The 246,902-nt window shown below is 41.5% G+C and overlaps 2 protein-coding genes, 1 non-coding gene and 1 pseudogene across 10 annotated transcripts; 2 read left to right on the plus strand and 2 right to left on the minus strand.

The window, feature by feature from the left end:
* Positions 1-15,797: 15,797 nt before the first annotated feature.
* On the plus strand, positions 15,798-202,363 carry NUMB (NUMB endocytic adaptor protein). 8 transcript variants are annotated; one of them, XM_012741306.3, is made up of 15 exons: positions 15,798-15,891; positions 58,979-59,105; positions 111,672-111,756; positions 133,193-133,333; positions 154,102-154,176; positions 160,680-160,712; positions 177,241-177,315; positions 180,473-180,613; positions 184,406-184,610; positions 187,102-187,395; positions 188,998-189,147; positions 191,595-191,741; positions 192,996-193,580; positions 196,196-196,242; positions 202,275-202,363. In XM_012741306.3, the coding sequence occupies exons 4-15, from the start codon at positions 133,208-133,210 to the stop codon at positions 202,287-202,289; spliced, it is 1,893 nt and encodes a 630-aa protein (XP_012596760.1). In that variant the 5' UTR covers positions 15,798-15,891; positions 58,979-59,105; positions 111,672-111,756; positions 133,193-133,207; the 3' UTR covers positions 202,290-202,363. The 8 variants fall into 8 exon arrangements, with proteins under 8 accessions (XP_012596760.1, XP_012596736.1, XP_012596739.1 ...); XM_012741282.3 differs by lacking the exon at positions 202,275-202,363 and having other exon boundaries at positions 196,196-196,930; XM_012741285.2 differs by lacking the exons at positions 196,196-196,242; positions 202,275-202,363 and having other exon boundaries at positions 192,996-195,068.
* On the minus strand, positions 32,064-32,165 carry LOC142871671 (U6 spliceosomal RNA). Its single transcript, XR_012919898.1, has one exon. It is a non-coding gene; the product is annotated as a U6 spliceosomal RNA (small nuclear RNA).
* Positions 197,018-231,309, minus strand: PAPLN (papilin, proteoglycan like sulfated glycoprotein). The gene is made up of 27 exons (XM_020285672.2): positions 231,233-231,309; positions 228,776-228,835; positions 224,484-224,599; positions 223,139-223,199; positions 222,864-222,966; positions 220,844-220,974; positions 219,944-220,067; positions 219,433-219,513; positions 219,164-219,336; positions 218,903-219,026; positions 218,309-218,435; positions 217,206-217,413; positions 216,566-216,748; positions 216,236-216,377; positions 211,769-211,849; positions 211,330-211,582; positions 210,100-210,226; positions 209,616-209,769; positions 208,474-208,927; positions 207,503-207,640; positions 206,923-207,047; positions 206,511-206,664; positions 205,803-205,940; positions 205,003-205,130; positions 204,800-204,908; positions 202,219-202,385; positions 197,018-197,473 (listed from the first exon to the last, which is right to left on the minus strand). The coding sequence occupies exons 2-27, from the start codon at positions 228,827-228,829 to the stop codon at positions 197,298-197,300; spliced, it is 3,831 nt and encodes a 1,276-aa protein (XP_020141261.2). The 5' UTR covers positions 228,830-228,835; positions 231,233-231,309; the 3' UTR covers positions 197,018-197,297.
* A 1,126-nt stretch (positions 231,310-232,435) lies between these two features.
* On the plus strand, positions 232,436-236,727 carry LOC105859494 (protein FAM133B-like; annotated as a pseudogene).
* Positions 236,728-246,902: the final 10,175 nt, after the last annotated feature.

The following is a 246,902-nucleotide window of genomic DNA, read 5'->3' on the forward strand; positions in this document are numbered from 1 at the left end:
TATGAAAGGCCCACCAAAGCTGGATGCTGGCAGTGGCTGAACGTTGATTTGGACACACCAGAGTTAAAATATTCTGCCACTTATCAGCTACAGGACCTTAGTTGAATTGCTTTTCTGAGATTTTTTTTCTTCATTGTAAAATGAAGATAAGAATTCCTACTTCATGGGATGATTTTTGAAAAATACTAATTCAAAAACTATTTACTAAACAGGTATTATGTTCCAGGTACTAGTCTAGGCCCTGGGGATACAGCAGTGGCCAGGACAGTTAAGGTTCTCTGCATCATATCACATCCCCAAACTAGGGATTTTTACATGAGATCTCCCCAATTTTAAATGTTGACTATTAATTGAAAAATATTAAAAACACTGTTGGCCAACACAGTGCCAAAAACATCCTCAACCTGCTCCCATATGCTGCCTAGCATCCAACCAAAGAAACATTCCCCATGAATTCAGAGAAATCATCTGAGCAAGTAATTGAGCCAGGCATTGGCCTGAATCTCATTCATCTCTCCAAGATGCTGCAGCCTTCCTCACTGTCATTTTCCATTCCTCCTGCTCATTTTCCATTCCTGGACTAAGACAGCAGTTTCTACACAATGGGTTTGGAAGATATTTGTGCTTCCCACACCTTTCAAGATCATCATCTGGATCTGTGTGGGAAGCCAACTTAGAAAATAGTCTTCAGATATTAGAAATTGGACCCTTTCATTTTCCTTAATCTGCCAATATCTATTATTTCGTTTCTTTTTGGCCAAACATGTAAGTGTGTAGTAGCAGTATGGTCAGTCTTTCCTGGAACACATTAATGGATGATTAATCTGTTTTAATTCTCTAATATATCTATGATGACACAAAAGCAAACAAAGTTTTCAATTTATTGTGTAGCAATTCAGTTCAGTCAAACACCCTCATACTGCTATTATTTTCCATCAACAGAAGTAGAATTTAAAGTTCTGGAAAGAGCCTAGGCTAAAGACAAGATTAGGCAGTCAGTGTCTTCATTGGACCACACTACCCCATTGACACCAAACTTTTGTTTGGAGTACTTCAGCTCACAGGGTCATGCAACTCTCCAATGCCTCTGAGTTTGAGACTTTCACAGGCAGAAGCTAAGTGGAGCACATCAGACCGCCAAAACCCTCTGCAAAGACAATGTGATGTAGTGGGAAAATAGTAGACTCAAGTTGAAATTCCCTTCTGCTAATAATAACTACATGAGTTTGTGCAAATTACTTTATCCTTCTGAGTTTTACTTTCATCATCTGTAACATGAGAAGAAGAATTATCTCATGGGTCTGTTGCAGTGGCTCTGAACCCGGTTGCAGGTGAAAATTGCTTTTTAGGCCAGGCGTGGTGGCTCATGCCTGTAATCCTAGCTCTCTGGGAGGCCGAGGCGGGCAGATCCTTTGAGCTCAAGAGTTCGAAACCAACCTGAGCAAGAGCGAGACCCCATCTCTACTATAAATAGAAAGAAATTAATTGGCCAACTAACAATATATAGAGAAAAAATTAGCCGGGCATGGTGGCACATGCCTGTAGTCCCAGCTACTCGGGAGGCTGAGGCAGAAGGATTGCTTGAGCCCAGGAGTTTGAGGTTGCTGTGAGCCAGGCTGATACCACGGCACTTACTCTAGCCTGGGCAACAAAGTGAGACTCTGTCTCAAAAAAAAAAAAATTTGCTTTTTAAAAATGTCACCACCTGAGCCACACTTCCAGCAACTTAAATCAGAATCTTTAAGGGTAAGATGCAGACATCAGGAGATTTTTTAAAGCCGCATAGGTCATTCTAATATGCCTCTAGGGTTGGAAGTCACTTGTGGGGATTAAATAATGTTACTGTACTTACGTAAAGCAGGTGCTCTGTTCCTAGTCCTCAATTTAGGTTTCAGACCAGCAATTGACTAGAGTTTGGGCATGTATTCTAAAATTGCACCACTAGGTGTCACTTTGATCATACAAGTAGGTTCCTGCAAGCTCCTGGTTATGGACGTACTATCACCAAAACCATTTGAGTACTAGCTGTATGCCAGGCACAGTGCTATTGACTCTGAGAACACATTATTTTTAGTCATATAACAAGTAGGCAAGGTAGTTATTGTCCCAATCATGAGGAAAGTAAGGGTCAGAAAGATTCTGTGACTTGTGCAAAGATACACAGTAAGTGGCAGAACTGGTATTCAAGTTTCATTCATTCATTAACTCATTCAAAAACACTGAACACTGGCCAGGCGCGGTGGCTCACGCCTGTAATCTTAGCACTCTGGGAGGCCGAGGCAGGAGGATCACTTAATGTCAGGAGTTTGAAACCAGCCTGAGCAAGAGCGAGACCCTGTCTCTACTAAAAATAGAAAGAAATTAATTGGCCAACTAAAAAAAAAAAAAGCACTAAACACTTATTATGTACAACACAAGGTGACAAGGTACTGGATAGAGAGAATCCAGAGATGAATGATGAATAAGGTATAGTTCTTATCTTCTAGAAATTCTTTCTTTCTTTTTCTTTTGTTGTTGTTGTTGTTATTGTTTAGACAGGGTCTCAGTCTGTTGCCCAGGCTGGAGTACAGTGGCATAGTCATAGTTCACTGCAGCCTTGAACTCCTGGGCTCAAGCGATCCTCCTGTCTTAGCCTCCCAAAGTGCTGGGATTACAGATGTGAGCCACTGCATCCTGCCAAAAGTTCATTTATAGGCCAGGCTCGGTGGCTCACACTTGTAATCCTAGCACTCTGGGAGGCCGAGGCAGGTGGATTGCTCGAGGTCAGGAGTTCGAAACCAGCCTAAGCAAAAGTGAGACCCTGTCTCTACTATAAATAGAAAGAAATTAATTGACCAACTAATATATATAGAAAAAATTAGCCGGACATGGTGGTGCATGCCTGTAGTCCCAGCTATTCGGGAGGCTGAGGCAGTAGGATTGCTTGAGCCCAGGATTTTGAGGTTGCTGTGAGCTAGGCTGACGCCACAGCACTCACTCTAGCCAGGGCAACAAAGTGAGACTCTGTCTCAAAAAAAAAAAAAAAGAAAAAAGTATAAAAAAAAAAAGTTCATTTATATCCTTCATTTCTAGGTACATTTAAGAAGAAAAGGTGGACACCCCTTTTACAGTTGTTTTTGGCCTTAGGTTAGGTATATCATCTGAAGAACTTAAATTCTGTGTTCCTAAGAAGGTAGAATGACCCTTAGGTACAATTTCCCAGAATGGCTGTTCCACTGTCTCCAGCCACTATGATAAACTGGTAAATATTTTTTAAGAGCCTATTAGGTAACTAAGAGGCTAAGGCCCACGTCTCTGTTTTACCACTGTCTTATTATTTATATCCTCTGTAACAAACTATTGGCATTGAATATGTACCTAATTTTTAATCAATAAATATTTACTGAATAAATGAATACCTAGTACTATGTCAAATACTGTGCAAAGGCCGGCCGTGGTGGCTCACACCTGTAATCCTAGCACTCTGGGAGGCCAAGGCGGGGGATTGCTTGAGGTCAGGAGTTTGAAACCAACCTGAGCAAGAGTGAGACCCCGTCTCTACTATAAATAGAAATAAATTAATTGGCCAACTAATATATATAGAAAAAATTAGCTGGGCATGGTGGCGCATGCCTGTAGTTCCAGCTACTCGGGAGGCTGAGGCAGGAGGATTGCTTGAGCCCAGGATTTTGAGGTTGCTGTGAGCTAGGCTGACGCCACGGCACTAACTCTAGCCTGGGCAACAAAGCGAGACTCTGTCTCAAAAACAAACAAACAAACAAACAAAAAAACCCACTGTGCAAAAGGAGCCATGAGAGAAATGAATAAAGAAGTCTACATCTTATCCCGATAAATTAAAATAAATATTTCCTTCCCAAAGTAGTACCTTGTTTTAAAAGCCCCAGCTGATTCATCCCTGAGGTGGGAAAGACTTACAGATCTTGGAGAAGGCAGCCTGGGACCAGAGGATTATTATAATACTTGATTTGATCTGTGGATTCAGAGGCTAATGGCCGCTCTGGAGTTTGTTCCCATGTTGCAAACATCTGTATCTGTCCCTGAGTTGTCATTTGCCAACCAAGCAGTTTGATCATTAGGACTACAGTCTGAGTCAGACCTATGGTCCACCCAACCATCTCTTACCTTGGAGGAAATGTTATCCAGCAGTGGACAACATTGGTTATCAAACCTGGTTATAAATCAGTATCACTCAGGTGAGCATTGCAAAATATAATACAGATCCCTGGAACCTAATCCAACCTACTGAATTGGAATCCTAGAACTAGGAGAGAGACCTTGGATTCTCCCAGAGGACCAGGATTGAAAAATGGCTAGTTCAAGATCCACGCAGCTTCACTCTGCAATTCATAAATTTGCTCTGATCTTTTCTGTATTCTGATTATATTCTTTCTCTCTCTGGATAATGCATTCCATGCATTTATTACCCACGGTTTGAAGTAGTATTCCTTTTGATCATTCCTAAGCTTAACTCTACTGGAAATTTGTAAGTGACATTGAAACCCTAGGATTTTAGGGATTTGAGAGATGAATCCGTGTTTATCTTACCCATGCCATTTGTGATACTATAGACTTGGCTTTTCCCCCAGAGCTTGCCTGGCAGTCACATGCCCATTCTTGAGATTTTTCTAGGTTTACAGGCTTTATCAAGTGATCCATTCTGCATCAGCTAGACAACCTTTGTCCACTGTGTACAATAGCAGAAAAATCATATCTGTTCCTATGATGATCGTGACCCAGGATGACTGCTGCTTAGGTCATTCTGGACAGGCAAGCACTTGTTGCAAGCTTAAAGTCCTGTTCTGAATCTAGCCAGCTGTTAGCTTTGAAGCAACCAGGAAGGAGAATATATTTTTACTTAAGAGCTCAATGACAAACATGTTCCTTTGGAATGACAATTTGGAAGGTTCATAGAACAGAGACCAGAGGAGAAAGTTGCGTGGGAGTTTTTATGGTAAAGTATACAAGGGGGTGAGAGGAGGAGAATACCAGGGTCATGTACCTACTGCATAGAAAGAAAAAGAATCTGGATGGGCTTGGTGGCTCATGCCTGTAATCCTAGCACTTTGGCAGGCTGAGTGGGAGGATCACTTGAGGCCAGGAGTTCAAGACCAGTGAGACTCTGTCTCTACAAAATATAAAAATTAGTCAGGGTTTGGAGGGGGGTTGTAGTTCCAGCTACTTGGGAGGCTGAGGCAGGAGGATCACTCGAGCCTAGGAGTTTGAGGTTGCATTGAGCTATCCTGATGCCAGATGCCACTGCACTCTAGCCTGGGCAACAGGGTGAGACCCTGCCTGTTTCCAAACATACACACACACACACACACACACACACACACACACACACACACACACAAAGAAACAAAAGGACAAAAGGGCCAGTCATGGTGGCTCACACCTATAATCCTAGCACTTTGGGAGGCTGAGAGTTCAAAACCAGCCTGAGCAACATAGTGAGAATTTGTCTCTACAGAAAAAAAAAAAAAAAAAAAAAAAAATCTGGCTTAAGTACATCATGGTCCTTTTTTAATATAAAGGCTAAATGGTTAGAGATGGAGAGCCATAATTGTGGTGATCATTTTGGAATGTCCAAGTGTTCTTTGATGAGTCAGAGTTTCTAAGTAGTCTTATGCACATGTAAAAGAGAGGAGAGAGGAGAGGAAAAGTGTTATCAGGTCACAGCCTGTACATCATCCCCTAGGCAAGTTAGGCCTGGTCAGAATCGGTCTGCACAGAAAACTTGTTGAAGCTTTGTTGAACATTTCTACATTCCAGTGATGAGATTTTTGCTTGTATTCCTTAGGGACCTTACCATTGATGCTGTTCTGAATTGGTGTTATCAGAAAACAGGTCTCTAGGAACTGGTCCACCTAAGATGAAAATACTGCAGCCTCTGATTCCAATACAAGAGCTCAAAGATGCTCTATGATCAGCACTCAAAGTAATGATAGCTTTTTCTGGCATTTCCTTTCATCCAGAGATTTCAAAGCATTTCACAAACATTTGCCCACCCCATAGGCAGCTGATTAAGCCACATCTCTGACATTCATCTTGTACTTGGGTCCTCCCCATAAATTGGCGACTGAGCTAGAAATAGAATGTGGGCCTCCTCAATCAAGGGCTCACAGTGAACTCCCACTCTCCCTCTCTGCTACCCATTCTTAATCAGTTTGTGGTGTTCCTACAGGGAGCTCTTTGCAGGGGCCTGTGTATCAGATCTGCCTGCTTCTTTATCGTCACCACCTCCCACCAATTACATTTCTAGGTCCCCTGGTGTCCTGGCAACTGGGCTGTGCCTTAGCTGTCCTGGCTGTGAGAATCATTGAAGAATCTCCAGGGATTCTTCGTGTCTTGTCATCCTTCATCCCAATTCATGCCCCCGTACCTGTGTGACTCACCTTCCCCAAGCCAACAATGTATTAAGATACTACTGTGCCCTCTGGTTTATTCTTCCTGCTCTGTCTTCATCTTCTTCTTCCCTTGGCAGAAGAAAGAGGAAACCACAGACCCTGAGCCTGTGAGGGAGGGAGAAATGGGAAGGAAGTGTCTTTTCTTTTTTCAAAGCTGGGCCCAGGGAGGGGGCCAAGGCCTTGAACTTTGGCCTCAGTGGGAGGAGGAGGAGATTAGCAGGATGAGTCTTTACTTCCAACACCCACCCTGAGGGAGGTGACTCGGTTTGCTAGGAGAGGGGTGACTCAACACAGACCCTTGATGGGCATATCTGTCTCAGAGCCTGAAGGAAAAGCAATAGACGGCCACCTTGCCTTGTTATTTAATGTAATTTTCAGATCAGAAAGATTGTACTGAGTCAGAGGAAACTAAGCTTCACTCTCCCTGGTCCCAATGTTGGCAACTCTGAACAGAATTTCCCAAGGAATGACCCTGTCCACAGGAGTCCAAGAGCCAGGCACCGGGATTCCAAATTCACTGTGCAGGGATGGCCCTGCACACACTGGTGGAGAACTTTATTTAGTCATACTCCACCACTGTGCTTTTACCTACTAATTACTATAACCACTAGTGATCATTATATGATAATTAGCACCTGCCTTTTTTATATCTCCCAGAGCACCACCCCAAAATAAATGATTGTGTTGAGTGGCCAGAGACAATTCCTGACTCATTCATTTAGTGAACCACAGTGGGCCAGTCCCTATGCTAGGCAGCTATGAGCAGGAAGGATATTGTCCCTGGTATGGCAGTGCTGACATGTTGCAGGATAGATAAGCAATAAGCAAAATACCCATAGGATGTGTGTATCCAAAGTGGAAGCACAGTGTGTATAAAAGGGGCACCCAACCCAATGGAGAGGGGGGAGGGGATATCAGGAAACACCTTCCCTCAACATAATAGTAACTTTGAAGATGAACTCTATACTCTGAGTAGGAGCTAGCAAATGGAATCCAACTTAGGGTAAACCTATATTGTTTGTATGATTTTCCCCAAAACATAAAGTTAAACCCAAAGTTGCCTCTTCATATTAACCCTCCAAAGTGACCACCACCAGGCTATGCTAACTATAGTGACTCCAGCTCTGCGTCTGTACAACGTGATGCTATTTTGAAAACGTGTGACATTCTACTCAAGTGGAAGGTGTAATTATTTTATCCCACTACAGAGAGTATTTCAGGGAGGAAGATGGCACCAGGGAAATAGGCGTGAAAATCAGGTTCTTCTGCTATTTCCACAACCAGGTCTAATTCTCCATGCCCTTGGGATGGTCTGGGGCTGTGATGGGAAATGTTTGTCTGTCTCCACTTGAGCAGCAACATCCTTCTTATCAGCTGCTGCACTGAGGGAGACATTGATGTCCTTTTGCAGGAAACTAACAGGAAAAGAAAGAAAGCCTACCACTAACTACACTTCCTGAGGGCAAAATAAAATGACCACTGCTCTGACTGCAGTATAGGAAAGGGCTGAATAAATAAATACATCATTCCTATTGTGCAGTCAAACTTCCTGGGGGCAAGTCCGCATCTCCTAACCCCGTTTTCTCTTCTAAAATCGGCTAACCTGCCAAGGGACAGACCAAGATCTTCTCTGGCTATTAACAGATTTTGAAATATACAAGTCTCCTCTGTCTCAAACACAGAGGAAATACAAAATTGGAAGGAGAGAAAACAAGAGTCACAGGAAGAGGAACTTGATATTGGTACACACCTCCCTTTAAACCGACAGAACTTTGAGCTTTTCTGTGCACAGATCTGATAATGTCTGGAAACATGCAGGAGGAGAAGGGGCCAAGGGTAGTACAGCTCAGAAAATCAGTGGGCCTCTTGAAATCACAGCTACACAGGTACATTGATTTGGAGGCAGAGGTGTAAATTGTTATTATCTTTGACTATTCACTGACTGGAATTGTTATTATCTTTGACTATTCACTGACATGTTTCCAATTCTATAGCACTGCAGTAGAGATTGCAAGAGAAAATAACTGGATCCATAAACAGTTCCAGCCTAAAGGATCCTAAGGCATTTCCTTGTGAGGATAGTTTTCTTCTGTGTGCAATATAGAAGGAAAGAACTTGTACAAGTATGAGTGGGAGAGAGACAGAGGATGAATTTAAATGGATATCCTTTGCCTGAAAAGATGAGATAAGTTGAAAAGACTTGGATCTTTGTCTTTCTACAGTGTTTTTGGTATAAGGATCATTTACACTTTAGTTTTCCCCCATCTTTCTTATGTAATAATCATGGGTGAGCCCTGAGAAATGACTCAAAGCCAAAATAATGGGGTTTCCTTGCTTATAGTTCCTCATTTTCCCTGGCCACAGGCCAACTGTCAACACACTCCTCCCTTATAAGGAAGTCAGTATTGACCCAGCCCTGCTGGGTCACTCCAACTTCTTAGCAATCTTACTTTTATGTTGCAAACTGGACTCTCTTCTTCCAACTTTTTAATTGCAAAATTGCTCCTTTATTCAGTCTCTTGGTTCTTTTTTTTTTTTTTTTTTTTTAAAAGAGGAGCCAGAGCAATGCCAAGCACCCCCTCAGCTCTAGTCAGTCTCTTGGTTCTTACTGCTTCCAACCCAGGTGTGAAAACCTCTCTAGGGTGTCCTAATCCAGTCTGTAGAGCATGGGTAGGATCTCTTTCTCTCATTCTCAGTTGAGGACTGACTCAGCAGACTACACGGTGACCAACTTATTTTGAAAGGGACAAAGGTCACATAGCCAAGTCCCTGCTTATTCTTCCAGGCAAACTCTTCTCTCTCTGGAACCTGGATGGAGCCAGGCTCAGACTTTTCTGCATATAGGAGGTGCTGCCATAATTAGCCCGTATTACTGGTTTTGAGCATACCCTTCTTGGTATAGGGCAGGCAGGAAATTCAACTGGGGCATGGCTTTGTTGGTCATATTTTATGAACCCCAAATCTGGAATTGTGCTTGGGCAAGTATAGGGTGCTCATGGAAAACTGGAATAAAATATATGGAAATAAGACCATCCTGGAAAAGTTATGAGAGTTCATAGCATTTTCTCTTGGCAGCTTGGAGAGAAAGTCAGGTATCCCACATTCATTAAAAATGTTAATAATAGGCCGGGCGCTGTGGCTCACGCCTGTAATCCTAGCTCTTGGGAGGCCGAGGCGGGCGGATTGCTCAAGGTCAGGAGTTCAAAACCAGCCTGAGCAAGAGCGAGACCCCGTCTCTACTATAAATAGAAAGAAATTAATTGGCCAACTGATATATATATAAAAAAAAATTAGCCGGGCATGGTGGCGCATGCCTGTAGTCCCAGCTACCCGGGAGGCTGAGGCAGAAGGATCACTTGAGCCCAGGAGTTTGAGGTTGCTGTGAGCTAGGCTGACGCCACGGCACTCACTCTAGCCTGGGCAACAAAGTGAGACTCTGTCTCAAAAAAAAAAAAAAAAAAAAAAAAAAAAATGTTAATAATAAGGAATGGTTATTGAGCGTTTACTATGTGTCAGGTCCTGACTTATGTATATTATCTCATTAGCTCTCATAAAAGGTTTCTTTCTAGAAGCTAGGAGGGAAAACCAGCCATTTATATACTCAATAACATTAATTATAATCATAGTTATCATATATATCATTAATATATATTATATGCTGGCCCTGCATTGGACATATTCTCTCATTTATTTTATTTTATTTTTTAGAGATGAGGTCTTGCTATGTTGCCCAGGCTGGACTGGAGCTCCTGGGCTCAAGCTTCCCAAGTAGCTGGGACATGTGCCCAGCTTCATTTAATTTTTAAAGGAATTCTACAAGTAGGTATTATTATTACTCTTAATTTAAAGTAGGTTGCTTCTAAAATGGCTCCAGTGATCCTCCTGCTGGTATTTAGATTCTTGCGTAATCCTATGGAATGTGGGCTGGACCTAATGACTTACTTCTGACAGAATGTGACAACAGTGATGAGATATCACCTTTGTGACTGGGTTACAAAAGACTGTGCCTTCTGTCTTGCTAGCACTCTCTCTTTCTCTCTTGCTTGCTCACTCTGATGAAGTAAGCTGCCATGTAGTGATATGCCACGTTGTGAGATGAAAAGACCCACAAAACAATGCACTGAGGGAGGTCCCTGGCCAACAGCTCCTAAAGAACTAAGGCCGGCTGGGCACAGTGGCTCACACCTGTAATCCTACCACTCTGGGAGGCTGAGGCGGGAGGATCGCTCAAAGTCAGGAGTTTGAGACCAGCCTGAGCAAGAGTGAGACCCTATCTCTACTAAAAATAGAAAGAAATTAATTGGCCAACTAAAAATATATAGAAAAAATTAGCCAGGCATGGTGGCGCATGCCTGTAGTCCCAGCTATTTGGGAGGCTGAGGCAGAAGGATTACTTGAGCCCAGGAGTTTGAGGTTGCTGTGAGCTAGGCTGACTCCATGGCCCTCTAGCCCAGGCAACAGAGTGAGACTCTGCCTCAAAAAAAAAAAAAGAACTAAGGCCTTAGCCTAAAGTCTGTGTGGAAGTAAATCCTGCCGTCAACCATGTGAATGAGTTAGGAAGCAAAACTTTCCCAAGCTTTCCTGAGCTTGAGATGACTGTGTGGTCTTGTGAGAATCTCAGAGCTGAAAGACCCAGCTGAGATGCACCAGGATTTCTGATCCACAGAAACTATGAGATGATAAATGTTTTAAGCTAATAAGTTGTGGGGCAATTTGTTATGCAGCACACGATAGCTAATATTTACTCCATTTTGCAGATGAAGAAACTGAAGCTTAGGGAGATGAATCAACTTTCCCAAAGGTCACAGAATTAGTAAATGGCAGAACTAGGATTTTGGGAACACATTAGGTTTAAGCATCTGAGTTCAAGTCTACTTCCTTATAAGGTTCCAAGTGATCGAGACACTGGAGTTTATAGAAGGCATTCTACTCTCTGAAATCTTTGGAGTATAGCCATGTTTCCAGGAAACTCTTTGTGTGCACATAAAACAGGGATGGACAAAAGTTTACATGGCTAAGTGCTTTGGGCAGGCCCACTCCCTGCTGTAGAAGAATGGCTGGTCCACCCATAGATCTGGTGATAGTAACCAGGGGCTCCATTAATAGCACAATGGCAGAGCTGAGAGCTACAACCCATCCCTTTTACAAATACCCAAGGCATCTTACCACCTATAATATGTAAGGTGGGTAGAGGGAGGCATACACGTTTCTTGAGGATGAAAATGAATGCATTTAATAATGGGAAGCCATAGTGTGGTATTTAAAAATTCCATGAGCCCTGAAATTAGAAAGCAAATGGTTCTGCCTCAGAGAGCACCCCCTTCCATTGATTTTTGTTTCTTCCTCCTATCCATAAAACAGAGCCTTGAACTTTGAACCACAGGGCCTTGTTCCAGCATGGAAAGCAGCTTAACACTTTCCTATAAAGAAAACCCCCAGATTGGGATTGGAAAAACATCTTCTTCCAGCTAGTCTCCTTTTGTTCAGCCAGAGCTTTTTGCCAGTGGTCACCTTTATGAAATCCAGTGAGGATATTCTCCTTGGCTGGGTGCATGAAATCTGTTCTTCCTTGTCAGCTCTGCCCCTCTGCCAGAGCAGCAGGCTATGAGCTCAGGGAGGACTTCCAGGTGGCAGGAGAACAACAGTCCCATAGGCTGGAGCCCTGGTAAGCTTTCCCTTTTAACCAGTGGCAGAGGCTACACTTTATTGGTGCAATTGTGCAACCTGGTGTAAAGTCCACATAGGATGGGGAGTGGGGGTTGAGGCATAGCTCTTAACTGGCACTCTGATTGGGCTTCTTGACTCCAGGTTTCCTTACTTTTTCTCTCTGTCCCTTCCCTTCTCTCCTGTCCCCCACCCCTTCTCTCCTGATTCTCCTCTTCCCTCTCCCCCTCCCTAATCTCTTCATCCCTGCCAACCTCCACCCTCAGGGATCCTTAGCTCAGGAAACCACCTCTTATCAAGGATTTTGGCTTGCTTCCAACTGCTAGTGGCAGGCAGCTCTGGCCCTTGTCTGCTATTTGAGCAATTTTCTTCTCCACCAGTTGTTTGTTTCTCTAATCCTGTTGGAATTGGAATTGTGTGAAGAATTCAAGGGGGAAAGAAATCCAAAAACAAAAAATGGAGCCTTTCCCTCGTGTGATCGCCCCTCTGGACTAAAAGGGAAATGAAAAGAGCCTTGGATTCGGCTCCCTTGAAAAGTGGCATTATGAAAAGAAAGCAGGAGAAACAGTAGCAGTAGTATATATAGAGGAAAACCCAAGGCACACCATATCACTCCTCAGACACTGGGACATCACTCTGTGTCCTCCATTTTCCACTTAATTGGGTTTTATAAATGCTATTTTTGCCCTTAATATACCTGCCATCCTGGTCTTGCTCAAGTGGCTCTGCACAGATATCATCTACACCACTTCCACAGCCAGCCACACAACACAAAGCTGCAGACTTCCCGACTCCAGCATTCTTGCTTTCTAAGAGGGAGCCCTGAGAATGGTGGAAAGGCACAAAACGTAAGAAAGAAAAGAGAAGCCTGATGGAGTCATTACATTATAGGGTTACCTTGTGCACATAAAAGCAAAATGTAGGGGTACAAGCAATAACCCCCCCAGTACTGCACAATCTTTGATAACACAATAGCCTTCTGTTAGTTCAAAGTATGTTCCTTAAAACCTTCCTTCTTTAAGGTTCTCCCTCTTCTTACTGGGTTGTACATATTTATTTTACATTTCCTTTCTTAACTGATTTTCACAAAGAATAGGAGTGATAGAAGTGTGTATGCATGTATGATCTAAAGAATTTATGAATGCATTTCTTTTTAGTGTATGAAATAAAATGAATAGCTGACCTTTGTGACAATTTTCTACCTAGTTTTGTGGTAGTAATTCCATTGCATTCCTAAACTTAGGTAGCAAGTCCTCTTAGTGAGGCTGGCCTAATTCTATGTTCTCTATGGCACCTAGTCACTATGGCTGTGCAAGAGCCATTATTACCCAAAGTACCATAATAATGGTCATGCCCTCCTATGACGTTATTGTTTCCTATCTGCCAGGACATTAATTGTCTTCTAACTTGCTCTAAAATTGGTAGTACGGCACACTGCCAAGGCTAGAGAGAAGAAAGCTGCTGGTGGTATATTAAAAGACTGTGTAATAGGGCATATTGATGTTTCCTTCTCATTGGGGCACCTTCACATTTGCATGTTACTTCATTTGTTATGGGATATTAACTTGGGGTTGCCTTATGTCTTGGCTTCCATCTTATCATGGTCAATGTCTGATCTTTCCATCAACTGAATGATTCAGACATCTCTGAAGTTATTTTGGTTTTTCCAGTTTCCTTTTACAGGCTTTTTGTGAGTCATTGAATTGAATGGGAGGTTATTTCTAAATTGGAAGGTGAGGATGAGAAGAGGGGGAGGAAAGTTCCGGAAAATAACTAGGAAAAGACACTTTATTGTTATGTATAATTACTGAAGGAATAATTTCTGCTTAGTTTGGTGATAGAAGTATGTAGTTCGTTTAAATTTGACTAAAAATATGGGCTAGAGGCTGGGCGTGGTGGCTCACGTATGTAATCCTAGCATTCTGGGAGGCCGAGGCAGGTGGATTGCTTGAGGTCAGGAGTTCAAAACCAGCCTGAGCAAGAGCGAGATCCCGTCTCTACTATAAATAGAAAGAAATTAATTGACCAACTAAAAATATATAGAAAAAATTAGCCGGGCATGGTGGTGCATGCCTGTAGTCCCAGCTACTAGTGAGGCTGAGGCAGGAGGATCGCTTGAGCCCAGGAGTTTGAGGTTGCTGTGAGCTAGGCTGACACCACGGCACTCACTCTAGCCTGGGCAACTATGAGACTCTGTCTCAAAAAAAAAAAAAATATGGGCTAGAAAATAGACAATATTTTTCTGGACAATAAACCATATAATTTTAAACTCCTTGTAGCTTGCTCTGCAAAGAACAGGAGGTTTATTAAGTAGAAGAGATATGAGACAAAGAGTAGAAAGAGGTAACAGGCAAACAAAATTTCCAAAGCCTAGGTTCTTGGTCCCATAGGAAGTTCCCAACTACAATGTAGTGCTTATAAAGGGAAATGCCTCCTGGACCTTGTCTTAACCAATGCCTAGATGTTCTATTTCATAGCCCATGGGTTTGTATATTACAGGTGGAATTGTGAGGAAGGTACATTTAAATTGGATTTAGAAATTGAAGGAATAATCAGGCTAACATTCTGTTATTTAGGATTAGGAAAAGTGGGTAGAAAGAAAAAAGAAAAGCTAATGACGAATATATTTCTAGGAGCACAAGAGTTTTTATAGCAACACCAGATTTCTCAAAAATGCCTACTGTGATTTGTACCCAAATGAATAAAAAATGCAATCATTTATTCTTGTGCATTGTGCCAAGTGAGAAAAAAACCGGCAATTCATCCAATGGCCCTAATTTAGACTGCTAGGAAGAGGAGAGGTTGGGGGTGTGTGTGCGGAGAGAAGCTTTTAAAGCATCTGACACACAGCTAGTAGGGCTATTTAAGAACTGCTGAACATAAAAACTAAGTGAGGGTGGGTGGGGCGGGGGGGTGGGTGGGTATAATTCTCATTTCCAGAGCATCACAGGGTAAAATGTGGCCTGCTTCTTCCAAACTTGCTAATGGCTGCCTGGTCACTTCGCAGGAGCCAGCCAGGAGTGGGTCTGCAAGCTGGAAAACTCTCATGCCACTTCAGTTTTTTGACAATGTTTATAATCGCAACTGATGTTGACTGATTTTTGCTAAATCAACGGTTGCGTTGCGCTTTGCTCTTTAGTACAGTGACTTCCTGGAAAGAACTTCAAGGAAATGGGGTGCATTGGGACCTCAAGAAGGGGAAATTTTAATCTATATGATACTTTTCTCCCCAGGGGTTAGAAACACTTCTTAAACACAACCTCTGATGTTGGTGTTTTGCAACTACTACCTCTATGAGTAAGCTAGCAGTTATAAGTTTCTCCTTGTAGGGAGCTGCAGAAGTGGAAGAGTTTACAGGTTGAACTCTGCAACAAAGATTTAACCCTTCTCCAGTAAACTCGGATGTGAGAGTCTCTCAGCTCCTCCTTTGCTTTCTACTGCGCAACCAAACTGTGCACAAGCTTGAACCAACCTTGGCCATCATATCCCTTGTCAGTAAATTTAACAGACACTTTTAGCAGCCTATCGTAACTTCGAACTGCTCATCCACCAACCAATTACAACTAAAGCTTCGTCTAGGACGCTCCAGGTCCGGGCGGGGGCGCGCAGTGGGTCCAAGAAAAGGGGCGGTAAAGACGCGATGACGGGCGGGTAGACTAAGCCAATCAGAGCAGAGAGATGCCGCCCCACTATCCAATGGATAGGTTATAAGTATGAAACGGGGTGGGCCTGTTGTCATGGGGGAGGTGGTGGCGCCTGGTGGCCACTGGCGGCCGAAGGTAGAGACAGTGGCGCTGGAGTTGGTCGGGGGCAGCGGCAGGTGAGTGCCGGTAACACTAGCCTGAGATCTGAGGGCCGTCGCAGGGCGGAAACTCCAGCTCAGCACTCAGGAGGCAGAGGCCGGAGGAAGGGGGCCTGGACTGCGGGCCGGGGCCAGGGCGGAGGCGGGGGCGGCGGCGGTGGCGGCGAGTTCGCTCTGACTGGGCTGGTGGGAGAATGGCCCCGCTTGTAGTGGCGGAGTTCGCGCGGGGAAGGTAAGCTGGGGCCGGACCCACGCGGGACAGGCCGGGAGGTCCCTTGGGACGTCCAGCTGCTCAGGTCTGGGGCACTGACTGGGGGCCGGGTGTGAGGGGGTAGGTCCCTGAGGAGACGGAAGCGGCCGGGGTCCCAGAGAGGGGGTGACCTGTAGCGACCTGGTCGGAGGGCAGGGTGACTCGGGAATACCCAGGACAGCTTGGGTGCCAGGGAGAAGTGGAACCCGGGAAGCTCGGAAGCGGCCGGTGTCGAGAGAGCGGGCTGGTGGGGGAAACTGGGAGTGGCCCGGGTCGGAGAGAGGAGGGAGGTGGGAAGACTGAGGGCGGCCAGGGTCCAGGGTGACAGGGAGCAGCCTTGGCTCGAGTAGGGGCGTCTCAGGAAAGGCTTGGAAGGGGGTGGGGACACTCTTCAGAAGGGCGGCTGTCCAAGGGAGGAGGGCTCCGAGGGAGAAGAGGAGCGGCGGGTCTTTGGAGGGTCGGACCCGGTGGAGACCTTGATCAGCTTGGGGGAGGAACCTGAGCGCCCTGCCCCCCTTAGCTCGTCTGGTCTGAGGATCCCCGGGGGACCAGGAAAGAAGTCCTCGAGGAGTAGCTCGGGTTTGAGATGGGGTGAGGGTCTAGGAGGCAGTGGAAGTTCACTTATTTGGAGAGGCTTGTCAAGCAAATTGGGACGGCGGTGGGCAGGGATGAGAGGGGGGAAATAACCCTTTTAGGAAGGGAATGGTAGATAGGGTGAGGGAATGAGAAAGTTTCTGGGAAAAGAGGATTGTTCTTGTGGAAACTGGCAAGGACAGTAGTTATGAGAAATTAACAACGGAGCCACTAATTGCTTCAGAGGTCTTCAGAAATAGAAGAAACTTCAGCTTTGTAATTAATACTAAGACGCCATCTAGGACCAGAGATAAGGTCCTAAAAGCAAGGTAAAGTGACTTGTATTCCAGTGTTTTAGAAAAGAAATTTGTTTGAAGTTGATGGCAATAATATTAGAAAATAAGTTCATTGACAGGGTGGGGAATTTGAGAGGGAAAAGGGGAGGAGTAGCTGAACTAAACGAGTAGAACTGGGGACTTAATCAGAAAAAATAGTCATGAAGAAGATAGGCTTTCCCTGCTAAATTGAAAATAAGTTTGAATTCTCTTATACTTTAAGCTAGGTTTACGATTCTAAAAAAAGAAGAGGAAAAAAATGAAAAAGAATAGAAGCTTGAATTCTAGTTTCACTACTTAGCTTGGACCTCATCTGTATAATAGGGATACTAATAGTTCCTACTTTTATAGGGTTTTTTTCCTAATGAGTTAATATTTGTAGAGCTTTTAGAATAGTGACTGTCACATAGTAAGCACTGTGTACTGGATTGTTAAATAGAGGATAAAGACCTGAGTTCTTTAATGTGGTGGTTCTCAAACATTATCTTGCATCAGAATCACCTGGAGGGCTTGGTAAAGTATAGATTGTTTGGCCCCACCTGGGGGTTTCTGAATCAGTAGGGCTGAGGTGGGGCCCTAGAATTTGTATTTGTCTCAAGTGATGGTTGTGTTGGTCAGGGACCATACTTTAAGAACCACTTGCTTTAATGAAAACAGTAATAATGTAACAACTTTAAAATACCTGCCCATCCTGCTAAAGAGACAGGTAGAGGCAAATTGCAAACCCTTTTTTACACTTGATCTTAGCCAAAAGGCCAAGAAGGGATGGAAGACCCTTCTTAAAGGGTGATTTATTACTGATTTATTAATTTAATGTTATGGGTTACCACCAGCATTGAAAATAAAATGTAGAACAGAATTGACTATCTTTGCACTTGGTAAAGAAAAGTATTCGTTTGGGAAATTTTTCTCATACATGTATATAGTAGGTCACAATGTAAAATGGATTTCTTACAGTCAAAAAAGTTTGAAAAACTGTTTTCAGCCATTCAGTGCAACAGAAGCAACCCCTCCAGTATCTAGGGATTGAGCTTATTATTTATTTATTTTTCTTCTTTTTATGGTGATATATATTCCAGTAAATTAATTCAGGTGGTGATACATTCCATTAAATTTATTTAGTTTCTTATTTGTGTTCCCATGTTTGTCTTGTCAAGTATTGTGTTATGCATCTGACACTGTGGAACTTTTTGGATATTGAGAATCTTTGGCATGGGGACTTATGGGAATTTGAGACAGAAATTGAGTGGTGTTTTTCAGATGTGGTCCACTTTTGTTTCACTTGCGTCCTCTTGTTCACTTTTCTTTCTTTTTTTCTTAACCACTGTAAAAAAAAACTTAAGTATATGAAGATATACACAGTAAACAACTAACACTGAAACAGACTGGCTTGAGAACATTTGAGGTATAGAAAATGAGCAAAAACAAAATAAGAAACCTTTTGAAAAAGAAAAATGAAAATATATTTCCTTTTTAGACAATAAAAATATTTCTTGGTCTTATATTAATACAAAACACATAAATACATTTTTTTTTATTTCGGCATATTATGGGGGTACAGATTTTAAGGTTTCAATAAATGCTCATTTCCCCCCTCCCAATAAATACATTTTTAAGGGAACTGGATCTACAATTTCTAGGTAGAGAAAAGAAATAGTGATAATACTTGACAACAAAATCCACCTGGGATAAGGCTTAACTACGAACTAAATCATTTATTAAGCAGGAGCTTTTGTTTTGATGATTTTCTCCCTTGAGAATGAACTGGATGTAGTATATGTTGTAAATTGTTGTTTGAAGAACCTAAATGTAATTACAACACTTATTTAAAGCTACATTGAGAGAGAGAGAGAGAGTGAGAGAGTGTGTATGTGTGTGTGTGTGTGTGTGTATGTGTATGTTTTGTGCCCTCTTTGTTTGATTTTTCTTCTATTGAAAGCTAGATGGTTTGGGAGGAATTGATTTAGATCTGTTTATGGATATAAGAGCAGAGAAGGCAGTATTGAAAACTGAGAGATCCTTGCTCTCTTTAAAATCTTTAATCCAGGGGATTATGTAACCCTTTCATTAATGTTTTATGAGATTGTGAAGAAACTGTTGGTGTAGCTTTGCACCAGGATTTTTGGATTATTTTTTCTCTCAAAAATAATTTTTAGATTTATTTGAGATTTTTATATTTCTTTTAAATATTTGTATGGAAGACTGTAAAACATAATCATTGTATATTTGGGTTCAAAAGCAGAAGCAGCCTTTTCACAAAGCAAATTTACTAATTTTTTCTGATATAAAAAAATTTCAAAGACGAAAGCTTTTTGATTCTTTGTTTTTTCTTTTTTTGTTTTTAATTTTATTTAATTTTATTTTTTTGAGACAGAGTCTCACTCTGTTGCCCGGGCTAGAGTGCCATGGTGTTATCCTAGCTCACAGCAACCTCAAACTCTTGGGCTCAAGCAATCCTTCTGCCTCAGTCTCCAGAGTAGCTGGGACTACAGGCATGTACGACCATGCACGGCTAATTTTTTCTATATATTTTTAGTTGGCCAATTAATTTCTTTCTATTTTTAGTAGAGACAGGTCTAGCTGTTGTTCAAGCTGGTTTCGAACTCCTGACCTTGAGCTATCCTCCTGCCTTTGCCTCCCAGAGTGCTAGGATTACAGGCATGAGCCACCACACCTGGCCTATTTTATTTTTTTTTTTTAAGAGACAGGGTCTCTGTTGCCCAGGCTGCAGTGCAGTGGCAGGATGATAGCTTACTACCTTCCCACCTCAGCCTCCCTAGTAGCTAGGACTACTGGCACAGACTACCACAACCAGCTAATTTTTAATTTTTTTTGTAGAGATGGGGTCTCACTATATTGTTCAAGCTGGTCTCCAATTTCTGGTTTCAAGTGATCTTCCCACCTTGGCCTCCCAGAGTGCTGGGACAATGGTGGTTCTTTAAGTCATTATGCATTCATGAAGATCATTCAATTCTATACAAAATGAAGGAAGAATATAAAATCTTAATTGAGTGTGGGAAAAATATAAAAGTCCATTCTTCATAATTGTGAACATTGAGCAGTTTGATTATTTACGTTTAATAAATGGACTTTATTTAGTTGATTTATTAATCATACTTACTATGAATAGCTTTGATTGCCCAGCTTATTTTACAGTAGGATTTGTTAATCTGTAGTTGAATAAATGGTGGTTTTTAAATACCAAAGAAACTGAGTGCTGCGCTAGTGAGACTCAATTTTACATATCAAAGTTTATTCAGGTAAGTGATTTTAAAAAGTGGAAGTTCAATTAACAGTAGTTAATTAAGTTTATTTTCTATTTCAGGGAAGTCGTCTTTTATAATAGCTTCTGATCTGCTTTTTCTGCTTCCTGCCCTCCAGCTACCCATACAATAAATCCTAATGGAAATGTTAGGTAAAAGTACAACATTTCTGTATCTGGTTTTTAGTTTTCTTTAAGAATTCCTTTATCAGAAAAGGTCCCTTGGTAAACTTATCACCTTTAAGAAAAGTATTTTTAAATATAATAGAGTACTTGAAAAGCTACATTTTATTTTGAACTTGCCAAAACACATTTACTATGTTTAATAGGTTTTGATTTCTGCAGAATAGATCTTGAATTCTGCCAATTTCTTTCTTTTTTTCCTTCTCTCTCTTCCTTCCTTCCTTCCTCCCTCCATTCCTCCCTCTCTCTCTCTCTCCTTTTCTCCCCCTCCCTCCTCTCCTATTCCTTCCCCCCCCCACCTTCCCCTGCCCTTCGATTGCAGTGGTGCCATCATAGCTCACTGTAGCCTTGAACTTCTAGGCTCAAGCAATCCTTCCTCCTTAGCCTCTCAAAGCACTGGTATTATAGGCATGAGCCACTGAGCCCAGCCCAGAATTCTGCCAGTTTATGAATTCTGACTTATGTTTCCTTGATAGGGCTGGGGAGAAATGAAACAAGGTACTTCTTAAATTAAAAAAATGTTTCTTCCTATCTTATTTTTTAATCGTTTTTTTTCTTTTTGGTGCAGTATTATTTTTTAATCTTGACATTATGATAAATCCTCTAGTTGCAAAGAAAATTTGTTTTAGTAATATAACAGGTGGAAATATTATATAAGACTTTAGAATGACTGTTCAGATATGAGACACAGGTAGTGATGAATAGGATGTCATTAACTACTAGGTACAATATTGCCATTTTTTTGAAGAATATAAAATATGCACTTGGAAATCTTGAGGCAAAAGGATAACAACTAAGGGAGAATGAGGAGATTACTGACATGTGCTTAAGGAGGAGTCTGGAGGATCTGTAGGGAGTATGTCTAGTGGAGTGAGTGGTTCTTGGCAGTTTTCCTGGAGTGACATATGTAAAGGAGGATGATTCTATTTGCAACATTCTCTCATGGAGGAAGACTTCTTTTTCTGCAATTCCTGCTGCTTGTTTTAACTCTTCCTTTGTTTTCTTCCACTGAAGAAAGCATGTCAGAATGCAAGTAAATAGACTGAGCGTTGCTAGTCCTAGAGGATGAGAGGCTGGGAAAGACCATGTGGATTTAGAAGAAGGCTTGCTACTTACTTCTTGGGAATAGGTCCCCAGCAACCTTAACTAGGCCAACCCTTCCCACTTGTCCTCTCCAGTAGAGTATGGGATTAGGAGGAGACCCTCTAGTCATCTTAACCAAGGGGCTTCTGTATTAGTAATTATTGTTCAGTGACTTCCCCTTCTACCCATCAAAACCCTTATTTCTCCATACTTGTTTGCTGATGCCTTACATTCTTTTAACCAGGATCAAAGTCTTTAATTCTGATTAGATAGCAAAATATTAATTATGGTAACTTGGTTATATTAAGTTATATATAATTAATTTTGAAAATGATTATTATCAGATTTTTCCAGTTTAGTTAGGAAAGAAAAGGGAAAGCTATAGAACACTGCTTGTCTCTGAATAAAGGTAAAGTTGGGGAAGCCAGGAACACAGAAATCGGCTAAATTCATAACTTTTTTTTTTTTTTTTGTATTTTTGAGATGGGATCTCTCTATGTTGTCTAGGCTAGCCTCATAGTCTTGGACTCAAGAGATCCTCCTGCCTCAGCCTCCTGAGTAGCTGGGACTATAGTTACTTGCTACAGGGCCTGGCTTAAATTTATAACTTTAAGATTGATTTACCTTTGGCCTTAAAAAAGTAAAAGTTGGTTATTTTCATCCTGGTCAGCTGTACATATGTACATCTCAGGTACATTTCAGTTGTATCATATGGATAATTTATGAAGGTTTATATATTATACTTAATTTCTTCCTCTTTTTGTTTTTAGAGAAAGAGATGCTCTGTTGCCCATGCTAGAGTGCAGTGGCATCATGATAGCTCACTCTTGGGCTCAAGTAATCCTCCTGCCTCAGCCTCCTGAGTAGCTGCAACTACAGGCATAGGCCACCATGTCTGCCTAATTTTTCTAATATTTGTAGACATACGATCTTACAGTATTATCCAGGCTGGTCTAGAACTCCTGGCCTCAAGTGATCTTCTGGTTTCAGCCTCCCAAAGTGCTGAGATTGCAGGTGTGAGCCACTACACCAGCTTAATTTCTTTTAATATAACCAACTTGTTATAAGGAATTTTAGCTCCCAGTATTCTTTAATCAAAATAAACCTTTTTGCCAGGCACAGTGGTACATGCCTGTTATCCCAGCTACTTGAGAGGCTGGAGCTGGGGGATCATTTGAGCCCAGGAGGTCGACACCAGCCTGGACAACATAGTGAGATACTATCTCATTTTAAAATTAAAAAAGAAAAAAAGAGGCCAGGCGCAGTGGCTCACGCCTGTAATCCTAGCTCTCTGGGAGGCCAAGGCGGGCGGATTGCTCGAGGTCAGGAGTTCGAAACCAGCCTGAGCAAGAGGAGACCCTGTCTCTACTATAAATAGAAAGAAATTAATTGGCCAACTAATATATATAGAAAAAATTAGCCAGGCATGGTGGCGCATGCCTGTAGTCCCAGCTACTCGGGAGGCTGAGGCAGAAGGATTGCTTGAGCCCAGGAGTTTGAGGTTGCTGTGAGCGAGGCTGACGCCACGGCACTCACTCTAGCCTAGGCAACAAAGTGAGACTCTGTCTCAAAAAAAAAAAAAAAAAAGAAAAAAAGATAAAATATTTTTTAACCTAAGATCACAGAACCATAGAGTAACCTGCTTATGACAGAGTATATTTATAACTGCTATATTATGAAATTGGAAAAGGCATCATTTGTGTCCAGAGAGGAAGCATGATAAAATGGATAAAATCCTGTTTATTTATTTATTTGGCTTCTCATCAGTCAACTTGATATTTGTTTTTTTTTTTTTTTTGAGACAGAGTCTCACTTTGTTGCCCAGGCTAGAGTGAGTGCCGTGGTGTCACCCTAGCTCACAGCAACCTCAAAATCCTGGGCTCAAGCAATCCTGCTGCTTCAGCCTCCTGAGTATCTGAGACTACAGGCATGCACCACCATACCCGGCTAATTTTTTCTCTATATATTAGTTGGCCAATTAATTTCTTTCTATTATATAGTAGAGACAGGGTCTTGCTCTTGCTCAGGCTGGTTTTGAACTCCTGACCTCGAGCAATCTGCCCGCCTCAGCCTCCCAGAGTGTGCTAGGATGTTTATTTTTTTGAGACACAGTCTTGCTCTGTTGGCCAGACTGGGGTGCAGTGGCTGGATCATAGCTCATTGCAACCTCAAACTCTTTTCACTCAAGCTATCATTCTGCCTCAGCCTCCCAAGTATCTAGGACTATAGGTGTGGGCCACTACAGCTGGCTAATTTTTAAATTATTTTGTGGAAACAAAGTCTCACTTGTTGGGAAAACGGCTAAGAGACGTGAGAAATTTCAGGGGTTTTGCAGGTTTTTGCCTTGAAGGAATCTGTGGACATGTTAGCTCACAGAATAGAAGCTGCTTCCAAAAAGGACCCAAACGGAGCTTCTCCTTTGTGAAAAAAGCTCAAGGTGATAGCAGGCAGCAAAGCAGAAATGTTGCTTTGCAAACGTCCTCTGACAATGCCCCCCTTTTTGGAAGCAGCTTCTATTATGTGAACTAACATGTCCACGGATTCCTTCAAGGCATAGACCTGCAAAACCCCTGAAACTTCTCACGTCTCTTAGCCTGTTTCCCAACACTCACTATGTTGCTCAGGTTGGCCTCGAACTCCTGGCCTCAAACAGTGGTCCCGCCTCGGCCTCCCAAAGTTCTAGGATTACAGGCATGAGCCACCATGCTCAGTGCCAAGTTATACAGTTATATGACCATGTATTTGAATCCTAACTCTATCATTAATTTACTAATTGGGTAGTTTATTAAATGTCTCTTCTGTTCAGTTTTGTCATCCATAACATGGAGCTTATGCTATCCTCCTCATCAGGCTGATGGTGAGAATTATATGAAAAGCATTTTGTATAGTGTCTTGCCCATAGGAGGCACTCAACACATAGTAATTGTTAATTATTGATAATTATAACAACGTTAGATCTATTATAGACTTCTCTTTATAGGATGGGCTGATATTTCAGATATATGAGTATAAACAATGCAGCAGTTAGGAAAACTAGAGTTGACTTTAAAACTTTACATGTATTTTAAACATTTACTACTTTAGTTTGTTTTTGTGGTTGGTTTAGTGTAGTAAATAGTTGTTGTACTGTTTAGGGAATAATGACAAGGAATAAAAAGTCTTTATATGTTCAATAAAACCATCCATTTTTTCTGAGTATGTGGCTTCTAGGAAGGAAAAAAAAAAACATCCATTTTTTTTTCCCCAAATATTTTTGATACAAGATTGGTTGAATCCATGGATGCAGAATCAATGGATACAGAAGGCCGACTCTACTACATGATTTTATGTAAGGAACTGGGGTATCCGAGGATTTTTCTATTCAAGGACTCCTGGAACAAATCCCACAGATACTGAGGGAAGACTATACTTGGTCATCTAGCAAATATGCATGAGCTTTTGTCAGCAGTAGAAATAATTAACCCTACTACTAGAAAAAACAGTTTAACAATATATTATTTACTGATTTTATTAGTAAAATCATTGCTCTTATTGAATGTTTTTTATTTAGTGATATTATTAATGATTTTAAATTAATTCTGAATGCCAGATAGGATCAGTTTATTTTTCCCTGGAGGTAATTATGTTTCTTTTCACAATTCAAGTAGAAGTAGATTTATTTCAGAAGTTAAGCCCTATACCTTCTTCCTTCCTTAGTTAAGGATTTGGTCAAAGGGGAAAGAAAAATCTTTTTGTATTTGTAGAAAGATGTTAACAGCTATATTATCTCTTAAATTGTCCGTGACAAAAGCAGGTGTATAATTTCCATCACATTTATGATGTAATGCACTTTAAATCTCATCAGTGATACAGTGTTTTGTTTTTTGTTTTTTTCTTTTTAGAGACAGGGTGTTGCTGTATTGCCCAGGCTGGTCATGAGCTCTTTTGCTCGAGCAATCCTCCCACCTCAGTTTCCTGAGTAGTTGAGATTACAGGCACAATAATTTTTGAATGATTATTTTAAAGAGTTGATTCATTCTTATTGTTGAAAATTATTTTTTGTAGTGTGAAGGAATACTTCTATAATAGCCAAGTCTTCCTTAATCTTGCAAGGACAACAATCCCAAATGCTATACTGAAAATATAGCAAGAAAATGCAAGGCAAGAAAATGAATTATAAATGTTCATTTACATGACTGGTCATTTCCCAAAAATGTTAGTTAACATTAACATGTTACATCAAATGCTTATTATCTTTCTTATTATCTTTTGGTAATTTCTTATTATCTTTCTTATTTCTTATTATCTTTCAGTAATATTCTAGACTAATTTTAGAAACCATACAGTTTAGTATTGTCATATTAAGGATCTTTTAAAAAGTTATTTTGTTATATTAGATTTCATTTCTTCATAAAGTTGTAAATTTTTTGTGGTCATAACTTTTTTTTTGCTATTCTCTGATGTACATAAATGTACTGATGAATGATTGGAGGGTAGCAGTTTGTGACATCATCAACTAAAGGAGATGGTGTGGTAAAATAAACAACTATTGCCTGAGTTCAAATTCAGCTGTACTTCCTTAGCCAAGTTAACTCTCTTAGCTTCAGTTTCGTCATCTGCAAAATAAATCATTTTGAGGAGTATATGAGATAATCTATGTAAAGTTAATTTAACGTAGTGCTTAGCTCATGTAAATGCTCAGTAAATGTTAGCTGTTCTTGTAAGCATCCAGCATTTTTAATGAAGCAGATAGGAGGTAAAATCATTTTTATATGGATCATAAAAGAGTCTTTTATATTAAATTGTACTGTGAAACTTAAACTTCATTTAGACCTGAAAAGGAATCTTGAATTTTTCTTGGCTTTGTCATATTTTCAGTCTAGTTCATCTGTGGAAAAAACTTGATCTTTATTTTAATTCTGCTGTATTTTTGCCTCTAAGTCATAGTAAATTCTTAATTATCTACACCCAGGTTAGCAGTGTTACAGCTAATCTCTAAATTATTTTGGATTATGAAGTATAGCTATACAAATGAGGAAGCCAGAAAAAAAAAGAAGTATAGTTATGGAACCTATTAGATAACATTTTCATTAGGTTTGACCTCTGTTTTACTCAAGCCACTATTTAAGTTCTGTATTGAATTTCCCTGGCACTGAATATCTTTATCAGTAGTTCTCAATTTATTACCTGCAAATCTTTGGGTTTGGGCAGATGTTTTCTGCAGTTAGTCTAAGAGTTCTCAAATCTATTATGTTCATCAAATATGTGTAGACTAAAGTATTATGTTCTAAGCATATATGTATATATACTTTAAAAAGATCTTTATTTTTGAAGGCTATTCTGAATTTAGAGTAGCTTTTTGACTATTTGCACCATCAATGGATGCTGAAAATTCAACTATTACCAGGAGGGTCAATTAAATATTTTGACTTCTGTCATACTTTAAAGCTCTCAGCTTGCTTTTTTCACTTGTTTTTGAAATGGCATGTTTGGATAAGAAAAACTAGTATACTTTTCTTTACCTATCATAGCATATGCATATTTTTGATAGCTTTATTCCAGTATAATTGACATATAGTGCAACTGCACATACTTAAAGTACACACTATGATGAGTTTTTTTTTTGAGACAGAGTCTCACTTTGTTGCTCAGGCTATAGTGAGTGCCGTGGCGTCAGCCTAGCTCACAGCAACCTCAAATTCCTGGGCTCCAGGAATCCTGCTGTCTCAGCCTCCTGAGTGGCTGGGACTACAGGCATGCGCCACCATGCCCTGCTAATTTTTTCTATATATATATTAGTTGGCCAATTAATTTCTTTCTATTATATAGTAGAGACCGGGTCTCGCTCTTGCTCAGGCTGGTTTTGAACTCCTGACCTCGAGCAATCCGCCTGCCTCGGCCTCCCAGAGTGCTAGGATTACAGGCATGAGCCACCTCGCCTGGCCTCTCTATGATGAGTTTTTACATATGTATGCACTACAACTAAGGTAAGGAATGTAATCATCACTCCAAAAGTTTCCTTAGTAATCCATCTCTCCCGTTTCACTTCCGGAGGCAACCCCTGATCTGCTGTCTGTCATTATAGGTTAGTTTGCATTTTGTAGAATTTTATATAAATAGAATCATGTAGTGTATATTCATTTTTGAGAAAGAGTGTCTGGCTTCTTTCACTCTAATTTGAGGTTTATCCATGTTGTTTTGTGTATCAATAATTCTTGTTCTTGCTGAGTAGTATTCTATTATATGGATATATTATAATTTTTAAAATCTCCTGCTGATAGATATGGGATTATTTCCAGTTTTTGGCTATTCAAATAAAGCTGATATGAACATTCATGTACAAGTTTTTATGTGGACAAATGTTTACATTTATTTTGGGTATATATCTAGTAGTGGAATTTCCTGGTCATATAGTAACTCTTTTGAGGTTGTGTTTTTTTTTTTTTTTTTTTTTTTGAGACAGAGTCTCGCTTTGTTGCCTAGGCTAGAGTGAGTGCCATGGTGTCAGCCTAGCTCACAGCAACCTCAATCTTCTGGCTCAAGCAATCCTTCTGCCTCAGCCTCCCGAGTAGCTGGGACTACAGGCATGCGCCACCATGCCCGGCTAATTTTTTATATATATATATTAGTTGGCCAATTAATTTCTTTCTATTTTTATAGTAGAGACGGGGTCTCGCTCTTGTTCAGGCTGGTTTCGAACTCCTGACCTCGAGCAATCCGCCCGCCTCGGCCTCCCAGAGAGCTAGGATTACAGGCGTGAGCCACCACCCCGGCCTCTTTTGAGGTTTTATAAAGCAGCTATACCGTTTTACATTCCCACCAGCATGAGGGTTCTTTCTCTGCATCCTTAGCAACGTTTGTTAATATCTCTGTTTTGTTTTGTTTTGTTTTTATTGTATTTTTTTTTAGAGATAGGGTCTTGCTCTGTTGCCTAGGAAGACTGGAATGCAGTGGTGCAATCATAGCTCACTGCAGCCTGGAACTCCTGGGCTCAAGTGATCCTCCCACCTCAGCCTCCTGAGTAGCTGGGACACTACAGGCCCCGCATCTCTGTGTTTTTTATTTGAGCTATTCTAGTGGGTGTGAAGTAGAAATTCATTGTGGTTTTGATTCTCATTTCCCTGATGGCTAATGATGTTGAGAATCTTTTCATATGCTTATGGTCATTTTTATATCTTCTTTGAAGAAATGTTTATTAGATCCTTTGCCCATTTAAAAAATTGGGTTGTTTTTATTATTGAGTTATAAGATATAAAATTTCTTTATATATTCTGGATAAAAGTCCCCATCAGACATAATTTGTAAATATTTTCTCCCATGTTGTGGGCTTTCACTTTCTTTTGTCCTTTGACACATAAGAATTTTCATTTTCATAAAGTTTTTTGTTTGTTTGTACTTTTGGTATAATATCTGAGAAATCATTGCCTTATCCAAGGTCATGAGCTGTTTTAGCTCTTATATTTAAGTCAGTGATCCATTTTGAGGCAATTTTTGTGTGTGGTTGGGAAAGGGGCCCAACTTAATTCTTCTGCATGTGGACATCCAGTTGTCCAGCACCATTTTTTGAGACCTTTACTTTTTGTTTATTGGTTTATTACAAAGTTTAAAAAAATTTTTCTGCTTTGTTTTTTTAAAAATTAATTAATTTTTTTGAGACAGAGTCTCACTATGTTGCCCACGCTAGAGTGGTGTGGCGTCAGCCTAGCTCACAGCAACCTTCAAGTCCTGGGCTCAAGCAATCCTCCTGCCTCAGCCTCCCAAGTAGCTGGGACTACAGCCATATGCCACCATGCCTGGCTAATTTTTTCTATATATTTTTAGTTGGCCAATTAATTTCTTTCTATTTTTAGTAGAGACAGGGTCTGGCTCTTGCTCAGGCTGGTTTCCAACTCTTGACCTTGAGCAGTCCTCCCGCCTCGGCCTCCCGGAGTGCTAAGATTACAGGCGTGAGCCACTGCTCCCGGTCTGTTTTGTTTTGTTTTTGAGACAGTCTCACTCTGTTGCCCAGGCTAGAGTGCTGTGGCGTCAGCCTAGCTAGAGATAACCTCAAACTCCTCTGCTCAAGCCATCCTCCTGTCTCAGCCTTCTGAGTAGCTGAAACTATGGATGTGTACCACCACACTTGGCTAATTTTTCTATTTTTAGTAGAGGCGGGGTCTTGCTCTTGCTCAGGCTGGTCTTGAACTCCTGAGCTCAACCAATCTTCTTGCCTTGGCCTCCCAGAGTGCTAGGATTATAGGCGTGAGCCACCGTGCTCGGCTTCTGCTTGCTATTTATTTATTTGAGACAGAGTCTTGCTTAATTGCCCAGGCTAGAGTGAGTGCTGTGGCGTCAGCCTCGCTCACAGCAACCTCAAACTCCTGGGCTCAAGCAATCCTTCTGCCTCAGCCTCCCCAGTAGCTGGGACTACCGGCATGTGCTACCATGCCCGGCTAATTTTTTCTATATATATCAGATGGCCAATTAATTTCTTTCTATTTATAGTAGAGACGGGGTCTCACTCTTGCTCAGGGTGGTTTTGAACTCCTGACCTTGAGCGATCCACCTCGGCCTCTCAGAGTGCTAGGATTATAGGCTGTGAGCCACCACCGTCTGGCCTGCTTTGTTATTATTATAATTTTTTCAAGTAGCAGTTTGTTGATCTTTTGGTCTAGTGTGGCAGGTGGAGTAATATTAATGAGGGAAGCAGTTTAGAATTTTAAGAATAGGTTATAAATGATCCCACTGATTTAAGTTTACAGGTTGTATAATTTCATCCTTGCATTACCTTATACTTGACTGCCATTTCTCTGCCTCCTGGGCAACCTTGTATCATTAGTTCTACAGAACCTTCAGTGCTGGATCATTTAATGGAAATCAGGGTCAGGTCTTTGATTTAAACACATGAATTAATGGAATAAAAGCTTCTATTATAACCTGTTCCTTTCTCTCCCTCCCTCTTCCTCTTTAATTCATCTATCCTATCATCCTTTTTATTGGAAGAAGACTCTTTTAGATTATTACACATAGCCTTTTTCTGAAGGAAGATCAAATACTAAAGCTTAATTTTTTTTTTTTTTGAGACAGAGTCTCACTTTGTTGCCCAGGCGAGCTCACAGCAACCTCAAAATCCTGGGCTCAAGCAATCCTCCTGACTCAGCCTCCCGAGTAGCTGGGACTACAGGCATGCGCCACCATGCCCCGCTAATTTTTTCTATATATATTAGTTGGCCAATTAATTTCTCTCTATTTATAGTAGAGACAAGGTCTCACTCTTGCTCTGGCTGGTTTCGAACTCCTGAGCTAGAGCAGTCTGCCCGCCTTGGCCTCCCAGAGTGCTAGGATTACAGGCGTGAGCCACCGTGACCTGCCTAAAACTTAATTTTTTAATTTGGAAAATCAAGGAAATGTTCTCTAGTGATAACTAAAAACATTATGGAAAAGTTATAAGTATGTTTTTTAACCTTAATGCATTTAATAAATGTCTATAATTATTATAATTAATATTAAAGTTTACTTTTCCATATAATCCTATTAATGATTGAAAGTTAGAAATGGCATGATATTATTCTTTTAATTTTAAGAATAATAGAAATATAATCTTACAACTTGTAAGATTTAGCGTTTTGAAAGAAAGAAACTTATTCTTTGTTTATAGAAAACTTAATTCTAAATTGGGCTTTTAATTTTTTCCTTATGTTTTTATTAGGTATTAATTATTCTCTTTTGGAGATCTTAAGAGCAAAGGGAAAAGCATACATTTTTTACAGAGTATTTGGGATTTATGTGTCTCATCTTTCTTTGCAGAATTTTGCTTCTTTACAGGCCAGTACTTTGCCAAGTAAGAACTAATTTCCTGGGAAATCAGGTTGCTGGCTTGACTTCTGGCGGTGCCTTTCCTCTCTTCTTTTGTTGCTTTGTAAAAGAGCTGAGCTCAGTCTTGTGGAAAATCACTAAATCATCTAATAATTTTCTCTAGTTTAAATTAAGTATGGCTGGTATATATTTGCATTGAACTGAACTCTGTAACTTTTTCTTTCTGTTTTTGTTTTTGAGACAGAGTCTCGCTCTGTTGCCCTGGCTAGAATGCTGTGGCATCAGCCTAGCTCACAGCAACCTCAAACTCCTGGGCTCAAGCAATCCTTCTGCCTCAGCCTCCCGATGTAGCTGGGACTACAGGCATGTGCCACCATGCCTGGCTAATTTTTTCTATATATTTTTAGTTGTCCAGATAATTTCTTTTTTTAGTAGAGACAGGGTCTCGCTCTTGCTCAGGCTGGTCTCGAACTCCTGCCCTTGAGCGATCCACCTGCCTTGGCCTCCCAGAGTGCTAGGATTATAGGCGTGAGCCACTGAGCCTGGCGTGTAACTTTTTCTTTATTATAGATTTGTTAGGATATTCTGAAGGACTTTGACTTCATTTGATAAGTTGAATATTCATATCTGAAATAATACTAGTGGTTTGTTATTTTGATGAATATTCTTATTCTTTTGGTCCTTCGCCCCCATGTAGACCTAGTGAGGTATATCACTTGTGTTCTTTTTTTGAAATTTTTAATGTTTTAATTATTAATAGTGTCATTCTTGAGCAGGGGTCATGCTCTGTGTATCATTTCAATTTTAGTATAGGTGCTACCAAAGCAAGTACACATTTGTGTTCTTATAATGAAGGCCAGACACTTGTGAAATATAGTTTCTATTATGATATCCCTTAATTCATTTTTTAAACCTATCAACATTTATTATCTCTTTTTATTTTTTCCTCATGTATATTTTTACTATATATATAATTTTGGAAGCTGCTTTTTAAAAATATATCATATGTATTTTATTTTATTTATTTTTATTTATTTATTTATTTTTGAGACAGAGTCTCGCTTTGTTGCCCAGGCTAGAGTGAGTGCCATGGCGTCAGCCTAGCTCACAGCAACCTCAAACTCCTGGGCTCGAGTGATCCTTCTGCCTCAGCCTCCCGGGTAGCTGGGACTACAGGCATGCGCCACCATGCCCGGCTAATTTTTTATATATATATCAGTTGGCCAATTAATTTCTTTCTATTTATAGTAGAGACGGGGGTCTCGCTCTTGCTCAGGCTGGTTTTGAACTCCTGACCTTGAGCAATCCGCCCGCCTCGGCCTCCCAAGAGCTAGGATTACAGGCGTGAGCCACAGCGCCTGGCCTATTTTTATTTATTTATTTTTTTTTTCTTTCTTTTTTTTTTTTTTGGTCAGATAAAAGTAGTAATATTTTTATTTATTTTTGAAACAGGGTCTTACTCTGTTGCCCAGGCTAGAGTGAGTGCCATGGCATCAGCCTAGCTCACAGCAACCTCAAATTCCTGAGCTCAAGCGATCCTCCTGCCTCAACTTCCCAAGTAGCTGGGTCTACAGGCATACGGCACCATGCCCAGCTAATTTTTTTTAATATATATTGTTAGTTGTCCAGCTAATTTCTTTCTATTTTTTAGTGTAGACGGTGTCTCGCTCTTGCTCAGGCTGGTCTCGAACTCCTGAGCTCCAACAATCCACCTGCCTTAGCTTTCCAGAGTGCTAGGATTACAGGTGTGAGCCACTGCTCCCGGCCTATCATATATATTTTAATACCATTATTATTTGAAAACATTTTAAAACAACTGAAGGATGTTCCATTAGTGGATATAATCCTCATTTGTGGAACCAATTTTCATAGTGTTCACATTTAGATTATTCTATTTTGTTCTTTGAAACAGGGTCTCTGTTGCCTGGGCTACAGTGCAGTGATGTCACCACAGCTCACTGCAACCTCGTGCCAGCCTCCCAAGTAGCTAGGACTACAGGCATACACCCCAGCCCTACATGGTTTATTAATTTCCAATTATTATAAAATAAAACTTCCGTGAATATTGCTATATATAGATCTTTGTCTATATTTCTATATTTTCAGAATAGATTCCTGTAAGTGGAAGTATTGAGTCCAAGTGTATTAACATTTCTAGGGCTCTCAAGAGAGCAGAACATGGCGCAATTGCTATCTAGAAAGGTTGTACCAGTTTATATTCATTCCCATTAGTAACATATGAAATTGATACACAGCTTTATCAGCAGTGTTATTATTTTAAAATGTTTGCTAATTTGGCTGGGTGCGGTGGCTCATGCCCATAGTCCCAGCACTTTGGAAGGCCCAGGTGGGAAGATTGCTTGAGGCCAGGAGTTCTAGACCAACCTAGGCCCATCTCTATTAAGGAAAAAGCAATCTAATTTTATAGGGAGAAAATATTAATAGTAACTGGTTTCTTTTCTTTTTTTCTTTCTTTCTTTTTTTCCCTTTATTTCTTTTCTTCCTTTCCTTTCCTTTCTCCTTTCCTTGTCTTTCTCTGTTGCCTAGACTAGAGTGCAGTGGCATCATCAGAGCTCACTGCAACCTCAAACTCCTGGGCTCAAGAGATCTGCCTGCCTTAGACTCTCAGGTAGCTAGGACTATCAGCGTATACCACCATGCCCAACTAAGTAACTGGTTTCTGAAATTTGTATCTATTTGATCACTAGTGAAAGATTTAAAATACGATCTTTAACCTTTAAATATTTCTTTTCAGTGAAGTTACTTGTTTCCATTCTTTATCCATTTTTTGGGGGGTGACTCCTGATTTTTATGTGGAATCTAGGATGGATAATATTCAGAACTGTGACTTAATCTATACAAATGATCAGCAGAAAGTTGTTTCATGTCTGTTTCAAGTTAGTTTTGCTCCCCCAACCTACTTTCTGATTTTGTCTATTCTTGGAGTTCATATAAATGGAATCATACCATATGTACTCTTTTTATCTGGCTTCTTTTGCTTAACATGTTTTTGAGATTTATCCATGTTATTATATACATCAGTAATTCTTTTTATTGCTGAGTAGTATTCCTTTTTGTTTGTTTGTTTTATACATGTTTTCTTAATTGAGGAAACCATAATCAATAGAAAATTGCAAGTTCTAAACCATGGTTTGTTAAGTACAGTATTCAATTTACCCCAAGTCTATGCTATATCTCCTTAAGACACTGTTTCTATCCCAGTAGTCATTTTAAGCCTGCCTTCTTTTTATACATGAGTAATTTCTGGAGAGAGCGCTTTAGTTAGGATGAATATGGACCCATCATGCTTAAAAAAAAATACATGTGGAAATACAGTTGAGAGTTTCCATAGGAGTATCACTTAATAAAACCTTGTGATTGGCCGGTTGCTGTGGCCTGTAATCCTGGCCCTCTGGGAGGCCGAGGTGGGAGGATTGCTTGAGGCCAGGAGTTTGAGACCAGCCTGAGCAAGAGCACCACTCTGTGTCTACAAAAAATAGAAAAATTAGCTGGGCATAGTGGCACATGCCTGTAGTCCAGCTACTTGGAAGGCTGAGGCAGGAGGATCACTTGAGCTTACGAGTTTGAGGTTGCAGTGAGCTATGATGACACCATTGCAGTCCAGCCTGGGAGGCAGATCCAGATTCTGTCAAAACAAAACAAAACAAAAAACATCTTGTGATTTATTTGCTTCTTAAAAGCACCAATTTAAAAATCCCTCAGGGCCAGGCTCTGTGGTTCATGCCTGTAATCCCAGCACTTTGGGAAGCTGAGGTGGGAGTATCAGTTGAACACAGGAGTTCAAGACTAGCCTGAGCAACATAGTGAGGCCCTTGTCTCTACAAAAAAATAGAAAAATTAACTGAGGTGTTGTGGTATACTCTTGTAGTCTTAGCTACTTGGAAGGCGGAGGCAAGAGTATTGCTTGAACGCAGGAGTTTGAAGTTGCTGTGAGCTATGATTATGCCACTGCACTGTAGCCCAGGCAACAGTGAGACCGTCTCTCTAAATAAATAAATAAAATAAATAAGTAAGTAAATTCATAAATGAATGAATGAATGGCAGGATCTGCTTAGGAAACTATTGTGTATTTGAGCTGCACATTTGAACTGATAGTCTAGTAGGGCATGAGATAATAGCAATACTACTACTACTAGCAGCGGCTAATGCTATATTTCAGGAATTGTTCCAAGTGCTTTATGTAAAATACACTACCTAATGCAATCCTCATGGTAATTCTTATGTGGGTAGATACTGTTATAATCCTTATCTTCCAGGTAAGGAATCTGAGGCACAGAACGGTAAACAGTTTGCCCAATATGATAGAGTAAGTAAGTGGTGGAACTGGGATTTAAACCTACATAGTTTGGCTCTGGAGCTCATACTCTTAATTTTCATTGCAAATGTGATTAAATTAAATGTAGTCAGTTTTACTTTCTTTATAGAGCATGTAATTATGTGGTACTGGTGGCCCAAGTTTAAATTGGCCTCTATTTGCAAAGAGGCTCTTTCTCAGTCTCTTTCTCTTTACTACCCAATACTGGTGTTATGTAGCCCAAAGGTAATTTATGGAAGTAAAGTATTATCTCACTTAACAGATGATGGACAACCTTAGTAACCTGAGATTGCTTTCCTAGAGAAGATAGGTTATTTCTCTCTATACCTTCATTGAGTCTTAGAATTGCAACAACTACTTTCAGACAGCTTTCAACAGTGTTTATTTAATTGGTCTTTGTGAGAATCTCCAAATGAAAATGTCTAAAGTTAATATCTTCTGGAAACCCAGTGAGATACAAAGTTGATGAAATTGATGAAAATATGTTGGACCGAATAATTGGGTTTATTTTATTTTTTTAATTTTTTTCTTTTTTCTCTTTTTTTTTCTTTTCTGCTTCTGTTCTTGGAACCAATAATTGGGGTTAATATTAATAATCTAGCACTACCAGATGCCAGATCTGTGTGTCTGTCTATGTGTCCATCTTGCCCTCTCCCCCAGACTGACCTTCAGGCATGGACTAAATCTGGCTCTCCTCTTGTGTATCCCTTGGCCCCACCCAGCCCAGAGTGGGCATCAATAAAATGAATTATTGACTGAACAACAACAACAAAATAATAATCTAGCACTACCTAAGTACTTGATATTCAAAGGTATTTATGATGTTGACATGAGAATGATTGTTCTTTCTTTCTGAATTCTCTGCATACTGAAACCATGGAACTATTCTTTATCATTAATTTGGACTTAGATAAAATTAATCTTCTAGGAGAGACCTAGAGTTTTAGGCCAATTTCCTTGAAAAAGGGCCTGGGCACCTCAGAAAATAAAAATATTTATTGGCTATTTTCTTCACCATATATTTTGTGGCTTCCCCAACTTCTGATTTGGTATAATTTTTTTTTTTTTTTTTTTTTTAAAGACAGAGTCTTGCTCTGTAGCCCAGGATAGAGTGCTGTGGCATCAGCCTACTCCCAGCAACCTCAAACTCTTGGGCTCAAGTGATCCTCCTGCCTCAGCCTCCTGAGTAGCTGGGATTGCAGATATGCATCACCACGCCCAGCTAATTTTTTCTATTTTTAGTAGAGACGGGGTCTCGCTCTTGCTCAGGCTGGTCTCGAACTCCTGAGCTTAAACAATCTGCCCGCCTCAGCCTCCCAGAGTGCTAGGATTATAGGCATGAGTCACCACTCCCGACCTCCACAGTTTATCTCTTTCTCTCTTGATTCCATCCATAGTACTTTTTTTTTTCTTTTTTTTATTTCAGCATATTATGGGGGTACAGATTTTAAGGTTTCAATAAATGCCCATTTCCCCCCCCTCCTTCCACAAGTCTGAGTCTCCATCATGACCATCCCCCAGATGGTGCACATCTCACTCATTATGTATGTATATACCCGCCCCCCTATCCATAGTACTTTGTACAAATATTATATGGTATATTGTGTACTTTGCGTTATAGTTAAGTATACAGTTATCTCTGTAAGTAGATTATGTATACAGTGGGAACAGGAGCCTCATTACTTTGACTTCTCTTTGCTACTCCCACAGTTGCCTATCACAATTTGTTATGTTTAGTGAGTCCTCAGTGGTATTTTAATTGAATCCATTTAACAATCTCTGCCCTCATGGAGTTTATAGTGTAATGGAAGGAGACACACAATAAGAAGATAAACAAGTGAATATAGAAGAAAATTATCATTGAAGAATATACAATAGGCCAGGCGTGGTGGCTCACGGCTGTAATCCTAGCCCTCTGGGAGGCTGAGGTGGACAGATCGTTTGAGCTGAAGAGTTCGAGACCAGCCTGAGCAAGAACGAGACCCTGTCTCTATTAAAAATAGAAAGAAATTAGCTGAACAACTAAGAATATATAGAAAAATTAGCCGAGCATAGTAGCACATGCCTGTAGTCCCAGCTACTCAGGAGGCTGAGGCAGAAGGATTGCTTGAGCCCAGGAGTTTGAGGTTGCCGTGAGCTAGGCTGACACCATGGCACTCTAGCTGGGGCAACAGAGTGAGACTCTGTCTCAAAAAAAAAAGAATATACAATACATATGATGAATAATGTGCTATGATGAGAGAATAAGATGGGAACCAGTTGCGTGTGTGTGTGTATGTGTATGTGTTTTAAACATCTTCACTGGTAAACAAAAAGGGAACCAGTTTTGATCTTGTTTGTTGGTGAAGGCCACACTTAGGGTTGACATTTAAATAGATATGAAGGATTAATAGGAGCTGCTGCACAGAAAACTAGAGGTAGTGCATTTCCTGCTTGTGGGAAAACTCTAAAGTGGGAAAGAGCCTGAATTTTTGAGAAAGCTAGATCTTAGTGTAGGTGAGGAAGAGTACCTTTTAATGAGGTTAGATAGGTATAAAGAGGCAGTGTCTTTTAGGTTGTTCTAAAGGATTTGGATGTTATTCTAAATGTAATGGGATGCTATTGAAGAATTTTTAGTAGGGAATAACATAAATATTTACATTTTTAAAGATAATTTTAGCTGCTATCTGATTATTAGATTTTAGGGGAGCAAGAAGGAAAATGGAGAACAATTTAGAAGGGTTATGGAAGTAGAGATAGAATTGATGGATTTAAGATAAATCTTAGTGGTAGAATTTTCAAGATTTACTAATGGATTAGATGTGAAGGATAAAAAAGATTCAAAGGAGTCAAAGGTTATTCCTACATTTCTGGCTTGGTATTTATTGAGATGAAGCAGGTGTGGGAAAAGAGCGTTATTTTAAGGAATGGGAACCATTGTTTTGGATCTGTGTATTTCTAAGAGACATCCAAATGATAATGTTGGGAAGGTGACAGCTTCATGATTTCTAATCCCCACCTGCTATTCCATCTCTTGTTGGTTCCCTTAATGCTGCTCACACCTTTGTAAATAGTCTCTCCATTAAACTTTGTTCATTTATCCCTTTAAGTATGTTATCTATTTAAAATCTGTGTAAGGGGCAGTTTCAGTGAACTTGTAAAGTTGGACTAATTTGGAGCAGGTTGAATGGAAGGGTAGGAATTAGAGACTATGAAAGCTGATACATTTTTGAGGAATGTGGCTGTACAGGGGAATTGAGAAATGATGAATAGGTGGAGCATAGATGAGTGTGGAGATTGATGGGTTATTTTGAAAAAATACAAACATGGTAAATACTGGAAAGATCACTGGTATGAGACAGTGGATTATGGAAGGAAGGAAATCTTTTTTTTCTTTCTCTTGAGACAGGTTCTTACTCTGTTGCCTGGGCTGGAGTGCAGTGGCATCATCATAGCTCACTGCCACCTCAAACTCCTGGGCTCAAGCAATCCTCCTGCCTCAGCCTCCTGAGTAGCAGGGACGATAGGCTCTTGTCACCATGCCTGGCTAATTTTTCTATTTTTTGTAGAGATGGAGTCTTGCTCAGGGCGAGGAAGGAAATCTTTAAGTGATAGACTACAAAGAGCAAACTTTGGAGGCACCTTTAATAGTAATCAGAGATGTTTACTCTATTTTAAAGGAGGGGAGAAGGAGATGATTGGTTCAGTTGGGGGAGTGACTTAAAGATTTGGTTAAAGAAAAAATGGGGAGCTACTATTTTCTGGGGTTTTTTACAATATATTTTGGGAGTACAAGTGCAGTTTTGTTACATGGGTATGTTGTATATTGATCAGGTCTGGGTTTTCAGTGTACCCATCACCCAAATAATGTACATTATACCTACTCCTATTTTCTTAATGAAAGTGTCTTAATAGGGATAGGAGGAATGAAGCGGAGGGCTGAGATGTTTAAGGACTGAAGAAAAGGTATCACTACAGGGAGCTTGTATAGTAGTATTGCTGTGGTTGAGAGATTTTGATTGTGAATTTATGACAATAACCAGTTTGTCTGGATTTTCAATTTTTTTTCTTTTAGCGTATTATGGAGGTACAAGTGTTAACGTTATATATATTGCCCATGTCCCCCTCCCCCCTAGAGTAAGAGCTTCAAGCGTGTCCATCCCCCAAACGTTGCACATCTTACTCGTTTGGTTGGATTTTCAATTTTCTACAATATTCTACTCCATTACATTAGTGGAGAAGGTTGGCTGCAATTTTTCCAGGAAAAGGTGAAGGGGAGAGACATGGAAGGCATTGATTTGAGTGAGAGGAGTGATTATATTGATGAACTGTGAAATCTGTTAGGTAAACAAGAAAATGAAATCAGGAGAGGGATAGGGAGAAAGTAGAGGTTTTTCATAATCATGGTCTCTTTAAGAACCAAGAATTATTTCTGAGGGCCCAGTTGAACAAGCAAGTTGGAAGGATCAAAGCTTTTGCTACATCTGTCTTCTCTCTGCTTCCTTCTCATTTACATCAAAAATGAGGAGAATACCTATTTTGTACAGACTTAAATACTTGGAATCTCCTATTTGCTTTTTTTTTGAGACAGTCTCACTTTGTTGCCCAGGCTAGAGCGAGTGCCGTGGCGTCAGCCTAGCTCACAGCAACCTCAAATTCCTGGGCTCAAGCAATCTTACTGCCTCAGCCTCCCAAGTAGCTGGGACTACAGGCATGTGCCACCATGCCTGGCTAATTTTTTCTATATATATTAGTTGGCCAATTAATTTCTTTCTATTTATAGTAGAGACGAGGTCTTGCTCTTGCTCAGGCTGGTTTCCAACTCCTGACCTTGAGCAATCCGCCTGCCTTGGCCTCCCAGAGTGCTAGATTACAGGTGTGAGCCACCGTGCCTGGCCTGGAATCTCCTATTTGAATAGACAGTTTAATCCTACTTTCTAGCCAAATGGATTGAAACACACATGCTTGTACATAGTGTAGGCTTATGAGTGTGATTTCAAATATGAAATATTTTAAAGTCTATTAAAACTCTTTGTATATTTGATAAATGCAAGTATTTATCAAATCAACTTCCTTTGTTAACTTCTACTTTCTATAAATAGGACACAGGAAAATAATTTCCTCTGATAAATATCTGGATCTACTTAGGATCTTTCTATGAAATTTGTGACGTAAGATCTAAACTTGTTTTTACTTAAAAACATTGAAGTGTTTTTTTTTTTTCAGACAGAGTCTCACTCTGGCACCTGGGCTAGAGTGCAGTGGCATCAACATAGCTCCCTGCAACCTCAAACTCCTGGGCTCAAGCCATCCTCGTGCCTCAACCTCCTGAGTAGCTGGGCCTACAGGCATGCGCCACTGCACCCAGCTAATTTTTTCTATTTTTAGTAGAGATGGGGTCTCCCTCTTGCTTGGGCTGGTCTCAAACTCCTGAACTCAAGTGATCCTCCTGCCTCAGCCTCCCAGAGGGCTAGGATTACAGGCATGAGGCACCTGGCCCCAAAAATTCTTATTAGTTGTTGGTATGTCCTCTTTGGAAAACAATTAAACATACGCTTACCATAATAACCCAACAGTTTCACTCCTAGGTATTTACTCAAGTGAAATGAAAACTTATAGTCACATGAAAACCTATATGCTAATGTCATAATTGCCAAAAGCTGGAAATAATGCAAATGCACTTCAACTGGTGAATTGATACACTTTGATATAGCTACATAATGGAATACTATTTGGCAGTGCATGCACCAACACTGATGGATATCAAATGCATTATGGTAAGTCAAAGAAGCCAGACTCAAAAGGCTACATCCTGTGTAATTCTGTTTTTATGATATTTTGGACCAGGCAAAACTATAGGGATAGAAAACTGACTAGTGGTTGCCAGGGGTTGACTACAAAGGGCATGAAGGAATTTTTTTGGGTGTTCTGCGTCTTCTGTATCTTTTCTTTATCTTGATTATGGTGGTGCTTACGTGACTATGTATTTTTGAAACTCAGAAGTATACACTAAAAAGGATGAATTTTAGTATATATAAATCATACCTAACTTAAAATTCTTGCATATATTACCATATTAAAATTGTTTTGGAAATATCTCAGAAAATGTTTTAAGATTCTATTTATGTGAGTTTTTTTGGGAAGAGAGAGTGGTAGACAGGCATTAGCACTGGTAAAGTTTAAAAACACTATATAAATGTTGAATATGTTTACACTTAGCAAACATTCCTATCATACATTTGATAGAATGTTACAATGTTATAAGAGCCCAAGAGACCTCAGAGAATTTTTTTTTTTATAGATAAAGAACCTGAAGCCTAGGTAGATTAGCTAATGTTGAATAGCTAGTTAGTGGCAGAGGTGGGTCTAGAATTAAGTGATTGATTACTAATTTGATCCTTATTTTACTAAAACATACTTTTTATTTCAAGTTATTCTCTGGAAACTATTTTTAATTCCTTTTTAGAACTTTTCAATTATGCCACCCTAAAACTGGAAACCACTCCCTTCCTAGTAGGAGGAAGGTCCTGTGTCTAGTTGATAATAGGAAGGCTAAATTTGAGAGATTCCATATCACTTAAAATTTGTTTAGGCCTAATCAACTAATTTAGTTATGAAGTCATTTTTCTTTAACTGTGGGAAATCTGGATGCTTTTTTGTTTTGTTTTTTGTTTTTTGGTTTTTTTTTTGAGAAGGGGTCTCATTCCTTCACTTAGGCTACAGTACAGTGGCCTGATCATAGCTCACTGCAGTCTTAAAGCCCTGGACTCAAGCTATTGAGAGTAGCTAGGACTGCAGGTGTGTGCTACTATACCCAGCTAATTTTTAAATTTTTTGTAGAGACAGAGTCTTGCTGTGTTGCCCAGGCTGATGGATGTTTATTTTTGTAGTTTTCAAAAGCTACCAGTTACAAATAGGTTTTTGTAACTTTATTGCATTTTAAAAAATAATCTTTTCAGATTATCATGATTGTTAGTTTGTTGGCAAGGTAGAAAAAGGTTTAAGCATGTTAGATTCTTTCTGGTTTCCTTAAGCGATGAGGGTTTATTTTATAAATACTGAAAGATGTGAGGAAGCACTGGAAGCAGTCTTTTTTTTTTTTATTTCAGCATATTATGGGGGTACAAATTTTAAGGTTTCAAATAATGCCCTTGCCCCTCCTCCCCCAACAAGTCTGAGCTTCCAGCGTGACCATCCCCCAGATGGTGCACATCTCACTCATTATGTATGTATATACCCACCCCTTTCCCCCCTCCCACCTGCCCAATACCCAATTACTGTAGTTTCTATGTGTCTACTTAGATGCTGCTCAGTTAATACCAGTTTGCTGGTGAGTATATGTGGTGCTTGTTTTTCCATTCTTGGGATACTTCACTTAGTAGTATGGGTTCCAGCTCTAACCAGGAAAATACAAGATGTGCTGTATCACTGTTGTTTCTTAGAGCTGAATAGTACTCCATGGTATACATATACTACATTTTATTAATCCACTCATGAGTTGATGGGCACTTGGGTTGTTTCCACAGCTTTGCAATTAGGAATTGTGCTGCTATAAACATTCAAGTGCAGGTGTCTTTTTTGTAGAATGTCATTGGATCTTTTGGGTAGATGCCCAGTAATGGATCAAATGGTAGATCCACTTGTATCTCTCTAAGGTATCTCCATATTGCTTTCCAAAGAGGTTGAATTAGTTTGCAGTCCCACCAGCAGTGTAGGAGTGTTCCTATCTCTCTGCATCCATGCCAGCATTTATTGTTTGGGGACTTTCTGATAAAGGCCATTCTCACTGGAGTTAAGTGATATCTCATTGTGGTTTTGATTTGTATTTCCCTGATGATTAGAGATATTGAGCATTTTTTCATATGTTTGTTGGCCATTCTTCTGTCTTCTTTAGAAAAGTTTCTGTTAATGTCCTTTGCCCACTTCTTGATAGGATTATTTGATTTTTTTCTTGCTGATTTTCATGAATTCTAAGTAGATTCTAGTTATCAGCCCTGTATCAGATGTGTAGAATGCGAAAATTTTCTCCCATTGTGTAGGTTGTCTGTTTATTTTCATGACTATTTCTTTGGCTGTGAAGAAGCTTTTTAGTTTGATCATGTCCCATTTATTTATTTTTGTTGCTGCTGTGATTGCCTTTGGGGTCTTCTTCATAAATTCTTTGCCTAGGCTGATGTCTAGGAGAGTGTTTCCAACATTATCCTCCAGAATTCTAATAGTTTCATACCTTAGGTTTAAGTCTGTTATCCAGCGTGAGTTGATTTTTGTGAGAGGTGAAAGGTGTGTATGCTGCGTTAGCCTTCTACAAGTGGCTATCCAGTTTTCCCAGCACCATTTATTGAAAAGGAATTCTTTTCCCAAGTGTATTTTTTTTTTTTTTGAGACAGAGTCTCGCTTTGTTGCCCAGGCTAGAGTGAGTGCCGTGGTGTCAGCCTAGCTCACAGCAACCTCAAACTCCTGGGCTCAAGCAATCCTACTTCCTCATCCTCCCAAGTAGCTGGGACTACAGACATGCGCCACCATGCCTGTCTAATTTTTTCTATATATATTAGTTGGCCAATTTCTTTCTATTTATAGTAGAGACGGAGTCTCGCTCTTGCTCAGCCTGGTTTCGAACTCCTGACCTCGAGCAATCCGCCTGCCTTGGCCTCCCAGAGTGCCAGGATTACTGGTGTGAGCCACTGCACCCGGCCCCCAGTGTATGTTTTTGTCTGCTTTGTCAAAGATTAGATGGCTATATGAGGATGGTTTTATATCAGGGTTCTCAGATCTGTTCTACTGGTCAATATTCCTATTTTTGTGCCAATACCAGATTGATTTAATTACTACAAAGGCTCAATTCCCTTCACAATAGCAACAAAGAAAATAAAGTACCTAGGAATATACTTAACCAAAGAGGTAAAAGACCTCTACAGGGAGAACTATGAAACACTGAGGAAGGAAATAGTAGAGGATGTAAACAGATGGAAATCCATACCATGCTTATGGGTTGGCAGACTCAACATCATTAAAATGTCTATACTACCCAAACTGATCTACGGATTCAATGCAATACCTATTAAAATCCATCATCATTCTTCACAAATATGGAAAAAATAATTTTATGCTTCGTTTGGAACCAGAGAAGACCCCGCATATCAAAAGCAATTCTAGGCAATAAAAACAAAACAAAATGGAACCAGAGAAGACCCCGCATATCAAAATCAATTCTAGGCAATAAAAAACAAAATCTGGTATTAATATGCCAGATATCAAACTATACTACAAAGCTGTAGTCATTAAATCAATCTAGAAGCAGTCTTAACAGTCATATATTCAGGAAATGAAGAATGGAATGTTATTCAGGATATAACAGCAGTTTTACTTGTCTTTTGTCCTTGAGCCTCAACTAACTTTCATTGTCCCTCTGTGTTCAGTCTTCCTTGTATAGTGTTTTGCATTTGTCTCTATACCCAAGTTTTAGAACCAGGCTTGGAGTTCCTGCTGCTCAGAGACAGTATGAATATTGCAGATCTAGTCATAGAGTTAGCAGGTAGCTTGGTTTCTTTCTTGGTTTTGAAGTTGTGCTGTATCCTGCAGAGCCCTCCTAGAGTAATTTCCTATAAGCCATAGGCCCAGGTAAAGTTGGCAAATTGTTTTCAGCCTTCTTCATAAGTAAGGCAATCCTACCCCTGCCCTAGCTCTGGTAGGTTCTCTGTCTTATGTGGAGCATTGTTAGTCCCTGTTCCCCAAAGAAGCCAATTCCCAGCTGCCACTGCCTGCTTCTAGATCAGGAGCCCAGTAGGCCTGTAGTTTCAACCCTGCCTACTACTTTGCATTTGTATTCCTTATCACTGCCTAAGAAATATTTACATTACTTTTTTGAGCCAGCTATGCATTATTTATATTTGATGCATTTATATTATATTAAATATAAATAATATATATATAGTTGTTATTTAGGTGAATTTACTGTACCGTTTTGACATTTAATCTTTCAAAACCAGTTTTTTACCTTAGAATTATAGCCCCTGTTAGTGTTTCTTTGTACCGATGACATGAGATTATATGCACACATATATATGTAAATTCTTAGAACAGTGCTATCTAACATATAGCAGGTGCTATATATATTATAGCTATTACATTTTCAGGTGAGTCCTGTAATTCTTGGTGTTTAGATAGTTAGTTATACAGGGATCTCAAAACATTTGTCAATCAGTATTCAAAATTTCTGCAAATGTGTCTGGGAATTGTGGCATCTTTTGAGGCATTTGAATGAGACATTTATGTTTCCTTTTTTTTTTTTTAATCTATTTTTTTTTTTTTTTTTTTTTGAGACAGAGTCTCACTCTGTTGCCCAGGCTAGAGTGAGTGCCATGACGTTGCCTAGCTCACAGCAACCTCAAACTGCTGGGCTCAAGCAATCCTTCTGCCTCAGCTTCCTGAGTAGCTGGGACTACAGGCATGTGCCACCATGTCTGGCTAATTTTTTCTTTTCTTTTCTTTTCTTTTTTTTTGAGATAGAGTCTCGCTTTGTTGCCCAGGCTAGAGTGAGTACCGTGGCATCAGCCTAGCTCACAGCAACCTCAATCTCCTGGGCTCAAGCAATCCTCCTGCCTCAGCCTCCTGAATAGCTGGGACTACAGGCATGCACCACCATGCCCGGCTAATTTTTTTTTTTTTTTGTATATATATTTTTTAGTTGGTCAATTAGTTTCTTTCTATTTTTAGTAGAGACAGGGTCTCTATCAGGCTGGTTTCGAACTCCTGACCTTGAGCAATCCACTCACCCCGGCTTCCCAGAGTACTAGGATTATAGGCGTGAGCCACCGCGCCCGGCCTTGGCTAATTTTTTCTATATTTATTAGTTAGCCAATTAATTTCTTTCTATTTATAGTAGAGATGGGGTCTTGCTCTTGCTCAGGCTGGTTTCGAACTCCTGACCTCGAGCAATCTGCCTGCCTCAGCCTCCCAGAGTGCTAGGATTACAGGTGTGAGCGAGACATTTAAATTCATTTTTAATCTATACCCTAGCAACCTTGAATTGGAAATTGGAGAGTTTTTAAAATTTGTTTGTAGAGAGATAGGGTCTTGTTGTGTCACCTAGGCTGGAGTGCAGTCAATCATAATTGACTGTAGCCTCTAACTGTTAGGCTCAAGTGATCCTCCTACCTCAGCCTTCCAAATAGCTAGGACTACAGGCACATGCCACCACATCCAGCTAATGTTTCTTATTTTTTGTGCAGACAGGGTCTCATTATGTTGCCCAGAGTGGTCTCGAACTCCTAGCCTCAGGTGATCCTTCTGCCTCAGCCTCCGAAAGTGCTAGAATTATGGGCGAGAGCTGGCAATTGAATGATTGAATTAGAGTTTTTAATAATGAATTGCAAATTTGTTTCAATATAACAAAGTGTTAGAGTGCTTTTATTCTTATATAAGCTCTTTAGAAATACTCAGGTGATTGATATTCCTTTAAGCTCTATTGTATACTTTCCATTAGCTACTAATCAAAGAAGTCAGTTTAATATAGGTAGATGTCACAGGAACATCATTATGGAAGTTGTAGCATAATAAATTTTACCTCGGGAGAAAAAGGAGCATAACAGTGTGCACGAGGGAGGAAATAAAGTGGTGCTTGAGGTAGGGGTGTTGGCTTAGACAACCGTAGTTTTGACAGAGGTACAGATCCTCTGGGGGAAAGAGGAACAGAAAGGAGTGATAAAATATTATGGGCCAAACTTCCAGCTTCTGTGTGTGGATTATGACTAATATGTTTTCATATCATAACTTCTAAAGCCCTCATTCTAGTTAAATTTTACTCATGAACTCAGAAGCATAGTTTTTTTTAAAGATCAGAAATGTCAAATTATTCTTTCTTCCTGGATTTTTGGGTTTGAATTAGTGGAGAAATGAGTCTTGTAGACCATTGTCGTCTACTATTTTTTTTTAAGAAAGCCTGAGTATATTATTCTGCCCTTTAGAGATGTGTCCATGAAGATTGTGCTTGCTGATAAATAATCCTACTTCCTTATTTTCTTCAGCTGAAATAATAAGACATACTGCTTCCTTTTTCCTCTTACATCAAGCCCCGAGTATGCCTTTGTTTTTATTTTTGTCTTATATTGTAGACTGCTGTGTGCATATAGGCATTTGAAACCGTGATAATAATGTTTTATCAAAAAAGAAGCATGGCACGATACTATTTATTTTTTTATTTTTATTTTTTTGAGACAAAGTCTTGCTCTGTTGCCTGGGCTAGAGTGCCGTGGCATCAGGCTAGCTCACAGCAACCTCAAACTCCTAGGATTAAGCAATCCTTCCACCTCAGCCTTCGGAGTAGCTGGGACTACAAGCATGCACCACCATACCTGGCTAATATTTTCTATATATTTTTAGTTGTCCAGCTAATTTCTTTCTGTTTTTAGTAGAGATGGGGTCTCTTGCTCAGGCTGGTCTTGAACTCCTGACCTTGAGTGATCCTCCCACCTTAGCCTCCCAGAGTGCTAGAATTATAGGTATAAGCCACTGCATCTGGCCAAACCAAGATTTTATAAAGTGTTTTTTTTGAGACAAGGGTCTGGTTCTGTCACCCAGTCTAGAGTGGAGTGGTGATCATAACTCACTGTAACCTCAAACTCTTAGGCTCAAGTCATCCTCCTGCCTTAGCCTCCTGAGTAATTGGGACTACAGATGTGCCCTGTTGATTTTGAAATTTTTTTTATAGAGGTGAGTCTCATTGTGTTTGAGACCAGGCTGGTCTTGAACTTGTGGCCTCAGCCTCCCAAAGTGGGATTATAGGTGTGAGCCACCACACCTGCCCTAAAATTCTTAATTATACATTTCTCCCTAAACTGAAAGGTTTTTAAAATGACTGTTAACTCTTTGTCAGATTCTGTGGTAGGATTCGGAAATGTTTAATTAAGTAGAATGTTCATTAGGATTCTTATCCAGAATCTTTCAGGTATTAGGAAGTAAACACTATGTCATGATTACTCCTAAAATTTTTTTTTTCTTTTTCAGTGTTTTTTTTTTTCTCTTTTTCAACATGGGACAAGACAGTGTTAATATTTAAAAATTTCTCATTAAGAACTGATATATGTAGTACAAGTATAACCATCTGTCATATATCACAATAGATCAAGATGCTTTATATTGATCTTTTGTCATTAACACCTCCTTTTATCTGTTTTGCCATACTAGATATTTGTAAAGCAGTATAGTCTGATGGTAGAAACACAGGATTTGAAGTCTTGACTGTTGTTTACTAGCTCTGTGACTGATTTTGAGATTGTTTTCTTTATAAGTAATATGAAAATAATATTGTCTCAAAGGATTGTTACAAGGATTAAAATAAAAATGCTTTGTGTGAACTATAACATACTCTTTGAGTGTTATAATGTTTTTCAATTTGGGCGTTTGTTATATTTTAGCAAAATACAACACTATCTTCAAAGATTGCCATCAAATAGGTGAAAAGACAGCTAACTTTTGATTTGATCTATCATTTTCATTTACAGTGAATATCCTTAGGTTTTAATCTGCCTTTATATTTCCCCTAATAATAAATTTCTTCACTGTATAAAGATTCCTCCTTTGCCAAAGTTAGGAATTAGGCTTTTTATAGTCACATTCAGCTTCATGGTGTCATGAAAACAAAGGCTGTCTGGAGGCCACATTGGGACCTAGCCTTTCTTGAAGGATCTCGTTCTTAATGGGGACAGTACTGCTGCTATGACGTGTTTGGACCTTTGAGAGTACACTTGTGGTTGCCACGATGATTAGAGTGGAGTAGGTGCAGCTTTGTGGCATTCAGTGAGCAGGAGCCAAGAATGCCACATATCCCACAAGGTATGAGACAGTTCTGTATGATTTTTTAACATTTCTCCAAGCCTTGTAGGTGAAAAACCTGTTTATACTTATCCTAATTCTGTTTTACATTTGAACACAAATTGGTGTTTTTAGTTTTTTGGCTTTTTTTTTGAGACAGAATCTCCCTCTGTTGCCTAGGCTAGAGCGCCATGGCATCAGCCTAGCTCACAGCAACCTTAAACTCTGGGGCTCAAGTAGTCCTTCTTCCTCAGCCTCCCGAATAGCTGGGACTACAGGCATGTGCCACTATGCTTGGCTAATTTTTTCTATATATTTTTAGTTGTCCAGATAATTTCTTTCTGTCTTTAGTAGAGATGGTGGGCTCGCTCTTGTTCAGGTTGGCCTTGAACTCCTAATCTCGAGCAGTCCTCCTACCTCGGCTTCCCAGAGTGCTAGGATTACAGGCGTGAGCTACCGTGCCCGGCCTGCAAAGTGTTTTTTTTTCCCCTCATGGTTGTAATAGACCCTGGATTTCCCAGGAATACAACTACTGAGTAAACCTAAAGCAAGTTGTATTTTGTTTTGTTCAGAACTTTACTGAGAGTTGTTCACTGTTTTGGAACATCCTATTATAATGGCGTTGCCCCCTGTGGTATCTGATTTTTCCATTCAACTTAATTTATCTCAGTCTACATTTTTAGCTGTCACATTCATGGTGATTTGGTATATAGGTGCAAGTGTCTATTTCCTTAATATGAATTCCAGGATAGTTATACCTGAGCATTTGCATATTAAAATATTTTATTAAAAGTTAACCTTCTCTTACAATACACTAGACATTATTAATTTTTAAAAACTGAAGATAGGTGGGTTTTCTACTTGCAATTTATTTCAGGTTTATGCCCTTGAAAAAAATTAAACCTGTTTTAATAAGTAATATAGTTTGGATGTTTGTCCCCCCACAAACCTCATTTTGAAATTTGAACCCCCCAGTGTTGGAGGTGGGGTCTAAGGGGAGGAGGTGTTTGGGTCATGGAGGCAGATCCCTATGAATGGTTTGGTGCCATCCTTGAAGTAGTGAGTGAATTCTCCTTCTATTAGTTCCTTTGAGAGCTGGCATGTTAAAAAGAGCCTGGCATGTCCCTCCCCTCTCTCTTGCCTCCCCTCTCACCATGTGGTCTCTGTACACACTGGCTCACCTTTGCCTTCTGTCGTGAATGGAAGCAGCCTGAAGCCTTCATTAGAAGCAGATGCTGGTGCCACACTTGTATAGCCTGCACAACCATGAGCCAAATAAACCTCCTTTCTTTATAAATAACTCAGCATTAGATATTCCTTTATAGCAACACAAATGGACTAAAACAGTGGAGTTTCAAGAAGGAACCTTTATTTATTTTTTATTTTTTTTGAGACAGAGTCTCACTTTGTTGTCCTGGCTAGAGTGAGTGCCGTGGCGTCAGCCTAGCTCACAGCAACCTCAAACTCCTGGGCTCAAGTGATCCTCCTGCCTCAGCCTCCTGAGTAGCTGGGACTACAGGCATGCGCCACCATGCCTGGCTAATTTTTTCTATGTATATATATATTAGTTGGCCAATTAATTTCTTTCTATTTATAGTAGAGACGGGGTCTTGCTCTTGCTCAGGCTGGTTTCGAATTCCTGACCTTGAGCTATCCTCCTGCCTCGGCCTCCCAGAGTGCTAGGATTACAGGCATGAGCCACTGCGCCCAGCCAACATTATATTTTGAAGATTTGTCCATATTGATATGTATAACTGTGCTTCATTTTCCTGGATATTTGTATTAATTTTATGACTATACTTTATCCTTTCTCCTAAAGATGGATGTTTATTTTTTTCCCATTTTGTTGCAATAACACACATACTCTTGCTTATGTGTTCAGGTGCACATGTACCAGAGTTTCTCTATAACAGTGAATTTTAAACATTTTTGGTGGTGATTTCCTCATCTACACACAGATAGCTGAAAGAAAAATGTGAATCAGTATTCACCCATGTACATGTGATGCACTCATCTTTTCAATTCTGGTTCTCTCTAAATGCTGATTATGACCTTCTAAATTATTTCAAAGTTCATTTTCACAGTTGAAGATAACTGTCTTGGTTTCCTTTGGAGAGTGAGTATATTAACCTGGCTTTCCCCTGGTTATAGATTGTGTCAGAGGACAGTATCTCTTGGGGTGAGTACCTGGCTAAGCAGGAGCAATGATCCCACACCTGGAAACATCTGGTTCTTGAGCTCAATAAAGTTTTAACTAGGACTAAATTTGGATTCAGCTTGAGTACCTCCTATTCCTTCATGGAGTGAATTCCTAGGAGTGTCCTAACTATATACTTTGAGTTATATGAGAGTCACACAATTCTCTGAGGATGTTTAGGAGCAGGATGAGATTGATTAGGGCTTTCAATTCTTATGTTTACTTTGATCTCAGACTTAACTCCCCTTTTGGCCATAAACTGTATTCTCTAAGGCTCAAATCTCAATAGTTTATTCAGTTTTCTCTTGACTTTCTAATGTGAGTATTCAGATATATCCTCTAACTTCAGTTTTTCATTCCTCTTCCTCCTACTAGATAGCTTGAAATTTTTGATGAAGAGAAGAGAATTTATATAGGAATTTGACTTTAATCTTAAGTCATTGTAAATTTAGACATAGAAGCTACAGGTTTTAACTCTCATGTAGGGTTTAATTATTAGAATATAAACAACTTACATAGCTGTTATTTGAACTTCAAGGGAGAATATGTACACTTGGTACTATTCTTGATGACTTGTGTAGGGGTACTGAATAATGGGAACTAGGAACAGGAATAACCAAGGTATTCTTTTATTTTTAAAAACGCTCATTTTTTATGAATATAAGGACTCAAAAATAAACAAAATGTTCATTCCAGTCTAGAAGTTGTGATATGATTTCCCCTGTTATTTTATTTTTTATTGTAAAATAGATATAAAAGTTACCATTTTAACTATTTTTAAGTGCATAGTTCAGTATTCAGTACATTCACATTATTTTGCAGCCATCACTACCCGTACATCTCTAGAACTTTATCTTATTTTTTTATTTTTGAGCCAGAGTCTCGCTTTGTTGCCCAGGCTAGAGTGAGTGCCGTGGTGTCAGCCTAGCTCACAGCAACCTCAAACTCCTGGGCTCAAGCAATCCTGCTGCCTCAGACTCCCGAGTAGCTGGGACTACAGGCACGCGCCACCATGCCCGGCTAATTTTTTCTATGTGTATTAGTTGGCCAATTAATTTCTTTCTAGTAGAGACGGGGTCTCGCTCTTGCTCAGGCTGGTTTTGAACTCCTGACCTCGAGCAATTTGCCCACCTTGGCCTCCCAGAGTGCTAGGATTACAGGCGTGAGCCACCGTGCCCAGCCTTATTATTATTTTTTTGAGACCAGTCTCACTCTGTTGCCTGGGCTAGAGAGCCATGGCGTCAGCCTAGCTCACAGCAACCTCAAACTTCTGGGCTCAAACAATCCTCCTGCCTCAGCCTCTCGAGTAGCTGGGACTACAAGGCATGCGCACCAATGCCCGGCTAATTTTTGTTTATATATATATTTTAGTTGGCCAATTAATTTCTTTCTATTTTTATCTGTGATTTTGACTACTTTGGATATTTCATATGCATAGAATTATACAATGTTCCTTTGTGTCTGGCTTATTTCATTTAGCATAATGCCTTCAAGGTTCATGCATGTTGTAGCCAGTTTCAGAATTTCATTCTTTTTAAAGGCTAATATTTCATTGTATGTGTATATACTACATTTTGTTTAGCCATTCATCTTTCAATGAAACACTTGGGTAGTTTCCATATTTTGGTTATTATGAATAATGCTGCCTTAAACATTGGTGTACTTTTTTTTTTTTTACTTTTTTATGTTATAAATGTATTTTTAGTCAATAATTATTGATCTACATTCATCATTTTTAGTGGCTGTATAGGATTTCAATGAATGGATATGCCATGGTTTGTTTGTGGACATTTTTCTTGCTAACAGTTTTTGCTATTATAAATAATACTGTGATTCACTTATCCATCATGTATTTATTGAAGACCTACTATGTGCCAGCCATATTTAGTGGCTCCTCTATACATACATATTTGTAGTCTTATTTAGGATAAATTTTCTAGAAGTGGAACTGTTGGATCAAAGGTGGGCATATTTTGAAGTGTGATTTTTTTTCTTAAAAGCTTTTATATTGATAAACCATTATTGAATATAGACTCAATAATAACAAGTAGGAGTGCTAGGTTCCCCACACCTTATACATCACTAGACATTACTGATCTTTTTAGTATTTGTCAATTTGATATATTTGTTTGCATCTCTTTGGTTACTAGTGAAGTTGAACATCTTGTGTTTTTTATTTTATTTCTTCTTTTGTCAGTGGTGTGTTCATGTATTTCTGCCCATTCCTTTTTCTTAATGCTTAGTAAGAGCTTTTTATACATTAAGAATATTAAATCTTTGCTTTATGTTGTAAATATTCTTCCAATTGTCATTTGTCTCTTTTGTTTTTTCATAATGGCTTTTGCAGTGGAGATATTTTACATTCTTTTTTTTTTTTTTTTTTTTTTTTTTTTTAGGAACAGAGCCACCAGCAGTAAATTTTACATTCTTATAGTCAAATTTATTAGTAGTCTTTTTTTTTTTTTTTTCTTGAGACAGAGTCTCACTTTTGTTGTCCAGGCTAGAGTGAGTGCTGTGGCGTCAGCCTAGCTCACAGCAACCTCAAACTCCTGGGCTCAAGCGATTCTCCTGCCTCAGCCTCCCAAGTAGCTGGGACTACAGGCATGCACCACCATGCCCGGCTAATTTTTTGTATATGTATTTTTAGTTGGTCAATTAATTTCTTTCTATTTTTAGTAGAGACGGGGTCTTGCTCAGGATGGTTTCGAACTCCCAACCTCGAGCAATCCACCCGCCTCGGCCTCCCAGAGTGCTAGGATTACAGGCGTGAGCCACCGCGCCCGGCCTAGTAGTCTTTTTCATTAGGAAAAACAAAGTGTAGAAGGTAGATAAGGAATCAAAACTCTTTTTTTTTTTGTTTGTTTTATTTGGAGACAAAATCTTTTTATTTTTTATTTTTTGCTCTGTTGCCCAGGTGTGAGTACAGTGGTGTCGTCATAGTTCACTGCAATCTCAAATTCCTGGGCTCAAGCAGGAATCTTCCTGCCTCAGCCTCCCAAGTACCGTGTTTCCCTGAAAATAAGACCTACCCATAAAATAAGCCCTAGCAGGATTTCTAAGTATTTGTGTAATATAAGCCATACCCCGAAAATAAGACCTAGTGATGGGCATGGCTACACAGCATATCAGCATAACCCTTGCATTTCATCGCAGAGCGGTAAAGAAGAGCAGCCCTTCTAATCTGCTCCATGAGAGCTCTATTGCTCAACATGAGAGACTGGGGCCAGTGGTTCTAAAGAAAATAGAGTCACAAGAAATTCAGGATGGAATTTGGGGTTTGGAAAGTAGTTATGATATTCCAGAAGAAGATGACTTAACTATATTTGAATAAATGTAGATTGTTGTACCGTACTTAAAAAAAATAACACATCCCCTGAAAGTAAGCCCTAGGGTGTCTTCTTGAGGAAAAATAAATATAAGACCCTGTCTTATTTTCGGGGAAACACCATAGCTGGGACTACAAGCAAGAGCCACCACACCCAGCTAAGTTCTATGCTGCTTACGATGGTCTGGAACTCCTGACTTTAAACAATTTTCCTCAGCCTTCCTTAGTGCTGAGATTACAGACATAAACCCCCATGCCTGGCCTTAACCAATTTTTTAAGTGAAAATCTTCATAGAGATTGATGAAAACTCGTTTAAACCAATATTTACTGTAGAAAACAAAGTACATATATTCAAAGTAATTTGTTTTTTATTGATCTCGAAGGGTTAGGGATGTTATTTCCTTGTTCCTTGTTAATTTATGTAGAATATCGTAGATGGGAGAACTGATACACTGACAGCATAAGATAGTCTAGAATATGTCTTTCTGGAAATTTCTTGTATTATATGTCTTAATTAGAGGTTATTGAGAATAGTTGCTGCTTCAATTGGTATTTCTGTGGTATTAGCTGCCTTTGCCTTTTTTAGTCCCTAAATCACATTCCTGGGATCCTTGTTACTTGTAATCTGTTCTCTCCTTTTCTCTGTCTTGTTGCTGTATATGGCTAGTAGTGGTTTTTTTTCTTCCTTTCTTTGCTTTTCTTGTTTTGTTTTCCTTTTGTTTCTTTCACCTACTTTGACTTGAGCCAGGTAAGGACTGAAAACAGTTATTCTGATTTTGAAGAAATTAATCATACCATATAATCTTTAATGTTTATCTACATGTTCTTTTCAGCAGAGTACACAGTTTAGGCTTCCTTAAGCTGAGTGCACAATTCTTTTGAACAGTTGAGTTTGCTAGCTGGATGATAGTGTATATGTGGAAGAAGTATTGTCATTTGGTCTGTGATAATGAAATAATGATATGATAAAAATGTAGTTAGCTTTATGAACTTAATAGTGATCCTGCCTTGTGACTTTGATCAACTTATTTAAAGTGGCATATTTTTCATTTTGTAAATTTAAGTGATCTCATATTTTAGCTTCTCTTTCCCTAGAAAGAGTTTTACCTACATAGCAAATGGAAAAGCCAAAGATTTAATAGTTGGAGGACTTTCAGAGATCATCTGCTATCTGTTTTGTTCCCTCTACAAATATTTGCCTGGAACTGTTTTAGTCTTGAGGATACAATGAAGTTCTTGGCTTCATGGAGTTTATGATCTTTTATGAAAAGAAAGTTGTGAAGACACTGTGTAATCTTATTTTAAATTTCCCTGGGTTGGGTGTGGTGGTTCACGCCTATAATCCTAGCACTTTAGGAGGCCAAGGTGGGAACATTGCTTGAGGCCAGGAGTTCAAGACCAGTCTGGGCAACACAGGGAGACTTTACAAAAAATAAGAAAATTAGCTGGACATGGTAGCCTGTAGTCCCAGCTACCAGGGAGGTAGGTGGAGGAGGATTTCTTGAGCCCAGGAATTTGAGGTTGCAGTGAGCTTTGATGACACCATTGCACTCTAACCCAGGCAGTAGAGACCATTTCTCAAAAACAGTAAAATAAAATAAAGATTCCTGCTTCATTTTGGTGGGTCTTAATATACTCTAAAGAAAAAGGATCTGATTCCTTATATGCCATTGGAAATCAAATTCTTCATTGGAAATGAAAAACTATAATGAATGAGGAAGGGACACTGAATGAGTAAACTAGCACAGTGCCTCTCAAAATTTTCTATGTGTATGAATCATCTGAGGATTTTGTTAAAATTCTGATTCTGATTCAGCAGGTCTAGGGTAGCTATAGTCCCTAACCCTTTACCTGTCTGTGGCTTGTTAGGGACTGGGCCACAGAGCTCTGCCATACCTCCCTACTGCCCCCCCATGGAAAAATTGTCTTCCATGAAACTTGGGAAGTGGGGTACACAGCAGGAGGTGAGTGGCAGGGGAAGCTTCATCTGTGTTTACAGCTGCTCCCCTCCCCTTCTCATAGCTGGCATCACTACCTGAGCTCTGCCTCCCCCCCCCCCCCAGCCGTGGACAGATTGTCTTCCATGAAACCAGTCCCTGGTACCAAAAAGGTTGGGGACTGCTGTAAGGAAAGGACCAAGATTCTGCATTTCTAACAAGCTTACAGGTGGTACAATGCTAGTGGTCTGTGAACCACACTTTGAGTAGCAAGGAATTAGTATATAATTAAGAGAAAAGAAGCATATCCTGCTCCTATTTTGAAAAGAGTTGTCAGGAGCCATGAAGCACTGGCTTGGCCTTGGTGAAGTGGAATTATTGTATACGAAGGGTTATTAAAGAGGTGATCAACACCTTTTTCCTTTTTCTTTGAGACAGAGTCTTGCTCTGTTGCCTGAGCTAGAGTGCTGTGGTGTCAGCTTAGCTCATAGCAATCTCAAACTCCTGGGCTCAAGCGATCCTCCTACCTCAGCCTCCTGAGTAACTGGGACTACAGGCATGTGCCACTATGCCCAGCTAATTTTTTATGTTTTTAATTGCCCAGCTAATTTCTTTCTATTTTTAGTAGAGTTGGGGGTGGGGGTCTCACTCTTGCTCAGGCTGGTCTCAAACTCCTGACCTCAAGCAATCGCCCAGCCTCAGCCTCCTCCTTCCACAGTGCTAGGATTACAGGCATGGGCTACTATGCCTGGCTAACACCTATTTTTTTTTTTTTTACTAGCACCCAGAATTGAGGTTGGCTAGTGGATGGGTCTAAAATCTTTGAAAAGGTACTGGGGCTGGCAAGCTAGATCTTGGAGGTGAAAGAGATGAAGATCTTCAGGTATGAGAAAAATAAATATCTAGTCCGATAAACAGAATTTATAAGAATTAAGTGTTGACCAGTACGACTTAATTTATAATTGGGAAGGTTACCGCCACCCTCCCCTTTATGCTTAGTCTAACTGGTACAGTGATTCTAGTGAAAAGAAAGAATATGTGCTGTGGTCCTCCCCGCCCCAATTAGATAATGTAATTTTTTCTATAGGCACATTCTGTGTGGAGAGTATGTCACTTTTCCTTGTTTTCCAGGTCAGAGTAAAGCTTTTTTTTTTTTTTTTTTTGAGGCAGAGTCTTGCTTTGTTGCCCAGGCTAGAGTGAATGCCGTGGCGTCAGCCTAGCTCACAGCAACCTCAAACTCCTGGGCTCAAGCAATCCTGCTGCCTCAGCCTTCCGAGTAGCTGGGACAACAAGCATGCGCCACCATGCCCGGATAATTTATTAGTTGGCCAATTAATTTCTTTCTATTTATAGTAGAGATGGGGTCTCGCTCTTGCTCAGGCTGGTTTTGAACTCCTGACCTTGAGCAATCCGCCCGCCTTGGCCTCCCAGAGTGCTAGGATTACAGGCTTGAGCCACCGCACCTGGTCTAAATGTTGTGCTTAAATTGCTTTTCTCTGATCTGTTCCCCAAGTGACAGTTACTTAGAGTGTAAGCAATCTGGGTATCATTTATCTTCATAGAATTAGCAAAAGACTCTTAATCCTGGAGGTGGTATAAAATGTCACAGTGGATATTGAACATTTATCCATAGGGGAAAATTTGGCAAACAAAATCTTTGAACCTGTAGTCTTTTATTTAGTTGGTTTCTGTGAATTCACAATGCCAGTGTTGGCAAATATTATTATTTTTTGAGACAGAGTCTCACTCTGTTGCCCAGTTAGAGTGCTGTGGTGTTAGCCTAGCTCACAGCAACCTCAAACTCCTGGTACCTTCACTCTGTTGCCCATGCTAGAGTGCCATGGCATCAGCTTAGCTCACAGCAATCTCAAACTCCTGAGCTCAAGCAATCCTCCTACCTCATTCTCCTGAGTAGCTGGCACTAGGGGCATGAGCCACCATGCCCTGCCACTTCCATGTATCTTAATCAACTTTAGTCCTCACTCAACTACAGAGATGGAATTAATAAGTGATTGAAAGGAGTTGTCTGTATTTAGGATTTTCTTTTCTTGAAAATTTCAGATTTGGAGCTTAAACAGCTTCTTCCAGGGAAGAGTGCCTGCTGCAGTTGCAACCCAAGATCTTGATTCATATCCATAGATTGGAATATTGGTGGGCCAGCAGGCCTCAGACACCTCACTTAGGACAGGTAAGTGCAAGAAATACTTGAGGCTAAGAAAAGTGTATTGAAAAAGTGGATTGAATGCTAACTGCTAACAGTCTTTCTTCCTGTTTCTAGTTAGATGCAAACAGTTGATTGCCTTTAAAAATATAACCCTTGGCTAGGTGCAGTGGCTCATGCCTGTAATCCTAGCACTGTGGGAGGCCGAGGCAGGCCGATTGCTCGAGGTCAGGAGTTTGAAACCAGCCTGAGCAAGAGCAAGACCCCATCTCTACTATAAATAGAAAGAAATTAATTGGCCAACTAATATATATAGAAAAAATTAGCTAGGCATGGTGGTGCTGGAACTACATGCCTGTAGTTCCAGCTATTCGAGAGGCTGAGGCAGGAGGATCGCTTGAGCCCAGGAGTTTGAGGTTGTTGTGAGCTACGCTGACGCCACTACATTCACTCTAGCCTGAGCAACAAAGCGAGACTTTGTCTCAAAAAAAAAAAAAAAAAAAAAACAAAACAAAACCCTTTATCCTGGTAAAAAAAAACATGTAGAATCTTAGGTGGGTGGGGCAAAACATTTTCTTCATTGTAAAATATGTGTCAATATGTTAACAGTGGTCAAACTTAGAGTAATTAATTTTTTTTTCTTTCTCTTGTCCAAACTGTGTTCATGAGCTTGTGTTACAGTTATCTGTTGTTGTGTAACAAACTACCTCAAACTTAGAGGCTTAAAACATAATAGTCATTTATTTTGCTCATGTATCTACAATTTGCGCAAGGCTTACTTGGGGGGTATGCTTGTCTGTTAACATGTGGCATGAGGTGGGATGGCTAGAAGGGTCGGGGTGACTCAGTGGCTCACGTGTTTGGTGGTTAATGTTGGCTGGAACCTCAGCCTGGGCTGTTGGCCAGAACACCTTCACGTGACTTCTCCTGGTGGCTGCTTGGCTTCCTCCAAGCATGGTGGCTGTGTTCCAAAAGAGAGCATCCCAGGAGAGGAAGGTGAAGGTGCATGGCATATTTGACTTAGCTTTGGAAGTCACAGAGTATTATTGTGGCTCTGTTCTATTGTTTGAGGTATTAATAGTTAATCAGGATCCACCCTGTTTCCAAAGAAGGGATGAACATAGACCCCACTACTTGAAGGGAGTAGTATCAACATCACATTGTAAGAAGAGCATGTGGCATGGAATCTACTGTTCTGCTACAGTTTGTATTACATTTAAGATAATATAAATAACATGTGTAATATATGGAAAAGAAGAAGATTTTCAGGAAATTGTGGTGTACAAGTCTAATAAGAATTTGATATGCTTTTCTTTTCTTTCTTTCTTTTTTCTTTTGAGACAGAGTCTCACTCTGTTGCCCCAGTTAGAGTGCACTGGTGTCATCATAGCTCACTGCAACCTAAAGCTCCTGGGCTCAAATGATCTTCCTGCCACAGCCTCCTGGGTACCTGGGACTACAGGCCTGCGGCACCACGCCACCCAGCTAATTTTTCTATTTTTTATAGAGATGGGGTCTCTCTGAGACTGATCTTGAACTCCTGAACTCAAGAGATCCTCCTGTCTCGGCCTTCTAGAATGGTGGGATACCAGGCATGAGCCACCAAGGCCCAGCCTGGTGTGCTTTTCTTTTCTAGGATAGTAGAATATTGAAAATAAGGTACCTAAAAGGACAGAGGTGAAATAGATTTTGTCTTTTGTGTCAACAAAGTAAGATACTGCTGTAATCAAAAGTAAAGATAAAAGTTTATAAACAAGATTCAAAAAAGATTTTACTTTGGGGTTTTTTGTGTGTATTTTTTTGAGACTGTACTGGTTATTTTAGTTAAAAGTGTACTTGGATTCTTTTTTTCCTTGTTTTAATTCTTTCAGAATTATTTGGAAAATTGGTTTCCAATATAAATTTGAGAAACTAGTGCCAACATAGTCATTATATGCATCAAGTTTTCTCTGTTTCTGCTTCTTTAAGGATAACTATGTTATCTTTTCCAGAATTCTATAATCTTGCCTGCTGAATTTCTTTTTTTTTTTTTTTTTTTTTTTGAGACAGAGTCTCGCTTTGTTGTCCAGGCTAGAGTGAGTGCCGTGGTGTCAGCCTAGCTCACAGCAACCTCAAACTCCTGGGCTCGAGAGATCCTTCTGCCTCAGCGTCCCGAGTAGCTGGGACTACAGGCATGCGCCACCATGCCCAGCTAATTTTTTTTATATACATATCAGTTGGCCAATTAATTTCTTTCTATTTATAGTAGAGACGGGGTCTCGCTCTTGCTCAGGCTGGTTTTGAACTCCTGACCTTGAGCAATCCGCCCGCCTCGGCCTCCCAGAGAGCTAAGATTACAGGCGTGAGCCACCGCGCCCGGCTTGCCTGCTGAATTTCTGAAAAATATCTTAAAATTTTCAGTAGGACGAGAAAACATGAAAAGTTATAGAATATTGGTTTGTCTTATTGATCACACTTATCAATTATATAAATTGCCTGTGGCAGGTTTAAATATAGCCAATGATCAATTTCTTGATGTGCTGGTATAATATTTTTAAATAATCCTCTAAACATTACATGGGACTATAGGTCCATTCACTATGGGAATGGGAAATAGGCTCTAGGAAGCATCTTACTTCTTAAACCTATAAAATTTTCTTGCTGTCTAGATCCTTTCTTATTCCAAAGTAATTTATATAATGAGTCGATTTCAACTGTGTTGGTTCAGTACTATTTCCTCGCTCACAGGTAAACAGATACTCTGCAATGGAAAATAACTGAGCCAGCTATTGTGGTGACAGAGGTAATCTCAGAAATTTGCTGACTTTCAGCTGAGAATGATCAGAATTAACTGATTTTGTAAAACAATATATTTTAGTTCAAAAGGTACAGTAATTGGAAAAGTTGGGGTTTTTTTTGTTTTTGTATTTAAAAACAAGATGAGATATTTTACAGTAGACAGATTAGGAATAATGATTATGGGCAGTGTAAAATATAGTATCTTAAATAATAATAACAAATATATGCATATTTATGCAAAGATAGGTTTTAGATAAAAGCTTTAAGCACTTGACTTGCTTATTTTTAGCTCACTTTTGCTTTTAAGAAGTGAAAGTAGGGCTGGGCGCTGTGGCTCATGCCTATAATCCTAGCACTCTGGGAGGCCGAGGCGGGTGGATTGCTCGAGGTCAGGAGTTCGAAACCAGCCTGAGCAAGAGCGAGACCCCGTCTCTACTATAAATAGAAAGAAAATAATTGGCCAACTAATATATATAGAAAATATTAGCTGAGCATGGTGTGCATGCCTGTAGTTCCAGCTATTCGGGAAGCTGAGGCAGTAGGATTGTTTGAGCCCAGGAGTTTGAGGGTTGCTGTGAGCTAGGCTGATGCCACGGCACTCACTCTAGCCTGGGCAACAAAGTGAGAACTGAGAACCCTGTCTCAAAAAAAAAAAAAAGAAAAAAAGAAGTGTGAGTAGGTTAATTGCTGATAATATCTATTCCAGATCCGTTGAATGCTTTGTCTTTTTTTTTTAAGGCAGAGTCTCATTTTGCCCAGGCTAGAGTGCTGTGGTATCAGCCTAGCACACAGCAACCTCAAACTCCTGGGCTCAAGCAGTCCTTCTGCCTTAGCCTCCCAAGTAGCTAGGACTACAGGTATGTGCCACCATGGCCGGTTAATTTTTTTCTATATATATTTTGTTGGCCAATTAATTTCTTTCTATTTTTAGTAGAGATGGGGGGGTGTGGTTTTGCTCTTGCTCAGGCCGGTCTCAAACTCCTGAACTCAAACGATCCTCTAGCCTCAGCCTCCAGAGTACTAGGATTACAGGAGTTAGCCACTGTGCCCAGCCCTGAATGCTTTGTCTTGACCTTATTCTATAGGCCTGTGCCTGAGGCGATAAAAATCTTTCAAATAGTGAGATACTGTTCTCTGAAACAAAGAAGAAAAACTCCCAAAATTCTCTATAGAAATTGTAAATATGGTGGCATTTAGATTGACACTTTATGCAATCCACGGAAGAAGGTAAATTATAAAGTTCCTGTCTAAAGATGCATGACTATGTAAAGACTATTTTATTTATTTAATATTTCTTTTTAGAGATAGGGTCTTGCTCTGTAGCCCAGGCTGGAGTGCAGTGGCCCAGTCATAGCTCACTGTAACCTCGAATTCTTAGGCTCAAGCCATCCTCCTGCCTGAACCTCCTAAGTAGCTGGAACTATGGGACTATATATTCCAGGCTTTGATTTGTTCCCCCCCAACTCTGTTCTCTAGCCCCCTATAAAGAATTTAAATACATTAGGATGTTTTGTGTTTGTTTCTGGGTATTGACTACTTAAGGAATAAGACTTTTTTTTTTAAAGGTACTCAAATGTCAATTTTATTGCTTATGCACACATTTATTTGCTACTATGAAATAAAAATACAGCACATCAAAATTTCCTTTCATTGCAATTTTTTTTTTGAGACATAGTCTTGCTTTGTTGCCCAGGCTAGAGTGAGTGCTGTGGCATCAGCCTAGCTCACAGCAAGCTCAAACTCCTGGGCTCAAACAATCCTACTGCCTCAGCCTCTCGAGTAGCTGGGACTACAGGCATGTGCCACCATGCCTGTAGTCCCATTTTTTCTATATATGTATTAGTTGGCCAATTAATTTCTTTCTATTTATAGTGTTGGGAGTCGACTACCTCTCACCACCCTACCCAACAGAGAGACAGAGACACCGAGGATGCAAACACACAAGAGGAGTTTATTTTCTGGCTAGCCAGGGTCCAAGCCTTGAGCACCAACGCAGTGGCCACTCTGGTAGGCAAGGACCCCGACCAGGGTTGCAGTGTGCCTTTTATCCCTATGGTGCATACGCTATGCATTGGCTGATTACGCGTGGATCATGCATTGACCTTTAACATGATTGGTTGGCTGGTAGCCCCACCATACAGGGGTTCAAACAATGCAAAGTTGGCACAAGCAAGCAAGCAAGCAACAGTTTCCATGGCACAGGCAAGCAAGCAACAGTTTCCAGAAGCCGGATGTTGCTTCCGGCTTCACTGGGGATGCGGGGCCTTGCAGGTGTGCAATGACTCGACCCCTCACAATAGTAGAGACAGGGTCTCGCTCTTTCTCAGGCTGGTTTCAAACTCCTGACCTCGAGCAATCTGCCTGCCTCGGCCGCCCAGAGTGCTAGGATTACAGGCATGAGCCACTGTGCCCGGCCTCTTTCATTGCAATTTTTGAAAACCAGAAAATCTAATCAATTAAGCTCTAGCCCAAACTACCCAATGTTTCCTTCAGATTCTTCTCCCACAAGTCATGGCTCCAAATTCTCGATGTTGAGTTTCATCACACTGACTTTAGATTACCAAAACACATGGGAATACTTCAGACCTATTGGGAATCCTTTGGTGAGATAAAAAAGTAGAGCTAAAGTATACTGAAGTTATTCAAATACATTCAAACTACATAGATCCCTTATAAATTACTAGTATCAAGGTAATAGGGAAAAGATATAAGAAAAAGATATCAGAACTCATCATAGATTATTATCGATTAATTAGATTATTATTATAGATTATATAATTCTCAAAATTATTGCTACAGTCTATCCTAACAAAGTAGCTTTCTCAACTTGCTTCATAAAATTACCAGCAAAAAAAGAAAAGAATAAGGTTCATGGCAAAATGGGCAGGATGTCATAATTCCCTATTCTAGCATTTTCCGAAGGATCCCATTTGTGATGCATGCAGAAATCACACCTACATTTGAATGGTTCACCCTGAGTTTCTTTAAGTCCAGTGTCTGCTGTCTTTCAGGTGGAGCAAATCTGTTGATTAAGACATATCGCAGTCTTGCCAGCCTGTCTCTCTGCTCAGATAACAGTGTCCTCACTCCTCTTCTCCTGTAAGGCATAATAACGCCACCTCTCATAAACTGGGAGATTCTTTGTCTTCTAGTCAGTCGTTGGGGTTGGGGTTGGGGTTGGGGTAAATCCTCTGGTGGAGGGGAATGGATATTGGTGCCAGCACTGATAGTCAGTTGACAAGGTTCCTTATTAAAGTCTCAGAGAAGTTATGAGGAGACTCTGAATTGTCTTGAGAATTTTCTCCAGTGAGCATGTAAGATTCTGGGGTCAAGGTTGAGTCAGGCATTTCTGAGATGTCCATTGCAGTCTAGTCACAGCTGTAAGCTCCTCCTGGATCTTTGGGTCCCAGCAGAATGACGGGGAAACCTGTAAGGAACCCTGTAGCTCAGAAAGAGCCTGAAAACCTGAACTCCAACAGTGCTGGAAGAACTCAAGGAATAAGACTTATTCAACTTTTTATCTCAGTGTTTGGCACAAAGTTACCTCTCAATAAGTGTATGATGAGTGAATAAATTGAAGTCAGCATGGTAACCCAAGCCCTCCTATCCTGGTTTCCATGCTTCTCTCTGATTTGAACACTATTTCCTCCCCAGATGTTTTTCTCCCTGCTAGAAGTTTGTCCTAGTAATTCCTGTAGGATGTTTTATTTGTAGTGATTTATTCCTTCTAGTATATATCCTACTTTTTGTATTTTGTTTATGCTGCAAGCTTGTTGAGAGTATGTTCCTGCTATTTTCCACATTTTGTTTGTATTGTGTCTTACACAGAAAAAGTATTGAGCAAATATTTCTTGGATGAATAAAAATGATTATAGATAAGAAAAGACTTAAGAAGTAGGAGTTTTTCAGTAGCTGTTGCTATGTTTTAGTTCATGTTGAGCATAGGTTCTCAAAACAGTTATCTGCCTGAAATTTGGCATCTGTGTTTAGAAATACTGTATAAAATTTTGTGGAAGTATAACAACCTTGTATATTATTAAAACAATTATTTGCATGGTTCTGAAGATTACATGAAAATGTATCTAAAAGCTGTAACAGTGCTTGGGACATATAAATATTACTTTTTGTTGTTAACAGTAATATTGATAACCAGCAGTGAGGTTTGATTTATTAACCAGTTTTCCTATTGACTGTAGTTAAATGAAATTTAGAAATGTATACATGTTCCATTTGTGAAAAGTCAGTATTTGAAAATCTGCATTTACTAAGAAATTAAAATAGGGAATGGCCTTTCACTTTATAAAATATTTTTAAAATGTTTAACATTTTTCCTCAATTATAAAAATATAATTACTTCTATGAGAGTAGGGATTTTTGTTTGTCCCCTTGTCAGAACTATATCCCCTTTACCTAGAACAGTGTTTAAATGCCAACTCTGTTGCTTACTGAGCTTTGAGACCTTGGAAAGTATACTTAAAATTCTAAGTCTCTGTTTCCTCATTTGTAAAATGGGGAGAACATAGAGTATATGGAACATAATCGTTTATAATCGTTAAGATTCAGTGGGATAATATGTGAAATCTGGTACACTGTATGCTTAATTAAAATCTATTTGAAAGATGATATAGGGTAGGTTAAATTTTTTTAATATGTACTTTGTTACTCTTTTAAACCTTGATATAATTTTCCTGCATCCAGAGATGACTGAGATTTGTGTAATTCCTTGTTAGATTCAGAATTGTTAACTTTTTTTGAAGCATTTAGAAACAGCTCCCCCAAGCCATTGTTCTAAGAAAAGTCTTGCCTCATTATTTTTTTATTTTTATTTTTTTTGAGACAGAGTCTCACTCTGTTACCCTGGCTAGAGTGAGTGCCGTGGCGACAGCATAGCTCACCGCAACCTCAAACTCCTGGGCTCAAGCGATCCTACTGCCTCAGCCTCCCAAGTAGCTGGGACTACAGGCATGCACCATCATGCCCGGCTAATTTTTTCTATATATTTTCAGTTGTCCAACTAATTTCTTTCTATTTTTATTTGAGACGGGGGTCTTGCTCTTGCTTGGGCTGGTCTCAAATTTCTGAGCTCAATCTACCTGCCCCGGCCTCCCAGAGTGCTAGGGATTACAGGCATAATCTCTGCGCCTGGCCCCCATTATTTTATTTATTTATTTTTTTTGAGACAGAGTCTCGCTTTGTTGCCCAGGCTAGAGTGAGTGCCGTGGCGTCAGCCTCACTCACAGCAACCTCAAACTCCTGGGCTCAAGGGATCCTCCTGCCTCAGCCTCCCAAGTAGCTGGGACTACAGGCATGCGCCGCCATGCCCGGCTAGTTTTTTCTATATATATTAGTTGGCCAATTAATTTCTTTCTACTTATAGTAGAGACAGGGGTCTCGCTCTTGCTCAGGCTGGTCTCGAACTCCTGACCTCGAGCAATCCGCCCGCCTCGGCCTCCCAGAGTGCTAGGATTACAGGTTTGAGCCACCGCGCCCGGCCCAATTATTTTTTTTTTTTATGTGATGCCACAATACCTAGTATGAGATTGAGTCATTTTATTTTGTTTTGTTTTTTAAAAAGGCATTAATTTGTTTTGAAAGGGTAGTAACAAGGAAAGGCTTAAGGGCAGTCTTGTGATATGCTAAGACTTCTATGCTGTTAGAAATACTCTTGGAGTTGTTTCTTTATAAGGTTCTTCTAAATCCTGCTGATAGTTTGACCCCAGGCATGGAGAAAGAAGGTTTTTGGAATTGAGCCATTTTGGGGGTTTAAGATTTTCATTAGTAAACAGAATAAATGATGCAGAAATCCTGTGTAGAGCAAGCAGACAACTAGGGTTGAAGAAGCTGAAAAAGAACTTTCTCTAGGCTGGGTGCGGTGGCTCACGCCTATAATCCTAGCACTCTGGGAGGCCAAGGTGGGGGAGGCGGGTGGATCGCTCAAGGTCAGAGTTTGAGACCAGCCTGAGCAAGAGCCAGACCCCGTCTCTACTAAAAATAGAAATTAATTAATTGGCCAACTAAAAATATATAGAAAAAATTAGCCGGGCATGGTGGTGCATGCCTGTAGTCCCAGCCACTTGGGAGGCTGAGGCAGCAGGATTGCTTGAGCCCAGGAGTTTGAGGTTGCTGTGAGCTAGGCTGATGCCACGGAACTCTAGCCCAGGCAACAGAGTGAGACTCTGTCTAAAAAAAAAGAACTTTCTTTAAATGGTCCTGCCAGTGATAACACTGGGTTCTCTTAATGATAATAATACCAACTGCTCTTTACTGTGCATTTATTTTGTACTAGATGCTATGTTAAGCCATGTATATATTTTCTTATTTATTCTTTATATTTTCTTATTTAATCCTTATGAGGTAGGTGGTTTTACAATGAAGAAACTGAAGTCTAGATTGGTTAAATGACTTTGAAGGCAAGAATGAGAATTGAAATCTAAATTTGTTTTATTCCAAAGGTTGAGTGTGTTCTTACTACTGCCCATAGTACTGATTTGAGTATCTTTTACTTGTAGGAACTGTCTGTATTTTTTAGCCTAAGGGATAGATATTAAATTGGACTTTTTAGAGAGCAGAAAGGAAGATGGATTTTCATAGTAATCTTACATGCTTGGCTTTTTTTAAAATTTGAGACAGTCTCACTCTGTTGCCCTGGGTAGAGTGTAGTGGCATCATCATAGTTCACTACAAACTCCAAATCCTAGCTTCAAGCAATTCTCCTGCCTCAGCATCCCGAGTAGCTGACACTATATGGGTGTGCCATCACACCCGGCTAATGTTTTATTTTTAGTAGCGATGAGGGTCTCGCTCTTGTTCAGGCTGGTCTTGCATTCCTGAGCTCAAGTGATCCTCCTACCTCAGCCTCCCAGAGTGCTAGGATTACAGGTGTGAGCCACTGTGCCTGGCCTATATGCTTATTTTATAGTATGCCATTGTTGTATATACATGAGAAAGTTTTAGGTAGACAATAATTGATAGCATCACAGCTATGTGTTTAAAGTTGAAGGCAATGATTTCAACTTCAAGTTAATCCCAGTATAAAGGATCAATTTTAATTGTTTTATCCTAACAAATTATATCTAAGTTCCCTTGTGTTATATTTGCCTGTAAAACACCATGAGGAACTAAATTTTGACATTATTCCTTTTCCTTTTTAAAGGAAACCTTGTATGTGAAAAAAGGGACTAAGATTATCCTCTTTATGTTACTTTGTTTTTTGGGAAAATGATTCATTTATATAGATTTTGACTCACAATAAGCATAGAAAATGACTGGAAATTTTGATGTAGCTCTAAGTTCTTTTTTTTTTTTTTTTTTTTTTTTTTTGAGACAGAGTCTCACTCTGTTGCCTGGGCTAGAGTGCCATGGTATCAGTTCTTTTTTTTTCCTTATAGAGATGGGATCTCACTCTGTTGCTCAGGCTGGAGTGCAGTGGTGAAATCTTAGCTCACTATATCATTGTAACCTTGACCTCCTGGGCTCAAGTGATCCTCCTGTCTCAGCCTCACAGAGTAGCTGGACTACAGGTGTGTGCTACTATACTTGGCTTTTTTTTTTGGTGTTACTAGAAGCAGAATATTGCATAGGATGGTCTTGAGCTACTGACCTCAAGTGGTCCTCTCTCCTTCCAAAGCACTGGGATTACAGATCTGAGCCAGTGTGCCCAGCCCTCTAAGTTAGTTTTTTTGTTGTTGTTGTTGTTGTTGTTTTTTTTTTTTTTTTTGAGACAGAGTCTCGCTTTGTTGCCCAGGCTAGAGTGAGTGCCGTGGCGTCAGCCTAGCTCACAGCAACCTCAAACTCCTGGGCTCCAGTGATCCTTCTGCCTCAGCCTCCCGGGTAGCTGGGACTACAGGCATGCGCCACCATGCCCGGCTAATTTTTTTATATATATATCAGTTGGCCAATTAATTTCTTTCTATTTATAGTAGAGACGGGGTCTCGCTCTTGCTCAGGCTGGTTTTGAACTCCTGACCTTGAGCAATCCGCCCGCCTCGGCCTCCCAAGAGCTAGGATTACAGGCGTGAGCCACAGCGCCCGGCCTCTAAGTTAGTTTTTTAATGCACTTTGTTTTAAAGATCTTTTAATAGTTAAAAGTTCAATTCAACATATTTGTATTAATCAACTTAGTGTAAGATATTGAGGTAGATAAGAGATGGGAGCCAAATGTCACACTCTTAAAGAATTTTAAATTTTTAGGAGAAATTGAATTTGTAAATAACTAATTATAGAAAAAAGGCAGTATATTAATCATGGTAGTTGTTGAATTCATAGATGAGAAATATTCTTTCTGACTTGTTTCATAGAATAGGGTATGGCATTTGAGCTGTGTCCTAAAGATTAGGTAGTAGTCTAAAAAGAGGTCATTCTACATAGAGTGGTTGGTTAAAGATGAGGAAGAAGGGTAGGTGCCTCCTTGTTCATTAGGGATATGAATGGTTTCTAAATTCTTTTCAGTCTTTCTTTTCATTTTTTAAGAGTGAACATATTTAATTTTTTTTAAAAAACATTAAAATGGGAAGAAAGATGGGAGAGGGAGGGAATTATTTTAATTTGAAGGGCATTGAAAAATATTCCACAATTTTTATTTTGGTTATTGTATTTTTCAGTTCTAAAACTTATTTGGCTTTTCTTTATGTCTTATATTTCTTTGCTGATAATTTTTATTTTAATATTTATTTTAAGGCTGGCATGGTGGCTCACGCCTATAATCCTAGCACTCTGGGAGGCCAAGGCAGGAGGATCGCTTGAGCTCAGGAGTTCAAGACCAGCCTGAGCAAGAGTGAGACCCCCATCTCTACTAAAAAAAAAAAAGAAAAAAATTATTTTAAGAGTGTTTGTTGTTCATTTGAGCATTTTTACAGTAGCTGCTTTAAAGTACTTGTCAGAGAATTCCAATATTATGTCCATTTTTTCATTGGTGTAATCTTTTCCCACAAATTAAGATTTTTGTGGTTCTTCTTGTACCAGGTAATTTTGGTTTGTATCCTAGACATTTTGAGTATTATGCAATGAGATTCTGTGTTTTCTCTATATTCTATGAAGAATGTTGATATTTTTATTTTAACCTTCTGTAGGTTGTGGTTCCATGTAAATTCGGTTTTCAGAGCTTTGGCAGTGCTGTTCAGATCTGTTCCACAAGTGTTCCACCCAGTGGTCAATCTTGAATCTGGGTGGAGGACTACTTATCTCAGTTTTCAAAGTTTATATTATGCTAATTACTGTCAGATCCATACCTATACAGATTGAGGGTGAGTCTAGGAGTTCATAAACAACTTTATGGGGTCACTTTCTGAGAGAGACAGAGAGAAAGAGAAGAGGAGAGTGAAGAAAGAAAAGAAGAGAAAGATTGATTCCCTTCCCTTCCCTCAGAATTTTTGCTCCTGGAGGCTTTTTATCCCCAAATTCTCTTGCTGCTACTATTGTCCCCATCATGGATGAACTGGGCTGGGATTTGAGAGTATGGAGAGAAAGTAAAGTAAAAAAATATCCAAGGACTTCCCCTGCTTTCTCTGAGCTTTAGGAGTTCCCTTTCTGGCCTTGAGCCAGAGCTAGAAGGTTCTGTTTCTCTCTCTGCCTACATGATAGTGCTCACTTCTGGGCTTTGGGTTGTGTTGAGTTTTGGTTAGGGGATGCTAGAGGGGGAAAAAATGGGAGGAGAAATAAACTCAGAGCTGGTTTTGGGATACTTGGAATTCTTGTGTTCTTCCTGGATCCATTTGTGATATTTACATTTCAAAGCTTCCAATAACTGTTCATGCATTCTTTTTTTTGTTTTGTTTTGTTTTGTTTTGAGACAGAGTCTCACTGTGTTGCCCAGACTAGAGTGCCATGATGTCAGCATAGATCACGGCAACTTCAAACTGCTGGGCTCAAGCAGTCCTTCTGCCTCAGCCTCCCAAGTAGCTAGAACTACAGGCATGTGCCACCATGCCTGGCTAATTTTTTTCTATATGTTTTTAGTTGTCGGACCAATTTCTATTTTTAGTAGAGTTGAGGTCTTGCTCTTGCTTAGGCTGGTCTTGAACTCCTGACCTTCAGCGATCCTCTTGCCTCGGCCTCCCAGAGTGCTAGGATTATAGGCATGAGCCACCATGCCCAGCCTGTTCAAGCATTCTGTCCCAGTGTTACAGTTTAGTTCAGTGGAAGATAAAGGGAGATGTATTTATTGCATCTTATCAACTGGAAATCTTCCCAACATTTTTGTTTTAACTTTTTATTTTGAAATAATTTTAGATTCGCAAGAAATTATAAAAAGAAGACAAAGAAGTCCTGTGTGCCCTTTACCCAGTTACCAATACCAGGAAATTAACATTAATGCCAACTTTTTATTATGGAATATTTCAAATGTATAAGAATATCGAAAGACATATGTTGAACATCTGTATATCCCCTACTGATAATTCAATACTTTTTCATGTTTTCCCCCCACTTGCTTTATATATATATATATTCTAATATGCGTGTATTGTTTCCTGTATCAACCACTTGAAAGTAAGTTGCACACATCATGGTAAGCATGCATCTTTTAAGAAAAAGGACATTATATTTTAATAAACATTTAATAAATGCAAACTATTTTTCTCTATAATCCCAATACCATTATCATACCTAAGAACATTTTTTGGAGAGGAGTCTTAATGTTCCAGGGCTTTTGTTTTGAAGTACATTATCTCTTCAAAGCTTATATTATTGTTCAAGGAGGTGGCCCTCCTGATGATATATACTCTTGATTACTTTGAGAGTCTGGACTCTTACCATGTTTGCAATTTAAAGCCCAGGGAGCTCCCTGATTCTATATTCTTGCCTCTTATTCTTCCCTCAGCTCAGTCTTTTTTTTTTTTTTCTTTTTTTGAGACAGAGTTTCACTCTGTTGCCAGGGCTAGAGTGCTGTGGCGTCAGCCTAGCTCACAGCAACCTCAAACTCCTGGGCTCAAGCAGTCTTTCTGCCCCAGCCTCCCGATTAGGTGGGACTACAGGCATGCACCACCATGCCCAGCTAATTTTTTCTATATGTTTTTAGTTATCCAGCTAATTTCTTTCTATTTTTAATAGAGACGGGGTCTCACTCTTGCTTAAGCTGTTCTTGAACCTCTGACCTTGAGCAATCCTCCTGCCTTGGCCTCTCAGAGTGCTAGGATTACAGGCATGAGCCACCACGGCCGTCCTGGCCTCAGCTCAGTCTTATCACAGCTCTCTGAGCAGATACTCATTAGAATAGTCCTTATCCAGAGATTGTAAACTTGTCAGACTAATTTAGGACTAGTATGTGACTTTGTTTTTAATTATAAGTCAAGGCATTACTTACAGTTAAAATTGTGGCAGAGTTTCTGATATGGTGATATATAATGGTTGTATCAAACTGTAAGCAATTGAAAACCTGACTATAAGGCTTAGACAAAGAGAGATTTGTTTTTCTTTCTTAACCTAAGTCTGGAAATAGGAAGTTGCTCATTTTGCTTCAGTGATGCAACATTGTTGGGGCCCATATCTTTGTGATGTACATGGCCTTTATGGTCCTAAGGTAGCTGCTAGAAGAAATCAAAAGGACCATGCCAAGCAAAAATTTTCTTTCTTTCTTTTTTTTTTTTTATTACAGTATATTATGGGGGTGCAAATATTTTTTTTTTTTTTTTTTTTGAGACAGAGTCTCGATTTGTTGCCCAGGCTAGAGTGAGTGCCGTGGCGTCAGCCTAGCTCACAGCAACCTCAAACTCCTGGGCTCCAGCGATCCTTCTGTCTCAGCCTCCCGAGTAGCTGGGACTACAGGCATGTGCCACCATGCCCGGCTAATTTTTTATATATATATCAGTTGGCCAATTAGTTTCTTTCTGTTTATAGTAGAGACGGGGTCTCGCTCTTGCTCAGGCTGGTTTTGAACTCCTGACCTTGAGCAATCCGCCCGCCTCGGCCTCCCAGAGAGCTAGGATTACAGGCGTGAGCCACTGCGCCCGGCCGGGGTGCAAATATTAAGGTTATGTATATTGCCATGTCCCCCTCCCCCCTCAAGTCAGAGCTTCCAGCGTGACCATCCCCCAAACGTTACACATCTCACTCATTCTAGCGAGTCATATGGTCACTGCTAGGTGTTTTAACATTTTTGGCCTCTGTAGCAAGAGTCAAGGAAGAAAGAAGGATTTGGGAATGGCTTTTCAAGTAGCCAGTTAATAGTATCTGTCACAATATCTGATTGCATTCATTTAACTTCAAAATTGTGTTCATTTTACTTCAGTGTGATATTTAGCACATAAATGCCTTATAATTACATAATAACATTTTACTGGGTCCTGTGAAGAACAAAAGGATGAAGAATAGTAAAAATAATTTTAAATTTAGTTGTAAGTAGTTGTTTAGTTGCTTTCGATAATGCAAAGTGAAACTTAGCTTGAATTTTGGGTTCTTGGGCAAGTTATTGAACTTATAAGCCTCCATTTCCTCATCTGTGAAATGGGGTGAATAATGTATGACTTTTAGGGTGTGAAGGAGATACATTATATAAAGTACCTAATACAGTTTTTGCTGCATTCGAGGTGCTACTGTGGAAGATATTGTCATTATAACTGGTAGGTGAACATCGTGGTAGAGTGGAAGAGTATATAGACTTTATAGTGAACAGTTTTGATTTGAATCCTGTTTCTACTACACACCTGTGTGGTCTTAGGCAAATCAGTTTCTCTCTGAAATAATTTATTAATGTAGTATTTATCTCTCAGGGTTGTTAGAAGGATTAGAGATTGTATATGTATAGAGTAGCATTTAATGGACTCTCAGTTAAAGGCATCTGCTCCTGCTCTTCTAAGTTCTGTTTTTTTTTTTTTTTTTTGAGACAGAGTCTTGCTTTCTTGCCCAGGCTAGAGTGAGTGGCACGGCATCAGCCTAGCTCATAGCAACCTCAGACTCCTGGGCTCAAGCAATCCTTCTGCTTCAGCCTCCCAAGTAGCTGGGACTATAGGCATGTGCCACCATGCCTGGCCAATTTTTTCTATATATATTAGTTGGCCAATTAATTTCTTTCTATTTATAGTAGAGACGGGGTCTCGCTCTTGCTGAGTCTGGTTTTGAACTCCTGACCTCAAGCAATCGCCTGCCTCGGCTTCCCAGAGTGCTAGGATTACAGGCGTGAGCCACCGCGCCCGGGCTAAGTTCTTATTTCTGTATTTTGGAATCAATATAATAGAGAATCAATCATTGAATTTACTCTAGAAGTTTATTTGTGATGAGAAGGATATTGTTGATTAGTAGTGAAATTTTTCATCTGTTCAAGAAAAATAGCTGCAGAAACTAGACACTAGATATGAATTATGAAGTCTCTTTCCACCATGATTTTTAAATTTTAAATTTTAGATATTTTGTTAGTGGTTTCCATTGTACATAATGGATGTCCTCTAGTGCTTTTACCACTAACCTTCCAGATCTATACTTCTTCTTTTCTGTTTATAGCCCTTTAATCATAATTGATACACGTGTACCAATCTTCCTGGTGTCTTTGTTGTTGTTGTTTGTAAGACTTACTTTTTTAAGAGCAGTTTTAGGTTCACAGCAAAATTGAGCAGAAAGTACAGAGAATTTCCTTATACTCAATGTTCCCATAAACCCACAGCTTTTACCACTATCAACAATACCTACCAGAATGGTACTGCAAGAGATACGGGGAAAATCAAACCAATGCAAACTCAGTACAATATAGTACCTCTGGTTGCCAACATGTGTGGAGATTTTTCTGCATCAGCAACCAGGTAATTCAGCAGATACCAACTGGGTGTCTTATAATTTAACTCAATTCTGACACTATTTACCTGGAGATAGCATCAGATTCCATAAGTTGAGGGCTGTCCCCCACTTTAGATGCCAATTTGTCCCAGGTTGTAGCCTGTGTTCTGATCTCCCAGCTATAAACCAGGGTTCCTACAACCCCCTCTTTGGGTTCAATTAATTTGCTACAATAGCTCACAGAATTTAGAGAAACACTTCACTTATATTTACTGGTGTATTATAAAGGATATTGCAAAGGATATAGATGGACAGCCAGATGGAAGAGATGCATAGGGCATGGCGTATGGGAAGGGGCACGGAGCTTCCGTGTCTTCTCCAGGTGCACTACCCTCTAGGAACCTCCGTGTGTTCATCTGTCTGAAAGCTCGCTCTTCAAATGCTGTTCTTTTTTGAGACAGTCTCACTCTGTTGCCTGGGCTAGAGTACCATGGTGTCAGCCTAGTTCACAGCAACCTCAGACTCCTGGGCTCAAGCAATCCTCCTGCCTCAGCCTCCTGAGTAGCTGGGACTACAGGAGTGCACCAGGATGCCCGGCTAATTTTTTCTTTCTTTCTTTTTTTTTTTTTTTTGAGACAGAGTCCCTGCTTTGTTGCCCAGGCTAGAGTGAGTGCCGTGACATCAGCCTAGCTCACAGCAACCTCAAACTCCTGGGCTCAAACAATCCTACTGCCTCAGCCTCCCGAATAGCTGGGACTACAGGCATGCACCACCATGCCCAGCTAATATTTTCTATATATATTAGTTGGCCAATTAATTTCTTTCTATTATAATAGAGAGGGGGTCTCGCTTTTGCTCAGGCTGGTTTCAAACTCCTGACCTCGAGCAATCTGCCTGCTCCGGCCTCCCAGAATGCTATGATTACAGGCGTGAGCCACCGAGTAGAGGCAGGGTCTTACTCTTGCTCAGGCTGGTCTTGACCTCCTGAGCTCAAGCAGTCCTCCCGCCTCAGCCTTCCAGAGTGCCAGGATTACAGGCGTGAGCCACTGCACCGGGCCCCAAATCCTGTTCTTTGGGATTTTTTTATGGAGGCCACATAACAAGCACATGATTGATTAAATCTTTGGCCATTGGTAGTCAACTTATCCCTTAGCCATCTCTCTCCTCTCCCTGGAGGTTGGGGGCTAGGGCTGAAAGTCCCAATCCTTTAATCATGCTTTGGTCTTGACCAAACCCCTATTCTGAAACTATCTAGGTACCTCTAGCCACCAGTCATCTCATTAGCATATAAAAGGCATACTTATGACTCCAGTGATTCCAAGGGTTTTAGAAGGTGTGTGTCAGGAAAGGAGAAGAAGACCAAATATATATGTTGCATAATATCACAGGTACATTTGTTATAAATCAATGAACCTACATTGACACATCATTATCACCCAAAGTTCATAGTTTACATTATGGTTCACTCTTTTTTTTTAGAGTTCACTCTTGGTGTTGCACATTTGGTTGATTTTGACAAATGTATAATGACATACATGCACCATTGTATCTTGCAGAGTAGTTTTACTACCCTAAAAATCCTGTGCTCTGCTTATTCTTCTCTCCTAACCCTAGCAACCACTGATCCCTTGACAGTTTCCATAGTTTTGCTTTTTCCAGAATGTCATATAGTTGGAATCATACAATATGTAGCCTTTTCAGAATTAGCTTCTTTCACTTAGTAACATGCATTTAAAGTTCCTTCATGTCTTTTCATAGCTTGATAGTTCATTTCTTTTAAACTCTGAATAATCCATTGTCTGGATGTAGCACAGTTTATCCATTCAACCACTGAAGGACATCTTGGTAGCTTTCAAGTTTTGGCAATTCTGAATAAAGCTGCTATAAATATCCATGCTTTGGTTTTTGTGACATCCTCCTATTTTTTTTTATTTTATCTTCTCTCTCATATATCCCCAATCTAGTGCATTTTAATGTATAAGTCATCAGGGCTGGGCACGGTGGCTCATACCTGTAATCCTAGCACTCTGGGAGTCTGAGGCAGGAATATCCCTTGAGGTTAGGAGTTCGAGACCAGCCTGAGCAAGAGCGAGACCCCATCTCTACTAAAAATAGAAAAAATTAACTAGGCATGGTGGGGCACATCTGTAGTCCCAGCTACTGGGATGGCTGAGGCAGGATGATTGCTTGAGCCCAGGAGTTTGAGGTTGCTATGAGGTAGGCTGACGCCACAACACTCTAGCCCAGGTGATAGAGTGAGATTCTATCTAAAATAGTAATAATAATAATCATAATATACAGTAGTCTGTTGGTATCTGGAGGGACTAGTTCCAGGAACTATTGCAGATATCAACATTCTTAGATGTTCAGGCCCTGATATAAAATGGTGTAGTATTTGCATATAACGTATGCACATCCTCCTGTATTCTTTAAATCATCTCTAGAATACAATGTAAATGCTATGTAAATAGTTGTTATCCTTTATTGTTTAGGGAATAATTACAAGAAAAAAAGGTCTGTATATGTTCAGTACAGATGCAGGTTTTTATTTTTTCCCCTGGAATATTTTCAAAATGAGGTTGGTTGAATTCATGGATGCAGAGATACAGAGGGCCGACTATATTTAATAAGTTTAATATAAATATGTGTTTATTTTTGAAATATATTCATATTGTTTTGTGTATATATGTTTTTAACCTGTGTAATGGTATTGTGCTCTGAATATCGGTTATTCTTTTTTGATCCACACTGTCCAAGATTTAAAAATATTGTATTTGTCCTGAATCATGTCGTGGTGAGAAAAAAAAAAAATATATTATATTTGTATATCTAGTTTACAACTGACTCTTGTATAATGATCCATTGTATATACATTTCCACATTTTACTTATGCATTTCTCTAATAATAGATACTTGAGTGTGTCTTGAAAACTGCTAACATAAATAGTACTGCTATGAACATTCTTATATATCCCCTGTTGACTTGTACAAAGGGGATCTCTGTGGTGTCTGTTGAGGAAAGGAATTGCTAACTTGTGGTACATACATGTACTTAATTTCATTAAATATTACCAGATTGTTTTCCAGAATGACTAACCAGTTCATGCTCGTACTAGCAGTGTTTTAGGGTTCCAGTTTCCTTAAATACTCACCAATATTTGGTCTTATCCATTGGATTAGCCTTGCTAATCTAATGGGTGTAAAGTAGTATTTTGTTTTAATTTATATTTCAGTGATTGAGAGTGAGGTTGGGCATCTTTTATTTTTTACCATTTGGGTTTCCCCTGCTTATTAACTGAAAAAGTACTCAAATAATACATATTTATTATAGATATTTTTGAAATAAAAATAGACAAATATAAAAATATCATCTGTAATACCTCAATCCAGAGATAATTGCTGTTAACATTGGCTGTATTCTTCCGGTTTTTAAATATATATACATATAACACACATTCATATACACATACACAGATATGTATTTGTTAATTCATGGGATCATATACATAATTTTATAACTTACATTTTTCCTTTCACAATAATTCATGACCACTTCCCCATGTTGTTAGAATTTTTTTATATCACCATGTAATAGGTACATATTCCATTTTGTGGCTTTAAATTATTTAATCTTCTATTGTGGGACATTTATATTATTTTTGGTTTTTCTTTCATTAACAATAGTTTAGTGAACTCTTAATCAAACCTACAGTTTGATGTGGCAAAGCTAGAGGGATTACACTCCTGCTCCCTTTGTGAAACTGGATTTTATAGCAAGTTGCAGGCTATCTTAGGCTATTTTCCGCTTGGATTCTAGGGCAGTTGTTAACGCTTCATTTTATAAAAAGACATCCAGCCTTTGATGTTCCAGGGTAGTGTTCAAAGATTTCCCAGTTGGGCTTAATATCCTCTTTTCTTTTTTTCACTTTGGCAAGGCCAGGTTAGGATAGAAGGATAGCACAAGAGTAGACTTAGTCTTTTTTTTTTTTTTTTTTTTTGAGACAGAGTCTCGCTTGTTGCCCAGGCTATAGTGAGTGCTGTGGCGTCAGCTTAGCTCACAGCAACCTCAAACTCCTGGGCTCAAGTAATCCTTCTGCCTCAGCCTCCCCAGTAGCTGGGACTACAGGTATGTGCCACCATGCCCGGCTAATTTTTATATATATATATTAGTTGGCCAATTAATTTCTTTCTATTTTATAGTAGAGACGGGGTCTCGCTCGTGCTCAGGCTGGTTTCGAACTCCTGACCTCGAGCAATCCGCCCGCCTCGGCCTCCCAGAGTGCTAGGATTACAGGCGTGAGCCACCGCCTGGCCATAGACTTAGTCTTATATTTAAATATAAGTGTCCTCTCTAGAAGGGCTGCTAAACTTCAACTATAAAGAACTCTAATGTAAATTGATAACTTTATTTTACTTTTCAAAATTTTAATAGCTTTCTATTATAAATGTAAGACTGCTCATAAAACAAGAAAATATAGAAAACCATAAAGAAAATAAAATTCCAATAATCCTTTTAGCAAAAGATAACTGCTTAATTACAATTTTGCCTTATATCTTTTTAGATGTTTTTCTAGGTGGTGTGCTTGAGCCAGCTAGCGCTGGCCCACTCGAGCCAATAATTTAGGAATTATGCAAGCCCAAATCAGTGGTAGCTTGATATTTACCATGGTAGGAGTAGTTATATCACTGAAATCCTACCATGGTAGGAGTAGTTATATCACTGAAATCCTACCATGGTAGGAGTAGTTATATCACTGAAATCCTACCATGGTAGGAGTAGTTATATCACTGAAATCCTACCATGGTAGGAGTAGTTATATCGCTGCTACAAGTCCTAACTTGTAGCAAATGCTACAAGTTAGGACTTCCTCCTCCCTGATGAAGTCTGCCCCAAGCCAGTTTATAAGTACTCCACTGTCTTCCTAGTAGTCCATTGTATAGATCAGTCATTCTCAGTGTGGGTCCTTAGGCCAGTAATGTCAGTGTTACCTGTGAATTTGTCAGAAATGCAGATTCTTAGCCTCCATCGAGACCTACTGAATCAAAATCTGGCATTGGGGCATTGGTCTTAATAAACCCTTTAGGTGGTTTTGATGCATGCTAAAGTTTGAGAACTTCAGCTGGTATAGATGTACCATAAATAGCTGATTGGTTTTATGATTTCTTTTTTTTTTTTTTTGAGACAGAATCTTATTCTGTTGCCCAGGCTAGAGTGAGTACCGTGGCGTCAGTCTAGCTCACAGCAACCTCAAACTCCTGGGATCAGGCAATCCTCCTGCCTTAGCCTCCTGAGTAGCTGAGACTACAGGCATGCGCCACCATGCCCGGCTAATTTTTTCTATATATATTAGTTGGCCAATTAATTTCTTTCTATTTGTAGTAGAGACAAATAGAGACAAATTTCTTTCTATTTGTAGTAGAGCTTTTGCTCAGGCTGGTTTCGAACTCCTACCCTCGAGCAATCCACCCGCCTCGGCCTCCCAGAGTGCTAGGATTACAGCTGTGAGCTGCCGTGCCCGGCTTGGTTTTATGATTTCTGTATGATACATTTCTAGATACATGTTCATTTAAAAGTCTTTAGATGCATATTGCAAAATCATATTCTAAAATGGCTGTTCTAGTTTCCATTCCCACTTGAAGTCTACATCAACTCCATTTTAGGTTTTTTTCCCAAATATGGAGGAAAATAGCTATGTTAAGGATTTTACTTCTCTTTTAACTGTATCTGTATCCATCTAGCCCAATCTAGAACTCAATTCACCTGTATTGCCTTCAATAATAAAGTATTTTAATATTATTTACATTTTGAGAAAGAGGACAATTGAGACACAGGAAAAACTGTGCTTTGCCTGCAGAATACTTACCATATGTAGCAATACCTTAGTACCTACTTTAAATTCCTGTGTGAATTAGACTATGCTTCATTCCTTATCTCTGACATGTTAACATCATTCTGAAACATCACTTTAAGATATATTGAAATTCATTGCAGCATCTATTCGCAATAGCCAAGATTCATTGACAGATGAATGGATAAAGAAAATGTAGTGTATGTATGTATACATACAAATACACACACATATGTAGTGGAATTCTATTTAACCTTTAAAAACAAGGAGATCCTGCCATTTGCAAAATCATGGGTTAACCTGGAGGACATTATGTTAAGTGAAATAAGCCAGGCACAGAAAGACAAACTGTAAGATATGTGGAATCTTAAAAAGTTAAAATCACAGAAGTAGAAAATGGAATGATGGTTGCCAGGAGTTGGGGAGGAAGGGAAGAAAATAAGGAGCTGTTGCTCAAATAGTGCAAAGTTACAGTTAGGATGGGTAAGTTCTGGAGATCTATTGTACTATGTGGTGACTATAGTTAATAATAAGGTATACTTGAAAATTGCTAAGACAGTAGATCTTAAATGTTCTTATAACAAAAAATAAGTATGTGAGGTAATGGATATATTAATTACCTGGATTTAACCATTTCACAATATATACATATATCAAAATATCACATTATATACCATAAATATATATAATTTTTGTTGACTATACCTTAATAAAAAATTAATTTAGAAAGATCAGATTAGGCTGGGCGAGGTGGCTCACGCCTGTAATCCTAGCACTCTGGGAGGCCGAGGCGGGTGGATTGTTCGAAGGCAGGAGTTTGAAACCAGCCTGAGCAAGAGTGAGACCCCGTCTCTACTATAAATAGAAAGAAATTAATTGGCCGACTAATATATATAGAAAAAATTAGCCGGTCATGGTGGCACATGCCTGTAGTCCCAGCTACTCGGGAGGCTGAGGCAGTAGAATTGCTTGAGCCCAGGAGTTTGAGGTTGCTGTGAGCTAGGCTGACGGCACGGCATGCACTCTAGCCTGGGCAACAAAGTGAGCCTCTGTCTCAAAAAAAAAGAAAGATCAGATTAAATCTAAAGTATTAAGACCTGCTGCTATGAAAGTTGCTACTAATGGTGCTAAGCTATTAGAAGTAAGGAAAAAGATCCAAAGACTTGTAACTCTCCTTGGTTTATCTACACAGTAAGCTGAAAGTACTTTACTTTAAAGACTTTCATTAGATTAGGAGCCAGAATTTGCTACTTGTGAAAAGGATAATTTAGGCAGGTTTGCCATATTTCATTGTTACTGATTATTGACACCTCATGTTTTTTTTATTTTATACTTTTTTAAATTAAAGACCAATTATGAACACTAAAACTGGCCTTTATTTCAACCATTATCAACTTTTTTGCTAAATGGGTACTTTGGACTCAAACTGTTAATTTTATGATGGCATTAGTAGAGTCTGCTGAATTGCCAAGCTTCCAGATTTATACAGCCTCAAAAATCATTTTATTTAGTTAAGTATTCCATAGCTTTGTTCTTACTGCTATTTCCAAAGTTTATGTTCTTGACTTGAATAATTAATTTTCAGAGTTACTGCTCTGAAAGAAATAGTGAACATTACAGTTGAGATAATAATCCCCTTATTTTTATTTTTATTTTTTTGAGATAGGGTATCGCTCTATTGCCCAGGCTGGAGTGCAGTAGCATGATTGTAGCTCACTGTAGTCTTGAACCCCCCAGTTCAAGTGATCCTCTTGCCTCAGCCTCCTGAGTAGCTGGGACTGCAGGTGCTTGCCACTACACCCAACAATTTATCTTATTTTTCTAGTAGAGATGGGGTCTTGCTATGTTGCCTAAGCTGATTTCAAACTCCTGAGCTCAAGCAATCCTCCTGCCTTGGCCTCCTACACTGCTGAGATTATAGACATGAGCCACCATGCTCAGCCTCCCCTTACTTTTTTATGACTCATCTTTATGACTCTTCCACTACAGTGTGGTAGCTTTAATAGCTGCTTAACCTTAGTCAAGTCACCCAATTTGTCTGTGCCTTAGTTCAGCGGTTCCCAACCTTTTTGGCACCAGGGACCAGTTTCAAGGAAGACAATTTTTCCATGGAGGTGGAGGTGGCATGGAGCTCAGGCAGTGATACAAGTGATGTGGAGCAGCTATAAATACAAATGAAGCTTCACACACTGGCCAGCCACTCACCTTCTGCTATATAGCTCCCTGGGTTCCTGAGTTTCAAGGAAGACAGTTTTTCCACAGATGGGGGTGGGAGGGTCACAGAGCTCTGCAGCCTGGTCCCTAATAGCTGTGGTACCAATCCACAGCTTAGGGGTTGAGGACTGCAGCCGTAGTTCTCTCATTGGCAAAATTGAGCTGCTAATAACCATCTCACAAGATTATTATCAGGATTAAATGCAATATGATATGTAATATACACGGTACAGTTCACATTGGCACTTAGTAATTGATACATTCCTTTCAACTTCTTAATGTTAAATGTTCTTCACAGGTCTCTCCTTATGCCTTTTTTGGGTCTATCCTCCTTTCAGAATTGGACATAAGCAATGATCCCTCTTCCTAGAGAGAAATGCACATGTCTATTAAACTTTACCTATAGTTTTGGAACTTTATAAACACCTTCCCACTTATATAATAGAGATTTAATCAGTGAATGGAGGAGTCAATTGCAAATTATTGGTATTATAGTCCAAATAATTATGTAACACTATGTGGCTAGACTTAGAGATCTGTGTTCATTGTGAGCTACAGCTAATAGTGTTCAATCAGGTTAGATATTGACTAAGGCTACTGCCCTCAACCCCTGGCTATGGACCAGTATTGATCAGTGGCCTGTTAGGAACTGGGGCTCACAGCATCAGGTGAGCAGAGGGCAAGTGAGCGAAGCTTCATCTGTATTTATAGCTGCTCCCCATTGCTGCCATTACTGCATAAGCTCTGCCTCCCAACAGATCATCAGCAACATTAGATTCTCATAGGAGCTTGAACCTTACCAGCTCATGCAAGGGATCTAGGTCGTGTGCTCCTTATGAGAATCTAATGCCTGATGATCTGAGGGGGAGCTGAGGCGGTGATGCTAGTGCTGGGGAGCAGCTGCAAATGCAGATTGTCATTAGCAGAGAGGTTTGACTACACGATAAATGTAATGTGCTTGAATCATCTCAAAACCATACCCCCTGCCCACAGGCATGGAAAAATTGTCTTCTGTGAAACTGCTCCCCCGTGCCAAAAAGGTTGGGGACTGCTGGACTAAGGCACAACTATCTAATTTCCTGAGGTATCCATTGAAACTTATTTGTAAGCTTGTGAAAAGGACTTTGGTCACAATTCTAGCCATAAAATCAGTTTCCAAGAAACTCTCAAATATGGTAGCTTGTTTCAGATTGCAGGCCACAGCCAAAATGTCATCTCATCTGAAGATTTGCCATTTCTCTTTCAAGTATTATCATAGACAAAGGGCTGTTATTAGAGTCTTTTCATCGTTTCCACCCATTGTACTCTCCACAATTTTAGTTAGGACGCTTAGAGTTGCAGGGGACAGAAATCCAGTTTAAGGGGGAAAATGAGTTATCAGCTCACATAATCGAACAATCCAGTCATATCTGACAGCACAGATTTAGGGGCTCAAATGACTTTGATCTCTTATTTCTCAGCTGTTTTTCTTTGCCTTTTGGCCTTCTCCTAAGCCAAGTGGCTTTCTTCATGAAGTCAGGGAAGATGGCTTCAAGCAGTTCTAGTTCACATTGGTTTTATAGTTGCAATCCCACAGGAAACAAATTAATATTTCTCCATAGCATCAGAAAAAAATTCCTGAGTAAGACTTTGGACTTGCTTGGATCAGTTAATCCTCTATACCCACTGCTCCATATATACACAAAATGGGGTAGGAGTAGTTCCTCAATAGAATTGCTAGGCAGATCTACGACAGTCTTCTAGTATTATTTGTAATAAAGTACTTGGGTAGAACCCAACTCTCCTCTTGAAAACAGTAGCCCTTTCATCTCTTAGGACATTGAATGTGATTATAAAACTACACCAACCCCCCCTGCCCATTTTGGTACCACTTGATTGCTGAATAACTATTTTACATGGTTTTCAATACATGGTTTTCAAAGTGTGCACATCCAAGAACTTGTTAATAATACAAATGCTGGGACCTCACCCCAGACCTACAATATTAGAAACCTTGAGGGTGAGGCCAAGGAATCTGTGCATTAACAAACCCTCCAGGTGGTTTTTATGTATGCTAAAGCATGAGAACCACTGACCTACATGATAGATGTTCACAGCTGTCTGAAATAGGAGAGGGAAGGAGTCTTCATTATTTAGTCATTCATGGTTTTATTATCTTCCTTGACAAGCACAACTGGAAATGATTTTTTAAAAATTTAAGCCAGGCACCATAGTGCATGCTTGTAATCCCAGCTATTCAGTAGGCTGAGATGGGAGGACTACTTGAGCCTAGGAATTTGAGACCAGCCTGGGCAACACAGTGAGACCCCCTTCTCAAAAAAAAAAAAAATTAAATTTCTGCAAGAGTATTATCTTAAACAGTTCATTTCAAGCATTTTATTTTATTTATTTTATGACAGAGTCTCACTCTGTTGCCTGGGCTAGAGTGCTGTGGTGTCAGCCTAGCTCACAGCAACCTTAAACTTCTAGGCTCAAGCAATCCTCCTGCCTCAGCCTCCCAAATAGCTGGGACTACAGGCATGTGCCACTATGCCCGGCTAATTTTTTGTATATTTTTAGTTGGCCAATTAATTTCTTTCTTTCTATTTTTAGTAGAGACAGGGGTCTCATTCTTGCTCAGGCTGGTTTCGAACTCCTGATCTTGAGCGATCCCGCCCGCCTTGGCCTCTCAGAGTGCTAGGATTACAGGCATGAGCCACCTCGCCTGGCCATTTCAAACATTTTAATTCTTTTTAGGGAGAGATGTTTCTCTAATTAAAAAAAAATTAAAAATAGTTTTCTTTCTTCAATTTTTTATCATGTACTGTTCTCAGGAAAAAATTAAAGCAAAATAGCATTTTTTGAATGCCATTTATATACCAGTCAGACTAAATATGTTTTTACATGGTGGTTTAATTCCTCACACAATCCTAGGAAATAGGGCATGGTTTTGTATCCCTGTTGTTGCTTAGAAGAAAACCAAGGCTGAGAGAGGTTTAAAAAGTTGCCCCTGGTAGGTGTATCTAATAAGCAGAAAAGTAGAGTCTGAATGTATGTATTCAACGGACATTATATTGAAGGCCTACTGTGTGCGGGAACATGTTCTAAGTATCAAGAGTACAAAAACTTAAGACCTAGTTTTTGTTCTCTAGGAACTCAGTCGTATAAAGAAGACAGACAGTAGGATAATGACTTCTATAACAAAAATATCTAAAAAGTGATTTGGGGAACAGTGGTGGGAACATCTGACTTCACTTTAGATGATTGTGGCAGGCTTCAAAGAAGGATTAGATCTTTGATGTTTGATTAGATAACATTAAAAATTCCTTTGATAAACACAAAAATCTCATTTTACTTTCATGCTTAATAAAATTTTAAAATAAATTAATTACTGTTAAAGCAAATCAAAGCAACGATAACTTTGGAATGTTTTCCAAACTACATTTGCCCTCTATTCTAATATTCTAATGTGCTCTTGAAGGAAGGGCTTGTCTTAACACTTCATAATTTTATGAAGTGTGTTTTTTGTGTGTGTGTGTTTTTTTTTGTTTTGTTTTGTTTTTGAGACAGAGTCTCGCTTTGTTGCCCAGGCTAGAGTGAGTGCCATGGCATCAGCCTAGCTCACAGCAACCTCAAACTCCTAGGCTCAAGCAATCCTGCCTCAGCCTCCCGAGAAGCTGGGACTACAGGCATGCACCACCATGCCCGGCTAATTTTTTTTTCCTATATATATTAGTTGGCCAATTAATTTATTTATAGTAGAGACAGGGTCTCACTCTTGCTCAGTCTGGTTTGGAACTCCTGACCTCGAGCAATCCGCCCGCCTTGGCCTCCCAGAGTGCTAGGATTACAGACGTGAGCCACTGCGCCTGGCCCAGCACTTCATAATTTTAAAAGCTACATTGTATGCCATGGTTTAGATGTATTATAATCTATCCAACTAGTCCCATGTTTTTGATATTTAAGCTTACAATCTTTATTGTAAATGATACTATAATGCACATTTTTTTACATTCACCATTGTGTTTTTGTGTTATATTAGTATATCTCCTAGAGATAGAATGGTTAGAACAGATATTTCTATTATGGATTTATATTTCTTCTGTCTTCGTCCTTCCTTACCCCCCTCACCTTTTTTATTTTAAAGCTCTTTATGTGTTGTGTTTTCATAACATGTATTATGTTATAGGGATTTTTTTTTTTTTGAGACAGGGTCTCACTGTCACTCTGGGTAGAGTGCAATGGCATCATCGTAGCTCACTGCAGCCTCAAACTACTATGCTCAAGCAATCCTCCTTCCTACGCCTCCCAAGTAGCTAAGACTACAGTTGTGGGCCATGATGATGCCCAGTTAATTTTTTGGTAGAGTCAGGGTCTCACTCTTACTCAGTCTGGTCTCGAACTCCTGAGCTCAAGCAATCCTCCCACCTTGGCCTCCCAGAGTGCTAGGATTACAGGTGTGAGCCACCGTACCTGGCCAATGGACTATTTATTATTAACTTACTGGCTCCATAATTCCAGAGTTCACCAAGGTGTCCTAGTCATACTGGGACTTTTTAGACTAAAACTATAGGCTATGTAGCAAATTAGCTATTGTGTTCAAGTGCTTTATGCATTAATGAAAAAAAAATCTCTCAGATCTCTTAGTGGTTTTGTTGGTCTTGAAAGTGATCTGTTTCTATTTCAGTTCCTTACTATATTCAGCTAGCTTTATGACATTTTGTCAAGGAGTACATACATTCAAAAACAGAATATAATAAGATTGGAAACTTGTTAATTGGTCAAGATGATGGGAAATTTTTTTCTATATCGCAGTTGTATATTTTGACATTCAGATGTAAGATTTTTTACTCATTTAAATTAGTTTTTTTCTACTTTTAGCATCTGGCAGTGAAGAAGAGAGTGGCTAGCTTCTTGGCTGAGAGAAACTCCTTTAAGAAAATAAGAAGTCTAGCAATGCATTTATTTTAGTTCTTAAGTAAAGATGAACATGAGTGAATAATCTTGCTTTTCTTCTGGAATTTATAGTATATCTGGAATTTTCTGTATTTCTATAAATTTGTTTCTAACAGTGAGTACAATGTGGTAAAGTGAATGTTGACATACTTTATGGCAATGTGAGTATTGGTCACAATGCATTATTTTTTCATGAAATTTATTCCTAGTGAGATTAGGTGTGTGTAGCATATCGGTTAATGATCTTGCTTGCAAGACTTACATAAATCCAGTAAATATAGTTGTTTCAACCTTTTTTTTCATTTGAACCACAGTTCTTTTTTCTTTCTTTTTTTTTTTTTTTTTTTTTTTGAGACAGCGTCTCACTCTGTTGCCCAGGCTAGAGTGCCATGGCATTAGCCTCGCTCACAGAAACCTCAGACTCCCGGGCTCAAGCAATCCTATTGCCTCAGCCTCCCAAGTAGCTGGGACTACAGGCATGCGCCACTATGCCCGGCTAATTTTTTCTATATATATTTTCAGTTGTCCAGCTAATTTCTTTCTATTTATTTAGTAGAGACAGGGTCTCGCTCTTGCTCAGAATGGGCTCAAACTCCTGAGCTCAAACGATATCTGACTGTCTTGGCCTCCCATAGTGGTAGGATTACAGGCGTGATCCACCGTGCCTGGACTGAACCACAGTTCTTAATAGGGGGTGTTAATCTTACCCCCACAGATACTTATATGAAATAAATTAGCTGCTTGAATTGTACCTGTCAAGTTCCTTCTTTTTATTTTTTATTTTTTTGAGACAGAGTCTCACTTTGCCCAGGCTACAGTGAGTGCCATGGCGTCAGCATAGCTCACAGCAACCTCACACTCCTGGGCTCAAGCAGTCCTCTGCCTTAGCCTCCCTAGTAGCTAGGACTACAGCCATGCGCCACCATGCCCGGCTAATTTTTTATTTATTTATTATTATTATTATTTTATTTTAGCGTATTATGGGGATATAAGTGTTAAGGTTACATATATTGCCCATGTCCCCCTCCTCCCTAATTTTTTCTATATATATTAGTGGGTCAATTAAATTCTTTCTATTTATAGTAGAGACCGGTCTCGCTCTTGCTCAGGCTGGTTTCAAACTCCTGACCTCAAGCAATCCTCCCACCTCGGCCTCCCAGAGTGCTAGGATTACAGGCGTAAGCCACCGTGCCCGGCCAAGTTTCTTCTTTAAAAATGTGGTATATAAGGCCGGGCGCGGTGGCTCACGCCTGTAATCCTAGCACTTTGGGAGGCCGAGGCGGGCGGATCGCTCAAGGTCAGGAGTTCGAAACCAGCCTGAGCGAGACCCCATCTCTACCAAAAATAGAAAGAAATTAATTGACCAACTAAAAATATATATACAAAAAATTAGCCGGGCATGGTGGCGCATGCCTGTAGTCCCAGCTACTCGGGAGGCTGAGGCAGTAGGATCGCTGAGCCCAGGAGATTGAGGTTGCTGTGAGCCAGGCTGATGCCACGGCACTCACTCTAGCCTGGGCAACAAAGTGAGACTCTGTCTCAAAAAAAAAAAAAAAAAAAAAAAAAATGTGGTATATATACACAGTGAAATACTATTCAGCTATTAAAAAAAAAAAAAAGAATGAAATCATGTCTTTTGCAGCAACATGGATGGAACTGGAGGCCATTATCTTAAGTGAAACAACTCAGACACTGAAAGACAAATACCACATGTTCATACTTGTAAGTGAGAGCTAAATAATGTGGACACATGGAAGCAGAGTATAGAATGATGGACAATCGAAACTTGGAGGGGTGGAGATGTGTGAGAGGTAGGTGGATGATGGGAGATTGGTTGGTAGGTACAATGTGCTTTGCTTCAGTGATGTACGTACTGAAGGCCCTGACTTCACCACAGTATGTTATATCAGTGTAGCAAAATTGTGCCTGTACCCCATGAATAGATGAAAGGAAAAAGGAAACATTTTTGAAAATTTCTTTAAGTTTTAGGCGGGGGTGGGGGGGTGGGGGGGGTGGCTCACGCCTGTAATCCTAGCTCTCTGGGAGGCCAAGTCGGGCGGATTGCTCAAGGTCAGGAGTTCGAAACCAGCCTGAACAAGAGCGAGACCCTGTCTCTACTATAAATAGAAAGAAATTAATTGGCCAACTAATATATATATAGAAAAAAATTAGCCGGGCATGGTGGCGCATGCCTGTAGTCCCAGCTACTCGGGAAGCTGAGGCAGAAGGATCGCCTGAGCCCAGGAGTTTGAGGTTGCTGTGAGCTAGGCTGATGCCACGGCACTCACTCTAGCCTGGGCAACAAAGTGAGACTCTGTCTCAAAAAAAAAAAAAAAAAAAAAAAAATTAAGTTTTAATTTACAAATGATGAAAAATGTAAAACTGAGTTCTAAGACCCACAATAGAGAGATAATACTGATATTTAAAAGAAATTAGAGGCCCAACATCGTGGCTCATGCCTATAATCTTGACACTTTGGGAGGCCAAGGCAGGCAGATCACTTGAGGCTAGAAGTTTGAGACCAGCCTGAGCAAGAGTGAGAGCCTGCCTTTACAAAAAATAGAAAAATTAGCTGGATGCAGCGGTGTGTGCCTTATAATCCCAGCTAGTCAGGAGGCTGAGGCAGGAAGATTGCTTGAACTCAGGAGTTTGAGATTGCAGTGAGCTATGATGATTACAGTGCACTCTAGCCTAGGTGACAGAGCGAGACTGTGTCTCAAAAAAAAGGGAAAAAGAACAGTAACTTTTTTCTGTATAGATACTTTATTCTAAACTTCCACCAAATTTGCTTTCTGCTATAATACAGTTATTAAAAGTTTTAATTGATTTTTAACCTTTTTTTAAATTTAAAAAGTATTTCTTTATAAGGAAGTTATATCTTACAAAAAAGAGGTTTTATTTATTTATTTTTTTAGTGACAGAGTTTCACTGTCTTGCCTAGGCTGGAGTGCAGTTGCATGATCATAGCTCACTGCAGCCTCCAGCTCCTAGGATCAAGTGATCCTTCTGCCTCAACTTCTCAAGTAACTGGGACTATAGGTGTTAGCCACCACGCTTGGCTCATTTTTAAATTTTTTGAAGAGACAGTGTCTGGCTATGTTGCTGAAGATGGTCTTGAACTCCTGGGATACAGATGTGATCTGCCATGCCTGGCCTTGGAATTTTAGTTTTAGTGATAAGGTTTCTTCTGTTAGAATTCTTAACAAAACACCTGATACATTGTCTTTTATTATCTTTCCTTTGCTTTTTTCCAGTCTCTCTTATTACAATTCAGCTGAACACATATCACATTCTTAGCAAAAATTTTGTGGGTTGCTAAATATTGAGGGCCTTTAAAATCTTTAGACTTCACTATATAGAGCAGATTTTGAATTGGAATTTTCTTTATTTCTGTTGCTTTTGTTTTTCTGTTAGAACTTCCTGGGAATATTCAGTTAAGACTAAGGGATTTTCTTCTAGAGATCAGACAGCCTAAGGGAGAAGTTATTCAGTCTTTTTTCTTTGTGGTATGTGCTTACCAGGCAGAGTAGCCACTGTATTTCGGTAAGAGAAAGCATTGCCAAAACACCCACTAGAGCAGAAAACTGACCTAGTTAATGCTGACAGTTTAAAAATAATCTGTGGTATTATAGCAGCATTGGATCAACTTTTTCCTTGTCTGGTGGTGGCTGGATAGGGAGAGAGAAAATAGTGAGAAGGAATATTTAACTGCTGCAAGGGAGTAAATAAAGCAGCAAATGAATATTTAATTGCAGTCTGTTTGATTAAAAGCTGTATATTTGGTGCAATTCAAAGGCCTCTAAAATACAGCAGTTGTTCTTCTTCTTCTTTTTTTAAAGAGCCCAAGCTCTGGAGTGCAGTGGTTTTTCATAGCTGCAATCATAGCATACAATAGTCCCAAACTCCTGGGCTCAAGTGATCCTCCTGCCTCAGCTTCCCAATTAGCTGGGACTACAGGTATGTGCCACTGTGCCCAGCTTACAGCAGTTCTTCTTAAATCACTTTAAACTTAAAAAAAGAAAGCATAGGAGATTTCTAGAATATTCATGGTAATAATCTAGAAAAGCCCACTAGTCAAGGATGTTAGCCAGGATTTTAGCAGTGTATATTTTAGAATTTATAGATATTGAAACAAGCTAATTGGGATACTTATTTGTAGCAAGTGACTATGGGCCTTAACTTTCTCAAACTCATCTTTCCATGTTATCCCACTTATTTTTCACTTACTCTCAATGTCAATAGCATCTAAATTTTTTAGAGCTTTGCCATTCAATATAGAAGCTACTAGCCACATGTGGCTATTCAGATTTAAATTAATTGAAATTGAATAAAATTAAAACTCTAGTTCCTTAGTCAAACTAGCCACATTTCAGGTGCTCACTAGCTAGTGGCTACCATATTAGATAGCAGAAATATAGAATATTTTCACTATTGCAGAAAGTTCTGTTTAGTGGGACTGTTCTGAAGGCTGCCATTTCTGTCATGCTTTACTTTTTACTTCAGGCTTTCTCAACATTGGTAGTGTTGCCATATTGGGTCAGATAATTCCTTGTTGTGGAGGGCTGTCCTTGTAGAATGTTTAGCACCATCCCTGACCTGTAAACCACTAGATGCTGGTAAAATCCATCGAATCTTGACAACCAAAAATGTCTCCAGACAGTGCCATTTATCCTTTGGGGACCAAAATAGACCCTGCTTGAGAACCACTGATCTACTTACATATATTAGTTCTGTTACCAGTTAGCTTTTGTTTCATAAAAATCTTAGTGGCTTAAAATACAGTAGAACCCCCTTATCCTTGATTTTGCTTTCCATGTTTTCAGTTACCCTAGGTCAACTGCAGTCTGAAATTATTAAATGGAAATTTTATTTTTATTTTTTTTGAGACAGAGTCTCACTTTGTTGCCCAGGCTAGAGTGAGTGCCGTGGCATCAGACTAGCTCACAGCAACCTTAATCTCCTGGGCTCAGGCGATCCTACAGCCTCAGCCTCCAGAGTAGCTGGGACTACAGGCATGCGCCACCATGCCCGGCTAATTATTTGTATATATATTTTTAGTTGGTCAATTAATTTCTTTCTATTTTTAGTAGAGACGGGGTCTTGCTCAGGCTGGTTTTGAACTGCTGACCTCAAGCAATCTGCCCACCTTGGCCTCCCAGAGTGCTAGGATTACAGGCATGAGCCACCATGCCCGGCCTTAAATGGAAATTTTTAAATAAAATTTAAAATTTATAGGTTTTAAATTGTGTGCCTTTCTGAGTAGTGTGATGAAATCTTGTGCCATCTAGGTCTGTCCCACCTGGGACATGAATCATCCGTTTGTCCAGCATGTCTGTGCTATATACACTACTTACCTGTTAGTCACATAGTAGCCATCTTAGTTATCAGATTGACTGTGGAGGTATCAAAGTGCTTGTATCCAAGGTCACTAGTCATCTAAGAGTATGTCACAATGCCTACCTATGTCATTTACCTCACTTTATCTCATCACTTTATCATCTAGGCCCCTTTAACATCTCATATCATCACAAGAAGGGTGAGTACAGTACAATGAGATATTTTGAGAGAGAGAGACCACATATACATTTTATTATAGTATATTGCTGTAATTCTATTTTATTATTAGTTATTGTTAATCTCTTACTCTGCTTCATTCATAAATTAGATTTATCATAGATGTGTATGTATAGTAAAAAATAGTGTATATAGGGTTTGGTACTGTCCTTGGTTTCAGGCATGCACTGGGTATCTTAGAATGTATCTCCCATGAATAAAGGAATACTACTATAAATCATTTAATAGCTCATGAGTCCATGTATTGGCAGTTTGTCTTCTATAGTCTTCTGGAGGTTTGGGTAGGGCCAAATGAGGTAGAATAGCCCCACTCATGTTTGTTGGTTGGTAGGCTTTTGCCCAGGGTAGTAGTGAGAGAATTTGTTCTCCATGTGGCCTCTCTAGCAGGCAATTTCATTTACCTGATAGTTTCAGGATTCTAAAAGTAGCAAGAGAGGACAAACCTCAATGTGCAAATGCTTTTCCAGTCTCTGCTATATCACATTTTCTAATATTACATTGGTCAAAGCAAGTCATATGACCAAACCCAAATTTGAGGGATTGAGAAATAGATTCCATCTCTTATAGGAAGAGTAGCAGTGCCACAATGTAAAGGGGTGTGCATAAGGAATGGGAGGAATTATCATGGCTGGTTTGCACACAATCTACTATTATTGTTTTCTGGACAATACAAAGATGTTTGTATTATCTAGCCTTTCATTCCATTTATCATTCCCCTCTTGTCATTTTTGCATTATGTTCATTATTATCATTATTTTTTTTTGAGACAGAGTCTTGCTTTGTTGCCCGGGCTAGAGTGTTGTGGCATCAGTCTAGTTCACAGCAACCTCTAACTCCTGGGGTCAGGCTATCATCTTGTCTCAGCCTCCTGAGTAGCTGGGACTACATGCATGTGCCACCACACCCGGCTAATTTTTCTATTTGTAGTAGAGACAGGGGTCTCACTCTTGGCTTAGGCTGGTCTCAAACTTCTGAGTTCAAGCATTCCTCCCGCCTTGGCCTCCCAAAGTGCTAGGATTACAGGTGTGAGCCACCACACCTAGCCCATTGTTATTATTTTAAATAATTCACAGTTATTTAATTTTACCCACATATTTCCTCTTTCTGGTGTTCTTGTTTCTTTAATGTGCTACTGTACTTCCATCTGGGGTTATTTTCTTCATAGATGATGCCATTCTTTTAGTGTGAGTCTATTGGTAGTGAATACTTTGTTTATGTCTGAAAGCATTTTTTTTATTTTGCCTTAATTTTTGAAGGATATTTTCATTGAGCATAGAATTCTTTCCAGCTTGTCAGTTATTATTTTTTTAGCATTTTAAAGATATCATTCTATCGTTTCCTGACTCCATTGTTTTTGTTAGGGAAGCAATGTTTTTGGTTTTCAGCAGTTTTCAATAATGTGCCTATGTGGTTTTCTTTGTATTTAAGATGGTTGAACTCCATAGATCCTCTTGAATCTTTAGCTTGATGTCTTTTGTCAGGTTTGGAATATCTCTTCTGATACTGCGTCTGTCTCATTCTTTCCCTTATTTCCTTCTGGGATAATAGATACCTGTATGTTAGCTCTTTCTCTGCATCCCATATGTCTCTCATGTTCATTTCTGTATTTTCCATCTTTTTTTTCGTTTGTGCTTCATCTGTATATTTTCTGCTGACCTATTTTCTAGTTCAGTTAATGCCCAAAATGCTGTTAAAAGCGTCTATTTATTTTGTTAATTTTATATATATTTTTAGTCCTAGAATTTCAATTTAAAGTGTGTGTCTGGCCGGGCGCTGTGGCTCACGCCTGTAATCCTAGCTCTTGGGAGGCCAAGGCGGGCGGATTGCTCAAGGTCAGGAGTTCAAAACCAGCCTGAGCAAGAGCGAGACCCCGTCTCTACTATAAATAGAAAGAAATTAATTGGCCAACTGATATATATATAAAAAATTAGCCGGGCATGGTGGCACATGCCTGTAGTCCCAGCTACTCGGGAGGCTGAGGCAGAAGGATCACTCAAGCCCAGGAGTTTGAGGTTGCTGTGAGCTAGGCTGACGCCACGGCACTCACTCTAGCCTGGACAACAAAGTGAGACTCTGTCTCAAAAAAAAAAAAAAATAAAATAAAGTGTGTGTCTGATAGTTACAATGTCTGGATCCCCATTTGATCTTTTTCTGTTGTCTTTTTCTCTTGACTTTTAGTCATTTGGTCCTGCCTTCTAGCATTCCTGGTAATTTAAAAAAATGTATATGGGAGATGATAGAGGCTCTTCATGATGATATTGTTCTCTAAAGAGGATTTAATTCTCTTCTGATGGCAGTTAAAAGTTGGAGCAGCCAGGTGTGGTGGCTCACGCCTATAATCCCAACAACTCAGAAGGCAGAGGTGGGAAGATCTCTGGTGGCCAGGAGTTCGAGACCAGCCTGGGCAACCCTATCTCTACAAAAAAATAAAAAAATTAGCCAGGCATGCTGGCACACACTTGTAGTCCCAGTTACTCAGGAGGCTGAGGCAGGAGGATTGCTTGAGCCCAGGAGTGAGCAATGATTGTGCCACTGCGCTCTAGCTTGGGTGACAGAGTGAAACCTCATCTCTTAAAAAAAACAAACAAAAAAAAAATTAAATGCCTTTGATCTAATATGGGCTTGAGATGACTTGAGGCTTTGTTTTAGGATTCTCAAGGGCTGCTTTAAATCTAGTTTTCACTTTGAGAGTGTTGTCTTTCACAGGTATCAAATGGAATCCTAGGGTGTTTGCCAGGACCCTTGGCAGGACCTGAACTCTTAATTTTTCTTTTTCTAGTCCTGTGAGACTACCAATAGTTCTGTTTACCTTTTTTTTGCTTTAAAATAGGCACTTCGCTTGGTTGTGGCTTTTTGCCTCCACAAAAATTCGGACTCAGTAAATAACCTGAGGGCAAAAGCAATATAGGCTGTTCAGACCCACTTTTGTATGATTTCCTTTTTTCTGGAATTTTAGCCCCTCAAATTCTGCCTGTCTTATTAGCCCTGAACTCTAATTTCTGTCTCTCCGAGAGTTCCAAATTCTCTAGTCTGAAGCTAGTTGCCTAGAAGGAAAAAGTAGTGGAGAATGTTAGGCTTAACTCTACATTTTCTTTTTCTCTGCTATTTTGGCCTTTCAAATCCTGGTTGCTTTGTTTTTTATATCCAGTTTTTACAGTTTTTCTTGTCAGGAGAATTGGTCTGAGAAAAGCTATGCTATAATAACTGATAATGGATGTCTCTACTTATTAGTAATTTATTAAATAGTATTATTAATAATTTATAATAAAATAATATAAACAATTTTAAGCATTTATTAATCATTGCAGTGGACATGATATGAGGATCCTACCCTCATACAGCTTATATTCTTGTAGGGAAGAGGTCCACCTTTATTTTAAATGGTGATAAACAGTAAAGAAGTACAGGGTGTTATGAGTTTATTATAGAGGTAGCTGTCTTAGTTGGGCTGGGGGTCAAGGATAGCTGCTGCTGCTTTTTTTTTAGACAGAGTCTCACTTTGTTGCCCAGGCTAGAGTGAGTACCGTGGCGTCAGCCTAGCTCACAACAACTTCAAACTCCTGGGCTCAAGCGATCCTGCTGCCTCAGCCTCCCGAGTAGCTGGGACTACAGGCATGTGCCACCATGCCCGGCTAATTTTTTCTATATCAGTTGGCCAATTAATTTCTTTCTAGTTATAGTAGAGACGGGGTCTCGCTCTTGCTTAGGCACTGGTTTCGAACTCCTTACCTAGAGCAATCCACCCGTCTTGGCCTCCCAGAGTGCTAGGATTACAGGCGTGAGCCACCGCGGCGCCCAGCCAAGGGTAGCTTCTTTGAGGAAGTGATATTTGAGCAGAGCTCTGAAGGAGGAATATGAATTAATTTAGGGAAGAGTAAAGTTGTTAGAACTATGGATTAGAGACCTTGAGGCGAAAAGAATCATGGCAGGTTTAAAGCATCAAAAAAGAGCTTGTGTGGTTGGTCTGATAGGCAAAGGCTAAACCATGCCAAGCTTTGTAAACAGTATGAAGGATTTTCTTATGCTTTTTTTCCTGTTTCTCCCAGTTTTGATCTAATCATTAGTCTGACTCTAGTATGCCTTCTCCTACTCTCTTCTGTTCCAAAATATTTATCTAGTTATTATTCTGTAAAAACATATTAGTTGCCTTTTGTAGACAAGGTTCTAAATTAGGTTCTGAAGTTGATTAGAGACACATGGAACATTAGCTTTAGATTCAGACAAACCTGAGTTTAAATGTTAGCCTACTCATTAACTGTGTAACTTTGGATCAGTTATTTAATAGCTCTGAACCTGAATTTTCTCATCTGTTAAATACTAACAATAGAAGTGGTAGTAGAAGGATTAAATGAGCTAATTGACAAATGTACTTAATCAATGGGGGCCCTTATTATTATCGTACATCTATAAATCATAAACTCTACTCTCAAGGTCCCTAAGGTCTATGGGATCGTGGCATACACCAATAGTTATAGTACATGGGAAAAGGTAATAAATGATATAAGAAGTGAAAAAAGTAGTGATTCAGAGTGAGGAGATGTTACATTCAGACTTGGGGATTAGGATTGTTTAATGATGAAGGTAACATGTGTCTTAGATAGGAGCTAATCATTTAAAAATTAGGTTGACATATAACTATCTCATTCATAAATCATTTATCAAGCTTTACAACCAAACTTTAGATTTGTCCCCTTCAACCTGCTCCTCCTTCCGTCTTCTGCATCTCAATGAATGGCAACTCCATCCTTCTGATTGCTCCAACCAGCAATCTTAGTCTCTTTCACTCTTCACTTTCTCTTATCAGTACATCCAATTCATTAACAAAATCGTTTCAGCTCCACCCTTAAGATATATCCAGAATTCTACCATTTGCAATGGTCTTGGAAAATGACTATGGATTATTGTAAACTTGTTCATTTGGCGATTTCTGTTGCAGCTGTGCTTCAGATGTGGTCTCTACTGGAGTTGGGGGCATAAACAGAAAGTGGAGCATCTCTCATAGATATCTCCACTGTTGTCACTCTGATCCAAGCCACTAACACCTCTCCTGTGGATTAATTTAATACCTTCCTAACTGGTTCCCTGCTTTATGATCTGTTTACCATACAATAGCCAAAATAATCCTTTAAAAATATAAATCTTGGCTGGGCACAGTGGCTCGCACCTATAATCCTAGTGCTTTAGGAGGCTGAGATGGGAGGATCACATGAGGTCGAGTTCAAGACCAGCCTGAGCAAGAGCGAGACCCCATCTCTACAAGAAACAGAAAAATTAGCCGAGCGTGGTGTTGTATGCCTGTAGTCTCAGTTACTGAGGCAGTAGGATTGCTTGAGTCCAGGAGTTTGAGATTGGAGTGAGGTATGACGATGCCACCATACTCTAGCTTGGGTGCTGGGTGACAGAGAGTGAAACTCTTGTCTCAAAAAAAAAAAAAATTGTGTGTGTGTATGTGTGTGTATATATATATATAAATAAATCTCATTATTCCTCTGTTCAGAACCCTCCAGCAGCTTTTATCTTACTAAGAATAGAAGCCCAAGTACTTCCAATGACATCTGAAACATTAGGCTTTCTTTCTGACATCCTTTCCTACCCTCACCTCATTTAGTAAGTTGTACCCACGTCTCCTTGCTATTTTTCTAAAACACTGAACATATTTCTGTAATGCCTCAGGACCTGTGCACTTGCTATTCCATCCATCTGGAATGCTCTCTCCCTCCTATCTACTTGGGCTTGTCCTCTTACAATTCACTACCTTCAGATCTCTCTGCTCCAGTGTAACCTAATGAGTAAAGTGTTCCCATAACACTTTATTTAAAAGAGCCCCCTCCTATCCACTCTGTTCCCTTTATAGTTGTTTCTTTCTTATTTTGACTATCTCCCCAAATAGAATGCCCACCCTTAAGATATGTCCAGAATCCTATCATTTGTGAGCGTAGAGGCTTTGTTTCATTCTCTGCAATATCTCTATAGTCTAGAAAAGTACCTGTGCTATAATTGGTTCTCAATACATAATTTGTTGAATGTATGAAAATATGTTTTCTGGTTCAAATCACAATTTTTTTTTACAAAGTCCATTTAAAAAGATCATTCTAAAACTAAATTAAAAGGCAACACTTAGGCTGGGTGCAGTGGTTCATGCCTGTAATCCTAACATTCTGGGAGGCCGAGGTGGGTAGATCGTTTGAGCTCAGGAGTTCAAGACCAGCCTGAGCAAGAGCGAGACCCCGTTTCTACTAAAAATAGAAAGAAATTAGCTGGACAACTAAAAATATATATACAAAAAATTAGCTGGGCATGGTGGCACATGCCTGTAGTCCCAGATACTTGGGAGGCTGAGGCAGGATTGCTTGAGCCCAGGAATTTGAGGTTGCTGTGAGCTAGGCTGATGCCAAGGCACTCTATCCTGGGCAACAGAGTGAGACTCTGTCTCAAAAAAAAAAAAAAAAAAAAAAAAGGCAACACTTAGATGCTTTTGTCTGATAAAGGAAGAGGAAATAGTAGGTTTTTGAGACATGTTTTTGGATAAGATTTAGAAATGTGAGTTGCTTGATATTTCAGGAAGATGAGTTAATAACCGGGTAAAATGCCATACATAAAGGGCAAACATATATGGGGTTCCATTGCCCCTTGATCCTAGAGAGAAGTCGTTCTAACCTCTTCATTGGATCTGGTCACAATTTTAAAAAAATAGACTTTATTTTTCAGAACAGTTTTAGGTTCACAACAAAATTGAACAGAAAGAGTTTCCATATTCCTTTTGCTCCCATATATACAGAGCCTCCCCACTGTCAACTTCCAGTACACATCATTATTATCCAAAGTCCATAGTCTAAATTAGGGTTAACTCTTGGTGTTGTACATTTTATAAGTTTGAACAAATATGTAATAATGTGATCTATCATTATAATATCATACAGAGTAATTTCACTGCCCCAAAAATGCTCTGTGCGCTGCCTTTTTATCCTTCCGTTTTACCCTTGACCACTACTGATCCTTTTACAGTCTCCATAATTTGCCTTTTGCAGAATGTCATATAGTTGGAATCATACAGTATGCAGCCTTTTTGGATTGGCTTTTTTCACTTAGTAACATGCATTTAAGGTTTGTCCATGTCTTTTCATGACTTGAAGCCTCATTCCTTTTTAAGACTGAGTAATACTGCATTTTCTGAATGTACCACAGTTTATTGATTCACCTACTGAAGGACATCTTTGTTACTTCCAAATTTTGAAAACTATAAATAAAGCTGCTATAAACAACTCTGTGGCCAGGCATGGTAGCTCACTTCTGTAATCCCAGCACTTTGGGAGGCCAAGACCAGGAGTTCAAGACTACATCTCCACAAAAACTTAAAAAAATTAGCCAGAGGTGGTGATGTGTATCTGTAGTCCCAGCTGCTTGGGAGGTTGAGGCAGGAGGATTGCTTGAGCCCAGGGGTTCGAGGCTATAGTGAGCTATGCACTGTAGCCCTGACTAGTGAGACCCTTTCTCAAAAAACAAATAAACAAAATCCTCAAATGTTTGCAAGTTTTTGTGTGGGCATAATAACTTTTCAACTCATTAGGATAAATACCAACAAGCTTAATTGTGGGATTATATGGGGAGAATATGTTTAGTTTTGTAAGAAACTACCAAACTGTTTTTTAAAATGGCTGTACCAGATAACAGACTTAAATCTCAGGTATGAAACCATTAGAATTCTAGAGGAAAATGTTGGAAACACTCTCCTAGACATTGGCCTAGGCAGAGTTTATGAAGAAATCCCCAAAGGCAATCAAAGCAGCAACAAAAATAAATAAATGGGACATGATGAAACTACACAGCTTCTGCACAGCCAAAGAAACAGTCATGAAAGTAAACAGACAACCTACAGAATGGGAGAAAATTTTTGCATCCTACGTATCCGATAAAGGGCTGATAACTAGAATATACTTAGAACTCACGAAAATCAGCAAGAAAAATCAAATAACCCTATTAAAAAGTGGACAAAGGACTTGAACAGAAACTTTTCTAAAGAAGACAGAAGAATGGCCAACAAACATATGAAAAAATGCTCATCATCTCTAATCATCAGGGAAATGCAAATCAAAACTACAATGAGATATCACTTAACTCCAGTGAGAATGGCCTTTATCAAAAAGTCTACAAATAGCAAATGCTGGCGTGGATATGGAGAGAGAGGAACACTCCTACACTGCTGGTGGGACTGCAAACTAGTTCAACCTCTGTGGAAAGCAATATGGAGATACCTTAAAGCGATACAAGTGGATCTACCATTTGATCCAGCAATCGGATTGCTGGGCATCTACCCAAATGATCCAATGACACTCTACAAAAAAGACACCTGCACTCGAATGTTTATAGCAGCACAATTCATAATCGCAAGGCTGTGGAAATAGCCCAGGTGCCCATCAATCCAAGAATGGATTAATAAAATGTGGTATATGTATACCATGGAGTACTATTCAGCTCTAAGAAACAATGGTGATATAGCACATCTTATATTTTCCTGGTTAGAGCTGGAACCCATATTACTAAGTGAAGTATCCCAAGAATGGAAAAACAAGCACCAGATATATTCTCCAGCACACTGGTATTAACTGAGTAGCACCTAAGTGGACACATAGGTACTACAGTAATAGGGTATTGGGGAGGGGGGGAGGGGAGGGCGGGTATATACATACATAACGAGTGATATACGCACCATCTGAGGGATGGTCATGCTGGAGACTCAGACTTGTGGGGGGAGGGGGGGAAGGGCATTTATTGAAACCTTAAAATTTGTACCCCCATAATATGCCGAAATAAAAAAATAATAATAATAAAATAAAATAAAATGGCTGTACCATCTTGCATTCCCACCAGCAATGAATAAGAATTTCTGTTGCTGGAACTCCTTGCTAGCATTTGGTGGTGTCAGTGTTTTGGATTTTGATCATTCTAATGGGTTGATTTAGTTGTTCCAGCACCAATTGTTAAAAACAACAATCATTTCTCCATTATATTGGCTTTGCTCCTTTGCCTAAGATCAGGTCAGTTGACTATGTGTGTGTGTGTGTGTGTGTGTGTGTGTGTGTATGTGTATGTTGTTTTTTTATTTTTTTTTTTAATAGGGGCAGGGTCTTGCTATATTGCCCTGGCTAGACTACAGTGGCTAGTCACAGAAGTGATCATAGTGCACTGTAGCCTTAAATAGCTGGACTCAAGCAATACTCCCACCTCAGCCTCCTCAGTAGCTGGGATTATAGGCTTGTACCACTGCACCTGTCTCCAATTGACTACATTTATGTGGGTCTTTTTCTGGACTCTCTATTCTGTTCCATTGACCTATTTGTCTATTCTTTTGCCAATACCCTACTGTCTTGATTACTGTAGCTTTGTAGTAAGTCTTGAAGTTGGGTAGTATCAGTCCTCTAATTTTGTTTTTCTCCTTCAATATTGAGTTGGCTATTTTGGGTCTTTTGCCTCTCCATATAAACTTTAGAATGAGTTTGCCAATACCCACAGAATAACTTGGTGGGATTCTTTTTTTTGAGACAGAGTCTCACTCTGTTGCCCAGGCTAGAGTGCTGTGGTGCCAGCCTAGCTCACAGCAACCTCAATATTCTGGGCTCAGGAGATCCTTCTGCCTCAGCCTCCCAAGTAGCTGGGACTACAGGCATGCACCACCATGCCCGGCTAATTTTTTATATATATTTTTAGTTGGCCAATTAATTTCTTTCTATTTTTAGTAGAGATGGGTCTCACTCTTGCTCAGGCTCGCTCGTTTTGAACTCCTGACCTTGAGTGATCCGCCTGCCTCAGCCTCCCAAAGTGCTGGGATTACAGGCATGAGCCACTGCGCCCGGCCCTTGGTGGGATTTTGATCTGTAGATCAAGTTGGAAAGAAATGACCTCTTGACAATGCTCAGTCTTCCCATCCATGACCATGAAATAACTATTTATTTAGTTCTTCTTAGATTTCTTTCATCAGAGGTTTTTCATTTTCCTTATGTAGATTTTGAATATATTTTATTAGATAATCCTGATGTCGCCTATACCAATTTTCCACTATAATATTTTGAAGGAAAATAAAAATTTAAATTTTTGAAGTTGAAATTGATGGACAACCCTTCCATGGAATCTATGAGAAATATTCAATTACTTATAAAGTAGAAGGATCTGGACTGAAGAAAACCAACCAAACTATCAGATTTTGGCATGAGATTCTCTGAAAGGAAGAAAGAAAATTCTTTGTTTTTTTTCTGATGGCCTGTGCCTGCACCTGTAGACACAGAGTTAGCACCAACTAGAAAATTGGGCAGCTATTCTTTTATCCCAGTGAACCTAAATAAGTATTTATAAAAGGAAGTTTTCCTTTCTCATTGAGTCCTAGCCTGAACACCCTAATACTGCAAACTATGTTCTTCTCCCTGATCCTGATGCTTCTAAACCACTTTATCTTGCTCAGTTTTTCCCCATAGCTTTAATCTTTTAACTAACTATTTAATTTACTTATGTTTATGGCTTGTTTCCTGTGCAAGTAGAATGTAAGTCCCAGGAAGGCTTTGTTCACTAAGGTATTCCAAGCACCTACAATAGTGCCTGGCACCACATTAGACATTCAATAAATATTTGTTGACTGAGATGAGTGAACAAAATCTTAGGCTGAAGTTCCATATATTATACCAGTAAAAGCATAGCAGCTTTAATTGAAGACAGGGCAGGAACCTACTGTTCTACCCCCTGGGTCCTGCCTTTGCACCTTGTGATGTCCTGTCTGAGGAGCACAGTTTGAAGCTACCTTACAAGTAATGATCTATGAGACTGGAGGAACAGGGTTTATCCATTTCATTTTATCCTTCTTTCTATATCATCCAAAGACAATAATTCCCAGAAAACAGCTGGGCCTGGGTAGGGGAATGGTAGATATATGCAGTGGCTACAGAAAGGCTCATTTCTAATGAGAAATGTACTTCCTAAACTATAAAGCTCTATTGCAACATCTGGGAGAGAGAGAATTCTGGCAGCAATGCTGTGACATCAATTTAGAATATCAGAGAACATTGCCATTTAATGTTTTAGATACTTATAAAAAACAAAATAAGAAAATAAAATCAATGAAGATATGGATGAAATCCTAAAGTAAAATATAAATAGAAAAAAATGAACCTACCTGTATTTCAAATGACTAACATAACTACACTGGGCGAGGAAAGATAAATAAATTTTGGGCATAATATACTCTCAAACTCAAGATAAACAGAACTATAAACAATAGTAAAGCCTAGTTTGTAGGCTGATTTTTTTGGTAGTGAATGAATTAGCAATTTTCTGTCAGTTCTAAAACTGAACAAATGAGTAAGTGTATTGAGGATAATGGGAGCCAGGTTTTTCCATTGTTGGTGAAAGGAGTTGTATATATGGAGAAGAGAAGGCTAGAATGATGAACTGTGTGATGTTAGATTTGAATTTGAGTTCATAAACTCACAGTTTTTAATATCTATTTATATAAAGATAGAGAAATACACATATATACATGTATACATTTATGTATTTTTTTATATAGACATACATGTATATCTGTGTATTCTAGCTTTGTTTGCTAAGAGGGCCTAGAAGCAATTAGTTCTCCTGTATCTGAGTTCATTTGTGCTGCTATAACAGAATACCTGAAACTGGGTAATTTATATATAATAAAAATTTATTTTCACACAGTTCTGGTGGCTAGGGAGTCCAAGATAAGGTGCTGGCAGGTTTGGCTGTGTGTTCTAGAGAGGATGAACAGTGTGTCCTCACATGGCAGAAGAACAAGCTAGCTAAAAGAATCCATGGGTCTATACAAATATAACTAAATGAATGAATAAGTGAGGTTGAAGGAAAAGTTCTTCCTTAAAGTGACAAATAAATGTAGAACTCTTGGAATTAGAGAAAGACCACTTGGGAACAATTGAGTACTTGATCCACAAAGAATTATTTGTGGGTACCAAAACTGTTAGGTGAAAGTTTGCTGAGGAACATGATGTTCACATAATCTCAAGATAATTCCTTATTTACTTATTACAAAGAAAAAAAACAGTAACTTTATAGTGGAGAAACCTGGCAGATGTCACCTTAATTGAGTGATCACAGTTAGCATTACTGATAATAGAACCAACTAGCATCTTGTGGTTTCTAATATGATATAGTGAGAAGGAAGAAACATGACATTGTGACTACCAAAAATGCATAGCCTGAGTTTAAACATGAGAGACCATCAGGCAAACCTGAACTGAGAGATATTCTACAAAATAACTGGTCTGTATTCTTTAAAAATATCAGTCATAAAAGACATAGAAAGACTGAGAAACTGTTCCAGATGATGAGATTCTTGTTCCCCACCTCACCCTGAGACTCTGTTGCCCAGATAGGAGTGCAGTGGCATGACTGAGGCAATATTATAGGATTTTTAAAAGAGGCCTGTCAATTAAATGCAACACATGATCCTGAGTTAGATTCTAGATAGGGGACATAATAGCTTTAAAGGACTTTTTAAGGCAATTAATGACACTGGAATATGGACTATAATTATATGGTAATAAGTCTAACATTAATACAATATTGATTTGCTTAGCTATAGTGTGGTTATCTAAGTAAATGTTCTTGTTCCTAGAAGAATATATGAAAATATTTAGCGCTAAAATGATACATTGTCTGCCACTTACTCTCACATAGTTCAGAAAAGAATGTGTGAGAAAGAGAGACTGATAAAACAAATTGGACAAAATGTAAATAATTGATAGTACTTGTAAATTTTTAAAAAATTCAGCATTGTTAAAATTTATTCAAATCTTCCGATTATTGCTTCTCAATTGGGGAATGTAGTTTCTTAGAAAGAGTACCAAGTGACAAGGTAGTAATCAGTTGAAGAGAAAGGTCCAGTGATTATGATGAATGTGGCAAAATTTCTTAGCCCAATTCGGTTGACTTGGCTATGGTGGTTTGTGATGCCTGTGGCATGGAAAAGTATAGGTCCCTGTCTGCTAACCAATGAAGAGATGTTTTTAGATTTTTTTTTTTTTTTTTTTTTTTTGAGACAGAGTTTTGCTCTGCCACCTGGGCTAGAATGCAGTGGCATCAGCCTAGCTCACAGCAACCTCAAGCACCTGGGCTCAAGCAATCCTCCTGCCTCAGCCTCCCAAGTAGCTGGGACTATAGGCACATGCCACCACGCCCAGCTAATTTTTTGTATTTTTAGTAGAGACAAGGGTCTTACTGTTGTTCAGGCTGGTCTCCTGACCTCAAGCAATACTCCCACCTTGGCCTCCCAGAGTGCTAGGTTTACAGGTGTGAGCCACTACACCTGGCCTAGATTAATTTTTAATGGCATAATTTCAACTTCTTGACAATAAGATGCTACTGGTAGTTTTACCTGGGTTAAAAAGCAGTAATGAAATACCCATTTTGCAGAATACCTACAGTTACCAGAACCATTTTTGTTTGCAATAATGGTTTTAACAAATAATTGGAACTTCACCAATATCTAACCATTAATCAGGTAGCTTTCAATTGCCATATAGTATCCATTTTTTTTGTCAAAGATTATGATCCTCTCCAAAATAGGTTTCTCCTCTTTCAAATTTTAACAATTTCAGGTTATGATCTTCCATGAACTGGTGTGGTACCTATTCACTTGTCCCAATTTTTTATCTTCCCTATTGCAGAAACTGTCATATTGGAAACTCCTAAGATAGTGGTATCTTTGGTTAGAGAGAAAGAGGTTGCAACTAGAAGAGGGAGAATAGAGAGGGCTTCTGGGGTGCTACTATTGCTCTATTTTTGCTCTGGACGCTAGTTATGTAAGTGTGTTTCTTTGTGAAAAGTAATTGAGCTATACAGTTTGCTTCTTACTACGTGTCTTATACTTTAATAAAATGTTTTTAAAGAAATGTTTGTATTTTATATAAATCTGTTACTAAAGACACATTTCTTAGTGTCTTTTTCATAAAGATCCATGAGATAAAGTCCTCTTTTGGAGGTGAGAACAGATGTGGGTAAACAATTAGGCTTCTTTTTATTAGCCAGCTCTGTGTAACTCATTTCACATCCCTTTGTGACTTGCTGCCTTTATTCTTCTTTTTTTTTTTTAATTTTTTAATTTTAAAATTTTTTTCTTTTTTGTTTAACTTTTTTCTTTCTATTTTTCACAAGATTTTTGTGGTGCTCAAGTTGCCTTTATTCTTGGAGCTAAATTTTGCATCCAATTGTACTTTTTTAGTTCTCTTTTAAAATTTTGTAAAGTATTAAGTGAATGAGTGAATAACCTCAGTTATTTCAAATCTTTGTTTTTTCAAGTTTCTTAGTGTAGAATTCTAAACTAGTACAATATTTGAGGGAAAAGGCAACTGAAGATATGGCTATTATTTGTCAAATTCCATTTGAAAATGTTGTTTTAGATTTAGTACATTTTTATTATCCACCTTCTATTTTATTTTATTTATTTATTTATTTTTGAGACAGACTCTTGCTTTGTTACACAGGCTAGAGTGAGTGCCGTGGTGTCAGCATAGCTCACAGCAACCTCAAACTCCTGGACTCAAGCAATCCTACTGCCTCAGCCTCCCGAGTAGCTGGGACTACAGGCATGCACCACCATGCACGGCTAATTTTTTTTTGTATATATTAGTTGGCCAATTAATTTCTTTCTATTTATAGTAGAGACAGGGTCTCGCTCTTGCTCAGGCTGGTTTTGAACTCCTGACCTCGAGCAGTCCACCCACCTTGGCCTCCCAGAGTGCTAGGATTACATGCATGAGCCACCGTGCCCAGCCCACCTTCTATTTTAATAGTAACTGAGAGGCAATGTTCACTCTATAATAGCCAAAGGAAAGCTTTTTAGTTTAAATTATTTTTATATTCAGAAGTTAGGGTTCTTAGAATTCAACTTTTCAAATGCTACATCTTCCACGAAGTCTTTTCTCACTCTTACTCAGTGATCTCATCTCCCTCTTAAGACACAGCAACTTGTGCCTCTCTTAAAGCATTTGCAATGTTCCATCACATAGTCTTTTTATATTCCTTTTCTTGATTATGAGAATGTAGAGTTTAGAGATTATATACCCTTCCTGATACTGAGTATTGTGGTTTTATTGTACAAAGTAGGTGCTCTATAAATATTTTATCTGAATTGCCTTGTTTCTTTTTCTTGTTTTTTTTTTACTGTCAGTCTCACTTGTGTATGAAGAATGTTTTTGTTCCTAACCTTGAATACCTCTTCATAGCTTAATTTTCCTTGTGTAATTTTCTCCATAAATTAGAAATCTTTAATATATAGCTGAATAGATACTCTACGACACTTTTCATTTTTGAAAACTAAATACCAGTTCTATAAATGTAATTCTATAATATTTACCCTTTTATTAGCCACATTTTTGAGGGGGGGACAGGTAGAAATATAAAAAACAATTCTAGGCCAAATGATTTTTTTTTTTTTTTTTTTTTTTTTTTTTTTTTTGAGACAGAGTCTCGCTTTGTTGTCCAGGCTAGAGTGAGTGCTGATGCATCAGCCTAGCTCACAGCAACCTCAAACTCCTGGGCTCGAGCAATCTTTCTGCCTCAGCCTCCCGAGTAGCTGGGACTACAGGCATGCGCCACCATGCCCGGCTAATTTTTTATATATATATCAGTTGGCCAATTAATTTCTTTCTATTTATAGTAGAGACAGGGTCTCGCTCTTGCTCAGGCTGGTTTTGAACTCCTGACCTTGAGCAATCCGCCTGCCTCGGCCTTCCAGAGAGCTAGGATTACAGGCGTGAGCCACCGCGCCCGGCCTAGGCCAAATGATTTTTTAATACTTTGCAGAAACTACTATTTGCTATAAGAAAATGAATAGAATATTTTTTTAGTTTATGTGACAATGGAGATATAGATATGATTGTGGAATTAAATATGGAGATACTAGGCTGGGCGCCTGGCTCATGCCTGTAATCCCAGCACTTTGGGAGACCAAGGTAGGAGGATTGCTTGAGGCCAGGAGATGGAGATCAGCCTGGGCAACATAGCGAGACTGTGTCTCTATAAAGAATAAAAATAAATGAAGTTAGCTGGGTATGGTGACACACAACCTATAGTCCTAGCTACTTGAGAGACTGACTCAAGAGGATTGCTTGAGCCCAGGAGTTGGAGGCTATAGTGAGCTATGATCATGTTACTGCGCTCGATCGAGTGTGGTAACAGAGTCTTAAAAAAAAAAAAAAATGGAGATATTCGAGATTGTTTCAAATAAGTTTCCCTTGTATTCCAGTGATCTCTGGGCCCATTTTCTACCCTACTTTGACAATATCTATTTCTCTTTTTTCTTTTCTTTCCTTTCCCTTTCCCTTTTCCTTTCCCTTTCTCTTTTCTCCTTTCCCTTTCCCTTTCTCCTTTCCTTCCCTTTTCTCTCTTTTCTCCTCTTTCCTCTCCTTTCCCCTCTTTCCTTTCCTTTCTGAGATAAGGTCTCTTCTCCAGGTGTCATCATTGCACCCTCAAACTCCTGGGCTCAAATGATCCTCCTGCTTCAGCCTCCCAAGTAGCTACAGGTGTGTTACCACGACACCCCACTAATTTTTTTTTTTTTTTGAGACAGAGTCTCACTTTGTTGTCCAGGCTAGAGTGAGTGCCATGGCGTCAGCCTAGCTCACAGCAACCTTACACTCCTGGGCTCAAGCAATCCTGCTGCCTCAGCCTCCCAAGTAGCTGGGACAACAGGCATGCGCCACCATGCCCGGCTAATTTTTTCTATATATATTAGTTGGCCAATTAATTTCTTTCTATTTATAGTAGAGACCGGGTCTCGTTCTTGCTCAGGCTGGTTTTAAACTCCTGACCTCAAGCAATCCGCCCGCCTCGGCCTCCCAGAGAGCTAGGATTACAGGCGTGAGCCACCGTGCCCAGCCAATTTTTTAATTTTTTGTAGAGATGGGGTCGCTATGTTGCTCAGGCTGGTCTAAAAACTCATGGTCTCAATAAATGCACCTCCGAAAGTGGTAGGATTAGAGGCATAAGCCACTGCACCCCGCTTTTTCTTTCCATTTTTCTCTTATAAAAATTCCTTCCTATCAGTGCCATGAATCAATTCTTGGCACAGGTCTTCCTGTTTTGGGCCTCTTGAATATTACTTGCTAGTCTTAGAAGGGATATGCATGGAATAGGATTTGTGGGAATTGTTCTCAGTAAATAACAATGTCTTATTATCTATTTGTGTCTTTCTTTATGTATATACAATATTTTATTTCAGAGATCCCACAATTTACCTTTAGTTATTTGTCTTTTATATAGGAGAATTATTTGTTACGTATTAGAGGAGATTATGGTTCTACATTAGTGTGTAGATCTAGCAGTGGCTGCAGTAACTTGGAGTGATCATCTTGGTTATATCATTATAATAAAGTAATGTTTTATAGGAAAAAAATTGAGAGCCTCTTTCTCCTTTTATTTTGTGTAACTGTGTTTTGTTTGGCATTGCCATATCAGTGTACTGCAACAATAATTATGTTACTAACAACAGCTTTGTGAGATGTTTATTATTCTCATTTTACAGATGAGGAAACTGAGGCTTGCTGAAGTTACGAAACTTGTCCAAAATCACACAGCTTGTAAGGGGCACAGCCAAGATTCAGAGCCAGGTCTGTCCAACTTCAAAACTCTTAATCATAACTATGAAACTGAAATTGCTATGAAGTATCAACTTATCATAACTTATATTGGTATTGATATTGCTTAACTGTTATTTAACTCTTATTGATAGTTTTTTTACTGCTAAGTTTTTTGTCCTTCTTAATAATTTCATGTATCTTTTAAATATTGTGAAAGGCAGTATACCATGGTAATTAAGGGTCTGGGCTCTGGAGACAGACTACCTGGGTATGAATCCCTAAGCTTCTTCACTTACTTGTTGTGTGACATTGGGGAAGTTACTTAACTTTTCTGTACCTCAGTTTTCTTATCTGCAAAATGGTGATAGTAATAGTATAGGATTTTTGTGAAGATTACATGATTTAATATGTACAAAGCTTATTAAATGCACTTAATACAGTGCCTGGCATATGGTAAGCATTCAGTAAATGTTAACTATTAGTATTATCATCTCCTAGCAACCAATAAAGCAAATGATCATAATTTCTAATTCTCTCTTAGGAAATTTGAATAAAGCAAAGTTTAGGCAGCAATGTAGAGTACCACAAAACTTACATAAACCAAAGTTAAACTCGAGTAAGTTAGACCTAAAGAAAATCTTATTTGATCAAATTCAGATGTATGGTAAAGCAAATTGGGCAACTGCTAATACAGCTCACATGTACAAGGGTCATATATATGTAAGGACTATACATAGATCCACTAGAAATATGCTTTGACCATATTAAGATCATTGTATTATGAATGTGGTTTGTCTTCCCCTTGAGAGTGCAATTTGTATTCAGAATAAATGTCTACATTTTCAGGTGGCTTTTAAGGAGATGGTATTTTGGCTATGTTGACAGGTAATTACCAAGGACCAAAACCTTATGTATTATGTAAAATATTGGCAACATTTCAATTTTTGCAGGAGTGTTTATCAGAATTACACTACGGTGAATGTGCACACTGACCATTTTTTTTTTTTTTTTTTTTGAGACACTTTGTTGCCCAGCCTAGAGTGAGTGCCATGCCGTCAGCCTAGCTCACAACAACCTCAAACTCCTGGGCTCAAGCAATCCTCCTGCCTCCTTAGCTACCAGAGTAGCTGGGACTACAGGCATGCGCCACCATGCCCAGCTAATTTTTTCTATATATATATATTAGTTGGCCAATTAATTTCTTTCTATTTATGGTAGAGACGGGGTCTCGCTCTTGCTCAGGTTGGTTTTGAACTCCTGAGCTCAAATGATCCGCCCGCGTCGGCCTCCCAGAGAGCTAGGATTACAGGCGTGAGTCACTGCGCCCGGCCTGCACACTGACCTTTAAAACAATGGGACCACAGCACATTCAACTAGAACTCAACCATGTACTGATCATGTGCTCTTTTCTCATACTTGTTTATTGCAGCTGTCAGAATCCTAAAGTGCTATATCAACTATTACTACAATTTAATTAAAGTAAAATACCTGTGATTAATTTTTAATAATAAGTTTATATCAATTGTAGAAATATCCATGAATGAAAAACAATTTGAGTCAAGTTATACAAAAATTCAAAAGCTATTATTTAAAGAATGGGACCTGCCTTGTATATGAGCCCCAGATCTCTGTGGCTTTTAATCTATATAGGCATTTGATTTATTTATGTGTGTGTGTGTGTGTGTGTGTGTTTTAGTTGAGACAGTTACCCTGGGACAGAGTGCAGTGGTATCATCATAGCTCACTTCAACCTCAAACTCCTGGGCTTAAGCAATCCTCCTGCATCAGCCTCCTGAGTAGGTAGGACTATAGGCATGCACCACCATGCCCAGCTAATTTTTCTATGTTTTATAGAGACAGGATCTCACTATATTGCTCAGGCTGGTCTTGAACTCCTGGCCTCAAGCAATCCTCTTGCCTCAGCCTCCCAAAGTGCTAGGATTACAAGTGAACAACCATGCCCAGCCTATTTCCTTTATTTTACGGTATCGAGCCTTTCTATCCTTGATCATAGTTTATCTTTCTGGTTATTTAGGTATTTTAAAATACCTTTCAGTGAAGTTTTTGTCCTTTTTTTCCATAAAGAAAAATGAGATCCCTTATTTTTTGTTACTATTATAAATAGTATATTTTTCCTCTTTTTTTTCTTTTCTATTTTCTGTTTGCTAATGTAAGCTTTATTTATTTATTTATTTTTGTATAGAGATCTATGTTCAGCCACATTCCTAAATTATTCTAATAATTTATCTATGGATGATTTTAATTTTCTATATGGTCAGCTAAGATACTGTGTGAAGATTGTGTCTTTTCTGTGCTTACACCTTTTATTTCTTTTTCTTGTGTTAACTGTGCTAGTTAGGACTTCCAGTACTGTATTCAATTCAAATGTTAATAATAGGCATCCTTATGTTGCACTTAATTTTTAAAGGAAGTGGTTATTTTGTTTCACTATTAAGAATAATATTTGCTGTAGATTTTTGGTAGATACTCCATAGGTTAAAGACATTTCTGTTTACTCGTCAGCTAAGATATTTTTGTGTTTGAAGAATGAATATAGAATTTTATCAGATGTGTTTTCTGCATTTGCCAAGATGATCATATAGTTTTCCTCCTTTATTCTGTTAATATGAATGGCATTTATAGATTTTCTAATGTTCAGTTATTCTTGCATTGCTGGAATGATAGGCTGTTTTTTAAAATATACAGTTGGATGTAGTTTATTAATACTTTGCTTAAACTTTTTGCATCTATGTTCATAGTGAAATTGGCCCATAATTTTTATTTCTTCTCCATATTTGGTTTTAGTATCCAGTATCCAGATTATGCCAGCCTCAAATAATGAGTTGGGAGCTAATCTTTTTTTCCCCCTAAGAGGATTTTATAAGACCTGAAATGATCTTTTTCTGTAAGTTTGGTTGAACTTCTGTTCAACTATCTGGGCTTGGTAATTTTTTTGGGTGGTGGGGTTAATATTTTGGGGAGGTATGTATTCATTTTTCTAAATGGTTTTATTTAGAATTGTTTTTAGCTAGATCAGTTTTTAGAGCATTTTTTTGAGTTTGTAAAGTATCGATATTTTGCACGAGTGGCTGGGCATGGTGGCTCACACCTGTAATCCTAGCACTCTGGAAGGCTGAGGCGAGAGGATCACTTGAGGTCAGGAGTTCGAGACCAGCCTGAGCAAGAGGGAGACCCTATCTTTATTTATATATATAAAACAACAACAACAAATATATATATGTGTGTGTGTGTGTGTATATATATATATATATTGCATGAAAGCATTTTTATTATCTTTTTAATTCTGTTAAGTATTTCTCTTTTTAAAAATTACTAATATTTTTTGTGCCTTTTCTCTTTTTTTCCTTCATCAGTTTTGCTAGAGGATTTATATATTTTCTTAACCTTTTCAAAGAACCAGTGCTCGATTTTGATTTTCTCTATTGTATATTTTCTATTTAATTAATTTCTGGCCTTTTCCTTTTTCTTTTTTACATTTTTTAAGTGATAAGCAGAGTTTAATATAAGGACACTGAAGATTTCCCAGTTCCCACAGACGGGATTTCAATTAGGCCTCAGGAACAGCTAGAACCAGGGGCTTATAATACTACTCAGACTTTGCCTCTTCCTCTTTCCTTTATGGATCTGCTGCTTTTTCACTTTCTGTCCACTGGCTTTTCTGCTCTTCAGGCTACATGGCAGAAATGATGACCATGAGCTTCTAAATTTGATGTCAATTCCAACTTTGTGTTCTCCTAATTCCCTTGGTATCTCGGATTTTTTTCATATCGATCTTTCTTTCTGAAGATTTTTTTTCTTTAGAGTTCTCATTAATGAAATTTTCTGTAGTGAACTCTTTTTATTTAAAAGTAGTTTTAACACCCTAATTCTTGGAGGATATTAGATAAAGAATTATGGTTTGGCTGGGTTGTTTTTTTTTTTTTAGTTTTTTTCTTTTTTTGCCCTTGAAAGAAATAATTCCACTCTCTTTTGGTTTGCATTGTTGCTGTTGATAGATCAGCTATCTAATAGTTCTCTGAGTGAATCTGTCTTTTTAACCTGTAGTTGCTATTCTCTTTGAGCTCTTATCTTTGTTTTTTTGTTTTCTGAAGTTTTATATGCTATGCCTATGTGTGGATTTCTTTTTATTTATCCTGTGTGAGATTTTGCCTATTAACTGCTTGTTTTCTTGGAAAAAAAAATTTATGGCTATTCTTTGAGACCCAAGATGCACATGTATTGCTTCAAGAGATTTGCTTGTTTCTTGCAGTTTCCTCAAGGTACTACAGTTTGGTTATACTTTAAATTCATCCTTTGAGGTATTTTGGACCATCAAATGGAGTGAATTTGGGTTGCAAATATGTGTGTGAACCTGCTTGTATTTATAACTTCTTAGGGATGTTTGTTATGTTCTGCAGCAGGAAGGCAGATTTCCTGGTAGACCTTTGGAACAAAAGCAGTTTCATTATGCTCAGGAACATAGGCCTCAGGAACAGGCCTATGATCTTATATCTTTGCGTTTCTACTTTCTCATGAATTTTGGTCTGGTAATTGTTTTACCATCTTGTCAGCTTTTCAGTGCTTTTAAGATTTTTGGGAAAAAATTTTATCCATCACTTCCAGTTGTTTTCAGCAAGAAACTTGGTTGAATAGTCTAGCCTAATATGTTATCGGAAGTAGTATTTTACTTTCTTATAATTTCTGTGGTTTTTCTTTTTTCTTTTTTCTTTTTTTTCTTTTGAGACAGAGTCTCACTCTGTTTCCCGGGCTAGAGTGCTATGGCGTCAGCCTAGCTCACAGCAACCTCAAATTCCTGGCCTTAAACAGTTCTTCTGCCTCAGCTTCCTGAGTAGCTGGGACTATAGGCATGTGCCACCATGCCCAGCTAGTTTTTTCTATATATGTTTAGTTGTCCAGCTAATTTCTTTCTATTTTTAATAGAGACAGGGTCTCGCTCTTGCTCAGGCTGGTTTCGGACTCCTGACCTCGAGCGATCCTCCCACCTCAGCTTCCCAGAGTGCTAGGATTACAGGTGTGAGCCGTCTTTTTTCTTTTTATGATTCTATAAGACAGGCACTTAACTCATCAATTATTAACCTTACTTTTTTTTTTTTTTGAGACAGAGTCTCACTTTGTTGCCCAGGCTAGAGCGAGTGCCATGGCGTCAGCCTAGCTCACGGCAACCTCAAACTCCTGGGCTCAAGCAGTCCTCCTGCCTCAGCCTCCCAAGTAGCTGGGACCACAGGCATGTGCCACCATGCCCGGCTAATTTTTTCTATATATGTATTAGTTGGCCAATTAATTTCTTTCTATTTATAGTAGAGACGGGGTCTCACTCTTGCTCAGGCTGGTTTCGAACTCCTGAGCTCGAGCAATCCGCCCGCCTCGGCCTCCCAGAGTGCTAGGATTACAGGCGTGAGCCACTGCGCCCGGCCAACCTTACTTTTTAATATAAGCATTTGAAGCTATACATTTAACACATTGTCACACTAGAAAAAAATTTTTCCCCTGGGACCATGATGTTTTATTATGAAAGTAAAACAAAAACTTTGAAAACAAAATGATCCTTTCTAATTCAATGAAAAATTTGTTATTTTTTATTGTTTTCTGTGCATGAGTTATATGCAGCTCACTTGGTACTAGAATCAGTTTTTACACTGCATCCCACTTGAGTTGTATGTGACTTAACTGAATTTGTTTCAGAGAATGGAGTCTTCATATGCTTCATAAGGCACCAGGTTCAAAACTAGCATGAGTTAAATACAACTCACATGGCAGTTAATGTGTTAAAAGTAGCTCATGGGTTTTGAAATGGAATTTTTTCATTATTAATTACATATTTAAATATTTAAATTTTCTATTATGATTGTCACTTTAAGCCAAGACCTGTGATTCTCAAGTCATTTAGAAGTATGATTTTAAGTTTTGAAGTATGTGGACCTTATAAGATTTATCTTTTTGTTATACTTAACTCACTTTTTTTAAAAAAAAAAACAAGATTTTAAATTTAGATTACAAAGCAAGACTTAATTATGCGCTGTAAACAGAGACATGAATAAAACAAAATGATTTAGAAAAGCTAAAAATAAAAGAATAAGCAAAGGTATACAGGCAAATAGAAGCAGTGAAAAAGCAGGCCACTGTTTTCAGTGTTCTATTTTCCCCTTCCTGATAACAAACTGTAATGAATAACCAATATTACATATCACTGAGACTTTGATGTTCTTGGAATACTGACTTAGTGTTAATAATAGAGTGGTAAATTTCTTTTTATTTCTTCTCCTTCTATCTCTCCTCCTCCCCCTTTTCTTCCTTCTTTTCTCCCTTCTTTTCTTCTTCTTTCCCTCACAGTTTAATTCTGTGACTGGAACTGGGAAATATTTCCCATTGGGATATTAACAATTAATTAAAAATTAACAATTTGGGCAGCATTTTTTTCTTTCTCAGTGGAACATAAAATAAAGGTATATCTTGTAGTCAATGGTATCTTAGCTCTATGAAATATATATTTTTACATACATAGCATGGCTTTTCACCCTAACCTAATCCATCCCCTATTTGAAATATCCCCTTTCAGTCTTTTTTATTCTGTGCTTACATCATTCAAGACCTTAAAATCTTAATACAATTATTTAAATACATTTTATTTAAAATAAAATTTTTTCATCTTAACTCCTCTTCTACTACTACCTAGCACAATACTTTGTTGGATACAGGATGTTATTTAATTAACAATTAAAGGAAGTGTGTAGGTATAATGAATCAACACAGACCATGACATATTTATATTAGTGACCAATTTTTCAGCTACTTGGTGAAATGAGATTAATACATTACTTAAGATTATTTTGGATAGAAAGAACAGAAATCAGTATTTCCTACCTTTAGCAAGTTAGAAAATTTATTGAATGGATTCTGAGGCATCTGATAATGTTCAAGGAAGAGTTTAACCAATGAAATAAATTAAAAATTAATTACAAAATATAAAGCACTGTGAAGGAAATGAAGAGTAGTGTAATAAGGAATATAGAGTATGATATTAGAAAGCGGAAAAAGAAGGCCTCGTCAACAAGATAACATTTAGCTTGAGAATTGAGGTATGAGTGGGAGACAGAAGTACTTGAGGGGTCTGGGAGAAAAAGTATTTCAGGGAGAGGGAAACAACAGGCCTTAAGAGGGAACAAACTTACAGTTAGCTGAAAGGATCATAAAAAGTTAATTAGAAGAACGCCACCTCAAGATAAGAGAGCAAGGGCCATACCTTGATATGCTTACATTTACTGGACATTTGTGATGTTCTAGGCACTGTTCCAAGCACTTATTGAGCAGCATGAATTATGCCATACTGACTCAATGAATGATGAGAGTTTGGATTTCATTTGAAGATGCATTGGAAAGCCATGGAACTATTGAGCAGTGCCATGATCCATTTTACATTTTTAAAGATTACAATGTTGTACACAGTTGATCAGAGAAGGACAAGAGAGGAATAAGAATAAAGACTAGGCCGGGCGTGGTGGCTCACGCCTGTAATCCTAGCTCTCTGGGAGGCCGAGGCGGGCGGATTGCTCAAGGTCAGGAGTTCAAAACCAGCCTGAGCAAGAGCGAGACCCCGTCTCTACTATAAATAGAAAGAAACTAATTGGCCAACTGATATATATATTAAAAATTAGCCGGGCATGGTGGCGCATGCCTGTAGTCCCAGCTACTCGGGAGGCTGAGACAGAAGGATCGCTCGAGCCCAGGAGTTTGAGGTTGCTGTGAGCTAGGCTGACGCCACGGCACTCACACTAGCCTGGGCAACAAAGCGAGACTCTGTCTCAAAAAAAAAAAAAAAAAAAAAAAAAAGAATAAAGACTAATTGGTGGCTTATTGGTGGTCCAGGTAAGAGATGAAGTTATCTTGCACCATGGTTCTTCTGGTGGTGGAGATGATAAGCAGTGGACAAACAGGAGCTATATTTTAGAAATCTTTTACTGATGGCTTAGAAAAGGGGAGAGGAGTATAAGGGAAAGGGAGTAGTAAGATTAGAGAGGACTGAAGAATTGAAGAGGTGATATGTGTAGATAATTTGCCAAGTTATTTATCAGCGAAGGGGAGCAGAGCTGGTTTTAACAGCTTTTTATTTCTATAATTTTTTTCTGTAATTTTTCCAGTGGCATTTCTTTTTCTCTTCTCTCCCCCATCTCCCCAGCCCAATTCTTGGAATCAAATATATTTTTATTCTCGTCTGCCTCTCCAGATTCCAGCACCTTTTTCCTCATCCCACACTTGACAGATGCTTAGAGGAAAAAAGTCAGTGTAAAAAGTAGGCTAGCATTCTCAGCAATTCTGCCCTTTTTCATCAAGATGTTCCTTGCTAAATCAGTCCTTGCCTATCAAAGCAAACTCATTTTGTTCTGTAAGTAAAGGTTTAATACTTGAAGTATTACCATCCTAACGAAGTCAGTCTGTGTATATGTGTGTTCTGGGGTTCCGGGTGATGACTATGTATTTTTATATGGGAAGTCTTTTTTTTTCCGAGATAGAGTCTTGCTCTGTTGCCTAGGCTAGAGTGCCGTGGCATCATCTTAGCTCATAGCAACCTCAAACTCCTGGCCTTATGCAATCCTTCTGCCTCAGCCTCCCGAGTGGCTGGGACTACAGTCATGTGCCACCATGCCTGGCTAATTTTTTGATATATTTTTAGTTGGCCAATTAATTTCTATTTATAGTAGAGACGGGGGTCTCACTCTTGCTTAGGCTGGTCTTGAACTCCTGACCTTGAGTGATCCTCCTGTCTTGCCTCCCAGAGTGCTAGGATTACAGGAGTGAGCCACCATGCCTGGTCTATATGGGAAGTCTTTTTTTTTTTTTTGAGACAGAGTCTCGCTTTGTTGCCCAGGCTAGAGTGAGTGCTGTGGCGTCAGCCTAGCTCACAGCAACTTCAAACTCCTGGGCTCAAGCGATCCTCTTGCCTCAGCCTCCTGAGTAGCTGGGACTACAGGCATGTGCCACCATACCGGGCTCATTTTTTCTGTATATATTAGTTGGCCAATTAATTTCTTTCTATTTATAGTAGAGACTGGGTCTCGCTCTTGCTCAGGCTGGTTTTGAACTCCTGACCTCGAGCTATCCGCCCGCCTCGGCCTCCCAGAGTGCTAGGATTACAGGCATGAGCCACCCCACAGCGCCCAGCCTGGGAAGTCTTAACATGTCTTAAAAGTTAAGTATTGCCATATCACAGATTGAGTGCACCAGTTGTTTTCTCAATTGAAAGGCAAACGACCAATTATAATTAAAATTAGTTTTGTAAAAACAAGAAAAAGCCCTCAGAAAAGATGGCTTTGAAAAAATGCTTCTTAAATATACACAGTTTTAACTTTTGAAACTACCTTTGCAGTTTTAAGAAGACAGGGTCTTTCCTCATTTTATGAAGCTCTAACTTGCCATTATCTTTAAAGATGAACAGGAAAACCATGTATCAAAACAAAAAAAGGAATTTTGTGGACAAGATAAGTGGGAAGATGAAAAGTCATAAGGCGGAAACCTATAATTAAAGTCAGATAACAGATAAAAATTGTGGAATACTGTTAAGTCAGTTCTTAAATTTTTGGTGGTTACAGAATCTTTTAAGATTCTGATGAAAGTTGAATCATAAAGTACACAGACACATATACATTTAGATTTGTACATAATCTTAAGGGGTTGCTGAATCTGAAGAGCCCATGGGGTACATGAGCCCCTGGTGGAGAACATACAATTTAAATGGTAATCAGGGCTGAGGAGTATGTGGCTAGGGAACTGCCACATTCAAACTGTGACAGTGTTCTATTCTCAAATTCCAATCTTTAGGGCAGCCAAGACTTAATTTGTTGTTTTTAAATCTCTGGTCTGATAGCTGATGAAGCAAAGTAATTTTTAGTTTAGCTGTTGAAAAATTAGAATAATCTGTTAAAATTTTTTCTTTGAAAATGCTGTAGATGGCAGAGTTTTCTAAAATAAGGCAGTATAGTACTAAGGGTTCCCTAACAAAGGTAGCCCATTAAAAAAAAAAGTTGAACTGAAACATAAATTTCAAATTTACTGAAACCTAGCTTTACACAGGAGCTGAATGTTTCCTTTGAGAAGTAGGTTTTAAAAAACAATAACAACAACAAAAAAAGCCAAGCCTTTGTTCTAGCTACCTTTCCATGAAAATGTAAGTTAACTTGTATCAGAAAGGTATGAATTTTATTAGTCCTATAAGTTAAGTATTGGATATACTTGTTTAGCTGTGTGTGATAAAGTTGTGCTTTGTTGCTGTTTATTTAGATCAGTGCCTAAGTAGAACACTGAGGCAATGATACAACTTTTTTTTAGAGACAGGATCTCTCTCTTCATCCAGGTTAGAGTGCAGTGGCACAATCCTAGCTCACTGCAGCCTCGAATTCCTAGGCTCAAGAGATCTTCCTGCCTCAGCCTCCCAAAGTGCTGGGATTACAGGCCTGAGCCACCTCTTCTGGCATTTGTATTTATGTTTCTCCACCCCATCTCTATTCTCAGTTCCAGAAAGGCTTATAGTTGATTTATTTTCCACCTAATTAAAATTATGAAATGGAACCAGGTGGGGTGGCTCACCCCTGTAATCCTAGCACTCTGGGAGGCTGAGGCAGGAAGATCGTTCAAGATCAGGAGTTCAAAACCAGCCTGAGCAAGAGTGAGATCCCCGTCTCTAAATTAGCCAGGCATGGTGGTGCATACCTATAGTCTCAGCTACTTGGGAGGCTGAGGCAGAAGGATTGCTTGAGCCCAAGAGTTTGAGGTTCCTGTGAGCTAGGCTGACACCATGACACTCTGTCTCAAAACTAACTGAATGAATGAATGAATGAATGAATGAATAAATAAATAGATAAGTAAATAAATAAATAATAAATAAAATTATGAATGAAAGTAACACTGCCCTTAATTATATTTACCATTCTCTTGCCTTTCTTTATGGTTTTACTAAGTATATATGTATACCTAAATATTATCTTGTTTAGTTTTGTGTATTTTTGAGAGGCAGTATAATGTAGGGACTAAGAGCAGTGGCACCAGGAGGTTCTGCTACTTACCATGTGATTTGGGCAAATTACTTAATTTCTCTGTGCCTGTTTCCTCATACGTGAAATGGGAATGAAAAATAGAATCAACTTGGGAGTGTGGTAGTGTATGCTTGTAATTCTAGCTCCTCAGGAGGCTGAGATGAGAGGATTACTCTTTTTTTTTTGAGACAGAGTCTCGCTCCGTTGCCTGGGCTAGAGTGTCATGGCATCAGCCTAGCAGCTTACAGCAACTTCAAACTCCTAGGCTCAGGTAATCCTCCCGCCTTAGCCTCACAAGTAGCTGGGACTACAGGCACATGCCACCACGCCTGGCTAATTTTTTCTATTTCTAGTAAAAATGGGGTCTTGCTCTTGCTCAGGCTGGTCTCCAACTACTGACCTCAATCAATTATCCTGCCTCAGCCTCCCAGAGTGCTAGGATTACAGGTGTGAGCCACTGTGCCCAGCCGGGAAGATTGCTTGAGCCCAGGAGTTGGAGTCCATTCTGGGCAACATAGCAAGACCCTGTCTTTTAAAATAAATAAAATAGACTCTGCCTGATAAGGCTGTTGTGAGGATTTCATGAGTCATTATATAACATGCTTAGAACAGTGCCTCCTACACAGGCAGTATTCATTTAGTTGTTAGTGTTTGTAAAAAAGAATCATAATATATTATATTCTTTTGCAATTCCCATTATGTTTGTGTGATTCATCCATGTTGATGGTTATAGCTGTCAGATCTTTGCTTTTTTTTTTTGGAGATAGAGTCTCACTCTGTTGCCCAGGCTAGAGTGCCGTGGCATCAGCCTCGCTCACAGTAACCTCAAATTCCTGGGCTCAAGCAATTCTTCTGCCTCAGCCTCCCAAGTAGCAGGAACTACAGGCATGCGCCACCATGCCCAGCTAATTATTTCTATATATTTTTAGTTGTCTGGCTAATTTCTTTCTATTTTTTTAGTAGAGATGGGGTCTCACTCTTGCTCAGGCTGGTCTTGAACTCCTGAGCTCAAATGATCCTCCCGCCTCGGCCTCCCAGAGTGCTAGGATTACAGGCATGAGCCACTGTGCCCTGGCCTCCCCAGTACTTTTAATCCCCCTCTTAACCCTGTTTATCATTTTCTAGATAGCATTTACTCTCCATCCTGTTTGCTGAGGCCTAAAACATGAGTTATATTTGGATTTCTCCCTCTTCCTCAACTTACATAATTAGTCACCAAATCCTGTTGATTTTTTACCCACAAAGAGAATTCTGTAGATTAAACAATTAATTTATTCAATTTATGACATCAAGGGCAAGCACCATTTTGACAGTGGTGGTAGTTGGGGTAAGTTAGAAAAGGGTATTTATAAGGTCTTTTTGAGATCATGACTCAAGTGGCTTAAGGCAGATCCTTCAAGGTGGGGAACTGGTTGGGATTAGGCAGAGTGCATCACACAATATTTAGAATTAGTGGACAAAGCAAGAAGAGGGTCTTAAATTTGTTATCCTGTCAGGGGAGCTGCCCTGATGCACAAACTGTTTCTCTATATAATTTAGTTTGCAAAAATTTCCTAAAGCAAACAGTGAAGCTAAGTATGGGTTTGCAATCTTATTATTCTGGGTAAAAAATAATTTCCTGGCATATTGATTTAATTCTCACTGCTACTGTTACCTTCTAAACTTTTCTTCAGTTTCCTTCCTCTTTTCTCCACCTGTGCTACCACTACTGCCCTAGTTAGGCTCTCCTTATAACTTGCCTAGACAATTTTAAAAGCCTTCTAATTTGTCCATAGTTGTTTCTCCCTCAGATTTATTTTCCACACAGTAGCAGTGTAACTGAACTAAATTGCAACTCTGGCCACGTCAGCAATGGTTTAAAACAGGGGTGGGAAACCTGCATCCTTAAGTGAGGCCTTTTGACTGAATCCAAATTTTACATAACAAATCCTTTTATTTTTATTAATATATTTTTGTTCATCTTTTATATTTTTATTTTATTTTTTAAATGAACATATTTCAATTACCAAAGAATGAAATAAGTTTCAACAAAATAATTCTTCCAGATTGACCAGCACAATTAGGTCATTAGTAAGCCATAAGGGCTAAATTAAGGACTGCTACACTCATGACTTAGTTCTGACTTCCCCTGCCTGACTGGCCACTACCACATGAGGCTGGTTGGCAAGAGTTTGTGGGGCTGGAGTACGCCAGTCTTTTGTCAGCTTTTGACAACATTGTACTATGTTTCTGTTTGAAGTGGAATTTGTGAATAGTTGCATAGCTCGACAGTATTTTTAATTCTGTCTGCTTAACAGCCTATCATGTCAAGGAAGACCAAGAGAAGAGTGAAGGAAGAAAACAGATTTTTTAATGAGGATTGAGAATTGCAATATTATCTTGTTTCTGCTAAAGATAAGATGATTTGCTTTGTGAATATTGCAATATCAACATTAAAGAAATTAAATGCTCATCAGCATTATTAACATTCATAAGGATCACAAATATTTTAAATCAGAAAGAGAGGCATGAAAAGTTATATTGCATAAATTAAAAGAAAAGCAAAAGCAAAGACAATTCTTTCAAGCAGCAATAAGACCTGGAAATAATGCCACCCAAGCAACTTATAAAGTAGCCTATATATTTGGGGGAAAAAAAGGGAAACCATTCAGTTTTGTAGAAATTGTGCAATAATGCATTGTGGAAGTTGTAGGATGCTTAGACCCCGATAATGTTTCAAAGTGTTACCCTGATACAAACAGCTGCCTCTTCTAAGGAGAACCACAACTGATCCGGCAGCATGAATGAGCCTTCAACTTAACAGAACAACTTCATGCAGTACTTCAAAAGGAAAATATATTATTCAATCACTTTGGATGAATCAAGTGATACTGCTGACTTGGTGCAGGTTTTATATTTCATTCAGATCATAACAGAAGATTTCTTTGTTACAAAGAGTTACTTGCTTTGGGCACTCTTGTGAACAGATCACAGGGAATAGATATTTTCAACAGCTTTCAAGATGAATGTCATGAAGTTGGACTGCATTTGATAAATTTAGTGAGTGTATTGTACAGATGGTGCATCTTCCATGACAGGAAAACATGAAGGGTTTATTGCACAGATTAAAAAAAAAAGTATTAACAGATCCAGTTGCTCTCATTTCTTTTCACTGTATCTTGCATCAGCAACATCTCTGTGCTAAAGCTACTATTTTGAGTGACACTTTGCAACAAGTTATAAGTATTGTTAACTATATTCATGCAAATGCAACACAGCATCCTCAGTTTTGTAACATGCTAAAGTTGAACAATGAGGTATTCAGGATGGATTTGACATATCGCTCTAAAGTGCATTGGCTATTGCAGGGACAGCCAAAATTGTATATCTGACAGAACAGATAGTTAAATTTTATGAACAGAATCAGCAAGAAAATTTCTACAGGAATGAAGCATTTTTGTGTGATATCGTGTCAAATCAAAATGACTTGAATATTTCTTTGCAAGGTAAAACTAAGTCTGTATGTGATATATGGAAAAAAAATCCATGCATTCTGAAAAAGGGATGTTTTTAAAAAATACTTCTTCAAAAGGAAATTTTGGATGACTATTTTTCCCAGTTAGCAAAGGTCATTGATGAGCACGATGACATACGTGAATCATTTGAAGACTTCACAGCTGTTATAGACTTGTTAATTGGAGAATACAATGAAAGGTTCACTGAATTTGAGAATCATGACATCATATTAAAATTAGCATTTTAGCCTCACCTAGTTGATATCACCAAGGCACCTAAAGAACTATAGATGCAATTGATTGAGCTCTCAGTAGATGACATTTTAAAATCATTGTATGATGCTAAGAAAGGTCCAATTGAAACATGGAAAAATGCAGTAGAATACCCATGCCTTAAGCAACATGCCCCCAGAATGCTTTCTTGCTTTTCAACCACTTATTGCTGCAAATCTACATTCTCCTACCTGACCCAAATCAAGACACCCTTAAGGTCACAAATGACTGATGCCCATTTAGAGGATCAACTGCAGCTGTGGACCTCCATGCTACAAACAAATATTCCAATGGTCTCCAACAAAAAGCCAACACAAAAAAGTCACTAAAAGGTTAGTCAAGTTTAAAATTAACAAATAGTTTTCATTTTTTTAAATTATTAAGTACATAGTGATTAGATTTTTACATAAACAATGTACATTTTTAAGTATATCTAATTGAAGTTTCTTGAATGTGGCCTTGTTTGATCATATCTAAATCAGTGCGGTCTTCCAACATGAAAAGGTTCCATACCCCTGGTTTAAAACTTTTAAGTGGCTTTCCCATGCTTAAACCTCCAACCCTATCTGTACTACTCCTCTAATTGCATTGCTACCTAGTATTTGATTTCCTTCATCTATGCTTTTGTCGATGCTGTTGCCTTCAGATAGAAACATCTTTTCTCTCCTTTCCCCTGTGTGTTTACTTTTTGTTCTTCCTTTAAAACTTGGTCCTATATCTCCTATAGGAAATGTATCCTGAGCCTCCAGAGCATACTGCATACAGTGCTGTTATCACATTCACTCTGTTATGCAAAAATTAACCTTTTTTGAGGGGAGAGAGCCAGCTAAAGGCAAGAAAATTATCTTATTAATTTCTGTATCCAGTAGCATTAACAGTAGGGGCCAGCGCATAGTAAATTCTTAAACAGTTTTCACTAAACCAAACAAATTAGAGTGGAGAGAGGGAAGACTTTAGGAATGGGAGATGAGAGGTGATGATTTAATTAATGTGTTTGAGACAATATCAATGCACCCAAATAGAGAAATTTGAGTAAGAGAGCAAGACCTGAAAGTACAAGTGGGAAATCATCATACTTGGGTGATAGTTCGTGTTGATTATTAAATTTTTTTTAACCTGACATTTTTAACATATGTGTTGATTATTTCTTCAAGAGTGATAGTGTAAATAAGAGAACACAGATTAAGGACTGTTTAGGGAGTACCCTTTGTGGGTGGGAGAAAGTAGAGTAGGCACTCAAAACAGTCAAATGAAACAGATGTAAAGAAGATAAACTCTGGAGTATTGAGGGGGTCCAGGGAGGAAAGAAGTATACAAAGAAGATTTGGAGTCAAATTCTACAGAGCAATTAAGAAGAGTCAGAACTGTGAAGATTTTCTGAATTTGGCAATTTAGTTCTATCTAGTGACCTTTGAAAATTCTAGTAGAATGGAGATTTCTTTTTTAAAATTAGTTTGTAGGACAAAATAAGTTTGTTCTTAGCTTTTATACTTAGGAAAATATATCCTTTACCTGTGTTCAACCAGGACTTTTCCCAAGAGGTATGATCTTCTTTATTGGAGAGTAAAATACAACTTGGTTGGCCAGGCATGGTGGCTTATGCCTATAATCCTAGCACTCTGGGAGGCCGAGGCTGGAGGAGTGCTTGAGCTCAGGAGTTTGAGACCAGCCTGAGCAAGAGGGAGACTCTGTGTCTACTAAAAATAGGAAAAAAATAGCCTGGTGTGGGGCGTGGTGGTGCACATCTGTAGTCCAAGCTACTTGGCAGGCTTAGGCAGGAGGATCGCTTAAGCCCACGAGTTTGAGGTTGCTATGAACTAGGCTGATGCCACAGTACCCTATGCTGGGCAACAGAGCAGGACTCTGTCTCAAAAAAAAAGAATAAAAAGTTCAATTTGGTTGATAACCAGTAGTAAATGTTACTATGAATTTACATGTTTTCTATTTGTTTTCTTTGTAAGCAAAATCATTCTATGTAGGTTACTTAAAAACAGAATGTTTGATTTCTCCCTTGATGTGTTAAGTATTATCTTAATTACTAGATTATTTTATAGGCCACTGGTAATTATTCATTAAGAAGTAGAAAGACTATCATAATTACATATTTTCATTTTGCCAAATTTGTTTCATTTTGCCAAATGATGATTATATCACTGATTTTCAAAAATGTTCCAACCCTGAAAGCCTTTCTTGAAACTTTTACATGCCACTTGTGAATTAGATAGAGTTGGTTTGACGCTGTGACAGGGTTGTGAATCCCCTCCAAAGAGTTGTGTCCAGTCCTCCACCCATCTTCTCTTTCCCTTCAACCAATCAGTGGCCCCTGGGGCTTTTCTATGGAAATTCCAGGGCTACTTGAAGCATAGTTTGAGATTTATTAATAATGTTATACTTTTTGCAGATATACTGGTAGCAAACCATTTGAGTACTGAAAGTGACAAGATATTTAGACCCCAAATTGGTTGACACTTTCAGTCTATTCTTTTATTGGGGAACAGAATGGTACAATAATAAATAGCTGCCTAGAGAGCAAGTGAACTTGTACTAATCTATTTGGATAGAGATTGGATGTCCTTTAAGGGGAAGTTGTCAGAGTAGTTCCTTTGGCAGTGGAAGGTTAAACTACTGTTAGGTCTGCAATCTGTTCCAACACTGATGATTCTCTGGTCTTGTATGTCTAGACTTATGCCATCCAGTAAATAGCCTCTACTATCTTTCAGTTCTTTAAATTTATAGTATGTCATATGTGAAAGGCAGCCTGTTAGGATGCAGGAATACTGTTTAAACAAATCAGGTACAGCCAACCATTAAGGAAACAGGAAATTACTATAAGATTTGATGAGCCCAGTAATAGAAGTAAGCAGAGGGCGTTAACAGGAATCATATGAAGGGGAAGGACCTTAACCAACTTCAGGTAGGGGTTTGTTAGAAAAAAAGGCTAGCTTTCCTGAAGAGGTTTACTCCTCCTGAGCTGACCCTTTAAAGATGAGTAGACTTTAACCCGAGGTAAACAGGGAAAGGAATTTCTTTCTAGGCAGAGGGAGGAACCTAAACAGAGGCTCTAAAAGAGGGTTTGCCTTGTTTGGAGAACTGTAAATAGTTTAGTGTAGCTGGAAGTTAGCATGTGAATGGGGACTAGTGGGAGAAGCCAGACAAAAAAGGATTGTGTTTGTCTTGGTAAGCAATATTGATTTGTCACGTGAAGCAATTAAAGGATTTTAGGCAGAGTAGTTGAAGGATTTTAATCAGATGGGGTCGATGAATTCAAGAGATACTAAGTGGGTAAAATCAGTAGAGTTATAGGCCAGAGAGAGTGAATGCAGGAATGATTTTCAGATGTCTGGCTTGGCTAACTGGTTAGGTGGGTAGATAGCTTTGCTAAAAGAAAGAAATTAATAAGACATGAATCATATAGGATAACTTTAGAGAATGCCAACTTGAAGAAGGATATAGGTACATTTTATTTTCTTATATTTGTATATTTTTAAAATGTGGAAAATATACACAAATACAAATTTAAAATTATGGTAGAGTATAACAAGGATGTATTATCTTTTTTTTTTTTTTTGAAACAGTGTCTCGCTTTGTCTAGGCCAGAATGCAGTGGCATAATCATAGCTCACTGTACCCTCAAACTCTTGGGCTCAAGTGACCTTCCTGCCTCAGCCTCCCAAGTAGCTAGGACTACAGGCACATGCCACCACACCCCATACCCGGCTAATCTTTTCTGTTTTTGTTAGAGAAAGGATCTCGCTCTTGCTCAGGCTGGTCTTAAACTCCTGAGCTCAAGCAATCCTCTCACCTCAGCCTCCCAGAGTGCTAGGATTACAGGCATGAGCCACTGTGCCCAGCCTTTTTTTCTTTATTTATTATTTTATTGTATTTATGTTTTAGAGGCAAGGTCTCACCCTGTCTCTGAGGTTGGAGTATAGTGGTATTATCATAGTTCACTATGGCCTCAGACTTCTGGGTTCAAGCAATCCTACCTCAGACTCCCAAGTAGCTAGGACTGCAGGTGTGTGCCACCAAACATGGCTAATTTTTTAAATTTTTTGTAGAGATGGGATATCACTTTGTTGCCCAGGCTGGTCTGAGCTTCCAGTCTCAAGCAATCCTCCCACTTTGGCCTCCTAAAGTGCTGGGATTACAGGCATAAGCCTCTGAGCCCTACCAGGTTATGGGATTCTTTTTGGAAGTCTGTTAGGTTAAGGTAGACTTTTTTTTTTTTTGACATAGAGTCTGTGCAATCATATAGTTCACTGCAACCTCAAACTCCTGCACTCAAGTGATTCTCCTGACTCAGCCTCCCAAGTAGCTGGGACTACAGGTGCATGTCACCACACCCTGCTAATTTTTTTTAGTTTTTATAGAGACAGGGTCTAGCCATTGCCCAGGCTAGTCTCGAACTCATGGCCTCAAGCAGTTCTGCCTCAGCCTCCCAAAGTGCTAGGATTACAGGCTGAGCCCCTGTGTCTGGCCAGGTAGACTCTCATTTACATAGTTTAGGAATGAGTTACCTGCTTAATTCAGTTTTCAAAAATCCAGAGATTTTTACATTGCCATTCTTCTATCACAAGTTTTGCCTCTTAAGATGCATAGTAAGATTGGCTTGTCTGTGTAAATTAGCTAATTTGGTAATAGTTCTGTTGTGGCATAATGCATTTTAAAATACAAAATGATTTTCCTCAGAATGCAAACTTTATTTTTAAGTCTTTCATTGGTGTCATGTGGGAATTAATGTTCAATCCATTGCTATTAACACTCCTGACAGAGAGGACGGTTCCTTTTTATAGCTTTGTCACATCATTTTCTCCAGTTAAGATCACTTTTAGGCTGATAGAAATGCTTACATCCTTCAAGGGAAAAAATGAGCCATACTCTTTAACAGAACCCTGGAGGTATTAGTTTTAGATTTTGAGATTTTACTCTTTAAAGGGGCACTTATTCTATTATGTTTATTTGTTGTTTCTTATCAATAAGGTCTTTTTTTTTTTTTTGAGACAGAGTCTTGCTCTGTTGCCCAGGCTAGAGTGAGTGCCGTGGCGTCAGCCTAGCTCACAGCAACCTCAAACTCCTGGGCTCAAGCAATCCTGCTGCCTCAGCCTCCCGAGTAGCTGGGACTACAGGCATGAGCCACCATGCCCGGCTAATTTTTTCTATATATCTTTAGTTGTCCAGCTAATTTCTTTCTATTTATAGTAGAGACGGGGTCTCACTCTTGCTCAGGCTGGTCTCTAACTCCTGAGCTCAGATGATCAGCCTGCCTTGGCCTCCCAGAGTGCTAGGATTACAGGCGTGAGCCACTGTGCCTGGCCCAGTTAGGGCTTTTATCTGTAGTTTTGTGATTTATACTTCACCTTTGACAGCATTTAAGAGGTGCCTCTTGTAGTAAGAAAGAACTAACATAGTTTTAACACTAATTTAATTTTCTCTTTTAACAAGAGTTAAAGAGGAGAACTTGAATCTTTGTCATTGTTTTTGTTACATTACTGTAATGATTATACATATGAAAGTATATCTGATGTCATACTACTTGCTTAGTTCTTTTTTTTTTCTTTTTTTTGAGACAGAGTCTCACTTTGTTGCCCAGGCTAGTGTGAGTGCCGTGGTGTCAGCCTAGCTCACAACAACCTCAAACTCCTAGGCTCAAGCAATCCTTCTGCCTCAGCCTCCCGAATAGCTGGGACTACAGGCATGTGCCACCATGCCTGGCTAATTTTTTCTGTATATATTAGTTGGCCAATTAATTTCTTTCTATTTATAGTAGAGACGGGGTCTCGCTCTTGCTCAGGCTGGTTTCGAACTCCTGACCTCGAGCAATCCGTCTGCCTCGGCCTCCCAGAGTGCTAGGATTACAGGCATGAGCCACCACGCCCGGCCTTACTTGCTTAGTTCTAATAGAACCTTTTCTTCAAGTATGTTTAAATAAAGCTTTATTTTATTCCTCTTCATAAGGAATCATCTTTCAGAAAAAGGTGACTGTAGTCTCTGCTTTGGTTAGTGTCTTCTAATAGTGAGCCAAAAAGATCCCCAAATTTCATTGTTTCAGAATGAGTTTTTCCTAATAAGTATGAAAGTTTTTAGAAACTGTTAGCTGTTGATAGTTTAGCCTACATGTACAAATTTCCATTTTCAGGAGTTGGAATGGATATGAGAGGTAAATCAGCAGGGAGGATTTCTTATTGGTTTATGAAAATTAAAGTGCTTGAAATTCTTAGAATAACATTTTTTCAAATCCTAGAATTTATTGTGGATTTTATAAGGACTAGTATTGTATCTGTCTTTTCAAAAAGTAAAATGATTTGTTTGAACTTAGTGTTACTCTAAGAGGAAGTATACTAATTGCTCATTTTCCCTTAAGCCAAAACCTTTAATTTGGGACAGTTAAGTTTTTTTATTAGTATGATAATCCAGAGTTTAGAAATGTGAGAAGTTGTTAGTTGGATGTGGTGCCACAAATCTGTAGTTCCAGCTAGCCTGTAGTTCCAGCTGCTTGAGAGGCTGATGCAAGAGAATCCCTTGAGCCCAGGAATTTGAGGATGCTGTGAGCTATGATGAGGCCACTGCACTCCAGCTTGGATAACAGAGTAAGACCCTGTCTCAAAAAAAAGTGAGAGAGTAATAATTTCTTTTCATATTTCTTTTACTCTGCAGATTGTAAAAGTTAAAATGAACAAACTACGGCAAAGTTTTAGGAGAAAGAAAGATGTTTATGTTCCAGAGGCCAGTCGTCCACATCAGTGGCAGACAGATGAAGAAGGTGTTCGCACTGGAAAATGTAGCTTCCCAGTTAAGGTAAGAACTGATCTTTCTATAAATGTATATGTGGAAAAGAACTGACAATCTATTGTATGTAAGATCCCATTAATCAGGACAATAAAAAGAGAACCCTCTACAATCTAATGCCTCTATATTCTGTTTTAATGATAGAACTAAATGAGAAGGAAAATAGATTATAATTGGTGATTTTCTTTTTATATTTAAATAAGAATTTCTGGTATATAATGTGGCATCAGTACAGATAAGGTCACTTCTGATGAGAATACTAATCTTAAAATATCTAAAGATCCTGAATTATAAGTAGTCAAATTATTTTCAGTGGGATGTGCTTACTAAGTGGTAGGGCAGAGGGAGTGGGAGTCTGCTTTCTTAAATATAGGTCTGGTGTGCTCTAGAAAATCTTAAATCAGAAGAGTTAAAGGGAATTTTCTCTTTTGTAGCTTTTAATCGGAAAGGTGGTTAAAATGAATGCCTTCTTTGATTAGATCAGAAAAATGAAAGCTTACGCAGGTTAAGAACATAGTAAAGATCTAGAGAAGGGGGGATGTTGTACAGGTGCTTTCTCTTACTACTTCCTGAGACTCTGGAGAAGGGCCATATTTAAGGACAAAAAAGAAATGTATACATTATATACATTTATATATATGTATACATTTATATATATATGTATACATTATATACAGTGAAAAGCAATATATAATTGTATGATTTTTACAAGTACAGTGTGGGATATATTAAGTGTAGGGTCAAAAACTAGAAGGGAATAGGCCAAAATGTTAATATTTTGAAAAATACTGATTTATTGATTGATTGAGAACAAGGTCTTACTCTGTTGTCCAGGCTAGAGTGCAGTGGCATCATTATTGCTCACTGTTACCTCAAACTCCTAAGCTCAAGTGATCCTCCTTTCTCAGTCTCCTGAGTAGCTGGGACTATAGGTGCGTACCACCATGCCCAGCTAATTTTTGTGTTTTTTATAGAGAAGAGGTCTCACTATGTTGCTCAGGGTGGTCTCAAACTCCTGACCTCAAGTGACCTCCTGCCTCTGCCTCCCAAAGTACCAGGATTACAGGTATGAGCCACTGTGCCCAGCCAAAAAATTTTTAGTTTGATATAAAATGTTAAATTTTTTCTCTGTTTGCTATATATTCTTATAAGTGTAAACATTCTTATGATTTCCTCCTTCCCTTTTATTGCCTCAGTACCATTGACTGATACACAGGCTAAAGCTTTAGAAAGAAAAAAATCTTTATTATAGGAAAAGTCATTTATAGAACATCCAAGTTAGATAAATACATGGGTTTTTTTTTTTTTTTTTTTTTTTGAGACAGAGTCTCACTTTGTTGTCCAGGTTAGAGTGAGTGCCGTGGCGTCAGCCTAGCTCACAGCAACCTCAAACTCCTGGCCTCAAGCAATCCTTCTGCCTCGGCCTCCCGAGTAGCTGGGACTACAGGCATGCGCCACTATGCCCGGCTAATTTTTTTTATATATATATCAGTTGGCCAATTAATTTCTTTCTGTTTATAGTAGAGACAGGGTCTCGCTCTTGCTCAGGCTGGTTTTGAACTCCTGACCTTGAGCAATCCGCCCGCCTCGGCCTCCCAAGAGCTAGGATTACAGGCGTGAGCCACAGCGCCTGGCCAATACATGGGTTTTTAAACATACTATTTTTCCATAGTCAGTAATCATTTTCCTGATTACTTAGCTATATTTACTTAACTCATTTGCTGAAACTTTTTATGGGAATAATAAACTTAAATATTTTAATTTTGGCCAGGCACAGTGGCTCACGCCTGTAATCCTAGCACTCTGGGAGGCTGAGGCGGGAGCATTGCTCGAGGTCAGGAGTTCGAAACCATCCTGAGCAAGAGCAAGACCCCGTCTCTACTATGAATAGAAAGAAATTAATTGGCCAACTAATATATATAGAAAAAATTAGCTGGACATGGTGGTGCATGCCTGTAGTCCCAGCTACTCGGGAAGCTTGAGGCAGGAGGATTGCTTGAGCCCAGGAGTTTGAGGTTGCTGTGAGCTAGGCTGATGCCACGGCACTCACTCTGGTCTGGGCAACAAAGCAAGAGACTCTGTCTCAAAAAAAAAAAAAAAAAAAAATATATATATATATATATATATTTTAATTTTAAATGTTTAATATGACACTAAAATATGAAAGTAAACCTAATCTCTCTTACATAAAAATGATATTCTTTGTCTCTACTACCTACCCTCAAAAATAGTTGGCTTACTTGAATATATAAGTCGAGTATTAAGTATGTAGAAATGGTCACTCTTACACACTATTGGTTGCTTAGAGTATAAATGTCAGTCAATCAGGGGGGCAATTTAGAAATATCCATTAAGATTTTAAATGTACTTTTCATTTGACCTGAAATTTTATTTTTATTTTATTTTGAGACAGAGTCTCACTTTGTTGCCCAGGCTAGAGTGAGTGCCGTGGCGTCAGCCTAGCTCACAGCAACCTCAAACTCCTGGACTCAAGCGATCCTTCTGCCTCAGCTTCCCGAGTAGCTGGGACTACAGGCATGTGCCACCATGCCCGGCTAATTTTTTTGTATATATATTAGTTGGCCAATTAATTTCTTTCTATTTATAGTAGAGACCGGGTCTCGCTCTTGCTCAGGTTGGTTTTGAACTCCTGAACTCAAACGATCCGCCCGCCTCGAGCTAGGATTACAGGCGTGAGCCACCGCACCCGGCCTGACCTGAAATTTTATATCTCACAATTGCACTTAAGTATATTTACAAATATGCTGGCATAAATCATCATCCTAACATTATTTGTAATATCAAAAATCTGGAAACAACTTAAATGCCCATCATTCTGGAATTGGTTAAAGAAACTATGACATGCATTAAGTGGAATTCTTTGCAGTTATTTAAAAAAGAATAAGGTAGGTCTATATTCATGTCTTTAGTAAATATTTTTGAATAGCTACTGTATACCAGGCACATGCTAGGTAGTAAGCAAAAAAGACATAGTTCTTTCTCTTGTGACATTTATAGTCTCCTTGTGAGGGATACAGACTTTAATTAGATATTTGCATTAATGATATATGATTACACACTTAGATACATGCTTTTAAGAAAGGAAATCTGATTCTGTAAGAGCATATAACAGAAAAATTTGACCTAGAGGATCAGGGTAAGGCTTCCTTGAGAAAGTAAAGGTTGACCTGCTGTTTAAAGGTTGAATGGGAATGAATTAGATGAAAAGGTAGGCAGAACATTAAAATATTATGGAAAGTGTGTACACATAGGTGCAGGGTGATGGGAGGAAAGAATGGTAAAGGGAAGCTATAGTGTAGAAAGTTGTATGAGATGAACCTGGAGAAAAATAGGGCAGAGTTTTGTAGGCCATGTTAAGGATTTTGGACTTTAAGAGTCAAGGGAAGCCATTAAGTAGTGTTTTCATCATTTATTTATTTATTTTGGTAAAATACACACACATAAGATAAAATGTACCATTTTAAGCAGTTTTAAATGTACAGTTCAGTAGTATTAAGTATATTCAAATTGATGTGCAGTCATTACCAACATTCATCTACAGAACTTTTTCATCTTCTAAACTCTATAAATGTTTTTTTAGAGTAAGAATGTGATACTAGAAAAGCATTTTGAAAAAATGACTCTGTCTGCAGTCCATAGCAGATGCAAGGAACCTAGGGAATGATTAACACAGTAATCCAAAGGAGAGAGATAATGGTAGGTTCGACTAGGGTGATGACTATGGAGATGAAGAGAAATGAAATAAATTGGTAGATAATTAAGAGGTAAAGGCAACAGGAATTAGAGACAAACTGGATCTAAGAAATGAAAAAAGGGTGATATTAAAAATGACACCTAGTTTCTTGTTGCCTGAACAGAAATGATGATCATTGACATAGAAAACAGTGAAAGGGTCTCTGTATGTGCTTATGAAGAAAGATAACTTAAGTATATTTATTATTACGTGATAAAGGTAAGGTACGTAGCACTCTGGGAAGCTGAGGCAGGCGGATTACTTGAGGTCAGGAGTTCGAAACCAGCCTGAGCAAGATCAAGACCCCGTCTCTACTAAAAATAGAAAGAAATTAACCAGACAACTAAAAACAGAAAAAATTAGCTAGGTATGGTGGCGCTCGCCTGTAGTCCCAGCTACTCAGGAAGGCTGAGTACTAGAATCACTTGAGCCCAAGAGTTTGAGGTTGCTATGAGATAGGCTGATGCCACGACACTCTAGTCCAAGCAGCAGAGTGAGACTCTGGTCTCAAAAAAAAAAAAAAAAAAAATTAAGGCACAGAACTGTGTATATAGTATGATTTTGTTTATCGTTAAATGGAAAAAACATGTGTGATTATATTATTTTTAAGAAATACCTGTAAGAAGACACAAGTAACTCTGAACTACAGAATGGATATGAAGGATTTGGGATCTTTTACCTTTCAGTGTATGTCCTTTGAAACTAGTGACATTTCTTATTGTGAGCATATATTATATTTATAATAGTTTTTAAAACCTCATTCATGGAATTGTGAAATAATAGTTGAAATAATTGAAGTAAAGTTAATTGAAGCACTTCTAGTTGACTATGAAATATATAGCTTTTAAGTATTTTGTGTGAGATAAATAAGTTTCATTATCTTTCATTTGTCATAAGAAACAGCTAGCTAGATGGGATGGGCTTTAGAGACAATGCAGGTAGGGCAGCTTAATTAGGATCTTCTTTGTGTGGTCCTTTATAAATGGTCTTTTGAATTCCTTTTTACAAGACATTATCTTTGCTAAGTTGTGTCTTCTTTACCTGCCTTCCCTCACCACCATATCCCACCTCTCCCCAACCCACACACTTATATATTACTGACTCCCAGAGTAGAATAGGAGAATTAAAACCTGAAAATTTTTTTCTGATAGCCTAGAAGTTGATGCATTTCCTCAGTTAGATGTAGTAATAGCTGGGCAAATTATATCTTATCCTACCTTGCCTTAGAGACATTTTGAACTAGTAGTGAGCTTGGTATAAAAGTTTTTCCATGGAAGCAGCTCGTTAAGGTGGTAGGGATACTCACTAAGGGAGAGTAAGTTTGGGAATAGAGAAAATGAGATCCTTTTGAGGTACCTATGGGACATGCACATGCAGCTCCTCACTGACCAAGAAAGCACCATGAGTTTTCATTTTGGAAATAAATAAATTTTAGTGAGTAGGCAAATTTACAAATGCCAAATCCTTGAATGATGAGAGGATTGACTGTATATAAATTATCAGTAAAGTTGGGGGTAGGTGAGATTGCCTAGGGAAAGTGAGAAGAGAAGAGGGCCTAGGACAAACCCTTCAGGAACACCAACATAAAAGGGAGGACAGACAGTGAAATAGGTATGTTCAAAAGAGAATAAGAAAGAGTAGCCAGAGACGTAGAAGGGAAAACTAGAGCATGTGGTCTTAGAAGCCAAGGTTTGAATATATGAGAAAGTGGTCAAATGCTATAAAGGGATCAAATGAGAAATTGAAACCTCATTAGATTAAAAACTTGAAAGTCTTGGTAACTTTGATGACAATGACAGCATTTACAGTGGAATCATGAGAATGGAATGCAGATTAAGCAGTGAATGGATGCAAAATAAGGGTGGAAACAGCTAATCTAGAGATTACTAATTCAAGAAGGTGTCTGAAAAAGGTTGTGTAAAGTTAGAGAGGGGTACAAGGGAGAGATTACAAGGGGCACAAGGAAACTTTTGGTGGTGGTAGCTATGTTTATTATGTTGGTTGTGGTGATGGTCTCTCCTCAGCAAATTGTAGACTTTAAATATGTACAGTTTATTGTATATCATTCATACTTCAATAAAGCTGTTAAAAATTTTAAAAATAAAAAGTTTGTCTTCAAAGGAGAGTAGACAGTAGCAAAGGGAATGTAAGGTTGAGGAATGTGTGTGTGGTTTTCTCAAAAACAGTTTTATTAGATATAATTTACCTGCCCTGAAACTTACTCATTTAAAGTGTATAGATCATTTGATTTTGTGCTGAGTTTTGTTTTTAAGATGGGAATGACTGGAACATAATTAAATGTTTTTTACGAAGGAGCATGTAGGGAGTGGATTAGTTTTAGACTAGAGGAAGAATGCCGCTTCTATTTTAGTAGTGTCTTAGTTGGAAAATAGGGTGTCAAAGTTGGAAAATAGGGTGAAAATGTACCTCAGTTTGTGGTGTCGGTGGCTTGAGATTGATGGAATTCTATTTTGAAGACATATTTTCTCAAGGAACTAGGAACTAAAGACATCTGTAGAAGAGTAGAGAAGTTGTAGAATTGGATTTTGAGGATAATCAGTTACTCGAAAGAATAGGTGAAAGAAGCTTATAGAAATGCAGACAATGACTAGACAGTAATCAAATGAAATTTGCAACTAATTTGATATCTGCTGGGTTTGTTGAAATGTACTGGTACCTATGTAAGTATAATAATTTAGTAATAGAGTAATGATTATTAGAGCAAAGTAGGCTTCAAAGCTTGTCTTGTAATTTTATCTGTGAGTATAACAGATAATTTTTTTAATGGAGGAGAGATTTTGATGTTACAAATGAAATATGACCTATGCAAAACTTAATCTAGTGGTTTTCAAAAGTGGGATCTCTAAAACCTTTTCAAGGGGTGCTGAGATATTCTCTTTTCCAATTGTACGTCTATATGAGGCCAGTCTTTCTTGATATACATCAGCCAAAACATATTGCAATAGATTGAATATAGATGCAAATATGAAAATCCAGTTTTCTTCTATTAAGCAGGATGTTAAAGAAATTTGCAAAAATGTGAAATCACAAAATGCCACTTTTCTCACTAAATTTTTTCATTTTGGAAAATAGTTATTTTTCATTAAAAATATGTTATTTAAGTTACCATACAATGGAGTTCATTATTTTAAAATGAAGTAAATATCTTTAAAAGTTCTTACTTTTAATTTCTAGTACAGTAAGTATTAGTAGCTATAACTGATAAAAACAAAAATTCTTTGGGGTCCTCAGTGTAATGGGATCCTGAGACCAAACATTTTGAGAACTGCTGATTTAAACAGCATGTTTCATCAATTACAGTAATGTACTAATAATCTACTTGTAATTGTCTACAAACATTACATTTTTAAATGCCAGTATTAATTTTGGTTGTTAAATAAATTGGTAGAACCTAGCCAGTTGTTTAACTTGCAAATAAAATCTCAAATATTGGATTATGTAGAACATATGGCATGCAAATTTTGCATTGTGTAAATTCTGGAGGTCATATTGTCTTCAAATTTAGAAGGATAGAGATTAAGGGACTGTATGCAGAATTCATACTTACTAGTTATGTTTATAAATTGTCCTAATTATTTTAACTCCCTGTTAAATGAGATGGAATGGCTTTCTTACCCCTTTGTTTTACAGATATAACTCAGTTGTTACTAGGAATTGTGCCAGTATATACAAATAGGATAGACCAGATGGAGAATTGAACATATGGATGCCAGAATTGCATGTGTTTACCTCTTAGACCAACATTTGCTCTATTAAATTATCTGCCAGATGGTTTGGGGGACAACTTTCTAAGATAAGGACTGCCATTGTGCTAGAAGTTATAACATAGCTTTTTAATAACAAGCCTTTCTTATTTTGTGTGTAACCATAAAGTCATGCACAGAAAGTAGAGATTTCTTACTATTTTTGTATTTCTAAGAGGCTAGTTCCTGAGCCAGTGGGTGACTACCATGTAACATTTAATAATTTGCGATTTTAGAATATTTTATTGCAAAGTGTTATGCCAAATTAGAAGTTCCTAAATATAATTTACCAAGAAAAACAAAAATGTACAAAATAAAAAATAAAATGGGAAAATAATAATAGACACTGAAATTTTTAAAATTGACTCTATAAGTAAAGTTGAAAACATGGATAAAATTGTTAATATTCTTGGGTTATATAAATAAGTAAAACTGACTCCAAAAGAAATTAAGAATATAGAGACCAGTTAATATAGAAAAAATATCATGAGATATCAAAGACGTACCTATCTCTCACCCCAACATAGGCAAATCCCTCAACCGCTAACATAAGTACCAGTCCCAAATCATTTTACAAAGGAATATTATTAAACCTTTAATAAAAAGATAAAATTCATGCTTTATCTGTTTATCAAAGCTTTATAAATTTGTTTTATAAGCTTATAAATTCTTACATCTGTAGTATTTCAAAACTTGACAGAGAACACCAAAAAAGGAGACTAATAGCTAAATTAATTTACAAATATCAACACAAAGCTCTTGTTAAAATATTTAAAAAATCCAGCAATCCAATTATAGAATAATATATACCCTCCTCACTCATCAGTGCTGTGGCCATCATCATAGCTCACTGCAACCTCAAACTTTTGGGCCCACGCTATCCTCCTGCCTCAGCCTCCCGAGTAGCTGGGACTACAGGTGTGTGCCACGCCCGGCTAATTTTTCTATTTTTAGTAGAGATGGGGTCATGCTCTTGCTCAGGCTGGTCTCAAACTCCTGAGCTCAGGCCATCCGCCTGCCTCAGCCTCCCAGAGTGCTAGGATTATACTGTACCCAGCCAAAAGTACATACTTAAAAAATTTTTTTATTTTTAATTATTTTGGATACATTAAATATTTATACATGTTTATGGGGTACATGTAATAATTTTTACAAGCATACAGTGTGTAATGATCAAATCAGTGTAATTAGCGTATCAGTCACCTCAAGCATTTATCATTTCTTTGTCTTAGGAACATTTCAATTCTACTCTTAGTTATTTTGAAATATACAATAAATTATTGTTCACTGTAGTTGCCCTATTGTGCTATTGAATACTAAATCTTATTCCTTCTATCTAACTGTGTTTTTGTACCCAACAACCACACCCTTTTTCTTTCTTCCCCCTCATTCTAGCCTCTGGTAACCATCTTTCTATCTCATCTTCATGAGGTCAATTTTTTTAGTTCTCACATATTAGTGAGAACATGTGATATTTATCTTTCTGTGCCTGGCTTATTTCATTTAACATAATGTCCTCCAGTTCCATCCATGTTGTTGCAAATAACAAGATTTCATTTTTTGTATGTGGCCAAATAAGATTCAATTTTGTATAAATACCACATTTTTCATTTGTTGATGGACACTTAGGTTGATTCCATATCTTGGCTATTGTGAATAACGCTTAAAAGTATACACTTCTACACTATACTGAGTTTGAATTTGGGCTTTGACAGTTATTATTAGCTTAAACAAATTACTTAACTTCTGCTTGTGCCAGGCAATGTTCTAGGCACTTAGAATATGGTGAACAACACAGACAAAATCTTTGCTCAGTGCTTACAATCTAATGGATGTTAGACAGTGAACGAATAAATATATGAAGTATCTGGTATATCAAAAGGGAGTTAGGGCTGTGAAGTGGACATGCTGGGAGAGGCAGCAGCCTGAGGTAAATAGCCACTGAGCCAGGTGCTGTGGGCTGCCGGAAGTGAGGGATAGGGTGGGGGCAGCACTGAACATCAGTGGACATCCCCCCAATTTATTTCTCAGGTGAGGAAACTAAGGCCTATGGAGGGCTGAGGTTGCTGGGTTACTGCCAGCCTTCCACAGTAAGTTTCTGTCTTTGTAAAGTTACCTGATAATTTACTGTTTTCAAGGTAGAAAAGCTGGTTTACACATAGGAGGTAGCAAGGAACTACAGAAATGGGCAGGGCCATTTTACCAGTAAGAATCCAAATGTACGAATACAGAAACACAGACAGCTGGTCAGACAGCTAAACAATAATTTTTGTAAAATAAATTCCATATGGCCAAAAACTGATCAATAACTGCCAGCTTCACTAACCTCTGTCCCTACTTCCAATTTAGGACCAAGCAGAGAAAGTCAAGTGTGCCCCCCCACACACAACCATAGGACACTGCTTTTATTTATTTATTTATTTATTTATTGGACACTGCTTTTAGTTACTGCCTCTACTAGCCTCCTCCTCAGGCTCGCAGCTTCATCTGGGCACACCTGGAGCCTACCTTTCTCCACTATGGAGCTTTTCCACTCCTCTGTGTGCCCTTGAGTTTTTACCAAACCAACCCCCTTGCTAACAAGCTCTGAATAAATAGCTTTTGTTTGTTCTAAAATAAATAAATAAATAAATAAATAAATAAATAAATAAATAAATAAATAAATAAATAAATAAATAAATAAATAAATAAATGGAGGGAGGGAGGGAGGGAGGGAGGGAGGGAGGGAGGGAGGGAGGGAGGGAGGGAGGGAGAAGGGGAATTAGTATAAAGGGAGTGTATGGGAAGTACAATTTAAAATAGGATGGTTATGGAAGGCCTCACTAAAAAAAGTGTCTTTTGAGAAAAGACCCAAGGAAAGTGAGAAAGCAAGCAGGTTAACTGAGGAAGCAAATTGTAGACCAAGGGGGCAGTAAGCACAAAGGCTGTGGGACAGGAGAGTCCTTGGCATATTGAAAGCACAGCAATGAGGCCAGTGTGTTTAGAGCAAAAGATGTAAGTAAAGATGAGATCAGATAAGTAGCAGGACCCCAGATCATGTAGGTTAGTATTCAATACTGTCAGATCTATCCTGAACTTATGCTTATATAATTAAATATATAAACTGAAATAAAAGAAATTTTTAATTATATCCATTGTGTAAATACTTGGACATAACTATACCGGAAGACCTAAAGTAGGACACCTTTATGTAGAATCACAGTGGGTGAGGTGAGATAGCTGCAAATGTAAACTAAGGTGATGAGTTGGTGCCTATATACCATGCCAGGATTGCAAATGGTGATGTTATTTTCTGAAATGGTGAGTAACTCTTGATAAAATTCTTATCAAAGTATAATCTTCTTTTGATTAACATGACAATTACATTTGTGCAAAAATGCTCTGTGTGTGTATTTGTAAAATAGAGTAGGGTCTAATCTAAAATAATTATGAGTTTTTTACCCATTCTATGTGAATGGCCAGTAGGGCATTCAGATGTTCTACAGCTGCTGGGCCTTTACCTCACACCTGTAATCCTAGCACTTTGGGTGGCTGAGGAGGGAGGATTGCTTGGGGCCAGGAATTTGAAACCAGCTTGGGAAACATTGGGAGACCCCATCCGTACAAAAAATAGAAAAATTAGCCAAGCATGGTGGTATATGCCTATAGTCTCAGCTACTCAGAAGGCTAAGGCAGGAAGATCGCTTGAGCTCAGGAGTTTGAGGCTTCAGTGAGCTATGATCAAGCCGCTGCATTCCAGCCTGAGCAATGGAGTAAAACCCTGTCTCAAAAAACAAAAAAACAAAAGTCATACAAGAAGCCAGATTTTTGTCATCCATGTCCCCTTGCTCACTACCTAGAAATAATTTTCCCAGTCATTGTTATCAGAAATGCCTGCATACATTTCCCAAACACCCCCATTGAAAAACCACTAATGTAGGGCTCAGTAGACCATTCTAAGGACTTTGGCTTTTATTTAGAATGCAATAGTAGCTATTAGAAAGTTTTGAACAGATGAGTAGCATTATAGTCTTATGTTTTAAAAGGATCACTCTGGCTCTTGTGCAGAAAATGAGCTGTAGAAGAGCAAGGGTGAAAGCAGAGAGATCAATTAAGAGGCTCTTACTAAAGTCCAGATGAAAGATGATGTGGCTTAATCAGAATGATAGCAGCAGAAGTGGTGAGAAGGGGTCAGATTCTGGATATATTTTGTAGGTAAAGCTGCTAGCATTTATTAATAGATTGGATTTGTAAAGTATCACTAAGAGAAAGAGAAGCTAAGAATGATTCCAAGATTTTCGATCTGAGCAATTGGAAGGATAGAGTTGCCATATGTTAATTTCAGTAAGACTGTTGGTAGAAGAGTAGATTTGTGAACAAGGGATTATTATATCAAGCATTCAGTCTGAATGCTGTCATAAATGGTATTTTTTTAATTGTCTGCTTATTGCTGTTATAGACATACAAGTGACTTTCATATATTCAAATTATATCTAGCAGCCTTGCTAAATTCAGTTTTTGATTTGAATATTCTTTTGTTTTTTTACTAATACAATAATATAATCTGTGAATAATATATAGTTGTATTTCTTTCATTCCAATTCTTATACTTTTTCTTTTATCATTGAGCTGAGTAGAGCCTGGGATACAGTGCTGAGTATTAATAGAATTGGTGATAATAAGGATCCTTGCCTCATTTCTGATCTTATCACAGTTTCTCAAATTAAGCAAGTTCCCTTCTATTATTGGTAAAGAAATATTTTTTAAGGGAAACTGAATTTTATCAAAAGCTTCTTCTGTATATATTGAGATGATTATAATTTTTATCTTAATTCTGTTAAGTGGTAAATTCCACTGATTGGATTTTTTTTACAGTCCTAAAATAAATTAACTTTGATTAATACCCTTTATGATCAAGTTGAGTTTATTAAATATATTGCTGGATTCTGTTTGCTAATTTGTTCAGAAATTTCACATGTGTTTTGAGACAGACTGGACTCTAAAAATTACTTTCTTGTAGTGTCCTTGTCAAGTTTTGTATTAATAGAATTGAGGCTGGATTACAGTGTTTGTAAGGTTCTGTCTCCTGGTTTACTTCCATTCCTAGGGTATACTTTTCCAGGTGTTCCAACTGAGAGCATGGGGTGTTCAAAGGAGCCTATTCTCTGGTAGGTCCTGAACTCTAATCCTTCTCTCCTTAGCAAGATGAGAGTGCAAAAAACTCATTTTGTTTAACACATTCCTCCAGTTTCTGCACTTCTTTTGAATTGGTAGTTAGTTTTAGAGGCCTGATCAGATTTAACTTTCTTTTTTCTTCCCCCAGAAATACTTCATTAGTGGTTCAGACTGTTATCAGAAGGCACAGAATAGCTGATTATCCTTTTGTGATGAAAATAGCCATCCATGATCATTGCCTGGGTTTGTTAATTCATTAAGGGTTGCAAATGATGATACTCCAATTCTATCATCCCTTCTTCATTTATTAGCTGTAATATTGCTATGAAGCAAAACCTCCCCCAATCTACTGTTCATTTAGCAGTGGTATAATTAGGAAAGACAGGGTAATTTCATTTATGAAAGAAATGTCAAGCTGTGAGAAAGATCAGGCCCAGATTCAGTCATAAGCAACATCACCAAAATAAATAACTCTATCTATCTGATCAACTGCTGTTTTTTTTTTAAGAAGCACAACATTGTGGGGGGCAGGGAAAAAAGAATAACATCAAGTTAATGTGTGTAAGAGGAGTAAACTATAAAACTCTACGTAAATAGGAGAGTTGCAGATATGCTTTAACTGAAAGGTAGTATGAGGTAGTTGAAACAAGATAGATCTAGAAGTCAAAAGAGGAGAGTTCTATCCCTGGCTTTGTTAATTGACTAGTTATATGACCTAGTTTAAGTCATTTAACTTTTTTGACACCTTGAATTTCACCTTTGAAAAGTAAACTTTTTGGCCAGGTGTGGTGGCTCATGCCTGGGCAACATAGCAAGGCCCCATCTCTACAAAAAAACTTTAAAAATTAGCTTGGTGTTGTGGCACAAACCTATAGTCCTAGCTACTCAGGAGGCTGAGGCAGGAGGATCCACCTGCACCTGGCAATTTGAGGATTTGGTGAGCTATGGTCACACCACTGCACTCCAGCCTGGGCAGCACAGTAAGACCCTATCTCTAAAAAAATAAGAAGGGGGAAAAAAAAAGAAGAAGAAAAGAAAGAAGTAGTAGAGTAAAGGTTTTTGATCCCTTAAATTCTTTTCGGCTCTAAACTTGTCTGATTAGATTTACTGCCTCTGCTTAGACCTTTACAATTTGTAAAAATGGAATTGTACTCCAAATCTGTAGTGAAAGAATAGCCCATTTTAATTTGATTTAACTATTCCTCTTTGGTTAAAGAGCCAAAAAAAGTTTTAATATTGCGCTGTGCACATTTGCATACTGTATTTGCTACATAGCATAGGCTGTGTGTGTATGTGTGTGTGTGTGTGTATGTATGTGATAAGATGACCTGTAACTCCTTACAAATTAATGATTATTATGTTACTTTTTGTTAATGTTGGGAACTGCTGACTATACAATCTCTCATATCAGAGCTCTGCATTTCTTCTCGTGGATAACATCACCAAAGCAAGGGGGGAAATCTATTTTTTAAATAATTTTTTCCAGAAAGGGAAAAAGGACTTAATTCATCCAAGAATGAAATTCCACATACTAGTTTTTCTAAAGTACATTTTTGTGAATAAAAGTTCCTTACTCGGAAGGAGTTTGGAAAATGCATACAGACAAAAGAAGTCCTAGTGTCACATATTTTAGTCATTAAAGCATGAATCAGCTGTAGTTCTTCAGTGAGATACTGTCTCAGAGAAGAAAAGAGACCTCTTTAATAATGTTTCTTTCAATGGGCATGTTTTTCTCCTAGTCTAATAGGACAAAAAGCAGATTTTTGTCTCTGCATTTCTAAAATAGATTATGCAACTAAGAGTCAGTCCATATATGAGATAATTATGAGATAATGTTGTTCTCTTCTTTTCACCAAGACTCCTTCTTTTGCTGGCATAAATAGCCATATGTGACTAATTGAATTGATCAAGCTAGGTAGTAGAATGAAACCTGTTGGAAATACTTTGAAACCTGTATTCATTCCTCAGATCCTAAAGGTAACTCAGAGATCATAAAACCCTACTTTATCATGCTGTTATAAAATGAAAACAGAGAGAGATTAAGCAACATAGAGGTAGTAGTAGAAATGAGTAGTAGAAAAAGGAAGAAAACCCGGGTATATAATACTACAGATAAGAGTGTGAGGCAACCCAACCACAGACCCAAAGAAATTAATATATGTGAATACTTTGCCATTTATGCTGATAAATTTGAAATTTTAGATTAACTATGAATGTTCTAGGAAAATGTACTAAAATTACCTAAAGTAGAAATAGAAAAGTTGAATAGGCCCTTAACCAGAAAAAAAAAAATAGAGAATGCTGTTAAAAAACAAAACCCAAACTGTCTCTCCAAAAGGCCTAGATATAGGTGATTTCACCAGTCAGCTCTGTCAAACCCTCAAAGAATAATTTCTATGCTATTTAACTATATTAAAGTAAATGTGGGGAGAAATGGATGGTTTTCAAATTTTTTGATGTCTTTAACAAAATTCTGATACAACAATCAAAGCACAAAAACAAAAAGAAAACCGTAGAGCAATTCCACTTGTGAACATACATGAAAAAGTAGGCATAAAAATAGTAACAAATGGGGTCAAAAAGTGTACTAAAGGATTCAAGAATCTATAAATGGTTCAATACTTGGAAATTTGATAAATATAATTCATCACATTGATGGGCCTAAGAAGAAAAACAACTTCATTATTACAAAAAGGAAGCGAAGTTGGAGGACTGGCACTTCTCAATTTTAAAGCACAGCACAAAGTTACACTAATCAAAATATTATAGTATTTGGCATAAGGACAGATGTGTAAAGTGATAGAATTGAGAGTCATCCAAAAATAAACCCATATATCAATGACTGATTGACTTCTCACAAGAGTACAGAGACCATTTAACAGAAAAAGAATAAACCCTTCAACTAATGATGATGGGACAACTAGATTCCCATATTCAAAAGAATTAAGTTGGACCCCTACCTCATACCATATACAAAATTAACTCAAAATGGATCAGCAACCTAGATATAAAAGCAAAAACTCTTAAAAGGAAAGCTCTTAGAAGGAAGCATAGAGTTACGTTCATGACCTTGGATGTGGCAATGGATTCTTAAGACACTAAAAGCACAAGCAATAAAAGAAAAAAGTAGATACATTGGACTTCATCAAGATTGAAAACTGTGCATCAAATAACATTATCAAGAAAGTGAAAAGACAACTACAGGCCAGGCACGGTGGCTCACCCTGTAGTCCTAGCACTCTGGGAGGCCAAGGCGGGAGGATTGCTTGAGGTCAGGAGTTCGAGACCAGCCTGAGCAAGAGTGAGACCCCTGTCTCTACTAAAAATTGAAAGAAATTAGCTGGACAACTAAAAAATGTATAGAAAAAAATCAGCCAGGTGTAGTGGTGCCTGCCTGTAGTCCCAGTTACTCGGGAGGCTAAAGCAGAAGGATTGCTTGAGCCCAGGAGTTTGAGGTTGCTGTGAGCTAGACTGATGACACCACAGCACTCTACCCTGGGCAACAGAGCAAGACTCTGTCTCAAAAAAAAGATTCATATCACGAAGATAAAAGCTCAGAACAAGCTGAGGCTTTTTTTTTTTTGTTGCATTACATAAAGAAGATGAATAAGTAATAGAATGTATTTAGGGACAGATCATGAAGTGTTAATAGATAACAGGATTCAGCTGTCAGTAATGCCATGAAAAAATTGATAACAGGAATCAATATTTGTAGCCCTCTGTGGTTTCTAATTTCACTATCAGAAGATGATGTCAAATTGGAAGGATAAAATAGCTAAAGATAGAATTGAAATCTAGGATAGTTGAAAAAAGATTTTAAGAATATTCTGAATGGATTCTATCTGGGAGTATTAAAAGAAACTTGAGGGTATGATTATGTTACTAAACATCAAAAAATAATACAAAATGAAAGAAATGTTACAATAGTGATATGGAAATGTTCTGAGTTTCAAAAAGGTAAAAATCAAATTCTGGAACCAATTTGTAATATCACCCAAATCCTGTGTCTTTTTAAAATGTCAACTAAGATGTGGATAAGTGCATAAATAGATGGTCAATACTATTAGTCATTAGGGATATGTAAATTAAACTTACAAGAAATACCACTACACACCTTTTAGAATGACTTTTTTAAAAACTGACAATACCCATGCCTAGCCAGGATACCAAGCAACTGGAGCTCTCATACATTGCTGGTGGGAATATAAAATGGTGCAGACACTTTGGGAAAGAGAGTGGCTGTTCTTAAAAGTCAGACATTCAATTACCCTGCAACCTAGCAATTCCACTCCTTATGTTCACATGAAAACTTATAAAGGAATAGTTATAGTGGCTTTATTTATTATCACCAAAACTGGAAATAATCAAGATGAGCTTCACCTAGTGATTGGTTAAACACAGCAATACATGCATGCAGTGAAATGCTACACTCAGCTATAAAACGGAACAAACTTCTGATATACTCAGCAACTTAGATGACTTAAATTTGTATGCTAAAGTAAAAGAAGCCAGAAGTCTCATACTGTATGATTCCATTTATTTGACATTCTTCAAAAGGAAAAATTATAGGATCAGAAAATAGATCAGTAGTTGCAAAGGCTGGGGATGTGGAAAAGTTGACTGCAAATGGGCATGAAGGAATTTTTGAGGGTGATTGAACTTGATTGTGGTGGTGGTTATACATAACTGTATGCATTTGTGAAATCTCATAGAACTCTAGACCAAAAAGAGTGAATTTTACTATATGTTTAAAAAATGAATAAATCTATTCCTTATAAGACATGTATATGAACTAGAATGATCTCTAAGAACCAGTTTTACATAAAAATTACAAAAGTCAGGAGGGGCATAGTGGCTCAAGGCGTATAATCCTAGCACTTTGGGAGGCTGAGGTGGGAGTATCTCTTGAGCTCGGGAGTTCAAAATCAGCTTGGGCAACATCGAGACTCCATCTCTACAAAAAGTAAATAGATTAGTCGGACCTGGTATGGTGGTGCATGCCTGTAGTCCCAGCTACTTGGGAGGTTGAGGCAGAAGCATTGCTTGAGCCTAGGAGTTCCAGGCTGCAGTGAGCTATGATGATGCCACTAGACTCTAGCCCGGGCCACAGAATGATACCCTGTCTCAAAAAACAACAACAACAAAATAACAAAAGTCAGTAAATTTTTTATTATTTTTTAGTTTTGCCCAGTAATGATAACTTTTACAGTACCATATTCCAGAATGTCATCAAGGCTCCTAGATAGCCTCATATTAATAATTCTCTTCAGCATGTAAATTCTGAAACTTGAGAGGAATTGAAGAAGTGTGAATATGAATTTATTGTAGACGTTTTTACTGAGTTTTCAGAGGTTTGCTTATTATTGACAGTATCAGCCCTGCCAGAGGAATTTATCAGATAAAATGACTTTTATTTTACAAAGTTGTAAGGAAAAAATATGGTAGAAAGAACCTGTTTTTTTTTTTTTTTTTTTTAATTTCCTTGTAAGAATGTGAAAGTAGGGAAAGTTTTCTTGAATTGTGGTAAAGTCAAGTGGGATGACCCTTGGACTTAGAGTCATGTTTATAAATCATACTCCTCCCTTACTAGCTGTGTCTGTGATTTTGGGCAAGTTAGTCAGCATTTCTGAACCTCATCTTCTTTCTTCAGTTTTTAAAATCAGTTGATCGCATACATTTCTGAGTAGTTATTCAGTAAGACAAAATATATAAAGCACCCAGCATAGATCCTAGCACATGGTAGGTAATCAGTAAATGTTATTTCCTTTTTCCTATGCTCACTCCTGGACTATTTTTGGTGCCTTATTTATATCATATATGTAAGAGCTACAAAACCAAAATACATGTAATTATTTTGAAGTTTAAAATAGCAGATGTATTGAATAGGAGTGTTGAGAGAAGACAGTCTTATCTTGTTTCAGATCTGAGGGGTAAGGCATCCAGTTTCTCACCATTATGTAAGATGCTAGGTGTAAGTTTAATTGCAACTGATCTATCTTCAAGTTCACAGACACTTTCTGCTGTCATCTCCATTCTGCTATTGAGTCTACCCAATGTGTTTTCATTTCAGTTATTGTATTTATCAGTTTTAAATGTTCCATTTGATTCCTTTTTAAAATTTTCTGTTTCTTTGCTGAGATTTTCTATTTTCCCATTTGTTTCAAGACTATTCACTATTGCTTCTTTGAACATTTTTTATAATAGCAGCTTTAAAGTCTTTATTAGATAATTCTAACATCTGTATAATCTTAGTGTATGTGACTGTTTTTCCCCTGGATGAGTTAAAATTTTCATAATTCATCATATGCCAAGTAATTTTGTATTGTGTCCTAGGTATTTGTATATTTGGTTGTGAGACTTTGAGTCTTATTTAAATCCTATGGAGAATGTTTATATTTTTGTTTTAGCAGCCAATCCAGTTAAGTCTCAGGCTGCAAGTTCTAACTTACCTCTGTGAGCTGTGGTTCCAATATCCATTCAGTTTTCAAAGCCTTTATAATGGTATTCTGATCTATAGTGCTATTCTGATCTATCCTGTGTGTATGTCACCCATTTCTAAGTTTGGGAACCAGGAGGTGGTCTATATGTTAGTTCTCAAAGTCTTTGGTATGCTAATTAGGATCAGATCCTTAGCAATGCAGCTCCTGGGTGAACCCTGGAATTCATAAACAATTCGTGGTGTATTTTCCAAGCTCCTCCCCTCTTGTGTCTTCCTCAGTACTTTCCAGTTCCCTGGAGCTTCCCTTTCTGGTCTTCTAGCCAGAAACCTGAGCTCTGGGTTATTCTGCTCTACCAGGAATTCCCACAGTTTCACTTGTATCTGTCGCCAAATGGTGGGAGATTCAGAGACAGAGGAAGAAAGCAAAAAGGGGGGTCAGCCCCATCTTCGTGAAATTAAGGTTCCACTAAACAGGTAGGTTCCCCTCCCTTAGAGGTGTGGATGTTGCAGGTTTTCATTGTTGCTACCTCTGCTGCTCCAGCCGCCACTACAGCCTGAACCACATGATTTCCTGGGGGCTGAGTGTGAGACAACCAAGAAAAGAAAAGTAAATAAAATGGAGGGGAACTCCTATCTTCTCTGAGGTTAAGAGTTCCCTTGCCTAGTCTTCAAACCAGAGCCCCATTGACTTTTTTTTTTTTTAAGGCTGGTCAAGTGGAGCAGTGGGAGTGGAAAAGGAACAAAGAAATCTGTAACTGGTTGTGATCAATTAGTTGTAAACACCACTGCACTCAGACCAACCTACATTGACTTTTCCTAGATTTCTCTTTGTACCACAGTACTCACTTTTGGATTTCTGGCTATGTTACATTCAGGCTGGAAGTACCAAAAAGAGAGTGGAGTAATCCTGAATTAGAAAAGCAGAAGGGCAATATTATAAATGGTCTCTTTTATTTTTAGTTATTTTTTTGAGTCAAGGTCTCACTTTGTTGCCGAGGCTAGAATGCGGTGGTGTCAGCATAGCTCACTGCAACCTCAAACTCTCTCAGCCTAAAATAATTTTTCAACCTTTCAATTTCTGCCTCTTCTACACATCTTTTAAAGCTCAGATGCACTACCTTCTTAAAATTTGTTTTAGTTACCTGCCTCACTCTTATGTGCTCCCCGTAAAAGGAGTAGGTGATCTCTTCAGCCTTTGAAAAACTGTCATTTTTGTTTGGCCTTTTTCATGGTATGTATATATACTTTGCCTTGGGAGAGGTGTACAGAGGAGAGCTTTATGTGTAGACATACAGTAACTGTCTATATTATGCTTCAGATCCAATAGATTCAGGCAACATTTAGTTACTACTGTGTACTTTTTCACCTACTCACCTGTAAGTCTTTGACATAATTATTCTAAATCTTCATATGAGAACACTGAGAGTAAGTAAAGTAACATTATTTTAACTCTTCTTCAGTGGCTGTGAATCTCTTGAGTACGGGGATTTCAATACAGGTTGAATATCTTTTATCTGAAATGCTTGGGACCAGAAGTGTTTGGATTTTGGATTTTTTCAGATTTGGGATGTTTAACCTATATTCAATTCTCTACCACCTATTGTTTAAATAGAGTAGCTACTCAGTAAACATAGCAATAACCCCAGCTTTTTTCTTCTTTCTACAGTACCTTGGCCATGTAGAAGTTGATGAATCAAGAGGAATGCACATCTGTGAAGATGCTGTAAAAAGATTGAAAGCTGTATGTATTTGATGGTTGCCAGTGTTGATCTATATGCTGTCAATATTTTCTTAAAAGATTTTGCTCAGTAAAGTTCAGTGACCCAGTATCCATTAAGAACAGTGTTTCTCTTAAAGCAAAAGATGTGGACTTACTAATAAAAGCTTCTCATGTTGTTCATCCAGAGGTATAAATTATAAAGACAAACCTCTTCGATTTAGGTCAGACATTTATCTAAAAGGTATTTTTGATTCATAACCCATGTGAAACAAGTGATGTGAAATTTGATAGAAGGATAATTTTCTAAAACCAGGATGAAGCTGTTAGTTAACGTCTTAACCTAATTGTGATAACTGGATTATAAATTATGAATTTTAAATCTATTATAAGAAACAGCTTTCTGGGAAAAAGTAGGAGATAGAGATATCTATGTTGATGCCTGGTGAGACTTACTTTCTTGGAGACTTCATTATTATCATGACTCCTACTCCCCAATATTTTTCTCTGTATTTCTCTAACATAATCTATTTCTACTGCCTTGTTCATAAACTTTAGTACACTGGAATGGAGAGCCCTTTCCCAGGATAAACAATATTTCTTTTGCCAATTATGACATAGAACACATCCCAAGTCATGCCTGTATATTTCATAAAAGGAGAGAATGGGTTCAGAATTCATAAAGATTCAGATTAAAGTGCTGAATTTCAGATTTTCAATAGGTTGGAGGAATGTTCCATAGATCTGACAGCCCTCTTTACAACCTTCCTTCTCTCCAATGTGTCCCCACTTTGCTATGAAAGCTTTAAGCATTACTTCTGCATGCCCCTGCCCCAAAGAGCATTTAATACTTGTTGCTTTGGGTTTGCTGGTATGATGGGCTGCCACAAGTTTGACTACTAATGTGTGCTTTTTCCCTCAATTTGCTTAGTAATCGAAAATGTTCTGCTTCTTGGTATATTCTATATTAACTCTTATCTGTAATTCTACAATATGAAATACATAAAATTAAGCAGCCAACTCAGATTTTATTTTGGAATAAATGCTTGAATCTATTATAGAAAGGAAAGGAGAAAAATAACTGATTGTAGTATACAAAGAACTAAAAAACAAACTCACTGATAGGGTTTGTTTTGTTTTTTTTTTGTTTTTTTTTTGAGACGGAGTCTCGCTTGTTGCCCAGGCTATAGTGAGTGCCGTGGCGTCAGCCTAGCTCACAGCAACCTCAAACTCCTGGGCTCAAGTAATCCTTCTGCCTCAGCCTCCCAAGTAGCTGGGACTACAGGCATGTGCCACCATGCCCGGCTAATTTTTATATATATATATTAGTTGGCCAATTGATTTCTTTCTATTTATAGTAGAGACGGGGGTCTTGCTCTTGCTCAGGCTGGTTTCGAACTCCTGACCTCAAGCAATCCGCCCGCCTCGGCCTCCCAGAGTGCTAGGATTACAGGCGTGAGCCACCGCGCCTGGCCACTGATAGGGTTTTGATAAGAATCTGCAAGCCATTGATTTATTATGGTCTCTCTGCAGTCAAACCTCTCTCTGCTAATGATAATCTGTATTTGCAGCTGCTCCCTAGTGCTAGTTTCACTGCCCCACCTCAGATCATCAGGCATTAGATTCTCTCTCTTTTTTTCTTTTTTTTCTTCAGTGTCTCACTTTGTTGCCCTGGCTAGAGTGCTGTGGTGTCAGCCTAGCTCACAGCAACCTCAAACTCTTGGGCTCAAGTGATATCTCCTGCCTCAGCCTCCTGAGTAGCTGGGACTACAGGCATGCGACACCATGCCTGGCTAATTTTTTCTATATATATTTTTAGTTGGCCAATTAATTTCTTTCTATTTATAGTAGAGACGGGGTCTTGCTCTTTCTCAAGCTGGTTTCGAACTCCTGACCTTGAGCAATCCGCCCGCCTCAGCCTCCCAGAGTGTTAGGATTACAGGCGTGAGCCACTGTGCCCGGCCTAGATTTTGGTTTTTTAAGCAGCGTTTAATTAGAAACATCTCTTTATTACATAAGTAATATATATTGTATAAAACACAAATGAACAAAAAAAGTACATAAATAAAACAAAATGATCTTATGCAATCTCAGAGATAGATATTATTTAACTGTCTAGTTCTAAAACTAATTTTTTATTTGAATGGATTTTTTTGTTGTTTTATTTTACCTTTTTATTTTTTTAATCCAAGAAGATAATAGACTATAAGCATGATTATTTCAGGCATAGGACTATTTAGATAATAAAATTTAATGAGTTTTTGTATTCACCAGAAATAGGAACTAAACTACCATTTAAAAAATTATACCTATGCCTGGAACAGTGTCTGGCACATAGTAGTCACTCAAAAAATATTGCTAGAATGAATATACAGAATACAATGCAATCTTCAATATATGGTCAAAGTGAATCTTACAATCATCGTAATTATCTCTTATGTTTTTAATGTTTTAAGTTTATAAAACCTTTTGCATATCTCTAAAAATCTGTATTTCCCTATGGTCTTTTATGACTTAAGGAAAGTTTTATATGTTGATGATTGCTTTTCTGGACATAATTAAGCTTTTGAACTTTAAGGGAAAATCACCCACTCCTAGACTTTTTATTAAGAAGTTATTTAAATTTTTCAGACAAACCCTATCCAGGAGACTTGGAGCAAATATTATATATAGTTTTGCATTGGAAAACATGTGTTATAAAAAAACAAGATTGGAGTGTTGGGTAACTGGGGCAAATTTCCTGTTTATTATACTCAATGAAACTTCTCCCTTCTATAAATACCTTTTCTATTTCTATAAATACTGAGAATCTTGTAGACGGTTGGAAGTCTTCAGGATGTTGTTCTCACATCAGACTAGTCCACATAAATTTATGATTTTTGTCTTCCTTTCATATTTTTACTATACAGAAATTTCTAGTTGCCTTTTTTTTTCTCTGAGAAAACAGTCATCTAACCAACTTCACTGGGGATCTATAACTTGTTGTGCCAGATACTTATATTGTGCCAAATGCTATGTCTCTGGAGGATTTTTGTCTGTTTTTTATAGATTATAAAGCTTCCTCTTCTACAGAGGATTAAAGAAGAAATAGAATGTCTTTAGAATTCGTTTGAATGCCAAAGTTTAAAAATTTTAAAAATTAAATAGCTTAGATGTTCCAGTTAAGTAGTGAAACAAAGATTTTAAACCTATCATGTGAATGATCTTTGAGCTAAAAATTTAACATTTCTAGTGCTTTTTAAATTTATGAGGAATTGAGAAAGAAGAAAATTTGCAAGTATATTTGTGTGTGTGTTTTTCCCCAAGTAGTCTCTTACAATTTATAATTAGATTAACTTCAGTTGGAAATCATCTGCATACTTGATGTTCTCTAATGAAAAAAAATCATAACTAAAAAAGATAGTGTTTTAAAAATATGTTCCTCACAGCATAAATGTTGTTTTATTTATTTATTTATTTTACTTTCTATGCATGGAGTTAGTTGCTACTATTTTCAATTCATTTACTTTGTGACATAATTTCACTAATTAGCTACTTTGGGATTTAAATTGTATAGGATAATTGACAGAAATGGCTTATTGTCCATTTTTATTGCCTTTTGGCATAATCAGTTGCAAGGTGAAGAATATTGTCCTCTATCAGTCAATTTTGTAAAATGTGTATCAGGCCTTGTTTGACTCTAGTCCAAGATGCCCTTCATTTTAAAAGGTCATTTCTTCCCATTGTCTCTTAAATGTCTTTCCCTCTCTGTCTTGGTTTTAGGCTAGTTTCATTATACTACCAGTTTCTAATATGTTGTTTTTTATTCACTATTTGATATATTTGTTTTAATATATGTTCTTGTTTTAGCAGGTAAAAGAATCATAACAATTGTTTTTTAAAAGAACATTAATATTATTCTCTAATACCTGTCTTTTTATGCATTTTGCACGTCAACTTTTTCATTAACATCTGGGGTCTTTTATAAAAAGAGGAAAAACTCCATGTTTAACAAGAGCTTTTCTAGGAGCTAAATTAAAGGTTAATGGATCTCCTTCCCTCACCTTCCCAACCCTTAAGAATGGTGAATCTCCTAACTTTGGCTGCATCCTTGAAAGCTGGTGGTTACTCAGTCTAACAAAACTAGGGTCACCAAACTTGGCAGCAGAAATAATCTTAATCGTATTGTAATGACTGGCATGATTACTTTATAATTTTTTTCCAGCTTATGTTCATAATATTTTGCGGAAATATTTGATGCTGCTTGTGATTTTCAAAACTTAGGTGGAAAACAAACTTTCTGGATCTGAGAGCATTGAATGAGTTTACAAATTATTTAAGAGAGTCAAATTTCAGTACAGTTGTCTTTTCCCAGACATTTATCCAACATTAAAAATTGATGATTATAAAAAGTAAAGTTTTATGCCAAGCGTGGTGGCTCATGCCTGTAATCCTAGCACTCTGGGAGGCCAAGGTGGGAGGATCGTTTGAGCTCAGGAGTTTGAGACCAGCCTGAGCAAAGCAAGACCCTGTCTCTACTAAAAAAATAGAAAGAAACTAGCTGGACAACTAAAAACATATAGAAAAAGTTAGCCAAGCATGGTGGTGCATGCCTGGAGTGCCAGCTATTCGGGAGGCTGAGGCAGAAGGATGGCTTGAGCCCAGGAGTTTGAGGTTGCTGTGAGCTAAGCTGACACCATGGCACTCTAGCATGGGTAACAGAGTGAGACTCTGTCTCAGAAAAAAAAATGTAAAGGCTTGGCCGGGCGCTGTGGCTCACGCCTGTAATCCTAGCTCTTGGGAGGCCGAGGCGGGCGGATTGCTCAAGGTCAGGAGTTCAAAACCAGCCTGAGCAAGAGTGAGACCCCGTCTCTACTATAAATACAAAGAAATTAATTGGCCAACTGATATATATATAAAAAAAATTAGCCGGGCATGGTGGCGCATGCCTGTAGTCCCAGCTACCCGGGAGGCTGAGGCAGAAGGATCACTCGAGCCCAGGAGTTTGAGGTTGCTGTGAGCCAGGCTGACGCCACGGCACTCACTCTAGTCTGGGCAACAAAGTGAGACTCTGTCTCAAAAAAAAAAAAAAAAAAAAAAAAAATGTAAAGGCTTAAACTATATTTCAACCAAAGCTAAGAAATGTAAAGTGAAAGCAGCTTGGTGGGGAATTAGAACCCATCCACTTTGCATAAATTCTTTAGATTTTAAATGGTGGCCAGTTTTCATAAATGGTGCTTAAAAATTGATGCTGGTACCATATATAGCTATGCCTCTCTTATCCAGATAGTTTCAGAATGATATACCTACAAATGTCAATGCAAGTTTATTTTAAAACAACAGCTTTTAAAAAGCTGTTGTTAAAAATAAAACCCTATTCCTTAAATTTCAGTTGTGGCCCAAAGATGTTATTTGGTTCTTAAGATATTTGTTTTCTCAGCTCCAGTTTAAAACATTAGCCTTGTGTTCTTTATAGATAATTTATTCTGTATCTGGAATAGAACATATCTGTTATTTCCCCATGTGTTGTGAAATTGATCAGCACACACATGTATACAGATTGATACTAATTCATAAGTGGAAAGTCAATGGTCAAGCTCCCCTTAGGTAGTATGAAGGATTCTCTAAGGGACATCTTAAACTCATCAAGAAAAAGTATGACAAGAACCCTTGATGCATACTCATTTAATTTTATATATTGCATTTTTTATGTGATTATATAGTCATTTGAATGTGGACTGGTTTTTTATTTATTTATTTATTTATTTTTTGAGACAGAGTCTCACTCTGTTGCCCAGACTAGAATGCCGTGGAGTCAGCCTAGCTTACAGCAACCTCAAACTCCTAGGCTCTAGCAATCCTACTGCCTCAGCCTCCCGAGTAGCTGGGACTACAGGGATATGCCACCAGCCTGGCTAATTTTTCTATATATTTTTAATTAGTCGTTTAATTTCTTTCTATTTTTAGTAGAGAATGGGGTCTCACGCTTGCTCAGGCTGGTTTCGAACTCCTGACCTTGAGCAATCCACTCGCCTCAGCCTCCCAAAGTGCTAGGATTACAGGCGTAAGCCACCGCCCCCGGCCTGAACTGGTTTTTTAATTGATGACTTTTACACAGTTGACTACTGATTTTAAATTGAAAGATGTATATGGAACCACTCTTCTATTTTTATACTCACTATTATGAAATTTAAATGTAAATCTCACTAAACCAGTGTGTCCTAATCTTTCTCTGCTGCCAAATTTGGAAAATATGTTTTAAAAGTACATAGTGATTACTAAACTAACTGGTTACTCTGCATGAATAGAGGTCCTGAATTCTTCTCTTTCCATGGATTCTTAGGCCGTACAGTGTTTTTCCCTGCATTTTCATGCACCCTTCCTTAGTCCTTGTCACTCCTGGTATGGATAACTCTTTAAAACTCTCACCCCCTCCCTTTCTCCCACTTTTCCCTTTCCCCAACTTCTGTATGTGCTTATTGGTGTGAAACCCTGGGACATTTAGCCCATACAATAATAGCGCTCGACTTGTCCCCCTGTTCCTCCAGGAAAGGAAGTTCTTCAAAGGCTTCTTTGGAAAAGTAAGTTTAATGCCACATTTGTGCTTGCTTTATAAGGAGTTACACCCCTAGTATAGCACTGACATATTTTTAAAAAGTAGTACAGCTTTGGTTTCTTTATAATACAGGAATTGATTTGACTGTATATAGACATTAATGAATTAGGAAGTTACTATCTATGCTATTATCTGTGTGTCTGTGGATACTAAATCTGATGATTCCTAGGAAATTCCAATAAATGAATCCAGTAGGTTTAGAAGAGGATTTTCTCTTCAACACTATGTATTAAAATAAATTTCATTTGATCTTTCAAAGCTCTATTCATATTAGCAGTATTTTTAGCAGCTAGATTTTGCTTAGCGCCCAATATTGGCAGAGAAATGGGAAGAAATATTAAATTCAAGTGAATATTAAATATTTTACATTTAACAGTATTATATTTTTTCCAATGTAACTTAAATTTCAGCCGAAGTAAATGAAAGTACATAAACTTATCTTTTGGGATCCTGCTATGATTTTTACCTGGGTTGCTAATCTTAAAAAACCCATCTTAATTATTAGTCTACCAAATACCTGTTATATGTGGACTATTGTTTATGTAGATGCTTTTCAAGTAATGATTTCTTAATGTTCAGATCTCCTTAAAAGTAAGAATATATAGGGTGGCAGTACACATATAAGTAAATACATTTCTAACACTTTTGTGTCCAAGTTTATTATTGTTTTATTTGGGTAAGTGCTACAAAGTAATTCAGATTGAGACAGAATAAGAGAGAAATACTATCATTAGATAACTGAGTGTAAATTTCTGAAAGTTTATGTGAGTATAAAAATCCTATCACAATTGATTTTCTACTTGATAGTTTTGTTATTTTTGAAATGCGTTTTAAAGAACAAATCATTTCCATTTCCTTCTCAATTAAATGTTTTAGCTGTGGCTCATTTTTACATTTTCTTGTCCTAATTTAGGTCACTTTTATACTAATATAAACAAATTTGAAGTATTTTAGATCTAATGATTTAATTCAGTTACTGCTGTCCATCTGAAATGAAAAGTTACATAATTTACCAACACATGTCACAATAACATTTTCTAGTAGACATTTTGAGTCTGAGTCAAATTAAGAAGTCCTTAGAATATGGAATACATATCTAGAAAGAATCCTATAGACATTTATAGCACTATAAATAGATATTATATTTGTTAAAGAAATTGATAATTGTTAAGAAAACTTTTTCTGTAGTATTGTTCTTTCCCAAATGGAATTTATTTATTTATTTATTTTTCACTCTTTTTCTTTCTTTCTCCTCTCTCTTTTCTATTCTTTTCTCCTTTTTCTTTTCAAGAGACAGGGTCTGCCTCTGTTGCCCAGGCTGGAGTGCAGTAGTAGCTCATAGCAGCCTTGAAGTCCCAGGCTCAGGTGATCCTCCTGCTTCAGGATCCTCCTCCCAAATAGCTGGGACTACAGGTGCATGCCACCACGCCTGGCTCCAGATAGAATTTCTGGAAGCAGTTACGTGTTACCATAATTATCATGCAATTTTAATTATCTTCCAAGTGACCAGTTTTGTCTATTTTAGTTAAAACAGCTTTGTCTATGAAGACTAGGTTGTAGAAAATATTAATTTGGTTTATACAAAAACAATGTTAAAACTATATTTTAGCAGGACGCAAAGGCATGAGCTTATAGTCCCAGCTACTTGGGAGACTGAAGCAGGAGGATCACTTGGGCCCAGGGAGTACAGCCTGGGCAACATAGTGAGACCCTGTCTCTAAGGGGGAGGGGAAAGTATGTATTTTTAAAGATTATAACACAGTGTTAGGGAACAGACATAGCTCACTCTTTCTTCAGAATCAGTCCTCAGGTGGCAATATTTATTGAGCCATGATTCACTTACACATGCGGCCCGCCGAGGACATTTATCCTGTCTGCAGGGTGTTTTTGCTGCTGCTGCCTGTCCTGCCTAGCAGCTGACTCGTCCCAGGCCCACAGTGCCCATGTGTGGAATGTGCACCACACTCTCCAATGGCCCTCCAACAATCTGAGGGACAGGGAACTGGCCCTCTGTTTAAAAAGTTTGAGGACCCCTGACTTACAGTGTAGCTGAAGTAGGTCACACTGTGCTTGGTAGCTGTTTTCACTGCATTTTTACTACATGATGAATTTTTATGTCTTAAGAAAAAAAACTATGAATTGTCTCACTTAATCCTTAAATAACCCTAAAGTTATTATTCTCATTTCTTTAAATGATCTGAATGAAATAACAGATATAAAAGTGATAGAAGCTATGATTTGAACCTAGATAATCTGATTCCAGAGCCTACACTCTTAATCACTGTTATATAATCACTCCATTTTCATATTATTTATTTATAAGTGAAATTTAAAAGATTTAACTTTAAAAGGTACTATTAAATAGCTTCCTAGAAACTCACTTTTACTTTCTAACTTTCTTTTTAAAGGACACTAATTTACCTTTGGATTTTATTTCTGGCCTGTTTACTTTTTTATTAGTTAAAGCTTTAAAGAGCCTTTTTTCAGTGGTTCAAATTAATATTTATTTATATGGAAATATTTAAATCCTACTACAGGATTTAAGTAGTATCCTTATCCTGAGTATCCCTTATCCAAAATACTTGGGACCAGAAGTGTTTTAGATTTCAGATTTTTTCAGATTTCAGAATATTTACATATACATACAAGATATCTTGGGAATAGGACCAAGGCTAAACACAAAATCTGTGTTTTATAAACATCTTATACCCATCACCTGAAGATAATTTTATACAATGTTTTTAATAATTTTGTGCATGAAACACAGTTAGTGTACATTGAACCATCAGAAAGCTAAAGGTGTCACTATCTCAGCTATCCATGTGGACAATCTGGTTTTTTGGCATCACCATCATTCCTGAGTCTGAATTTATATGCTACTGTTAAGCAATCATTTTCCTACATTTATTCATACATAAGAACTTAACAGTAGAAAAATGACACCATGAATACAGTGAAAAAATAATGTGTTCAAGGTAACTAAGCAGCACAGTAGCCTCACCAGGAATACCTTTATCAGGTGTTAAACAATAGCAAACAGCAATCAGACTTCTGCTACACTGCTATATTTTGATTTAAAAGTTACTTACTGTACACTATTTTTTTTAAGCGAGAAGAAGTATCAGAAGCAGTTGAGGGGCCAGAAAGTAGTTCCTCTAGGAATAAGGAGACATTCTGCTGGATGGCTTTTTAAAATGTTTTCTTCAGAGTCATTTGCCTTATCAGCAATGTTTTTTGTCTCAGAAGTCTGTTTGATTTTATAAACTGACATGATTTCTTGTTCTAAGTGCACACTGCTCTAGTATCACAGCTAATGAGGGCTGGGAAGGTCTTTTTTCCCTTGGGGATGCTGAATACACTGTGTGTTGTTTGCCTGGGTTTTAACTGTGACCCATTACATGAGGTCAAGTGTGGAATTTTCCACTTGTGGCATTATATTGTTGGCACTCAAAAAGTTTCACATTTTTGGAGCATTTTGGATTTCAGATTTTCGGATTAGGGATGCTCATCCTGTAGTGAGTTGGACTCCCACAGGATTTTTTTAAAAGATGCTAAGTGATCCCATAATAGTGTCCATGAACAAATGTGACTATCAGAATTCTTTTCTTATGTTACTGAGAAAAAAAAATTTTTCATGGCAGGGTGATTTTACATCACAGTAACTCATTCAAAGAGTTTGGAAAATGGGGCAGGGGGCGATATCATCTATAATTTTACCCAGATTGTGCTTTTAAATTAAAAACTTTTCTATAATTTGCAGACTTTTAAGTCTTTCAAGTTATTCAACTCAATACCACACTAACCTGCAAGAAATAGTCTGGTGAAAGAGACTTGATTTGTTGAGTTTGCTAGGTAATTGTGGTTTGATGAAAGCTTAAAATGAAGAATCTTATAGAACAGTATATGATAGGGTGTTTTTTTATTCCAGTACAGTTCTTCATAAAGTTTGATAACTTTATTATTCTTTGAATCATGTATGGTTTAATGATCCAGGATAAATAGAACAACAGTATTCAAGAAGTGTTAACATTAAACACTTTTTTGTAAAAGTAGGTAGATGGAAAAATTGTTAGCCCTGATTCCGGGTTTATGCATCATGGCCAGGAGGACTTCTTCCTCTTTAAGTCTCTTCCTGGATCTGACCACCATCACTTCCATATTGCTGAATCACTAGCAGATGAGAGCAGTGCCTCCAAAAACCGTAACAGTAGCGAACAGATAAACCTGGGTCTGTTACAAGTCTGCATTATTAATCCACTGTAAGGTAATCTATATTCCCATTTTATGAAGGAACTTTCTCAACAAAGAGGTACAAAATGTTCTTAGGCCACCCTACTAGGTCCCTTTTTAAAGCCGTTTAACTTGTATTTATACAAAGCTTTATAGTTTATGATGTGCCTTGACCTGCTTTCTAATTTGCTATTCACAACAGCTCAGTGAATTAGACAGAGTAGTCCGTGAAACTATATATATATATATTTTTTTTTTTTTTTTTTTTGAGACACAGTCTCACTCTCTTGCCCTGCCTAGAGTGCCATGGCATCAGCCTAGCTCACAGCAACCTCAAACTCCCAGGCTCAAGCAATCCTTCTGCCTCAGCCTCCTGAGTAGCTGGAACTACAGGCATGCACCACCATGCCCAGCTAATTTTTTCTATATGTTTTTAGTTGTCCAGCTAATTTCTTTCTATTTTTTTAGTAGAGACAGGGTCTCATTCTTGCTCAGGCTGGTCTCAAACTCCTGAGTTCAAACAATCCTCCTGTCTTGGCCTCCCAGAGTGCTAGGATTACAGGCATGAGCCACCACACCCAGCCTATGAAACTGCATTTAAAAACAGAAGCTCAGAGAGTTCACCCAGCTAGTACTAAATAGCGGCACGTACACTGAAACCAAAGTTTTCTGAAATGTGGTGCAAAATTCTTTTACCTACCCCGAGTTGATGTTCTCTCATTCAAAAAGCACTGGCCTCTGCTTTTCTCAAGTATGTCCTAATTATGATGATTGGAGAAGTGTCTAATGCAGAGGATACTAGATAGCCCAAGGACTAAATATATCCACAAACATAGATTGTGTGGCTTGCACACAGTTTGTATGTTTGAATTAGTTGCAAGTATTTTAAACATTGAGTGCTTTCACATAAAAACTAGGATATCTGTCTTAAGAATTAGGAGATCTGACAAAACAACATGCTTTCTATGTGGCAACAGTGGCTTGAGCTGAGTAGCAACTGTGCCCTTTGCCTATTCACCTTAATCCCTGCAAATTCTTTTTGTCCCTTAGACTCAGCTTGCTTCACTCACTTTATTACCTGCTTTTAACCCTGTAGGCATTTGAGTTTGTGAACTCCCTCCCTGGGCTATTATGTCGCTTTGATTTATTTTTCTTTATAGCAATCATTATAATATCTCTTCTAGTAGATTCTGTTAATGTACTGCCAAATATATTTTTTTCAAGTTTTATATTTTTGTAGTTGTTAAGTGGTGTCATTAGAAATGGTTAAGTTTTAGAGAATGTGTGCTTGAAAAATAATATGGTTATATTGTTTTCACCTAATTCCCAAGAGTAATATGCCCCATGGTATTTATGACTCTATTCTGAAATCAATGTATGCACATCTACATTCTTTTTTAGATTTCCTAAATTTTCTCCTATAGGACAAATTGTACTTAAGCTTATCTTCATTCTGGATCCTGTTCTTTAAAAGTATGGGGGAGTATCTGCTGCCTTTTCCCTTTTCTTTCTTCTTGCTTTCTAAATCCCCAAGCCCTTCCTTGTGTAAATTTTATCTTCTCTTGTGGTTTATTAGATGGCATCTTCTATGATTTGGTTTTGGGATTTTTTTTTTTGAGGTGCATTATAACAAATTCCTGGGGAAAAAACAAAACACAATCCCAAGAGTAATTAAAAGATTTCTGTTCATCCTTGGTTTCATGTTTTTTTCCTGTGACATGATCAACTGGTATGCTAAATGTCTTGGTCACTGACCTTTTCTAGATTTAAAAAAAAACTATCAACCTTTGGACGGTTTTTTTTGTTGTTGTTGTTGTTTTTAATTTGTGTCCATGACAACCCAATGGTTCTCAAGCCTCAAGTCACAGTTAATATCTAAAACATGACTGTGCCAGGCTATCCATAATCAAAAATGAACAAGATAGTCTCCATTTTCTTAATCTACTTATTCTCTTCATTGACTATTTCATGCCTCCTTTTTCCTTAAACATCCAGAATTTCTTATTCTAGTCTCTTTTTCAGCTGATGATCTAACTTCCTACTTCACTGAGAAAATACTCAATCAGAAGAAAACTTTCAGTTGTGCCAGCCACCACATCTACTCACCTACCTGCATCTTTTGCCCATATAGTATTTCCCCCATTCAACGGATGAACTGTTTGTACTTCTAGCTGAGGCCAGCTCCTCCACTAGATACTAATTATTCCAACTCTTACTTACTCCAGCAATGCTACCTACTCTATCCTCCATAATCAGTTTTCTTTCTCCAGTGTGGATCATCCATTAGCATAAAAGTAAGCCACCTTAAAAAGAAGATTTTTTCTTGGTGCCTGTAGTTCCTTTTTCTTGGTGCCTGCATTATCCCTTCTGTTGAATCCATTTAATCACCGTTACCACTTCCACTTCCACCCCTCCACCAAAGCTGCTCTTGTCTCTTTTTTTGTATTACTGTTCTTGTGGTTCTGTCGCCTTACTCACACTAGCAGCAGTATTTGACATAGCCCATCTCTCACTCCTCCTTGAAACACTCTACTTATTTGGAATTTGGGGATCAAACTTTCCTAGTTTTCCCCTTATATCACTGCCTACTTCTCAGTCTGGGGACTCTTCTCTGCCTATACCTCTCTCTTAATGATTTCATCTAGTATCATGGCTTTAAATACCCTATAATGCTGATGGTTTTAAATTTTATTTCTCCAGATATCTCCCCTGAACTCCATGGTGGTATTTCTATCTTAGAAGCAATGTAGCGTAAAAGTTAAGAGCACAGATTACTTACATTTAATCCTGGCTCAGCACTTACTAGCTTTGTGACTAACACCTACCACATGTCATTGTTGAGAGGATTAGATGAATAAATATAAGCAAAGTACACAGAATGGCCTGTTTTAATAGGTAAGTGTCAGATGTCATTATCATTATTAAACATTTCCCCTTTGATGTCTGATAGACATCTCATACTTCAATATCTTGCAAACCAAATTCTTGAGCCTTCTCCCCCACACTGCTCTCCCTTAGTCTTCCCTAATCTCAGTATACAGCAACTCTGTCTGTCACTATGCTTCAGCCAAAATTCTTGAATTTGACCTTGTCTCCTCTTTCTCTTATGCCTTACATCCATTGACAGTTCTGTCTGCTTCAGCCTTTGAGAACCTAATCACTTCTCACTATCTTTACCACTACTTCCCTGATCCAAGCCAGCATGTCCTCTCATTGCAGTAGCATCCTACCATCTCTTCTCAAGATATCCATCTGAGGAATCTTTTTAAAACAGAGGTCCAATTGTGTTGTGCCACTGTCCCAGATCCTGCCTAGCTTCTGACCCACTCAGAGTAAAAGCCAAAGTCTTTTGGGCCTTGTAAGCCATTGTATAAGAATTCTGCTGTGTCTCATCTCCTTTCTTATCTCCTCTTTCTCCCTTGGTTCTAGCCACACTAGCCTCTGTGCTATTCCTTAAATACATCAGGTGTGCTTCCACCTCGGGACCTTTGTACTTGCTGTAACCTCAGTTTGGAACACACATCATCCAGATATGTGCATGGCTCACTTTCTCGTCTATTTCCCTTTACTCAAAAACCCAATTCTCACTGAGGTATTTACTGATAACCCTATTTTAAAATCCAAACACCACGCTCCCTATTCTTCTTCCTAGCTTTACTTTTCTCTAAATAGGGATTATCACTGTTTGTCATAACATACATTTTACCTACCTGTTTGTTCATCTCTTCCTCACTAAAATGTAAGCTCTCTGAGGACAGATCTTCACCTGTTTTGTTCACTGCTGAATCTTCAGTGCCTAGAATAATTTATGGTCCTTAGTAGCTGCCCCAAAATATTTGAGTTAGTGAATGAATAAATGAATGATTGATAAATGTACTGCTCTCAAGTTCACCCTGTAATGTGTGGAATCAGACAGATAAACACATGATTAATGAATTGTGTAACAATAACAGGTGCTACTAGAGCAAAAACAAAAAACGAAGAAATGTAAAAGGTTGTAAAGAAGGCTTCTAGGAGGAGATGACATCTATGACTAAATCTTAAAACTGTGAGTTCTCGTTAAACTAAGTTAGAAGAGAAAGGGATTTCAGACAGGAGGAACAGCACTTTTCAGGGACTTTGGGATTACCAAGAATTGCTCCATACTCAATCTAGGGATGTAGAGAAGGAAACAGATGAGACCCAAATTTCAGGCATAGATGACTAAGAGGATGGTGGAATCACTCATTGTGAGAAGGAATATGATGAATTTGGTTTTGGACAGGTTGAATTTGAGATGCCTATGGAATTTTCGTTTCAGCTATTATATACCTTTGAAATATGATCATAATATTAGAATAATCCATAGGTGTTCTCTCCACCCAATTAACGTGATTTGGCAGACTAGAAGAGCTAAATTGCCTCCAAAAATCTCTCCTTTTCTTGGTGGTTCATGACATACTACCACCTTATTTTTTTCCAAAAAGCTTTAAATGCCCCTCATTTAAGAAACTGCAGGAATAGTGTACCTTAGTGTCCAAGATTAAAAATTACTATTCTTTTAATGAAGCAGCCATTAGAGATAGTGCCAGTCTCAATCCTGAAGAAAGTCACGTTTCTGTCCCTTCACTGCTTTGTTCTTTGGGGACTATTCACTGTATCTTGGAATTATAAGACAAAATTTCTTCATTATAATCATTCTGTTCAGAAATTCAAGTATCAAATTGTAGTCTTCCAGGCCTTTCTCCTCAAATTTAAAAAAATGAAGCAATTCTATTGTTCTTTTATTAAGAGGCACACTGTATCCTGGTTGCTGGGTTAATGTTATTACTCTGATCATTGGGTTATCTCTGTGTGTAGGTGTGACAGAAAGATTCACCAGTGATTCTTTACACATTGGGTACCTTTGAAGACCTCTTGGGTTTGTAACTGAAGGAATTTTGCACAATAGAATTGCAAATCACTTTACTTTGAGAAAAGTCTTGATCTGCCCTTCCTGCCCAAATTGGTCTGTTTGCTGCTGTTGCTTCTTAACATTTCATGGCTGTGCCAAATATGCTTCCATGTGTCTTTATAGCATTTCTTTACTTCAGCTTAGAACATCTTTTTGCTCTTATCTATTATATGCCCAGCAGAGCTATCTTGCCTCCAGATATCACTTCTATTTATATTGATTAAGTGCATGCTCTTATCTCATTAGTGATCTTGGGAATTATGGAATTTTTGAGTTGGACAGCACCAAAGATGTGACTCACAGTTTAAAATAATAGAATATAAATACATTTGTCAAAAAAAAAGGAAAAGAAACGAATTCGGGGACACAATTCCAACAGATCTAATATTTCAATATAATGAATTATCTTCCCAAAATGATTCAATTAATAATACTTTCTAGATATTATGACTCACTACTGCATTTGTTTTTATAAGTAAAGTTTTATTGGAACAAAGCCATGCCCATTTGTTTACATATTGTCCGAGGCTGCTTTTGTGCTACAATGACAGAGTTGAGTAGTTGCAATAGAGATTGAATATCTCATCAAGCCTAAAATATTTGCTGTCTGGCCCTTCATGGAAAAAGTTTGCCAGTTCCTGATTTAAACAGTTTAAAAGCTCATTCCTCTGATTCCAATTCATTTCTTCCCAGGATAACATCAGTATTTAAAATGAAAGAGTAAGGTAACGATCTTTCAGCCTACCAAGAATATCACCAATTTGTCTTCTTCATTCTTTTTCAATTTATTTTTAAAAAGTGGTTTCTACTAAAACAAAACAAAACAAAACAAAAGCAGTCTGGAGATAGGTAGGTAGATAGCAGTTCTTTATTGTAATTGGTTGTTTCAATTGCCTTTTACTGTGGGTAGTTTTTATATTTAGAAGAAAGTCATCTTACAGTGTGCTGAGCTTAAGTTACTATATCTGTGTCATTTTTCTAATCATTTTGTGTTCCTTCACCAGTTTTTTTCATGTTGAGATTACCTGTATATTTTTCTTACTTATGGTAGAAGTTTTCTGATTTAGTGATTTGTAATAGAATCCACTGCCTTTTATCATTTTCTCCAGTGTCAAAGCCTACTTAATTGCCATATGGGTTTATAAATACCCATAATAAAAGGTTTTAAGGCAGATGTTAATTTTTAAATTCTGAGCTGGATATTTAGTGAGTAGAGTGATTACTTGAAAGTTATACTGTTTTCATTTTTTACTTATAGGTTAGCTTGATCTTTCTGCTCAGATTTCAACAGTTTAAATTCTAAGGTAATAAAGGTCTGCCCATATTAGACACATTTTCTTTCTTTGAAGAATAAGCAATTTTATCTTTATTGTGTAATTGTTTTTCATGATACTAAGTCAGTGTGAATTCTACCAATAACCTTGAAATTATTTATTAAAATAGAAAGTGCTGGAACAGTGGTGATGAAATAATTCTTAATGTCTCACATCTATGTAACTACTATACATTTTTTTATTAGTACCTGAAGCAGGTAGTCTTTTTTTTCCTGAGGTGATTGTGTCACTAAGATGTATGTAAATTCTTTCATACATCATTTCATACTTACTCTGAGTTATCTTTTTTCATTCCTGTGATTAATTAATTTCGACCTGATTTCCTAAGATACTGGTTTAAGTAGACAGTTTTAGGGCAAACAAAAGCAAAAGCTTTCATCTTCTCAATTACATTTATCTTCTTTTCTTAAAGTCCACAGAAATCTTAGTTTGTATTGTCAGAATGAAAGACTCTAAAGTTTACAAATAATACCAAAGTGTTGTTATTATTGAATTTGTAAGATGAAATCTGGACTTAATTTTAACTATAGCCATCTTTGAGCATTAGTATCTCAGTATCTAACTGAAGTAACTGTGATATGACAAACTATAGTGACATTAAAGAACCGGTACTCAAATGTATGAACAAATATAAGAAGAATTGTATTATCTGGTTTTTTTTCCTCTTTAGAGAAATCAGAAGCCGTTAAATATGACAAATAACAATTGCTCACTGATACATTAGTACAATGCTATAAAAATTATCATCAAGGCATATCTAAAAAGCACAAATATTTTTATAACTGCATAATTGGGCCAAGAAAATGTTATATATTTTCCTGAGTATTGTAATGTGACAAACTGGAGAGCAGTCTCATTCTAAATTGACCTTTTATTTTTCCTATCTCCAGTCTTCTAACCTTGAAATAGTAGTATGTCTTGCCTCAGATGCTGAACACTGCAGGCTACAACTACACAATAAACGGATTGATAAAGCTATAAATTTAAATGTCTCGGCCGGGCGCGGTGGCTCACGCCTGTAATCCTAGCACTCTGGGAGGCCAAGGCGGGCGGATTGTTCAAGGTCGGGAGTTCGAAACCAGCCTGAGCAAGACCCCGTCTCTACTAAAAAGAGAAAGAAATTAATTGACCAACTAAAAGTATATATACAAAAAAATAGCCGGGCATGGTGGTGCATGCCTGTAGTCCCAGCTACTCGGGAGGCTGAGGCAGGAGGATCGCTTGAGCCCAGGAGTTTGAGGTTGCTGTGAGCTAGGCTGACGCCACGGCACTCACTCTAGCCTGGGCAACAAAAGTGAGACTCTGTCTCAAAAAAAAAAAATGTCTTACACAGGATTTTCACTGCCATTTGGCAGTCTTCTATATCACTGATCAGCTGTCTCCCATTCCCTACAGCAGATATTTAGCAAATTTATTCTTTCAACAAATATTTCTTCAACTTCTCTGTTCCAGATATTATTCAAGCTCCAGAGATATAGCAGTGAACAATATAGATGGAAAAATCCTGCCCTTATGGTGCTTACCCTCCAACAAAATACTAAATGTTACATAAGTGTTGGTTAAATATGAGCAATTACTATTGTTGGTGGAGTGACAATTATCCCGGTTTGCCTGGAACGGCGCCAGTATAAACACCTGTTTTTGGCTTTTAATAGTGGCCCTTTTCACTTTCAAAGGGGTCCCAGTTTGGGCAGTAAATTATATGACCATGCTAGTTATAAACCTTTTAAATACATTAATTAATTTAATCTTCACAATAATCCTGTAAAGTATACAAGATTATTAACATCATTATATAGAAATTTCAATAGAAACTGAAGCATAGAAAAGTTAACGTGGCCTTGCTCATACTAGTAGTTGTAAGTTGCAGAACCAGAATTCAAACCCAGACAACAGCCTGGTTCTTAGTCACCATACTACTACCCCCACACTGCTATTCTAAATCTTTACTGTTTTACTCTGCCTGTCTGTCTTCCTCTCCCCAGCAAAGTAAAGCAGGTACTCTTATCTCTACAGATAAAGCCTTGGTTCTCCAGAGTGAATTTCCTCAACTTGCCACTCTCTCCTTTATAAATCTATCTTCATCTCTACTCAGCCTCACTCCATCCCTCCATTTTAGAGGAAGGGACATCCCTCCTCCTGTCTGTCTAAAATTTAGATTCTAGGCCCATTCCATCCTGCCTCCTGTATGACTTTGTTCTCTAATGTATTCTTCTCTTTTTCTTGGGCTTTTAGTCTTCATTGTTCCACTGGTTTTTGCCATTTAGCATATAAACATAATCTATTGTCATTTTTGTTGAAAGTATATATCACTCTTTCAAGAAGCTTTACTATTGGGAGAGGTTTTTAAAAGTTTATTAATATGATGGTGATAACCTACCAGTTATTTATTACCCTATTTATTTAAAGTCCAGGTGCTGTATATAATCTCTAGTCCTTTTAACAAGCCTACAAATATTTAATAAAGAAATGGAAGCTCAGAGGGCTGTATAACCTGCTTAGCTTATGTATAATAACACTGAATTCAGACTCATATTTGTCTTGCTCCAAAGCTCATTGTGTGTGACTAGTTTAACATGCTAATTTATCACAATTCTTACAGACTTCCCTTGATCCTCTGCATGTTGTAGCTCTCTATTGCCCTATTGTAGCTCTGCTTCTTTTACAGAAAAACATTTTAAAGAGAGTAGTTAATACTTGTAGATTCTTCTCACCTTTCATTTACTTCCTAAACCCATTCTAGTCTAACTTCTACTTCGGTATCAGTCCAGGACCTCCAGAAAAACAGAACCAATGAAAAAGAGGTTTATTTTAAGAATAGACTCATGCAATTATAGGGACTGGCTGGCAAGTCTGAAATCTGTAGAGCAGGCCAGCAGGTTGGAAACTCAGGCAGGATTTCTTCTTCTCCAGGAAACCTCAGTTTTTGCTCTGAGGCCTTCAACTAAGTGGATGAGGCCCACTCATATCATCAAGACTAATCTCCTTGACCTAAAGTCAATTGATTGGAAATATTAATCATGTCTACATAATACCTTCACAGCAATATTTTGACTAGTGTTTGATCACACATCTAGGTAACTGCAGCCTAGCAAAGTTGACACATAAAATTAACCATCGCAATCTCTGTCACTTGACCACATCTTCATTTTATAATCCAGTGGACATTTTTCACATTTTCTTTTTTTTTTTTTTTCCTTGAGACAGAGTCTTGCTTTGTTGCCCAGGCTAAAGTGAGTGCCATGCTGTCAGCATAGCTCACAGCAACCTCAAACTCCTGGTTTCAAGCAATCCTATTGCCTCAGCCTCCAGAGTAGCTGGGACTATAGGCATGCGCCACCATGCCTGGCTAATTTTTTTTCTATATACATTAGTTAGCCAATTAATTTCTTTCTATTTATAGTAGAGACGGGGTCTCACTCTTGCTCAGGCTGGTTTCGAACTCCTGACCTCAAGCAATCCGCCCGCCTTGGCCTCCCAGAGTGCTAGGATTACAGGTGTGAGCCATCGAGCCCGGCCTCATTTTTCACTTTTTTGATCACTGTGTAACATTTGACATTTTGGACCATCCATTACTTTTTGACACCCTTCTCCCTTAGTTTCAATGACATTACTCTCTCTCCATTCTCTTGTCCCTCTTGCTATTCCTTTTCTCATATTTCAAGGATTTATTCATTTTATCGTAATTGTTTAATGATTGGTTCTTTAGTGTCCTTGGCCTCTTATTACTCCAACCAGTAATGTCTCCCAATTCTAAAATTCCATCTTAGAATTCTCTTCTGAGTTTCAGACCTATATATCCAATTATCTATTGGATGTCTTCACCTGGGTATCACGTGGACCTCAGATTTTGCTTATCTAAAGCTGAATTCCTATTCTTGCCCTCTCAAACTTGCTTTCCCATCTGTTCTGTTCTTTATTTAAGTTGATGGTACCCTCTTCACTCAGTTAACCAAGCCAAGAACCAAAGAAGAATCCCCAACTCCTCCTTTACACTTACCATTTAAAACCTTCTCATCTCCATACTTATCTCAGCCAAGGGAGCTCAACTCCATTTTCTCCTACCTAGAATCTTTGATCTTCCTGCTTCCTGTCAGTCCCTCCAACCCTTCTACATTGCTGTCAAAGTGATGTTTTAAAAATGTAAATCTGTTTAATTATGTTTAAATTGCTTCCTTGGCTTCTAATTGCCCAGAGAATTAAGATTAAATTCCTCAGGCATACAAGGCCTTGCATGACTAGGCCTTTCCTATTCTCTGTCTCTCATTGCTCTTCTCTCACCCAGCTTACTTAACAAGCCATACTGAAATATTTATAGAGCCCCAGACTTGCCATGTTATTTGCTTCCATGTCCTATACTTCTGTTTCTTCTGCCTGGCTTGTTCACTACCTCTGTTAATTTCTTGCCTTCCTACCTAAGGCGTCAAGGAAAAATTATTTCAGGACCCAGTTCAGTCTTCTCCTTTGTATAACCTTTCCCAATTCCATAAATAGATTTGATTATACCTCCCTTCTGGCATCACTGTGCCTTGTTCTTAGCACTTCTGTAACACTTATAACTACATTATTGATTTTTTGTTTATCTGAGTGTCACCTTTCAATGGACTGTGAGCTCTTCAGGTATTTCCACTGGCTGGCATATTATAGGCATTCATCAAATGTGTGTTGGGCGTGGAGATGATGAAGCCAAGTGGATCATAACAGTTCATTTAAAGAAGGCCATGCCTCCCATATCAAGAATTCCTAGGCTTGAACACAGAGGAGAATGGTAGAAAGTGTCTGTTGTTCTTGTCCATTCTAAAGGTTGCTGTTCCAACCTTAGCACCAGATTCTTTTTGATCTATTCTTTTTTGTGATAATCTGATACCTATTCTCAGCCTTTGTTCTGCTTTTGTTTAATTTTGCTGTATCATTGGAACAGTTTAAAGGAAAAATACATTTTATTACTGATATTTGAAGTCATGTATCAGCTTATTCTCATATAATTCTTATGCCCAAAAAGTCTTTTCTCAGCCACTAAAAAGGAAATTCTTGTTATTTTCTCAGAAGTTATTTTCTCAGAGTGTTTTAAAGCTCCTGTGTCCCCAAAATATCTCCACTTAATGTCAAATTAAAAATTAAACCAAGGCCAGGTGCAGTGGTGTGTGCCTGTTGTCCTAGCTACTTGGGAGACTGAGACAGGAGGACTTCTGGAGCCCAAGAGTTTGAGGCTGCAGTGCTCTGTGATTACACTTGTGACTAGCCACAGCACTCCAGCTTAGACAACATAGTGAGATCCTATCTCCAAAAAAAAAAATTAAAATGAATTTAAAAAAAAACAGTTTTGTGTTAATTCTGAGAAATAATAATTTTTCTTTTTTTTTATTTCAGTATATTATAGGGTTACAAATTTTAAGGTTTCAAATAATGTCCTTGCCCCAAGAGCTCTACAAGAAGTGAAAAAAATATATATTAATAGAATAATGACAACTTACTGCATTTTTAACATGAAAATTTTAGGTAACCAAGGGTCCTGCTATACACATTGGTGTCAGAGGATAGTGGAATGGTCAGCATCTCAATTTAGACTTAACTGTTACATCCTACTCTAAATACAAGTGTAGAAGCTACTTGTGGTGTAACTCCTTATGTATTTAATATTTTTCTGACTCTTGGTTTTCTTGAGTTTTTAAATGGGTGAAGAATGTAGTTATGAATTCTTTGCCCTTATGGAATGTATATCTTAGTTTTGACTCCATCTGCCCTTTCTCCTTTACTTAATTTATCTTATTGTTTTGCATTGTGTTTCTAAAATAATGGCTTTGGCTTGTTTTTTCCCGAATGTTTCTGCAGTTTGGTTTGAGTATTTGGCTTTGGGCACCCCTCCTGAACTTGGACTCCATCTGTACTTGTGACTTTTGGAAGACAGAAGTCAATGTTTTCTGTGGAAGATGACTTTTTTTAATATTACCTATATTTTTGTCTCCCCTCCTTCCCTTTTTGATTTCTCTTAAAAGACTGGAAAGAAAGCAGTTAAGGCAGTTTTGTGGGTCTCAGCAGATGGACTCAGAGTCGTGGATGAAAAAACTAAGGTAAGATTTTTATAAGCTTAATGTTTTTTTAAAATCTCTAATGATCAAATATTTTACCATTAAGCTGTTGTAGTCACTCTGTATCCTTCCCCTTTGTCCAAAGTACATTCTTCTGAGAGACTATTAAATGTTCAGGAAACCAATATGGTTACTCATTTAGCCGATGAAAAATAGAATTCCCTCAACATTTTGTTCTACATGACATAGCACGTTTAATATACTAAGCATTAGCATTTAATGTTAAGATCAGAATTCTATTTTTGTTCAATTAAAAAATTTTTTCACCCCCAGAAATCTGATATAAAAAATGATAGATCTGTTTATCATAGTTTAAAATTAAAAAAAAAAAACATGGACCACATCTAAAATATCTTCTTGTTCTTTAAGAAAATGCTATTTTTGGAAACCACTATTTTTAGAAAGTGATATTTGAACTAATTAACCTTCCTTTTGACGGAAAACCCAGTTTAAGCGACATCTTAAGGACTAGTAAATGGCTCTTTGGTTAACATTTACCTAGAATCCAAACAATATCTCAAATCATAAGTAGCATTTTGCATTTGAGAGAAAGTAGTCCTTAGTGGCTAAATAAGAATAGAGGCACACATCTGTCCCTATAGGGTGTTATATAAGTTCATTTAATCATTAATTAAAATTTCCTCACAGCCCTTGAAGGCTTAAAAAAAAAAATTTCCTACGAGACCTAAAAGGAAAAAATTTAAGAAGATAATTTTTCAAAAACATTCAAATGTTGCTAGAAGGGGAGAAAGTCTGACAGGTAAAAATCAGTTTTGATAGGCAACTTGCTTGATAAATTTTTTTTTTATTTCAAAATAATATTAAGGGGATACAAATGTTTTTGTTACATGGATACCTTTTAGAATGCTTAACTTGAGGCTTTTAGTGTACCCATCACCCAAATAGTGCTTATTGTACCTGATAAGTAGGTTTTTGCCCCTCTCCTCCTCCCTTCTTGATTTCAAATGAACTTTACATCTCTTTGTACCTGTGTGTGCCCATCTATTAACTCCCAATTATTAGAGAGGACATGTGGTGTTTGTTTTTCCATTCCTGAGATACTTCACTTAGGATAATGGTCTCCAGTTCCAACTTGCCTGATAAATTTTAAGTGATTAAATATAGGTGCATTTTAGTCCTTTGACCTTCCATTAAAGGCTTTTTTAAAGTTCAAGCCATAATCTCAAATATTAGTTCATTACTGTTCAAAACAGTGATAATTTTAATTAGCTTACTTTAGGAACTTCTGTAGTTTTCTTTAGTGTTTGGATGAAGTTTGTTGTACTTGGAGGCTATGTATTTAATTGTTGCTTACAACAATTAAACAATTAAATAACAATGATGTTGTCCCCTGGTAGCTACTTACAGAACTGGCATTCTTTAATTTAATTATTTCCACACTGAATAATAGTAATTGGTGTCTTGTCACCATTGGACTGCTCTTCCCACCTTTATATTTAGCTATAAGCAGGGACTAATACAGTGTTGGGATCAGTTTTTATGATAAGACCATGCAGTGATCTTCTGCAAAAATTTATTATGGAACAAAAGCCGAAATTTGAAGTCCTTAACCTTTGAGCAAGAAGCTATGTCAAATTGCCTTGCTGTCCATCTCCTCACCCATGTCTACCCTGGTTCTGAGAGTGTTCCTACTTAATAGTATAGTAATTCTTGAATGGTTTCTTAGAAAAGGGAATAAGTTAATAAAATTGTAGATGGAAAATGTGATTGAATTGTAGATGGAAATGTGAAAGGAAATGATATTTGTATTGCAAAGAAGAAAAATATTAAAAACAATTTTTAAAAAGTGCCTTCACTATGTTTCACTTCTAGCAATGGCTGCATTAAGCTCCTATTGTACTGACCCCCCTGCAAACAACTATATACTCTGAACAAAACAACCCACTTATTTAAGAAGGTACAAGAAAATAACCCAAAGAAGGCAGATTCTGGAGGGAAGTTGACAGAAAGAAGGAAATTTTACTGAGAGATTTACCATTTCACAGCTTCTAGACTAAGGGCAGGCCCTAGTCTGTACCATTTAGGATAGCTAAAACTTCAGTGGGAAAATCTTAGTCTTTTTGCTCTGAAAAACCAGAAGACAGAATTTGAGGTAACAGTAGCCACTCAAAAGTGAAAGGAGAATCCTGGGAATGAATGAGCCAAAGAGGGGGAGCCCTAAATTTTGTATATAAGTTCTGCCCAAATCTCTGACCCCTTAACCATGCCAGTACAAGGCAGACTCCAAATGACCCAACTAAAATATAAAAACTGATACTTGAGCTGCTGTCCAGAAGATAGAATTTTCCATTTGAGTGTAATTGAATTAACTACCTGCTAAAACCAAAAACATAACACTTCCAACAAATATAATAGAATCCAGACTCTCTACATATAACGTTCACAATATCTACAAAGCAATGCAATTACTCAGCATACAAAGAAACAGAGAAGTCTGACTCATCATCATCAAAAATGACCATCAAGAAGGACCCAAACTCGAGATGACCCAGATGTTGGAATTAGCACACAAAGATTTTTAAACAGGTGTTATAACTATACTTAGTGATGTAAAGGAAAATATACTCATTGAATTAAGAGATAGGAAATCTCAGCCGAGAATAAAAACTATGAAAAAATACCAAATGGAAATTTCACACCTAAAAAAGTGCAGTATCTGAAATAAAAAATTCACTGGATAGGGTATATTGTTAGTTGAAAGAAATCAAGGTACAGAAAAGTACATATATATGTATGTATATATATTGCTAATTTGCATAACATCAAAACATGACTGTCATGCATTTGCCTACATTTGCAAATAAACCAAAAGGACTAAATGTATTGATTTACATATATTGCCAAATTGAACACAGAATCTACCATGAAAGAGATCTAAAACTAGAATCAACAAGCATATACTTGAAAACACATAGATGAAATAAGGGAGGCATCTGGGCAGAATGCCTCTTGGGATGTCCCCTAAGTAAAATTCTCAGTATTGGACACAGATCTAGCTATTCCATAGCCTAGTTGTATCAGATGTAAGGATTCTATATTATGAAATGAACATCCTGTGTTTATTCTGAGAAGCTTGAATAACCTGATAAGTCCATTCTTTGTGCTTCCCATTTTCTAGGACCTCATAGTTGACCAGACAATAGAGAAAGTTTCTTTCTGTGCCCCAGATAGGAACTTTGATAGAGCCTTCTCTTACATATGTCGTGATGGCACTACTCGGCGCTGGATCTGTCACTGCTTCATGGCTGTCAAGGACACGGTGAGTTCAACAATGTGTATTTCATCATGAGTATTCTCAGCTGAGCTCCTTCTGGGTTTGCTTAACCAAGCAGTTTCCAATACATTTTTAACAAGTATATACTGCTTCAGCTACTCTTGGAAGTGCCTAAACTAGCCTACTTCCACTCCTTTTGTTGAAACAGTTTGCACTTTTGGTGTAACCCAGTGAGTTGCAATGCACAGAGCAAAATGATTGTCTGAGATCCAAGGTCATTAAAGAGAGTAAAAGTGCTCGTCTGATGGTGGTTGCTAAACTCTGAAACTTTTTATAATTAGAAATATTTTCAGGATTCTTAAATGTTATTTGTTTGCTAACATATCTAGGTATGGTGCTATAAATTTATTTGCAAAAACACTACTATAAATGAAAGAATTGAGTTGGAATATATTTTCAACTAATTATAAAAATAGAAATACTAAATTTGGTAGAATTAAGTATGCTAGAAATTGTTGCATAGTAGAAATCTTTGTTTTTGTTTTAAAATAGAGAATAAGTTCATCCTTCATGTAAATTACCTAAAATTCTGACATGAAAGATAAGTCTTTCAGATGATGATAATCTTACTACAGGTTGAACATCCCAAATCCAAAAATCTGAAATACTCCAAAGTCTGAAACTTTTTGAGCATTAACATTACACTCAATGGGAATACTTATTAGAACATTTCGGATTACAGATTTTCAGATTTTTGGATTTGGGGTTCTCAACCTGTAAGTATAACACAGATATTCCGAAATCTGAAAAAAATTTAAAATGCTTCTGGTACCACGCATTTCAGATAAGGATACTGAATCTGTACATATAACATAGAGTTATAATGTCTGAGTTTTTAAAAGTCCAGACAGAATAGGCATTATAGCCATTTGTGAAGGCTACAACCCAATTAAGCTCTTGCCAAGGTTTAACCTGGAAGAGAGATGGTGGCCATGCTCTAAAATTGACAAAATTTTTTAAACCTGTATTAGCAAATGTTAAGAGCTCAGGTTTTGGGTGAGATCTGGGTTTCAGTCCTGATTCTAGTTCTTACTCACTGTGGAATTTGGAACAAGTTGCTTAACACTAAGTCTTAGTATCTACTTATATAAATGGAGAGAATTATTGTGAAGACTACATCAGATGATTATAAGCACACTTAGCATAGGATCTGGCCCACATTTACTGCTCCACAAATTGTAGCTAATATTGTTTAAGCTGTTCTTCCTTGGTCTGACACAGGCACTTTGAATGAATTGAAGTAACTAAACTATGCTTTTTTCCTCTCTCTCTGTCTCAGACCCTAAGAAAACCACAAATACAGTATATCCAAAGTTCAAGAGTTTCTGATATCAATTTTAAAACTATTTTTTTTTTTTTTTTTTTTTTTTTTTGAGACAGAGTCTCGCTTTGTTGCCCAGGCTAGAGTGAGTGCCGTGGCGTCAGCCTAGCTCACAGCAACCTCAAACTCCTGGGCTCGAGTGATCCTTCTGCCTCAGCCTCCCGAGTAGCTGGGACTACAGGCATGCGCCACCATGCCCGGCTAATTTTTTTTTTATATATATATATCAGTTGGCCAATTAATTTCTTTCTATTTATAGTAGAGACGGGGTCTCGCTCTTGCTCAGGCTGGTTTTGAACTCCTGACCTTGAGCAATCCGCCCGCCTCGGCCTCCCAAGAGCTAGGATTACAGGCGTGAGCCACAGCGCCCGGCCTTAAAACTATTTTTATTGTCAAATCATGGCCCTGCAGGTTGTTTGAATCTCTTAGGCCAGTAGTTCTACTGTATCAGAATTACCTGTTTTAAAAGCATAGATTGCTGAGCTCCACCCCCAGCATTTTTCATTTAGTGGGTCTGGGATTGGGGCTTGAGAATTTTTGCACTTACATCATGTTCCCAGGTGATGCTGTTGGTTGCGGGTAAGGTCACTCTTCAGAAACTTTTGCCCTAGGCCTAGGGGAGAAATAATAATAAGCTTCCTTGGCATATAACTCTGTCCTTATAATAGAGCTATGTTCAAAAGCAAACAGGTTCTACAGTGGCATCATCATAGCTCACTGCAACCTCAAATTCCTGTGTTCAAACAATCCTCCTGCCTCAGCCTCCCAAGTAGCTGGGACTACAGGTGTGAGCCACCACGCCCAGCTAGTTTTTCTATTTATTTTGTAGAGATGGGATCTCGCTCTTGCACAGGCTGGTCTCAAACTCCTGAGCTCAAGCAATCCTCCCACTTCAGCCTCCCAGGGTGCTAGGATTACAGGTCTGAGCTGCAGAGCCTGGCCCTAAGTCTATCAGTCTTTAAATAAGCAGTCAAAAAGTTTACAGTCATGTAAAGTCTTAGAGACAAAAAGCATTTTAAACATTACCTGTCCTCATGATATCTGATATTAGCAAGTAAAATCCAGTGAAATTATTTGTTCAGAGCCTATGTAGGAGCAGCTGCTTACATGGAGTGATTTTTGAGAACACCACAAGAAACTCCCTGTGCCCAAATATCTCTTCTCACTATGAATGATGCCTACAGTTATTATGCCATCTCTAACTTTTTTATTCCACAATTAGAGATTTGGTTTAAAATACAGATAACCCTATGAAAAATAATCCACTGAATTTATTAAATTGATTCTGGGTAATACAGGGTATGTATCTATAAAGCAATGTTTAGTTTATACAAGTCCCCCACTTTTCCCATACATAAATCTGTTTTATCTGTTTAATTCTTTTGTAAGTAGAGAATGTGAATGAAAACCTGCTTTCAGTTTTGCCTGTGTTTGGTTGGGAGGTAGAGCTGGGGATTGGGTAGAGCTAGAAGAAGATAGGAAAGGTATAGACAGTAGAAAGCCTAAAAGCACTGAGGGCCATAAATGGAAAGGGTTGCCTAGAGGGGGAGCATTCAAAACAGGAAACAGAAAGCTAAGTTTTCCTTTGTCTGGTTCTCTTTTAATCACTGGAGTTGTATTTATTTATCAGAAGTTTTTAGTTTATACCTTTTTTGCCTAGACATGTTAACAATGTATTAAGCTCTTGAACTTTGTCTTACCTTTCCAGTGATTTCTTAGAAATGCCTAGTAAATATTTCCATAATTCCCCTAAAGGGCAACTAGAAGTTTGCACATCAAGGCTTAGAACCTTGAGCAGGATCTTCTAACATGGTGACTAGAGATGATATGACAAAGGGAGCCTGAATGATAAGGAGCTCACCATGGCTGCTCGAAAAAGCACGGGTTACTGATGATCCCTCTACCCAAGGCCTATAACAGTTAATATAATTGAAGTATCATAAGCACTACCTGATTTATTCATTTAAATTAACTTGGCATACTAATATATTAAAACCTAATTTTAAGCTGGAGTTTGCAACATTTTGCCTTATGTGAAAACAGACTTATTAGGCCGGGTGCGGTGGCTCACGCCTGTAAATCCTAGCACTCTGGGAGGCCAAGGTGGGTAGATCACTCAAGGTCAGGAGTTTGAAACCAGCCTGAGAGAGACCCCGTCTCTACCAAAAATAGAAAGAAATTAATCGACCAACTAAAAATATATATACAAAAAATCAGCCGGGCATGGTGGCACATGCCTGTAGTCCCAGCTACTCGGGAGGCTGAGGCAGGAGGATCACTTGAACCCAGGAGTTTGAGGTTGCTGTGAGCGAGGCTGACGCCACGGCACTCACTCTAGCCTGGGCAACAAAGTGAGACTCTGTCTCAAAAAAAAAAAAAAAAAAGACTTATTTGTATGTATGTAATTGTTGGTACTATAACTCTAAAAAAGCTTTACTACCTTCTGCTCTCTACAGGGTGAAAGATTGAGCCATGCTGTAGGCTGTGCTTTTGCAGCCTGTTTAGAGCGTAAGCAGAAGCGGGAGAAGGAATGTGGAGTGACTGCTACTTTTGATGCTAGTCGGACCACTTTTACAAGAGAAGGATCATTCCGCGTCACAACAGCCACCGAACAAGCAGAAAGAGAGGAGATCATGAAACAAATGCAAGATGCCAAGAAAGGTACAATCTATTCCAATACAATGTATATTTATTTAATTCAATTTTTCCCAACAGGGTAAAATTTCAAGCTTTTAGGGATATATTTTAAGGAGAACCCTTAGCCATATAAGACCTTAATAACAAAGCTGAAAATCTTACAAAAGTACCTTCCTTTAGAGTGCCTAGTTTAATGGCTTCAAATTTACTCTTTTTGGAAAAATTGAAAGTACATTTGAAGAAGCTGCAAAGATATACGCCCCTCCCTTCCAATCCTGAAACAGATTTTTAATTCTGATGTATCTGATCTCTATAAGAAGCAAATGCCCTTAAGTATCTACATCTTGAAAAAAGAAGCACAAGTTCCAGGGTTTAGGGCTGCAAAGGATCCATTGACTATGCTGGCAGAGATTTAACAGTGATACTGTTTAGTTTCGATTATTGCTGTTTTTAGTGCTTTATAGTCACAAAAGTCTATAGATTTTGAGAGGTCAGCCCCTAACTCTTTTTCCATAGCCTCCTGTTAATTTTAGTGTGTGATTTTGTAGAATGGGAGGTGTTTCTTTAGGTACACATGGAATCACAGCAGAAATGCCTATACAAACATTCAAGTTCCTCAGGAGTCTGTAAATTTGGGTTGGGTATATTTTAGAACTAAGTGATAGGGCTTGAAAACGCTTTGCATTCTTATATATAGCTAGGGTTGAAGCCAAGAAGAAACACACAAACAGTTCAGTTTAATAGACATTAATATAATTTTGATAAATTTTTTACTATGTCCTTTTAGTTCTAAATCAGCCATTTTAGATAATCTCATTGATCTAATAATGACCTAAACATCTCTAATTCTTAAGCTCCCCCCCCAAAATACCTGTTTTTATTTAAAATGAAGTTACTAAGAGTGACTTTTTTTCACTTCTTGTAAGCATTTGCACCAGAAAACCAAAGAATAAGAAAATTCATGCTCTTTCCTAGAAAATTTAATCTGTATAGCTATTATTCAGTGTGCATTAGTGGGTTTTTAAGCTGAAAGCATAATCTTTAATGCCACCAAATAATACTCATTGCTATGCACAGCAGTTCCAAAGAGACTGAGTCCTAAGATCCACAAAGGATCATAAGAGTTGGGGTAGATTTGCCATAATCAGAATGGGACTCAACTAGTACCCCCATGGGAACAGTCTTATATTTAGGTTCAATCCAATTTAAAATTTTACTTCTGTATGCTTGTATTCAAATGAACCACAAATACATATTTTCCATGATTTAAAGATTGCTTTATATGACATTCTTTGACACCTAATCAAAAGTATATGTTTATAGTTAAGCTTATTTAGATTCTGTCACTCCCAAAGTCCCCCCTCATCTGTCCACCACCAAACAAACACTGAAAACCATGAACCATCTTTTTTTTTTTTTTTAAGAGATATGGTCTTGCTCTGATGCTCAGGCTGCTGGAGTGCAGTGGCACAATTATAGCTCACTGCCGCCTCAAACTGTTGGGCTCAAGTGATCCTCCTGTCTCAGCTTCCTGAGTAGCTGGGACTACAAGCACACACCACAACACCTGGCTAATTTTTTTTTTTTTTTTTCCTCATAGAGATAGGGTCTTCTTATATTGGCCAGGCTGGTCTAGAATTCCTGAACTCAAGCAATCCTCCTACCTCAGCCTTCCAAAGCACTGGGGTTGTAGGCATGAGCTACCACACCTAACCTGAATCACCATTCTTAAAGCTATGATCCCCAATCCCAGGGCCGTGGAGTGGTAATGGTCAGTGGCCTGTTAGAAACCAGGCCACACATTAGGAGGTGAGTGGAGGGTGAGCCAGTGAAGCTTCATCTGTATTTACACCTGCTCCCCATCACTGGCATCACCACATAAGCTCCACCTCCTGTCAGATCAGCAGCGGCATAAAATTCTCATAGGAGCATGAACCCTACTGTAAACTGCATGTGCGAATGATCTAGATTCCTCGCTCCTTGCTGAGAATCTAATGCCTGATGATCTGAGGTGGAGTTGAAGTGCTGATGCTAGCACTGGGGAGTGGCTGCAAATATAGATTATCATTAGCAGAGAGGTTACTGCACAATAAATGTAATGTGCTTGAGTCATCCTGAAACCATCCCCATCCCCACTCCTACCTCCAGTCCATGGAAGAATTGTCTTCCATGAAACTGCTCCCTGATGCCAAAAAGGTTAGGGCTGCTGTTTAAAGGACCTCACATTAGTTCATAGGGGTTTTTTAAATCCTGTTTAAAGTCAAATTATAAATCACTGCGTAAGAATAAAAAATCTAACATTTTTGTCTTAGTAGATATATTATGTGACATATAGTAGGTTATTACTTTTTCTGTCCAAAAAATAGATCTGAATCCTGCTTCTAGCCTATCTTTTAAAAAATATTAGGAAGGAGATGGGTAAAAAAGATCTAAAGAATGTTTGAGTTTGTCAGCTCTGTAAACTCAAATTATTTGAAGACATTGCTAAGGTCCTCTTTCTCTTGACTTTTTTGAGCTGAAACAGATAAGACAGTTGTTGGTTCATCAGTGGCCTCTGGCAACACTGCCCCATCCCCGTCGTCTCCCACCTCTCCCACTTTGGATGCTTCTGCCTCTCTGGAGATGAACAATCCTCATGCCATCCCACGCCGGCACGCGCCGATTGAACAGCTTGCTCGCCAAGGCTCTTTCCGAGGATTTCCTGCTCTTAGCCAGAAGATGTCACCCTTTAAACGCCAACTATCCCTACGCATCAATGAGTTGCCTTCCACTATGCAGAGGAAGACTGATTTCCCCATAAAAAATGCAGGTAATGCAGCAACTACCTGACTCACTGGGTACTCTAGCACTAACGCACTATTATCACCTTCCCATGGAGACAGTAATCCTATCAAACTAGCCACTCCTCTTTCTTTGAGGTCAGTTCATGGTTGTATCTTGTGTCATTTCCCATGGAAGGAAAACTAAGGCCCATGGAGAGAGATATGAATTATTAATTTCTCTTCAACAAATAGGTGACAGAGCCCTGATGGAATTTCTAGCCTTAGCCACAAGGTTTGTGGTTTATCCAAATGTAAGTGCACCCACTACCTCTCAGCCAAACTGCGTGCAGACATCAAGGGTCTCAAGTTTCCATTCTTATTCTTCCATTTGGGACCCAGCAAGGAATTAATTAAAGAGGCTTTAGAAATTTATACATTTAAATATAATTATTAGCAGATGTACCAGAAGAAATGGATAAGTGTCCATTGTCCTTCTGGCTGGTTGGCTCCATAGGAGGAAACTCTAAACAGGTCTCTTGTTTAAATATAGAATCTATCGTTCATCATAGACAGTGGGCTTGCTCACAAATATTACCTTTCAGAACTGCCACACAGGCCTTTGTATGCTTCTGTACAGCTGAGCTAGCCCCTGTAGCTCTATCCTTATCATACAATCTGAAGCTAAAGTGTTATATCTTGTCAGTGCTTTTATTGGGCCTTATTTTGCTTCCCTCTGAGACATGTCAAGCCATTGCTATAACAATATGAGGAAGCTCTTCTCAATAGGGCATTCCCACTGATGGTAAAAAAGTAGAGTTAAGTTCTTTTGACAGATAAAACTAGGCCTAAAGAATAGTTGGACTTGATGATTACTGAGAGTCTTTTTAGTTCTCAACTCCTATAAAAATTGAAACTCCAGATGCTTCAAGTACCTTGTTTTAGTCTCCCTCTGTCACAGATGGGGAACAAAACTATTCTTTTTATAGAAGAGCAAACAAATGTTCAGCACACATAATTAGCTTCCTCAGTGATACAAAAGTATCCTAGAATCAGTATTAAGAACAAAGTCTCTAGAGTACTATACCTATGTTCACTTTTTCATGTTATCACCGTTCATGTACTTGGTACTAGAGACTTGGGAGAAAAATGAGAGTGATGGCACTTTCCCAGTTTGTTACAGAGAAAAGCACTGAGCATCCACTGGTGCTTCAGACTTTAGCCCATTTTTCTGACAGAATTACTAACTGGCTCCAGAACTCAATTCAGACCACAGCCTTGGGAATAGGTTGGAAGGCATACAGGTTACAGATGTCTTCTCGAAAGGTCTAGTTAGCTGAACATCTTAGCACAAAAAGAGAACACCAAATTCCCAAGAATGTTACAAGAAAAGGAAATAAAGAAATTTGGGGTTTTGCAAAGGAACAAGATGTACCTTAGTACATGAATTGTTGACATTTTATACTTTCTCATCTGAAAAGCCAGTGAAATCATGCTCAGGAAAATGTTTGAAGCTGTGTTTGTAGCCCTACTGGACAGTTAGTTGAGTATTTTTCTTCCCCGTACAGTATCAAATGGTAACTTGTGTCATCTGTTATATTTTAAGATTATTCCATTTTTCTGTCTGGAGCCATTTTCTGTTTGCTTTGCAGTGCCAGAGGTAGAAGGGGAGGCAGAGAGCATCAGCTCCCTTTGCTCGCAGATCACCAATGCCTTCAGCACCCCTTCTGAGGACCCCTTCTCATCTGCCCCGATGACCAAACCAGTAACAGTGGTGGCACCACAATCTCCTGCCTTCCAAGGTTGGTGCCCTCTGACTTGCACAGCTGTTCTCTTTAAAACTAGCACATTTAGTATGCAGCTCACTAACTGTAAGTTGGCATCCTGAGCTTCCTAAAAGCTGGTCAGTCCCATTAATTTCCCTGTTTGGTAATGTGTTAGATTCATTGATTTCCCTGTTCAGCAATGTCTTTGTGCTTTTTTTCCCCTTCCTGTTTCCTGAGATGTTTGCTTTTGTCATTTTGCATGTATGTGCCCATCTTTCATCCTATTCTGTTAGGATTTTTCTATAGTCCCAACCTACTGCTTTATTTGCCATTTGACTATGAAGAGTCAGAGTGTCCGGCCAGTTTTCCAAAAGCAATAGTTATCAGAATTGGTTCAAATTTTATTCTCTCTTTGGCGTAGTGGCCCTTAACTAGGGGCAAAATTTGATATTCATTGTATGGAGACATTTTGGGGTTTCACAAGTTGAGGAGAGGGGTGTTGTTATTGGCATCTGGTTAGAGGCCAAGAATGCTGCTAAACATCCATCAGTGCACAGGACAGCACCTACAACAAAGAATTATCCCTCCTGAAATGTTAGTAGTTCCATGGCTGAGAATCCCTGGTCTCAGCCTCGTCTCTAACAAGAAGGCTTATAAATAATGAGGTATTTCTTTTGGCTCTTTAGTTCATTTCATCTTCTATAACAGTGTCCTCAAGTTTGCCTTTGTGGCATTGAAGAACTTACGAGTTATTTTCAGAGATACTGAATTAACAGTGAATATTGACTCAGAGGTCAACAAAAAAATGTATGTAACTTAAATTACAAACTTCTAGAATTAGAGCTCCTATAATTACTCTCTCTCCACTTCTCTTGAGAGAGGGCTCAAAGAAAGTTCTGCTCTGGAGACTGTGCCCTCCTCCTTTTGGAGGAAGCTACATGCTTTTCTTCCCGGGGTCTTTCTCTCACTCTGTTAAGTAAACCTTTATAGTCATGTGCACCAAATAGCTTTTCATGACATCTAACAAACATGAGACCAATAATAATAAGCACAATTTATTAAGCATTTAGCACAGTACCTGCCACATTGTGGCAAGTACTCATGTATTGTCTTATTTAATCACAACTACCCCGTGAGGTAGGTATTATAGATGAGAAAAATGAGGCTCAGAGAAGTAAACTGCCCAAATCATACAGCCAGGATTTAAACTCAGGTATTTTTGAATATAGTACCCATTATATTCTACTGACTCTGTTTACAAGGTGTACTGGAGTGTACAAAATTGAATAGAACATTTCAGTTTCCTTTTCCTGCCTTTAAGGAGATCCTGGTCTGTAGGTGAGACAGTCTTTTAGACAAATCTGGGTAACATAGTACCAACATCATAGGCATGGTTGCCAGTGTTAAGAGGGAGTAATTATATTGTAGGGCAGGGGAAGGTGCTTGTCTGCTCCATACTAAATAAGATAGAGAGCTGAGCTAAAGAGTAGAAACTGGTATAGATATCTGGAATAAATTTATTAAGCAAATGAAAACACATATCAAGTTTGATTTCTCATCTTTAATATGGGGATAATACCAGCCTTATGGAAGTTTTAAGAGAACTAAATGAGATGATCCATATAAAATACTATTAGCCTAGTGCCTAGCACATAATAAGGAATCATTATATATATGATATATATATATATATATTTTTTTTTTTTAAGTTTTGAGAAGAAAACAAGGAGTAATAATTATATTTAACCCATTATTGCTGGCATAATTTGGCCTTTTGGAAAAGTATAGAAGAGGGAAATGCTTTATTTACTTAATTATGCCAAAGGCTAAGCACAGCTCTGTTCAACTTAATTTGAAATTTTATTTGTTTTTTGGGTTTCTGGGTTTTTTTTTGTTTTTTTTTTTTTTTTGAGACAGAGTCTCATTCATCCTGTTGCCCAGGCTGGAGTGCGGTGGCGTCAGCCTCGCTCACAGCAACCTCAAACTCCTGGGCTCAAGCAATCCTCCTGCCTCAGCCTCCTACGTAGCTGAGACCACAGGTACATGCCACCATGCCTAGCTAATTTTTCCTATTTTTAGTAGAGATAGGGTCTCACTCTCACTCAGGCTGGTCTTGAACTTCTGAGCTCAAGCAATCTTCCCGCCTCGGCATTCCAGAGTGCTAGGATTAGAGGCATGAGCCACTGCACCCGGACTGAAATTGTTTTTGTAAGCTTCATTTTCCCTTCTCTCCATGCACATATTTTCCTAGTACAATCATTTGACTTTATTGGCACAACCATTTAAATTACAACCACTAATTCCCTCTTGACCAAAGGTATGTATATCCATTGCAAGAGAGCATGGTTATCCCAAAAACATCAACTCTTCTGTCTTATTTGTTCCACCAGTATCATACATTGGCATGACTGACCCAACTCCAAGGGATCACTTGTACACCCTGCATGAATTAACTGCATTGATGTTGTCTGCTCCCATTGTAGCTAATGGCACTGACTCAGCCTTCCATGTGCTTGCTGCTAAGCCAGCCCATACTGCTCTTTCACCCGTAGCAATGCCTGTGCGTGAAACCAACCCCTGGGCCCATGCCCCTGATGCTGCTAACAAGAAAATTGCAGCCACATGTTCGGGTAAGGTGGCCACAGATGGTGGCGAGGATTCTGGGATCAGATAAGTGACCTTGGTTCTAAAATCAGCCAGTTACCTGAATGGGAACTAGGAAGCAATCTTTTAGGACAAGGATGTTCCCTCCTGGAAATAAGCTGCTATTAGGAGAAGGTGGCTAAAGAGATGAACAAAAGAGATTATTAGATTAATAGTACTTAGGACTATGGAACTGAACTTTTATAAAAGAGCTTTCATAAAACACAGATTCCTGGGCCCCACTTCAGAGAATCCATCACTGGATTTGGTGATGTGTGGATATATCTATAGGAAGAGGGGACCCTGCCCCCTACAATGGCAGGACCACAAAAAGTGCTACAAAAAGCACTTTAGGCCGGGCGCGGTGGCTCACGCCTGTAATCCTAGCACTCTGGGAGGCCGAGGCGGGCGGATTGCTCAAGGTCAGGAGTTCAAAACCAGCCTGAGCGAGACCTCGTCTCTACCATAAAAATAGAAAGAAATTAATTGGCCAACTAATATATATAATATAAAAATCAGCCGGGCATGGTGGCTCGTGCCTGTAGTCCCAGCTACTCGGGAGGCTGAGGCAGGAGGATTGCTTGAGCCCAGGAGTTTGAGGTTGCTGTGAGCTAGGCTGACGCCATGGCACTCACTCTAGCCTAGGCAAGAAAGCGAAACTCTGTCTCAAAAAAAAAAAAAAAAAAAAAAAAACCACTTTATTTTTGCTTTTCTGTATTAGTTTTTCTATAATGAACATCTATTAACTATAAAACCAAAAAGTTTTAAAATAGTAATAAAGGTAGTTCACCAGTAAGAACCCTGTATGTCTGGAAGCCAGGCAGGGGCTGCCAGTGAGATAGGCCAGGTCATTGGTTCTTTTCTTTTTGCCCTGTTAGAGCAGAAGATGAATCACCTCAGGCCTGTTAGAGCATGTGCAAGCTAGTTGTATTGTGGATGAGCAACAGGGAAGGGTTTCTGACACCAGCCAGCTGCCTTGGTTCAATGCATTTGAGCCATATCTAGAAAGTGCCTCAACGTGGCTGAGACAGCATCATTGCCTGACAGGTTCTATTTGTCCTACCACAAAATCTTCTCATTTGCTAGTAGAGGACTTTCCTCCCAAAACCACAAAATGTCCCATTAGGGGGACTTGTTCTACATGTTAGGATCAAATAATCAAGGTTAAAAGGTGAGGAAAGAGGCTCCCTAATCAGTTATCCCTAATCAGAATCTTTTGTTTCTCTTCATCTTGTTTCCAGGGACTGAGTGGGGTCAATCTTCCGGTGCTGCCTCTCCAGGTCTCTTCCAGGCTGGTCATAGACGCACTCCCTCTGAAGCCGACCGGTGGTTAGAAGAGGTGTCTAAGAGCGTCCGGGCTCAGCAGCCCCAGGGCTCAGCTGCTCCTTTGCAGCCAGTTCTCCAGCCGCCTCCACCCACTGCCGTCTCCCATCCAGCACCACCTTTCCAAGGGAATGCATTCCTCACCTCTCAGCCTGTGCCAGTGGGTGTGGTCCCACCCCTGCAGCCAGCCTTTGTCCCTGCCCAGTCCTATCCTGTGGCCAATGGGATGCCCTATCCAGCCCCTAATGTGCCTGTGGTGGGCATCACTCCGTCTCAGATGGTAGCCAATGTGTTTGGCACTGCAAGCCATCCTCAGGCTGCCCAACCCCATCAGTCACCCAGCCTGGCCAAGCAGCAGACATTCCCTCAGTATGAGACAAGCAGCACTACCACCAGTCCCTTCTTTAAGCCTCCTGCTCAGCACCTCAACGGTTCTGCAGCTTTCAATGGTGTAGACGATGGCAGGTTGGCCTCAGGAGACAAGCACACAGAGATTCCTGCAGGTACCTGCCCCGTGGATCCTTTTGAAGCCCAGTGGGCTGCATTAGAAAGCAAGTCCAAGCAGCGTACTAATCCTTCCCCTACCAACCCTTTCTCCAGTGACTTACAGAAGACGTTTGAAATTGAACTTTAAGCAATCCCTATGGCTTATGGATGTTGTCCATACTTAAGGGGCAGAGGTCAAAGGAGCAAAGGGGGCTTTGTCTTCCTGATCAGTACTCTTTTTACTAATCCCAAAGGTCCCAAGGAATAAGTCCAGAACCAGAGTACAGTAAGGGGTGATTTTGAAAGACACGGAGAAAACCATTCCTAGAGAAAAGCTGCCTTGCAGTTAGGCTAAAGTAGTTGAGGAAATGTTGCCCCCCTCTTCCCTTTTTCCTCACCCCCTTACAAATCTCTGGCAATAGAGAGGCAGAAATATCTGAATAGGAATCTGTATTCAAAGCACATTTACTGGAATATAAAACACAACGGGAAGCATAACAATCTCCCTTTGTTTTCCAGTCCATTCACCTGCCTCTTCTCAGTACTGGCCTGAGAGATCAAGAACAGACTGGTTTGTGCTCAGGCTAGGGAAGAGAGGGGGCAGGCTGTGCTGCCAGAATTCCCAGGAGGGCATATCAGCAACTGCCTAGCAGAGCTATATTTTGGGGGTGAAGTTGAGCTTCCATTTTAAGTAACAGAATAAATATTATAAATATATATATCGAAAAAGCCAAAATCTTTATTTTTATGCATTTAGAATATTTTAAATAGTTCTCAATATAAGAAAGTTGTATGAGTTGTAAGTAATCTTGCCAAAGGTAAAAGGGTTAGTTGTAAGAAATTGTACATAAGATTGATTTATCATTGATGCCTATTGAAATAAAAATGGAAAGATTGGAAGTTGCAGACGGGATCCCTAGCTTGTTTACTATCATTCATTGTAAGTAACACATTGCAACCACAATCATGCTTATGACCAATATAGTCACTAGGTTGTAGTTTTAAATAATGAAAGCAGTATTGTCCTGGTTTTAAACCTATGGTGAAATTCTAATGTCATTATTTTAATGGAATCAATTTAAATATGCTCTATAGAGATTATGTATTATCTTTTATATATTGCTGCAATTTCCTTATGTTAATCCTTTGTTTTAACACTAAGGTAACAATTACATAATCTTACCACAGAAGGGAACACAGGTTACTGTGTTGGTTTATAATGTGGGTCTTGGTGGGTTTTGTTTTGGCCTTTAAATTTTGTTTCCACAAGTTTTGTGGGTATGGGGATTCCTGTTTATTAGCTTTGTGTGTATGCCACCCCTCCCTTTTTTGGTGAGCAGAACATCCCATCGCCAGTTGCAGTCACTTGACTTTGGGTAACAACATGAGATCCCATCTTATTTTTACTTTTGAACGTTGGCCTTACAATCAAATGTAAGTTATATATATTTGTACTGATGAGAATTTATAATCTGCTTTAACAAAAATAAATGTTCGTGGTAGAAGCTTTTGCCCATGAAGGGCTGTTTTTCTCTTTTTTTAAGCAAACGAGTTTACTTAGGGGTTTTCGGATTTATTCTCTCTCTATTCTATGGCTGCTATAGATCCTAAGTTTAGTGGCCAGAAAATCGTTTATTAGGACTAGAATATCCTTAAAATTCATGTTTTCACTCATACTTTTAAGTTTGGCTTGATCCTGAGTGCATCTCTAAAGTCACCTTCTTGCTGCTCAAAGTGTATTCTGGAACAGCAGCATGGACTTCACCTAGTAGCTGGTTAGAAATGCAGAATCTCAGCCTCACCCCAGAGCTGGAACAGTGCTTCTCAACCTGGGCTCCAAAGAATTACCTGAGAGGCTTTTAAAATCCTAATGGCTGGCCTATACTCAGTCCAATTAAAATCAAATTTCAGGAGCGGAGAACCCCAGGTTCAGTTTTTTAAGCTCCCAGTATGGAAGAGGGTTGAGAATCACTGGTCTAGAGTGATTTTACTCTCACCTCTAATCTTATATTCTGTGGCTAGTTCTATTATTAGAACTAAGCTGCAAAGGGCAAGCTAACCTCAAACTTACCTTCTGAAGTATATATGCCAGTAGGTTAAAATTTGGTTTCAACTGGAGGGTCCAAGAAAGTGGCCCTTATTTTCCAATTTCTATAGCAAAACCAGCCATGGTAAATGAAAGGAGGTACTCCTCTGTGTTTTCGTAATGTAAAGAAAAAAAGACCTGCCCCTGGCCCATGTTTCTTTTTTGAATGAGAGGTAGACTGAGAAGTATCACTCACCCATGATGTAGTTTATCTCTTTTCCAGCCACTGTTAGTAATAAAAGTCACCTTATAGTGCTTTGTCCTTGTAATGCCCATCTTTTCCTGTGTCCAAGAATAACCTTTGATACAGGCAGTCCTCTGGAGGATTTGTAGAAAGTTGGAAGTTCACTGAATTTATGCCTCTTGTTTTAGCATGGAAGAATCAGAAATTCTGAGAGATGAATGATTTCCTCTAACTCAAACCATTTCTGAAACCATTTCCCTGTTACTGCATTGCCCTCACCCCTTCCCATTAGTATCCCCATCCTGGTAATATTGTTAGTATAGTCTTGGTTTTTCTCTGATGGCAAACATTTTGCTTCACAGATTCCTACTTAAGGAAGAGAGGAGCTTCTCGTTGTCACTGTACAGAGGTCAGTTTCATACAGGTGTCAGATGAACTTTCACAGCCAGCTTTGCAAGTCGGTCTCAGAAGGGCTTCAGGGTCCAGCTCTCTGATGGAGTAAGCTTTTCTAGCTCTTTCATGCTCAGATAATAGTGCTAACTGCGGCTTTCATCCTAAATCCCTACTCAAGACCTTACATATCTTCTACTTTGCCAACGAGGGTTATGCTGTTAACCATTTGTACAGACAGGAGTTGTAGTTGACAGAAGGGTGTAGTTGCAGAAGGGTGAGAGAAACCAGAGCAATGAACGGTTTTACCACAGGTAAGAGTTTAGCAAAGAGTACTTCTCTGACACAACAGGAGTTGGCATTCCCCTTATAAGACAGGTGTTAACTTCAACATCATTACACACCTTCCTGCCCAGCTTTAAATCAAGTGAGAGCCCTGACAGCTTGCTTTAAAATGTGGTAGACTGGCCGGCATGGTGGTTCATGCCTGTAATCCCAGCGTTTTGGGAGGCCGAGGTGGGAGGATCACTTGAAGTCAGGAGTTCAAGACCAGGCGCAGCAAGAGCAAGACCCGTCTCTACTAAAAATAGAAAATTAGCCGGGCATGGTGGTGTGTGCCTGTAGTCCTAGCTACTCGGGAGGCTGAGGCAAGAGGATTGCCTGAACCCAGAAATTTGAGGCTGCAGTGAGCTATGATTATGCCACTGCACTCTAGCCAAGGTAACAGAACAAGAGTATCTAAAAAATAATTTAAAAACTAAAACGTAGTGAACCAATTCTGTGTAACAAATGATAAAGGGAAGATATAAAGTATAGGTTCTTATCCAAACAGATTGCTTTTTTTTGACAACTCATCCAGAGGCTATGGTTATGTCAGAGATACAAATACCAATGACTACTACACAGGAAGGCCAGTACTTGCTACTGCTGAGGCTGACACTGGGTGGGTTTTCAAAAGGGTCAGTGTCTCCAGAGTATAACTCCCTTTGCCAGCCAAAGAGAGGCCAAGAGTCCATCTTCTTCCCTTCTCCCCAGCCCAAAAAACTGTCTTGGAACTGGGGTTGGAGCTAGCCTTCATCCTTGCTGCCAGATGGGCTGAGCATGAGGCTGGAAGCGGGAACAGCTGGCACAGCAGAAACTGAAGTAATACTCATTGCCACAGAGCTGAGCCTCCAGGATCAAATCACAATTGGCCAGCTCCGGCTGGTCGATGCACTCCCTGCCAGGGTCCCTGGGCTGGGTGGCAGGTGCTGCAGAACAGGGGAGAGAAAAAGTGGTGAAGCCCTTTTTATACTGAAGATTCTTACCTGCCATTTTATTTCCTTCAAAGGAAAGCAGCATTGTACCTGCCAGATTCAAAACAAAGTGCAGTTACCCTGTAACCCTTTAACACCTGAATTGCAAACTCTGATTTCCACAGGCCTCACTTCAGCATCTTCCCATTATTGTGGCCTCAGCCCAGTGCACAGCTCTTCCCAGACTCCCAAATATTGACTAGACCAGGCATCCTTTAAACTATAGTCCGGCCCTCCAATGGTCTGAGGGACAGTGAACTGGCCCCCTGTTTAAAAAGTTTGAGGACCCCTGGACTAGACAATTACACATCTCTTGAAGTTAACTCCCTACCCTTACTATTGAGTCCTGAAATGCTAACAACTGCCTTGGCCTCTGAATTGGAAGGAAGAGCAAGTAGGATCAGCCCCAGGTAAATTTTTTTTTTTTTTTTTTTTTGAGACAGAGTCTCACTTTGTTACCCAGGCTAGAGTGAGTGCCGTGGCATTAGCCTAGCTCACAGCAACCTCAAACTCCTGTGCTCAAGAGATCCTCCTGCCTCAGCCTCCCAAGTAGCTGGGACTACAGGGATGTGCCACCATGCCCGGCTAATTTTTTTCTATATATATTAGTTGGTCAATTAATTTCTTTCTATTTTATAGTAGAGACGGGGTCTCGCTCTTGCTCAGGCTGGTTTCGAACTCCTGACCTCGAGCAATCCGCCCGCCTCGGCCTCCCAGAGTGCTAGGATTACAGGCGTGAGCCACCACGCCCGGCCCCAAGTAAAATTTTGAGTTAGCAAAAGCTGTTATCTTTTCCCTTTCACTGCTGGGTTCCTTCAGCCCCAAAAGTTTTATGCCTTCAATATTCTCAGCTTATCTTAATCACTTGGTTCCTCATCTTTTCAATTTTTCCACTTCCGCCAAAGAAAGCAATACAAATTAGGGTAATAGGAAAAAGTTGTTAACAGTAGCTCCAACACTATACTGAGAACAAAGCCTTGTTGCCTCTTCCTCTGAATTTACTAGGAGCTTGCTTGTGTATCTTATAACTCCTGTTTAAGAGTTTCATTCAACTGCTTCAGCTTAGGACTGAAGTGCCCTTATCTATTAACTTCTGTCTTCTTTCTGGAAGAGTCTCTGATGACTAAGCTTGGCTTGGGCCTGAGCAGCGCTTTCCCTAAAATCAGACCCCATGGGACCAGGGAGTTTATCTTTCTCCTCACTTCCCTTGTTCCCTCACAGAATACCACTATAAAAGACCATTCCTAACTAGTGAGTGACCTTATAATGGTTTATCACTATAACCAGAGTTTTAAAAAATCTATAACTTCAGTATCAACTTTATCTGGTGGAGCCCCTGAACCAAGTAGGTGCTCAGTGTAGTGGATAAGCACGCCAGCTCTGGAGCCAGACCGCCCAAGCTCAACCTTGTTCTATCACTTACCAGCTGAATAACTCTGGGCAAGTTAAACTCTGTATGCCTCTTCCCTCCTGTGTGAAATAGATAGCCTGGTTTGGTGGCTCACGCCTGTAATCCTAGCACTCTGGGAGGCAGAGGCGGGAGGATCCCTCAAGGTCAGGAGTTCAAGACCAGCCTGAGCGAGACCCCGTCTCTACTAAAAATAGAAAAAAATTATCTGGACAACTAAAAGTATATATATAAAAAATTAGCCGGGCATGGTGGTACATGCCTGTAGTCCCAGCTACCCCAGAGGCTGAGGCAGCAGGATCGCTTGAATCCAGGAGTTTGAGGTTGCTGTGAGCTAGGCTGATGCCACGGCAATCTAGCCTGGGCAACAGAGCCAGACTCTGTCTCAAAAAAAAAAAAAAAAAGAAAAGAAATGGAGATTAATAGCACCTACTTCATAGGGATGTTCTAAAAACTAAATGAGTTCAGATATATCAGACCCTTAAAATAGCACCCAGGCACATAATAACCATAGCTAAAATTTGCGTGCTTAACTGTGTCATGTTACCCCATAGCATAGTCCCCTCTTATTTGAGAAATGAGGCTAGGCCACAGTGCATGGCAGCCTGTGTTTGATCCCTACAGTATTTTCTGTTCCTCATCCCAGTCTTTTTTTTTTTTTTTTTGAGACAGAGTCTCACTTTGTTGTCCAGGCTAGAGTGAGTGCCGTGGCGTCAGCCTAGCTCACAGCAACCTCAAACTCCTGGGCTCAAAGCGATCCTACTGCCTCAGCCTCCCAAGTAGCTGGAACTACAGGCATGTGCCACCATGCCCGGCTAATTTTTTACATATATATATCAGTTGGCCAATTAATTTCTTTCTATTTATAGTAGAGACGGGGTCTTGCTCTTGCTCAGGCTGGTTTTGAACTCCTGACCTCGAGCAATCCGCCCGCCTCGGCCTCCCAGAGAGCTAGGATTACAGGCGTGAGCCACCTCGCCCGGCCCTCATCCCAGTCTTTTAAACAAAAGGATTGAGAAGTCCTCACAGGAGAACTGTGGCCCCCACCCTGATGCTAACACTTTAATTCTAATATGCCACCAAGCCATGGACAGGGCAAAGTAGGGGCAGCCTCATGCTGTGTGACCCTATGAAAAACAAACAGGTAAGAGCAGAAATCTGCAGCCTAGTCAGGATGAATATAGATAGAGAGGAGGGGAACAGCTAATCAGGAAAGGTGCCCCCAAAATATCTAAAATTGGCAACACTCATACAGCAGAGGGCAGGAGGGTGGCCTGACTGATGAGTGTCCCATCTGGGATGCAAGTCTCATGAGACCACTTCAGCTTGGTGACCAGGCATCAGCAAGGGTTCCATCAGCCTTTGGCATCAAGCAAGTTTCTGATTATAATTTGGTTTCCCATATATTAGTTCTATGGCTAATCACAAACACAAATATCCAGATCCTCTTAACAGTTTGCTTTCTCACAATAAGTCTGCATTCTGGTTTGTCTCAAGTCTTGGTTTGGTTATTATGTAGGAAAGATCACTTTTCTGGACATATTAGAGGTGAAAAACAGTCCCTGCAGCATGTTGCTTTCGCCAAGGTAACACCATCATTCACGCAGGCATGCACTTAGTCACCAGGTTTCTGAGACCCAGTGGGCTGGGCCCTGGAGACTCATGAAAGGAGGCCTACGTGTCAGTCCCACTCACAAAGCAACACTCAACCACAGACCTTCAGCATCTAGCACTGACCACTCCCTGCCCTCAGCCTAGCAGACAGGAGCCAGCCAGGCCCACCCCTCGGAGTGTTAACAGTGCTCCTGGGGCAGTGCTGCAGCCCTGACCTAGTGAAAGGCCAGGCAGACCGGATGGGAAGGGCCCTGGAGCACTCTCTCCAAGGTCTGTATCCGGCCTGATACAGACAGGCAGAGAACGGCAGCTCAGCCCAGGGCATTCCCCTGCTATTCAGTCCCACAGTGAACTAGGACAGGCGACACATGGCAGAGCAGGTAGGGTGCAGGCAAAGCTGCTCCCCTTTCCCTCTGGCTTATTTGAACATAGAGCTCTTGAGAGTTTGCACATTAAACCATGTCTGTTTCGTCAATTCTGAGATGCACTTATTTTCACACTTCTCAAATTGGTCTGCATCTTAACTGATGGTGTCTTAGCATTATGTCATTTAGTTGGCAACATTTTTTTTTCTTGGTGGTACAAAAATAATGCATCTTACAATACAGCATTTTGATTAGCTGAAATATAACTCAGAAAGCAGGACCTGGAGAATATAAGGCTACAATATCAAATTACTGAATAAAGCAGGTAAAATTCCACTCAGTTACAGGTGTAATAGTTTAGCAAAAAGATATATATACATATATTAAATACAGAGTCAAAAGTTCTGAGTTCTAGTCCCAGCTAGGCCACTACTTTGCTGTGTGACTGGTAGAACCACCACTTAAGTAAGCTCTCTGAATACCTGTCTCATTGTAAAATGGTGATGATAACCTCTGCCCTTCCCTTTCTGGGTTATTTTATTTTATTTATTTACTTAATTTTTGAGACAGAGTCTCACTCTGTTGCCTGGGTTTGAGTGCCGTGGTGTCACAGCCTAGCTCACAGCAACCTCAAACTCCTGGGCTCAGGCGATCTTCCTGCCTCAGCCTCCTAAGTAGCTGAGACTACAGGCATGCGCCACCACGCCCAGCTATTTTTTTCTATTTTTGAGTAGACACGGGGTCTCTCTCTTGCTCAGGCTGGTCTCAAACTCCTGAGCTCAAATGATCCTCTCGCCTCGGCCTCCCAGAGTGCTAGGATTACAGGCGTGAGCCACCGCGCCCAGCCCCTTTCTGGGTTATATGATCAAGTGGCCATGAAGGCACTTTTCAGTCATAGAACCACTTTTTGCTACCCTGATTAGAATGGACAGGTGTTAGTGGTCTGTCTGCCTTAAATTTTATGATGAAATTCCAGTCAATCATATTTCTCAAAATCATTATGTCTAAAGACACTACTGTACTCAACATCTATTAAGCTCTCACCAGGTGCCCAGCAGCAGCTTTATTTCCCTCATCCTCACTACCACACTCTCAGGTGGAGTAGTCCCACTGCACAGACGAGGAAAGCGAGACTCCAGAAAGTGGAGCTCTTGCCCAAGTCACACCACCAGGAACTGGCAGGATGAGCCAGGATTTGAACTAGAGTCCCTGGCACTGCAGACCTGCACTCCCACAACACACAGCCAGCCTTTGAGAACAAGCAAATGCCCTGAGGGGGATGCCTTCCCACCCTGGAGATGGGCCTTTCTTACCAGGCAAGACCACCTTCACCTCGGTGCTCCGGCTCACTGCCTGGCTCCCCCGGTAGGCGCTGCATGTGTAGGAGCCCTCGTCCCTGGCCCGCAAGTTGTGGATCAGCAGCGTACCGTCTGGGGACTGGTGGACACGGTGGCCATCGGCCTGCACAGGCAGCCCGTTCCTGGAGGGGAGAGGACACTGGGAGAGCCATCCTGGACCCCGTCCTCAGGCTCCAGGAGGCCCCGGAGACAGCGAGGAGGTAAAGTGCATTCCAGAGTCAACTGCCCCCCTTGAGGGCAAACGGGACCCTCATCTCGAGGTGGAGATGGGACAGGTCCACCAAAAAAGATGGAAACATTATCAAAGCAAAATAATACAAGTGAGGTGAACTCACACGAACTAAGCACATTGATCTAAGTTATTGTAAGTTTGCCTCCTATCCACAAAGGAATTCCACTCTGGCTTTTCATTGACAAAGGTCTTTCAAGCAGCCATTCAGTGCCAGGCCCTGTGCTGGATGAACAGACAGAAACGCGCTCCCCACCTCCAGGGCACGGGGTGGTGCGGGCATTTAGGGGAGCCTTCCCTGAGGACAGTGGCTGAGCCCTGAGTGGAGGTGGCCCGGCAGCAGCTGGCCCATGGAGAGAGGGACAGGGAACATGGAGGAAGGACACAGCCAGAGCAAGGAGAAGGGAGCGAGGGGTGAAGTGGACACAGGAGAGCCAGTCAGCACGGTCTGGGGCTGGCTCAGGTTTGGGCTGGCTCCTGAGGGTAGTGGGGGCGTCTAAGCAGGGACCGACACAGCACTTGGAAAGGTTCGCGCAGACTGCAGCGTTGGGTGAGAGGGGCAAAGCCTGCAAGCAGAGCCACCAGGTAAGTGGCTGCTGCCGTGGTAAACAGAGGGAAGATGATACAGGGAGTAAAATAAAAGGACTTGGGTGAAGGTCAGACGGGGGAGGTGGAAGAAAGGAAGAAATCAAGAATGACCCAGGTTTCTAGCTTGGGTCGCTGGGTGATGGTGGTGCCCCTCCAACTTCGGGAGATACAGGGCAGCAGTCAGGGTGAATGGTGAAGTTGTTTTCCACCAGTTCAAACTTGGGGTGCCTGTGAGATATCTGAGGGTGCCAGATTTGAGGTCCAGAGCTCAAGAGAGTCTGGACTCAGATGTGGGTAGAATCAGCACAGATGGTCCTGGAAGGTGCATATCTACAGGGTTGTTCATGGTGAAGTCACAGAGTGGGACAAACCAAAGACAGAGGACAGACCTTGAGGCACAGCAGAAGACAGTGGCTTCCTGGAACGAAGGGAGGGGAGTCTTTGAAGAAGGAGCAAGTGGTCAGCAGAAGAACACGACAGGTCACATAAGCACTGAGCTGTGTCCAGTGGAGTTGCAAACAGGGAGGCAATCAGTAGCCTTGGCCGGGGCAGCGTCCTAGAGCAGGGTATGACATGAGGCCCCACTGCAGGGCGGGGGAGCGACTGGGGAGGTGAACGGGTTGGAGGCAGCCAACAAGGACAGCCACGCTGTGACGGGGAGACAATGAAAGCACAGGGGCTACAGGGACATGCAGATCTGGAGGAAGGTATTTTTTATTTTGTGTTTTGTTTTGAAGAATGGAGGGAGTCCTGACCATGTTTGCTGCTGGGAAGATCCAGAGAAGGTCAAGGTGAAGAAATGGGCCTGAGGGGATCTGACCGGGAGGGGCTGGACTGAGCACTCCAGCTGGGAAACCCCCAGCACCACGCCCTCCTTCCCCCGGCTCACGGCCACATCATCTCCCCACCAGCACTCAGGCCCATCCCATCCTGGCATTCTCTCCTGAGGGCCCGCCTTTGGCACAGCATTGCTGCTTCCTCCACCAAGAACATCCTTCCCCCTCCTCAGCCATTAAGACCCATTCAAAGTCACCTCCTTGGCCACCTTTCCTTGACTCTCAGGACCTGAAGCAGCCTCACACTCCTCTGCACAGACAGCACCTGCAGCTCCTAGGACACTGGGCCATCTCCTGCCTGGCAGTGCCCTAGGGCCCAGATGGCCCCAGGATGCCCAGAACCTAGCCCAGCATCATACATTCTAGGGAGGGAAGGGGCAAAAATTGCCTGCTGAATGAATGGACAAATAAAAGATCAACTGATCTGGGGTAAAATATCACTAAAGTCTCCATAGCTGAGTGTAGCCCAGTGGTTCTCAATCCCAGGGAGATTTTGCCATGTCTGGAGAGATTTTTAGCAGTCAGGACTTGGGGGAGCGCTATTGGCATCTAGTGGGTAGATGTTCTGGATGCGACTAAACATCCTGCCACGTACAGCACAGCCTCCAACAGCCAAAACACATCTGGTCCAAAACATCTGTGGTGCTAAGGTTAGGAGACCCAGTTGTAGCCCAACCAACAGAAAGCACATGGCCCCACAGGGCTTCTTCCTGTAGGGATAAGGGTACTACAGCCCTCTCCCCTGGCACCAGGCCTGGAGGCAGGAGTGGAAGAAGGGAGGTAGGAGCAGTGGTGACAGTGACATCCTTGGCAGAAAGGTGGACACCCCCACCTGAGGTTTTGAGGGCCTGGGGGCAGGCACTGCCTGGAATAGAGCCTTTACCTGGACCACCTAATGTTCACACTTTCTCCTGGCACCACACACAGCAGCCTGGCAGTGTCCCCCTCCGGCACCGTCATAGTAGGGGGCATCCCTGTGATCATCAGCTCCCCTGGGCACAAGGAGAAGACACCGTCAGCTGCTATACAGATCCTGCCCCACCCATGCTACCTGACTTCAAAGGCCACTCAGGACTGCCACCTTACCCAGAACTCTGAGCTGGACCCATAGCTGGTCTCGGTCCTGCCCGTTGAAAGCGACACAGGTATAGAAGCCGCCATCATCCACAGCCACTTGGGTGATGACCAGAGAGCCATCAGGCTGCAGCTGGTGTCTGGGGACCAAGCACAGTCAGTTGGCTCCAGCCCAAGGGGAGCTTTCCCTCCCGCTAAGCCCCCCTCCCTGCACGGGGCGGGGAGGGGAGGAGAGGACAGGCCTCCAGTACCTGCGAGAGGCTGAGCAGCCCCTACTGTGCAGTAGGTCTGGCCAGAGGCCCCTTACGCTGTCCAGCTGCTGCCACTTTCTTTGAAAATGTCTGGCTTTTAAGCCTAACAATAAAGTCATTTCGGGTTCCCTGGTTTCTGATCTTTGCTATGTTCATTTAGTAGGCTCAAATCCTGGTTCTATCACTTATAAGCAGGTTGTGATATTAAGCTTCTGTGTGTAAAATGGGGGAAAGAATAGCACCTACCCCAGTAGGGCTCTTTTGCAGATCATGGGATGGAGAACAAGCTCAGTATGCACTCAGCAAACATTAGTGATCATGATCACAACCCAAAACGTTCCTGACCCCACTTCCTCCTCCAGCTGTCACCTCTTCTAGCCGGCCTCTGGTTTCTGTCCACTAACCGCGCTCTGGACAGGACCTGCCTAAGGAGCCCTTGGCTGGCAGCTCCATCTCTCAAGAGCCCCTGTGTCCTGCTAGGGCTGACGGGCTAGCAGCTGTCTTCCCTGCTGGCCTTCAAATCAGATGGGATGGGCCTGGGGAAGGGGCAGTGGAATGAACCTGGGAGAAGAAACGGGCTGCCCATCTCTCTGCCACTCGATGGCTGGGGGCGGGAAGCCTTCAGCACGGCAGGTCAGCCGGATCCGCTGGCCTGGACTGGCGTCCACCACCCCGGGCTGGTTCCGGTCCAGACGCAGCCTGCAGAACAAACAGCCCCCAGCATGAGGGGCCCCTTTGCTGCCCCCTGTGCCCATGGGGACCCCTGCACAGCCTCAGGGCCCTTCTCCCCCTCCAGCCAGATTCAGCTTCCTAAAGTCACCGCCTTGCTCTGGTTAGGACCCCATCAATAACTACCTGGGGTGAAGCCTAAGGCTCCCTCCGCACACGCATGGGTGGCCAGACGCACCCAGCACCCAGCGTCTCTGTGTCTCCTCCCCGCCCTGCACATTTGCCTCTAGCTCCTTGACGTGGGCACACCCACCCTGTAAGTGGAACCATCCCCTCAAGGCCAGCGCCACACCCTCCTCCAAGAAGCCATCTCCACCCTCTAGCTCTGAAGCTCTCCCTCCACTCAGTTCCCAGTCCCAAGTACCCGGCCATGTGGAGCTGCACCGTTCCCAGCTGCTCCCCCAGAAGACCCGAGCAGGGGCCCGCAAGGCCTGGCCACAGCACACGCCTTCCCCTCCTCTTACCCACCAATCCGATCCCATCCACCCTGGCCCTCAGGTGGGGAGCAGCCGAGAGCAGGATGGCATTGCTGACTGTTACCTGGTTGTGGGCCGCAGGTGTGAGGAGGGGACAGCCCCCAGGCGCCCAGCATCCCTCCCTACGCCTGAGTCCTGAGGACTGTGGCCCTGGGCTGGGTCTCGGGTGTGAGGGAAGTGCCTCGGCTCAGCCTCAGACAGCACGGCCATGTCACCCCCTGTCGTGAGGCCAGGAGAAGCAAGGGGTGAGCTCTGGGGAGAAGGGAGTGGAGGGAAGGCTGGGCCATGAGGCAAGGCCAGCTGGAAATGTGTGAAGAAATGAGGACCACGGGGCTGCCCCTGCCTCCAGGGGAAGTTGACCCAAAGAAGCACCCTAGGCCCCACTAGTGTGGGGCAGCCCAGCCTCTCAGGCCCCCTATCCTGTCCCTTCTACTCTAGGGCCTGTGAGAATCCAGCAGGGGATGGGGCAGGGAGACCTAGGACTCGAAGCTGGATCTTCTGGGAGTCACGGCCTGGCCTGGTGCTGCCACAGCTGTAGGTGCCCGCATCCTCTGCCCGCAGCGGGTGGATGACTAGGGAGCCATCGGACTGCAGCTTGTGCCTGAATGGGGTCGGGGAGACATGGGCTCTGGGAGCCTGAGGGCAACAATGGTCTTCTCTCAGGCCCCAGTGCTCCTGCCGGGACCGCAGTGCCCCCAGAGCGCTCCGTGCCCACTCATCTCCCACCCCAGGGGACACTAGGGAAGCTGTTGCAAGGAAGGGCTGCCACACACGCATACTCCTGTCAGATGGGGGGAGGGCTGCCACACACACACCTGTCAGATGGGGGGAGGGCTGCCACACACACACACTTGTCAGATGGGAGGAGGGCTGCCACATACACACTTGTCAGATGGGAGGAGGGCTGCCACACACACACTTGTCATATGGGGGGAGGGCTGCCACACACACACCTGTCAGATGGGGGAGGGCTGTCACACACACTGGTCAGAGGAGGGGAGGAAGAGGGGGAGGCTGTCACACCTGTCGGAGGAAGGAGGAGGCCGTCATACACACCTGTCAGAGGAGATGGGCTGGCCATCTTTCTGCCACCCAGCCTGGGGTTCTGGGGAGGTGTCCTCTGGACAGAGGAGCCGCACCAACTGCCCCGGGGCCGCCTGCACCAGGGTGGGCTCTGAGCTTGCCAAGCTAACCCTGGAGAGGTGGGAGGTAAAGAGCTACCTGCTGGCACGAGTGGCAGGACCAGGACCATCCCCAAGTGGTGTGTCCCACGACAGATGGCTTGGTGCCCATCTTGTCACAGTTACTCTCGGAGCCAGAGGGTCGCAAGGGAGGCCAAGCTCCAGCAGCCTCGGACTCAGGAATCCGCCCTCCTCAAGCTTTCCGCCCGCCACACCCCAGGCATCGCCACCTCGAGCCGCTCTGGAGACAGCAACAAGGTCGGCACTGGCACCGAGCCCAGGGGACAGGTGGAGGAGCTGGGGAGGAACAGCACATACCAGATTCATGTGGGGCTACAGGGACTAAACTACACGCTAGACCCCTGGGGAAGTTAAACCTTTTAATTTTGTCTTTAATCTTCCCAAATCCCTCATTAGTAGGACGCAGCCCCGAGAGTAATAACAAATGGAACCCACCCCAAACCTGCAAGATACACAGGGCGGCAGATGATGTCACCATTGACAGGGCAAGAAACTGAGACTTAGAGAAGCTGGGTGACATGCCAAAGGTTTCGAAGCTGGTTAGCTTTTCCAGCTAGATGGGCTGTGGGGTACACTGGCAAGACCTGACGGAGAACCCGGGAGCCACTGTCCACAGATGTCTATTAGACCCCGGACAAGCCCTACGTCTGAAGCCTCGTCTTCCCCATCTGGACAACGCAGGCCGCAAGGCCCAGGCAGGGCTGCCTGGGAGCAGAAGTTAAGGGAGGAGAGGAGGGCTGGTGACTTCAGGGTTTTGGCTCCAATAGGCTGGCTCGCCCCTGGCCTGGCATCCTATCGCCTCTACCTGGGGACGGCAGGCCTCACCTGTAGGAGGAGCTGTGCGAGGGGGACGCTGGCCATCCGGCATCCCCGTCCTGTCCCGGGGCCCTGGGCCCAAGCTCCTGGCCCCACAGCTGTTCTCCAAAGGCGGGGGCACGGGGGGCTGCCCCTGGCCCAGGCTCTTGGTCTCGCCACCAGGGGCTGCCAGAAGGCACGGGCTTTCTCTGGACTGTGGGCCCCGTCCCGTGCCGGCTGAGCTCCTGCTGGCCGCCAGGACTGCTGCCACCACCATCCGCACCCGTGCTCTGGCCAGAGGCCCCAGGCCGGGGACGGCAGCTGCTCATGCACTCCTGCTCCGAGGCGAAGTTGTTGGCGTTGCCGTGGCAGCCGCCGTACCAGAAGCGGTTACACCGGCCCACGGAGGCAATGAAGTACCAGCGGGCGGCCCAGTCCGCGCAGGGGCCGTGGGCGCTGGGCAGCAGGCAGCGCACAGGGTAGGCTGCGGGCGGGGCGGGATACACATCACCGAGGTGCTCGTAACAAAGCTGCACCCAATTCCACCTCGGCCTCAGCAGCCGGGCCCTCCCCTGTTCACAGAGCATGTGTGCCCACTGCCCGGCCCCTCACCTGGGCCTGGGGCACAGGACCTTCCACCAGAGTCTGGCCACTGCCCAGAGCTACCCAGGCTGGGTCCACAGCAGCCTCCACCCACCAAACCACAGTGCTCGGGCCAGGGCTGCCAGGCCCCTCAGCCCCTGCCCCTCCCTGCCACGGTCCCCCCCAGAGTGCACTTGGGGAGCCCAGAGCCCAGCCCTGCCTACAAAGATGCCTCTGCACCCACCTCCCCACTCCCCGCCAGCATGTCCTGCTTCATCTCTCTGCACTCAGACGGGACCACAGCTGCGGCCCGGCTGCCCAGCCTCCTGCAGAGCCCTGATCACCAGCCCTAGCCTGGCTTGTGAGGTCCCCGTGACGGTCCCGTGACAGTCCCTGCTGGCCCACACACATCCTAGGGTTGGGGCCCCGCCCCTGTCCATCCTGGCACTGACCACTCTGCATGGGCTCCGCCTTAGGAGGGGAGAGGACGGGCCTTCCTCCTCCTTAGCCTCCTACCCTGCAACTGTCCCCAGCTCCCACAGCAGCCAGACGCCTGCTGGGTGTGGGAACCACCAGCACCATGCACTCACCAGAGCTGGGCAGGCCCACGCAGCCTTCCCCCAGGGGCCCTGCCGCAGAGGCCCCGTGGTCATAGCAACAGCCGAACCGGGAGCCCCGGCACTCACTGGGCTCACTGGGCTCCTGCTCGCTCTGCTGGGCCTGGGGCCGGTGTGTGCTGGGGACCTAGGGGGAGTCCCAGGATTAGGAAGTCAGCTCCAGGTCTGGCTCCTGGTGGGGACTTTGGGCTGCCTGGGGAAGCATGGCAGGAAGAGGGAAGGGGCAGAACTGCAAGGCCAAGGTGCACGCCCCCATGGGGGGGGGGGGCAGAGCCAGGAGAACCCCCAGCTCCAGCCCAGGCCCATCATGGAAGCCCTGAGCTCTCGAAAGGATGACCCAGGCCGGCAGGGACCTGCTTTCTCCGAGGCTAAAGCTGCAGAGATCTGGGGTCACAGTGACACTGAGCAGGCCAGGGCTGGAATCCTGCCCCCCCCCTCACGGAAGTCACACACTCACTGTGGAAGCCACTGCCCTCGACCCTGGCCTGCTCCCCGCGTTGTCACTGCCTCCACCGTAAGACCTTGAGCAGCCAGCATGGTGGGGCCCCTCAGCGACAGACACCCCGTCCGGGCAGCACCCGTACCTAGGCAGACACCACATGGCCTCCCTTACTGCCCGGCCCCGGCCCCCACCCCTCCAGGGACCCCCGTGCCTGAGCCTCCAGCACCCCAGGACCCAAGCTCTGGGACTCCTTGCACTGGGCGCTGATCAGGGGTGAGACCCAGGTGGGCGAGGACATGTGCCTGCACACAGGGACATCACTCTGTGTGCCCCAGTCTCTGTCCACGTCCACCAACATGCAGCAGCCACCAGGGAGACCAACGGTGGCACGATGAGCAGAGGCTGTGCCCCAAAGTCGACAGGTCCTCACTCACACGTCCCACCACACGCCAACAGGGAACTCATCTGAGTCTGCCCAGATATCAGCTCCCCAGGGAGATTTTACAAAATAGCAGCAGATGGGAGACAGGAGAAAAGGGAGTTCAAAGAGCCCATTTATTTCACATCCACCTGGTGCTGGGAGCCAGGTGAAGGATTGTATCAAAGCACCTTCTACGTGCCAGGCACTCTGATCTCATCCTCACAATAACACCATCCAGCAGTTGTCATTGTTCCTCATTTTCAGAAGAAGAAAATCAGAGAGGTTAAGTAACTTGCCCCAAGTCACCAAGCACATAGCTGGTAAGTGGCTGAACTGGGAATCCTCCCCCCAGGCTGCCGGCCACAGGCCTGGGCCCTTAGCACCCCAGTCTCTGAGGGCACATGCCAGAGAGGCGTCCAGGGCAGGCCATGGAAGGAGAGCCACAGGGAGGGCACGTGGTGGGGGTGGGATGGCTCAGGCCCCCTCTGCAAGGCTGGACTGGGTGGGGCTGTTGGGAAGATTGCTAGGGACTGGTCAGCCTCTGTCCAGCGTTTATGCTGGCTCCCCCGAGCCTGGGTTAGATCGGAGAGCTAGAATCGACATGCTGACTTCTGTGGAGAAGGCAGGGGCTTGTCTCCACTCGGCACATCACGGAGCTCAGCGAGAGGAGCCTAGTCCTGAGAGCTCACCGACAGGGCAGCCCAGAGACGCCCAGCAATCCTTGTCCTGAGCTCCGTGACCTGCCCTACGCCTTCCCCAGCCCATCACCCGCCCGCCTGCCCTTGCTACCCTGGGGAGGAGGAAGAGCAGCCTCCAGCACCCACCTGCTCTGCTGACACGAGGCAGGGCAGCCTTGCCACTGCGGCCCGAGAGACGCCGTGTGGCCGTCGGGGCAGCAGCCGTGGGGGCTGCGTCTGCAGTCATGGGGCCCCGAGCCGGACTGGGGGCGCTGTCGGAGCAGGGACTGCTGCAGAGCTGGGGCCGGGCCCGGGGCCGACAGGGGGGAACCCCGGTCTCCCCTGGGGTCTCCCCGGGCTGAGGGGTGCTCCTGGGCTGCCCACCACTGGCCTCTGGAGTCTAGAAAGAGGAAGCAAAATACATACGATGCATCCAGCCTGCTCCATCCACGTCCACGTCGTACCACGTCCATCTCCCCAGACCACTCTCCCCTCGGCCATCATTGCACCCGCCCTTGACCTCCACCTCCAGGGACCATCCCAAGATGCTGGGGCCCTGGGTAGGGGCTGCGACCGAGCTTCTCACCTGAGGCAGGGGGCTCCCGAGGGCTCACAGGTGTCCAGGGATCACCAAGCGGGGTGTGCACGTCCTGGGTACTGGGGACCTCTGCAGGGAGCCAGGCAGCCGTGGGGACGCGGAGGGAAGGAGAGAGCATGGGCCCGAGTGGTGGCCAGCCCTGCCCAGGTGCTCCCACCCCACTGCTCAGGCAGGACCCCCAGACCCGGAACAGCACCAGGGAAAAGGAGCAGGACCTGTGATTTCGTGAACACCTGGCCACATTTCAGAAGAGTCTTATAGTCACATAGAAAATGCTAAGGTTACACGTACAGCAAGAAGAAGTGCCACGTATAGAGTTAACATCTATGTTATGATCCCAGCCACACAAAACAAAATATGGTATATACATTTCTTATTGTATTGATAAAAAGAAATCCATTAAAAAATGGGCAAAGAACATAAATATTTCTCCAAAGATATACAAATGGCCAAAAAGCACATGAAAAGATTTTCAACATCATTAATCATTAGGAAAATAAAACCTATTAGTGAAATACATCAAAACCATAATGAGATACCACTTCACACCCACTAGGATGTCTATAATAATCAAAAAGACAGAATAAGGCTGGGTGCAGTGGCTCACACCTGTAATTCCAGCACTTTGGGAGATCAAGGTGGGAGAATTGCTTGAGCCCAGGAGTTTGAGACCAGCCTGGGCAACACTGTAAGACCCTATCTGTACAAAAAATAAAAATAAATTAGCCATGCGTAGTGGCACGCGCCTGTAGTCCCAGCTATTCAGGAGGCTGAGGCAAGAGGATCCCTTGAGCTCAGGAGTTGGAGGCTGCAGTAAGCTATGATTATACCACTGCACTCCAGCCTGGGTGACAGAGCAAGACCCTGTTTCATCGCCAATTAAAAAAAAAAAAAATGTAGAAAACCGAATAGAAAAAATCAGAACAACAGAATTTTTAAAAAAATGATACATAAGGGGAAACTTGCAGGACACACCCTAAAATGCTCATAAAGTTTCTGAGTTCTTCAGGGGAAGAGGGTATCCTTTCCTTCTATTTGTTAATGTCTTTCAAATTTTCCACAACAAGCATATTACTATGACTATACTTGATTCATACAAGTTATAAAGAATACAATAAATGACTATTTCATTCCTACACGGACTACATCTTGCCAGTCCTGGGGAATATGAAAAATAGTAATTAAGGGCTGAAGACTCCAAAAGATATGTAGTGACATCTTCATTTTATTTCTTCACAGGAGCCCAAACCTGGGACAGGCGTGATTCGGACTCTTCCCAGATCTGTCAACTCCCACCGACAAGCCCACATTCCCCTGGCCCTGCACTCAGTCCCCAGCCTGGCCATTTCCGCCTACTGTCCCTTGTCACCTCAAGCATAAAGCACCTCTGCCAAGCCTGTCCCGCCATCTGGCTCCACCACCTTGTGTGACTCCTCTCTTCCATTTCTTCAGGTTTCTCTTCTAATTTCTCCAAATTTTCCACAACGAGCATACATCACTCTTATAAATTACAAGAACAGCAGCCACTGCCACCGCCACCCACATGCACCATCCAAGTACCACTGTCACCCATGTACCATTAAGGGGCTTGAGGACAAGCCTGCCCTGGTCGGTTTATGAAAAATATTTTCTAAAAATTGATAAACAGAACAAGAAAAACAGAGAAAAGACCTAAATAAAATTAGAAACAAAGACTAATGTCTAGGATATGCAAAGAACTCAAACAGCAGCAAAAATACAAATCATCCCACTAAAAAATAAGCAAAGGGTTCATGCCCATAATCCTAGCATGTTGGGAAGCCAAGGTGAGAGAATTGCCCGAGACCAGGAGTTTGCAACCAGACTGGGCAACAAAGCAAAGACCTTGTTCTCAACAAAAAAAAAAAAAAAAAAAATTTTTAAATTAGCCAGGCATGATGGCACATGCCTGTATTCCCAGCTACTCGGGAGGCTGAGGCAGGAGGATTGCTTGAGCCCAGCAGTCTGAGGCTGCTGTGAGCTAGGCTGACACCACGGCACTCTAGCCCGGACAACACAGCGAGATGCTTGTCTCAAAAAAAAAAAAAAAAAAAAGTGGTCAAAGGACATGAGTAATCATTTCTCAAAAGACAACATACAAATGGCTAACAGATATGTGAAAAAATGCTCAACCTCACTGATCATTAGGGAAATGCAAATCAAAACCACAATGCCACAATGAGATACCATCTTACCCCAGTTAGAATGGCTGTTATCAAAAAGACAAACAGTAACAAATGCCGGGTGAGGATACAGAAGAAAAGGGAACTTTCATACACGGTTCCTGGGAATGTAAATTAGTAGAGTCATTATAGAAAACAGTATGGAGGTTTCTCAAAAAAAAAAAAAACAAAAAAAAAAACTACTATACAAACACCAATCCTACTATTGGATATTCATCCAAAGGAAAGGAAATCAGTCTTATCAAAGGGAGACCCGGATGTTTACTGCAGCACCACGCACGACAGCCAAGACATGGAACCAGCGCGAGTGTCGGTCAGTGGATAAACGCATAAGGAGAATGTGGTGTCTGCACACAACGGAATACTGTTCAGCCACTAAACAGAATGAAATCCTGTCATGTGCAGCAGCAGATGGAACTGGAGGCCATATGGCAATACGCCAGGCCCAGAGGACACAGACTGCGTGTTCTCACTCATCACCCGCACGTGGGAGGTAGAAAAGTGGACCCCGGGGGTGGGGAGTGGAATAGCGGTTACCAGGGCCTGGCAGGGGCCGGGGGAAGATGGAGAGAGGTTGGATAATGGGTACAAACATGTAGTTAGACAGGAATGAGTTCTCGTGTTCAATAGCATAGTAGGGCAGCTATAGTTAACAATATATTGTATATTTCAAAATAGCTCAAGGAGTTGAAATAATCCCAACACAGAGAAATGATGAATGTCTGAAGTGATGGATATCCTAAATTTTACAAATTAATACATTCTATGCATGTATCAAATATCACATATACCCCCATAAACATGTACAATGATCACATATCAATTAAAAAGGAGAAAATAGATATGTTAGAAAAGAAAAAGAATAGTGATAAAAGTTTTTGCTTTTACAACTCAGCCTGGCCTGAAACTCTCTTTTCTTTTCCCTCCTTTCTATCTGAATCCTACCTGTCCCTGGGGCAGGCTCAGGACCTGAAGGCACCCAGGGCCCAGGGGAGCAGAGCGGCTCTGCCCAGAGCTGGACCCCGGAGTCCAGGGTCCGCCCTGCTGCCGAGTGTGAGGCCAGGCCGGGGCAGCGCCAGAGCCACTGGGAGGGCACAGGGCCAGGCTTCCCCGCACAGCCTCGCCACCACCACTGTCCACCTTGTGTTTTCCCTGCACACTCCATGTGCTCAGAAAGTCACTTTATTCCACACACGTAGAAAGTCACTTTTTTTTTTTTTTTTTTTTTTGACAAGGTCTTGCTCTCTTGCCCTGGCTAGACTTAGTGGCATGATCATAGCTCACTGCAGCCTCAAACTCCTGGGCTCAAGCGATCCCTTTGCCTCAGCCTCCCATGTAGCTGGGACTACAGGCGTGTGCCACCGCACCTAGCTAAAAGTCACTCTTTTTTTTTTTTATTAATAACTGATTGTACAGATGGGCAAACTGGGGATCAGACAGGAGGCACCCGCCCAGGCCACACGGTCGGCAGTGGAGTGAGCGCATTTGAACGAACTCAGTCTGCTGCTGACTCCAAGCCCCCCGGTTCTTTGCCACCCTGCCACGTGCCTCGATTGGAATCCTGCCCTCCCTCACCTCGGGGTCCCTACAGCTCACAGAGTCCCTCTCACTAGCACATCAAGGCCAGACACACCTCTCTGCAGCCTCAGAAGGCCAGCCCTCCGCCGCCCCCAGTCCAGGCACATCCCGCGCCCTTCCTCAACGTCCCCTGCTCACACCAAGCAAGGCAGCCTCCCTGCCCATTCTCCTGCAGGTCCTCGTGCCTGGGAGGCCTCCTTTCCCAGTAGGATGGGGATGAGGGGCGGAGGAGACCGTGGCAGAAGCAGTGTGTGAGCACAAGCCTTCCTGGACCTCCTTTCTCCCTCTGCACGCAGTCACTCAGTCACTCAACAAACATTTCCCCAGTACCTGCCCATGCAAGGTAAATTCTGCAGGGAGTATAAGGAGGAATAAGGATGTCAGGGACCCAGCCCTCAAACGCCTAGCTAGTAGGTCTAACTAGCCATATACAATCCAAGTGACACAGAAAAGACATGCCGTGAGGGGTGGGGCCAAGAGGAAGATGCTACTTCTGAGTGGAAGAAACGGGCCTGGCTCTCGAGGTTGCACACAACCTCTCTGGCTGGCAAGGGTGTCGTGGGTGGAGACGAGGGGAGCGTTGGTCCCGGCGGCTGACCAGGTGCAGGCTGCTGGGTTGTCAGTGAGTGGGGGAGAGGTGGCCCCAGGCTCCTCTCCCTGCCCCTCCTGTTCTTACCCTGGGGCAGGTGGCAGGGCTGCGTGTTGCAGGGCTCCACCTCTGCGGGCTTCGAGGGCTGCAGGCTCCCACAGCGGCCGGGCGGCCCGACGGCACAGACGACCTGTCTCCTCCGAGTGCCCGAGCTGCAGCTCTTGGAGCACTGAGGCCCATAAGTGGGAGAGAGAGACCCTGAGGCTGGGGTTGGGGTGCCCACGGGGAGACAGGGAGGGGAAGGCACCCACGTGGAGAGAAGGAAGGGAAGGCATCTAGTGAAGAGCGTCAGATCCAAAGACAGCTGCACGTGGGACCCAAGGACCCAGCGCTGGGCGGCAGGCACGGGGCACTCACCAGACCCCAGGCGCCAACGAGCCAGGCCTGGCCAGCGAGGAGGGGACAGTCCTCATGCACGCAGGGCTCAGTGAGCGGGGGCTGCTCCTCCAAGGGGCACGCCGTGGCATGGAGCAGGGACCCCCCATCACCTCGGCAAGTGACACTCCGCCTTCGGACCCCAGCACCGCAGCTGACAGAACACTGCAAGGACCAGGCTGTCAGCAAGAGCTCGCCTCCACCCAGAGGAGCCCTGCATGGAGGTGGGCAGCACCCTACTGCCCAAGACCTCCTCCCAGGCCCAGAGAGGCTGAGTCACTCCCCTGGGGTCACATAGGCTGAACCATGGCTGCTGACAACAGACAGGGGTGTTCTCCATGTCCCCTCGTTCATAGCTTGAACGTACACAGTTGCACCAGCTAGCACTCCCAGACACTGCCGGCCCCCCGCTGGCCCCAGACGACACAGCCAGCTTCTTCCCGCCCTGCCCTGGGATCCCAGAGGGGGAGAAAGCACCCAAAGACCAGGATGCAGGTACCTGCTTCTGGCCTCAGCCTTGGCCACAGATTCCAAGACGACCTGGTCGGTCACTGGGCCCCCCAGGATCTCAGTTTCCACAGCAGAGGACAAAGCCCGAGCCCGTCCAAGCCAGCGGCCTCACCTCTCCCCAGGGCTCTGGGCTCCAGGCCGAGCAGCGCTGCAGGTTGCAAGCCCGCGTGGCAGGGGGCTTCCCGGGCAGGCCAGCACACTCGGCCTCTTCGGCAGCCTCCTGGATGCTGTCCCCGTCAGACGAGATGCAGTAGACGGAGCGGGACTGGGAGCCGCCCCCGCAGGAGGCCGAGCAGGGAGTCCACGGCCCTGTCCTCCAGCTGGCAGGAGTGGGGATTGGGTGAGGCCGGCCCAGGAGGAGCGGAAGCCCAGCCCGAGGGGGCATCAATCAGCCCCACACAGGAGGGGCCCGAGGCCCCCGCCTGGCCTGTTCCCTGAACATCGGGCCTGCACAAAGTCCCCGGCCCTCCCTGCGTCCTCTCCACAGTGCCAGCTGCTCCCCCGCTGTGCTGTCCTCGCCCAGTACCCCCTCTTCTCACCACGTCCCGTCTCCCCAGGCAGACCCCATTCCCTCCGGGTCTGGCCTTAGCAGAGTGTCTCCTGAGGGGCTGTGCTCACCTGTGCCTGGAGCAGCCCTGCCCGGTGCAAGGCCCGGAGGAAAGGGCGGTCCCAGCCACACCATGCAAAGCCAAGCCCGCCACCATCCCCTGAGGCCAGCTGCCACCGAGGCCCAGTGGGGGCAGAACAGCAGCAGCCCTGCGGGGAGCCCCTAGCCCGTGGATTACCTGGTCCCACACACACGCTGGGCCCCAGCAAGGCGCCACGCTCCGGGCCGGTGCAGGTAAGAGGTCCTTTGTGCACGAACAAAGGCGTTGCCAATGCCAACAGGCCCTTTGGCCTGACCCTGGCCCACCCCTCGGCACCTGACCAGCCAAGCCTCTTGCTGGTGGGACTAGCTGGGACAGATGGGGACCTCTGGTACCTTCCCTGACCCTCCTGCCACCAGCTTGGTCATTCTGAGTACTTCATCCACACACAGAGAGAATGGCCCCCTAGACCTCATGCTCAGGCCCTTCACTGCCTCCCGCAGTGACAGCTGCCACCCCGACCCCTGGCCACAGGTGTGGGGAGCCCAGGGCCACCCGCCCTCTTTGTTCTTCCCTTCCCACCCAAGCTCCCGGGCCTCCCGGGGTGCAGGGGCTGATGAGGCCTCACCGCTTGGTCAGCGGGCACGGGTGCAGGTTGCAGGAACGGCGGTCAGCCGGCCGGGGCTCGCGCTGGCACACGTGGTCGGGGTAGGCCTCGTTGTCGACGGCGCAGAACACCAGGCGGGACTGGTGACCTGAGCGGAGGCAACGTTCACCAAACGCCAAGTGCGTTCTCTGGGCCAGGTGCCATCCTGGACGCATCCCACAGGTCATCTCAATTAAGTCTCAAATGACCCCCTGAGGCAGGTGCCATCATCATCCCCAATTTGCAGATGAGGAAACTGAGGCTCAAACACTTTTAGCTGTGAGTGATAGAGCCATGCTGACACCTGGTCCCGGCTGCAGGCCTGGCCTGCACCCCCAGTGGGGTACTGTCTCCTGGGAGATGCCACTGCCTCTGGGAAGCCTCCCAGTTCTCCTAGCTCAGGCCCTGGTGGAGCTCCCAGATCCCAGGGTCTTCCCCCAGAGGATCCTACAACATACAGATTTCTCACCTACTTGTCAGTCTGCCCCAAAGACTGCTTGAATAAGGGCCGTGGCCTGCCCCGCTTTGACCGTGGCACCTGGCCCACTCCCCCACCTGAGCCGTCTGCACCCTCACCTCCGCCACACGGGGCGCTGCAGTCGCTCCAGGAGCCATGGCTCCAGCGGGGGCCGGGACCGGGGGTGCGCAGGGGCAGGTAGTACTCGTAGTGCACGCCGGGGTTGAGCTCCTGGCTGAGGAGCTGCCACGGAGGGTCCTCTTGGAGGTCTGCTGCCAGGGCACCCCCACCCCTGCCCAGCCTCAGCCTGTGCGCAGGGCCTGGTGGCTCCGGGGCCCATGGGCCCCCCACTGGTTCTCTCCCCCCACGGCCCAGCTCACCTCGATGACCAGGGGCTCCGAGGTGGGGCCCCGGGCACGCAGCCGCTCAGGGGCCAGGTCCCCCTCAGAGCCCCGCTCGTACTGCAGGATGGTGCTGGCCGCTGGCAGGGCCCCAGCTGCCTCGATGGTCCAGTGTCCGTTGAGGTAGTATTCCCCTTGAACATTCTTTACCGCTGTGCACGGGTGAGACGGCCCTAGTCAGCTGGGGAGGGTGGGAGCACGCCACCCCCACAGCCCCAAACCCACCAGGACCCGCCCGCCGCTCTCACCCAGGAAATTCCTGCTGGCAGCGACCTCCTCTATGCGGATGCTGGTGGCCCCCATGGGGACAACGAGGATCTGGTTGTAGCCTGGCGGGGCAGAGAGGGGGCGTCGGGGTGCTGAGCAATCCCTGTGGGCGTGAGTGTGGGCAGCACAGCTTGGGGCCAGGGAGGACAAGCAGGAGACCGGCAGGGCCCGGGCTTGGGGACCAGTGTTCCTAGCAGAGGGAACAGCTTTATGAAGGCCAGAGGGACGGGAAGGCTCAGACATGCGGAGCAGACAGAGGGACATCAGGTGGCGGCAGGATGAGGTTAGACCAGACTAGCGGGCAAGGGTCCTAACTAAAGAGCATGGCCTCCACCCTGAGACCACAGGGGGCTTTTAGACAGGACCTGAGCCAGACACACCCTCTGGGTGGCATGAGGCCACTTGGCCCGGAGCCTCAGCCAGAAGGGGAGACAGGCAAGGAAGGGGCAGGCAATAGACCCTGTTGTGTGCTGTCCTCATGGGGGCCCCCACCTCTGCTGAGGTCATTGGCATCAAAGGTGCCTGTGACAGGGAAGCAGGTCATGCCGTCACCCCCACACTGCAGACACTTGTCCTCCTGCTTGGACGAGTCTAGCTGGTAGTCACAGCCGACAACCTGCCGGGAGTCATAGGTGACGTCACGGACATACCAGGATCCAGGCCCCAGGCAGCCTGTCCTAACTCCAGCGCCTGCGCAGCCCCGGCAGGACAGGGTGATCAGGCGTCACACAGTCAGTCGCAAGCTCGGAGTGGCCGCGTAAGCCTTGGATCTGGCCTGTGGCTGACGATATATTTGTTTGCCTGTTCTGCTCCTGTCTCCCCATCTCTCTGGTAACTACACCCTGTTTTCCTTTGGGGCCACCTCTCTCCCATAGAACGTGGATGGAGCTCCCCGAATGTGGGTTCAGGCAAGCTCAGGGTGAGCCCCAAGCCAAGCCAGAGGCAACTCCGGGTTGCTGGAACTCCCGGGAACGAGGCCCTGGGAGTTGTCAGGCTGGCACAGCAGAAGCCCAGAGCCGCCCTCACGACTCACAGCAAAAGCCTACCTGACCCTGACTCGGAGACAGAGGAGAGACTTTCCAGATCATCGTTCAGTACCTATGGCCATCCCTCAACGTTTGTTTTTTCTGGATTCAGTTTTAGCTGGGTTTCTGTAACATGCCACCCACAGGCTTGTCTGGGTGGGGATAGTGTTCTCAAAGGACAAAGGCAAGGGCGTCACAGAGCACCTGTGATGGCTGCAAGGCACTCTAGGATCTAGGCTTAGTGTCCTGGTAACTTGAGAAGACACTGAGCTTACGACAGCCACCTGGCCCTGCTGGTGCTGGGCAGGGAGACACCCACACTAAGTCCCCAGCCAGCAGGAGGGGGACAGTGCTGGACACAACTTACCCGACACCTGCCGTCCACGCAGACGTCCCGCCTGCCAGGCTCACAGGGGGTCCCGTCGACCACAGCCTCCCTGTGCTTGTAGTAGAAGTTCTCCCCCTTGGGAATGCAGTTCAGCTCACACTTGTTTGGGGCTGGTGTGGACAAGAGGGGAAGGCTTTGATCTCAAGGGTCCACGAGGCCCCTGCCCAGGGCCCAAAGCCTGTCCTGGCGCCAGGGAAGCAGCCCGAGGGGCACAGATCCCCACTCCCATACCGGGGAGAAAGGACGTTCCCCTGAACCTGCTGCTGCTCCTCTAGGGTCAAGTAAAAGAAAATCCCAGAAAGAGAAAAAGTGACACACTCAACAGAGGTCTACCTCAGCCTTACTTATAATGTCTCAGGTTTTTGTTTTGTTTTGTTTTTGAGACAGAGTCTCACTCTGTTGCCCAGGCTAGAGTGCTGTGGCGTCAGCCTAGCTCACAGCAACCTCAATCTCCCGGGCTCAAGCAATCCTCCTGTCTCAGCCTCCCAAGTAGCTGGGACTACAGGCATATGCCACCGTGCCTGGCTAATTTTTTCTATATATTTGTAGTTGGCCATTTAATTTCTTCATATTTTTAGTAGAGATGGGGTTTCGCTCTTGCTCAGGCTGGTTTCGAACTCCTGAACTGGAGCGATCCTCCCACCTCGGCCTCCCAGAGTGCTAGGATTAAAGGTGTAAGCCACCACGCCCAGTCAGTGGCTCAGTGTTAACAACGGGCTGCTCTTTAAATTATGAACAGAATACTATGCATGTGGACCATGCAGTTAAAAATGATGACTGTGAAGATGTGGGAAGATGCTTATAATCCAGAATGCAAAATGGTGATATGTAATAATTACAAATACGTACGTATATAAGAGAAAGTAATGTGAAAAGGGTTGGAATGAAATGCTGTGATCCTGTGAAAGAGGCAGGGTGAGTGTAATTTTTTATTTTAATTTTTATCTATATATGTGCTCCTTGTTTAAACAGCCAGAAAGTGCAAACAGCATCATAATCATCTCCATAACAAGGAAGGCATCTTCTACCACTGTTTTTAGACCTTTTTAGACCTACCGCTCTTTTTAGACCTCTGTGTTCCAATTTTTCTGGAATGTGAATAATACTTTAATTTTTTTGTTTTGTTTTGTTTTGTTTGAGACAGGATCTTATTCTTGTCACCCTGGGTAGAATGCAGTGGCATCTTCATAGTTCACTGCAACCTCCAATTCCTGGTCTCAAGCGATCCTCCTGCCTCAGCCTCCTGAGTAGCTGGGACTACAGGCATGCGCCACCATGCCCGGCTAATTTTTTCTATTTTTGGTATAGAAGGGGTCTCACTCTTACTCAGGCTGGTCTCGAACTCCTGAGCTCAAGCGATCCTCCCAGAGTGCGAGGATTATACAGGCACGAGCCACCTCACCCTGCCGTTCAGCGATTTCTAACACAGGCAGATCTCGGGGTCCAGAGGAGGACTGAATGCCAAAGGCCCCCACCGAGGCCCAGACCCTCCGGGGACGAAGGCACACAGGACGGTAGCGCTCACTGATTCAGAGCCCCTGCCGTTTCCAGGGGCCTCTGCAGCGAGCAGCGAATCCTGACCTAACGTCTATCTTCTGACTCATCTAAGGCCCTTTACTTCCACGCGTGTTGGTGGTGTTCTCCTGGACGGCATTTCTCCAACACATTAATGACCCGCGCCGCCTCAGAGTCACCCAGACCGGCTCCTCAGCCGCCCGGCCCTGGGGAAACGAGGTCTTGCTCTGTCAAGCCAGTTCGCCCAAGGGGGCGCCAACCGGCCGCGCCGGCTCGCGGGACGCTCTGGCCGCGGCTGAACCACAGCGGGCTTGCGACGGACGGCGTAGACACGCCGCGGCTCCGTCTGCAAACGCACGCACGGGGAGACCGGGCGCGAGACCGCAGACCGGTCCCCAGTGTCGGGCTGCGGCGGGCACGAGCTGGGACGCCGGCGACTTTGTAGGACGCGGCGCGGCGTAGGCTCAGCAGGAGGGCCGCTTACCGCCGTAGTAGGGCAGCCACCGGTAGCGCCGGCCCCGGAAGTCCGCGCCGTCCAGCTCCGCGCACTGCTCGGCCCGGAAGTCCCGCGCGCCGTCGGGGCAGCTCTGCGGGCCGAGGGACGGGTCGCCAGGCGCGGGCGCGCCAGCCAGGCCTGGGTCCCGTCCCGTCCCCGCCTCCGCCCGAGCCCGGGCTCCCTACAGCCCCGTCGGGAGGGCTCCCGCTCCCAGCCCGGGTGGGGGGAAGGGGCTGCGGGAGCGGGTGCCCCAGGGGCTTTACCTCGGTGCGGCAAGAGCGGTGGCTCCGGGTGGGGCCCACGCAGCTGGAGCCTCCATCTGTCCTGCGGGACCAGAGCACCGGGAGGCCCGGCCGGTGACTCGACACCCCCGCCCCCTCCTGGGGCTCTCCTGCAGCCCCCCAGCTCCCGTGGGGCTCCCCGCGGGCAGCGCTGGGCCAGAGGGGCGGCAAGGCGAGGAGGGGGTGCCCTCCCACAAAACCCCCAAAGGCAGGTGTGACAGGCCCCGCGATTGTGCTTGGGAGAAGCAAGACTCAGAAGCCCCACGGTCCTGCGGTTTGTCTAACTCGGCCCGCAGGCTCTCAGAGCAAATTTCCAGAGAATACCCACGTTCTGCCCTTGGAGATAAAGGTGTGATATGTACCCACCTGGTAAGGTTATTCTGCGATTTAAGGGATACCGTGTTTCCCCAAAAGTAAAACAGGGTCTTATATTTATTTTTCCTCAAGAAGACACCCTAGGGCTTATTTTCAGGGGATGTGTTATTTTTTTTTTAAAGTACGGTACAACAATCTACATTTACTCAAATATAGTTAAATCGTCTTCTTGTGGATCATCATCATGACTCTCCAAACCCCAAATTCTATCCTGAATTTCTTGTGACTCTACTTCCTTTAGAACCATTGGCCCCAATCGCTCATGTGGAGCAGTAGAGCTCTCATGGGGCAGATGAGAAGGGCTGCTGGTCTTTACCGCTCCATGAGGAAATGCATGGGTTGTGCAGATTCGCTGTGTAGCCACGCCCATCGCTAGGTCTTATTTTCAGGGTAGGGCTTATATTTCGCAAATGCTTAGAAATCCTGCTAGGGCTTATATTATGGGTAGGTCTTATTTTCGGGGAAACACGGTAATAAGTATAAGGCATTTAGAATAATGCCTGGTCTACTCTTCACACACGGGGTACTCAGGAACCAGCAGCTGCCAAGCCCACTGACCGGAGAGCCGCTCTGCCCCTGCTTTCATACCTGCCCCCTGCAGCCTAGTAAGTGCTCAGTAAATCACTTGAAATGGGTGATGTACTTGTCAAGTACAAACACCTGTACTTGACAAAGAGGCAGAGGGCAGAGAAGCCACCGGAGTTAGGAATTGCCTGAAGATCAGTCATTAATTCCATGACAATTTACCGCTGTGCCTCGAGCTAGAGACTCAGGGACACTTGAAGGGGATGTGCTCCGGTCCACAGTGTCAGTACACAGGAAGTGATCTGATTTCCTACACGCCACTGACGCTGCTTCCAGAACGAATCTGTTGCTCGGTGGTTCTGCCCTTGTGACCTAGCCCACGACCCAGCAGTCAGCCTCCCTTGCGCCTGCCCTCACGCCTCCGTACCTCTGGGAGTAGCAGGGGCGCTCCCGGAAGCTGATGCCCCCTCCGCAGGTCCGGCTGCAGGGGCTCCACTGGCCCCAGGGGCCCCAGCTGTCACTCTGCCGCCTCACCTGGGGAGCCTGCAGAAGACGACATGCTCCGAGCATGAGCCCAGGTAACTCCCCCCCCAGGGCACTCTGCCTAAAAACACTCCTCTTTGAGCCAGCCCTTTAGGATTCAGGAGCACTGCCAGGCACCCCAAAATGTACTCACTTACAAATGTGGCCACTTTATAATCAGGGCTGAGAGCCAGGCCTGGGGGGTGAAAGGGGTGAGGCAGCTGGGAAAAGTCTGGAGTTCCAGGGGCCACCTGAGGGAGGGCCTGGGCATTTGAGGGTTAACAGTGTTGGGCGGGGCTAAAGGAAAATAGGAAAGGGAAACAACATGGGGTGCAGTCTCTTCCTGCCCATCTGGAGCAGAGACACCCAGGTGTACCCCAATATTCATCCCCCTTCTCCTGTTGTTAGAGGACCCTTGAAAACTTGACTCTTAGCTGGGTACCTGGCTGCCCAAAATAAAAAATACATTTTCCAGACTTCTTGCAGCCAACTGTGGCTACATCACTAAGTTCCCATCAGTGGGATATAAATTTTAAGTGTTGGGCAACAGCCTCTCATAATCTCCTTAAGAGATAGCTTGTATGTACATTTGTGGTTTTCTTCTTCCTCTTGTATTCCCTCCTGCTGGCTGGAAAGCAGATGTGATGGGTGGAGTTGGAGCAGCCTTCTAGACTGTGAAGTAATTTGGAAATAAAGCCTCCAAAAAGTGAAGCAAAGAGAACTCCTAGAGCTCAGAGGACTTTGTGAGACAGAACAAAGATCCTAGGAGAAGGATCAAGTCTGTCGTGTTCAAAGGACTATTATTTGGGACTCTGAAAAAAAGAATTTAATCCTAACACATACAGTTTCCCGCCAGAGATATGACTGATGCCTTGTGGCTGGCATTGGGAGTCCACATGCTACATGCACGTTTTCTCATTTAAATCCTCAGAACAACTCAACAGACTCCACTGCATGGATTAGAAAAGCGACACAGAGAGAGAGGAAGCCACAGAGGAACAAGTGGACACAATGGCAAGCCAGCCTCACTCCAAGCCTCTGCCCCCACCTACCTCCCACCCCCTCTCTGGGGAAATCAAATGATACTCTAGATGAGTCCTAAGGAACTGGACAGGTATTAGACTTGATTTCACAATTTTGCCAGGAGGCAGAAAGTGTACTGCAAACATGGCCCATTTGCTGGAGGGGAACTCTATTTTAGGGTGTCAGGACGTAATCTCTAGGGGAAAAAAATCACTCCTATTTTTTCGAGAAAGAGTTCAGTGGTAACATGGAAACACAAGCTCTTCCTCCTATTGTGAGCCTCGAGCAACTTCACTGATCTCAGGTGGGGACAGAGGATCATCTAACACCCCCGACACCAAACATCTAGTTATCCTTGTTTTATAACAGAAGCCAGAACCCTGAAGCAGAACAAACCGCACTAAACTTGCTGAACTGCACACAAAATTAAGGAGGAAGGGCCAGGTAGACCAAAGATCTTAGCCTTCACTTTTTAAAATCATCTACTCCTTCAGTTCTAACTGGGACAAAATCTCCAAGCTTTTGAAACCAGTTAACCAAATTATCAGAGTGTTCTCTCGATGAAATTTTAAACTGAAATGGACTTGGATCAAGTTTTTATTTTCAAAGGGAAGACACTGAGTGTTGGGGGTGGGGGTGACTTTCCAGGAAGACCCTGCAGTCCCGGCTGGGATTCTGGCACCCCCCTCCAACCCCCTAATGTGCAAAGCCTCATCCCCACGTTATAGGAATCCACGAAGCGGCCCTTGAGGGCAGCTGCCTTCTCACCTGTGGCCTGGCCAGGTTATTAATCCCTCTCGGCCCAAGGCCTGCTCGGATGTCTGTCTTGGCTCCTTTGAACTGCAGCCCGAGCTTCCCTCCCTGCCCAAATCCACCCTTCCCCAGAGCTGGGCTGGGCCAAGGTGTGGCCAAGGCAACAAGGGTTGCCTCTGCCCCAGAGCCACCTTGTGGCTGGCAGGCTGAGGTCGGGGAAGACTGGCCTGAACACAGGGCTCCTAAGGGCCAAGCCCAGGATGCGGCCCTCTCGAACATCCTCTTGCTCCCTGCGCCTGTGAGGCAGGCGTCCACCAGCCTGGGCACCAGCACGTGTGCCTAAGAGCCCCCGTCTGTCTGATCCCAGAGTCGTGCTCCGTCCGCTCACCACACGCTGCCTCTCCAGAAGGCACATTCTGCTTCTCTGTAATTAGCAGAACCACCAAGTGCACTACGGTGTGAAGCAGAATGAGCTAGCACAGCCCAGCCCCACCTGGGCCTGCCCCCACCTGTCCCTGCTGCCGTCAGTGCCCCACCCCCTCCTGCTCCCACTCCTACCTGAGCCATCCAGGGCCACCCATTGCCTGTCGCAGTTTCCAGGGCAATCTGCTGCCCCATATGTGTGGGAGTGAGAGACCATGGGCACGCATGCAGGAGCAGGGACAGGGCACGGGGACCCGCAGTCCACTGCGGGTCACACACCGAGCCCTGGCAGCACTAGAGGGATCCCAAGGAGGTGCTCAGGACCCAGCGGTGGACCCTGCCCCAGCTAGAACCAGAAACGGAGGCCGCTGAGCTAAAAGCAGGGCACAGCCCTGCCACCAGACAAGCAGAGGGTAGAGGAGAATAGTGTCCTGCCCAGGCCTCACCCAGACCCTCGCGAGACGCCCACACTGCCAGTAGGAGGTGGCTGGCGAAGGCTGCTCAGGTGTTTCTAAAGGAGAAAGGGCCTAATAGGATCCAGGGTGCTCCGTAAACCATGATTGGTTTCATCTGCACGACAGCCTGGGGTGGGCATTATTACCCCCAAATTAGAGGAATCTACAGCTTGGTGATTTGCCTGGGGTCATGCAGCTGTTACAAGGTGGCTCTAGGATTTCATCCGACGGCCTTGACACTGTCCCAGTAGTCCCTGCGCCTGGGCTTTGGCTTTCCTGCAGCGGGAGGACCAGCACACACTGAAGAACTTAGAGTGTGCCACTTAAGAGCAAGGTCCACGGGGTGGCAGAGGTGACTATAGGGAGCTGGCAGGTGGTGGAGAGGACTTGAGGAAGGCTGGCTCTGGCTCACCGGCTCTGCGGCACGTGTTGGATGTTCAGGGCTCTTGGAGGAGGGCACAGCGCCCAACTCCACCCCCGCCTGCCCCACACCAGCTGTCAGAGGGGCCTGCTCAACCCCCACCCATGAGCCCACAGAGGCAGCAGTTTGGGTCCTTTCTCAGGGAGCCTTCCTTGCTCACTTCCTGCCTGCCTCACAGAGGGTTGGAGAGGGCTGTGGGTTTCTCCTTGGGGACAGCTCTCCAGGGGCAGGACAGGGCCTGGCTGCCTCTGTGCCCTTTATTCTGCCAGGCACCAACCAGGGCAGCACCCAGCTTCAGACCCTCTCCTCCCCGAAGGCGGGCCCTGCGATCAAGATTTCCTGTGTGTCCTCAGAACCCAGCCACCTTCTCCAGGGAGCCCCGTGCTTTGGGCCCCCGTTAATGAAACAGCTACTCTGATCACCTGTTGGTTTCTTTTATCCCCTCTGAAAATGTGCACACTCTGATATGATGGCCACTAGCCATGTGTGGCTATTTAAATTAATTAAAGGCATAAAATTAAAACTCAGTTTCTCAGTTGCATGAGCCACATTTCAAGTGTTCAACAGCCACATGGGCCTAGTGGCTACCTATTGGACAGCAGAGACACAGAACTTGTCCATCACTGGGAAGGTTCTACTGGACAGTCCTGCTCCAGCGCTAACTCCAAGGGGACACGATATGACAGGCAGCCCACACCTCTGAAGCTGCAATTGGTTCCCAGTGACAGGTGTCTGGTGGGATGGGCCACCTAGCCCTGCATCTTGGTAGGTGCCACCATGGCCCACCTCCCATCCCCCCATCTGTCCTTCCGCCTTGGAAGACCACCTGGGGGACCAGCATTAACTGCGCCTCCATGAAGTGCACCTACCACCTTCTGAAGGGGGAGGGTGGTGAGAGGTGCCATGCTTGCACCCTGCACCCTGGCCACCCTGCTTCATGTCCCAGCCCTTTCTGAAGGAGCTCAGGCCGGCTTGCCTCCTCCCTTCCCATCTTCCCCGACACTGCCCTCTCCTGGGACGTCGCCGCAGCAGCCGGTGGGCTCCAACCAGCCAGGGACCCACGCGTCCCCGCCCCTGCCTCCCCGCAGTGTCCTCCCGGGGGCGGGGTGGGGCCGCACTCACCGCGGACGCGGGCGGCGGGGCCAGCAGCAGCGGCAGGAGCAGGAGCAGCCGCATCTCCGCCTGCGGGACAGGAGGCGGGTTAGAGCCGCGGGGGGCGCTGGGCCGGGGGCGGGGGCAGGGCGCCACCCTGCAGCCCGGGACTCCGACAGCTGTCCCGAGTGTGGGCGCGGTGTGTGGGCCAGGTGACCCACAGGTGACCAGGAGACCGCAGCAAGCGCGGCGCGCAATGCAGAACAAGGTGCCCACGCAGGCCTGCGGCTCGCACGCGACAGCCAGACAGGGCCCAGCGACAACTGGCAGAAGTTCAGGAACAACTTGTTTCAGGGTTCCAGAGGAAAACAGAGAGAGCAATTAAAAATACTTCCATGTCCTTGAAAAACTGGGAGTTCAGAATCTAAATTAGACTCACTGTTTTAATTGAGCAGATTTCTTTATAAAAAGCCATAACATCAGTTGTTTAAAAACTTGCAAAATAGATTTTCCTTAAAAAGATGAAAGTCTCTGAAGACACTTTTAAAACTCAAATATTTTCAAAATGTTAATTATATATATTTAAATATATATTATATAAATATATATATTTTATTTATATATTAAATATATATATTTTTTGGAGATGGATTCCTGCTCTGTCACCTAGGCTAGAGTGCAGTGGCTCTAGCATCACAGCTCACAGCGACCTCCAACTCCTGGGCTCAAGCGATTCTCCTGCCTCAGCCTCCCCAGTAGCTTGGGGCTACAAGCAAGAGCCACAACATCTGCTAATTTTTTTTTTTTTTTTTTTTTAAGAGACAGGGTCTCCTGGTGTTGCTCAGGCTTATCTCAATCTCCTGGCCTCAAGTGATCCTCCCGTCTTGGCCTCCCAGAGTGCTGGAATTGCAGGCATGAGCCGCTTCACCGCCCTGTTATCGTATTTTAAGCCCAAGCCAGCATTTTTCTGCACCGGGCAGCTCCATAAGCAGCGTGTGTGCAGTGTCTCGGTGGAGTTTGGCGTGTGCATGCACGCAACGTGTGCTACACAATGTGCAGAGCAGGCCTGAGTGCCGTCTGTTGTGCGTGTGTGTGCAGGGTGGTGTATGCATGCCCCATCTGCACACCCTGTGGAGTATGTGTGCATGTGTGTACATGTCACTGCGTCGGAGTGATGACATAGGCAATATGCGCCGTTGAGCACAAAACATTAAACAAGTACTGTCTTGTATGTTTCAATTTTAAAATCTGTAATTCTACCAATGTTCTCTCTAATTTTTTTAAGGTATAAAATGACTTCGGGTTGCAAGGATAAGACAGCGTACATAAGCCAAGTTCAGCACAATGTAACCTAGCACACTGAATGACGTATGTGCTAGTTAATTTGGCACAGTGATTCATTATTTTCATGATTCCTGCGGTAGCAGGGGTGGGGGAGGGGGGCTGCTGCCAGGCCCCCTCTGCTCTGTCGGGGGCAGCTCGGTTAACTGCTGCTCGGTGCGAGGAAGGGGCCGCCAGAGGGCTAATGAGGGGCAGGGAGGCCGAAGGAGGACAGGAGGAAAGAAGAATTTTACTTAGACTGGCCCCTAGTATACCGCCACTACAATCTGGACTAGAGCCAGTGTCTGCAATTTTAAAGTACTGAGAGCCTGAAACGTTCAGTTTTTTTCAATTCATTTGGTGGCAAACGACCCGCCGGACTCCAGGCCAGCCCTGAGCGTGACCACTGGGCTACTCCGCAGGCCCTACGGCCTCGACCTCCCCCTGCCTCCCACGGGCAGGGACCGGGTGGCCCGCGCCCGCAGGGTGGCCCCTCGACGCCGCGTTCCGAGGACCGTCTGCTGGCAGAAGGCGGCGGGCGGGGCGCGGCGTCTGGGGCCGCAGCAGGACCAGGGGCGGGGAGGGGACGGGGAGGGCCGACCGAGCCCAACTGCGCCTCACCCCTCACTGTCCCCGACAGACTCCGGGACCCCCGAGGTCCGCACAACGCCCTTCCCCGTGCGCCCCCGGCGCAAGGCTCTCCCCTGCGTCCGCTCCGCGTCCCCAGCCCGGGAACGCGCCCGGCGCGCCCCTCGAGGGCGGAGAGGTGCTGTCCCGCACCGGGGCCCCGGGGTGGCCAAGCAGGTGACCGCCGCGGCGGGGGCTTCCGGACTCGGGCGCGCCAGGCCACGGCCCCAGCGACACCTCGGCGACGCGCGGGGGACGGCGTCCGACGGAGGGAAGGTCCGAGCCGCCCAGCACCAGCCCCTGGGGCTCTTGGCGTTTCCTTCCCGCCGGCGACCTCCCACCCCGGCCCCGAGCGGTGACTGGGCCCTGCGCCAGCTGGCGGAGGAAGTTGGAGGCGGGGTCTCCTCCGGGCACCCCACTTTCTCTGACACGGGACACCGCTGCAGCCGCCAGCCAGGCGGAGCGAATTCCCGCGGAAGCCCTGGGGTGTGCTGTCGCTGCTGCCCGGCCGGCCAGCTCCCTGTGCCTCTGCCCTCCTACCTGTCTCCGGGAGCTGTGAGCTCCGCGCGGCGCCGGCAGGGCCAAGACGTCGGCGCCCGCCCCAGCGCCAGCCCCAGCCCCGGAGGTCGGCGGCTGTGAGGAACGCCCGCGGAGGTTGGACTTTCTCGCCCTGCCGCTGGCTGGCTTCCTCCCCGCCCCATCTCCCCCCACCCATCCCCAATCCCCGTGGGAGGACCGTGCGCCCGCGGAGAGGCCCCTGGTGACCAGCGATGCCCAGGGCCTCCCTCCCCTTGGGTCTGTGCCAGCGCTTGGCTTAGCCTTCACATTGTGGTCACCTGTCTTTCCAATCTTGGGTCTGTGCCAGTCACCTTTCCAATGGCATTTCCTCTTGCCCACACCTTCCAGTTCTGTGCCATATCCGCTCCACTGCACGACAGCCCTGCATACAGCACACCTCCATGTCCGGCCACTCACTCCTCTTTCACCCCTGGATTCTACACTTCAGCCACAACTGAGTTTCTCCACACACATGCTGCTGTTTCCCACCTCCCTGTCAGATTTTCCACTGCCTAGAACGCGCTCACCCAATCTCCTCCACCTCTTGAACTCCTACTCATCCCTCAAGACCCTGGTCAAAAGTCACCTTCTTTTGAAATCTTCCCCACACCACCCCAGGCAGAGGTGATGGGCTCCCTCAGTGTCTGGGCCTGTCTGGTGCATCACACAGCGGGAATCTCCCTGACTCAGCTGTGAGTGTCCCCAGGGTGAGTGAGGCCTGCATCCCAATCACCTGAGCCCAGGGCACAAGTTGGCATCAAAGTAGGGGCTCAGTAGATGTGATACATTTAATTTCCTTTCCTGGTTTTTCTTCTTTTTTTTCAACTAACACACCCCTTGCCTGCCATCCCTTTTGTGAAACTGGAATTCACCCGTCTTTAGGAAAATGGCACTGGCCCTGTACACTTGGGAGGTGGGGAGGTCACAAAGGCTGGTCTCCTTCTCCCATCCTCTTCTGTCTTCAGTCCTGTGCCTGGTCCCATTTCACCAGAGTAGTGGGGAGCTCAGCCCCTTTTAAGACCACCACCTGCAGCTCATCTTCTGCAGCCGCCACTGATGCTCAGACAAAATGCTGATTAAGACACAGCCAGGGGCAGAGTAGGGAGGTGGCGGAGGGACCTGTGGCGGGCCTGCTGCCACCTCTCCAGCCTGGTCTCCCTCGGCATGTTTGCTCAGTCGGGCACCATGGGGAAGCGGGACAGTCAGGTGGCTGATATGAACCAATAGCAATGGCCAGATCAAGGGGTCCAGTCCAGTCTGTAGGGCCAACGATCCCGGATTATCTGAATCGACCAAGGCCTCCCTGGGAGGAAGTGAAAGAGCAACTAGAAAAGAAAACCTTTCCAAGGCTTTGGCTGAGTTTGAAGAAAAAATGAATGAGAACTGGAAGAGAGAACTAGAAAAACATAGGGAGAACTTGTTAAGTGGAAGTGAGAGCTCGTCCCAAAAAGAGGAAGGAAAAGAACAGTGGAAGCCTGGAAGGTGTCATCGTCCCCAAGCTCTGGTTCTTCCAGCAGTTCCGCAGATTCCGAAGATGAGGACAAGAAACAAGGAAAACGGAGAAAGAAAAAGAAGAACCGTTCCCATAAATCTGAAAGCTCCGTGTCGGAAACTGAATCAGACAGTAAGGATAGTTTAAAAATGAAAAAGAAGTCAAAAGACGCAACGGAGAAAGAAAAGGACATTAAAGGACTCAGCAAAAAACAGAAAGATGTATCCTGAAGATAAACGTTTATCATCTGAGTCCTTATCGGAATCAGCTTATATGAAGGGGGCATTTCCCTTTGAAGTGTGGATATTGCATCTCCCTTTTACAGACGATAAAAGCGAGAAATGAGCAAAAAAGAAGAAAAGCAGAGAAGAACGAGAAAAAGCTACAGAAAAAACAAGAAAAAGAAACGTAAGAAACACAGTAGGAAGAAGACAAAGAAGGCGCTAGTTCAAATCCTGACTTGTAACATTAAGAAAAAAATCAGGATTCCCTTATAAAAGAAAGTACAATGTCTAAGGAAACTTCAACTGTGAAAACTACAACATATTGAGTAAAATGCATGAATTTTCTTGTTTTTAGAATTATTCCTAGACTATTCAGTAGCCTCTCAGATTCCGCTGTGTGAAATAATTCCATAATTACCGCTTGCTGCTTGATCATCTATCTTTTCTCTTCCAGTGCTTGAGAACTCTGGGAGATAATTCACTGCAGTTGTACTAGTGCTTAAGATATTTGGGAGTATTGATTTGCATTTCCCTGATTAAAAAAAAAAAAAAAGATATTTGGGAGTAAAATTAATATTTTTGACTAGAAATGTCTAATGATAAATTAACAGAAATTGGATCTGGGTGCATCTTTAAGATATAATCAGAAATGACCAGATGACTCCAGTTAAAATTTTTGAAGTAGGGATTACATTGATATTTCAAAATTTTTACTTTGTAGATAAGTGTATTTTAATTGTTCCCTTTTGTATATTTTTTACTTACATAGGGAAGGAGATTTTAGGGTGGGGAGCGGTTTGCACTATCTCTTTAGCTGGCAGAATAGCTGCCTATGATCCTTGAACACCCTATGTGTGTGGGCACAGGAGCCGTGTTTTTTGGGGAGGTCAGAGTTGGGCACCAGCAGTCTTGCCCTTTACTGAGCTGCTAAGTGACATCCTGGGAATCTGTCATATGCTGCTTTGAGTGAATCAGAGAAAGCCCCAGAAGCTCTGAGATTTACTTCACTTCAATAATGCTGAATATTTTTTAGCATGAGAATGTGTGAGGTCATTTGAATTCACCTTGATTATACTTGGCTTTGGAGAGGAATCATTTCAAATAGACACTGGTACTTTTTTAACTTGACCCCTAAAGATTCTAAAATGCATGTTTTATACTGTTAAGTTTCAACTAGTCAGGAAAATTTCATGTAACCAGTGGTAGTTACTTTAGTTTTGTGTATGAATTTTGTTTAAGCTGCAATGTTTAGCTTTTGTTAACTGGTTACTTTACTGTTTTAAGTTCATCGCTATGTTTAACGGTATGCTTGCCAAGATATTTACTTTTTTTTTTTTTCTCATTTTTGCCAAGATATTTAGCATGTAAAAAGCAGGGGTTTGATTTTTTTTTTTTAAACAGCTTCATATTGAGGCCAAGACTTACCATAAACAAGTTGAGTGGCAGGCCTGGTATGCTGTGTCTTGTTATATAAAGCTGTTGCCAGAAGTTTAGTAAATATAATGTTTTAAACATTAAAAAAAAAAAAAAGACAACCAGCTGGTCTGGGCAGTGGTGTTTACAACTAATTGATCACAGATTCCTTTACTCTTTCTCCACTCCCACTGCTTCACTTGACTGGCCCAAACAAACCAAAACCCCCCAAAATCTCACAGCCACTTTAAATCAGGCTGCTTCTTACCCATCTACGAAGAGGGAGGAGCAGCAGCGGGGCAGGGCCCCCTGGGAGCTGTGTGAATTCTTAGGCACAGATAAAGCCTGGCAGAGCCAGGGGACAGGAATTACCCAGAGCCTCTCTAGAAAAGGAACATGGTTTCTTCCATTCCAAAAGCTCCCCTCCCTGCCCCCCCCCCCAGCTGGGACTTTGCTGAGCTTGGTCAAAGGTCCCCTGTTTCGTGGGAGGAAAATTCTTCTCCCGCTGCAGGGCGGGGGCAGCTGAGGCGCAGAGAAGTTCACCTTCCTGATCTGTTCCCGTTTTCCTGTGACCCCTTCATTTCAGACACCCAGACCCATGATTTCCTAAGCCTTGCCCAGATGCAGGGAGGACCCGGAGGTTGGGGTGGCAGGACTCACACACAGCGTGAAGGGGTGGCCCTGGACCCTGCAGCCCAGCTCCGCCGATGACTGCCTTGGCCAAGAACTTCTCTGCAGGCCTCTCGTTCTCCTCTGCCTACCTCTCAAAGCTGTGGCGAGCGCCCTACCCAAAACATAATCGGTGCATAAAAATATGGGCGTTTAGAAAGAGGATTGGGGGTCAGGGAGGAAGAGGAAGACCTTTCCTCCCATTGCAAAGCCCCCTGTGCAATGCCCTATGCCACGCACTGGCTGCACCAGAGAACCCTTCCATTCGGGGGGTTGGGGTGCCTGGGGCGGCAGACAGACCTGGACCAAACCCCACTCTGCTTCTTTGTGAGCCTGGGCAAGCCTTGTCACCTCCTCAAGCCTCGACTTGCTCACTGGAGCCTCACACAGGGTGGTGGGGTAGGGAAGTAACTGGCTTCCGTAAAGCTCCTACTAGGTGCTGAATAAAAATGACTTTCTTCTGCCCCATCCAAGCTCTCCCCACCTGTATCCTCAATTTGCTACATTGTGATCTTGTTCCTGCAGACAGCATATCCAGGGAGGAGGCTAGGAAACGAGTGGCAGGACGTCAGTGTGGTTGGGTTGGGATGGAAGGCTGGAGAGGAGGAGGGGAGGGTGCACGGACCCCAGGCCTCCCTCCCCTGACGTCTGCCTCTGCTCTCTCATGGTGGCAGGGTTTGCCCTGGCACTTTCCAACTACTGCGGTGATATTTTGTCTCTTTCTCCCTCTAAACTGTGAACTCCGCAAGGGCAGAGATCTTTATCATGGCGGTGCCCCATACCAGAGGTTTGTGGTGGCCTGAAGGGTCGCCTCAGGACAGGCCTGTGAGAAGCCTCCAGCCACCACCCGCCACATGTGGAAGGCTCCCCGCCCGCCCCCTCCGTTATCTTCACAGCCCTTCCCCGTGGATCTCGGGGACATCTGGTCCCGCCTGGGCGTCTGCCTCCCAGAGGACCTGAACTGACCCGTGGGGTTCCTGGTCGTGTGCCACAGAAAAGGACTTAGTCAACGTTAGGGGAAGGACACTGGGACCTCAGGGAATTGACTCAGGCACGACATGGGCTGGAACCCCTGCCGATGTCTTAGGTGGTGGCCCTGGAACGGTTCTGGTTGGGCCCTGTCCTGCTGGATGCTGGACTACCGCCACCACCGCTTTTAGGCCGCGCTGACGCATGCCACCCCAAGAAGGAACCCTTGTGGACTCAGCCCCCACAGAAGCACGCCTGCAGCCTGGCGGCCAGGGCCTGAGACACAAGGACTGGCAGCGTCCCCAGACGGGAAGTCTGGAAGCGGGGCTACCCTAGGACACACACACTCCGCAGCACCCCCGCACACGGTGTTTGTTGAACTCTCCTTCGCCTGAACTTAGAGGATGCTGCTTCCTTCTTCCTTATTTTTTTTGGAAGTTGTTCATTCATTCATTCATTCCTTGAATATTTAAGTGCCTACTGTGTGTCACGAGCTGAGGACAGACCTGTGCAGTGGTGGCAAAACTTCCACAACCAGCTCTCGGGAGGAGCAGCACATGCCTGAGGAGTGGGGTAGTTCACAAGCTACCAAGGATGACGTTACCGGACGCAGAGCTGGGAAGAGGCACACAGTCAACTTCTCCAGGCCTGGTGGCCAGCACACCAGACCGTCCCTGCATGCTAGTGCTGTCTGTGTTAATTTAGACTAAAATGGATCTTGCAATCAGAATATAAATATTCCTACTATAAAAGTCACAGAACCGGCCGGGCGCAGTGGCTCATGCCTGTAATCCTAGCACTCTGGGAGGCCGAAGCGGAGGACTGCTCAAGGTCAGGAGTTCGAAGCCAGCCTGAGCAAGAGCGAGACCCTGTTTCTACTATAAATAGAAAGAAATTAATTGGCCAACTAATATATATAGAAAAACTTAGCGGGGCATGGTGGCACATGCCTGTAGTCCCAGCTCCTCAGGAGGTTGAGGCAGAAGGATTGCTGGAGCCCAGGAGATTGAGGTTGCAGTGAGCTAGGCTGATGCCACCGCACTCACTCTAGCCTGGGCAACAAGCGAGACTCTGTCTCAAAAAAAAAAAAAAGTCACAGAACCTATGCTATAGTCCACCTGGAATCCAAAGGAAGATAGAACGCTCCCTATTTGAGGATTTGTACATTTATTTCTCTAACTTCTCCCCACCCTCCAACACATCATCCAAGTCCCTGGTTAGTGTCATTCACGTGTTGGGGACGGAGGGGAGGTTTGGGGGCAGACTTGTGCTTTCTGATGCCGCCTCAGTCCTCTTCTTCCCGCTTATTGCCACATCCAAGTCAGCCCTTTGAAACAGCAAGCAAGACCTGAGAGTGAGAATTCAGTGCTGACAAGTGTCTGACAAGTGGCTGTCATAAGATAAGCCACTTGACCCTTTGGAGGGGAGTTTTGTCCTCAAAGCCGGGACAGAAATATAGCACTCCCTGCCCTTTCCTAAAGACAAGAGGGCCACTGAGAGAGAAAGAACAGGAATCCTGGGAAGTCCCCTCAGTGGCATCAGGCCCCATCTGCCCCAGCCTCCATTCAGACCCTGGGAATGGGCACCAGGAGGGGGTGAGGCAGGGCTGAGCCCTGGGGAGGGAGAGCAGCAGGGCACAGAGAAGGAAGGGGACGTCCAGACCTCTCCCCGTGGGTCCCAGCCGGAGCTCTGCCCGCAGGAACACATTCACTCTGTCTCCAAGCACCTGGCTCCCGGCTCCTCTGGAGACACTGGCTGAGACGTGAGGGGAGCTGGTTTCCCAAGTGGGAGAGGGGCTCAGGGTCTGGACCCCGCTAAGGTCAGGGTGGGTGTGGAGCCAGCCTGGGAGCACAGGCCTGGGGTCGTCTCTGGACCTTCCAGCTCAGGGCTGCACTGTGGCCTCCGCAGCAGGCCCAGCGTCCTGCAGCTGAGTTGGTGCCTCCGATGGTTGCAGAGCGCAGGCAAGTCCCTGTTCTCTTGTTGCAGACAGGACGCTGCACACCAGGCTGCATTGCTGCTGTCCCTGGGGGCTGTCAGGGAGGGGCCCGCATGGGCAGGCCTGAGGCCAGCAGCCAAGGCTCTTGAGGGCCTTTCCTCCTGGTCTCGCCCTCATCTCACTCGGGGGCATTTCTCCCCTCTGCTGCTTTGGCCTCTGTCCCCATGGTTCTTAGCCCAGACACTGAGAGGCAGCTCGTGCCTTGCACCAAAGACCTGGAAACAAAACCTAGAAAGGGAAAGGGCCAGTGACCCAAAGGACACATTTCACACACAGGCTATGTGGGAGCAACGTGGCCGGTTTATTCACCTGGGCACGGGTGGGCTGAGTCCGAAAAGAGTCCGCACAGAAGGGGGTTTAGTGAGGGTTTTCATAAACGGGGATAGCCTACCCCCTCCCACCTCCCTGTTCAGTTCTTTGTTTCTGGGCCAAACCAGCAGGTGAAGAATTGCTTCCTGCTACGTGCAGCAGAGGACGGCGGGCAGAGCAGCTGCCTGTGGTAAATTCTTCTTCAATGACCAACTCCTCCTACCCCTTTGCCCCAGTCAAATCCATCCATCCTTCTGTTCTGGCCTCATCCTTATCAGGAGAGCTGGGGAGGGACAGCCTTGGTCTCCATCAGGGAGGGAGGGGGAAGGAATGCTGGCTGCAGCCCTCTGCCAGATCTACAAAGTCGGGACTCCCCAGACTCCTGTGGCTATTGTTTTACAATCCTAAGTTTTGCATTAACCACATTCTGTCCTGTACATACTTTTCTGGTTCTCACCTGGAGCAAACCTAACAGAAAGTCAGAGGGCCAGCCCCTCACAATTCTTGAACAGACCTCCCAAAGCTTGACTTCAACAACGGGGAAAGAACCTGAGGTTTCTGTGGTGCTTCTCCAGCTTCAGTGACGTTGGGGCTGTAATCTTGGCCCCATGTTTTAGAGTGTAATGCCACTCAACCACGCAGAGTCGTAGAACTAGGTCTAAGTTCTTTATTTTTACAGCTTTTATATCACTATAATCTCATTATATATATATATATATATATATATATACATATCTACATATATATATCTACCATCTATCTTCAGGTCCCAATCTCTTTTTTATTTATTTATTTTATTTTAGCGTATTATGGGGGTACATGTGTTAAGGTTACATATATTGTCCAGGCCCCCCTCCCCCCTCGAGGTCCCAATCTCTTATCAGAAACTCTTGGGGCCAAAAGATTTGGTCTCAGAATTGAGGATTTTCAGATTTTAGAATTTACCGAATTGCATTCTTTTTAAGAGACAGGGTCTTGCTCTCTTGCTCAGGCTGGAGTGCAGTGGCACAATCATAGCTCACTGCAGCCTCCAACTCCCGGGCTCTGGTGACCCTGCCTCCTCACCCACCTGTAGCTGGAACTCCAGGCATGCACCACCATGCCCAGCTAATATTTTCTTGTTTTTGTAGAGATGAAGTCTATGTTGCCCACTCCTGGGATCTTCCCACCTCGGTATCCCTAAGAGCTGGGATTATAGGCATAAGCCACCACACCTGACCTACACTGCATATTATACAATACCCCCGGCAGGGTTGGGAGCCCTGTTTAATAAAAACAAATAAACAAAACAACAGCAAACAACACACACACACAGACTTATAGCTCTGCCACAAAACACAAATATTCACCTAAAGGGGATAAATCAAGACTCTAAATGGCCTCACAGCAGTTCATGTCAGGTCTTACTGACAAACTTATGAGAAAATTTTCAGTTTTCAGAGCTTTTTGTATTTCATAATCGTAAATAAGGGATGGCAGACATGTAGAAAATTAAATGTAACATAACTACCAAGCAAATGGGGTTCAGATGAGCAGCATCAACTTGGCGTGGTGTACGCAGCGGCATGTTGGAATTCCATCGCACCGGGGCCCTGGGCCTGCGGTTTGGGCCCCAAGAAGCCGATCTGTGTTCAGCCTGCCTGGGGAGGCGCTTGTGTCTACCACCCACTGGTGTGGTATGTTGGGCAGGGAACCTGCATGGCTGCTGTCTCTTTGTTTTTTTTTTTTTTTTTTTTAAAGGAAGGCAACAAATTAACATTTACATTAATGTAAACAAAAATAAACATAACAACTGAAAATTCCTAAGAATCTGTAGCCCCAAGGGCTGAGAACAAAGACAGCAGCAGAAAGCTGGGGCCATGAAGACCTTGGGGCTCAGGCCTGAACCTCAGATCACCACAGCGTTGCACTCACTGGGCAGAACTGGGGCCTGAGGCCTCCCTGGTCCGTGCTTCTCAGGCTGGGGCATGTGATCTTGGGGACACAGAAAGACACTGAAGAGATACAGCTCTGCTTCTGGGAACATGATTAACTTTAAGATTGGAAGTATGTGTGTGTGTGTGGGGGGGGTGTTAAATATTTTTGGTGATGTTTATGATGGTGTCATGGTTATTTTTACATTAGAACAAATATACCACAACACAGATGAACCTCGAGGACATTTATGCTAAGTGAAATAAGCCAGTCACGAAAGGACAAATACTGCGCCATTTCACTCATATGAGGTTCCTAGAGCGAGTTAAGTTCATAGAGACAGAGTGGAATGGTGGTTGCCAGGGCCTGGGGTTGGGGGGAAACGGGGAGTCGCTTTCTATTTTTTAGTGATGGGGTCTTGCTACGTTGTTCAGGCTGGACTTGAACTTCTGGTCCTGGGCTCAAGGGATCCTACAGGAGCCACCATACTCCACATAGGATGTTGTTTGATGGGTATCGAGTCTCAGTCTGGGATGAGGGAAGGAGTTCTGGAGATGCATGGTGGTGACAGTTGCAAGACAATGTGAAGTTACTTAATGCCACTAAACCGCACCCTCAAAATGGTTAGGGTGGTACATTTTATCTTGTATTTTACCAAATAAAACTACAAAACTAATTATGAAATAAAATAAAACTTTTTAATTCCAGAGAATTTTCTGCTTGAAGCTGCCACTTTGGATTGTGTCACAGACCCTCAGGGTCTCTCCCTGTCCTCTGTCATTTGAGCAGCATTATTAGTAAATTGAGAAATGTTGGCAGACTGAGGGCCCCCAGGCAGGCGATCCAGTTCCACAGAAATGGGGGCCAGTGTCCGCTATGAGTGTATGTGGGTGTTTGCTGTTGTTTTGTTTGTTTTGATAGTCTGGGTAGGGTAGCTGCTAGCACTGACTTATAGAGTGTGACTCTGCAAGTGTTACTCATCTTCCTCATCTGCAAAATGGGGATGCCAGGCCCCTGCTCACAGGTGGGGTGAGGATGGCAGGAGACAATGCTTGCGACAGGCTCAGTGCAGTGTCTGGGACATATTGCTAGTACATGCTCAATAAACATCCACTTTATAGGGCAAGTACCTTCCTTTGGGGTCTTGCTTGTTAAATGAGGGATAAGTATTAAGAACTACACTATTGACCAGGCTTGGCAGCTCATGCCTGTAATCCCAGCAGTTTGGGAGGCGAAGGTGGGAGGATCACTTGAGGCCAGGAGTTTAAGACCAGCCTGGGCAATGTAATGAAACTTCATCACTACAAAAAAAAAAAAAAAGAAGAAGAAGAAGAAGAAAGAAAAGAAAAGAAAAGAAAAGAAAAGAAAAGAAAAGAAAAGAAAAGAAAAGAAAAGAGAAAAGAAAAGAAAAGAAAAGAAAAGAAAAGAAAAGAAAAGAAAAGAAAAGAAAAGAGAAATTGGCCGGGTGTAGTGGCGTGAGCTCATAGTCCCAGCTGCTCTGGAGGCTGAGGCAGGAGTCCAGGAGTTGGAGGCTGCAGTGAGCTACAATCATGGCATTGCACTCCATCCAGGGTAACAGAGTGAGATCCTGTCTCAAGAAAAAAAAAAAAAAACAAAAAACCCACACTATCCTCTATTCCTATATTCAACAATGTGGAGACATGGACCAGGACAAACCCATACATTTCTCGAGCTGTCATCACAAACATGCCCTGGGAGAGGAATCCTGTTTGGATTCAGTCCTGACCACCATTTATAAACACCTGGTCTCTTAAGGGCATAAGGCCCGCACTCTCCAGCACAGCCTTGTAAACAAGGGCAAAGTTGGTTAATGTTTGTTCTTACTCAAAACATATTCCCACACACATCACCCCGCATGGAAACCCCCTGCTGCGACCCTTGGCCACCCACCACACAGCTCCAGGCAGCCCGGCTCCCCTGAGGGCTGGGGCGGCCCCACCCTCCGCGCCTGCCGCCACTGGCTTCCGCATCTGGGCGCAGGGGCTTCAGGGGTGGAGAGAGTTTTCTCTGCTGGCTTCCCATCGGAGAGCCAGAGACTGCAGACCAAGGCGGTGGGAAGCGCAGGAACGTCAAACGGCAGGGAAGGAAGAGTCAGGGTCTTGGCCCCTCCCAGCCTGAGGCGGAATCCCCCAGCAAAGCAATCTGGCCAGGAAGGGGCTTGGAGGGTGAGAAAAAATTGCTGGAGATGGGCCGAGAAGGGAGGGGAGGGAGAGTGGAGGGAGAGGATTCGGAAACATCTGGGCTGGCCGAGTTCCCAGTGGGAAAATGGGGCCAGACTTGTCTCCAGCCCAGGCAGGGGCAGGGGGCCCTCTGAGGGGCGTGGAGGCCCCACCCTCCTCCCCGCCAGGAAGCTCCGGGAAGCTGGAGCGCTGCCAGGGAGAGAGACAGGGCGTAGCAGCCCCTCTGTCTCCTCTCCGCCTGGTGTCAGAGCTGCAGGGCCCAGGCCTGCTCTCAGCGACACTCCAGCTCCAGCCCACACTTGGAACGGGCCTCCCTCCACGAGAGTGTTTACTATTATAAAGTGTATTTTGACTTGACAGAAATAATTTCATGCAAAAATTACCAAATGCTTGGAGGGTCTTGATGAATCTGAGGTGTCATTTGTATGTTTAATGACAAAGGCTGCGTAATCACTGGTGACAGGTCTCTGACTTGCCTTGTGAGCTGATCTACAGCACAAGAGGGCAGAGGGAATCCCAATCCTTGCCAGTCCGGAAAACAGAGTCCCCCCCTCAAAGAATGACCTGCCGCGTGTGGAAGGGGAGAGAACCCAGGTCCCTGTCTCTTCCCTCCATGGGCAGCTCTGAGGACGTCACCATGGGTCCATCTGACTCAGAAGGAGCAGCCTGGCTTAGAGGGCAGTACCTGGCACGCGGCCAGCGCGAAAGGCCTGTGCCACCAATAGCGCGTTAACCTGGCAGGCTGGCTTCACTGTCAGGTTCTGTCAAAGGCTGAAGGCCCTTAACAAACATCCCTGGAATTAACTTCTGGATGCCCACAGAGGGCACCTGCGAGCCAGAGAAGCCACATTTACAAAATGTGAAGCAGGCCCAGCTCTCCCAGCCCCGCCCTAGGGAGATAGGAAATAAACCAAAGTGAAGGCAGGTACCATCGCAGCAGAGCATGGGCGGCCACCACCCGCACTGTGTCCGTCCCAGGACTGTGTTGGTCCCTGCCCAGGTTCCCCAAGGGATAAAAATCCCTCCCCCTTCTGCCGGGATGTTGCAGTCCTCAAGCCGGGTGAAGTTTTCTAACTCTGGGTTGTTAGAGAAGACCCTTGACTGGGAGGAAGCAGGTGGGAGGGGTGGGGTAGCGGAAGCCAAAACAAGGCCTCCCGAGTAGATTTCCACCAAGGCAGAAGGATGGCACAGAAACCATTTCAACGTTTTAGAAAATCTGAAGACATTCATAAATTATAAATAAATCATATGTAAATTCATAAATCATACATTTAGCCCACATAAGTTAAAACCCAGTCATCTCACTAAATATGTAGGTTTTATGCTATTTTATGGCCTATGTAGATAAATCTAATTAGTATACAAAAAAATCTTTGCAAACCTGAGTGCAAGATTAAGTTTGGAAAACCTCTCCTCTGTTTCCTCCACAGGGATTGTGCCCCTCGCTGTGATGGCCACGGTATGGAGATGCCCTAAGCCTTAAGGACTTCATTTAAATTTAGGCATTTAAAGATAGTTGAATATATTTATTTAGCTCCAAGTGTTGTGAATATATTTATTTAGCTCCAAGTGTTGTGAATGTATTTATTGAGCTCCAAGTGTTGTGATTATATTTATTGAGCTCCAAGTGTTGTTTCCACTTTTCCTTTTTCTTTTGAGATAGAGTCTCACTCTGTCACCCCGGCTAGAGTGCCGTGGTGTCCGGTCATTAACTCACAGCAAGCTCAAATTCCTGGGCTCAAGTGATCCTCCTGCCTCAGCCTCCCGAGTAGCTGGGACTACAGGTCCCAGGGCGCACCACTGTGCCCAGCTAATCTTTCCATTTTTAGTAGAGACAGGGTCTTGCTCTTACTCAGGCTGGTCTCGAATTTCTGACCTCAATCAATCCTCCTGCCTCAGCGTCCCAGAGTGCTAGGATTATAGGCGTGAGCCACCGAACCTGGCCTGTCTCCATTTTTCAATGATGTGTGTACATCTAGTTTTGAGTGTAGTCTGCTACCCTAGAAAACTAATCATAACCAGGATTTTACTTGCAGGTCTGCCTTGAGGTACTTTATGCATAGGTTTACCCCATAACGGTAAGAAAATCCTTTCCTCTTTTGCATGAGAAATGGACTTTGGGTTTACATAGAGTCTGTATCAAATCCTACATAATTAAAATAATTTTAGAAAAAACAGAGGCAGCAAGAGTATGTTACCCTTTTAAAAACTGAGGCTCTTGGAGGGGCGTGGTGGCTCACACCTGTAATCCTAGCACTCTGTGAGGCCGAGGCAGGTGGATCATCTGTAATTAGGAGTTCGAGATCAGCCTGAGTAAGATCGAGACCCCGTTTCTACTAAAAAAAATAGAAGGAAATTAGCTGGACAACTAAAAAAATATATATATGTAAAAAATTAGCCAAGCATGGTGGCGCATGCCTGTAGTCCCAGCTACTCAGAAGACTGAGGCATGAAGATCTCTTGAGCCCAGGAGTTTGAGGTTGCTGTGAGCTAGGCTGATACCACGGCACTCTAGCCCAGACAACAGAGTCTCAAAAAAAAATTACTGAGGTTCTCCCTACTTGTCCCCTTGAGGAGGCATGGCACACCAGGCACAGAAGGCCAGCCATGGAAGAGACCCCATAAGCTACAAGGCCCCGATGGCTGATTAGGTCCATTTTCCTCCGTGGTTTCTACAAGTCATGCGGTGAAGTCATGTGGTGAAGGGTACATATTCTAAGTCAATGTACAAACAGATTTGGTCAGCTAATTGGATTTTCTTCTGGACAAACCATCACCTTTATTCAAAAACCAATTATCCTCAGGTGTCTCCCACATACTTCTTCCTTCCTGACTTTGTTTTTAGCACAATATATGTTCTTTGCCTTCTTGGCCAATTCAGGCTCTTCCGTTCTTTCCAAACTCAGTTCAAAATTTTGTTTCTGGAGAAAATTCTGATTTTAAATCCCCTCTTTGTGGATCTCTCTTTTATGCTGTGTTCCCGTTTAACTGACGTAAGTGAATGTTGTACTCACTGTCGTTTCACTGTCAACCGGACACAGCACACACAGCACACGGGAGGGTCCCCAGGGAGAGTGGAGTGGGCTGGGCTGACTGAAACTTCTGGTGCTTACCTGTTGGTGCAGGACACCCAGCCTCATTACTCTTGCTTCTCAACAGTGCTCAAGTTCCTTCCTCATTCTCATCAAGAGCACTATTGTCAGAGCACCTAAAAATCAGAAACAAACCTTTCCTGATGTAGACAAACCCTGACGCCTCTGTAGCAGACTCTAGTGACGCTGCCTACAAGATTCACGAAAACAAACCCTCCAGTCCCCAAAGGAGGAACCAGCACTCCCTGCTTCCTGATGCCCTCGGCCACCGAGCCAGGAACACATCCACCTCTTACCCGCTCCTTCTGAAGACAATGGTCAACTGTGGTTTTCCAGCTACAAATTTATTTCTGATCAATCATCCCCAACATTGCATAAGTTACTCACTGTTTAGAAGCAAAAGGTTTTCTAGAGTTTTGGGATGGAGAGAACATTCTATGCTATACTAACTAGGTCAATAAAAATAACGTTACTCTTTCCCATTAGTGTGACCTACATAATAATTTCTTTTAAGATAATCCTCTAGCATGTGAAATATCTGCATTGTACAACATGCATGTTCTGTAAATGTATAATTTGTTTTCATAGTATTTACATTAATGTGAAAGTTTCTAGAAAAAATATTTTTCAGAAACTATTAAGAATAGTTGCTTTGAGCTTTTTATAAACAGATTTAATATTGCACCCTTAAGCAGTATGGCCTATCATCCATACCACTTATTATGAGTGAAGAATAGAAACAATGCATTTCTGTTTCTAGAATGTTTCTTGATAACTGCTAGGCAATTTTCAGGGTTACACATTACAGGCAGTCACTGGGTTACAAACAACCCAATTTATGACATCCTGAATTTATGAATGGGCTCCCAAGGCTCCCCATAAGGATAATTTATAATTCAATGATTAAATTAATAATTTGGGAACTAGTTTCTAACACACATGTAAACAAACCCACATGGGGTAAATGGTTTGTTGGCATAGCATCCTTACCCTAGCAGCTAGTCTCATTGTATATAGTCACTTACACAGAGCATCACTTTTTTGTCTATTTTGTTAATTTTTTTGTTCAAATAGCTTAAGTATTTTATTTGTTTGCAACTAAGCTTAACACTATATAATGAAAATGTACAAAGAATATTTTGCAGTTTTTGGTTAGATTTAAGTCAAAGACATTCATTAATAAGGAATCTTCGAATGTGAATATTCCAGAAATTTCTCTAAGCCATCTGATCAGAACAACTGTCTCTGAATATTACCTTACTTTGGAAGGTACTGGTGTACATTTGAATTACACTCAGAATTTTTCAAAATAAGCCCTAATTAAAAAAAACTATTCTATATTCAAACTAAAACAATATTAATAGAACTTTCCT

The sequence above is a fragment of the Microcebus murinus genome, chromosome 6 (genome assembly GCF_040939455.1).
Source record: "Microcebus murinus isolate Inina chromosome 6, M.murinus_Inina_mat1.0, whole genome shotgun sequence".
Taxonomy (NCBI): Eukaryota; Metazoa; Chordata; class Mammalia; order Primates; family Cheirogaleidae; genus Microcebus; species Microcebus murinus.

What these genes read in the sequence shown, in the direction of transcription:
- PAPLN (XM_020285672.2), bottom strand. Translation starts at nt 228,829, where the DNA reads ATGCGGCTGCTCCTGCTCCTGCCGCTGCTGCTGGCCCCGCCGCCCGCG. An exon ending in TGCCAATGACCTCAGCAGAG is followed by an intron (nt 219,514 to 219,943) that starts GTGGGGGCCCCC and finishes CTGCCCCGCCAG; the next exon opens with GCTACAACCAGATCCTCGTT. An exon ending in CGGAGCCCCTGGTCATCGAG is followed by an intron (nt 219,027 to 219,163) that starts GTGAGCTGGGCC and finishes CCTCCGTGGCAG; the next exon opens with CTCCTCAGCCAGGAGCTCAA.
- NUMB (XM_012741282.3), top strand. Translation starts at nt 133,208, where the DNA reads ATGAACAAACTACGGCAAAGTTTTAGGAGAAAGAAAGATGTTTATGTT. An exon ending in AATGTAGCTTCCCAGTTAAG is followed by an intron (nt 133,334 to 154,101) that starts GTAAGAACTGAT and finishes TTCTTTCTACAG; the next exon opens with TACCTTGGCCATGTAGAAGT. An exon ending in AATTGCAGCCACATGTTCGG is followed by an intron (nt 191,742 to 192,995) that starts GTAAGGTGGCCA and finishes TCTTGTTTCCAG; the next exon opens with GGACTGAGTGGGGTCAATCT.